The sequence below is a fragment of the Loxodonta africana genome, chromosome 1 (assembly GCF_030014295.1).
Source record: "Loxodonta africana isolate mLoxAfr1 chromosome 1, mLoxAfr1.hap2, whole genome shotgun sequence".
Taxonomy (NCBI): Eukaryota; Metazoa; Chordata; class Mammalia; order Proboscidea; family Elephantidae; genus Loxodonta; species Loxodonta africana.
In genome coordinates this window covers 188,157,500-188,445,857 of record NC_087342.1, presented here as the reverse complement: position 1 = coordinate 188,445,857, position 288,358 = coordinate 188,157,500, and the positions used below count along the sequence as shown (strand labels likewise).

The 288,358-nt window shown below is 38.5% G+C and overlaps 2 protein-coding genes and 1 long non-coding RNA gene across 13 annotated transcripts; 1 reads left to right on the top strand and 2 right to left on the bottom strand.

Annotated features, from left to right (window-relative positions):
• Positions 1–54,399: 54,399 nt before the first annotated feature.
• Positions 54,400–77,977, top strand: LOC111747630 (uncharacterized). Its single transcript, XR_002783615.2, has 3 exons — positions 54,400–54,700; positions 67,954–68,131; positions 77,865–77,977. It is a non-coding gene; the product is annotated as an uncharacterized LOC111747630 (long non-coding RNA).
• SMPDL3A (sphingomyelin phosphodiesterase acid like 3A) lies at positions 63,835–97,001 on the bottom strand. 2 transcript variants are annotated; one of them, XM_023538683.2, is made up of 9 exons: positions 96,849–97,001; positions 86,493–86,706; positions 85,062–85,206; positions 81,003–81,099; positions 78,435–78,604; positions 77,755–77,935; positions 76,468–76,592; positions 69,388–69,541; positions 63,835–64,597 (listed from the first exon to the last, which is right to left on the bottom strand). In XM_023538683.2, exons 1-9 carry the CDS (start codon positions 96,958–96,960, stop codon positions 64,587–64,589), a joined length of 1,209 nt encoding a protein of 402 aa, XP_023394451.2. In that variant the 5' UTR covers positions 96,961–97,001; the 3' UTR covers positions 63,835–64,586. The 2 variants fall into 2 exon arrangements, with proteins under 2 accessions (XP_023394451.2, XP_010593609.2); XM_010595307.3 differs by lacking the exon at positions 63,835–64,597 and having other exon boundaries at positions 68,054–69,541.
• A 4,662-nt stretch (positions 97,002–101,663) lies between these two features.
• FABP7 (fatty acid binding protein 7) lies at positions 101,664–285,163 on the bottom strand. 10 transcript variants are annotated; one of them, XM_064290383.1, is made up of 9 exons: positions 285,038–285,162; positions 261,496–261,710; positions 257,764–257,856; positions 211,202–211,272; positions 186,809–186,975; positions 177,137–177,313; positions 105,629–105,801; positions 104,872–104,973; positions 101,679–102,157 (listed from the first exon to the last, which is right to left on the bottom strand). In XM_064290383.1, the coding sequence occupies exons 5-9, from the start codon at positions 186,849–186,851 to the stop codon at positions 102,107–102,109; spliced, it is 546 nt and encodes a 181-aa protein (XP_064146453.1). In that variant the 5' UTR covers positions 186,852–186,975; positions 211,202–211,272; positions 257,764–257,856; positions 261,496–261,710; positions 285,038–285,162; the 3' UTR covers positions 101,679–102,106. The 10 variants fall into 10 exon arrangements, with proteins under 10 accessions (XP_003404289.1, XP_064146465.1, XP_064146459.1 ...); XM_064290382.1 differs by lacking the exon at positions 261,496–261,710 and having other exon boundaries at positions 285,038–285,163; XM_064290389.1 differs by lacking the exons at positions 186,809–186,975; positions 261,496–261,710 and having other exon boundaries at positions 101,677–102,157; positions 285,038–285,163.
• Positions 285,164–288,358: the final 3,195 nt, after the last annotated feature.

Genomic DNA, 288,358 nt, shown 5'->3' with positions numbered 1-288,358 from the left:
AAAAAGAAGAGTATTTTTTTACTCCAAATAAACTCTATTGTTTGCTTTTCCCATAAAATTATGCTTTGCTACTTAAATTAAAAAAAGCTGGTAAAGGTTTGTTTTTATTTGCTTGCGTCCTCTTTTCCTACCTTCCTTCCTTTCTCCCTTCCATTTAAAAAAGTAAATCTGTTTCTCCGGATATATTAAACTCTAGTGATCTCAGCTCTGAATCAGATTGCCTGGGGTTGCACCCTGAGCTTGCCACTTCTGGCAGTGACCTTGGGCAAGTTACTTAAACTCCTGATGCCTTTGTTTATTCATCTATAAGTGAGGATAATTGTACTTTCCTACAAGGGTTAATTGAGTTAACACATATTAAGTACTTACAATAGTGCTTGGCATATAATAAGCAGTTAATAAACGTTAGCTATTACTCTTTTAAGGTCTCTAGGTCATGAAGTGGTTTGCACTTAACTAGTAATCTAAAGGTTGATGATTTAAAAGCACCCAGCATCACCAGGGGAGAAAGACCTGGCAATCTGCTTCCCTAAAGATTACAACAAACAAAACCATACAGAGCAATTTTATTCTATAACACATGGGATTACCAAGAGTCAGAATCGACTCGACAGCAACCAGTTTGGTTTTTGGATTACTATTATTGCTTTTGAATTGTGATACACGCACACATATATATGTGTGTATATACATATATACACACACACACACACACATAAGAAGCCCTGTTGGCACAGTGGTTAAGAGATCGGCTACTAACCAAAAGATCAGCAGCTCAAATCCATCAGCCACTTCTTGGAAACCCTATGAGGAAGTTCTACTCTGTCCTATAGGGTCACTATGAGTCGGAATTGACAGCAACAAGTATATATATATGTTTTAGTTTTGAGCACTATGATCGTTAAGATTGTATGTCAAGTTGGCTGGGCCAACATTCTCAGTGGTTTGGAAGTTATGATGTAGTTTGGCAGTCATGTAATGATGTAATCACCTCCGTGATGAGGTCTGTTATAATGTGATCACCTCCATGATAGGATCCGCTATCAGTAGCCAATCAGTTTAAAGGGAGTTTCTTGGGGGTGTTGCCTGCATCCAATATAGTTGGACTTTCTGTTAAGGCTTGTGTGCTTTTGCTCACCCTAGATCCTGCAGCTGGTTCCTGTTCTTCTGACCTCCAGCTCTTGGGACTTGAGCTAGCAGCTTACCTGCCATTTTGTCTGCTCATCTTGGGATTCATCAGTCTTTGCAGCCTGTGAGCCAGAGCTTGCTGTCTGACTTGCTGATCTTGGGTTCATCAGCCTCTGCAGCTCCGTGAATCAGGAGAAGCCCCCGCGTGACCCACGGACTTGGAACATTCCAGCCTCTACAACCACATGAACCATTTCCTTGTTATAAATCTCTATATAAATATATGTATATGCTTTATTGGTTTTGCTTCTCTAGACAGCCCAGCCTAAGACAAGCGCCATCTCCCCAATCCAAAAAATATCATTTTTTTGTCTTGTATTACACCATATTCTTATGTTCAATATCTTGCTTGTGTATCAGTGCATTTTATATCAGCTTCTCTTAATATTCAAGTAGTGAGCATTTGTACTTTTTAAAGCCATCCATCATTTGAAATTTATTTCTATATTTGGAAATTCATATCTTATTAGTCCTAGCGAAAAACAAAGCTATCTCTCTCGAAGCATAGACTACCAGATGCTCATTTTCCCAGCTTCCTTTGCAGCTAGGGTGTGCCACATGTGATCCAGACTTAGACTGATCCGATTTACCCAACTCAGACTATGAACAGGAGCTACCAATGCAAAGACACAGGAGCCAAGAAAACTACAACTCCATTCTTTTTACAGAGGATGATAACACCTGGGAGAGCATTAAGTTTCTAGGGACATCAAGGACAGCCAAGCAGAGTAATGCTCACTGTCTGGTGCCTTGATGGTAGCTATGTGAGCCACAGTGGTCACTGTTAACAGCAGTAATAACAGAGTCTTCATAACACTGGTTTCAAGCTTGCTTTTAGACTGATCCTAGCTGATGCTAGCTCCCTTGTTCTTATTTATTTCCCAAATCCTACAATTTCTGTGATGTTTCCAATATCCTTTTAGTAAATTTGCTCTTCTGCTTCAATCTGCCAGAGTAGTTTTCTGATTCTTGTAACTAATGGACTTTGGCTGACACGTTTTAGTTTCATGCTCTATTGCATGGTTGAACATACACTTTCCCAAGCCACCCTCCTCATACAGCCTTCCTGGGAATATCAGAAACATAAAAAAATGTTGTTATCCTGGGTTTTTAGAAAGAAATACAATTAGTAAGATATTCCCAGGATATCCTACTAATTTGATCATTAGTTTCCTATTGCTGTTGTAACAAATTACTGCAAATTTACTGTCTTAAAACAACACAAATTTTTTTCTTTTACAGTTCTAAAGGTTGGAAATCTGAAATATTCTTAAAAGGTTAAAATCAAGGTTTTGGGAGACAGTTTCTTCTGGGGGCTTCAGGGGAGAATCCATTCTTTGCCTCTTTCAACTTCTGGTGCTTTCTAGCATCCCTTGGCTCATGGCTGTTTACATCATCACACCTGCTACTCATAACTCTGATCTCCTGTGTCCCTCTTACAAGGACCCATGTGATTACATTTAGGGCCCACCAGAATAATTCACAATAATCTACCCATCTCAAAATCCTTGTTATGTGTTGAATTGTGTCTGCCAAAAATATGTGTTTTAAATTCTAACCTCTATGCTTGTATTTATAATCTTGTTTGGAATGGGTTGCATTTGTTATGTTAATTATACAGGATTAGTGTTAGGTGTATCTTGACTCAATCTCTTTTGAGATATTAAAGAGATTAAACAAGCAAGCAGAGACAGCAGAAGAGAGATGCCAAGACACATGAAGATCGCCCAGGAGCAAAAGCTCAAAGAGACGATGACCTTCCCCCAGAGCCCACAGAGAGAAAAATTCTTCCCCTAGAGCCGGCACCTAGATTCAAACTTCTAGCTTCTTAAACTGTGATAAAATAAATTTCTGTTTGTTAAAGCCACACATTTGTAGTATTTCGGTTACAGCAGCACTAGATAACTAATACAATTCTTAATTTAACCACATCTGCAAAGTCTCTTTTGCCATTGTTTTAGATTTCTAGGGCTGCAAAAACAAAATACCACAAAGTGGGTGGCTTTAAAGAACAGAAATTTATTTTCTCACAGCTCTGGAAGCTTTAAGTCTGAATCAAGGTCTCGGCTGTGTCAATTCCTTCTGCAGATCTCTCTCTTAGGTCCTGGTGGTTGCCAGCAATCCTTGTCATTTCTGTGCTGCTTATAGAAGCATCTGTCTTCATCATCACACGGTGTCTCCTTTCTTTCTGTGTGTCTCGATTTTATAAGACACTACTCAGAAGGGGTTAGGGTTAGGACCTACTCTACTCTAGTATGGTCTCATTTAACCCAATTGATAAGAAAAGATAAATCTTATTTCCCCAAATAAAATTGCATTGGTAGGTACAGGGGTTAGGACTTCAACATATCTTTGTTTTTTGTTTATTGTTTTTTTTGAGAGGGGGGACACAATTCAATCCATAACAGCCATATGAGATAACATTTACAGATTCTAGGGATTAAGACATGGACATCATTGGGAGGTCAGTATTTTTTCAGTCTCTTTTACATTATTAGAAGTACTGTTTCCTCTAGTTTTCAGCCCACTGTATAAAGCTGCTAGATGCCAAAATCAAGGAAGCAAAGAAGTTGTTCTTGAGAAGAGAGCTGGCAGTGGCCATAGGAAGAAAAAAGTCACACATATAAAGTGGTGTGATCTGTCTCATTTTCTTCCTAGCTTGATCATGACTCAGAGAGTACATGTCACCAGAATTATTGCCCAGATGTTTCAGGCAGAGAGGAAAATTTTGTTCAAATACATTATCCACTCAGTCTGCCTATATACATGTATAAATGTATATATTTTGCCAATCATGAATATCAGTAGAGGACAACATAGTCCAAAATCTTCTTAAAATTATGAAACATTTAATCCATCTAATACAAGTATGTTATCTTTATTTTACACATGAGAACACTTGCTTATTCCAAACGCATGCTCTAAGAAGAATAAGAAACATTTCCTGATGGTTTCATTGGGCGATCATATAGTTGCCTTTACATGTTGGATAGGCAGCCATTAACTGTCATACATCTCTTCTTGTTGGACAAATTTACCATACATCTTCAAAGCAGTAGCTCGCCCTCTCTGTGGTCACTCTTCTCCAAGCACCAATGTTCTTTTTGTTAGGCATCCCACCTAGCTCTGCATAAATATAGACAGCATCTCTTCTGAAGGTCAGTGGTCTTTCTATGAATTTATATATTCTTTGGAGCCTTGTGGTGCAGTGGTTAAGAGCTTGGCGGCTAACAAAAAGGCTGGCAATTCAAAACCACTACCCGCTCCTTGGAAACTCTATGGGGCAGTTCTACTCTGTTCTATAGAGTTGATATGAGTCAGAATCAGCTCAACAATGGGTTTGGTTTTAATTTTTTGTGTATTCTTTAGTTTCGGTGCATCAGTACATCTCCTGCCTTTATAATCACTCCATGTCACATTCCTTTACTTTTAGTTCTGTCAGGTCATGCTTTTATTTCCTTCCACTTCATTAATACTAGTCACCTCCTTGTTTCATTTCATGATATCACCTTTTGTTTGTCCAGAAATTTGAGTTGTCTTCAAATACTTAAAGTCAGTCATGGACTTTGTTGTTGTCAGGTGCCATTGAGTCCACTCCAACTCCTAGGGACCCCATGTACAACATAACGAAACACTGCCCAATCCTGCGGCATCTTCACAATCATTGGTACGTTTGAGAACATTGTTGCAGCCACTGTGTCAATCCATCTCTTTGAGAGCCTTCCTCTTTCTCGCTGACCCTTTACTTTACCAAGCATGACGTCATTCTCCAGGGGCTAGACCCTCCTGATAACATATGAAAAGTACGTGAAAAGAATCTTGCCACACTTGCATCCAAGGAGCACTCTGGCTGTATTTCTTCCAAAACAGATTTGTTTGTTCTTCTGGTAGTTCATTCTTCACCGATACCATAATTCAAAGGCACCAATTCTTCTTCAATCTTCCATATTCATTGTCCAGTTTTCACATGCACATGTGGCAACTGAAAATGTCATGGCTTGAGTCAGGCGCACCTTAATCAACAAAGTGACATCTTTGCTTTACTACACTTTAAAGAGGTCTTTTGCAGCAGTTTTGCCTAATGCAATAAGTTATTTGATTTCTTGACTGCTGCCTCCATGCGTATGGACTATAACTCCAAGTAAAACATAATCCTTGACAACGTCAATCTTTTCTCCTTTTATCAAGATATTGCTTATTGGTCCAGTTGTGAGGATTTTTGTTTTTTTTTATGTTGTGATATAATCCACACTGAAAGCTGAAGCCTTTGACTTTCATCAGTAAGTGCTTCGAAACCTTTTCACCTTCAGGAGGCAAAGTTGTGTCATCTGCATATCACAGGTTGTTAATGAGTCTTCCACCAATCCCGATGCCATTTTCTTCATATAGTCTGGCTTCTCGGGTTATTTGCTCAGCATACAGATTGAATAAATACAGTGAAAGGATATAATCTTGATGCACACCTTTCCTGATTTTAAACCATGCAGTTCGCCTTGTTCTGTTCAAATGACTACCTCTTGGTCTATCTGCAGGTTCCACATGAGCACAGTTAGGTGTTTTGGAATTCCCATTCTTCACAATATTATCCATAATTTGTTATGATCCACACAGTCAAATGCCTTTACAGAGTTAAAAAAAAAAAAGTCATGTGAACATCTTTCCAGTATTCTCTGCTTTCAGTCAAGATCCATCTGACATCACCATTTGTCTGTCAGTTTGTCATGCTACAGTGGCTTGCATGTGCTGTGTGATGAAAATTATGCGACTGGTGTTTCAAACACTAGCAGTGTCACCCATGGTATACAGGTTTCAGCAGAGCTTCCAGGCTAAGATAGACCAGGAAGAAGGACCTGGTGATCTACATCTGAAAAAAATTAGCCAGTGAAAACCTTAAGAATAGGAGCAGAACATGATCCCATTTAATGCTGGGACACTAGTCCCTCAGGTTGGAAGGTAGTAAAAATACAGCTGGAGAAGAGCTGCCTCCTCAAAGTAGAGTCTACCTTAATGATGTGAATGGAGCCAAGCTTTTGGAATGTGGCAAGATTCAAAATGAGAAGACACAGCTGTAAACATCCATTAATAATTAGTACCTAGAATGTATGAAGCATGAATCAAGGAAAATTGGAAGTTTTCAAAAATGAAATAGATCACATAAACATCAATATCTTAGGCATTCATGAGTTTAAATGGACTGGTAATGACCATTTTGAATCAGGCAATCATATGGTCTACTATGCCACGAATGACAACTTGAAGAGGAATGGTGTTGCATTCATTGTCAAAAAGAACATTTCAAGATCTATCCTGAAGTGCTATCCTGTCAGAGACAGGATAAAATCCATATGCCTACAAGTAAGACCAGTTAATATGACTAAATTTATGTGCCAACCACTAATATCAAACACAAAGAAATTGAAGACTTTTTCCGACTTCTGCAGTCTGAAATTCATCAAACATGCAATCAAGACACTTTGATAATTACTGGTAATTAAAATGTGAAAATTAGAAACAAAGAAGAAGGATCAGTAGTTGGAAAATACAGCCTTGGTGATAGAAAAGATGCTGGAGATCACATAACACAATATTGCAAGACCAACAACTTATTCATCAGAAATAACTTTTCAAGCACTACAAAATGATAGCAATAAAGTCACACCTATCAATAATTACACTGAACGTAAATGACCTAACTGCACCTATAAAGAGACAGAGAGTAACAGAATGGATAAAAAACAGGATCCATCAATATGCTGTCAACAAGAGACACACCTTAGAAACAAAGACATAAATTTATTAAAAATCAAAGGGTGGAAAAAATATATCAAGCAAACAGCTACCAAAAAAGAGCAGGAGTGGCAATACTAATCTCAGATAAAATAGACTTTAAAACAACTTCACCATGAAAGACAAAGAAGGGCAATATATAATGATTAAAGGGACAGTCCATCATGAGACTTAACCATAATAAATATCTATGCACTCAATGACAGGGCCCCAAACTCATAAAACAAACTCTAGCAGCACTGAAAAAAGAAATTAACAGTTCTACAATAATAGTAGGAGACTTCAACACATCACTCTCAGTAAGGACAGAACATCTAGAAAGAAATTCAACAAAGATACAGAACACCTAAAGGCCACAATCAGCCACCTTGAACTCATAGACATGTATAAAAAACTCCACCCAACAGCTGCAAAGTACCCATTTTTTTTCAACACACATGGAACATTCTCCAGAATAGGCCACATCTTAGGTCACAAAGCAACCCTCAACAAAATCCAAAGCATCGAGATAATACAAAATATCTTCTCTGATCACAATGCCATCAAAGTAGAAATTAACAACAGGAAGAGCAAGGAAAAAAAAATCAGTTGCAGAGTAACTGAATGACATCCTGCTTAAAACCACACGGTAATATAAGATATCAAAGGTAGAATAAAGAAATTGCTAGAATCAAATGAAAATGAAAACACATCTTACCAAAACCTTTGGGACACAGCAAAGGCAGTGCTCAGAGTTCGATTTATGGCAAAAGATGCATACATCAAAAAAGAAGAAAGGAACAAAATCAAAACATTAGTTACACAACTTGAACAAATAGAAAGAGAACAGCGAAAGAAGCCCACAGCCACCAGAAGAAAGGAAATAATAAAGATCAGAGCAGAAATAAATGAAATACAGAATAGAAAAACAATAGAAAGCATAAACAGAACTAAAAGTTGGTTCTTCAAAAGGATCAACGAAATTGACAAACCACTGGCCAAACTGACAAAAGAAAAACAGGAGGGGACACAAATAATCCAAATAAGAAACGAAATGGGGGACATTACAACAGACCCAACTGAAATAAAAAGGATCATAACAGAGTATTATGAAAAACTATACTCCAACAAATTTGAAAACCTAGAGGAAATGGACAAATTTCTAGAAACACACTACCTACCCAAACTAACAGAAAACGATGTTGAAAATCTGAACAGACCCATACAAGAGAAGAGATAGAAAAGATAAAAAGAAAAAACTCCCAACAGAAAAAAAGCTCTTATACCAGTACTATTCAAACTATTTCAGAACAGAGAAAAGGAAGCAATATTTCCAAATTCATTCTATGAAGTCAGCATAACCCTGATACTAAAACCAGGCAAAGACACTACAAAAAAAGAAAATTACAGACCAATATCTCTCATGAATATAAATGAAAAATTCTCAATAAAATTCTAGCCAATACAACTCAGCATCATATCAAAAAAAATATTACACCACAACCAAGCAGGCTTCATACCAGTTATGTAAGGGTGGTTCAACATTAGAAAATCAATCAACATAATCCACCACATAATGAAAATAAAAGAATCATATGATCATCTCAATTGATGCAGATAAGGCATTCAACAAACTCCAACACCCATACCTGATAAAAACTCACAATAAAATAATTATAGAAGGGAAATTCCTCAGCATAATAAAAGGCATCTTTGCAAAACCAACAGCCAACATCATTCTTCATGGAGAGAGGATGAAAACATTCCCCTTGAGAACAGGAACAAGACAAAGATGTCCCTTATCACCACTCCTATTTAACATTGTGCTGGAAGTTCTAGCTAGAGCAACAGGGCAAGAAAAAGAAATAAAAGGCGTTCAAATTGGTAATGCAGAAGTAAAACCATCCCTATTTGAAAATGATGTGATACTGTACATAGAAAACCCAAAAGACTCCATGAGAAAACTATTGGAACTAATAGATTCAGCAGAGAGCAGGATACAAGATAAACACACAAAAATCAGCTGGATTCCTATACACCAATTTCTATACATCTATACACAATGAAAAGGAAATCAGGAAAACAATACCATTTATAATAGCCCCTAAAAAAATAAAATACTTAGGAATAAATCTAACCAGAGACGTAAAAGACCTATATAAAGAAAACTACAAAACACTACAGCAAGATATCGAACAGATCTATGTAAATGGAAAAACTTACCATGCTCATGGATAGGTAGATTCAACATTGTAAAAATGACAATTCTACCCTAAGCAATTTACAAATGCAATAGAATCTTGATCCAAATACCAACATTCTTTAAAGAGATGGAAAAACTGATCATTAACTTTACGTGGAAAGGGAAGACCCCGGATAAGTAAAGCACTATTGAAGAAGAATACAGAGTACTCACACGGCCTGACCTCAGAACCTACTATACAGCTACAGTAGTCAAAAAAGCCTGGTACTGGTACAATGACAGATACATTGACCAATGGAACAGAATTAAGAACCCAGATGTAAACCCATTCACCTATGGTCACCTGATCCTTGACAAGGGCACAAAGTTCATCAAATGGGGAAAAGGCAGTCTTTTTAACAAACGGTGCTGGAAAAACTGGATGTCCATCTGTAAAAAAATGAAACAGAACCCATACCTCACACCATAAACAAAAACTAATTCAAAATTGATCAAAGACCTAAATATAAAACCACAAACTATAAAGATCATAGAAGAAAAAATAGGATCAATGCTAGAGACCCTAATACATGGCATTAACAGAATACAAACCATAACTAACAACACACAAACTTCAGAAGATAAGCTATAGAACCGAGATCTTCTAAAAATTAAACATGTATGCTCATCAAATGACTTCACCAAAAAAAATAAAAAGAGAACCTAAAGACTAGGAAAAAAATTTTGGCTATTACAAATCCAACAAAGGTCTAATCTCTAAAATCTACAGGAAAACTCAACACTTCTACAACAAAAAGACAGAAAATCCAATTAAAAATGGGCAAAGGATGTGAACAGACACTTCACCAAAGAAAACATCCAAGCGGCTAACAGACACATGAAGAGATGCTCATGATTACTAGCCATTAGAGAAATACAAATCAAAACCACAGTGAGATACCATCTCTCCCCGGCATTACTGGCACTAATCAAAAAAACAGAAAATAACAAATGTTGGAGAGACTGTGGGTAGATTGGAACCCTTATGTACTGTGTGTAGGCATGCAAAACAGTATAACCATTTTGGAAAACGATATGGAGCTTCTTTATAAAGCTAGAAATAGAAATACCATATGATCCAGCAATGCCACACCTAGGAATATATCTTAGAGAAATAAGAGCCATCGCATGAACAGACATATGCACACCAGGGTTCATTGCAGCATTATTTACAATAGCAAAAAGATGGGAACAACCTTAGATACCCATCAACAAATGAATGGATAAACAAACTATGGTACATATACACAATGGTGTATTACACAACCATAAAGAACAGTGATGAATCTGTGAAGCATCTCACAACATGGATGAATCTGGAGGGCATTGTGCTGACTGAAATAAATCAGTCACAAAAAGACAAATATTGTGCGAGACCACTACTATAAAAACTTATGAAATGGTTTACACACAAAAAAAGAAACAATCTTTGAAGGAATGGAGGGGTGGGGAGGGAAAAACAGTAAATAGACAAGTGGTAACATTGGTGAAAGGTAAGACAGTACACAATACTGAGGAAACTAGCATAACTTGTACAAGGCAAGGTCATGGAAGCTGCATAGACACATCCAAACTCCCTGAGGGATTGAATTACTGGGCTGAGGGTTGTGGGGACCATGGACTTGGAGAACATATAGCTCACTTGGCATAACACAGTTTATAAAGAAAATATTCTACATTCTACCTTGGTTTAATAGCATCTGGGGTCTTAGCCTGTGAGCTGCCATATTCCGCTGGTCTCACCCCTTCGGGAGCAAGGGAGAATGAAGAAAACCAAAGACACAAAGGAAATATTAGTCCAAGGGCTAATGGACCACAACTACCACAGCTTCCACCAGACTGAGTCCAGTACAGCTAGATGGTGCCCCACAACCACCACTGACTACTCTGACAGGGAACACAATAGAGGGTCCTGGACAGAACTGGAGAAAAATATAGAACAAAATTCTAACTTACAAAATAAAAGCAGAGTTACTGGCCTAACAGAGGCTGGAGACACCCCGAAAGTATGGCCCCAGACATTCTTTTAGCTCAGTAATGAAGTCACTCCTGAGGTTCACCATTCATGCAAAGATTAGGCCCATAAGACAAAATGAGACTAAGGGAGCACGCCAGCCCACGGGCACGGACTAGAAGGCAGGAAAGGACAGGAAAGCTGTTAACGGGGAACCCAAGGACATGAAGGGAGAGTGTTGACATGGGAGAGTGAATGATCTCTTTTTGTCCTCGTGTGGTTCAGCTGTCCTAATAGCATGTATTGTTAAGTGCTGTCAAGTCGTTTTCAACTCATAGGGACCCCATGTGCCCCAAGGGTTTTCTAGTCTGTAATCTTTTTGGATAAGGAACCCTGGTGGCGTAATGGTTAAGCAACAACCATCTTTACAGGAGCAGATCACCAGGTCTTTCTCTCTCCGAGCCACTGGGTCGATTCAAACCACAAACCTTTCAGTAGCAGCTGCCACTTTAATCCTTTTAATATGGTGTTGCGCTTGGTTTCTTAGAATTTTATTTATGATTTTTGTGTCTCTGTTGTCTTAGTTATCTAGTGCTTAACTGTTTGTGCCATAGAGTTTCCAAGGAGTGCCTGGTGGATTTGAACTGCAGTCCTTTTGGTTAGCAGCGGTAGCTCTTAACCACTACAGCACCAAGGTTTTCATGTTTCTTTATGTAAGCATATATATAAAACAAAAAAACCCGGTGCTGTCGAGTTGATTCCGACTCATAGTGAGCCTATAGGGTAGAGTAAAACTGCCCCACAGAATTTCCAAGGATATGTATATATGTGTGTGTATGTATATTTATGTGTATAATATTATTATAAACATATCACTTTAGAAATAACAAAATACATTATTTATTATACATAAATAATATATTATTATATATTATGTAACCATGTATTTGCCATATATACCCAAAACAAATCCATTGCCTTTGAGCCGATTCCAACTCAAAGCTACCCTGTAAGTATTTACATATAATAAATAATACATACAGCTCTATAGGTGTAATTAAAAAGAATGAAATTCTCAAGAACTTCTGCAAGTTAGCTTTCACATACAAGCACAGCACTGTCTACCACCTGCTAATCCACATGTTCCATGAGGGGCAAACAGCATCCTCTCCTGACAATGGGAAATGGTTTAAAATTATCATCCAGGCAGATAATCCCAGAGGAAGGAGCCCATTTGGCTTCAGCTTGTGAGAATTATCTAGATCATTGCTCCAATTCTGTGCTTTGCTCTGGGAGTGAGGGTTTGGACTCAGAAGCCTCTCACACTGCATCGGCTCTACCTTCAGACCCAGAAACCATGGTAACCGACGGCCATGGTGAAAGCAACTTCCTGTGCTGTGGTGTGTGTTTTCTAGATCTTTACAGCTGAGACTTAAAACACTGCTGCACGGTCAGCCAATCCCACAGATTCTGCAGAGCTCGTTGCCCTTTATGGATATGACTGACATCATTAGTTTCCGGATGAATGTGCACATAAAGCAACATTGTAGAAAGAAGGGATTAATTTTGTGCTATATTTTGCTATCATCATTATGTGACAGACTATGGTAGCTCTCCCTATTTTATTATTTTAATTAAATTCCCAGGAGGGAGAGAAAAGCAAGGAGTTACAATGTTCTTAAAATAAAAACAGATGCCTTTTTTTCCCCTCTAAATATGGAATTTATACTGTTCTCATAGAAACATCCCAGAGTTTATCTCATGGGTCATAAATAATAAAGACCAGGCTTCAGAATGTGATGTGTGTATATATGTGCGTGTATGTGTTGGAGTGCAGCATACAGAGAGGCATTTTTGGTAAGTGAATATCATTGACCGGTAGAAAGAAGCTTTATTTGGGGGGGGGTTCTACAATTTTTTTAATGTGTCATTAAATTAACTCCTCTAATTAGGATGTAGGGGTGCTGGTGGTACAGTGGTTAAAGTACCTGGCTGCTAACCCAAAGGTCGATGGTTTGAACCCACCAAACCAACCAGCTAGAGAAAGATGTGGCAGCTTGCTTCTGTAAAGATTACAGCCTTGGAAACACTATGGGGCAGTTCCACTCTGTCTTATAGTGTCGCTATGAATTGGAATCGACTCAATGGTAACAGGTTTGTTTTGTGTGTGTGTTTGTTTAAATAGGATGTAAATCTTCCATCCATGGCACTTAAAAAACACTGAAAGATAAAGTGTAATAGTTTAAAGAACAAATTCAGGAGCCAGACTGCCTTGGTCCTCTACTACATACTAGCTGTGTGATTTTGGGCAGGTTACTTGCCGTCACTGCTCTGCCTCAGCTGCAGCCTCTCTAAAATGAATAGTGTCTATTTCTTTGGATGGTTATGAGGATTAAATGAGTTAATAAACACAAACCATAAATATACCAAGAACTTAATGTTTCATAAATGTTAGCTATTATCATCTTTAGCATCCTTATCATTATCTTGCTATTATTGAACTATTTATCTGATAGAGATTGGATAAAATAAATAATTGCAGATATTAAGTTAAATAAATTTACTAGAGAAAAGGATTCACAATTGCTTCAAATAATAAAAAATATAAAATCATTGCCTTTTTAACTAGAAAGGGCCATAGAGATCATTTTATGCAAATACCACATTGCAGAACTGTGGGCAACCAGCACAACCAGAGCCCTCCAGCTGGTTAGTGGTAAGGAGGCAGGTTGGAAGAGGATACTGACCCAAGTTTCCTAATTTCTGACCCATTTCCACCCCATCACATTAAACCCCTTATATAATTCTTATACTATGGGTTGATCATGTTAAACTCAACTTTCAGGAGATGTAATTTAACGATCCATATTGATAAATCCAGTAAACACGTCTTCATGTTACTGAGTCTGTTTATGTATGTGAGTGCCTAAATGTATGTGTGAACAAGTGTTTGTGTGTGTGTGTGTGCTGTGTTCTTTAATGGGTGATACTGACAAAACAAACTTCCTAGCTTGCTAGGCGTGCTAACGGATATGCTTCGAGTTACCAGTAGACACTATTTAGTGGTTAAGAGCTTGGATTTTGAAATCAGACAGATCAATATTCAAGCCTTAAATCCAGACTCTTCATTTTAATAGCTGTGCCTCAATTGCCGTATTTGCAAAATCAGGATAATAAAAATTCCCTCATAGCTTTACTGTAAGGATAAAAAGACAAAGTAGATATAGCCCTTAGAACGCCTAATGAGAAACAGTAAATATTAGCTACAATTGTTACTGATGCTGAGGACTTCTAATTTAGAATCTTTTACCAAATTGTTCCTTACTACTTTCCCAATATTTCTATACTCAGTTTTTCATTGTTAACTTATACACATAGTTGGACCTAACAATCGAGAATTCTTGCTAAAATCTCAGGAATATTGGAAATACTGGGCTTACTTGAGATATCTGTTTACTCCTGAACTTTGCCACACCCGCAAGGTCAAGAGTAGATTCTCAACCTTGGCTGCATCTAAGAATCATCTGGGAAACTTTAAAATTCTCAGTGCCCTTGCTCACTAAGTCGGCATCTCTGAGATGGGAGCCAGGCATCAATAATTAGTAAAGTTCCCCGAGCACTTTCAATTTGCTGCCAAGATTGAGAAACACTGTTCTAGATCCAATGACATAAAATGTGATGCTCTTTAAAAGTACTCATCCGGCACTGCACTGAAATGTGACAGAGTGGAAAAAAGGCCATGCCGTCCATCAGAAGACTTAGGTTCTGGATACAGTCCTGCCACTTACCAAACATGACATCAAATCTTTTAATCTGAGGTATTTTTTCTTTATCTGTAAAATGTGCAGTCCATCTGTCCTGCCAATCTCATAAGGCTGTGATGAAGAGCAAATGAATAAATGCATATGGAAAAGTGCTTGGTAACTGTCAATGTTTTCAATGTAAATAACCTTTTTTATATTAGATGTTATTCCTCTTGGCACAAAGGAGGAGGTGGTCAATGTGAGAAGATAAGAGAAAGGCAGAAAAGACGGAATGAGAAGTTGGCCCTGTGGCTCTAGGGCCAAGCCTGATGCCAAGGGCAAGCCCTTTTATATTGTCACGCACCAGAGGAATTACTGTGGGAAAGCAAGCACTTGCTCCTCCCTCATAGACGTTGCTCTAATCCATTTCTCTCTTGTGACTCTTCATCCAACTCTCCAACCCCAAAACACAGCAACCAAGACTTCAGACTGCCCCTTACCACCCATTTGGAGACAGCCAAATGGAACTTGGCAAAAAACTTTGGAGTACTCTTAATTTCCTCCTTCTCTCACTCACTTGTGATCAGTCAATAAATCTTGTCATTTCCTTTTCTTTAGCATTTGCTCCCTTCCCTCTGCCACATCTCTCAGTCTCATCACTTCCCATTTGGAACTCTCCTGACAGACCTTCCAACCTACCAACAACCCCACTTTCACCCCCTCCTTTGCCACCCTATCTGTGCTCTGACCTCTCAGGCTGATAGTTGTAAAATATAAATCTGACCAAATTACTCCATTGCTTAGAATCTTTACTTCAAGTTTCTGGAAAGCACTGCTCTATTTCACACTCTATCTATGCCTTTTTGTGTATTGTTTTCTCTGCTCTTGAACGTTCTTCCTACCCTTATCCATAGGAAAAGAAAACAGTTCCTTATTTTAACTTTTGTGGGGGATGAGGGGTGATTAACTCACCAAAACCAAACCCACTGTCGCTGAGTCCACTCATAGTGACCCTATAGGACAGAGCAGAACTGCCCCAAAGGATTTTCAAGACTGTAAATCTCTATGGAAGCAGACTGCCACACCTTTCTCCTGTGGAGTGACTGGTGGGTTGAACTGCTGACCTTTTGATTAACAGCTGAGTGTTTAACCACTGTACTACCTGGGCTCCTCAAGGGTTGATTACTCCTTATGTACTAGGAATTAAGTTGATTGACTGCTTGGTTAGTTGACTTTTGCTAATGGGATTTTTCCTTATTCAGTATATGATGAAAGCATTTCAAAACTACTTTACCGCTACCCTCAGATTCAAACATGGTATATGGAATAAAAAACTTCCAAGCCATATGCTAATCTTGCATACGGTTGTGGTAGGCAGAATTTTAGGATGGCTCCAAGATTCCCGGCCTCAGGTGTACCACACCTTTTCCCAGTTAATCAAATAGTAGTGTAGGTCCTCTTGTGAAGGATTTTGCAGATGTAATTAAGATTTCAAATCAGCCGACATTAAGATAAGGAGATTACTGATAACACTGACCTAATCACATGAATCCTTTAACGACAGAGCAAGAGTGTTTTCTGTGGCCAGTGGCAGAAGAGGAAGTCAAAGATTCAAAGCACAAGAAGGATTTGATCAGCATGCCATAGCTGGCTTGAAGATGGAGGGGGCCACATGGTAAGGAATAGAGGTGGCCTTCAGGAGCTCAAAGCAGCCCCTGGCTGATAGCTAGCAAGGAAATGGGAACCTTTGTCATACGGCCAAAAAAAAAAAAAAAAAGGAACTGAATATTGCCAATGGCAAGAATGAACATGGAAGAAGATTTTCTCCCCCAGAGCCTGCAGACAAGAATTCAGTCTGGTCAAACATTTTGGTTCCAGCATTGTGATGCCCATGGCAGACTCCTGATGTACAGAATCCTGAACTAAAATGTAGGTGTTATGTTAAGCCACTGAGTTTGTGGTAATTCATTCACACAGCCATAGAAAACTTATAACCAGGAGATTTTCAGTTTATTTAAAACAGCTCTTCTCTGTTGCCCTTTCTTAACTTCCTTCCTGTCCCTTCATAAATCTGGCTATAGAGCCCTTGTTTTTATCATTTTAATGAAAATAGTTATTTTAAAGATACCAGGTCACTATGAGTGGGAATCAACTTGACAGCAGCGGGTTTGGTTTGTTAAACTAGTTTGTTCTGTAAACCTTCACCTAAAGCACAATAAATAAATAAAACAGAAAAAAATAAATATACCAATAGTGGCTCCCTAAAAATGCAGTAGAACTGCCATGCACATGCACATATCTCGTTGGTATCTACTATGTCAGCTCTTACCACTTCCCAACTTAGGACCCAGACTGAGTACAAGTGATGTGCATAGTAACTCAAAGAACCACTTTTGACATTGAGTAACCAAAGGGTCAGCAGTTCGAATCCGCCAGGCACTCCAATAAGGTCGCTATGAGTCAGAATCGAATCGATGGCAATAAGTTTGTTTTTTTTTTTTTGGAATGTGAAACTCAGAGAGATAGATTAAATAGTATGTAATAGAACTTTGACGTAAGTATCAAGCTGAATTTAAACCCACCCCGTCCCTAATGGAAACCCTAGCGGCTAGTGGTTAAGAGTTCGGCTGCTAACCAAAAGGTAGGAAGTCCAAATTCACCAGGCGGTCCTTGGAAACCCTATGAGGCAGTTCCACTCTGCCCTATAGGGTTTCTATGGTTGCAATCGACTCAACAGCAAAGGGTTTGGTTTCTTTTTTGGTTTTTATGTCCCTAACTGATGGTTTGACTTTGCGCAGATTTTCTTTGTTGACAACGGTGTTTCTGAACTTGGCTGCACTTTAGAATCATCTGGGAACTTTAAAAAAAAAAAAAATCTTGATGCCCAAGCCACGCCCCAAACTAATTCAGTCAGAAAACTGGTGGTGCACCTAGGTGTCAGTATTTTTTAAAGTTCCCCAGGTGATTCCAGTGTGAAACCAAGTTTGAGAATTACTGGTCTGTAAAATGAGGATCCAGACTAGATGATATCAAAAACCCCTGCTGGTTCTCACATTCTAGGAGTGTATGGTTTATGTTTAATACACACAAATATAAATTTATGAGTAATATTTTAATGATGAGGAGGAGAAAGTGCCAATTACTACTTAAGTAATTACTACTTAAGTCTACAATTTATTACAGTTGTTTTTTTTGTTTTGTTTTGTTTTTGCTTGTTTAGTAAATGCCCTGCGTGGCATAATTGCAATCCAGAGGACATGCTCATTTTATTTTTTGGTAACTACTTCAATGGGACACTGTGGGTACGAAAGCTAATCTTCTCTGTAATATGATTTTCAGGTGGGTAGAATACAGACCTAAAGGGACAAAAGATAACTGTGGCAGGACCCGCTTTAGGGGGAGAGGGAGAAAAACAGGAAAAAATAGAGAGAGAGAGAGACACTGGAGACTGACAAAATGTCAACCAATGACATATCTCTGACAATAAACTAAAAGACTTTTAAATGCTGAGACGTAATAACACTCCCATTCTCCCAATCCATCAGTAAAAGTTGATAGTTACATAAAAAGCCATGCGGGAATAGGAGTGTTTTAGGGACATCAAGGAAAACGGCTGTTTTTCTCAGATTGGTAGGCACAAAGCAGAGAACAGAAATAGTTCTATGAAGTGAAACATAGCTGAAATTAAGAACTTACAGAAAAAATAAAATTGGGCCAGAAAGCTACTATGAGAAAATGAACCCATTGAAATTCCTGGCAATCTTGAGCGGGTATTACTAAGTATGGGATGGTGGATTCTGAACAATTTTATGTCAATTCTTTCTGTGCTTCAACTTCCTAATCTGCAAAAAGGATTTAATAGTAGGACCCATTTCAAAGGGTTATTTGAGAATGAAATGAAATAATAACTACAAATCACTAAAAATGACGTTTGGTACATGGTATTTTATAAATGTTTGTTTAATAAAAAACAAACTAATTGAAATAAATAGCAAAGGATAGTTAAAACATTATGGTATTATCATAGGATTAGACAGATAAATCAATGGAACAAACTCAAATCTACAATTAGATGGGGATATGTAACCATTTACTACGTGATAAAGATCACATTTCATCTCAGTGAGAAAAGAGGGGAGAATTTAATAACAGATATTGGTATAACTCTTCCTTTCTGATTTTTATTCCCATTTCTTGGTGAACTAAAACTGTGAAAAAAAAAAAAAAACGTTGAGCTCAGATTGATCTCACTTTTTCCTTCTCTCAAGCACTGAGCCAACGAAATAATTTATGAAGATAATTCATGAAATTCAATGTATGAACTGTGATCTCTAAGCCCCCAGACAGCATATTTCAAGGTTATTAAGTACAGTCCTCAGCTCTTTCCTTTGTATTTCTTATTATGGAGTTATCTTTAACTTGATCTTTAGAATTTGAAAACTGCTTTAGACAGGTGGATGACATAGTTAACATGTGACTATGTCAAATCATATAGGCCTATATGGTGTATCCCTGGTCTGGGTTCACTGAAAGTTTTTAGCATGAGGAGTGAACACCCTTCTTTATAAGACTTTGACTTTCTAGGGTGGGCCAATGTACTGAGAAGTTTAAGCTAGCCACACCATTGAGCCCCGATGTATCTGTCAGTTTGTCATACTGTGGGGACTTGCATGTTGCTGTGATGCTGGAAGCTATCCCACCGGTATTCAGACACCAGCAGGGTCACCCATGGAGGACAGGTTTCAGCTCAGCTTCCAGATTAATACAGATTAGCAAGAAGGACCAGGCAGTTTACTACCGAAAAGAATTAGTCTGTGAATACCTTATGAATAGCAGCGGAACATTGTCTGATATAGTGCTGGAAGGTGAGCTCCCAGGTTGAAAGGCACTCAAAAGACAACTGGGGAAGAGCTGCCTACTCAAAATAGAATCAGCCTTAATGATGTGATGGAGTAAAGCTTTCGGGACCTTCATTTGCTGATGTGGCGTGACTCAAAATGAGAAGAAACAGCTGCAAACATCCATTAAATAATCAGAATCTGGAATGTACAAAGTATTAATCTAGAAAAATTGGGAATTGTCAAAAATTAAATGGAACACATAAATATCAGTATCCTACACATTAGTGAGCCGAAATGGACTGGTATTGGCCATTTTGAATCAGATAATCATATAGCCTACTACACCGGGAAAGACGACTTGAAGAGGAATGGTGTTGCATTCATCATCAAAAAGAACATTTCAAGATCTATCCTGAAGCACAACACTGTCAGCGATAGGATAATATTCATACGCCTATTTTTTTTATAAGGAAGACCAGTTAATATGACTATTATTCAAATTTACCCAGCAACTACTAAGGCCAAAGATGAAGAAATTGGAGATGTTAATCAGCTGCTGCAGTCTGAAATTCATGGAACATGCAATCAGGATGCATTGATAATTACTGGTGATTGGAATACAAAAGTTGGAAACAAAGAAGAATGATTGGTAATTGGAAAATATGGCCTTGGTGATAGAAATGATGCCAGAGATCGAATGATAGAATTTTGCAAGACCAATGACTTCTTCATTACAAATACCTTTTTTTTTTACCAACATAAACAGTGACTATACACATGAACCTCACCAGATGGAATACACAGGAATCAAATCAACTACATCTGTGCAGAGACGATGGAAAAGCTCAATATCATCAGTCAGAACAAGGCCAGGGGCTGACTGTGGAACAGACCATCAATTGCTCCTATGCAAGTTCAAGTTGAAACTGAAGAAAATCGGAGAAAGTCCACAAGAGCCAAAATACAACCTTGAGTATATCCCATCTGAATTTAGAGACCGTCTCAAGAATAGATTTGATGCATTGAATGCTAGTGACTGAAGACCAGATGAGTTGTGGAATGACATCAAGGACATCACCCATGAAGAAAGCAAGAGGTCATTGAAAAGACAGGAAAGAAAGAAAATACCAAGATGGAAGTCAGAGGAGACTCTGAAACTTGTTCTCGAACATCAAGCAGCTAAAGCAAAAGGGAGAAATTACGAAGTAAAAGAACTGAACAGAAAATTTCAAAGAGCAGCTCGAGAAGACAAAGTAAAATATTACAATGACATGTGCAAAGAGCTGGAGATGGAAAACCAAAAGGGAAGAACACGCTTGGCATTTCTCAAGCTGAAAGAACTGAAGAAAAAAATTCAAGGCTTGAGTTGCAATAGCAAAGGATACTATGGGGGAAAATATTAAATGACACAGGAAACATCAAAAGAAATTGGAAGGAATATACATAGTCATTATACCAAAAAGAATTAGTCGATGTCCTACCATTTCAAGAGGTAGCATGTGATCAGGAACTGATGGTTTGTGAAGGAAGAAGTCCAAGGTGCAGTGAAGACTCCAGGAATTGATAGAATACCAGTTAAGATGTTTCAACAAACAGATGTAATGCTGGTATTGCTCACAGGTTTATGCCAAGAAATTTGGAAGATAGCTACCTGGCCAAAGGGCTGGAAGAGATCCATATGTATGCCTATTCCCAAGAAAGGTGATCCAACCGAATACTGAAATTATCGAACAATATCATTAATATCACACGCAAGCAAAATTTTGCTGAAGATCATTCAAAAGCAGCTGCAGCAGTTTATCAACAGGGAACTGCCAGAAATTCAGGCCGGATTCAGAAGAGGATGTGGAACCAGGGATAGCATTGCTGATGTCAGATGGATCCTGGCTGAAAGCAGAAAATACCAGAAAGATGTTTACCTGTGTTTTATTGACTCTGCAAAGGCATTCGACTGTGTGGATCATGACAAATTATGGATAACATTGAGAAGAATGGGAATTCCACAGCACTTAATTGTGCTCATGAGGAACCTTTACATAGATCAAGAGGCAGTTGTTGGAACAGAACAAGGGGATACTGAGTGGTTTGAAGTCAGGAAAGGCATATGTTAGGGTTGTATCCTTTCATCATACCTATTCAATCTGTATGCTGAGCAAATAATCCGAGAAGCTGGACTATATGAAGAAGAACGGGGCATCAGGATTGGAGGAAGGCTCATTAACAACTGCGTTATGCAGATGACACAACCTTGCTTGCTGAAAGTGAAAAGGACTTGAAACATTTACTAATGAAGACTAAAGACCACAGCCTTCAGTGTGGATTACATCTCGACATAAAGAAAACAAAAATCCTCACAGCTAGAACAATGAGCAACATCATGATAAACGGAGAAAAGATTGAAGTTGTCAAGGATTTCATTTTACTTGGATCCACAATCAACAGCCACGGAAGCATCACTCAAGAAATCAAAAGATGCATAGAATTGGGCAAATCTGATGCAAAGGACCTCTTTAAAGTGTTGAAAAGCAAAGATGCCACCTTGAACACTAAGGTGTGCCTGACCCAAGCCGGGTATTTTCAATCACATCATATGCATGTGAAAGCTGGACAATGAATAAGGAAGACCAAAGAAGAATTGATGCCTTTGAATTGTGGCATTGGTGAAGAATATTAAATGTACCATGGACTGCAAAAAGAATGAACAAATCTGTCTTAGAAAAAGTACAACCAGAATGCTCCTTAGAAGCAAGGATATCGAGATTGGGTCTTACATACTTTGAACATTTTGTGAGGAAGAATCAGTCCCCGGAGAAGACCATCATGCTTAGTAAAGTACAGCAACAGCAGAAAAGAGGAAGACCCTCAATGAGATGGATTGACACAGTGGCTGCAAGAATGGGCTCAAGCATAACAATGATTGTAAGGATGGCAGAGGACCAGGCAGTGTTTTGTTCTATGGTATACAAGGTTGCTATGAGCCGGAACCAACTCTACAGTACCTAACAACAACCACCACCACACACCATTGAGAAGGTTCTGAAGCTACAGGAATTTAGTTAGAGGCAGGACTGGTGGTCCTCTGAGAGCATCTGCCCAAGCAAAAAAAAAAAAAAAAAAAGGCCTATACGTTTCTGAGCTGTGACAGTTAGTAGTAATTGGGCGAAGTGGAACTCGGTAGCATAGTCTTGGAAATTACAACTAGTGCTAAAAAAAAAAAAAAAACCCATTGCCATCAAGTTGATTCCAACTCATAGCAACCCTATAGGACAGAGTAGAACTGCCCCATAGAGTTTCCAAGGAGCACCTGGTGGATTTGAACTGCTGATCTTTTGGCTAGCAGCCATAGCACTTAACCACTACACTTCCAGGATTTCCACACCTAGTTAATACATTGGCATGTCCATTAGTAACTCTTGAGGCTGCCCTAGTACATTTAGCAAATGACTATAAATATTCATTGCCAAAGGCAACATTATTATCCCCCCTTTTGTTCATATCGAATCCCACTCCCCCAACTGCCTTCAGATGTATATCATCAAATAAAAGTAGAACTACTTCCAAAAGTTCTGAAAAACATCTCACCTAGTATGTACCAGACTTGTACTATAAAGAATAAAATTGATCCCTGGTGACACAGTGGTTGAGAGCTTGGCTGCTAACCAAAAGGGCAGCAGTTCAAATCCACCTGCCACTCCTTGGAAACCTTATGGGGCAGTTCCACTCTATCCTATAGGGTCACTATGGGTAGCAATCGACTTGACAGGAATGGGTTTGTTTTGGTCTATATACCAGACTTGTACTATAAAGAATAAAATTAGTAAATAAAACTATTGTAGCTGGTTTTAGAGGCAAAGCATGTGAATCTTTGCAAGTTATTTTTCTAGGCAAAAAAAGTTAAAGGTTTAAATGATATCTGTTTAGTAATATCCCAGAGATGTTTCAATCTGTGATGTTTGACCGGATACCTCTTACTTTTTTCTATCCCAATCGCCTCTCCCCCTCACCAGGTAATTCCACTTTGAACATAATGATGAACTGATTATTAACTGTACCTCTCAGCGTGATGAGACAGCACAGTGCCCAGTGTGTTCTCTTCCCCGGTCTCTTAGTGCGCCCTGCTGGACTCCCCGGGGAATACCACCTGCTCCTGCCCGGCTGCTGTAACAAACTTTATCCACACACTCAACAGATGTAACATAGTCCACAATGTTATTATCCCAGATATATCTCCTTCTTTTTCTTGGCTCATAGACTGAAGCAGCTAATAAAGATGTAGATAACAACAGTTTCTATAAACACTTGTGCATTCTTAGTTAAATGAGCATCAAAGGATTGAAACCAAGTTTCTGAAGGCTAACATCATTTTTGTTCATCATGTAGTAGCAAACAGGCATGTCGAGATTCTGCCTGTGGCATAGCCTAGTGGCATTGTGATAGCAATAACAAGATATATAAACCTGCCAGGAACTCCACAGCCTCCCTGTGGCAGTGGAGATGCTACAATTCATCCCTTCTACGCCAAGGGACGTAATACCTGGACTGGACTCCCAAAAAAAGATAGTGGTCCTCCTCATACCACACCCCATTCTTTAGTTACTGTTAAGTTTGCTCCTCTGATTGCTAAACAAAGGGCATCTTTTCCTTCCTATTTTTCCAGCCTCCTCTACTTTTACTTCCCACCAAGCTCATGGTGACCTCTCTTTGGTTTATTAAATAACTGTTTGGAGAACGTGGTATAATTCCTTTTCTCTGCGTGCATTGCTTATGTTGATGCTGTTAGGTTGGCTAATTTCTTAAAGATCCTCACTATCATTTATTGTTAAATATTTTTCTTTACAGTTATAAAGAGTTGTAAGATAACAAGAGTTTTTTAAAGCAGAGATGATGTCTTTACCCTGTGCTAAGCTCTGTCAACACAATTAAACATATGTCTACAGAAGGCTTACTCCAACCTAGATACTGTAGAGGACTCAAGCAAGTATGTAGCAATGTACTCAAGAATCTGTAACTCCAAAGAAAGGGTGTAGAGAAACTGATCTGTATTAAAGCTCTTAACATGCTATCCTCATAAAAAAAATCTACTAAATAGTTATTACTACTCCCTTGCTTGCGCAGTGGTTAAGATCTCGACTGCTAACCAAAAGGTCAGCAGTTCAAATCCACCAGGTGCTCCTTGGAAACTTTATGGTACAGTTCCACTCTGTCTTATAGGGTCGCTATGAGTCGGAATCGACTTGACGGTAGTGGGTCTGGTTTTTTTGGTAATATAAAACTTACTATAAAGTATTCAAGACAGTGTGGTATTAGCAGAGGAATAAACACATAATGACTGGAACAGAACAGAGAACTCAGAAACTGACCCATGCAGACATGGTCAGTTGATTTTTGACAAAGGTGCAAAAGCAATTCAGTGGAGGAAGGACAGTTTTTTCAACAAATAATGATGGTATACAACTGGACATCTACAAGCAAAAAAGAAAAAAAAACACTTTGGGATTGACCTGAACCTCATACCGTATTCGAAAATTCACTCAAAATTAATCTTGTAATATTTAAATAGAAACTACACTCTTAGAAGAAAACGTAGGCAAAAATCTATGTAACTTGGAGTTAGTGAAAGAATCCTTAGATGTGACACGAAAAACAATCCACATGAGAAAAAAAAATAAGTTGAATTTCATCAAAGTTAAAAGCTTTTTTTCTTCTAAAGATACTATCCAGAAAGTGAAAAGACAGCTTCTGTTCAGGAGAAAATATTCGTAAGTCAAATATCCGACAAAGGTCTTGTATCCAGAATATATAAAATCTCTTTAAATTTAACAGTAAGATAAATAAATATAAATAACCTAATTAGAAAATGGGCAAAGGACTTGAACACAGTTTCACCTAAGGAGATATGTTATATCGTTGTTAGGTGCCGTCGAGTTGGTTACACTCATAGCAACCCCATGTACAACAGAAAAGAAACATTTCCTGGTCCTGTACCATCTTCACAATCATTGTTATGCTTGAGCTCATTGTTGCAGCCACTGTGTTAATCAATCTTGTTGAAGGTGGGCTATAAATTCTTTCCTGGTGGTGTAGTGGTTAAGAGCAACGGCTGCTAACCAAAAGGTCAGTAGTTCAAATCCACTGGAAACCCTATGAAGCAGTTCTACTCTGTCCTCATAGGGTCACTATGAGTTGGAATTGGCTTGAGGAAAATGGGTTTGGTGTTTTGTTTTTTTTTTTTCTTGGTTTGGACTTTACTTTTCACTTGCAAAATACATGGGTGGGCCATAAACCAGAAGCAGACTTCACAAAGAGATACCCAGTGCAGTCTCTGTACAATCCAGTAACGTACTGGGAGGTTTATTAGTCCTCTGATTTTTTTTTTTATTATTCTTTATGGTTTCTAGGAATTTTAATAATATAATCTATGGGTGTATTTTTTCAGGGCAACTATTCTTTGTATAAATTGGAATTGACTTAACGACAATGGGTTTTTTGTATTCTCTGCCATATGGTTAAGAAATAAATTACCTCCTGAGGAAAGTCAATAAACTTTTATGCCAGTGTTTTCATCCAAGAATTTTTAGAATAGGGATTATGGAGGAGATACAAGGAGAACCTAATATGAGCTCTAATTGTGACATTTAGAAATTCAGTTTTTAGAATAATGGAAAGTTATTCTAAAATAATGTTTTCATAGATATACTTTGGCTGTGTGACTTTTGTATTGAAAATTGTGGGACTGTTTAAATTAGCATTATAGAGCATAATGATGTGGATGCATCCGTAAGTGGCTTCAATACAAACATACTAATTCGTAGATACCAAATCTAGAGCAGTAGATGTAATTTACTATCAGAGGCTTGTATTAACTCTATGGGCTACACCACTTCATCATTTGTCTATCAAAAAGGCCTAGGCAATGGGAGTAGCCAGCGGTGCATGTTGGAAAGGAGCCTGTCAGTACCACTGGTGCATCAGTGTTGACAATGCACCTCCAGTACCCCACTGCAGTGTCTGTCCTTACCACTTCCCTCTGTCCTCTTTCCCATAGTTGCAGGAGAGTCTCTTACAAAGGCCAGGAGCAGTGTTTGCTGAAGTTGGTTCACAAACAACCTACATCAGTATGAAAGGTGATGCGCATTTCAAGTGCAGAATCCTTGGCCCAGCTCTAGACTTACCGAATTAGAAATGTTAACCAACACATTGACATTCGAGTACTGCAGATCTAGAAGCATGATCCCCCGAAAAGTCAGTGACCCTCCCCCTTCAAAGGCTCTGGACTTATCCATCTTCAGCACAATTATATAACTTATTCTGCAGTCTGCTGCTATCAACCGGCAGTCAGATCATAGGAAAGGATGTGATAAACTCTTTAGCACAAAAATGTTAATAGTTAATACTTATTTGTTATCATTCCCAGGCTTACTCATTATTTTAGAGGAGTTTTTTTTTTTTTTTTTTGTATCTATATAAAGCAAAGACCCCTGATGGTGTAATGGTTAAAGCACTCAGTTGTTAACCACAAGGTTGGCAGTTCAAACTCACTGGCTCCTCCATGGGAGAAATATGTGGCAGCCTGCTTCTGTAAAGATTTGTGTTGCTGTTAGGTGCCCTCAAGTCACTTCTGACTCATAGCAACCTATGTACAACAGAACGGAACACTGCCCAGTGCTTCGCCTTCTTCACAATCGTTTTTATGCTTGATTCCACTGTTGCAGCCACTGTCAATCCATCTCATTGAAGGTTTTCGTCTTTTTCACTGGCCCCCTACTTTACCAAGCATGATTTCCTTCTCCAGGAATGGGTCCCTCCTAAGAACATGTCCAAAGTATGTGAGAAGAAGTCTCGCCATTGTCACTTCTAAGGAGTTTTCTGGCTATACTTCTTCCAAGACAGAATTGTTCGTTCTTTTAGCAGTCCACGGTATATTCAATATTCTATGCCAACACCATAATTCAAAGGCATCAGTTCTTCTCCAGGCTTCCTTATTCATTGTCCAGTTTTCACATGCATATGAAGTGATTGAAAACACCATGGCTTGGGTCAAGTGCACGTGAGTCCTCAAAGTGACATCTTTGCTTTTGAACGCTTTGAAGAGATCTTTTACTGCAGCTTTGCCCAATGCAATGCATCTTTTGATTTTTTGACTGCTGCTTCCATGTGTGTTGATTGTGGATCTAAGCAAAATGAAATCCTTGACAATTTCAATCCTTTCTCCGTTTATCATGATGTTGCTCACTGGTCCAGTCGTGAGGATTTTTGTTTTCTTTACATTGAGGTGTAATCCATACTGAAGGCTGTGGTCTTTGATCTTTATTAGTAAGTGTTTCAAATCCTCTTCACTTTCAGCAAGCAAGGTTGTGTCATCTGCATAACGCAGGTTGTTAGTGAGTCTTCCTCCAATACTGATGCCGCCTTCTTCTCGGATTATTTGCTCAGCATATAGATTGAACAAGTATCGTGAAAATAAGACAAAGCCCCAACAGTGTTGTATTAAAAATCCTGCTTCCCTTGCTGGGTTTCTGCTCCCCTCCTCGCCCCCTCCCACCCCCAGCTTTGCATTTGCATCATGCTTTTGCTTGGAGGTGGCGTAGCGTTTAAGTGCTACAGCTGCTAACCAAAGTGTCGGCAGTTCAAGTCCACCAGGCGCTCCTTGGAAACTCCATGGGGCAGTTCTACTGTGTCCTATAGGGTCGCTATGAGTCAGAATCGACTCAACTGCACTGGGTTTGGTTTTTGGTTTTTTGCTTGGAGGTTGTATGTAAACCCCATTGCGCCTGCATAGTATGATTAAGAATATTGCCGATGTAACTTGTATGAACTCCCTACTTGTAAATCCCTTAAAAGTAGCTTGCCGGTCTGCCCTTGGGAAGCAGTTTTGGCAGCAGCAGCTCCAATTGACTCCTTTTCCCTGTACAATGAAATAAAGGTGCCTTTCCTGTTCTCCCACTTTGGTCTCTCCTTTATTGGGCAATGAGAGTCATGCTGAGCAAGAACCTGGGGTTTCCACCCAGTAACAAAAGGATACAATCTTGATGCACACCCTCCTTGACTTTAAACCATGCAGTATCCCCTTGTTCTGTTCCAACAACTACATCTTTTCTACGTACAGTTTCCTCATGAGCACAATTAAGTGTTGTGGAATTCCCATTGTTTGCAATGTTATCCATAATTTGTTACGATCCACACAGTCAAATGCCTTTGCATAGTCAATAAAACACAGGTAAACATCTTTCTGGTATTTTCTGCTTTCAACCAGGATCCATCTGACATCAGCAGTGATATCCCTTGTTCCACGTCCTCTTGTGAATCTGGCTTGAATTTCTGGCAGTTCCCTGTGCATATACTGATACAGCTGCTTTTGAATGATCTTCCACAAAATTTTACTTGCATGTGATATTAACGATATTGTTGATAATTTCCTTATTCAATTGGATCATCTTTCTTTGGAATGGGCACAAATATGGACCTCTTCCAGTCTGTTGGCCAGGTAGCTGTCTTCCAAATTTCTTAGCATAGACCAGTGAGCACTTCCAGGGACGCAGCCGTTTGTTGAAACATCTCAATTGGTATTTAGTCAGTTCCTGGAGGCTTGTTTTTCGCCAATGCCTTCAGTGCAGCTTGGACTTCTTCCTTCAGTGGCATCAGTTCTTGATCTTATGTTACTTCCTGAAATGGCTGAAGGTCAGACACTTCTTTTTGGTATAATGATTCTGTATTCCTTCCACCTTCTTTTGATGCTTCCTGCATTGTTTAATATTTTCCCTGTAGAATATTCCAATATTGCAACTGGAGGCTTGAATTTTGTCTTCAGTTCTTTCAGCTTGAGAAATGCCAAATGTGTTCTTCCCTTTTGGTTTTTTACCTCCAGGTCTTTGCACATGTCATTATAATACTTTAATTTGTCTTCTCAAGCTGCCCTTTGAAATCTTCTGTTAAGCTCTTTTACTTCATCATTTCTTCCTTTCATTTTAGCTACTGCACTGTCAAGAGCAAGTTTCAGAGTCTCTTCTGACATCCATTTTGGTCTTTTCTTTCTTTCCTGTCTCTTTAATGACCTCTTGCTTTCTTCATGTCTGTTGTCCTTGATGTCATTCCATAGCTGGTCTGGTCTTTGATCATTAGTATTCAGTGCATCAAATCTGTTCTTGTGATGGTCTCTAAATTCAGGTAGGATATACTCAAGGTGATACTTTGGTTCTCATGGGCTTGTTCTAATTTTCTTCAGCTTCAGCTTGAAGTTCAGCAGTTGGCCCTGGGCTTGTTTTGACTGATGATACTGAGCTTTGCCATCATCTTTTTCACAGATAAAGTCTATTTGATTCCTGTGTATTCTATCTGGCAAGGTCCATGTGTATAGTTGCCATTTATGTTGTTGAAAAAAGGTGTTTGCAATGAAGTCATTTGCGAATGAAGACTTAAATCCTTGGAAATCCTATGGGGTAGTTCTGTGTCCTATAGGGTTGCTACGAGTCAGAATCAACTTGACAGCAGTGGGTTTAGTTTTGGGTTTGGGTGTATAAAACATGTAGTCCCTAATATTATTTTAAGCAACAGAGATAGGCTGGAGGAATAGAGACTATCAGCATCTTCCCACGGTCACCCCTGGGAAATTTCAAAAATTATAGTAAATTTTGTAAAAAAAAAAAAAAGACAAAGAAGGAGGAGAGGAAGAAGAAGAAAAATGGCTTGCTGTCTTTTCATGAACAGCTTACCCTGGCAGGACATGTCACAATAGAGGTAACATCAGCCACAAAAGAAAATGGCATAATCCCAGAAACCATGCATAGAAGGGGATTCCCAGACGTGATACATCATGTTTGTTGGGCAATGCAAAAAAAAGTTTAAAAAGCAGCTTTTCTAAATTAAAATATAATGGGCCTGCGTGCAGTACTTTTACAGATGACAATTTGAACTATTTTAAAAAAGTAGAACTGACTTTCCAAGTTACCCTGCGCTTCCTCTCATTTAATAAAAATTTTTGTTGAAGTTTAACATGGCTCAAGTAACACACCCAAATCCTAAGTGGTTAGGAGAGCCCCAGGAATTTTCACAAAATGAATATATTTGGGAAACAAGCACTAAGGTCAAGAAACAGAATATCCTCAGCACTTCTGCAGTTCCCTTAGTGCCCTTTCCCAGTAATGACTTACCCTACCAGGTATAACCACAATCCTAACACCACAGAACACTTTTGCCAATGGACCCTCAAATGAAAAGAAACTGTGCTATTTTATATAAGTCGTGTTATTACCCATTCTGCATTAAAGCAAGGGCATAGTAGCTAGAGATATTTGGTTTCCCAAAGGGGAGCTGTTTTTCTGAAAATCCATCATCTTGAATTATTGGGATCTGAAAGTGCCAGTTTTGAAAATTTCTTTTGTTTTTTGTTTTTTAAGTAAGGTCCTAAAACAGAAGAGTAATGATGGTGAAAGAAGCCACTATGCAAGGTGAGCAAGAGGAAATCATGACTGCAACATGAAATATAGCATGATTTTATCCATAAATCCATAGTAAACTTCCTTTATGTATACATTTTATTATTATCAAGAAGAAATATAACTTTGCCTTTAGCCATGTTCAAATCTTCTGTGGGAGAAATACTAAATACATAAATGTGAAGAACGAACTTTAGCATTATAATGCATTACAAATATATTTGGGGCATAAAATCTATAATAAATGTATACAACCAGTACTAGTACATTTCATATTTAAAAAGTGGCTGGTAATATTGCATTCTGATTGGGCAATTTATAGATTGGTAGTTTTTTTTTTGTTTGTTTTTTTGGTTTTTTTACTCTTCACTCTAATTAAACAGAGCATTAATTCTCATGATTTTTAAAAGTTTAGTGATGAGTTAAACAGAATCTGATTTCTCACCTACCAATTTTTTTTCAAGGCAGAGAGTGGAAGAAATAAAGTGATTTATAAACCTTCAGTAGCTTAGAGGAACTATGAGAGGAGTTTATCCCTTGGTAGTTTCTTACACAAACCATGGACCTTGATAAACATAGTGTGAGAAGAAGAGAAAAAGAATATGTCATTGCATATATATTTTTAAGTAATTGAGTGGATATGGTAGTTTATTGGTAACTAGTCATCTAATAAAATAAACATAGCCCTACTTCTTATGAGCTTAAAGGTCAAAATTAAATTAATACCGAGCTCTTCTTCCCATTGTGCTCTTAAAACCATAAGGAGTTAACTTTGTATTTTCTGTGAGAATAGAATGGAGCGGCCAAGTAAATAAGTAGTCCTGAATGGTGGAGATTCTAAAAGCTTTTATCATTTTCAACTTTACTTACATGTGGTCCTGCCTGTTACTCCAGGAATTAAATCACAGCACTCTAACAAAATAAGGAAACAATCTTGTAAAAACCTAACTCATCAAGACGGAGAAAGAAACTTACATGTCCATTTGACCTCTCTCTCTCAACTTCTTCCTAAATCTGACTTCGTGGTGAAACATGTAGTCATTTCTCAGATTGATGAAAACATAACAGTTCCTTCTCCTTCTAAGCTTTCATTCAAATAAGGAAAACCAAAGTTGTGGTTTTAAATTATTTGAGTAAATTAAATGAAAAAGATTCAATTAAAAGCTATAATTGATTAGATTGAGTAGTTCTGATTGTTAAAAAAAAAATCTTGATGCCAAAATTTTAATATATTTTACCTCAGAACTGTGAGGAGGAATTCAGGCTATTGTTTAAGTGAATTGCCTATCTTAAAGACCTGGGCAGAGAGGGAGAAACCCAGGTGAATGAAAATAGAGTTTTAAAAAAGTGATGCTCCAAACTGAGGTAAAGGCAGAGCCTGAACTGATCCCATGATTTTGTAGCTAAACCCACTGCCGTCGAGTTGATTCCGACTCATAGTGACCCTATAGGGCAGAGTAGAACTGCCCCATAGAGTTTGTAGCTAAAGCAGATTTTTATTGGACCCAGGCAGCTAGGTGAATAAAAAAAATTGGGAGGGCTTAAAGACGCTGTCAAAAGCAGTGGTTCTCCTTGTTATTCCTGGACCAGCAACGTCAGCATCACTGGGGAAGGTGTTAGGAACACAGATCCTCGGGCTGCACCCAGATCTACCGAATTAAAAATTCTGGGGATGGGGCCCAGCAACTTATGTTTAAAAAGCTCTCCAAGGGATTTTGATGCTCAGTGAACTTTTCGAATTACTGGTCTAAAGCAGGTGTCAGCAACCTTTTTCTGTTAAAGGGCAGAGAGTAAATGCTTTAGACTTTGCAGGCCATACTCTCTCTGTCACAATTACTCAGCTCTGCTGTGTAGTGCAAAAGCGGTCACAGATAATGTGTAAATGAATAGACATAGCCATGTTTCAATAAAACTTTATTTACAAAAACTGGCAGCTGGCTGGATTTGGTCCATGGGCTGTAGTTGCTGACCCCTGCTATAAAAAACAGGTAGAAGGAAGAGGAGACAGTAGCTTTCTTCACTACTTCTCCCTTTCACCTTTTCCCCTTTGTTGGTCCTGACACCTAGTGATGAGTCTGAATGACACAAACTGGTCTTTGTGGTCCTTACCTTCCAATGTGTATGCACTTCCCTGCTTCCACTGGGAATTGTGGACAAGAAATACCCAAGCCATTTACTAATTAAGAGTAAGGCACAGAAATGAAAGCAGTAGAAAGGAACGAACATAAATCCACCAATTAATCAGTCAAGAAAATGTCAGGGCTCAGAAAGAAAGATCAGCCTCAAGGCTGAAATATAAACACCATAACCAACGTTCATTCAAGTTTCGTGTGTCATTTTTCTAAAGGAAATGATCTCTGTAATTCTATCTCCTGTCCTCAGGGAACAGGAAGAAGGAAAAAAAAAAAAAAATGAACCTGGCATCTTCTTTTACCCAAACAATAAAAAGCAAAAAATAAATTATGACTGACCACAATGAGCCTGAGAGCAAACTTGTCTTTTGAATGTCTCTGCCAGCATGTCCTGCTGGAACTGGCACACAATAAGTCCCAGATGGAAATGATTACCTTCCCTCTTAAACAGATGTTGTCAAATCCTGTCACATATCCGAATCACCTGGAGGGCTTGCTAAAATGCAAATTGCTTGACCCCGTCCAGAGAGTTTTTGATTCAGGCTGGGCTGGCCTGAGAATTTGCATTTGTAACAAGTTCCCAGGTGCTGCTGATCCTGTGACTCTGGGGACACACTTTGAGAACTGCTGCTCCAAAGCATTCTGTTCCTTTTGCGTCTCCAACCTTAGATTGCAAAATCATCACCTTATCTTCCTGTGCACTAGGATGATGTTGGTGGAGAATGTTGAATACACCACGGACTGATAAAAGAATGAACAAACCTGTCTTGGAAGAAGTACAGCCAGAATGCTCCTTAGAAGCAAGGATGGCAAGATTTCATCTCACATACTTTGGACATATAATTAGGAGGGACTAGTCCCTGGAAAAGGACATCATGCTTGGTAGAGTAGAGGGTCAGCGAAAAAGAGGAAGACCCTCAATGAGATGGATTTACACAGTGGCTGCAACAAAGAGCTCAAGCATAACAACAATCACGAGGATGGCGCAGGACAAGGCAGGGTTTTATTCTGTTGTACATAGGGTCACTATGAGACAGAACTGACTCAAAGGTACCTGACAACAACAAAGCAAAAACCTGGGTCATCTCTGACTCATAACTATCTCTTACTCCCACATTAATCAACTACCAAGTCTAATCAACTTTGCCTTTTAGAAACCCTACTCCTCTTTACCAACCTCGTTGTAAATAACTTCATTAGGGCCAACGTGCCCATTTTTTTTTACATGTCTCACACATCAAAAATAATGACATTTGTGAGGCCATAAGCATCAACAGATAAAATGTTCACAGCTGGAGGCAGCAGGCCTGGGGACTCCAAATACCCATAGGTTTAAAAAAAAAAAAAAAATTTCCGTGGAGTCGATTCCAACTCATAGTAACCCTATAGGACAGGGTAGAACTACTGCATAGGGTTTCCAAGGAGCGCCTGGTGGATTTGAACTGCCGACCTTCTGTTTAGGAGCCATAGCTCTTAACCACTACACCACCATGTTTTGAGGAGATCCATATTTCTGCACAGTTCTCATCCATTCATACAGTGAGGGAGACCTGATTAGGCAGTCATTAGTACACGTCTTAAATATTTTTCTAACTATCCAGGCCTTCTACCTAACTCTAGATTTTGCAGTAGCCAAGGTGATTTTTCTTTTTTTAAAAGTCTATGAAAACTCTAAGGCCAAACACTTCGTACCCTACAAAATGAAATTCAACTGCTTTAGCTTTGCACTCACAGCATACCAATCATGATTCCAACAAGAAACAGATGATATACTCAAAATAAGCAAATTCAAAGAGGGTTTATTTACAAAGGTGTGGGTGCAGAGCAGTGGTTCTCAATCAGCAGTGATTACCCTCAGTGGACTATGGCAATGTCTGAAAGCATTCTTACATTGTTAAGGCTGGGGGATGGTAGAGGGCTGAGGGGGAGGCAGGGAAGGTGGAGTGCTGCTGGCATCTAGTGGCTATAGGCCAGGGATGCTGCTAAACACCCTACAACGCATAGGACAGCCCCCCACAGCAAAAATTTATATAGCCCAAAATGTCAGTGGTGCCAAGGTTAAGAAACTCTGCCACTGAGTAAACTCTCAATTCATTTTTGTCAAACTGAATGAAACTGATTTGCAAACACAATTCCCTGGCGCAACTAACTCTTCTTGAGCCAAGTGAATCATGTTAGTGAGCCTTGTAAGATGATCTCCCATGGGGCCCTGGTATCTGGTTTGTGTTCATATTTTTTTAAGAGAATTGATCCACCTGAATTAGAAGCTCTTATGTGCCTGAGGGCTCCCAAGACTTTCTAAGAGATGCTTTGAAAGCCCAGTATATCAATATTTTGCTCCAAAGAAAGTCCTCAGAAATAGGCTTTTTTATCAAAAAAAATAAAATTTTTTTTATCCATTTAAGGTGGAAAATGAAAAAGTTACATTAATATGTTCATGAAATAGTTATTGAGAGTTCACTATATTCCAAATACTACTCAAAGCAAGCTTGAAAATATAAACGGAACCCAAAGAAGGTTAGCTCTGATATTTCAGATAAATCTTTTCTTAACTTTCGGGTTAGAGAATGACATTTGTTATTCTAGACTGCCCCTTAACATCATAAAGACAGTGGAGTCCCAGTGAAGAGATTGGAAAGGGAGATTTCCTTTGCTTGCGCCCAACACCCTCCATTATGTTTAGTGAAACCACCTGCGGTTTGTATCAGGGACTGTTTTATTTTCCAACCACATAGTATTAGGGAAAATGAAACAGGCATTTGTGTTTTTGACTAATTTGGGAGGGAGCAGTATATACTTACAAATTATTGCTCAGGAATAATAAACTAATATCTCTCAAAGAAAGCATAATAGTTAACAGTCTATATTGTATGTTTTGTATGTCACTTGCCCCAAATATATTCCCTTATTCTTTTATGCCAAGACAAGTAGAGTAAACACATGGTACAGTTGCCTCTAGTCTCCCTCCTGCTCCCACAACAGAAATTAGTCATCAATCATGACAATCTTTCCCCCTGAGCCTGGGCATAGTCTCAGATTCCTTCTGTACATAGTACTACAGGAGGCCACTATTAATAGACAGGAATTGGCATTTCAGGTACAATCTACTTGTGTTTGCTTGGCAAAGACATTAACTCTGGGAAGCCCTTATTAACATATGAATATGTATCTGGAAGGAATGACACATTAAGGCACATCACAATCAATTTGCTGAAAACTAAGGAATGAAAAAAAAAAGGAATGACAAGTTTAAAAACAGCTAGAAAATGGAGGCACAATAGATACAGAAGACAAAGGTCAAATAACATAATTCTTGTCAGAAACTATGAAAGTCAGAAGACAACGAAGCATCTGAACATATGGGGGGTTGAGGAGGAGAAACTTTTGTTCTAAAATTCTATATCCAGTGAAAATCTTTCAAAAATGAAAGTGAAAAGCCACCTTTAAACTAATCTTAGCCCAAAGACTAAAAAATAAATTAAAAAAAATATATATATATGTAAAACCAAAGGGTCAACGGCTATTTTAAAGCACAGATGAGAAGGTGGGCAGGGAGATTAAGTTGAATTTGAAGTGAAACAACTAGAACAGAAATAACGAGAATGTTTACAGAACGTGAAAATGTAACCAACATCACTGATCATTTTGTCTAGAAATTCTGGAATGGGAGCAGGTTTTGCTGTGTATATTTTCACCAAAAATAAGATTGAATAAATTTTTTTTTTAAGTGAAATAAAGATTTTTCTCAGACAAAAAAAGCTGAGGGGATTAGTCACCAGCAGTCGTGAGCTAAAAGAAATGTTTAAGAAAGTTTCTCTGACAGGAAGACAATTTCACCTGATGGCAATGTGGCTCTACACAAATGAATGAACAGTATCATAAATGGTAAATATGTTCGTAAATATAAAGTACCCCCAAATCAAGCTTCTAATCCCCAGCCCCCTCAAATCTTCTGTTTTTTCAATCTTTTCTTATCTCATTTAACTGACAGCTGCATCCTTCCCTTCTAAGGCTGAAATTTTCAAAATCAAAATTGATTTGTCTTTTTCTCATACATCCTACTTCAAATCACCAACAATGGCTCTAACTTCAGAACACGTCCAGAATTTTAGGACTTCCTACCACCTACACAGCTGTCTCCCAGTGCTCGCCTCCATCATTTCTGCCATAGTTGTTGCAATGACCTTCTATCTGGCCTTGTGCTTCTTTGCTTGCCCCCACTGTACTGTATTCACAACAGAGGGATCCTGTAAAAATATACCACAATTGATATTATGCCTCCATTCAAAAAGCTCCAGTGGTTCCCCATCTCACCAAAGAAAAGTGAAAAATTTTGCTGCAGACTACAAGCCCCTTAGGGTTTGCCTTTCTTCACCTCCATGCCTTCTGATCTGTCTCCTGCCTTCTCTGCCTCACTCAGCTCAGGTGGTCCTTGGTTGGCACCCTTACGGTTTCATCTACCTGGGCCATTGTTCCCCAGACACCAAGGTAATTTACTCCTTTACCACTTGCAAGTCTTTTCTCAAATGTCATGGTTTCAGTGAGGCCTTCCCTGAACACACTATTTACAGTTGTAGCTTTCCACGGGCACACTCTTGCCGCCTTCCCTGCTTCACTGATTTTTTTCCATAGCCCTCATGTATCACATGGAAACCTTGGTGGCATAGTGGTTAAGCCCCACAGCTGCTAACCAAAAGGTCGGCAGGCCTTCCTTGGAAACTCTACAGGGCAGTTCTGTTCTGTCCTATAGGGTCACTATGAGTCAGAATTGACTCAACGGCAACAGGTTTGGTTTTTGTTTGTTTGTTTTTCATGTGTCATATAATGTGCTTATTGTCTTGTATCTCCCTGCTAGGGCATAAGTTCCGTGAGAGCAGGGATATTGCCTTTCTTTCTAATTTGCTAAAACCCCAGTTCTAGAGCAGATGCTGACATACAGTAGATTTCAAAAAATATTTGCTGAATGAATTAATTAAAAAAAAAAAAACTGTTGCCACGGAGTAGATTCTAACTCATACTGACCCTATAGGGCAGAGTAGAACTACCCCATAGGGCTTCCAAGGAGCAGCTGGTGGATTCCAATTGCTGACCTTTTGGTTAGCAGCCAAGCTCTTAACCACTTTGCCACCAAACCCAAACTAAATCAAACCCATTGCCGTTGAGTTGATGCTGACTCATAGCGACCCTGTAGGACAGAGTAGAACTGCCCCATCGAGTTTCCAAGGGGCGCCTGGTGGATCTGAACCGCCAACCTTTTGGTTAGCAGCCGTAACACTTAACCACTACGCCACCAAAACCAAAAACCAAAACACCACCAAAAAAAGGTGGCCAAAATCCTATTGCTGTAGTTCGTGCTTTTTGTCACCAGGGGGCAGCACAAGGGCACTAAGGGTTCAAGAATGGAAGCTGGAGAGGCTCTGAAAGCAGGTTGCACACGTAGATGAGGAAAGATTTTTCAAATCCAGTGTCGTGTAGTGAAACCTTCCTGGAAGAAGACATCAAAGGTAGAGGAATCAAACTCTGCTATGTGTGACCATAAGCAATCTCTTCACTCTCTGGGCCTCAGTTTTCTCATATTTTTAATTCAAGGACTAGACTAGATTTGTTTAAAACTCTGGTTCTTTTATGGCTCTAATATTCCATGAGTCTAAATCAAACATCATTCCTTCCAACACACACCTTTTATAGTTTTACATCCAGGCTAGAGGGTAGGGGCGATACATGTCCCATAACGTTATACTTGAGCTGCTGTACTTATGTACCCATAAGTTCAATAGAAAGACTTTTGTTTTTTTCCTTTAATTTTGTGTAGAGTATGTGAGGAAGTGAGCTTTGCTGTATTTATTTCCACCTTATCTTTTAAATGAGAAGGAGTAATTCTTCTGAAAAGGGAAGAAAATTAGCACCACTCTGGAGATTCCTGGGCTCTGAAATTGCATCAAGTAAATGCTATAGTTTCTTTCCTGTTATTACTTTTGGAGAGACTTTAATGCATAGCAATTTGAAGCATAGGAGGTATTGACTCCTGGAAAGGAGGCCACTTAAATTTATCCGTGGAGAGGAGAGGACTAAATTTATTTTCTTAATGATGGAAAAGTTTAATCTTTCTCTAAAAGGAGCACATTTCCTAAAATAGATCAGGGGAGGGCAGTAAAGAGTTACATATGGCTGTCTACAGTCAATAAAGTATTCCTAAAACTGAGAAGAATTATAGCTTAAACTAGTTTATTTTTAATTTTTACTGTCCCCCTAATAAAATTCACTCACTTTTTGCTGGTTTAAACAAATTAAATTGTCATCAAAGGATTTGTGGTGATCAGTTTGGTCCTTGAGTTGGCATGTTACCATTTGACAATAAGCCTACAACTATTAGCAAGAAAAATCATTTTTGGGGGATATTTAAGTGACTTTAATGAAAGCCATCCCTTTTATGGGGCTAAATGCATTAATTTCTATCTTTAGGGTAGATTTTTTTTTCTTAGTCCTGACTTTTGATTTATTTCAGGAAGTGTAACACAAGTTCGTCTCTCACAGACTTCTATTTTCTCATTGGAAAAAAGAGGACAGGACAGACACAGCTGGACTTCTTAGTGCTGGTTATTAGTTTAAAGCAAAATCAACTTATTTCTTTGGCCTAATTCCAAATGTATGTGGATGTCTCTGCTTAGAAATATATGAGGCTACTGAAGAAACGAAGAGGGAAAAAGTAGCCATGGTATGCATCTGAAGGACACTAAATAAACACATCTAATTTTTGGGGGGTCGCTATGGGTCAGAATTGACTTGACGACAATGGGTTTTTGGTTTGGTTTATAATGCTAATTTAAATATCAAGAGGCAAAATTGCTTAGACAGGATAACTTCAATTAGGCAAAGACTATTCAAAGATATAAGACAATATTCATGCTTATCCATTGAATCATTATTCGACAAATATTTAGCGAGTGCCTTCCGCTGTTAAGCACTGTTCTTGGTGCTGGGGAGGCAACAGCGAATAAGACAAAACGCCTCTCCTCATGGAGTATTAGTTTAGCAGAAGAGAGAGACAAAGTATAAAAATTACATTAAGAACCAGATCATTTTAGCCCTGCTAAGTGCAACAAGGGAAAAGCACTAGGATCAGCTTGAATGGCTGGGTACTTTCCCCAGTACCCTTCACAAATACTCTGCCAACCAAGCAACAGAACAAACATTAAGAGGCTGAAGTAGAGAAAATATTTTTTTCCCAGTGTTTTAATATTACAGAGAACATATTTTCTTGTTTGTTTCAGTATAACTGTATAAGCTGTGATTAATCTCTAGTCTTCAGAAAATGGCACAGGTTCTGTTCAAGATATGGCTGAGCAGCCTGTTCCACTCTTAACAAACACCCTAATACCTTACAACGTTTTCTCCTATTCACGATGGGTGATCGAGAACTTGACATAACTAACACCACAATGATGCTTTAAGTAATCTCTAAAAACATTTTTTTATTACACCATCTGCACTAGTCTCTTCCAAAGGGGTGCAGAGCTCTCTCACCTCCTGTGGCCTTGGTCTCACTTCTCTTCTTTGTTCCCTTGAGAAATGGCCTTCAGCCTATAAGACAGTGGCTAGAAAAGATGCCCGACATTTTTAATCTACAACTTTCTTTCTTGCTCCCTATCTCAGCCAGAGTGGACTTGGCAGAACAGTTCCACTAGCTGAGAGATTCTTATGTGAGTTTTTTTATCCTGTTACAAATATACTGATTAGAGTCCAGATGTCTGACATGCATGTCTTTAGTTTGATAAAGAGTTTCTTATAGTTGTTCTGTGATGTATAAGTCCATCTGTAGACTGCATGATCAAAACATCAGGTAACCCTGACCTTCCCCATATAAAACTCTCCCACTAGCTCTTTAGAATTAGAATTTGGAAGAAATTTAACCCCTTCTGTCTCTTGAATACTGGTATTTAATAAAGCCCTCTTACTGCTTACCTCCTCCTGTCTCAGTATTGGCTTTGCAGCAGGTGGCTCAAACCCGCGATTTGCGATAACAAGGCGTTCCTTCTAAGAACTTTGCTTAGTGATGGAATAGTTTTCTTTTTTAGGTTTTCTGCCTTTTCTAATTTTTTTTTTTTTTACAATGAGAATGTTACTTGACTTCCATAATCATGTTAACAAAATGTATTAAATAATATATAAATATGTTCTCATTAAAATTTCAAACATTAAAGGGAAAGCAAAGTTCCCTTTGCCAAGAAAAAGGAGACAGGCATGAAGTAACATTATAAATGAGCTTTATTAAAAGTGACAGAAAGATTTGAGGTTCATAATTTGGTGTTGCTGCTTTGTAACTTAATAAGTTTTCTCAGAAACAATAATCTCTCTTTTCAGAAGTATAAAAAAGCATACTTTATTATTTGTGACACAGATGCCCACTTTAATTTGTGAAAAGAGTATTATCAACAGGGCTACCATTGTCAGCCCCATGTGATCAAAGAACTAATTTTGGAATTCAGTCATAGATAAGCTGAAAGAAGTTCTTTCAGGGGTTTCGTCTACATGCCCGACATGAGTGAATCTCAGCAGAGTGAGATTCCTTATTTTAACAACCTTGTTTATGGAGTATTCAGACTCGCATCAAAGCAAAGTTAATTGCCACAGAATCAATTGTGGAACGGAAAGGAGTCAGGTGGTGTGGTGGTTAATTGCTCGGCAAGGTCAGAAATTTGAACTCTCCCAGTCACTCCAAGGGAGAAAAAAAGACCTGATGATTTTCTTCTGTAAAGATTACAGCCTAGAAAACCCTATGGGGCAATCCTACTCTGTCACATGGGGTCACTATGAGCCATAAATCGACTTGACATACCTAACCACATTATATCTGACCCATGGCAACGGTTAAAATAAAAGGCATAAGGATCCAGTAGTGAAATTCAGTCATCAATACCAACTAAAATTGATTTAGTAGGGCATAGGGCTTGTTTTTGCTCCCTCAACGTTATAGTCCTTGGATAGCAATGTTGGTAAAACCACTTTCTCACATTACGCTCAAATAAGCCTCCCCTGACCAATATGTGATATTGATAGGAAACGATAAAGGTGAGGTATACAGGGACTAGTTTACTTTCATTATTATTATTTTTTTAATGAAAACATACAATATGCTTTAAGCACTTAATACAAAGACTGAAGAGAGATTGTCCAGAAAGTAACTATGTAATTGCAAATAGGAAGAAACTTTCTACTAATCCTAATTAAAAAAACAAAACAAATAGATAATGGTTATACCACAATAAAAAAACTAAATTGTACACTTGAAAATGGTTAAAATGTCAAATGTTTTGTTATACATATTTCACCCAAAAAAAAAAGAATACCACACACAAAAGGAAAAAAAAAAAAAAACACCCAGAAGTGTTACATGTTCTGTTACTATACATATAAAAAAAAATAGATATAAATGAATCTAACCACTAAAGAAAGAGAGTGGGGAGGAGAAAAGCCAATAAAGCATCAAAACAGAGAGCGCTGAGATACTGGACCCAAGCCTCACTTAATTGTAAATTCTTTCTTCCCCCAGGTTCCATTCCCCTTCATTTCCCCTACAGAACCTCAATTTTTTGTGCTGCTCTATTGAGAAATGGTCAGTGATTTTCAAGGATAGGCAGGCATCTCTTGCTCTTTTCCCAGGCTTTCTTCTCCTTCCTTGAAAGACAAAAAGAGAGAGAAAGAAAAGGCAACAAGGAGAGACTGTTCGGCACAGCTGGGTTCCCCATCATGCGATGGTGATGTCATGGGCTGGGGCCGCACTGACTGGCTGCCTCGGAACTGGTCATGCTCTCTTCACACATGGAGTGGCGATCAGCTTACAACTAAATCACGTCTGAGCACAAGCTGTCGCCACAAAGACCGCCAAAGAGGCAGCATTCAATAGCTAACAAAGCATCCCGAAAGTATGGAGAGACCTTGAGGCTGTGAAGGGGAAGGCTCCCAACACTTACACTCAGACTATTTGGGAACTGTGCAAACTACAGAAGGAGAATAACTCAAGAACAATAATCTCTGAAGGATACTATCTGAAGTGTGCACTGCAGGAAGCTGCATATTTATCATCAGAAGTGGGAGTCAAGTGTCAAGATATGGAATAAAATACAATAAATAAGAGGGGAAAAAAGAATAAGGAAAACGTAGTATAGTAACACACTTGGACCCAATGATGTCTGTTTAGGCTTCTTGTGAGCTCTGAGTTAATTATTCCCAAGTGATAATTTTATGAATTGCATATATTTTAGATGTCCTTTATTTTCTAATATAATTATTAGGAAGAGAGTCCTTTTTTTTTTTTTAATGCAAATGATTCCTGTTAGGGAACACTTAAAAAAAATTATAACACTAACCAAAAATCATCAAATGATATCTAGAATATTTAGTAGATTGACCAGCAATAAATCTTTCTGGGCAGAGAACATTAGTTGTTACTTCATAAATTATTTACAATCACATTATTGGTAATCTCAGAAACCAGCTTTGGCTTAATCTGCCCCTGAGGTCTGAGCCATTTTTCCTTACAGGACAGCTGTACAGACTTGCTTACCTGTGTGATCCACCCACTAGCCTACGTATCCCTACCTATTCATTCTTCTATTCGTCCAGCACTCACAAAAAAAGCAGCTCATTTATTGCATGGCTGACTTGACTTTTTTGTCATCGCCTTCTTTTTCTAAAAAGCCTTCAACAATACCAAGTCTCATCCTCTTATAAAAGACTCATTTCAAAAGACATTTGGCAAGGTCCACATGTGGAAATCTGCTTTATTCTAGATGTCGATTTACTTCTAATTGAGCTAAGTAGAGTAATCAAAACATTGCCACTGTTGTTGCTAGGTTCCAACTCGTGGTGAGCCTATGTACAACAAAACGAAACACTGCCTGATCCTACGCCATCCTCACAATCACTTTTATGTTTGAGCCCATTGTAGCAGCCACTGTGCCAATCCATCTTATTGAGGGTCTTCCTCTTTTTCCCGACCTTCTACTTTACCAAGCATGATGTCCTTCTCGAGTGACTGGTCCTTCCTGGTAACATGGCCAAAGTATGTGAGACGAAGTCTTGCCATTCTTGCTTCTAAGGAGCATGCTGGCTGTACTTCTTCCAAGACAGATTTATTCGTTTCTTCTAGCAGTCCATGGTAATTCAATATTCTTCATGAATATCGTAATTCAAAGGCATTAATTCTTCTTCAGTCTATTTTACTCACTGTCCAGCTTTCACAAGCATATGAGGCAATTGAAAGCACCATGGTTTGGGTCAGGCACACCTTAGTTCTCAAAGTGATATTTTTTGCTTTTTAACACTTTAAAGAGGTCTTTTGTAGCAGATTTGCCTAATGCAATACATCCTTTGATTTCCTAACTGCTGCTTCCATGGGCTTTGACTGTGGATCAAGTAAAAGGAAATCCTTGGCAACTTTGATCTTGTCTGTGTTTATCCTGAGGTTGCTTATAAGTCCATTTGTGAGGATTTTTGTTTTCTTTATGTTAAGGTGTAATCCATACTGAAGGCTGTAGTTGATTTTCATCAGTAAGTACCTCAAGTACTCTTCACTTTCAGCTGGCAAAGTTATGCCATCTGCATATCTCAGGCTGTTAATGAGTCTTCCTCCAATCCTGTTGCTGCATTCTTCTTCATATTGCCCAGCTTCTCAGATTATTTGCTCGGCATACAGATTGAAAAACTATGGTGAAAAGATACAACCCTGATGCACACCTTTCCCGATTTTAAACCACGCAGTATCTCCATGTTCTGTTCAAACGACTGCCTCTTGGTCTATGTACCGGTTCCCCATGAGCACAATTAAGTGTCCTGCAATTCCCATTGTTGCCCAGTTAGGGTCCGTGCCCTGGAGCAGTCGAGCCAATGAAAAGTACTCCAAGTCAGAAAGAGTGAGAAAGTTTATTTAGTAGGTGTCTACCACCAGGCAGTCCGACAGCAGCGCAGGCTGTCTCTGAAAAAAAAACCAAACCCAGTGCCATCGAGTCGATTCCGACTCATAGCAACCCTATAGGACAGAGTAGAACTGCCCCGTAGAGTTTCCAAGGAGCGCCTGGCAGATTTGAACTGCTGACCCTTGGGTTAGCAGCTGTAGCACTTAACCACTATGCCACCAGGGTTTCCAGGCTGTCTCTATGGAGTCCCAAAAGGCATTTTTACATTACAGCTTATATATGAGTTTTACAAAAGTTAGAATTGTCTTTGTATCCTGCAGATGGCGTGGCCTAATGACTGACTCATTACAAAGTAATTACAAGCGACTCTTTATCAGACTAAAGAGATACACGCCGGACATTTCCTTATCAGGTTCAAGATATTCATGCCAGACATCTGGGCTCTAATCCTCCTGTGAGGGGTTGTAAATCACAGGTGGCCAGACAGAGCAAAGTTATTAACAAAGGTATGCAGAAAGGACAAGGCAGGCAAAAAGAAAAAAAACTTATAGGTTCAACATGGCGTTAATTACGTCAGGCTCTCAGTTGCCCGTTTTGAAAAGGAGAAAACGTGCTGGGAGTATTAGGGTCACACCATTCTTTGCAATGTTATCTATATTTTGTTATGATCCATGCAGTCAAATGCTTTTGCATAGTCAAAAAAAAAAACATAGGTAAACATCTTTCTGGTATTCTCTGCTTTCAACATTAAGCCTTCTAAAAATTTACTGTGAAGCACACAAAGTTTTAGAATTATACTTGAAATGAAAATGAAGACTAAGAGATTAGCTCACACGTGTGCATAGCTTACCCTATCTATTTAATAATAATAACTTATAGTTACATCCAAAAAAAAACCCACTGCCATCTAATCTATTCTTACTCATACCGACCCTATAGGACAGAGTAGAACTGCCCCATAGAGTTTCCAAGGAGCACCTGATGGATTCCGACTGCCGACCTCTTGATTAGCGGCTGTAGCACTTAACCACTATGCCACCAGGGTTTAATATGTATGACTACTATTTGCCAAACACACATTCAAAGTGCTAAGTATTAATTCCTTTAATGAATACAATTCTCTGACATAAATTTTATTATTAGCCATATTTTATAGATAAGGAAACTGAAGCCCAGAAACTTGCCAAGGTCATACAGCTGATAGGTGGTAGAGTTGGGATTTGACCCCAGCAGTGTGGGTCTAGAAGCTGGGCTCTTAACGTCTATGCTACACAGCCTTCCACATGCAGAAGAGTTGTGTGCCATAGAGTTGATTCTGACTCATAGCGAACCTTTAAGACAGAGTAGAACTGCCCTATAAGATTTCCTAGGCTGTAATCTTTACAGGAAGGAGCCCTGGTGGCACAGTGGCTAAAGCACTGAGCTGTTAACCAAAACTTGGAGGTTTGAACCCACCAGCAGCTCTGTGGGAGAAGGATGTGGCAGTCTGCTTCCATAAAGATGACAGCCTTGAAAACCCTATGGGGGAGTTCTACTCTATCCTATAGGGTCACTCTGAGTTGGAATCAACTCCAGGGCAGTAGGGTTGGTTTTTGGGTAATGTTTACTGGAGCAGATCACTAGGTCTTTTCTCCTGCAACCAAGAGCTTAACCATTGCACTACCAGGGATCCTTTCTGCATTATAGTATGCTTAAGATTTTCCCTCAGCTCCCTTCAAGGAGATTTGGCACCTAAGTTTTGCTTAGTTATTTTTAATAAAAAGTGAATGACAATTTACTAATTAGCTAAAAGAAATATGTGAATCAAGCAGATCAAACTGTTGTATCAGATTAGGCAGCATTCAATTCCATGCTTGATAAGGAAGAAATTAGAACAAAAGAATATGATTCAAATGTGTAACAGCACCAGGTTCAAACATCGTGTTGCATCCATCTCCATCAAAGGTGCGGCAAAGCCTTTCAAAGAGCTGGCCCTGGAGAGTCAAAATTATCCTTTGATTTTAGATAAGGATATTTCACAAGCTAACCTTTTCAAGACAAGTTCGTTTATCTTCATGTGGGCCTCATTTCCATTTGGGGGCCGTTGTGCAACCAATGAAGGCAGAATACGTATTTACGTCCATAGTGTCAACAAAGAGGATCATGGGGGCAAACAAATTAAGAACTTGCCTGAGTACAGCTTCAAGCAATATGAACTAGAATTTTGAATGCTGTGAAAGTATAACAATAATTTCAAATTGACTGTATTTAAGAAACTAAATATAATTTAACTTGAAACTGAGTTAAATTATTTTGAAGGCCTGTGGTTAAAAAAATTCATAATAAAGTTATTACTGAGATACAGAAACTGAACTCTAAATAGTGCTCAGCTCTGTTGGGGACAGTTGTGCCTGTAGTATATGGGTCAGACTAAATGTATAACATAGGAATTAGACAAAAGAAGTGGGGGGAGGAGGTGTCTGAGGATTTAGAATCTATAATCCTTCTGTTTTATAATCTAACATAAACAACAGGTGCGGCCAGTCTTCTAGTTTGTGTATGAAATTGAGATGGAGAGACAAGATGCAAAATATACTCTAGTTCAATCCAGAGTAATTAAAGCCCTGTGTCTTCATTTTCTTTAAAAATTTACTACTCAATATCAAAAGTGATTATTTAAAGAAATACATAATAAGATAACATTGCCATCTTGTTGAAAGTCCTTAAAAATGAAATAACCGTTGTTTGGTAAAAGGTGTGCTTTCATGTCTTTCTCAAAAAAACCAAACCCATTGCCATCGGGTCAATTCTGACTCATAGCAATGTTACAGGACGGAGTAGACCTGCCGCATAGGGTTTCCAAGGCTGTAATCTTTATAGAAGCAGACTGCCGCATCTTTCTCCCAAGGAGTAGATGGTGTCTTCAAACCACTGGCCTTTTAATTAGCAGCCGAGCACTTAAATCACTGCATTGCCAGAGCTCCTCATGCCTTGCTAGTTAGGGTATAAACTGGAGTACATGATGTCATATGGAGAGCAATTGGTATCAGCAGCCTTCAATTTTTTTAACAACTGTGAATCCAGTACTTCCACTTTTAGAAATTAATGCTATGAAAATAATTTTAAAGCATGCCCTCTAAGGCATGTGTAAGAATACCCCTCATAGCATTATTTATAATGGCAAAATGTTAGGAACAACCTAGATTTCCAACACTGAGTGGTTATATTGCAAGCATTTAATTTGCTGTGTCAAAGAGTATCCATTTTTTAAACGGACATTCACTACCAGGAAACCCTGGTGGTGTAGAGGTTCAGTGCTAGGCTGCTAACCAAAAGATTGGCAGTTCGAATCCACCAGGTGCTCCATGGAAACGCTATGGGGCAGTTCCACTCTGTCCTATAGGGTCACTATGCAGAATCGACTCAATGGTTTTGTTTTTGGTTTTTTTTTTTTAATTCACTACCAAACACCCTTAAGAGATTATATGAATTATCCTCCCATAAACTCTGTGCTGGGTGGACTGGGCAAAGTTTTTGCTGTGCCTTCACCCCAGCACACTGTGTCTCAGGCTTCCTGGTCATTTCCTTCTCTAGTTTCCCACGGTAACTCAGATTTGCATCTTGGGTTTTTCCTCAAAACACAAAATCTGGTTTCAATTTCAAATCTCCTGATCGCCTCCCCTCCACACTGTTTAAAAAACCAAAACCAAACCCGTTGCCCTCAAACCGATCCCGGCTCAAAGCGACCCTATAGGACAGAGTAGAACTGCCACATAGGGTTTCCAAGGAGTGGCTGGTGGATTCGAACTGCTGACCTATTGGTTAGCAGCCCTGGCTCTTAACTACTACGATGCTGTTAAGGGAGGATTCAATAGCAAATTTCTCAGTCCTGAACCTAAAAATTATTGGTACCTAGAGCTGGAGGGGGAAACCCTGGTGGCTAGTGGTTAAGCACTACGGCTGCTAACCAGAGGGTCGGTAGTTCGAATCTGCCAGGCGCTCCTTGGAAACTCTATGGGGCAGTTCTACTCTGTCCTTCCTATAGGGTCGCTATGAGTTGAAATCGACTCGACGGCACTGGGTTTGGTTTGGGTTGGTTTTAGAGTTGGAGGAAGTGGGGCATGTCATTAGGAATCCTTGAAGTATTTGGCTATTGCAAAGCCAGGCACAAAACAGGGGGTTACATTCTACCAAATTTATTCACCTGAGGGAGAACAAAGGCTCAACAAGCTGCTGTGGCAAGAGGCTGGGTAGAGAAAGACTGAAAGCAGCTCTTTGGACTTCTGTTTGCTCATAGTCTAAGCTTGTGTATGGGAACTGTCAAGGGCTCCAACTTCTTCCGGGTCTGCCAAAAATAGAAGCAGAAGGAATTAGGGTAAGTGGGCACTCAGTCACCATGCTTGTATCTGGAGCGTGATCCCTCAGGCATTAGAAGGTCTGCTTCCTTGTGCTGGCCTCTTTGCTTGGTCAGAAAGCCCCTCCATCTCCACCTGAATACAAATCACACAGGGAATAGATTCCATCATATCCCAACTCGTTTCTCTCTCTTTAACAATCTCCCTAATAAACCTGATCCCAGTGTTCTGCAAACATTTTCACTTACATACATGCTGAAAGGATTTGTAAAACTGTGTACTCTAGCACACATCTTTAAGTTGACATCTGTGGGATAAAGAATTTAGCTTTTCTCAAAGAATTTGGCTTTGCCCTTGGTTCCTGAGAGATAAGCTCTAAAACTTTGGAATTCCCCGAAAGATTGAAGTGTCTTTGATGAGACCTCCAGACCACACCTCAGGGTTTATGCTAATGAGATAATTCTTGGGTGGAGGCTGGCCAGACCAGAATGACAACCCTGTGATATCAGCTGGCATCAAGGAGTGGAGAGGGGGGCATGTTCAATCAATCATTCCATGCAATGAGGCCCCGATAAAAGCTCTGGCTCTGGAAGCTCTGTGGGCTTTCTGCTTGGTGACAGATATCAATGCATGTGGGAGGGTAGCCCCTTTTTGGGACATGGAATCTGTGTTGGCAAGTCTCCCAGACCTAGCCTTATGAATCTCTTAATTTTACCCTTTTTGCTATAATAAAACTGTAAAGGTAAGTATAGAAGATTCTCTAAGTCCTGTGAGTTGTTCTAGAGAATTATGGAAAGCGAGGAAGTAGTGGGCACCAGCAAGTCGAAGTGAGGGGGTGCTGGGAACCCCTGAGTTTATGGCTGGTTATCCTGAGAGAATAGAGAGAACCCCCAAATTTGTAGTCAGCAGATCAGAAGTGAGGCAGGCCACGGGGGTTCCCAAGCTTATAGGTGGCATCGCGAAGGCGTAATGGGAACTCTGAATTCATAGCCAGCAGGTCAGAAGTGAAGTTGAGTTCTCCAAGCTTACAGCTGGTATCAGAAGTCTTGGGCAGATTTGGCAGCCTGGAGGGCTGTGTCCTTTAATAACTTGTGAGATCTTAGTTCTAGGTGATTAGATCAGAGGAAGGTGTGCTGCGTGTAGAGCTGGTGTCAGCACAGACGTGGAACAGAGGGGAGCAGAATTAATAGTAGATTGATCGTTACAGTTTGATGTCAGAAAAGTGAGATTTGATATACCCTTACAGTATCAAAAAACTATCCATCTTAGGTTTAAATAGTTGGAAAAGACATAATTTCTAGTATAGTCCAAATATTGATATTTTGGAGTAAATCCATTAAAAAACTCACTTAAAAGTTGAGGCTGCATATGTACAACCAAACACCTTGTGGGCATTAGTTCCTTGGTTTGGATGTTTAGCGTCATGGTTTCATGGGACATCCCAGTTAATTGGCCTAAGAATGTGTTTAGTGCTTCTGTTCTACCTCCTAGCTCATTGCATAGTGCCTGGGGTCTTCAAAGCTTCCAAACAGCCATCCAAGGCACAACAATTGGTCTCTATTTGGCTGGAGCAACAGAGAAAGAAGAAAAATCAGGAATAGGAGGAGGAAATGGGTATGTGGCCAATTGGCTCCTCTGCCCCAGGACCAGAAGAACTGGATAGTGCCTGACTGCCATTACTGAACATTTTAATCAAAGACTCTATAGAAGAATTCTGATCAAAAGGGGGAAAATGCAGAACAGAATTTCAAATTCTCATGGACTCGCTAACTTGACATGGAAGCTGAATGAGCCCCCAAAACTATTGCCCAGAGATAATCTTTAAACCTTAAACCAAAAATATCCCCTGAAGTCTTCTTAAAAACCAAATAGTAGTTTAGCTTAACTAGTGAAGAATGTCTGCCTTGAGCATTATGCCCTTTTATGATCTATTTATATGGGATCAAATTGACAACAGCAACTGGAAAGATTAGATAGGAACCTTAGGTGGCAGTGAGTTTATGTTAATGGGGGGGAACACCTCAGAAAAGGAGGGTGAGAAAGGTTCCACAACTTAAGAATGTAATTAATGTCACTGAATTGTACATGTAGAAACTGTTGAATTGGTATATGTTTTGCTGTGTATACTCTCAACAGCAACAAAAATAAAATAATTTTTTTTTTTTTTTAAAACGATCTGAAGTCTTATGGCCCTTTAATGTAGCAACTTGGGTAGGCCGAACTACATTTCCCAGAATTCCCTTTCTTATATGTTTCTGGTAAGGGTGGGCCACAAAGGAGTCTTGTAGGAGACCTGGTGGATGAAAATGAGGCAGCAGCCATTTTGTAGCTCATATGTGTGTGGCTTCTCTACTGACTCAGCTCCTTGACATGACCTGATCTTCTACTGCTCTACCTGCCCCTGGATTCTCCTTCAGCTTCTCTAGCTCCTGGTCCCAGTGTGTGTTTAGCTCCATGAGGAAGGGCACCCGCCTCTCCTGCAGAATCCTTCAGGTTGGAAACAGTGAGAATTGATAGGGATTCTAGATCATCCTTGTGGGATCCAGCTCATGCTAGAGGGTTCCAGCTTTTCCTCACTCTCCCCAACTGGCCATCCATTTTCCCTTCCTTACTATCTACCACCTGAACCTCAAGCTCCAGCATCAGAGGCAAAGGCAACCACCTTACAGAGACTATTTAACCAGCTCCCAGAATTGCATAAGATCAAATCCTTGCAACAAATCTCTTGTTTTATAAAAATACACAGCTACATTGCTGTTGGGTCAATTCCGACTGATAGTGACCTCAGGCATCACAAAGTAGAAATGAGCTTCACAGGTTTTCTTGTCTGTAATCTTTATGGAAGCAAATCACCAGGCCTTTCTTCTGCAGCCATTGGGTGAGTTTGAACCTCCAACCTTTAGGTCAGCAGTCGAGTGCAAACCTTTGGCACCACCCTGATAGCTAGATAAACCACCCTCAATGGTCTGTGTCTCTGATAGAACACTGACTAATACATAATGGAATCTAAACACCGTAGTGGAACGATACCCATTATTATTCATTTCACTGTGCTGCTAACTGAAAGGTCAGCAGTTCAAACCCACCAGCCATCCTGCAGGAGAAAGATGTGGCAGTCAGCTTCCATAAAGATTCCAGCCGTGGAAGCTCTATGTGGACATTCTACTCTGTCCTATAGGATCACTATGAGATGGAATCGATTCGACAGCGATGGGGGTAATTATTCATTTAAAAAATATATGATCTACCTCTTCTTGAACAGAAAGAATGTTACTTCATCCCTTTTATTCCTTGAACTTATATTTTCATTCCACTTTAACTCAAATGTAATATACTTTTATTTTACTCAAATGTTGATTGCTCTATCATACTTTAACAAAAATAAGTAAATAAGTTATTTTTTAATTTCCTGTGACCAGAAAGCTTTAAATATTAAAACATGTATTATGAATTTTGTTCATATTTCCTTTACTAATAGTAAACAATTCACCAAAATTACAAAAATTTATTGGTAATTATTAAACATGTCTATTGGTTAGTGATTGCTTCTGGTACCCCAGAACTCTTAGATTAAATCAATAATTTATTGTTCTAGCTCATGTGCCTATGAGTCAGTTGGAGTAAGCTCTGCTCTAGGCTGATCTTGGTTTGGGCAGCTTGTCTGGGATAATTCTGCTCCACATGTCTCTCATCACATAGGAAATATGTCTCTCATCCTTCTCTTGGGACCAGCTACCTAGCCTACACAACTCTTGCATGGCTATGGAGAAGCATAAGAAAGCAAGTAGTAACATGCAAGAGTTTTTGATGGCTAGGCTCAGAACTGGCATACTGTCACTTCTACCCAATTCTATTAGTCAAAGCAATCACAAGGTTAAACCCAGAGGCAAGGAGTTGGAAAATATAGTCTACATTTTTTTGTGGGAAGAAAGGCAAAGTTTCAAGGTAAAGCAAGGAAAGAATGAAGAATTGGGGCCAATAATGGAGTCTACCAGAGCAACTGTTATGGAGATTGATGGTGGAGTTGTTGTTTCTCAAATTAGTTTACATATTAAAGATACACCATATTTCTAGAATAAGACAAATTTGAGTGTTCATTTTATATCAAATATTTATGGATATAAGTACTGAATGACATTATTTACGTAAATGAATAGACGGAAAAAAGTAACTTTAGTATAAAAATGTTAATCCATTTTTTTAATTCTTTTCAAATTACTCATAAAAATCCCATAATGAGCTATCATAAAATGTGTTTTCAATAATCTGTCAGCACATTGAAAGCGAAGAATTAGAAACCACCTGATCTGCCAAAGGATTTGTTATCTAGACATTAGAGGTACTTCCTTTCCCAATATTGTAATATTTCTGAGTGTCCCTTTATTTAGCATCTGGAAAATTTTTACACCAGAGGTCATGTATAATAAAAAAATCATTGGTGGGTGAGAAAAATACTTTTTTTTTTTTTAAATAAAATGGGAGGAAGATGTTAATGAATAGCACAGTGAAAAAGAACTGGCTTGATGGTTTTATCAAAGGTACTTCCTTAGGCAGATACATTTTAGAAGAGTGCTACATTGTCATCATTATCTAGGCATGTAACTATACTGTTTTCAGGCTTCAATGCTACTCTGATCACATAATTTTAAAGATAGAATAAATATTGAGAATTTCATCAAGCCCTTCCATCTATATTCAGACAAACACAAAAGGAATGGCAGGCTTGCGAAAAAATCTAACCATTTCTTGGACTTTGGGGCAAAGCCCCAATTGATTACAAGCTACAAGGAGGTCTTTATGTGATTACCTCCACCCCCAGAGAGCCTTTTGGTTTGTAACAAAAGGCAGGTTTTCAAACTTACCTTCCTTGAAATACAGTAGCGCAAATGCCACTAATTATAAATTCGACATACTTGAAAGAGAAATACAGTCAAAAGGATACATGCTTATGGGGACTGATAGCAAAAGAGACTCAGTGGGGACGATTCAGCCTGCCTTACAGCTCTGCCTTAGAAAGTGGGAACAACAAAATCTGTTGCTGAAGAACGCAGTTCTTTCAGCAACAATGACTTAGCAAGCACGAAGGAATGGGAAATGACGAAAATGTCTGTTCGCTGATGATATCGTGAAAATGCTCTTTACAGTCATACTGGGTAAGTTCTTTCATGATAACCTTTTTTTTTTTTTTAATCAGTAGCACATAACAAATTTTGAAAACATAAATGAGTGTATTTAGTGTATTTAATTGATTTTGCGTAAAAACTTTAGGTAATCACCACCATATACACACATAAGAAATCTTTATATTTCCTTATCCCCTTTTTTTTTTCCTAAGCTTCAAAGCAAAAAAAATCATGAGAGCCACAGTCTTCCTTCTCCAAGAAAATGCAGCTTCCAGCCGTATAACTTCTAGCTACTCATTGCCAAATTAATATGGGAAAGAAAGCAGTATTTTCTTCTAGATCATTTCTGTAGAGGAATCAGAATGCCTTAAAGAGATTTTGAAAGTGAAAGAACCTGTGCTAAGCAAGATTATCCATTTTAAAGGCTCAGGGAAAAAAAAAAAAAAAACTGAAAATAGCTGTGACAAAATAAGATACAGGATTCATACAAATCCTGAACTCGGCCTTTTGAGAGAGCTAATATATTCTGCCCTGTGCTTACAGCATCTAATCCCCACCACCTTGACGAGAAAGTCTGGAGTGAAAGCGGATTACCTTACAACAGGCCACTGGAAGAATCATCCATGTAATTTCCATTGTGCACTCAGTTACAAGGAGTTACCAGGGCACTGGCACCCTCGTTAGAGGCAATGCCAAATATGTGGAGTGTGAATGGAGATTACACAAAGACCCCAGGGACGGTGTGGTATGAAATCCAGTGTTGTTTTACAGCAACAAAATAGTCTGCCTAAATGGAGAACATAGCCAGAGAGAGAAAAAAACATCAGGAAAACAATTGTTGCATCCTATGTGAAATTTCATACACTACCTAAAACAATTAAGAAATAGTTTATGACACTAAAGGAAGAAAATGGATGTTTTAGAGAGTTTGCCGTAGTAAAAGGAGGATGAAAAAAGAAGCCTCGAAATTTTGTCCTTAATCTTGATCACTCAGCATGTTACATAATTTCTCAAGACACAAACTAGAGAAAAAACCACCATTGCAGTCTGAACAACTTTTGCTTTCTATTGCTTTATGTGTTTTGTATTTTTAATTAGCTCGAATGTTTTTCTTGAATTAACTTTTTCACACTTTATTCTATTTTATTAATCTTTTATTTTACACATACATATGTATGTATATGTATGTACTTGTTCCTGGGTAGCACAAATGGTTTGCACTTGGCTACCAACCAAGTGGTAGGTGGTTCAAACTTACCCAGCGGCACCTCAGAAGAAGGGCCTGGTGATCTGCTTCTGTAAAGATTACAGCCAAGAAAATCCTATGGGGCAGTTGTAGTGTGTAACACGTGGGGTCGCCATGAGTATGAATCGATTTGAGGGCAATGGGTTTGGTTTGGGTTTGATTATATGTGTACATATATACACTACTTTCTTTTCTGAACAATTTGAGAATTAGTTGCAAATACCATGTCCTTTATCCCTAAATACTTAATACTTCGGCATGTATCCTAAGAATAAGGACATTTTCTTACAACTATCAAATTCAGGAGACTTAATATTAATACCATATTATATAATATACTATTTATTTTCAATTTTTGCCAACTATCTCAATGAGGTCCTTTATGGAAATTTCTTGTCCCAACTGAGGATTACGCAGTGTGTTTACTTGTCATTTCTCCTTAACCAGAAATAATTCCTTGGTCTTTCCTTCTTTGTCTTTCATGACATGGATGTTTTTGAAGACTACAGGCCAATTGTTTTATAGATCCCTCAGTGTGTTGTTTGGTGTTTCTTATGTCTATGCTCATTTTACATATTTTAGGCAGGTGTACATCACAACAGGAGGCTCGTCTTTCTGTCCCATTTTTAGTGACGTTAACTGGAAATACTTGGTTGAGGTAGCATCTGCCAGGCTTCTCCACTGTAAAGTGACCATTTACATTTTTGTAATTAATTTGTAATCTGTAGTGAAATATTTGGAGATAATGTAATACCTTGTTTCTCCTCAAGTTTTTACCTAATTGTTTCAGCATCCATTGATGATACTTGCTTGAGTTAATTATTCCTGTGATAGTTGAAAAATCATTTCAATATCTTCTGAAAAAAATTCTATTAGTAGAAATTAAAAAGAGAGTTTACACTGTGTCGTGTCTCATTTTTTTATCTTTTAATGTACTGAAATACCTGTGCAATTTTATCAAACATGCAACTCAATTAACTTTTTTTTAAATAATTTTTATTGCGCTTTAAGTGAAAGTTTACAAATCAAGTCAGTCTCTCACATGTAAACTTATATACACCTTACTCCATACTCCCATTTGCTCTCCCCCTAATGAGTCAGCCCACTCCCTCCTTCCAGTCTCTCTTTTCGTGACCATTTTGCCAGTTTCTAACTCTCTCTACCCTCCCATCTCCCCTCCAGACAGGAGATGCCAACACAGTCTCAAGTGTCCGCCTATTACAAGTAGCTCACTCCTCATCAGCATCTCTCTCCAACCCACTGTCCAGTCCCTTCCATGTCTGATGAGTTGTCTTCGGGCATGGTTCCTGTCCTGGGCCAACAGAAGGTTTGGAGACCATGACCTCTGGGATTCTTCTAGTCTCAGTCAGACCATTAAGTCTGGTCTTTTTATGAGAATTTGGGGTCTGCATCCCACTGTTCTCCTGCTCCCTCAGGGGTTCTGTGTTGTGCTCCCTGTCAGGGCAGTCATCGGTTGTGGCTGGGCACCATCTAGTTCTTCTGGTCTCAGGATGATGTAAGTCTCTAGTTCATGTGGGCCTTTTTGCCTCTGGGGCTCATAATTATCTTGTGACCTTAGTGTTCTTCATTCTCCTTTGATCCAGGTGGGTTGAGACCAATTGATACATCTTAGATAGCTGCTTGTTAGCATTTAAGACCCCAAATGCCACACTTCAAAGTGGGATGCAGAATGTTTTCTTAATAGAATTTATTTTGCCAATTGACTTAGATGTCCCCTGAAGCCATAGTCCCCAAACCCCTGCCCTTGCTCCCTTGACCTTTGAAGCATTCAGTTTATCCCGGAAACTTCTTTGCTTTTGGTGCAGTCCAGTTGAGCTGACCTTCCCTGTATTGAGTGTTGTCCTTTCCTTCACCTAAAGTAGTTCTTATCTACTATCTAATCAGGAAATAACCCTCTTCCACCCTCCCTCCCCCCCCTTTCATAACCACAAAAGAATGTGTTCTTCTCAGTTTAAACTATTTCTCAAGATCTCATATTAGTGGTCTTATACAATATTTGTCTTTTTGCTTCTGACTAATTTCACTCAGCATAATGCCTTCCAGGTTCCTCCATGTTATGAAATGTTTCACAGATTCATCACTGTTCTTTATTGATGCATAGCACTTCATTGTGTGAATATACCATAATTTATCAATTAACTTCTTAGGAAAAACAAAAGTATTTCTTTCCTGCTCACATATCCTTGAGTGAAAAGCTTTTCCTCTCATGAGAGTACCTTAATATGTATATAAGTATATGTATGTAGAGCAATTATTATTTTCTGCTTCCTAAGAAAGTTCTGGGGCATAATATAAACTATATATGTTTTTTCCCCCAATACAATCTGTGTGTGTGTGTTTTTTTTTTCATACAAACCTAGAGCCCTGGTGGCTCAGTGGTTAAGAACACAGCTGCTAACCAAAAGATTGGTAGTTCAAATGCACCAGCCACTCCTTGGAAGCCCTATGGAGCAGTTCTACACTGTCCTATAGGGTTGCTATGAGTCGGGAATTGACTTGACATCAACAGGCAACGGTTTGTTTTTTGTTTTTGGTTTGTAAACAAAGAGATTGATGGAGTCGTGTTCAAGAGATGGATCTCTTTTTAATATCAGATATTCTGGGGCACTTTGGTAATCCAGGACCAGTGCAGAAATTTGAAAAACATTCCATAAACTGGAGTGGTCAAGTTTATAGGAACAAATTCTGGACCTTGAATAAAATAGATGCTTAAAAAAAAAGCACACATTAAAGAAATAATTGACTGAGTCCCACCAAGTATATATTGAGTTGTTAAAAGACAGAAGAAGGCTTTCTAACAATATACTCGAAAGTAATGACATAACGAATTTAGAAAAAACAAGTTTTAAGAAAATTCTTAGGCGGGAAAAACTTGTATTTTACCCACTCTGAAATAATAGAAAAAGAATAATCACTTCCTTGTGTGATTCTTTATGTCTTGTTCAGAAGAAAAAGGAAACAAAGATACAAAGCAGAAGTTTAATAGAAGCAGGTCAAGAAAGATTCAGGCTGCCTTACTGTTGGTAGTGTTTTGAGCCTCTGGTAACAATAAAGCGAGTGTTTCCTCCTAAAGAGGCATGTAGCATCAGGAAAATGTCTTCTGTTACTCAGCTCTGAGCACAGACACATTCTAACAGGACAGAGTAAAGACGCTTACTAAATCAAAACAGCATTCTGAAATACAAGCAATCTTGGGGGAAAATCGATTGTCTAACTCAATTGTGAAATGAATAACTGAAAATGTTTTGGTGGAAGAGTTTATGTTGCCCTATAAATCTAATGCATTATACATCAGTGTGGAAAGTGCTGGAAACTGCAAATGTGCTTATATAGTGAAAACAGTACTCAAAATGAATTCGAAAGGCCTGCGTTTAAGTTTCAGCTGCCTTACTTAATTAGCCATATGCTATGAGCAATTTTCTTTTTTTATGAGCAAGTTACTTAACCTTTCTGAGCCAACTCTGCCCATAAATAATGTGGTACATAGAATAAAATGCTTTTAAAATATTAAAGTACTACAGGAATTATTATTTTGAAAGACCAAGTAGGAAATAAATAGAAATGCTGTACAGTTTTATTTAACAATTTAAATTTTCTTAAGAGGGATGAATAAATATTCAAATAGTTTGAACTGATACTAACACTAAACATTGAAGTTTACTAGATCTGCCAAGGAAACCTGGTAGTGTACTGGTTAAGAGTTACGGCTGCTAACCAAAAGGTCTGCAGTTCAAATCCACCAGGCCCTCCTTGGAAACTCGATGGGGCACTTCTGCCCTGTCCTTTAGGATCACTATGAGTCAGAATTGACTCGACAGCAATGGGTTTAAATATGCTGAAAGTTTTTCAGGTTGGATTTCAGGGTCAAATGGCATCTGTCTAGCAACTCATCTCACTGCCACTTCCTGAATTCACAGAATAAGCTTAAGAGGCACAACTACAAGAACATAAGCTCCAAAAAGGCAGGGATTTTTCCCTCTCTATCCCCAGTGCCTAAAATAGCACCTAGTATGTAGAAGGCATTCTGTAAAATCCAGAACTGGGTGTATTTCTTCTCAGAAAAGAAGATAAAAGAAGAGAATCTACATGGCAGAAAAAGTCCATTACCAAAAAAAAAGAAAACCAAAACCTGTTGCCGTCGAGTTGATTCTGACTCATAGCGATCCCGTAGGACAGGGTAGAACTGCCCCATAGGGTTTCCAAGGAGTGCCTGATGGATTTGAACTGCCAACCTTTATGGTTAGCAGCTGTAGCTCTTAACCACTGTGCCACCAGGATTTCCATCACAGATGTTATACAAAACTGCAATAGAAAAAGGAAGCAAACAAAAATCTTACCATTCTTAAGACTCAGAAGAGGGCAGTATTTATAAAATAATTATGACAATAAAAAATAAGTTTAGTATACTTGTTAAATCCTTGATTGAAGGCAAAATCAGGAACTACAAAGAACTGGGCAAAATGTAACAGCTAAATCAATACAGTTTTTCTACTCTGATAATCTTTAAAGTACCTGCTTATGTGTGTATCTTACCTTTTGTTTCATGCTTCACTTACCTTGTGCCCTATACCCAGCACAGGCCCTGAACAAAAATGGGCACTAAGAAAATGTTTCATGAATAAATGTATGAATCCACTCTTCCTTTTCCATAAAATATTTGTTGAACATATAAGCAACTTAAATACACATTGTAATCTCTAAACAAGAGCCCCCAAATTTAATATTCTGTGGCCCACCACCCACAACTGAAGATGAAGAATAGCATCTTAAACGTACTATTATAGAAAAGATCCTGACTGGCTTCTAAAGCATAAATATTCTGAAGGAGAGATTTTGGTCCTTTCTGGTATACCAAACATACCCATTAAAACATACATGGTATAAAGTAGATGGTATTTTGAATTTTTAAAGTGTTTTAAAAAATTGTTTTTGTATCCATATATTCTAAAATGAATGCTACCAATACCAAAAATCAAATCCCTTCTTGTCAAATCGATTCCGACTTATGGCGACCCCGTAATAATCCTTCCCAAATAAATAAAGGATCATAAGAAACCACATAGATTCCAGCTAAAGATACTAGCTAGATTTGAAGAGAAAAGGTGATTAATGAATTGTCAGGTGAATAGAAGATTCTCAGGCTGTTGCTATGGTGCTTTGACACCTCTTGGCAGCAATTCGCTAGCTTAACAGGAAAGAAGACAAGTGAACACTACAGCAAAATGCTCCATGTAACACTAGTCATTGTTCCAGGCACAATTCCATTGCTGCCTGGCTGATCTGAGAATAAATGTTTTCAAGACAGATGCATAAAAGGGGATTTTGTTAGTATCAGACAGGTACCTCAATACTGATCAGCAAAATAATAAACAAAATCTGCCTGAGAGATTAAATAGGAAATTGGGTTTTTCCTCCATATTGTGATTATCATTTCCATGTTTATGTAATCACATGGTTTCAGACAAAGCAGTTATTTTAATAACTGTTCACCATTTATCCCAAATATTTAAGTCTTAAATGTACGTCTTTGTAATATGGTTGTCAATATTTCTGACACTTTTGCTTTGTGACATGACAGTCATAAAAAAACAAAACAAAACAAACCTGTTGCCATCAAATCGATTCCGACTCACAGTGACCCTATAGGGCCGAGTAGAGCTGCTCCAGAGAGTTTCCAAGGAGTTCCTGGTGGATTTGAACTGCTGACCTTTTGGTTAGTAGCTGTAGCATTTAACTACTATGCCACCAGAGTTCCCATGATAGTCATAAAAAAAAAAAAAAAAAAAAAAACATAGCCCCTAGTAGTTAGTTCTCTGGGAATGAAGTCCAATGTAATAAAAGTGACCCAGTTTCAAATATGTTAATTGTTGAATTTGTTTTTATTATGAGTGATGTGGAGCCCTGGTGGTGTAGTGGTTAAGAGCTGGGCTGCTAACCAAAAGGTCAGCAATTCAAATCCACTGGTCACTCCTTGGAAACCGTACGGGGCAGTTTTACTCTGTCCTATAGGGTCACTATGAGTTGGAATCAACTCGAAGACATGGGTTTGGTTTAGGTTTTTGGTGTGTTTGATGTGGTTGAAAGGCAATCAGTGTCTCCACTAAGCTGTACACACACACACACACACACACACACACACACACACACACACCTTATAATGGGCAATGCTAGAGCAAGTGCCACAAGGCATGAATCTTGGTCTGTTTTGATCGCTGCTGTATTCCAAGTACCTAAAAGCATGCCTCTCACATTAAAGAAGCTCAGTAACATTTGTGGAGAGAGTGGTGCCATATAAAAATATAGTTCTGATGGCTTTATTTGGATATGAACTAAATGTTCCCCAGAGCAGGACTGAAAAGTGTAAGGTTTAACTTCGACCTCCATTTTCTGTACTCTTTGACCAACCAAAATCAAACGTGTTCCCCGATTTGGACTCATAGCAACCCTATAGGACAGAGTAGAACTGTTCCACAGGGTTTCCAAGGAGTAGCTGGTGGCTTCCAACTGCCAACCTTCTGGTTAGCAGCCAAACTCTTAACCACTATGCCTCCAGGGCTCCAATAATATTAAAAACAATGTTAATATTTATAACATTTACATAATGCTTTCTATAGTCCAGGAAATGAGGTGTGCACTTTACACTCATTATGTCATTTAATCCCCACAACGTTACAAATTACATGTTAACACTCATTTAACAGATGAGAAAAACTGAATCCAGATAGGTAAGCACCTTGATTGTAATTTCAAAAAGTGGAAAAGCTGGGATCAGACCTCAAATGCCTCTAACTAGAAGCCCTTACCTTCGTCACCTAATAATAAGACTTCCCAATGGCCTCCTACTCACTAAACCTTCTTCATGACCATGAGAGAGGATATGCTAACCATCTTTTCTTGTGTCTTGAAATCCCCATCTCCCTCCTCAGTTCCCTTTTCCAACCCACAAATACCAGAATCCCATCCTCTATGTCAAAACTGGAATGAGGGTGCTGTCAGTCATGTGGGATCGCTGACTAATAAACTCATTACACTGTCATATAAGTAAGCTTCAGTCAATGTATTGCCTCAGCCAAACATTGCCAGCATAAGCCTTTAATCTCTGCTGTGCAATGGTAAAATTTATCTACTCATAAAGTAATTTAGGTATCAGCAAGACACTGAGAAAAACATCCTTGAAAATAAATACAATTTCATTCATTCCACACTGCTTATTGCTCGTTTACTTGTTTATCAAGCATTGGGTTAGGCAATGGGATCAAGGTTGTGGAAAGCAGATTCTCTGCCCGCCCATAACTAACAGAGGACAGGGAAATAGAGAAAAGGAGGTGTGATCAATGGCATTATGATTTCAAATAAGGTGCTGTGGTAGCCCAAGGAGGAAAGATTAAATTTGCCTGAACAGGTTAGGTAAGTTTTGACAAAGGAGGTAATTTCTACATAGGGCCTGTTAGAATAAATAATAGTGGGAGAGAGGAAGAAATATGGGAATTTAGAATGATAAAAGAAACAACATGAGCAAAGGTGAAGGAATGAACAATTGCACTTGTATTTAGGAACTGGCCAACAGTCTATTATAACTAGAATGTGGGGTGGTTGTAGGAGAAATAGGAACCTCACTGAAGCTACAAAAACCAATAGGGTCACATCAGTCCCAGGTCTTGTGTGAAAAGAATTCTTCTAGGCCTGCAAAGCAATGGTCAGGGGACATCCATAGCCATCTTCCTAAATCATCAGTCCTTGAAGTTTGGGGATGTAAAACTTTCAAAAGGGAATGTATTTTGTAAGAACAGGATGCAAAAAAAAAAAAAAAAAAACCCCTAAATTTTTACAGTAAAAGAGAAAAGTTTTGTACTAATTTAATTTTTTAAATTGAGGAACAGACATATACAGTTGTATAGTTGTGCCTTGGTATCCGCGGGGGTTTGGTTCCAGGGCCCCTCTCCCCGCGCAGATACCAAAAATCCAAGGATGCTCAAGTCTCTTACCTAAAATAATGTAGTATTTGCACATAACCCACGCACATCCTCCCACATACTTTAAATCATCTTTAGATTACTTATAATACCGAATACAATGTAAATGCTATGTAAATAGTTGTTATACTGTATTGTTTAGGGAATAATGACAAGAAAAAAGTGTCTGTACATGTTCAGTACAGACCCAACCATCATAGTACACGTCAGCAACAATGTAACATTTTTAAAAATATTTTCCATCCGTGGTTGGTTGACTCTTGGGATAAGGAACCTGCAGATACACAAGGCCTACTGTGTTACAGAAAAGAATAAATTTTATTAAAATAAGGATGCTGAATAATACTGAAGTTTAATGACGATAATTTTGTAAAACAGGACCTTCATGTATATCTTAAAAACTAAAAATTTATAAACTAAATATGATCCTTATCATTTTGTTATTTCTTCCCGTGTTCCATGGAATGGTTACCCACATTATACTAATACACATAATTGCTCCCAGGAGAAGCAATCTAAGTAGGCGATTGCTATTTGAGTCCAAGTAGGATGAGGAAATCCATTCTTCACTAAAACAATACGTCAGAAAACCGGTTGCTGACAAGTTCATTCAGATTCGTGGTGGCCCTATGTGTGAGTACATCCAGAATTGAATTCATACTATTTTTAAGTGTCTTCAACATTTACCTAGAACAATTTAAACAGAACCAGTAAGAAGAAAGGTAGGTAATATAATTTCTATAAGCAAGTCATGTTTATTCCTAACAAAATTTAAATATTGTAGAAACAATCATATTAGCATATTGAATCTGTGTTGGTTTTACTCCTTTCTTGAATACTAATTTGTTTTTAAAAAGAAATTCTGAAGTCCTCAATTTAGAGATGATTAGAATCTCAAATTAGAGATGATTAGAATAGCAAGATATTTAATGAACTAGAAGAACTCTTGGGTAGACTGGGTTAGTTGTAACACACAGTGACACGCTTGTTGGTCCCCCTTCACCAGCCCTCTCCTCTCCTAGTAACCCCACTCCCTCAGTGACACCACCAGCTACCAGTTGCACCAGTCAAAAATCTAGGAGTCATCCTTGATTTATCTCTGTACCTCATCCCGTATATTTAATGATTAGTGAAGAAGAAAAAAAAGATAATCTTAGTAGATACATATAGAGCATTCAATAAAATTCAACATTCATGACTTAAAAAGAAAAAACATTTAGCAAATGATAAATAAAACTTTAGCAAATGATAAATAAAACTTCCTTAACCTGATAAATGTGTCTGCCAAAATTCTGCAACGAATAACATACTTCATGGTACAATCAAAAATAAGACAAGAATGCCCACTAATCAATACCTCCATTCAACATTTTACTGGAAGTCTGAATGAACACAGTTCAAAAGGAAAAAAAAGGCATATGGACTAAAAAAAAAAAAAAACCTGTTATTATTCACATATGATTGTAACAAAAACCTAAGAGAATTTACAAACTATGGGAACTAGTAAGAGAGTTCAACCAAAATACGGAAATTAATCTTTTAATTTAAAAAAAGGATGCCATTCACAATAGCAAAAATACTTTAAGGTGCCTGGCAATAGATCTAACAAAAGATGTGCACAAACTTTATGGAGAGAATTTGCAAACTGTCTTGAAAAATATTAAATAAGGCCTATATATAAATGGGTATATATAAAATACAAAGTTCATGATTGGGAAGGCTTGGTATTGTGGGTTCTCTGTTCTGTTCCACTGGTCTTCTTGTCTACCCTTGTGCCAGTATCACACTGTCTAAATTACTATATATTTATAATAAATTTTGATGACTGGTATAGCAAATACCCCCACCTGGTCCCTCTTTTACAAAACAGCTATTGGCTACAGAACTATGTTGGCTATTCTTCTTTCTTTTTCCACAAGTATTTTGGAAAAGTTTTTCAAGTTTCATAAAATATGTATCCACAAACTACTGTATATATACCCAGCACCGTCGAGTCAATTCCGACTCATAGCAACCCTATAGGACAGAGTAGAACCGCCCGATAGAGTTTTCAAGGAGCGCCTGGTTGATTTGACTGCCGACCCTTTGGTTAGCAGCCGTAGCATTTAACCACTACACCACCAGGATTTACTGTATATATAAATTATGGTATTTTTTCATACAATGGAGTAGTGATTGAAATAAATGAATAAACTAGAACATAGCTAAATCTCATAAACAAAACAGTTGAAAAGTTCTAGAGGGATTTATATAGTATGATATAATTCATATTAAATTTAAAACATTTAAGTAAATACTAGGGACCTTTTAGAGGCACATGTGTATGGTTTGGTTTTGTGCGTACGTGTGTGTGTGTGTGTGTGTGAGTACATGTAAAATTATCAAAGCCTTTACAGTAATGAAGAACACAAATTTCAAGGTGGTGATAATCTCTGGAGCAAAGGGAAGAGAATGAATTTAAGCAAGCATAAACAAGTCGTTTCAATAACACAATGCGTGTGAGAGGAGTGAGTGAGTAGCCTGGTTTGTGATAAAACACGTGAAGATTCATATGTGAGACTCTGACTATTGTGAATTGGAAAAAAAATCGTCTGAGCGGATATTTCAGTATAACCTCTAATTGTTGTTAGGTGCCATCCAGTCAATTCCGACTCATAGGGACCCTTTGCACAACAGAACGAAACACTGCCTGGTCCTGTGCCATCCTTACAAACGTTGTTACGCTTGAGCTCACTGTTGCAGCCACTGTGTTAATCCACCTCGTTAAAGGTCTTCTTTTCCGCTGACTCTGTACTTTACCAAGCGTGATGTCCTTCCCCAGGGACTCATCACTCCTGGTAACATGTCCAAAGTATGTAAGACACAGTCTAGCCATCCTTGCTTCTAAGGAGCATTCTGGTTGTACTTCTTTCAAGACAGATTTGTTCATTCTTTTGGCAGTCTATCGTATATTCAATATTCCTTGCCAGCACCACAGTTCAAAGGCAACAATTCTTCAGTCTTCCTTATTCATTGTCCAGCTTTTGCATGCATATGATGGAATTGAAAATACCATGGCTTGGCTCAGGCACACCTTAGTCTTCATACATATAATACATATAATACAATTATAATAATATAATTATTATTGTATACATTAAATTATTAAATTATAGTACATATAATTCAGGTATATTTCTCCTTCAAACTCATCTATCTACTTAAAATAAATGACCCTTCTTAAAGACTTTCTCCCATTCTCCTCAACACTTACCCTTAATTCCCTTCTTCCCTACCAAGATGTGGCTAAACAATGAAACAAAACCGGTTTTAAAGCAGAAGTTTAAAAAAATCCAAATGGAATGTAATTTATGAATTTGCCAAAGCCTCATCATTAAAGAGAGGCAAATCAAGACATGCTTTACTGCAGGCATAATAAAATGTATTATAGATCTGAACACAATCTGAAGTAAATAATTGGAAAATGTTCTGACTTTAGAGTAGAAATACTCATTTAACTAGTGATAAAATAAACATTACTCGAACTTTAAGATCATTTATTTTGATTTTAAAATGAAAATAAACTGGATACAAAATAGGTACCATTAAAAATTTAAACAGTAAGAATTATGTGGGAAGGACCTTAAATAGTCAGTGCCCAACATTCCAGCAGATGCAGGAATTTCCTTTAGGATAACCTTACATGTCCAAGTTTTTTCACTTCTCAAGCTGGGCACTCATGGCCCTAGGCAGCTCACGCCATCTTTATTTATTACTGTTTTTACGTTTTCCTTATATAATGCAAACTTGTTTTCTTAGAACTTCTGCCTATACAAGAATACATGATCTAGTCATTTATAAAAACCAACTGCAAATCTAAGTGCAGACATGATGATTTCTAAAGGATGTGATTACTGTATCGGAATGAAATTTTGTTTTGGCATTCTCACTTCCAAAACCTACTAATTTACTTTTTTAAAAAAACCTAAAAAACAAAAGACAGATTTGTTCATTGATGGTTTCTTAGATATAATATTTTTATTTTGTAACATTTATTTTTTCAGCCCTGGAAAGGAGATCTGGAAATCAGGCAGAACCGGTTTTACGCTGAGATCTCATATCTACAAGGCCTTTCTTTAAGTGGTGTCAAACCAGTCCCAGTTGCAAAGATGATGAGTCCACTCTCACCGGCTGACCCAAGGTTGCTGACTGTGCGTCCTCTCCAGCAAGCCAGACACTGTGGTACGCAGTTTTCTCCTCCCTTTTATCCCTCAGCCTGGCCCTTGTTTCTTCTTCTACTTTAGCTCTCCAAGTTAGCTGGGAAGCAGAGGACAGCTTAGGCCACGGGAAAGCCCTAAAAATAATCCTATTAAACCCGCTGCTGTCAAGTTGATTCTGACTCATGGTGACCCTATAGGACAAAGTGGAACTGCCATTGTGCTTCCAGGCAGCAGCTGGTGGATTCAAACTGCCAACCTTTTGGTTAGCAGCTGATCTCCTAATCATTACACTGCCAGAATTCCTAAAAAAAATCCTATTGGGGGAATGAAAAGCTCATTTTATCCTTTCTTTGGCTATTGTGACAAAGAAAATGCCACCACTGCATCTGATCATATTTTCTTGGGGAAATATTCATGTATTTCAATTCATTTCAACAAGTATTTACTAGGTACCAGGCCTGCTCTAGGTCCTAGGCCCTGTGCTAGCACTGTAGTTACAGTAAAGACAACTGGTGACATTGCAAAAAGTTAGCCATCTTAACAATGACTCTCCTTCATACACTGAGTGAAGGCAACCAGGCAATATATGTCCCGTGATGTTTTCCAGACTTGGAGATGGCCCTAATAGACCCTGGTATTTTCCCACCGGTAGATGGAACACATAAACAGCTTTAACCTCAGTTTCACATGAGATTTAAACACTTCTAGCCTTTTTTTTTTGCTAGAACTTACACATGGAAAGGTTTAACAAGAGTGAATTAAGAGACTGAAAATTATCATATTAAGAATAACCCATCATAATTAGAAGTCATTTGCTTTATTGGACAGGTGACAGTTTTAACAAGAGTATAAATTAGATATAATTGTGTAACATGGAAGCTAGGATATTTACATCCAAACATCATTCTACTAACAGGTACTTTAAATATATTTAATTTAATAAAAATTTTGATTGCTAAAGATATTTACATTTGGGTATAGTAAAAAAATAAAGCAAAGACAGAAGTTCTTCCTTCCCTGTTAGTAATTCAGAAAGATTTACATAACAATTTGCACCAACTGATTTCAAAAACTGAGCAGTATTACATTTTCCATGAACACAAACTTTGAAATACTAGTGATTGTGCTACAGTGAAAATTGTTGGAGACAACCTGTGTAGGAAATACGATCAAGATTCATAATTGCACAAATTTGAAAGGTCTTACATTTCTCATCACAAATTGCACTGCTGTCATAACTCACAAAGAAGTAAGTGTAGTATTTTATAAACTGCTTACTTTCTAGGACTGCAAATTGTCTAGCTAAACCATATAAACTTTTCGGCTGCAAATCTTCAATGTCATAGGCCTGTGTCAGGATGTACTCCAGCTTCCAGTTGGATTCTCCCTTCAGATTAGCCTCTGTCAGGTTCAGGTAATACTGAAACATATCCTATAGTTAAAAACAATAACAAAGCCTGGTTCACCTCATGGTGTATAAAGCATTGCACAACAAGAAGAATTATTAGGATTTAAGTAATATTCTTAACTTAATGAGAGTTTCGGTCATTTAAAAAAAACAAGTGAGAATTAGTTTTAAATAAACGAGTCTCTTGATAAAAATCTACATTACTTCTTTTAATCTTAAAAATAATAAAACGTCAATATTTCAAAAATCGATCAATGTGATACACCCCATTAATAGAAAAAAAAGAGAAGAACCACATGATCATCTCAATAGATGCAAAAAAGGCATTCATTAAAACCCAGCACCCTTTCCTGATAAAAGCTCTCAACAAGATAAGAATACAAGGGAAATGCCTCGACACAATTAAGGGTATCTATGAAAAACCAACACCCAATGTTATACTCAATGGAGAAAGACTGAAAGCCTTCCCCTTGAGAACAGGAATGAGAAAAGGATGCTCACTATCACCACTTCCACTTAATATCATCCTGGAAGTCCTAGCCACACCACAGCAATAAGGCAAGAAAAAGAAGTAAACGTAATCAAATTGGAAAGGAAGAAGTAAAACTATCTCTATTTGTAGATGACATGATCCTATATATAGAAAAGTCCAGAGAATCCACAAGAAACTTTCTAGAACTAATAGAAGAATTCAGGAAAGTTGCAAGATACAATATCGACACACAAAACAGTTAGGTTTATATATACAAACAAGGAGAAATCTGAAAAAGAAATCAAGAAAACAGTTCGTTTACAATAAAAAACCTGTTGCTGTCAAGTCAATTCTAACTCATAGCGACCTTGTAGTACCTAAAAGAATAAAATACTTAGGAATAAACCTAACCAGCAATGTACAGGCTTATACAATGAAAACTGTAAAACACTGCCACTACAGACTCACTAAAACAGACCTAAATAAATGGAAAGACATTCCACGCTCATGCACTGGAAGACTTAATATTATGAAAATGTCAGTACTACCCAAAATGTTCTATAGATTCAACATAATCTCGATCAAAATTCCAACAGTATATTTTATAGAAATTTTATAGAAAAAAGACAAATAACCCAGTCAAAAACTGGCAAAGGACATGAACAAGTGGTTCACCAAATAGGACATGCAAGTGGCCAACAAACGCATGAAAAGATGCTCAGCATCATTAGCCATTAGAGAGATGCAAATCAAAACTACAATGAGATGCCACTTCACCCCTACTAGAATGGCAATGATTACCAAAAAAAAAAAAAGAACAGAAAATAACAAGGGTTGGTGAGGATGTGAGGAGATCAGAATTATTATCCATTGCTGGTGGGAATATAAAATGGTACAACTATTGTGGAAAACAGTATGGTAACTCCTCAAAAAATTAAAAATAGAACTACGACTACCATATGACCTAGCATTTCCACTCCTAGGGACCTAAAACATCTATGTTCATAGCAGCTATTCACAGCAACGAAAAGGTGGGAACAACCTAAGTGCCCATCAATAACAGATGAATGAATATATAAAATATGGTCCATAAATACAATGGAATCCTACTTAGCCATAAAGAGAAAATCGGTCCTGATGCATGCTACAACACGCACAAACCTCAAAGACATTATGCTGAATGAAATAAGTCAATCACAAAAGGTCAAATACTGTATGACCTCACCTATATGAAATGACATGAATAGGTAAATATATAGAGACCAATGGTTATTAGTGGTTACCTGCGGTAGGAATGGGAAGAGAGAAAGGGATTCATTCTCTGGGAAGTAATGTGTTTATATCTACCGTGTTGGGAATATTGGCATTGACTAAGGGTAGTGATTACACAATTTGATTAATGTAACTGGTATCACTAAGTTGTGCACCAGAAAAAGGGCGAAATGGCAAATGTTGTATTATATGTAATTTTACAGCAACAACAACAATAGAAAGATCCAGTTGCTGATACCACTTAGGTACAACCAAACACTTCATGGAATTAGTTCTCTTGGTTCAAATGCTTAGGGTCATGTTTTTATGGGACTGTCTAGCCAACTGACATAACACTGTTTTTAGAGTTTCTGATCTACCCTCCAGCTTAATAAGTAGTACCCGGGGTATTGAAAGCCAGTGGCCAATCAAGATATGACGGTTGGTCTCTATTCACCTGGAGCAGCAGAGGAAGAAGACGACACGGGAACCAAAGAAGGAACCGGACCGCAGGTCTAGTTGCTTCCATAAACTATTGCTTCCTCTGCCATGAACTCAGAAGAACTGAATGGTGCCCAGCTACCATTACTGAATGTTTTGATCAAGGACTCAATGGATGAGTCCTGGTCAAAAGGGGAAATATGGAACAGAATTTAAAATTTGTTATAAAATCCAGACTTACTGATGCCATTGGGGCTAGAGGAACTCCTAAATATGTTGTCCTAAGAAAATTTTTGAACCTTAAACTCAAACTATCCCCTGAAGTCATCTTCAATCTAAACAGCCATTTAGCCTAATTAGTAAAAAATGTTAGCTTTGAGCACTGCACACTCCCAAAGAATTATCTATTCAAACCAAAAAACCAAACCTGTTGCTGCTAAGTCAGTCCTGACTCAGAGCAACACTACAGGACAGAGCAGAATTGCCCCATAGGGTTTCCAAGGAGTGGCTGGTAGATTCGAACTGCTGACCTTTTGATTAGCAGCCATAGCTCTTAACTACTGCAGATCAAATTAACAAAAGTAACTCTGAAGCACAGATGAGTCGTTTATGGGCAGTGAGTATAAGTCAATGAGGCAAAATAATATAAGGTGAGATAGCAAGAATGCACAACATGAAGAATGTAACCAATGTCACTGAACTGTACATGTAGGAATTGTTGAATACGTGTATGATCTGCTGGGTATATTTCAATCAATTTATCATGAAAGGTCCCACAGAAAACAATCCAAACCATTTCCCAAGAGGCGGACAAAATAAAAAGCCTTTAATTCACACGCCTCAGAGATAACCACTGCTAATAAATCAACAACCAGTTGCTATAGGGTCCACTCTGACTCATGGTGACCCCGTGTGTGTCAGAGTAGAACCGTGCTCCGTGGGGTTCCAACGGTTGATATTTCAGGAGGAGATCACCGGGCCTTTCTTCAAAGGCAATGCTGAGTAGGCTGGAACCTCCAACCTTTGGGTTACAGCTGAGAAATTTAATCCAATAAAAAGAAAAATATTATATATTAGTGTGGTGTGGGTAATGGCTGTACTAGCTCATGAGAGACAATTTTTAAATTTTCAGGAATGTTTTTAGTCAACTGATAGCACTTTAGTAGCTTGAAATTAGCATAATAGGCACGTTTATACCACAGAAATCAGTAAACACCACAAATCAAGGCTTCCCCCCCTCCAGAGAACCAGATGTTAAACAGTTACCAGCACTCCAGAATGTGTGCTGTTTTAGGCTTAATGTACAAAAATAGGAAACCCTGGTGGCGTAGTGGTTACGTGCTATGGCTGCTAACCAAGAGGTCAGCAGTTCAAATCCGCCAGGCGCTCCTTGGAAACTCTATGGGGCAGTTCTACTCTGTCCTGTAGGGTCGCTATGAGTCGGAATCAACTCGACGGCAGTGGGTTTGATTTTGGTAAAAGATAAATAAATATAAATATTTAGAATATCCATACCAATTTACTTTTTTTTACTTTTCATAAAATAGATTCATACTATACAAATTGTTTTTCACTTTTAAAAAGTGTTTTACTTAGTGCTATATCTCAGTCATCTTCCCATGTCAGTGCATACACACATGCACACGTATATATCTGAGGCTAAGATCCAAACACAGGTAACTAATAGTTGTAAAAGAATTCTTTTTGACTAGTTTATTGGTCAATTGTCTTATTTCCCCATTTAATCTGGTATTTATAGATTAAACCAGATTTCCCCTGCCCTAGCTACTTTGTGAAAATATGCTCTACAGAATAACAGAGCCATATCCTATTAAATTTATCTAAAAAAAAGTGCAATTAAATCAATAGAGACTTTGTTGCTGTTATTGTTGTTGTTTGCTGTTGAGTCAATTCCAACTCATACGGACCCAACAGGACAGAGCAGAACTGCCCCGTAGGGTTTCCTAGGCTGAAAAATTTACAGAAACAGAGTGCCAGGTCTTTTCTCCTGCAGATCGGCTGGTAGGTTTGAACTTCTTACATAGCAGGTGGGCACTTGACCATTGCGTCGCCAGGACTCCTTAAAAGAAACTTCAGTTATAATAGATTCTTTTCAAATTATATTTATGGAAAGGGGCAATTTCGCAAACTGAAGTATCCATAAACTAAATGCCCAGCCTTTTGATGCTAAATTGATCTAAAGCATAGAGCCATGTACATGCTCCACAGAACTTTTTTCTCCCAGGTAAATGTCCAACTGAGTTTTTTTCTTTTTAAATCTTCTTTTTTAACATTTATTGAACATTTACTATAGATCAAGCATTTTCCTAAATGCTTTACATATATTTGCTCACTTTAATCCTCACAACAACTCAATGAAATCAGTAAATATATTAATCCCTATTTTATGGAGAAGTAGTATTATGGAGAAGGGACATAGAGAAGTTAAGTACTACAGCTTGAGAGAATATGGTTCTAGAGCCTACGCTCTTCCTAAGTTATGTTTTTGTGAAGTGTAATTAAGGAGTCCTGGTGGTACGGTGGCCCCCTGGTGCCACAGACATTAAGCGTTTGGCTGTTAATCAAATTTCGGCAGTTCAAATCCACCAGCCGCTCCTTGGAAACCCTATGGGGCAGCTCTACTCTGTCCTATAGGATTGCTATGAGTTGGAATTAACTTGATGGCAATGGTTTTAGATTTGTTTTGTTTTGTTTTATGGGTAGTGACCGGTTAAGTGCTTAGCTGTTCACTGAAAGGCTAGTGGTTTGAACCCACCAGCCGCTCTGTGGGAGAAAGATGTAGCACTCTACTTCCATAAACATTAACCACCGCCATCGAGTCGATTCCAACTCACAGTGACCCTATAAGACAGCGTAGAACTGTCATACAATTTCCAAGGAGCGCCCGGTGGATTCAAACTGCTGACCTTTTGGTTAGCACCCGAGCTTTTAACCACTGTGCCACCAGGGTTTCACCATAAAGATTACAGACTTGGAAGCCCTATTGGCAGTTCTACCCTGACCTACAGGGATGCTATAAATCAGAATCGACTCGACAGCAAGGGGTTTGGTTTTGGTTATGGTTTAGTAATGGAGTCCCTGGGTGGTGCAAAGAGCTAAGCGCTCGACTACTATCTGAAAGGTTGACAGCTCAAATCCACCCACAGAGGTCTCAGAGGACAGGCCTGGCTATATTCTTCTGAAAGTTCACAGCTTTAACAACCTTGCAGAGAAGTTCTACTAGGCACTTATGGGCTGCCATGAGTCAGAATCAGCTCAACAGCAGCAACAACAGCATGGCCTAGTAAAAAGCTTAAATATGTATACAAGTCCACAGGCAAGGCCCAAATTGGGTGCAATCTAAATAAATCTTAAGTCCTGACATAGAAACAGCCTTCCAACGGTTAATTTCCTAAGCCCACACTTAGAAAGTGCTGACAAACATTCCAAACATCAAAAAGAATAAAGAAATTCTGAGATTTCACTATAAAACTCATATAGCTATATAAGTGAAATATTGCAGAAGATAATATAAAAATGGTTACAGCTACACATCAACAGAAATTCACGCTGAATACAGAAGAGAACATGGAATGAGAATTATCACTGCTGATGTCAGATGGATGCTGGCTGAAAGCAGAGGATATCAGAAAGATGTTTACCTGTGTTTTAGTGACTGTGCAAAGACATTCGACTGTGTGGCCCATAACAAAATATGGATAACATTGTGAAGAATGGGAATTCCAGAACGCTTAATTATGCTCATGTGGAACCTGTACATAGATCAAGTGGTAGTCGTTCGTTCGGACAGAACAAGGGGATACCGTGTGGTTTAACATCAGGAAAGGTGTGCGTCAGGGTTGTATCCTTTCACCACACTTATCCCATCTGTATAATGAGCAAATATTCAAGAAGCTTGATTATATGAAGAATGGGGCATCAGGATTGGAAGAATACTCATCAACAACCTGCAATATGCAGATGACACAACCTTGCTTGCTGACAGTGAAGAGGATTTGAGGTCCTTACTGATGAAGATCAAACACTACAGTCTTCAATATGGATTACAGCTCAACATAAAATAAAAATCCTCACAACAGGACTGATAAGCAACATCATGATAAATAGAGAAAATACTGAAGTTGTCAAGGATCTCTTTTTACTTGGAAGTAGCAGTCAAGAAATCGAAAGACCCATTGCATTAGGCAAATCTGCTGCAAAAGAGCTCTTTTGAAGACTAAGGTACACCTAACCCAAGTCATGGTATTTTCAGTCACCTCATATGCATGCAAAAGCTGGACAATGAATAAGGAAGACTGAAGAAGAACTGATGCCTTTGATTATGGTCTTGGCTAAGAATATTGACTATATCATGGACTGCCAGAAGAACTACAAATCTATTTTGGAAGAAGTACAGCCAGAAGCAAGGAATGTGAGACTTCATCTCACATACTTTGGACATGTCATCAGGAGGGCCCATTCCCTGCAAAAGGACAAGCATGCTTGGTAAAACACAGGGTCAGCAAAAGAAAGGAAGACCCTCAACGAGATGGACTGATACAGTTGCTGCAATGACGGGCTATGTAGCATAACAAGGACTGTGAGGATAGCACAGGACCAGGAAGTGTTTCATCCTGTTATTCACAGGGTCACTATGAGTCGGGGACCAACTCTATGGCATCTAACAAAAGCAATATAGCTATGCGTAGAAACATTCAACTGAACTAATGGAAACTGCAAATACATGCATAAATATGAAGTCAATTCTAAAACTGTGCCAACTTACCAGTAATTGATAATCACGAGAATCATACTGAAATAGTCTGACACCAGGATTGTTGGTTTGCTTTTCTAGAACACTCTTCACTGGAGTAACAGCAGGGGCCACAAATAAAGAACTCACTGGACTTCCTGGACAAAGCATGTGTTTAAAAAAAAAAAAAAAAAAACAACAGAATTCAACTGTACTAAAAATATGAACAAGTTTCAAATTAAGAGATTAAAGACATAGCCAAATTACGTATAATCATTGATGGATCCTGACCAGCAAGAAACAACTGTAAAGAGACATTTCTGAGAAAATTGGGGAATTTTTACTATGGATTGGTATTAGATAATACCAAATAATTACTGTTTATTTCGTTATGTAAGTTAATGTCTATATATTTTAGCAATGCATATCGAAGTATGTAGGCTGAAATTATCTGGTAAAGCAAATGAGGTAAAGTCTTGATAAGTGTTGAATAAGAGATGGGTGCATGAAAATTTGTCATATCCTTCTCTATGCTCCTGCATATTTGAAATATTTTATGCACACAAAACACAAAACTAGTTTGCTCTGCATCTCTACCAAAAAAAGTATTCCAATAATTACATAAGAATTTGATTAGTGTCACTTTGTTTTACATATACATAAAATACATATATATAGATAGATATACATGCATATTCATATACATGTATTTTTTTTATAAGACTAAATATCTTTTGAGTAAAAAAAGCTGTCAAATGCATTTAAACAATGCCATTTTACCAAACCCACTGATTCTGTATGAAAGAGTATAACATTTTTGAAAATTTCTCCAATGGCTGAAAAAATGCATGTTAATTTTTATTTTGACTAGCATAAAATCTGAAGTCCTATTTTGTTAACTCTCAGTTTTCTGCCCTCATTCAGAAGTAATCTTCAAAACGGTAGATAATCTAAAATTCATTGTTTTTAAGAGCTTAATGTACTTTATTTCAAACTATTGATATAAATGGTGCTTGGCTTTTTAAATTCTTAGAAGTAAAACATGTCAAAAAACTTGAGTCTAGCAGGTGAACGGAGCATTTCAGAGGTTTTGCTGACCACAATTAAATGAAGCTGGCTCTATGGAACTAACAGGAATGCTTGCTGAAGAAATCCAATTACAAGGCCTAATCTTATGATTAGACACTCACCATACAACCATCTGAAATAACTCAGAAAAGGCTGGTGCTGGCAATTTGATATAATGAAATTTTTCCTGAATCTTCCTTGCTATGCTTAAGCATCTTAAACTAGAGAGATTCAAACAGACTGTCACATTACCTTTTTTATCTGAAAGAACCATAATGCTATCTCTGTGTGTATGTCCATAAAATTGCCCTGCAATGATATCACTGTATTTTCTAAAAATATCTATCAATTTCTCATTATAGTATTCTCTCATCGCCGTGGTGCTCCTTGAAAAGGGTAGATACCCCACCGGAACATGTGCTATGAGGTACACCTGGAAGAAGAAACACAAGGACTAGTGAGAATTGTTCTGCACATTTATCATAGCTAAATAGCATCGACGGCACTGGGTTTTTGGTTTAAATAGCACCTGGATTTCGATGCCCAAGATTGAAAGTACATATATTAATTGAAATCTAGAAGCTGAATGTACCATCTCTCCTATTTATTACAAAAAAGAGATAAACTTAGAAAAATTTTAAAATCACTATATTTGCTCTTGTCTCATTTAAGCTATTCCGTTGAGGAGATAACTATGACCTTGATCACAAATTTTAAAATAGGGCTCTCTTTATATTTAGAGATGCCAATCGATCTTCAAAGCAGTAAAAGCGAAACAAAACAATGACAGAGAGAAGTTGTCAGGTGTTTCACAGGAAACCATCTTCAAGTTATAATACTTTTATAAATACCTAACTCCACCCCCAAGTTCAGTAAATACACCTATTTAGCCTTCTGTTTATCCCCTGATGATTTTGGTCTATGTGATCTACCTTCTCCTTATTTTGCCAAGAGCTGTTCAATGTATTTTCTAGCCATTCAAACTGATTTGCTGGGTCAGTCTTGTTCAGGGTCACAATGTTTGGGCTGTAGTACAAGTTTGTGTTTAGACTGATGATTCTAAGACTCGAATTAGCGGTAACTTTCTGTGAATAAAAGCCACCTATAAAAACAAATTCAAAACACATTTTAGGGAAACACATACACACAGACATTGTGAAAGCAAATTATTAATTAAGATTTGCAATCCAGTCAGGAAAATTGTACTTATTACACATGGTTTTGTTTGCACATCCATAGGCTGTCATTTAATTAGAATAAGGTTTAACAAACATTTATTTAACCTACTATGTGTCAGGTCCAATGTGCTATTTCTGCATATTATGGTAATAACAATTGTATACAATATCCAGATGAGAAAAGAATGAAATGTTTTGGCATGAGGTGATGGGTTACTGAATTGAATTAAAAAAAATAATAATATATCAACTCCTACTTTTTTATTTTTGGGGAGTTAAGACAATAGAAAGGAGCCTGGGTGACAAGCAGTTTGCAATCTGCTGCTAACCTAAAGGTTGGTGGTTCAAACACCCCTAACGGCTCCATGGAAGTAAGGCCTGGAGAACTGCTTCCATCAAGACTACAGCCAAGAAAACACTATGGAGCAGTTTTATTCTATAACCCATGGGGTGATCATGAGTCAGGCACCAACTCGATGGTAGCTAACAACAAAAACAACATGCGAGATACTGTGAAATCTAAAAATCCAGAGAATGGAAACACATTCCCATTGGAGTTTGCCAGAGACTACTGAAGAAGAAATGGCAAATAAACCAGAACTGCTACAATCCCAGTGGAGAGGAAGCTTAAAGGCATAACTCCAGGCAGCCTTTGTCCCAGTGGTGACAGAATACTCAAGGGTCTGCTGCAATGGTAGTTGGAGAGCTGGCCACTCAGATCCAGACCCTGCTTTCTCTGCCCTCAGCCCGCTCACTACCAAAGCCTTTTCTGAGCTTTTAAACATGACTGATCACTGCCTTTTTAATTTCCTTTATTCTTGCCTATAGTCATGCCAGCTTACGATTCTTACTGTGGTTGCAACAGGGCAGAGAGCTTTGAATCCGGTGGAAGTTATTTTTGAAAAATAACTTCAGTAGTAGGAGATTACAACAGTTCTCACTAGGGCTATGGGATAACAAAGTTTTAGCGCCTTCGGGCTGGGCCTCTCTGCATCAAACCACTTTTGCATTTAAGACTTTCAGACAAAGCTTTTTAAGACTTTCAACAATAACAGATGTACTCCAATGTTTAACTGGAAAGTTCTCCTAAACCATCACTCTGAAACTTATATGGCTTTCCTTAGGGTCATCACGCCATTTGTCAGATCTTTTTCTGCGTGCTTCTCTCTCTCTGAGCTTCCTTACAATCCAGAATGTCTCTTTAGGACCTCCTGCCATTTTTTTCTTGCTCTCTCTTCAAATTATACAAGCTTTCCATGTGTCTTGCAGGTGTAGGGGCCTAGGACTAAACATTACCAGTATCAGTTGCTGTTCAGTCAATGCCAACTTGTGACAACCTCATGTGTGGTGTGTCGGAGCAGAACCATGCTCCACAGGGTTTTCAGTGGTTGATTTTTTTTGAAAGTAGATCACCAGGTCTTTCTTAGGAAGCACCTCGTTGCAATTGAGTTGATTCCAACTCATAGTGACCCTATATGACACAGTAGAGCTGCCCCATAGAGTTTCCAAGGAGTGCCTGATAGATTCGAACTACCGACCTTTTGGTTAGCAGCCATAGCTCTTAACCACTATGCCACTAGGGTCTCAAATACATTATTCTGTGATTTTCTGAGTGCTGCAAACAAACAAATAAATAAAGCAGGGGTAAAAACCCTGGTTCAAATGCTTTCCTTGCTCTCTGCCCTGACACTCAGAAAAACATGAAAAAAAAAAAACAGAATTCCAGACATTGACTTAATGTTTATCTGAAAATTTAAAAAACACCAAGGCTTTAGTTTAGCAGCTGGGCACCTCCATCAAGCTCATAAAATGTCAGGGATGTGGCTGGTGTGGTTTTGCGAGCTGCTGAAGCAGGGGGCTTTGTAGTTACCACCCAGGGAAGGCCTTATGGAGCACTGCTTACACCCCACCATTCGAAGCATCTCAAGCTCCATTTTAAAAGCTGAGATATCATCACTTTCTCAGAGGTTTGTTTTATAAAATTCTGCCTGCTTGGTTAAAAGTTAATGTCCAATCTCTCTTTTCAATCAATTTTCTAATTCTAAAGATGTACTTTCATTTACATTAAAATCCAAAGTTGAGTTTTTGTTTCATGTGAACCACACCTAATCAAGGGTGGGAAAAGAATGGGAAGAACTCCTTACAAATAAACAGGTTCACAACAGGGGTCCAAAGCAATGTTTCTACTCACTGTCCTCCATAGAGAAACTGAGTCCAGAGGCTCTCTGGAGTTGGCACACCTAAGCAAACATTAAAGATCTAAGTCTAAACAACATGAGTAAAAATGGAGGCAAAATATGGATGAGTAACTCTTTCACTTACCTTTCCTTAAGGTACTGATAGCTTCTTCATTTAGCCATGGTTTCCAAAGGTTTGCAACTGCATTGTACACTTTGCTGGTGGCTACTGGCAGTTGATCCTGACAACAAACAACATAATACACCATTTAAATATTAGAAAGTACATGGATTAATCAGCTTAAACTCTACTTGACTATTTACTAATGCATTAAGCATCTGGAGATGCAGGGATGAATGCCAGATAGAATTTATCTTCAAGGCACTGGTAAATTAGTTGGGAAATGGGAGACAAAACTATAAAACAATGTGCTGTGCTAGGTGCTACCACAAAGGTGATAAAAGTGTAGAAACAAGAAGAATCAAGTCTTCCCCAGGGTGTTTAGGGTGGAGACCACAGACAGCATTTGAACCAGGCCTTGAATAATGATTTCACCGACTTGACAAGAAACGGCGTCAGAGAAAAAACAGCAACGGCCCATACAGAGACACAGAGGCACAAAAGTCTGTATCCAATACAGAGACGATCACGTGTTTTAGTGTGCCAGGGCATAAGATGGGAATGGGAATGTGTTTACTAAAGAGGCAGTAAGAGCAGGTTTGAGTCTGAGCATGTTGTGTCTGGTGCAGAATGCCAAGGGAATGAGAAAAAGTCATTATTTTAGAATTAATGTTTAAACCATTATAAAGCTCCTTAACTCCCTGAATGAAGATTCTTAACCACGCACTTTTGATTAGAAGTTCTCTTTAGTTTAGCCTAAATTATACCATGTTTTGAATTTTTTAAGAATATATTTTATATATATAAAACATTAGTTTATAATCATAAAGTGAATAAAATGAAACTGTCTTTATGGTATAGACGTTACAGGGAAAAACTACAAAAGTAAATACTGAATAAGAATAAAAATAAATCATTTGTGAAATTGGATAATTATTTCCATTATTATTTTAAAAACTTCTACTTAAAAACTGAAGCCCTTTTCTCTACTTCCCTCATTTCCTTCTGTATATTGCTGATACAGATCTATTCCTTAGGGGCATATTCCTGTCAGCACTAACGAAAATACTTAGTCATCTTCCAAGGTGACACCAAAGTCACATTAGTTCAGGGTGACTTTTCTTAGCTGCCTAATGTGTGATGAAAACAGATATATATTCAGGTCGAGTAATAACCAAACAACTTATTTTAACTGAAACGAATTACTCAAAATATATTTTCACTTTGTATCAAAGATCAAGATCACCTGACTGAGAATTAAATGAAGGCTGAGGCCAATCTGGAGTCTGATGAAGAAATGGTAACAACAATAATCGTAATATAAAATAACAGTCTTGGGTTATGTGTTTACTTTGGGATGGACACCAATATACTGATGTTGTCATGTAGGATCTTAAAATTATATAAAAATCACCCTAGACTTCCCTATTTTAAATATGAGCACCAGAGAAGTTAGGTGACTCGTCCAGGGACAGCCAATCAGTCCTGTAGCTGGTCTCAATTCCAGATTTTTCCACCATCGCTCTTACATCCAGTTGTATATGACACCATGTTCCCTCTCAATTTTTTTTGGCTGTGACATGGCCACTGCCAAGAAATGAGGTGTAATGGGAAGGGAGCCACCCATAAGCTTGGTGGTACCAGTCTCGCCAGTGCAGGAGTAAATAAGGACCCTGACTATTTCCTTGGGCAGCAACAGGAAGGAATCCCTGGGCTGCCCACGCTAATAACTACCTCTTCTGATGTAATGGGTGGGGACATGTGTCTGTATACATATGTTTATGTAGCCATGGTGCATAATTGAGAAATAACACTTATTAAATTTATTTGTTCCTAACATTCATCAGAATTAGATCTCAGATATAAGTCTCTATAAGAAATTTATTTTGGAACTTTGCATGTTACATTTGATATTTCTGAAACTGCGAGGCAGGAGGGTGGTGGTAGCATAATGGAAAGAAATTTTCAGATATAAAGTCATAAGTTAGAAAGAGAAAACAATTAAATGTTTAAGGTATACTGGCTTTAACCTACTGTAGATATAATAAGATGTATTTTAGAAGTCAATATCTGTATTTTTGAATTATTATAAGATTTGACTGCCAAAAAAAAGACATAGATAAAGGTAAAATGAAACATACCCTCAAAGGAGTTTCATAAATGTATCTTGTGTCACTATTGAATGACTATATAACATATGGACAAGCTAAAGTAACCACCACCTAACTTACAAGGGGCTTATTATGTGCCTGGGTGGCATAAACGGTTAAGCACTGGACTACTGACCAAAAGGTTGGCGGTTCAAATCCATCCAGAGATACCTCAGAAGTAAGGCCTGATGATCTGCTTACAAGAGGTCACAGCCTTGAAAATCGTATGTGGTATAGTTCTACTCTGCATACTTGAGGTCTCCATGAGTCGGAATCAACACAACAATATTATGTGAGAATTACTAAACTATGCCCTTTACATATATCATAACTAATTTTCATGAAAACTTTGTACCATAGGCATGCACTGTTCCTATTTACAAATGAGGGATCAAGGAATCAGGATCATTCAGTCAATTATTCAAATTGGTCAAACTATTAAGCAGCAGAGCAGGAATGGGGTTTAAATCCTAATTAATATGACTCTTAACCCCACATGGTTTCTATTATACCAGCCTGCCTACCACTTCCGGCATATAAAAACAATGCGTGTAACCTTGGGACACCTGGAGATTGTCCTCAAGCCTCTGCACTGTGTCATCTAACATCTCAATAGGAACAAAAGTTGACCATTAGTTGAGTTGCTGACTCACAAACTGTTTATCTCAAGATGGGAGGGCAGTACTAAGAAGTTATTTGAAACTTAAGCTTGTCCTAGAATATAACTTCTCAAAATCACTGTAAGCTGGCTGGAGTAGCCAAAATAATCAAAATCTCCATTAAGTACCCAGGTGGAATGAGATGGAAAAAGATTCTAAGCAGAGAGAAAAATGTGGACAAAAATAGAGAGGTATGGAAGTAAATATGCTCATAAAATATTAAGTATTTTAGTCTGAAAAGAGCAAGAGATGTGTCAGAGGATGCTGGTCTAATTTAACACAGGACTGGAGTAAAGAGATCTGGGATACGAGCTCGTCCCTGGGATATGGATGTGGGATGTGATTGTGAAAACCTGGACAACTTAATATTTCTGGGCTATGTACTATTTCTCACCCACAGGATGAAGGATTGATCTAGACCAGGGGTCAGCAAACTTTTTCCATAAAGGGCCAGATAGTATATACTTTTGGTTTACTGGTCATACAGTCTCTGTCACAACTACTCAACTATGCCTGTGTAGAAAGAAAGTAGTCATGGACATTATGGAATGAACAGACATGTCAGTGTTCCAATAAAACTTTATTTACAAAAACATGTGGAGGGTCACTTCTGGTACACAGGCCATAGTTTGCCAACCCCTGGACTAAACAACAATCTCTGGGATCCCTTGCAACTGTACAAATCTAATATTCTACCCTACTGTAACAGTACCCTGAAACTAGGACTAGTATCCAGCTGTTTTGTACAGAATAGCTTAACAAATGTCACTCTGATTGATCGGAGTCCAGGCTGTATCAGGCATTAAATACTGTGAATGCCCTCTGTCTGGAATCACCACTTAATTAGATGAAAAGGACTTGAACAAGGACCTCCCCCTTTGGTTCTTATGACATCTTGTTACGTTTTTATTTTTTAATGAAGATTAAATTTAGATCAAGGTGTACAGAGCTTTGTATGCCTAACAGAAAATCTGCAAAATGTAAACACTTGTCAATATTAACCTTCCTTGCTAACCTCGTCACGGAAATTCAAGTGAACTATAAATTATTCAAAAGAGGGGAGAAATTAAGGAAAATTATGAAGGAAAGCAGAAATAATCCACAAATTGGGTGATTTGCTTCTGAAAACTCGCTATTGACATAACTTTTCATAAAGCACTCTACCTCCATGAGCCTACTCCCATCCCCGACTGTTGCCATGTTACTGTCATAATGTTGGCATTACTAATAAGAAAAATCTTTGGAGCACTTCTGGAAGTTGAGGTCAAATTTACCTGTGGCCAGTAGTCATGATTACCCAGTGCAGGGAAAACCTGGAGATTTGGAAAGAGACTCTGGATGGTGGTTGTCATATTAGCAATTACATTTATGACCATTTCTGTCGAGAGTTCTTGTACTGGAACATGAGGTGGACTATCCCTGAAAAGAGACAGGATCATAGAGAACAAGATCAGTTTCTATAAAACTTACCCCTGAGGCCTTGTTATGACATTACAGGCTTCTACTATAAAATAGCAGACAGTAAAGAAGAGCTGATAAACTACTCTTCTTCACCTCCCCACACCCCCAGAAAAAAGAATCCTATAAAAAAGAAAATTAACAAAAATGTAAAACGAAAGAGAAAGTAAAAATATCAGCCTGCTTCACTGTCTGACCGAAGATCTATGAGATGCAAAAAAAGTGTAGGAATTACGAACACAGACTGCAGAGCCAGGATGCCTAATTTCAAATCCCAGCTTTGCCACTTCCTAACTGCAGAGACCTGGGCAAACTACTTAGATGCCTGGTGCCTCCAATTCCTTATCTGTAAAATGGGAAGAATATTAATGCCTATTGTAAAGGCTAAATGGGGAGTTTCAATATGTTAATGAATTAATACAGTACCTAGCATAAAGTAAGCACTCCGTATGAGCGATGGTACTGGAAATAATAGGCCTCTTCGACCCTGTCGTGATGGATGGAATTCATTAATTACACCACCAGAAGATGATGTTTTACAAAGCTACCGTCACAGATTAACTCCTACTGTGGCCTTTTGTTTGTGTCTTTATTTACATAACCAAAATCTATTATCACATTAATCAACACCTTTAAACATTTATACAAAAGCATGCTGTTTATTGATTCATCCCTTAGCAAACACAGACATATTTCTAAAGTGTGTATTTGAAAAAAACACAGGGACTTTAAAATTTTTTCTTATCTCTAATAATGCTGATTAATTTTATCTAGCGTCTTTCACTCAAATAATTCCTGAAACATAATTAATCTTCTTTAGGACGTCAGCATTCTAATAAAGTTTAGACTGTTGTCATTGTTGTTCCAAAACGAAAACCAAATGCGTTGCCGTGGAGTCGACTTCAACTCATAGCAACCCTAAAGGACAGAGCAGAACTGCCCCATAGAGTTTCCAAGGCGCACCTGGTGGATTCCAACTACCAACCTTTTGGTTAGCAGCTATAGCACTTAGCCACTACACCACCAGGGTTTCTACTATTGCTGTTAAAAAAAAAAACAAAAAAAAAACAAATTGCCGTTAGGTGCCATTAAATCAGTTCCGACTCATAGCGACCCTATCTATCTACAACAGAAGGAAACACTGCCCGGTCCTGTGCCATCCTCACAATCATTGCTATAGTTGAGCCCATAAAGTTTCGGATACTGCAGATAAATGCTGAGTTGTGGCTATTTATCTGATCACTTACCCCGTCCATATCATGAAAGATGCTTCTTGTCCTGAATTTTTAATAAAATCAAATGCTGACATAATAAGCGGATACGGAGAATCACACAGAACATCTCCAAAAGGGCCAGGGTTGGAGGCGTTTGCACCTTTGGATGAAGAGCACACCTTTGTGTGGTCATCTGTGATGTGGTAAGTAGGATCTAAGTGTAAGTCGGTCACGTGCCAAAACTGACCTGTTGATTCGACAAGAAATCCTGTTAAATCTGGATCTTCTCTTTTGGGATTCCCATACAAAGACTTACACAAGTAGCGCTAGAGACAGTGCTCCTTCCTTTGAAGGAGGAAAGTCTTAATAATTTAAAGGCTGGCATTCTCTAAAGTTAAATACAATTCTTCCCTGTGAGAAGATGGAGATTCAAATGACATAGGAAGAATTTACATGTGTCAGAATTGATGAGCTCAGTGATAGCGTGGCTGCATAAGAAAGACTACATATTCAAAAATAATTCACATAATGTAATATACATCCTTCTGGAAGGTCAATAATAATATCACGCTGTGTCTTAATAGCAAGTCTCCTAGTAGAATTTAAGGTTTTGGAAATTATTTATATTCTTTTTACAGAAAAACTGACAGAAATGTGATGTCATTTGTCAAATACCCAGTGAGTACATTGCAGAACAAGGAACTAAGTATCACTCATTAATTCTTGCCCAATTTTGCCTCTCAACACCAATGCAAAAAGAATATAAATCTCTAATATTAATTTTTAAGCCCAAAACAGTAATTTCCAGATGTTCTTGAAATCTATATAGTAGAGGTACATCTACTTCTACCATACACTTCTATAAAACGTTAATTATATTAAGGGAAGCAGATATTAAGAAAGATGATTCCAGTGGGTTTTCAGGCAGAAGCCAAGAAACCATTTGATAGCCTCCTCGCTTGGAACTCATCTTGAGACAGATTCTTTCACTGAAGGAAATTCTACTATTACTCCTAATAACAATATCTCTATTAAGTATTTCCTATGTGCCAGGTTCTGTGATAAGCATTTTAAATATACCATACCATTTCCATTTCATTCTCAAAAGCACTCTTTGAAATAGGAATCATTGTTCTCATTTTAGAGTTGAGAAACTAATGCTGGGTCAATCAGAAAACTGGTTCCAGTACACCAAAAAAAAAAAAAAAAAAAAGCCTGTTGCCGTTGAGTCGATTCCAACTCACAGCGACCCCCCAGGGCAGAGCAGAACTGCCCCATGGGGTCTCCAAGGCTGTAATCTTTACGGAAGCAGACTGCCACATCTTTTGTTCTAGTACCCAGAAAACCCATATACATGGTTCATAAATGGCAGAATCAAAATCTTAACACCATTTTGAAGGGCTCCCACATTTACTTAGGCATAATTTACATATATCTTCAGTGATTTTGCTGCCCCTTCATATACAATTTTCAAGTTGTTTTAATATTGATATTTTGTTAGACTTTGATTTTTTCCAGTCCACTCTGATTATCACTGATCTCCATCAGATACACACTGAAAGTGACAGCAGCACGTGACTACAGCAGAAGCTCGAAGCAAAGTAAATGTAAATGCTTATCTATACAAAGATGGTAAAAGTTAGGTATGCCTAAGGGCAAACCCTTGAAAGAAATCAACAAAAAGCCCAAAGCTGACATAAGAAGGTTAAAAATTGGAAACAGTTGATTGATTTGTAAGGTGGTAAAAACGTGAGTTATATTTTGGTTGTTGTTTCTTCCCGATGTTGTCATAATTTTGTAATACATTTAAGCTCATAGGTAAGAAGAGACAAACAAGAGGTCCAGGAGAAAGTCTACATAAAATAGTCTTTATGGTCAATTACTAGGTACTTAGTTACCATTTGAAAATATCTGCCAAGAGTAATTTATTTTTTTCCAAAATGCAGAGAATACCTTAACCATTATTTTCAGCTTAGATATATTTTATCCAGCATACAAAGTAGAGTTGGTGAATAGCTCAGAATTACCCTGGAAACTGGTCTTCCTTGAGGTACTAATATAATGCATCTCGTTTTTATATAAACTCATATTTTTATTATTTGTACAATGCTAAAGTGTATTAAACTGTACACAAGAGTCAGTAGAACAAGGTGATTAAAAGTGGGGTCTCTCCAGAAGAACGAGATGGTGTCCGGCTACCACCAATGACTGCCCTAACAGGGAACACAACAGAGAACCCCTGAGGGAGCAGGAGAGCAGTGGGATGCAGACCCCAAATTCTCGTAAAAAGACCAGACTTAATGGTCTGACTGAGACTACAAAGACCCCGGTGGTCATGGCCCCCAGACCTTCTGTTGGCCCAGGACAGGAACCATTCCCAAACCCAACTCTTCAGACAAGGATTGGACTAGACAATGGGATGGGGAGGGATGCTGGTGAGGAGTGAGCTTCTTGGATCAGGTGGACACTTGAGACTATGTTGGCATCTCCTGCCTGGAGGGGAGATGAGAGGGTGGAGGGGGTTAGAAGCTGATGAAAAAGACACGAAAAGAGAGAGCAGAGGGAGAGAGCGGTCTGTCTCATTAGGGGGAGAGCAATTGGGAGTTGTAGCAAGGTGTATACAAGTTCTTGTGTGAGAGACTCACTTGATTTGTAAACTTTCACTTAAAGCACAATAAAAAAAAAAAAAAAAGTGGGGTCTCTGAACTCAAACTGTCTCACTTCAAATCCAAGCTCTACCACTTAAAGCTGTGTCTCTTTGACCTCTGTTTCTTCGTCTGTAAAATGGGAATAATAATAGTGCCTACTGTGTGAGAATTAAGTGACTTAGTTGAGGTAAAGCACTTAGACAGTGTCTGGTATCTAGTAAGCTCTATATTAGTTTTATTATTATTTTGTATCTCAAAATCTTGAATTTTAGATGGAGCTTTGCAATTTACAAGTAATAACCAAAAAAACAAAACAAACCCGTTGCTGTTGAGTAGATTCTGACTCATAGTGGCCCTACAAAACAGGGTAGAACTGCTCCATAGCGTTTCCAAGGAGCAGATGGTGGATTTGAACTGCTGACCTTCTGGTTAGCAGGCTGAGATCTTAGCTACTGTACCACCAGGGCTCCATTTACAAGTAATAGTAACAATTTATTGAGTACTTACAAGGCACTAAGTACTATTTTTTATACTTTACAGGTATTAAGTCATTATTATTTCCATTTTATAGATAAAGAATGGAAGCACACAGTATTATGTTCAAGTTACACATTTCATAAGCAATAGAGCCAGGATATGAATTCAGGAAATTTGACTCTGAAATCTAATTTGCCCTTAATCATTGCACACACTGCCTCTCTGTGTGTTCACATTTGGATGCCCTTCATCCTCACTTTCCTCACACATAAAATAGATAATGACAACATCTGCGTTTGAGATCAAGGTCCCTAGATGCTGCAAACAGTTTGTGCTATACTAGTAATCCAGTGGTTGGTGGTTCAAACCCACCCAGCAGTGCTGTGGAAGAAAAGGCCTGGAGATCTACTTACATTAAGATCACAGCCAAGAAAACCCTATGGAGCAGTTCTACTCGGTAACATACGGGGTTGCCATGAGTCAGAATCGACTTGATGGCAACTACCACCACCACCATATGAGATACTGTAATGAATAAGGGAAACGAGACCATAAGGATATTGAATTTTTGTAAACCAAAACTTAGACTGCATTAAAGGCATATCTCTCTGATGTAAATAGTATCTGGATTTATATATCCCCAGCATCTAGAGTATCTCTGACCTACAGTAGGCCCTCAGCAAATATGTCTTCTATTTATATACGATGACATTTAGGCAAAAGTAGGTTTTCAGGATTTCCTCCAGGTCAAGTGATGACTCAGTAATGAAATCTGAACCCGAACCAGTCTCTCCAGACTTATAGCCTAATCCTCCTTCTACTACAATGAACTGCCAGACGGATAAATGAGAGGGTAATTATTTAGATTCTTTAAATAGACGCCCAGAACAGAGCTCTGACAAGTTCATATCCCGGGCACCATGAATAATGAACCTCTGGAAGCTCACCCCATGCACAAAAACCGAAATGCCATACAAAATGCTGTGCGCATGTGTGTTTTCAGGGCCACAGACCTGGCCTGTAGCATAGCCCTCGCTGCAACACAGGTTGCTGGATTCAGAGTCCAAAGTTCTTTTCACTTTTTCTGCAATTACTTTCTTGTTTTGAAAGCAATCTTTTTACCTTTATATATATATATAATTTTACTGTGCTTTTTTTTTTTTAGATGAAAGTTTACAGTGTAAGTTCTCATGCAAAAATTTATGCACAAATTGTTTTGTTACACTGGTTGTATTCCCCACAATATGACAGCACTCTCTCTCTTTGCACCCTGGGTCCCCTGTATCCATCCAGCTTATTTGTCCTTTCCTGCCTTCTTCTCTTGCTTTTGGGCAGGAGTTTCCCACTTGGTCTCGTATATTTGATTGAACTAAGAAGCACATTTCTTGCCTCAGGTGTGTTATCATTTGTTTTATAGGCCTGTCTAATCTTTGTCTGAAAAGTGGGTTTTGGGAGTGGCTTCCATTCTGAGTTAGCACAGTATCCAGGGGCCAGAGTCATGGGGATTCCTCCAGTCTCTGACAGACCAGTAAGTCTGGTCTTTTTCTGTGAATTTGAATTTTGTTCTACATTTTCTTCCTGTTCTGTCCAGGCCTCTCCATTGTGGTCCCTGCCAGAGCAGTTGGTGGTGGTAGCCTGGCATCATCTAGTTCTTCTGGGCTCAGGCTGGAGGAGGCTGTGAGTCATGTGGTCCTTTAGTCCTCTAGTAAATATTTTCCTTGTGTCTTTGGTTTTCTTCATTCTCCTTTGCTTCCGAATGGGATGGGAACAATAGATGTATTTTAGACGACTGCTCTCAACCTTTTAAGACCCCAGATGCTACTCACCAAAGCAGGCTGTAGAACATTTTCTTTATGAACTGTGTTATGCCAATTGACCTAGTTGTCCCCCAAGACTCTGGCCCTCAGCCCTCAGCCCCAGCAACTCGGTCCCTCAAGGTGTCTGGATGTGTCTGGGAAGCTACTATGACTTTGCCTTAGACACACTGTGCTGATTTCCTCTATATTGTGTGTTGCCCTTCCCTTTGCCAAAGTTGACACTTGTCTACTATCTAGTTAGTGATTTTCCCTCCCCACCACTCCCTACTCAGAACTATCAGAGATCATTTTTTTCTATGTAAACCTTTTCTTGAGTTTTTATAATAGTGATTCCATACAATATTTGTCCTTTTGTGACTGACTTATTTCACTCAGCATAATGTCCTGCAGATTCATCCATGTTGTGGTATGTTCTGTGGATTCATCATTGTTCTTTATCATTGCATAGTATTCCACTGTGTGTAGGTACCATAATTTGTTTATCCACTCATCTGTTGATGGGCAGTTAGGTTGTTTCCATCTTTTTGCTATGCGAATAGTGCTGCAATGAACATGGGTGTGCAGATGTCTATTTGTGTGGTGGCTCTTATCTCTCTAGGATACATTCCTAGGAGTGGGATTGCTGGATCATATGGTATTTCTATTTTTAGCTTTTTAAAAGGGTGCCGTATCATTTTCCACAGTGGTTGTACCATTTTGCATTCCCACCAGCAGTGCATAAGAGTTCCAATCTCCACACAACCTTTGCAACATTTGTTATTTTCTGGATTTTCCTTGATTAGTGCCAGTATTGTTGGGGTGAGATGGTATGTCATTGTAGTTTTGATTTGCATTTCTTTAATGGCTAATGATCTCAAGCATTTTTTCATGTGTCTGCTAGCCATCTAAATGTTTTCTTTGGTGAAGTGTCTGTTCAAATCTGTCATGGATTGAATTATGTCCCCCCAAAACTGTGTGTATCAACTTGTTTACGCCATGATTCCCAGTATTGTGTGGTTGCCCTCCATTTTGTGATCGTAATTTTATGTTGAGAGGATTAGGGTGTGATTGTAACACCAACCTTATTCAGGTCATCTCCCTGATCCAAGGTAAGGGGAGTTTCCCTGGGGTGTGGCCTGAACCATCTTTTATCTCTCAAGAGATAAAAAGGGAGCAAGCAGAGAGTTGGGGACCTCATACCACCAAGAAAGCAGCACTGGGGGAAGAGTGCATCCTTTGGACCTGGGGTTCCTGCGCCTGAGAAGCTCCTCGACGAGTGGAAGATTGATGACAAGGAATCTTCTTCCAGAGCCAAGAGAGAATGCCGTGTCCTGGAGCTGACACCCTGAATTTGGACTTCTAGCCTACTAGACTGTGAGAGAATAAACTTCTCTTTGTTAAAGCCATCCACTTGTGGTATTTCTGTTATCGCAGCACTTGATAACTAAGACAATATCCTTTGCCCATTTTTTAATTAGGTTGTTTGTCTTTTTGTTGTGTAGGTGTTGAAGTATTTTGTAGGTTTTAGAGATTAGGTCCTTGCCAGAGATGTAATAGCCAAAAATATTTTCCCAGTCTGTAGGTTCTCTTTTTACTCTTCACGTGAAGTCTTTTGATGAGTGTGTTTAATTTTTAGGAGCTCACAGTTATCAAGTCTATCTTCTGGTGTATGTGCATTGTTAGTAATGGTTTGTATTGTATTTATGCCATGTATTAGGGTCCCCAGCATTGTCTCTAGTTTTTCTTCCATGATCTTTATTGTTTTAAGTTTTATATTTAGGTCTTTGATCCATTTTGAGTTAGTTTTTGTGTATGGCGTGGGGTATGGATCCTATTCCATTTTTTTATAGATGAACATTCAGTTATGCCTCACTGTTTGTTAAAGAGACTGTCTTTTTCCCATTTAATGGACTTCGGCTGTTTGTCAAATATCAGCTACCTGTAGATAGATGGATTTATGTCTGGGTTTTCAATTCTATTACATTGGTCTATGTGTCTGTTGCTATACCAGTACCAGGCTGTTTTGACTACCGTGGCTGTACAGTAGGTTCTAAGATCAGGTAGTGCAAGGCCTCCCACTTTGTTCTTCTTCTCAATAATGCTTTACCAATCCAGGCCTCATCCCTCTCCATATAAGTTGGTGATTACTTTCTCCATCTTGTTAAAGAATGCTGTTGGAATTTGGACTGGGATTGCACTGTATCTGTAGATCACTTTGGGTAGGATGGAAATTTTCACAACGTTGAGTCTTCCTAGTCATAAGCATGGTCTCTTTTTCCATTTATGTAGGTCTCTTTTGGTTTCTTGCAGTAGTGTTTTGTAGTTTTCTTTGTATAGATCTTTCATGTTCCTACTTATCTGCAAATAATCTTTAAAAAGAACTTGAGGAATGTGTGTGCTATAAACATTTTTAAATAAATGTGGATACAATGTGGCTCAAAATTATACAAAGAAAATCTTTAAGTCAAAGAAAATATTATAATTTATCCCGGAGAACCTACTGAACTATAGATCAAATGTTTGGACTTGAGGCTATTACTTAAAATAGGTTTTTGTTTGTTTATCAGGTTGATTTCTATGCACTAAATACTCCAGTAGGTTCCTGGGCTACTAAGCCTCCAGAGCTGTGGGCAAACACATCCAATTGAAGCCTCCCTGGGTTGTTGTCCTCTGACCACCAAGACTGACAGGATAGAAAACAGAGGCTGGGAATTTTCATGGGAAACAAGCAAACAAAAAAACAAACAAAATACAAGCAAACAGGAGCCAGGCTTAGTGAATACTGGAAAGGAAGTTCGAGCATTTTGGGGGGCAGAGTAGAGTGGGGTGGGATGGTATGTTCACATCAAGGAGAAAAACATGTAAAATAAAACCATCTGAAACTCCTGAGTCAGCACTTCAGGCCTTTGAACTCCAGTTATCCTTCTCCTCCAGTAAATGACTCAACCTTGTAGATTCCATATCAAAGCAAGGAGGTGTGAAGTAAAAGTTCCCACGGTCTCCAGAAAGCCTTCTCTGAGACACTTGGCAATTAGATGTTTAAAAACAAAAGGTGAAATTTACTTGTAGTGGGATGGGTTTCTCTAGAATGGTCTTCCTGGCTCTGGGTTTGTAATTCTCCCGAAATGTAAATTTCCTAAATTCATTGGTCAAGTCACAATTTTGCAAGTGACTGATCTATTTACTAGCTGAATAAATGGCTTGTGTCCTACTCAGAAGGACTGCAGTCCACCTAAGGGATTATTTGGTTTGCTGTCCTGCTGGGAAGACCACACCGTAAGAGTAATATAATAAGGGGCCAATCTCACAGAGGTTTTGGGGGGAATCTCATGATTGACAAAAGCCTACAGCAGAGCCTGTCCTTTGGACCCAGGGTCCCTGGGTTGAGAACCTCCTAGACCCAAATAAAAGGTCAACGGCTGTAACACTGAAGACCAAGAGAGACAGCTGGGGTGGGCTGGTTCACCTATGGGAAAAACTGGACATCACCCCCTGCCCTGAGCAGAAAGTCACCAATAGAGCTGCTACCCCCATACAGGGGTTGCTCGCAGAGGCTAAGAGGATCCTGTGCAAGGGTCTTCTATGTCACTGCAGAGTGGGCAAGTAGACCCAGCCATGAGGCCCCGCGGCAGAGGAAGTGCAGTAGGAACCATGTGGGCCCCCTGGGCAGCAAAGTAGTGGGAGCTGAGAGGGCTCCTTAGGTGGAAAAGCCATGTGGGCCTCAGACAGCGCAGAAACAAGCACCTGAGCTCCTGCGAACCAAACCACAATGCGCCTGCTGAGTGACCTAAGTATAAAAAAAGTATGAACATGAGTAATTTGGGGGAAGGGTATATGGTCCCCCTTTGAGATGTAAACAGGTTCCTCTCTTACAAAGTGGATTACACGTAGGGGGGCAGGACCAGTTCACTATAAGTAATCTGTTCCTATTGTTTACCATTTGCTTTCTATAAATAATAATGGCTTTCACTTTGCCAATGCTTATGTGTGCAGCCCGATCATACTAGATGAAAGGTAGCACCCTGGCCACTGGGTGCAGTCCTCATTCTTATCAGTCTTATTGCTGCTTGAAAGTCTGAGGCACAGTCTGTGTGTAACTCAGACAGACATTGCCATTAGCTGGTCTCACGCAACCTGAGACATTTTATCTCAAAATCCTAAATAGTCACATAATCATAGAAACTCAACTCCAGCAATAATACAAGCAGAAACCAGCATGCAGTAAATATTTTGGGGCAATTTCTTGTTATGACTGACATTTGCCAGAGTTGAGAAACCAGATTTACAGTTGTTGCTATTAACTACCTGACAGCTGAGTCATGTGGACTTGGCTCTCAGGCAAAGAGGAGACATGTTCCCCCAGGAAATTCCCAAAGTCAGGTGTTTGTTTGTTTGTGTGTGTGTGTGTGTGAGAGAGAGAGAGAGCTCTCAGCACTATAGTACTGCACTACTGAGTCTAGATACAGCTATACAGCTATCCTCAGAAACAAAACAGAGCTCTGCCTAATTCTTTTTTTTTTTTTTTTTTTTTTAAATAACAGAGTAGTTAGTTTTAAAGGGACTGTGGTGGGGAGGCGCCGTGACCTTTGAAACGGAAGGCTCAGATGACACTGTACAATCTCTCTTGAAACGTGTTTATCCTAGACCAGTGGTTCTCAAACACTGGCGTGCGTCTGGGAAGGATCGGTAAACAGATTGTTGGGCCCCATCCCCCAGGGTTTCACATTCAGTAAGTGCTTCGTGGGGCTGAAAATCTGCACTTCCAACAAATTTAGGTGATGCTGCTGCTGCTGCTGGTCCAGGGACCACACTTTGAGAACCACTGCTGTAACAGGCACTGTTAAGTGCTGGGAGTGAATACAATCGGTCCTGCCTGCGTGGAGCTAAGTGACAACCGTGTAAAAAGAATGCCCCATGCGTTCTGTAGTAAACACAGGTGTGTGTAGCAACGAGGTGGACGGCACTCTGGCTGGGGAGTGAGAACCTCGGGACGCTGGACAGAAGACGCTGAGTTCGCCTGAAACTTACACCCCTCACGTTAGGGTAAAAGCCCCCACAACTCCCTCTGCCCTGGGCAGATTCAGGGCCGCGGGACATCGAACTCGTCGTCACCTTTTTTCCTTAAGAAATGCAGCTTCTCTTTCCTTTCCCAAGGAGGAAAACCCAGCGAGATGCAAGGTGTAAACAAGTGAAACGGAGGCGAAATTGGGCGGCCACCCTCCCCCGGAGCGGCCCACGGGCGCGGGCGTTTCCCCCTACTGAGCCCCGAGCTTCGGGTCCCGTGCCCGGCTCTCTCCTCTCTCCTCTCTCCGTCGCCCTTCCCACGTCCAGCGGCCGCCGTCAGCGCCCACCGCCTCCCGGGCCCAGCTCTCCTGCTCCTGGGCCGAGGCGCCCAGCTGCCCTCACGCACTTTCCTAACTTTGTTCGAGCGCTTCCGGCAGCTCCAGGGGGAAGGACCGCGGACTCACCTACGGCCCGAGCAGGGGTCCGGGAGCCGGCAGACGCCAGGGGCAGCCCGAAGGCGGGGCGGTGGTACCAGACAGCCAGAAGGCAGCAGACAAGCGCGCCCGGCAGCGCCATCACGGACCGCGGCCGTCACCCTGGAGGTTCGGGCTGTCGGGCTGCTCCACGCAGACGGCAGGGCCCCGGAGGTGGGGAGGAGGCAGCAGACGGCTGCTGGTGGACGCCCAGCGGATCACGTGCAAGGGCAGCCTCCGCGGACACATGGCTTCTCTGCCGGTGAGCTCCCGTCTTGCGAGTATCTGCCGTCTTGTTTCTTCTTAGGTCTGTGACTGGCTTAGGAAGGAATGTTCTTGGGCCAGCCCCCAAGCAGATCATCTTTCCTAAATGCCACCTGGCCCTAAACAGGTGGAGTTCCTCAGCAGAGGTGGAGAGAACCCTTAAGTATCGTGATTTGGAAACGGATAAGGCCAGCAGAAGTTTTGGGAAGACCAAAAAAACCAAACCTTTTGCCATGGAGTTGATTCCGGCTCATAACGACCCTATAGGACCGACCAGTGGATCTCAAATATGTAGTCTCCGGACTAGCAGCATTAGCAGGCCACCTGGGAACTCTAGTTAGAAGTGCAAGTTCTCAGGCCCCACCCAGACCTACTGAATCCGAAACACTGGGAATGGGGCCCAGTAATTTATGTTTTTATGAGTTCTCCAGGTGATACTGAAGTGATATTAATGTTTGAGAACCGCTGCCCCAGTGCTAAGTTTTCTTCAACTGAGCTAGAAGAATGTCTCAGAACAGTGCTTTATACACTCGAGAGATGGAGGGAAATCATAAATGGAGGCTGTCAATTTTACTCTTCCAAGGATTTTTTTTTTTCTTTCAGATACTTGCTAACCAAAAGGTCAGTAGTTCAAATCCACTACCTGCTCCTTGGAAACCCTATGGGGCAGTTTCCTGTGTCGTATAGGGTCGCAATGTGTCAAAATCGAGCCCAACAATGGGTTTTTTGGTTTTGGTTTTCGGATACTTAATCTGACAAGAGAAGCCAAGATCCCCAAACTGCGGTGGGGTTGTGTATTCTGTGTTCCTTCTAGCATTTATAAGGATTCTGAACTCTTCAAGAGCATATAGTTTATATTTGTAGGACATGGAATTCCTTTGGAGTTCCTGAATTACTAATCTCATAAAAGATGTTGTAAAGGGTGTTTGTTTCCCATCACTGCAGACTTAATTTTGTATCCTGTGTAATTTAATGGGAGTGTGTCTTGTCAAAGGGTCTTTGAAATGGGAATCAAGGTGCTTGGCTTTAGTTTCCTGTTTCAGGTCCTGCCAGGGCAGTTCAAGTCCTGCCTCCATTCTAGGACATTTCAAAAGCCTTATGAAAACCAAAAAGAGCCTGCCAATCATGGACAAAATGGTCCTTGGAATATCTCAGCCCAGTACCTCCAGAGCATGGGGGAAAATGGAGCAAGAAAGTAGATGGAGAGCAGGTGAGAAAGAAGAACTTTAAGAACAGGAAAATAACTTGTGAGTTTTAGTCCAAATATTATGAAAGATAGAAAAAGGATAAATTGTAAATAATAGCAGTTTTCACTTATCTTTTTAAAAAAATTATTTTCAATAATGTTTACTGGAATTAAATTGGTTGTGAAAAAGTTCTTCAGGAAGTAAGTCATAAAATAGGATGTACACATTTTGAAACCTAAAATATATTGGCAATCTTAAAAAGATAGTATGTTAAAATTAATGAGTAGAGACATCATTCTCTCTTCTACCCACTCTGCTTTTTTTTTTTTCCTATGTACCCACTCTCTCAGAAACATAAAGTCACAGTGTCTCAACATCTTTGGATATATGACTCTATCCTGGCTATATAATCATAAGTCTGCACAGACATGCATTTTGTGAGGGTGGGGAAGAACACACGTGACAGGGTGGAAGTTTCTGATTACTCACTGGCAGCAGTCAGTGACTGAAGTTCACAAGACAGTTTTTAGCTTAGTTGTATCTCTGAGGTTTTGGAATTTCATAAATGTACTTCCAAGCTGTCACATGGGGTCCTAGGAGTCAAAAATCGACTGGATGAGCCTAACAACAACATCTTCCAGGGTCTGTAGATGAATTGCCTTTGGTCTTGGTAATGTTTCCTCTGCTGTTAACTATGTTAAAAATCAACAAAACGACAAAGACAAGTCAGAAAAGCTAGTGCATTGGAAGATTGCAGCGCAATAGAGAATATGGCTTGAAGAAAATTTGTTTGCAACTATTTTGGAAACATTTAGGAAGCAAAAGTGTCTTTTTTATCTTCCACCACTACGACCCTTTGGAACCCTGGTGACACAGTGGTTAAGAGCTCAGGCTGCTAACCAAAAACGTCAACAGTTCAAATCCAGCTGCTGCTCCTTGAAAACCTATGGAGGCAATTCTGGTCTGTCCAGTAGGGTCACTATGAGTCAGAATCGACTCGAGGACAACAGGTTTTACTGTATCATTAAACCAAACCAGACCAAACCCATTGTCAACACATCGATTCCAACTCATAGCGACCTTATAGGACAGAGCAGACTGCCTCATAGGGTTTCCAAGGAGCACCTAGTACATTCGAACTGCAGAACTTTTGGTTAGCAGCTGTAGCTCTTAACCACTACGCCACCTTTATCATTAGTCTACCCTATAAAACGTAAAATATTATTTGTCTCATTAACTAAGCTGAAGATGAACCCCCACCTCCATCTCCATCCCTGGCCTTGTATGTCTGAGAATGTTGTGTGCTATTGAGTCGATTCTGACTCATAGCCACCCTGTAGGGCAGGGGAGAACTGCCCCTATAGACTTTAAACTTTATAGGAGCCGATCTGATCTGGTTGCCAGGCAGGGTAGGATTACCCAGTAAGCAAGGTAAGCACGGGTTTACTTGTATTTACTTCCTAATCTGTAGAGAACAATTTCACATCTTTGATTTGGTAAAAAAAAAAAAAAAAACAGGTGACAGTGTTCACTACTACTTAGTAAGTATGCACAAGCAAGCCCATGTTTACCTTGCTCACTGGGTCATCTGCCCCTGTCAGGGATTGTAAATTTGAAAAGAGGCTTTGATTCTGTAGGCAAGTGCTGTGGGATTGGGAGAGAGACAGATGCCAGCCATGCCTAGACTCTTTGATGTGGTGGGAAAATGTGAAATTGTTCACTATAGATGATCTGGTAAGATGATCTGGATAACCCACCACTGTCCAGATCTTTTCCCCTTCTGGGCAACTGGTGGGGTCGAACTGCTGACCTTTCTGTTAGCAGCTGAGTTGCTTAACCACCATTGCTCTACCAGGGGTATATTAAGAAATCACCGAGAGTTAAGTAGTCCTCTGCTTTTGGCTCTCAGAACAGCTGGAGCAAGCACTGCATACTGTTTCGTGCTTTACAACGGGGATAGACTCTAGCTTTAGGAATGGTAGTCTTAGGTAGAAAGTCTTGACAGTCATAATTGTACGGTCAAATGTTAAATCCTGTAGCTGCACTTTTGTTTTTTCTTCTCTTATGGTCCATTGAAGTAATTCAGTAGTTAGTTAATAGTATGACTGCAGTGAATTGTGTGAGTTAAAGAAGTTTCCTCATACTTACAAGTTAATTAGACCTTGAAATTACTGAGTTGACAAAAAATGAGTATTGTATATTTGCCCTGAAAATATTTACCTTTGTTTTTTTCCAAGAGGATAACATTTGCTAAGAAATGATTAACAAAAACCAAACCAAAACACTGTTGCCATCAAGTCAATTCTGACTTATAGCCACCCTATAGGACAAAGTAGAACGGCCCCATGAGGTTTCCAAGGAGCAGCTGGTGGATACTAACTGCTGACCTTTTGGTTAGCGGCCGAACACCTAACCACAGTGCCACCAGGGCTCCAAGAAATGATTAGGGAAAATAAAATCTTGCATTTTGTTTCAGAAGAAGAGTTATCTGAAATAAGAATTTTTTGAGAGGAAATGAAGGGTGAGATTGAAGGGTGTGCAGTTGACATCTCAGTGTCATTTGTTATTTGCTAGCCATGAGATCTTGAACACATAAAACTCTCTAATCTTTAGTTTTCTCAAGAGTAAAGTAAAAATAATAATACCCCCCCTTATTTGTATCACGTTGTGAGGTTGAGAAAAATTTATAAGAAGTACTTTGTAAACTATAACCCGTTGCAGTCAAGTTGATTACAAAATATTTGTTCATACAAATTCAAACCCTGGCCAGTTACCAACAATCATTTACTTTGGTCTGGTCAACGCAGTTACAACCACCCCTACCCCCACCCCCACCCCCCTGCCCCCACCCCCACCACCAAGAAAAAAAAAAGAAATTTGAATGTCTTTATGAATATTCTATGTACACTTCATTTTAATGCCTCAATTAACTTAGACCAGCTCAGTTTACCGGCTGGAGACACACCTCCACAATCCAGGATAAAATTCACTCCCTTTTGCTATTCATCTTTCAATTAGGAAATTTTGAATATATATAAATTTTGATTAAATATGAAACTTTCGTATACTGTATTTTTTTTGCAAAGAATGCATGCACTATGCCAGAACTATTTTACTTAATTTCATCATTTCCTCATGTTATATGACATGGGCGTGTTATTTTAAAAAAATGCGGAATATCGTTTTGCTTCTTTAGAGCATCTATTTCTAATGGCTAGACTTCACTTCTGTAGCCCGACCTTCTCTCTATATCAAGGCTTCTTTGGATGCTGACAAAATGACTTTAATCATCACAAATTTTCCATAGACACCTTAGCCAAAAACTGTGACATTTCTACATTTCACTAGACTTCTGCTTATTTTTTAAAATTAGGAGCTGAATCATCCAGTCTTATTTTATGCCATAAGAATGGCTGTTTTACTTAAAACCTTCTATTATACAATTTGCAGCCAGAATAATGATATTAAAAACAACAACGACATTTCACATATGTGTAATATTTTTATTCCAATTTGATATGCATCCCGAAAGAAAGTATAAAATGTATTTACTTCTTTATAAAAAAAAAAAAGTGCTTAAAATTTTAAAGGCGAATTATAAAACATGATGAATTTGCAGATCAAAACTGGACTAGTAGCTTGGAGTGACATGTTTTTAAGTCACTATGTTCCACTTCCACACAAAGGATAACCTAATTAGTGATGCACTTTGCTGTAATAGCAGGATGTCACTGAGACTTGCGTAAACCGAAAAATTGTAGGAAAAGAAAACAGCCCCAGGTCAGGAACCGTACCTTCCTAAGCCTTGTCATAGTGGCGAACAGCAACCACATCACCAAAAGTAAGAGTCTGAAAAATTCAAGGGGAAATAAAATCTTTCTACACAGGAATAGCAGTAGCTGAATTTTTAATAATTATCATATTTATATTTTAAGCATGATGCAAAACTAATAAAATTTACAAATGCCAAAAGCTGCATAACTATTTCTTTGAATCTAAAAAAAGAAGAAACCCATACTTATTGAGAGTATAAAAAAATTATTTAAATATACACGTAAGGGTTCTCATGTAGACGTAGTTCATGTCCAAAGCAAAAATTGAGATTAACAATCTAGATTTATATCAAAAGAATTCCTTTTGCCTTAAATTATGAGGGTAATAGGGATACATTGGGCGTGAGGAATAAACCCATTGCCGTCGAGTCGATTCCGACTCATAGTGACCCTATAGGATGGAGTTGGACTGCCCCATTCAGTTTCCATAGAGTGCCTGGTGGATTCCAACTGCCAACCTTTTGCTTAGCGGTTGTAGCTCTTAACCACTACACCACCAGGGTGTGAGGAATAGCATGTCTAAATCATTTTCTCAGCTATGTACTTTGAAAATGAATGAAATTTCTAATAACTTTTCATAACAGATTTCAATTAATAATCTAGATAAATGTGGAATAAAAACAAAACCAAACCATTGTGCCGTCAAGTCAATTCTGACCCATAGCTACCCTGTGGGTCAGAATAGAACTGCCCCATAGGGTTTCCAAGCAGTGGCTGTGCCTGATGGATTTGAACGGCTGACCTCTTGGTTAGCAGCCGTAGCTCCTGGAAAACTCATTTGGATTAGTGGTATATGGAATGGCTTGTTCTAAAATTAACAAGTAAAGGTAAATGTGAAGCTATTCTCATTGCCTTGGCTGTCATGTTTTAGCCTGTGTGAACCTAGGTGGTTAAGTTGGTATAATGTAGAACACAGGCTCTATCACTCTGATGTCAAATCCAACTTGAAGAATGACTATAAAACCACTTTACAAAATGTAGGGTTTTTTTTAAGGGCAATATTTTCATGTATTGGTGCTATTTTCAAGAGTGTAATGTGCTCATTGTTTTAATTTCCTTGTACGAATTTGATTTTGCCAGAATTATAGTCACACGTGCCAGAGTTGAGCTATTTGTTACCCATATTCAGGAAAAATTGAGATAGAAACACAGAAACAGGCTTACTCTTTTATAAATGAATCCTCCTTTTTAATTATCAGTATAGAAAAATGTGGGCAAATATCTTCTAACATGAAAGGAAAACTGTCCCTCTGCTCCCAATCCCCAATTTCATACTTGAAAAGAAGTATAAATATGTAAGCCATGAGTCAGAATCGACTCAACAGCAACAGGTGTTTTGGTTTTATATCTCAATGTCGGAGTCCCGGTGCAGTGGTTAAAGTGCTCAGCTGGCAAACGAAAAGACTGGCAGTTTAAACCCATCAGCCACTCCAAGGGAGAAAGATTTGGCAGTCTGCTTCTGTAAAGATTTACAGCCTTGGAAATCCCATGGGGCAGTCCTGTAGGGTTGCTATGAGTGGGAATAGACTGGACGGCAGTGGGTTTGGTTTTTTTGTGTATCTCCTTGTAGAACGGCTCTGACTGCAGTAGTCAAGGGGTGAAAAAGGAAACAGTTTTCTTAAATAACAAAACAAAAATTTCTTTCTGGTATTATCTTAGAAGGAATGCATAAAGCAATCCTAAAAAATGAATTCATCTATTTCACTATATCAGTGTCATCAAAATGCCATTAAAAAAAAATGTCTCTGGGAGAGGCTAGATCAAGGCATAACATTTTTTCCTATTTGTAATGCTACTCCTGTTTCTTATTAGGGAAATTGTTTTCTAATTACTTTTTGTTTATAATTTTTGCTTGCCTACCCAGTATTGAAGGAGTCCTGATGGCACAGTGGTTAAGCGCTCAGGTGCTAACTGAAAGGTCAGTGGTTTGAAACCTACCAGTGGCTTCCATGAAGAAAGACCTGGTGACCTGCTCCCATAAAGATTGCAGTCTAAGAAATCCTATGGGGCAGTTCTACCTTATCCTATACTATAACTGTGAGTCGAAATTGACTCAACGGCATACAACAACAACGACACCCAGTGTCGGATGTATATCTTTAAAAGGCATCTTATGCATAGAAAAAAGACTGGAAGGAAATACCATTAAATTGGTTCTCTCTGATGAGGGATTACAGAAAAATTTTTTGATCTTCTTTATAATACTTTTGTGTTACATTCTAAATTTTCTGCACTGAACTTGTACAACCTTTATCAATTAAAATATAAAATATTTAAGGATCTCTTATTATTTATTACAGGAGCTGTAATTTTTTTCCTGATACTAAATAAGCTTCATGCTCTTATAACATCAATCATCTTTATATATTTTCATGATTATTGATTTTAGATTTAGATTTCATTGAGTCAGAATCAACAGCATATAAAAACACAAATCCTTCCAAAAAAAATTTTTTTTTGACACCCAGTGTTAGAACAATCAACTGCGACTTTTTTATCTTTTAAATACACTAGTTAGAATTCTTCTCTCTTTCTACAGTTGAAGCAGAACCAAGGAAATAATTAGCTAGGAACTTTTTATTTATCATCTTTTACACATGGTTAAAGGCCCTTGCTAGAGATAATAATGTTATTAAGAAAGGGAGGGAGAAAGGAAGGGAAGGAGGGAGGCAGACGGATAGGTGAGAGGGCGTGGAAAGAAGGGAAGAAAGGAGAATTGTCATTACTCACCATGACCATTTTGCCATCCTTAATTTCTCTTACAAAATTTGTTTCTTTGCCATCCCATTTCTGTACATGAACGAGTTTGTCTCCATCCAGAGTTATAACAGACTGAGATCAATAACAAAATGCAGAACATGGCAAGAAGTGCAAGTCAGATTCCTGACACCCAAATCAAATAACTAGTCATTTTTTCTTGTAAGAGTTGTATAATTGATAAACCATCATAAGCTAATTATGGTATTAGTACCATTTCCTCTGTTGCTCTAGATTCACTATTATATAAACTCTAATTATTGATAGTTAGATTGAAATGTATACATCTTGATGCAAAAATTTCCTGTGTTAGAAATAAAAATCCTGAATCGAATTAATATGCTGCTTTCTGGCTAGTCACCATTCTGGTCTAAAAAAGCCTTAAAATAAAGCAAGTTATTTATTGAGTTGATCTGAGGCTCTCAGACATATTAAACAAAGTCTAATCTTCCTTTCAAATGAACAGTATTAAATGCTTTCTGAAATACAGATTTGATATAAAATGTGAAAAACATATGGTAAGAGACAAATGGATTCAAGATTTGAGCTATAGCAAGTACTCATTGTTCAGAACGTTTGTGCATTAGACTGCTGTGTTAATCTTGATTTCCTCTTCCCTGAATTGAAATGATGGCATTCTCTACTCGCCATCATCTACAAAAAGAAACACAGAGAATTTCTTTCATTCTCTCCTCCTCACCCCTACCCGAGAGAACAAGTGTCTACTTACCTTACAGTTTCTGTCATCTGCAGTTGTTTCATCAAACTCTTCTCCCAGATGGAAACTAATCTCCGTGTTTTTGAATGTGCTTTGAGTCCTGATCACCACTTTGTCCCCCTCCTGACTGATGATCACGGTTGGTTTAGTCACGTTCCCCACCTGCCTAACTGCAAAGCCCACACCTAGAACAGCAAAGGGAAGCAATACAGTCAGCTGCAACTTCCACAATAGCTCACAAAGCAGGGACCTGCTTCCAGATTGTGGAATGGAGGTTCTCAAATGTAAGTTTCATTAGGACATGATTTGTACACTAATCATACAATACAACTACTGAGCACAAATAATAAGAGGACACTGGAGAAAAAACAAAGACGACACAGAAGCCTCACATCCTCCACAGAATATCAAATGGTCTGTTATTTGGCCCTGGCCAAGAAAGCAGGCAAAAGTCACATTGAAAGTCCAGCGTAGCTTCCAATTATGGCAATATTATCTGTCTTTTTCTGTTGCTAATTGGATGGGTAACAAAAAGAATCCTGCAGGTATCTGAAGCTGCAAGAGGAGAACAGTATTTCTTATTTTTACCTACCGAGAGCCTTCATGTACTCATCAAAGTTTTGACTGTCTGTCAGCTTCCAGGTAGCACAGAAAGCCTCCACCATTCTTGCCCTTTCCCCCTTTTAGCTTCGAGAAAGGATAAGAAACAGGAGCGAGGATCTTCTGCTCTTAGTGCCACTGCAACTCAGATGACCCCTTTGCACCTCAGCTGCAGTTCTTGCCTTTTTATTTGAAAAAGAAGTGGGCAAAGGGCCAAGGATTTGAATTGCAAACCCACCGATCCTAGTGCCTCTCTTTCCAGGAGGCTGTCACAGTGAGAGGGGATGGGAAGGAGGGCTCGAGTGAGGATCCAATCCTCTTTGTGATTGGCTCAGGCCACTGGGTCAGCGGAGTAGGTCGAGTTCATCCCAACCCTCACACAGCAGACCTTAAGCCTGAGAAAACTCTGCAGGAATTCAATGGGGGTTGGAGGCAGGGAACAGGGAAAAGAGAGAGGGTCTTTCAGATGCAAGCTCAAGAACTTGGCAAAGGCAGTTTCAGACTGTGAAGAAAGAAAAAAGATACACAATAGGACATTCAGATTGATTTCCGTTAACGGCAAAGCTGGTTACAAATGAGGAACCCTTTAAAGAAAATCACTGAAATGCCAGACTTTTCAGACAAAGGAGCCTGAACAGTGTCTTTTATTTTGTCTCATGTTTACAGGGAGAGCAAAACACAAGCTAAAATATGCCAAAATGGGGAAAAAGAGAGAAAGCAGGGAGGTGTTAATGCCTTCCTTAAATTGTACTGTTCTAAGGCTACTCTGGTCCCTTTTCCAATACAAATTGAGTGAATTTAAAGATCCTATTGTCCTCTCCTAGAATGTGAGAAGCAGGATGAAACGGAAAAGAGACCTAAGGAAGAGTATGATTAGTATCCACTGATGACAAATAGAATTAAAGAAAAGACTGTTCTTTCTTTTTCCCCCTTCTTCAACAGATTATAGAACCCATGTGGGAAAAGTAAACAAATGATAATTTAGTAAGACTTTAAATGACCTGCAGAAACCCTGTGGGACAGTTCTGCTCTGTCCTATAGGGTTGCTATGAGTTGGAACCGACTAGATGGCAGTGGGCTAAATGACCTGCGATATAGGACCTTTTAGTTTTCTGACCACCACTCATCTGTCAGTTTGTCATACTGTGGTGACTTGTGTGTTGTTGTGATACTGAAAGCTATGTGACCAGTATTTCAAACACCAGCAGGGTTTCAGCAGCGCATCCAGAATAAGACGGACTAGAAGGAAGGACCTTAAATCTACTTCTAAAAGAATGGCCAGTGAAAACCATATGAATTGCAGTGGGACATTGTCTGATATAGTGCCAGAAGACAAGCCCCTCAGGTGTGAAGGCACTCAAAATACTACTAAGGAAGAGCTGCCTCTTCCAGATAAAGTCGACCTTAAAGATGGGAGTGGAGTCAAGCTTTTGGGACCTTAATTTGCTGACGTGGCACGACTCAAAATGAGAAGAACCAGACGCAAACATCCGTTGATAATAGGAACGTGGAATTTCTGAGAATGAAGCTAGAAAAATTAGAAGTTGTCAAAAATGAAATGGGACACTGAAAGATCAGTATCCTAGGTATTCGTAAGTTGAAATGGACTGGTATTTGGCCATTTTGGATATGACAATTATATGAGCTACCATGCTGGGAATAACAAAGAGAAACCATATCACATTCATTCTCAAAAAGAACATTTCAAGATCTATCACTGTCAGTGATAGGATAACATCCATATGCCTACAAGGGACAGCAGTTAATATGACTATTACTCAATGTTATATACCAACCACTAATGCCAAAGATGAAGAAATTGAAGATTTTTTACCAACGTCTACAGCTCTGAAATTGATCAAACATGCAATCAAGATGCAATGATAATTACTGGTGATTGGAATATGAAAGTTGCAGACAAACAAGAAGGATCAGTAGTTGCGAAATATGGCCTCAGTGATAGAAATGTTGCTGAAGACCGCATGATGCAATTTTGCAAGACCAATTACCTATTTATTGGATATACCTTTTTTCAACAACGTAACAACTGTACACATGGACCTTGCCAAATGGAATACACAGGAATCAAATCAACTACATTGTAGAAAGAGGCAACGGAAAAGCTCAATATCATTCATTAGTCAAAACAAGGCTGAGGGCTGAGTGTGGAACAGACCATCAATTGCTAATATGCGAGTGCAAGTTGAAGCTGAAGGAAATTAAAACAAGTTCATGACAGTCAAAGTATGACCCTGAGTATACCTCACCTGAATTTAGAGATCATTTCAAGAAGAGATTTGATGCAGTGGACACTAATGACCAAAGACCAGACAAGTTGTGGAATGACATCAAGGATGTCATACATGAAGAAAGCAAGAGGTCGTTAAAAAGGCAGGAAAGAAAGAGACAATCAAAATGGGTGTCAGAAGACACTGTGAAACTTGCTCTTGAACGTAGAGTAGCTAAAGTAAACGGAAGAAATGATGAAGTAAAAGAGCTGAACAGAAGATTCGAAAGGTTGGCTCAAGAAGACAAAGTATAATGAAATGTGCAAAGATCTGCAGCTAGAAAACCAAGAGGGAAGACCGTCCTCAGCATTTCTGAAGCTGAAAGAAATGAAGAAAAAATTTGAGCCTTGAGTTGAGATATAAAGGAGTCTATGGGCAAAATATTGAATGATGCAGGAAGCATCAAACGAAGATGGAAGGAATACACAGGGTCACTGTACCAAAAAGAATTGGCCGACATTCAACCATTTCAGGAGACAGCATATGATCAAGAACCGATGGTACTGAGGGAAGAAGTCCAACTTGCACTGAAAGCATTGGTGAAAAACAAGCTTCAGAAATTGACAGAATAGCAATTAAGATATTTTGTAAACAGAAACAATGCTAGAAGTGCTCCCTTGTCTATGCCAAGAAATTTGGAAGGCAGCAACCTGACCAATCGACTGGAAGAAATTCATATTTATGCCCATTCCAAAGAAAGATGATCCAACAGAATGTGGAAATTATCTAGCAATATCATTAATATCACACACAAGTAAATTTTTGCTGAACATAATAAAAAAATGATTTCCACAGCACATCGACAGGAAAATGCCAGAAATTCAAGCCGGTTTTAGAAGAGGACACAGAATGAGTGATATCGTTGCTAGTATCAGATAGATACTGACTGAAAGCAGAGAATACCAGAAAGATGTTTACCTGTGTTTTATTGATTATGCAAAGGCATTCGACTGTGTGGATCAAAACAAATTATGGATGACATTGTGGAGAATGGGAATTCAAGAACACTTAATTGTGCTCTTGAGGAACCTGTACGTAGACCAAGAGGCAGTTGTCCAAAAAGAACAAGGGGATACTGTGTGGTTTAAAAACTGAGAAGGTGTTTATCAGGGTTTGTATCCTTTCATCATACTTATTCAGTCTGTATGCTGAGCAAATAATCTGAGAAGCAAAGTGGACTATATGAAGAAGAACATGGTATCAGGATTGGAGGAAGACTCATCAATAACCTTTGATATGCAGATAATAAAACCTTGCTTGCCAAAAGCAAAGAGGACTTGAAGAACTTACTGATGAAGATCAAAGACTACAGTCTTCAGTATGGATTACACCTCAATATAAAAAAACAAAAATCCTTACAAATGGACAAATAAGCAACATCATGATAAGTGGAAAAAAGTTTGAAGTGGTCAAGAATTTCATTTTACTTGAATCTACAATCAACATCCATGGAAACAGCAGTCAGGAAATCCAACAACGTATTGCCTTGGTATTATCTTAAAAGGAATGCATAAAGCAATCCTAAAAAATGAATTCATCTACGTCACTATATCAATGTCATCAAAATGCCATGGAAACAGCAGTCAGGAAATCCAACAACATATTGCCTTGAGCAAATTTGCCGCAAACAGCTTCTTTAAAGAGTTAAAAAGCAAAGATGTCACTTTGAGGACTAAGGTGCGACTGAACCAAGCTATGGTATTTTCAGTTACCTCATATGAATGCCGAGGCTGGGCAATGAATAAGGTAGACCAAAGAAGAATTAATGCATTTAAACTATAGCATTGGTGAAGAGTATTGAATATACCATGGACTGCGAAAGGAAGGAACAAATCTGTCTTGGAAGAAGTACAGCCAGAATGCTCCTTAGTAGAGAGGATGGAGAGATTTTATCTCACAGTCTCGGACACATTATTAGGCAGGACGAGTCCCTGAAGAAGGACATCATGCTTGTTAAAGTCAGGGAAAAAGAGGAAGACCCTCTGCGAGATGGATATGTATATATCTGTGTGTGTGTATGTACATATATATATATATGGAAACCCTGGTGGTGTAGTGGTTAAGTGCTAGGGCTGCTAACCAAAAGTTCCGCAGTCGGAATCTGCCAGGTGCTCCTTGGAAACTCTATGGGGCAGTTCTACTCTGTCCTACAGGGTCGCCATGAGTCGGAATCGACTCGACGGCACTGGTTTTTTTTTTTTTTTATATATATGTATATATATGAGGGAAACCCTGGTGGCGTAGTGGTTAAGTGCTATGGCTGCTAACCAAAGGGTCGGCAGTTCGAATCTGCCAGGCACTCCTTGGAAACTCTATGGGGCAGTTCTACTCTGTCCTGTAGGGCCGTTATGAGTCGGAATCGACTCGACAGCACAGGGTTTTATATATATATATATGCCACCAGGGTTTCCAAGATATATATATATAGTCACATCTACATAATGCAATCTCCATACACGTTGGGATTTAAGGATGGGGGGAAGGCGAGAATTTGAGAAACAGTGGGAATCAGAAAAGCTTTGGCTTCAGTTTGTTCTGTGCCACATTGCCTCAGGTTACCCTAAAAATGGCAAAATACCCAAAGGGATCTAAGGAAGATATTTTAAGGAAGACTTTGATACTTACCTTCTCCCAGAATTCTTCCTGCTTTCCTAGTACAGAGCCATGTAAAGCACATCTCTTGCCTTTCTTAGGGACTGAACAGAGGGATCTGACTCTGTGATCCCAGCTCTTCTCTCCCCGAATCAAATCCTTTGTTAACATCTACCCACTGCATTCCAGTTTCTGTCTCTATCAGATACAGCAAATAAGGTTCAGAATGCATCTTATTCAAGTGCCAGCTCCATGATTTTACTTTTGCATCTTAAAGGTACCTCGAAGGTGCTTGTTTCCCAGGAAGTACAAATGTTCACTCTCTTCCACCCAACTACAGAAGCCAAAAATCTTAGAGTCACTATTAACACTTCACCCTCTGAAATCAAATTCGATGTCCAGGCATATCTATTTTACCTCTTGAATATTGCTCCAGTTTGTCATTCTCCCTCAGTTCCATGACCACCATCTTAATTCAAGCAACCACTGTCTTTTACTCATTCTATGGCAATGGCCTCTTGACTGTTGTTCCTGTATCTACTCATGGTCTCCTCCAGTTTTTCACTGCACTGGAGCCTGAGTCACTTTTTAAAATGCAAATCTGTACCACTTCCCTCGTGACTAATGATGCTGAGCATCTTTTCCCATGCTTCACAGCTTTCTGAGTATCCTCTTTGATAAAACCATCGTTCAAATCTTGAGCCCGTTTTTTATTGGGTTTTTTGTTTCATTTCTGAAATGTAAGAGCCCTTTATATATTCTTTGTAAAAGTCTTTGTTGGGTATGTGTTTTGAAAATAATTTCCTCCTTTTCATTTTTTTTTCATTTTCCTGATTGTAGTATTAGGTTGGGACCCTTGTGCCAGAGTGATTAAGAGTTTGGCTGCTAACCAAAGCTCAGCAATTCAAATCCACCAGCTGCTCCTTGGAAACCCTTGGAGCAGTTCTTCACTGTCCTACAGAGTCACTATAGGGTCGCTATGAGTCAGAATCGACTGGGAGGCAACAGGTTTGGGTTTATTTTTGGTTAGTAATAGTTTAATTGGAGTGTCAAAGTTTATCAAATTTGCACCTGCAGACTTGTATAATCGACAAATTGGTAACAAATATGTGCAATTGATTTATGTCAATTATACTACAGTAAAACTGTAAAAAAAAAAATGTAAATCTGATCTTGACCCTTTCCCTCCCAAAACCTATCAAATGGCTTCCTCCTGATCTCAGGTTAAAGACCAAAATTCTTAACATTGTCTATATCAGGCCTTGAGGGTAGGGACCATGTATTAGGCACCATTATCTTAGCTCTTTATACATCATGGGCCCTGAAATATTTGTCCATACCCATTTATTTCTTTCACTCTCTTGTTAAGATATGAGCTGGTTATCCATTTATTATAATGTAAAAGACATATTCCTGTAATTCTGACTCTTCTTCACCCTATAAAAACATAAAAGCCCAGCAAATTAGAGGCATTTTTTAAATTTTAGTAATAGAAAAGAATATTGTTATGAATATGTCTGTAGTAGAAAATTTAGGAAAAGTCATTAGACTATGTTGTAATTCCTTGAACTGATACATTTAACCTTAGGCTAATTATTAATAGCAGTTAAACTTATTCTGAATGTAATGTATCTATACCTAAGAATGATTGCTTTCAATTAATAACTTATTTACTCTGATTATTGAGGGTTTTTACAGCAGAGAAAGTATAAGAATAAGAAAGAGACTGTTGTGCTAAGGAGGATTCAACAAATAAATACTTCTCCCAAGGTTCCTAAACCTGGGAGCTTTTTATGATTTTCTTATGGTTTTTATAAAACAAACACAGTCATAGGCTTAAAAAGGGAAAGGTTGTGACAGATTTATCCCGCTCTCAGCAGTACTATCTTTATGCATTAATAAATGGCAGTAAGGACTTGAAGGGTCCATTATAAAGGCTTTGTTTGTTTTTTTGTTTAATAGCGAAATTGAAGGAACAAAGGAAGAAGCATTACTTTGGGGTATGTTGGTAAAACTCCATGTGGGGCCTAAATCTCTTGAAACTTATTTTATAAAATTTTTTCTTTCTTAAGGAAACAGAAGTTATTCATTTTTTGACATTGCTTTCTTTATGGAGCCCTGGTGGTAGAGTGGTTAAGCGTTGGGCTGCTAACCAAAAGATCAACAGTTCAAATCTACCAGCTGTTCCTTGGCAATCCTATAAGGCAGCTCTACTCCATCTTATAGGGTCGCTATGAGTCAGAATTGACTTGATGGCAGTGGGTTTGGTTTTTGGGTTGGTCAAGGTAAGTCCACAAAGGTCAAGGCATTATTTGCTGTAAGAGACATTACTTAATCAAGGCTCTTTTTGTTCCCAAAGTACACAAAAGAAGATTGTTGCTGTTGTCGTTGGAGATCTCTCCCCATGATAGGTAGTAGTAAGATCAGACAACCTCCTTTGCTGGAACAGGGGTACAGAAATTCCCTAGGGGCGCAGCTGTCTGTCACTTACATGTCTTCCATTAGTCCGTTAAAATCATCAACCAGCTCTACCAGCTCTGAACACCAGGAGTAATGAAGACTCCAACCTTCAAGCAAGGGTAATCAAGATGGGTAATGGAATTTGTTGAGAGAAAAAAGGAAAGAGGAAAAAGACTGTGAATTATCTGTCCCCTTGGTATTCTGAATTTTTTTTTATCTTGTCACAGTTTAAAATGTGGTCTAAACCAAAGAGGAGATGCATCTCCAAGTGTAGCACATTCTTGAAGCATTTTGTTTTCCTTTTGGAGGATGAAAAGTTAATAAAATCATGAGATGTGACTATGTTTCCAATGCGTTTCTTATTTCTTTTCTGTTTTCTTCCATTTTCCTCCTTTAATGTCAGTATTCCATTCTCCTTTGGGTTGGATTCCATTCTCCATATTTTTTTTTTTTTGGTATGAGATGTGGTGGAAGTCTTTGGCCTGCTCTTTGATCTGACAAAGTGACTGTGGAAAAAATCCAAGTATTCCAGGTTTGTCATGAGAGAGCTCTGGGACCTCCCTCCTCAGGTCATTTAGATGCCACAACTCTGCCAAAAAACTCTACCCTCCAACCCCCTAGTTAATTTCTACTTGTCTTTTAGAGTTTGGCTTAAATGTTATTTCCATGGGCAAGAGTCTATCAGAATCCCTGTTGTGTTGCCCTATAGTTTTGTCTTTTTACACATATTTTAATTAAATATTTATATAATCAATTGTTCATTACCTTTCTCCTCCATAAGAACACAAGCTCCTTGAAGTGCCTATTTTATTCTTCATTGTGCTCTATCCACATTGTCTACCACAGTCTCAAAGTCCACAATGTACACTCAACTAATGTTGAATGCATGAATGAATATAGACAGCGGACACAGAGAATCGGAGAAACTCAAAAAATAATGCAAACGATTGCTCATATCATCTTTTCCAAGTTTCTACCTAAACTTTGCCTCTCTTTGCCCTCTATATAGTCCCCAAAGAAGATCTAAGCCCCTTCCTTGTTCCTGTCTTGTTAATGTTTGAGAGAAAATTAGGACTTTTTTTTTCTTGAAGTAAAAGCCCACAGAACAGGTAGAGAGAGCATTTATATTCATGATGGGTTTATTAAATAGAAGAATAGGAAAGTTTTGTGCCATGCCGTATATGGAAGCCTGGTTCCAATGTTGTTGTTGTTGTTAGGTGCCTCCAGTCGGTTCTGACTCATAGCAACCCTTTGTACAACAGAACCAAACACTGGCTGTCCCTGTGCCATCCTCACAATTGTTGCTGTACTTGAGCCCATTGTTGCAGCCACTGTGTCAATCCATCTTCTTGAGGATCTTCCTCTTTTTCACTGACCCTGTACCAAATATATGTCCTACTGTAGGTTCCAATGAGTATGCATATAAATTGTCCTTTCAATGGGTCCTCTGGTATGCTTGTTAGGGGTTATTACCCTTTGTAAACTGAAAAATTAGAAGAGTGTTTTTGTTCATATAATCCTTAAAGATCTTTGTTGTTTACTCCACGTGTGAAATACCAACTTAAGCTTTGAATAATGATTAACAGACAGGTAGCTATAAAACCCACTGCCATCGAGTTGATTCTGACTCATAGTGACCCTGTAGAACAGAGGAGACCTGCCCCAAAATGTTTCCAAGGAGCAGCTGGTAGATTCAAACTGCTGAACTTTTGGTTAGCCGTCGGGTAGCTATAAAAAAAAAAAAAATAGCTGTAGAAGGAGGGTATTAGTCTGGGCTCAGTTGAAGACTAATGAAGCCGCTCTAGCTGTTTTTATCAAAAAAGGTGCTAAATATAGAGAATTAGTTGCTTACAGAACTATTGGAAGGGTTAAAGTAGCTGATTTTAGGCTGAGCTGAACTTCCCAGAATACTTCAAAAATACCACCACAGAAACTTGCTGGCTAAGGAAAGAGTTATCTCCGCTATAAACAGGAAGCTAGGGAATCAGGAAGCTGCCTTTCCACTAGGAATACCCTGTCTTAGCTATGATTCACAAATGAGGGAGCTTCACCTAGAACTATTGAGTCCAGGTTTCTGCCACATGGGCCTGATCTCAACAGCAAAATGGATGTCTTAGGTGCATTCTGTCTCATCACTTAACTCAGTTTTGAATTCAGATTTTACACAAGCATGTCGGATTGGCAGAACCTAAATTGTATCCTGAACCCTAGGTGTAGGAGAGTTTGGGAAATGTTTTTACTGGCTCCCACCTCGGCAGAGCGAAGAGGATCACAAAAGGTGGTGGGATCAGAGATTAAGTGAGCCAGTCTGCCACACACCGCATTCACCACACAGAGAAAATTGGGTATGTTTTTAATGTGCTTGTTAACAAAAAAACAAGGGAGGAAAAAAAAAAAAAGAGAGAGAGAGATCTTACACTTCTGGAAATATCCTGGAGTAGTAGTTCCCAAAACTGGGTGATCATTAGAATCACGGGGAGATTTATAAAAATCCAGATTCAGAATTACCCAGAGAAGTTGTGATACAGGTGTTCTGGGGTAAAGCTAAACTTTGACTGAAAAACAAAATCTCAAGTTGTAATCTCACATATGCTAATGAATTTAATCCTTTATGATATCTAAAATGAATAGTATATTCTAGACTGTTGAAATCATCCTAGTAAATTTGGATTCTATTCTTTTTTTTTTCAATACTGAGTCAAAGTAGGACAGTGAGACCTTCAATGCTGCTAGCTCCTTGACCCTACCAGTGATTCCAGAAAGTGTGTGTGACTTATGGCAAGAGTGCCCTTGCATTAAATCTAAGAGTCATATGATGTTCAACAAAGAAGAAGTGTGACCAATATTTATCCTAAGGAGGAAGCATGTTAACATTTAGAACTGTGTTGCAACAGAGCTTTTCCCCAAACATAATGCAGATTTCCAGGATCCACAAAGTTTAGTCAGCTCTGTATCGATTTATGTGGGAGCACTTCTGAGGACAGCATGAAGTAGTGCCCCAAAAGTGCATCTGTTCCACTTGGACCTTCAGATGAATAAAATATTTTCATACTCATTTTACAGAAGAAACAGAATCCTTAAATAGATACTTCCCAATTGAATTTTAAGTCTTTGCAACCCATGACTTTCAAGACTATTTGTTGGAACAGCTATTGATGTAATTTGATCAGTAACATAATTGGAAATCATAAATAAGTCATTGAAACTTTTGCTACTATTCACTCAATAGCTGATTGAAACTATAGTATTATAAGACTGTCCTTGAACACAAGTGGCATAAAATTGAAATACAATTAAATTCAAGTATTCATTTATATTTTTAAATTTCAAAAGCAAGTTTTTAACAGAAAATATCAGTTGAAACCATTGCTATGATTACATAATTTTTGTTATTCTTTTTAAGCACCCAGAAATAAATGTTTTTGCTCAGAAATTTGGTGAAAAGTGAGGCTCCGTTTTGAAGTTTGTTAAGACAATGTCAGCATTTCACTAGTTTTCTTTCCATACATTTGGAAATTTTTATGTTATCTGAAAGTAACATTTGCAGGCATAAATAAATTGAGGAATCTGCTGAAAAATTGTAGTAAAGATGTTTCTGGAATAGGCATTAGTAGATAGATCAACATGCTATACTACTGGGATATAATGAATGAAAATAGAACCCAAGCTCTCTAATTATAGCAATATTTTTGAATTAAATATAATTCAAACATATAAATATAAAAAATTAAAGAAAAATCAAATAATCAGAGAGAAAGATGTATAAAAAATCGGAAGTATGGCTGATCATAGTCTTTTCCATTGTAACACTTAGATGCCAAATAATTACAGAACAATGTTACAGAGTTTTAGAAAAAGAGCTGTGGCTCAATATTATTTTTTCATTATTTGTGATGTTAAAAGAGATTCTCTCTTTTTTTCAACAGATATTCTCATTATGTTTTCAGTTGTTATTGGTCTGCAGGAAGAGAATACATTAGCCAATGGACTTGAAAACCAAATATTTACTCAAAATTATATTTCTCTTGTAAGTTAGTAAACTCTGGTTGGATACATCAGTCTTGACAGCCTAGTTGGCTTATGTCTGCCCTTGAGACAAGATCAAGGTTTGCTGTTAAACCCTGTTTCAAAATACTTAGGATCAAGTCTAGATTCTGAACAACAGCAAACACTTTAAGGCAAAGATTTTCAACTCATACGGAACATCCACAGGTCTATCCCTTTCCAGAGGGGAGGGCCTTAGGTGCAAATGGAAAGTATATGTTTTGTTTGAGAAACCACATTCCAAATTGTCATTGTTTTGATTAATAACATCAATGTGGAAAACATGAAGTTTTTACCAAAAACATGATGGGTCATAAAAGATTGGAGTGGTCTTCAAGACTTCTTGGAGATCCTCTTGGAGAACATAATCACTCTCTCTCTTTGAACATCATCTTTTCAAAACTTTAATACATCAGAATTGGGTTGAAATCTATGAATTTATTCAGAAAAGACTGACACCGTCGTTATATTTAGTCTTCCATTTTAGAGGCCATGTGGTTTTAGCTCCATTTATTGAAAAGTTTGAGACTTCTTTCAGTAATATGTTTACTTGCTGCATGTAAGTTAAGTCTGTCTTCTCAGACCTTTTACTGTTTTCTAGATAGCCTTGGGTTTCAAAAATAATTAAAACCAAAATAAAATGAAGTAAATCTCCACAACCCAGAGAATAGCATTTTTAACCCTAAATTTGTTCAAATCCAGTACTTAGATGAATTAATGTAATAATTTTTGACTGTCCTATATTAAAATCTTATTGTGAGAAGATTTTCTTGTTTTGACTATGAAAAGAATCAAAACATAGAGTCTCTTCCATTGGTTAGCTGTACAGTTTTAGATAAATTATTTCACCATTTTAACCTAAATTTCTTAGTCTGAATCATCTCTTAGTTCCTTCTTTCTCTAATGTCCTAGGATTCTTTGGTACTTCTACATTATATTGGTTCGTTTTCAAATTTAAGTTTATCAAAATCCTATCAGTGAAGTTAAGAGATCTTTACCTATATATGTCAACATTCACCTTGTAGGAAAACATTATCTCATATCTCATGAAGCAATCACCTACACACATTCGTGATTCTAATTCAGGACAAACAAAATGATTCCACTGACATAAAACTGTGAGGTAAAAAATATTTTTATTTTTTTGGTGAGGACAGAAACAGGGAAGAGAAAAACAACTAAATAGTTACGTTTGAGTTGTTTAGGTAAATACAGACAACATTAGGTAAATACAGACAACATTAGCAACAATAAAAAAAAATCACATAAATCTTTCTCCAAAATGCGTTTTAAAATCTGATGATTTAGTTAATGAGGAACTCTATACTAACCATTTGCAAAACTACAAAAACAATTATTTTAATTTATTATAGTGATTTAGCCTCAATTCATCATTTTCTTTCGAGTATTTATGTCTAACAAGGTACCCCAAATCAACATGAAAGAAAATGCTCAGCAAACACTCAATTTATTATTCCAATCAATTTCAAAGCAAGTAGTACTTTGAGAAAGAGACCTTTATAGATTCTTTACTCAAAAAACTCCATTTTCTCTTTTCTTGCATTTTGTACTTTTCATTACATCCGTTTTGGCCACTATGATATAACTGTGTTATTTAAATAAAATCAGTTCAATATGATATCATAACAAATTGAGGTCTTTACTATTTTCAAAAAAGAGCCACTCATAAGAGACTAACCCAAAATAACCCAGTGCCGTCATAAGAGACTAGTTGTTAAATTTACCAGTTGAATAATTAATGCAAATTCTCCCCAGCCATGTTTTTCATAGTCAAAATTAAATGAAAATTCTGGAGAATATTGCCTTTTTGAGGCAAAAGTCCAATTTTACCTGAAATAGTTGGGTATTTGAAACTACATTTTAAATACTTGGATTATAAAGTAAAGGTCTCAATTTCATTTTACATTTGTATATTGGCTTTGAGTGTTTACATCTTCTTGAAACCTAATTAAAAAAAAAGTTGCTGTTGAGTCGATTCTGACTCATAGAGAGCCTATAGGACAGAGCAGAACTGCTCCACAGGGCTGCCAAGAAGTGCCTGGTGGATTCAAACAGCCAACGTTTTGGACCTAACTGGTAGATTAAAGCCGAATTTTTTGGACGTTATTTTTTTTAATATCCAGAAATTTAGAATTTCCTAAGCAGGATAAGCACAAACACAATTACACACACATACACCATGCCAAGAAAAAACCACACTAGTTGCTGTTGAGTCGATTCCGACTCATAGTGACCCTATAGGACAGAGTAGAACTGCCCCACAGAGTTTCCAAGGAGCGCCAGGTGGATTTGAACTGCCAACCTTTTGGTTAGTAGCTGTAGTTCTTAACCACTATGCCACTAGGGTTTCCATTTACCACACCAAGGATATCATAAATATATTGTTGAAAATCAGTAATAAGGGAAAAACAAATCTTAACCGCCCCCCTAAAAAAAATTGTCTAGGGAAAAAAAAAGATTAAAAAAAATGTTACCCTACTTTCTCACTAGAAACAAGGGAATCAAGAAGACACTGGAACAGCAGCTTTACAGTGTTGAAGAATGATACAAATTCAACCTACAATTTTACACCCAGTGAAGATATCTTTTAAAAGTGAAGGCAAAATAATTATAAGTCAAACAAAATCTGAGAAAATTTATCACCCACAGATCTGAAGTACAAAAAATGTTAAAGATAATGTTTTTGGCTTAAGGAAAATGATACCAAATAAAAATTTGAGTCTACACACAAAAAAATCAAGTGCTAATAATGGTAAATATGTGGATCAATACAAAAGACTTTCTTCCTATTTTTAAATGTATTTTAAAGATAATTGCCTATTTGAAGTAAAAATCACAATGAATTGTTGGGTTTATAACATAAGTAGAAGTAAAACATATGACAAAAATAATTCAAAGGAAGTTGAGAAAATGGAATACTATTTTAAGTTTCTCATATTATGTGTGAGATGATATAATTATTTGAAGGTTGGCTATAAGTTAAAAATTCATATTGCAAACCAAAAAGCAACCACTAAAAAATAAACAAAGAAATAGAGCTAATAAGCCAAAAGTGATGATAAAATGGAATACTAAAAAAAAAAAAAAAAAATCCAAAAGAAAGCAGGAGTAGAGAAAAGAAAAGGAACAGATGGAATGAATAAAAACAAAGAGCAAAATCATAGAGTTTCAAAACAAAAATAAGTCCCAAGTACTATAAGGTATATGAGCATATATACTATACACTATCGGTTTTGGGGATCTATAACTAAATAAATAAATAAAATCAAACCCATTGCCCTCGAGTTGATCCCGACTCATAGCGACCCTATAGGACAGAGTAGAACTGCCCCATAGAGTTTCCAAGGAGTGCCTGATGGATTCAAACTGCGGACTTTTTGGTGAGCAGCCATAGGACTTAACCACTATCCCACCAGGGATTCCATATGCTACCTATAAGCATATCTATAAAAAGCTACACTAGATGTAAAGTCACATGTTAAAAGCAAAAGGATGAAAAAATATATCATGCAAATCCTAATCATAAAAGAGCTGAAGTGGTTATATTATTATGAGACAAAGTAGCCTTCAGAACAAGGAACATTACCAGAGATAAAAATGGACATATTACCATGATAAAAGAGCCAATAACTCAATTGCTATTTCATGCCAGGGGGCATGAGGCAACTTTTTGCAGTGACTTCAATATCCTCCACCTTGATTGGTTTGTTGAGTACTTGGGTACGTACACTTGTCAAAATTATCAAACTGTACACTTAAAATGGGTGCATTTATTGTATATAAATTATATCTGAATAAAGTTTGATTAGTAAGGGGGCTAATAGTATTATAGCATTCAGAACATGGACTCTTTGGCCAGACCTCCTAGAGCTACTCCTTACCATATGTAAAATTAGCTAAATTACTTCTCTGTGCCTCATTTTCTCTTTAAAGTGGGCATTACTGTAGTAGTTAGAGGGTTGTTGTATGGAGTAAATGAGTTAATAGAAGTAAAGTGCTTAAAAAAAAAAAGTGCTTAGAATAATGTAAATACTCGGTAGATGTTAACCACGATGATCTCCTCTGCTTAATCCTGATTACTGCTGAATGCCTCTATCTGCAACATTGTTTTCATGCTTAGAAAAAAAGGAAGAGGAGAAGGAGGAGGAAATAGCACTTTACAGGAAATCAGTCTTTAACCCAGTTATTATCCAGAATTAATTTGCAGGTCTAGTTTTTTAGCTTGAGCAATAAGCCTCTTCCTATAACTTGCTTTACGTACCTGGTGCACACCCTATGGCGTCAGATGTAGGCCAAATACAGAAAGCAATTTAGAAATGTTGCTAAGAATTCTTGTTACCTGATTTTGGGAACTCCCAAGAGGAACTATAGGCTCTGCATTGTCCTGATCTATATACATAAACCAAAAACTAGTAGCCGTCAAGTCAATTTCAACTCATAGCGACCCTATAGAACTGCCCCATAGAGTTTCCAAGGAGCACTTTGTGGAATAAAACTGCAAACATTTTGGTTAGTAGCCGTAGCTCTTAATGACTACATTGCCAGGGTTTCCAATCTACATATAAACCCATTACCAAACCCATTGCTATCGAGTCAATTCTGACTGATAGAGACCCTATAGGACAGAGTAGAACTGCCCCATAGTTTCCAAGAAGCACCTGGTGGGTTTGAACTGCTGACCTTTTGGTTAGCAGCCATAGTTCTTAACCACCACACCACCAGGGTTTCTAAATCTACATATAGGATAGGCTTAATACATATGTTTGAATGAATTAATGAACGGGAGGGCTTAGGACTCATTCTGAATATGTGAAGACTAGTGGCCTTGCTTATAACTTTATAAAGAAGAGATCCGAGAACAGAATACATTGGTTCCAGAGGAACTTATTTCTCTAAATAACTTAGAATACTGTGTAGCTCTACCATTTCTCACTAGGTTTAGAATAAAAAAAAAAAAAAAAACCCAGTGCCGTCGAGTCGATTCCGGCTCATAGCAACCCTACAGGACAGAGTAGAACTGCCCCATAGAGTTCCCAAGGAGCACCTGGCAGATTTGAACTGCCGACCCTTTGGTTAGCAGCCGTAGCACTTAACCACTAGGCCACCAGAGTTTCCTAGGTTTAGAATAAGCTCTGCAAATTGCTGTCCTACTGAGCAGTGATCTCTATGTATTTTTTATTTTGCACCCTATCAGTGAAAAACTGTCCACTTCCTGTGTATATTTATTCATAACTTATATGCACACATTACCATACTAACATATGAACATTATAAAACATATAAATACAAATTGAAAAAGAATAAGATAAAGATGAAATAAATACTGTTTTTGTATACAGTCTTGCTAATTGTAGAAGACTTCATATTACTGTTAGCTACTACCCGAAGCCCCAATATACACATAGGGTAAGGGTTCTCCTCAGCAATGTTGCTGTTGTTGTTAGTTGCTGTCCAGTTGATTCTGACTCATAGTGATCCAACGTAAAACTGAAGGAAACACTGCCCTGTCCTGCGCCATCCTTGCAGTTGTTATGCTTGAGCCCGTCGTTGCAGCCACTATGTCAATCCATCACGTTGAGGGTCTTCCTCTTTTTCACTGACCCTCTCCTTTACCAAGCATGATGTCCTTCTCCAGAGACTGATCTCTCCTGACAACACGTCCAAAGCACGTGAGATGTTGTCTTGCCATCCTTACTTCTAAGGAGCATTCTGGCTGTATTTCTTCCAAAACAGATTTATTCGTTCTTTTGGCAGTCCATAGTGTATTCAATATTCTTCGCCAACGCCGGAATTCAAAGGCGTCAATTCTTCTTCAGTCTTCCTTATTCATCTTCCAGCTTTCACATGCATATGAGGTGATTGAAAACACCATGGCTTGGGTCAGGTGCGCCTTAGTCTTCAAGGTGACATTTTTGCTTTTTAACACTTTAAAGAGGCTTTTTGCAGCAGATTTCCCCAATGCAATCCAATCCATCTTTGTGTTCTTCAGCATTAAAAAAAGAAAAAAAAAATTTTTTTTTCTTTTTCCAACTGGTCTTTTTGCAATCATGAACTTTCTTGGTCAGTTTGTTGTTGTTAAAACTGTATGTATGGTCCCAATTTGCGTGGCTGACAAGAACTTCCACTAGGAAGAGACATATCCACACTCAGTTTTTGTTGTTTGCTTGTATTTAATGTTATTAGCATTTTCTTCTTTCCTCAGTTTTTTAAATCAATTTTTTTTTTCTACTTTATAATGCTTAGTTTAAATAAAACAAAAAACCAAACTCATTGCCATGGAGTAGATTCTGACTCATAGTGACCCACAGGACAGAGTAGAACTGCCCCCACAGAGTTTCCAAGGGGTGCCTGGTGGGTTCGCCCTGCTGACCTTTTGGTTAACAGCCGTAGCCCTCAACCACTATGCCAAGAGGGTTTCCAAATAAAACCAGATAATATTATTTATGAATCCACTTAATTGGGTGCACATACAATGAAGTAAGTCACAAAAAGCTGAAATGGATGAAAAGTGAACCTTCCACTCTGCCCTCAGAACACTTAATGGAAAGTGACTGACATATGCCTGAGTAAAGGCCCAAAGTCAATCCCTATATAAATCTTAGTAAAGATTATTTTCTTTCTTATTTTTATATAAAATGAAATATTAATGGATGCGACTCGATGGCAGTGGTAGGGTACAAATATTTTCTCCTGGCACCTAAGTAGAACATCTTGAAGACTCACTGAGATTTACACACCCTTCTTGACAGACCAATCAATAAAGAAAGCCACAAGCTGCTTAAGGAGAGAAATCTCAAGGATAAATCTCAAGGATAGTGAGTATGAATTTTCACAGTCACAGAACTATATGTAATAATGCACCTTCTTTGTTTTTATGTAACTGACATAACTTCCCAGTTCTACAGAATAGCAGAAAGCTTTATGTAGTCACTTTTGTGCAAACTCAGTAAAACTAGTAATTATTGAGGCATTTTAGGTTTTAACTAAGCCAGTTCAAGGATTCTCTCCTGCCCCTTCTCCATGATGTTTTGCCTAAATGCTGAGCATGGAACCTTAAGGAGATGACAAGGACAGGGGCCAGGGAGGAACTTTTGGTAGTTATGGTAGTCTGATAACATGTAGTCCCTAAGTGATTAAGCGCTTGGCTGCTAACCAAAAGGTCAGCAATTTGAATCCACCTGCCACTCCTTGGAAACCCTATGGGGCAGTTCTACTCTGTCCTATAAGGTCACTATGAGTGAATAGACTTAATGGCGATGGTTTTTTTTCTTTTGGTTATCTTCTTCGGGGACTGTCTTAGTCAAGTAGTGCTACTATAACAGAAATACCACAAGTGGATAGCTTTAACAAAGAGAAATTTATTTTCTCACAGTCTAAAAAACCAAACCCAGTGCCATCGAGTCGATTCCGACTCATAGAGACCCTGTAGGACAGAGTAGAACTGCCCCATGGAGTTTCCAAGGAGTGCCTGGCAAATTCAAACTGCCGACCCATTGGTTAGCAGACATAGAACTTAACCACTATGCCACCAGGGTTTCCTCTCACAGTCTAGTAGGCTAAAACCCAAAAACCCAGTGCTGTCGAGTCAATTCCGACTCATAGCGACCCTATAGGACAGAATAGAACTGCCCCATAGAGTTCCCAAGGAGTGCCTGGCCGATTTGAACTGCTGACCCTTTGGTTAGCAGCCGTAGCACTTAACCACTACGCCACCAGGGTTTCCTCTAGTAGGCTAGAAATCCTAAATCAGGGAGTCAGCTCCAGGGGAAGGCTTTCTGTCTCTGTCAGCTGTGGAGGGAAGACCTTGTCATGGTTCTTCCCCTGGACTAGGAGCTTCTCGGTGCAGAAATCCCGGCTCCAAAGGACACACTGTCCTCCCAGCGCTGCTTTCTTGGTGGTATGAGGTCCCCTACTCTCTGCTTGCTTCCCTTTCCTCTTATCTCTTATAAAATAAAAGGTGGTACAGGCCAAACCCCAGGGAAACTCTATATTGGATCCCTTTACATTGCTCCCTGAGCAAGGGTGTTACATCCCTTAAGCAACAGGCAGAGATTATGATTTATAATACATAGAAAATCACAAAATGCAGGACAACCACACAATAGTGGGAATCATGGCCTAACCAAGTTGACACACATTTTGGGGGACACAATTCAGTTCATGACAGGGACTGCCGTTCATCACCAGTGCATCTTATGCTCATGTATCCTATCTCAGATGAGAGAAAGACAGGGGTCAAAAAGATCAAAGGCTTTTGGTCAGAGCGACTTGCCAACCAGTGAGTTCCAACTCATAGCGATCCTATGTACTACAGAGCAAAACATGGCCCAGTCCTGTGCCATGGTCACAATTGTTGTCATGCTTGAGCCCATTGTTGCAGCCACGATGTCAGTCCATCTCATCAATGGTCTTCCTCTTCTTCACTAACCCTGTACTTTACCAGGCATGATGTCCTTCTCCAGGGACTGATCCCTCCTGACAACATGTCCAAAGTATGTAAGACACGGTCTCGCCATCCTTGCCTCTAAGCAACATTCTGGTTGTATTTCTTCCAAGACAGATTTGTTCAGTCTTTTGGCAGTTCGTGGTATATTCAACATTATTCACCAACACCACAATTCAAAGGCGTCAATTCTTCTTCAGTCTTACTTATTCATTGTCCACCTTTCGAATGCATATGATGCCACTGAAAATACCATGGCTTGGGTCAGCTGCACCTTAGTTTTTAAGGTAGTGTCTTTGTTTTTCAACACTTTAAAGAGGTCTTTTGCAGCAGATTTGCCCAAGGCAATGTGTCTTTTGATTTTTTGACTGCTGCTTCCATGACTGTTGATTGTGGATCCAAGTAAAATGAAATCCTTCACAACTTCAATATTTTCTCCATTTATCATGATGTTGCTTACTGGTCCAGTTGTGAGGACTTTTGTTTTCTTTATGTTGAGGTGCAATCCATCCTGAAGGCTGTGGTCTTTGAGCTTCATCAGTAAGTGCTTCAAGTCCTCTTCACTTTCAGCAAGCAAATTTGTGTCATCTGCATAACACAGGTTGTTAATGAGTCTTCTTCCAACCCTGATGCTCTGTTCTTCGTACAGTCCAGCTTCTCCTATTATTTGCTCAGCATACAGATAGAATCGGTATGGTGAAAGGATACAACACCGATGCATACCTTTCCTGACTTTAAACCACTCAGTATCCCCTAGTTTCTTCCAACAACTGCCTCTTGATCTATGTACATGTCCTTCATGAGTACAATTAAGTGTCCTGGAATTCCCATTCTTCTCAATGTTATCTGTAATTTGTTATCATCTACACAGTCGAATGCCTTTGCATAAAGGACAGGTAAACATCTTTTTGATATTCTCTGCTTTCAGCAAGGATTCATCTAACATCAGCAATGATATCCCTGGTTCCATGTCCTCTTCTGAATCCAGCCTGAATTTCTGGCAGTTCCTTATCAATATACTGTTGCAGCTGCTTTTGAATGATCTTCAGCACAATTTTACTAGTGTGTAATACTAACAATATTGTTCGATAATTTCTGCATTAGGTTGGATCACCTTTCTTAGGAATAGGCATAAATGTGGATCTCTTCCAGTTGGTTGGCCAGGTAACTGTCTTCAAATTTCTTGGCATAGATGAGGGAGCACTTCCAGAGATGCATTCATTTGTTGAAACATCTCAATTGATATTCCATCAATTCTTGGAGCCTTGTTTTTCACCAATGCCTTCAGTGCAGCTTGGACTTCTTCCTTCAGTACCATTGGTTCTTGATCATATGCCACCTCTTGAAATGGTTGAACATTGGCCAATTCCTTTTGATATAATGACTCTGTGTATTCCTTTCATCTTCTTTTGATGCTTCCTGCGTCATTTAATGTTTTCCCCATGGAATCCATCACTACTGCAACTTGAGGCTTGAATTTTTTCTTCTGTTCTTTCAGCTTGAGAAATGCCGAGTGTGTTCTTCCCTTTGGTTTTCTATCTCCAACTCTTTGCACATGTCATCATAATATTATACTTTACTTTGTCTTCTCAAGCCACCCTCTGAAATCTTCTGTTCAGCTCTATCACTTCATTTCTTCCTTTTGCTTTAGCTATTTAACATTCAAGAGCAAGTTCAGAGTCTCTTCTGACATCCGTTTTAGTCTTTTATTTCTTTCTTGTCTTTTTAATGACCTCTTGCTTTCTTCATGGGTGATGTCCTTGATGTCACTCCACAACTCATCTGGTCTTTGGTCATCAGTGTTCAACACATCAAATCTATTCTTGAAATGGTCTCTAAATTCAGGTGGGATATGCTCAAGGTTGTACTTTGGCTCTGGTTGACTTGTTCTAATTTTCTTCAGTTTCAACTTGAACTTGCGTATGAGCAATTGATGGTCTGTTCCACAGTCGGCCCCGCCCTTGTTCTGACTAATGATGTTAAGCTTTCCCATCCTGTCTTTCCGCAGATGTAGTCGATTTGATTCCTGTGTATTCCATCTGGTGAGGTCCATGTGTATGGTCATTGTTTATATTGGTGAAAAAAGGTATTTGCAGTGAAGTCGTTGGTCTTGCAAACTTGTATCATGCGATCTCCAGCATCGTTCCTATCACCAAGGCAATATTTTCCAACTACTGATTCTTCTTTGTTTCCAACTTTTGCATTCCAATCACCAGTTATTATCAATGCATTCTGATTGCATGTTCCATGAATTTCAGACTGCACAAGCTAATAAACATCTTCAATTTCTTCCTCTTTGGCCTTAGTGGTTGGTGGGCAAATTTGAATAATAGTCGTATTAACTGGTCTTCCTTGTAGGCATATGGATATTATCCTATCACTGACAATATTGTACTTTAGGATAGCTCTTGAAATATTCTTTCTGGTGATGAATACCACGCCATCCCTCTTCAAGTTGTCGTTCCCAGCATAGTAGACCATACAATTATCCAATTAAAAGTGGCCAATAACAGTGCATTGCAGCTCAATAATCCTGAGGATATTGATGTTCATGCATTCCATTTCAGTTTTGACTATTTCCAATTTTCCTAGATTCGAACTTTGTACATTCCACGTTCCGATTATTAAAGGATGTTCCCAGCTGTTTCTTCTCATTTTGAGTCATGCCACATCAGCAAATGAAGTTCCCGAAATGACTCTACTTTTAGGAGGCAGCTCTTCCGCTAGTCATCTTTTGCGTGCCTTCCAACCTGGGGCGGGGGGGGGGTCTCATCTTCTGGCACTATATCAGGCAGCGTTCCACTGCTATTCATAAGGTTGTCACAGGCTAATTCTTTTCAGAAGTACACTGTCGGGTCCTTCTTCCTAGTCTGTCTTACTCTGGAAGCTCAGCTGAAACCTGTTTGCCACAGGTGACTCTGTTGGTATCTGAATACCAGTGGCATAGCTTCCAGCATCACAGCAATACACAAGCTGATTGTGTGTCAACTTGTCTGGGTGATGATTCTCAGTGTTTTGGGTAAATCTGCTACAAAGGACCTCTTTAAGTGTTGAAGAGCATAGATGTCACCTTGAAGACTAAGGTGTGCCTGACCCAAGTCATGGTATTTTCAATTGCATCACATGAATGTGAAAGCTGGACAATGAATAAGGAAGACTGAAGAAGAATTGACACCTTTGAATTGTGGTGCTGGCGAAGAATATTGAATATACCATGGACAGCCAAAAGAATGAGCAAATCTGTCTTAGAAGAAGTACAGCCAGAATGCTCCTTAGAGGCAAGGATGGTGAGACTGCGTCTTACATACTTTGGACATGTTGTCAAGAGGGATCAGTACCTGGAGAAGGACATCATGCTTGGCAGAGTACAGGGTCAGCGGAAAAGAGGAAGACCCTCAACGAGGTGGATTGACACAGTTGCTGCAACAATGAGCTCAAGCATAACAATGATTGTAAGGGTGGCTCAGGACCGGGCAGTGTTTCGTTCTGTTGTGCATAGGATCGCTGAGTCGGAACTGACTCGACAGCACCTAACAACAACAACAACATAATGTTGTGATCACTTTCCTGTTGAAATTTGATATGTAATCACCCCCATAATGGAATCTGTTGAGTGGTACCAGTAGGGTTGGGGCCTGTGGCAGCTCAGCACCCCCTCAGCCTTCATTTCTCTACCTTCCACCACCTACTTTCTTCCTGTTCACCTTGTCAAGGTTGTTTGGCTTGTTCTGGATCCAACAGCTGTCTCATGTCTGACCTCCAGTTCTTGGGAGTTGAGCTAGCACCTTGCCTGTCCATCTTGGGATTTGTCAATCTTCATGGCCTGTGAGCAAGAGTCCTGCTCCCCAACCTGCCGATCTTGGGTTCGCCTTGCAGTCTTGCCTGCTGACCTTGGGAATTCTACAACCTTCACAGCTTGTGAGCGGGAGCCCTCCTCTCTGACCTCCTGATCTTGGGTTCATCAGCTTCTGCAGCTCTGTGAATTGGGAAAAGCCTCTATCCTGATCCAAGGACTTGGCACATTCCAACCTCTACAATCCTGTGAGCTGTGTCCTTGACATAAATCTCTTTATATATATTCATATGCTTTACTGGTTTTGCTTCTCTAGAAAAGCCAGCCTAAGACACCCCCATAGTACAACAAACTGACAGACATGTGGGGGAGTATTACTAGTAGTGAATTGGAAAGAAAAGAAGTGCTGTCAGAGAATGATAATTTGGAGTTGGTGCAGTTGTCGATGATACCAAGGTCTGGAATATGACCAGAAGAAGGGTTGGTGAGTAAAGATAGAAAACAAGCTCATTGGAGGAACACTAAGGAACTACTAGAACTGGGTGTTAGATAAATCGTTTATGTAGATATTGAGGCTAAAAAAAGTATGAGGAATTGAAGAGATAAAGTCAGTGATCTGGGTGATTTTATCTTCATGAAATTAAGAGACCTGGTAAGAAGTTCTTAGACTAACAAGGAGAGACAACAGAGAAGATAATCTTAAAGCATGTGCTTCAAAGGCAGGTCTACACACAGAGAGAAGGAAGAAGTAATTGTCTGGAAGAAATGGAGAGAACAAAGAGGAAAGCTAGCCCACCTCCAGGTTCAGGGATGTATGAGATATGGAAGAAAAATGGTCACCACTGGTCAGAGGAAGCCAGAACTCAGAGCAAGTATGTGAAAGATATATTTAGATAAGAAGATGAAGTATATGAGAGCTTTGCTGGTGATGGACTAAGAATTCATGCAATCTGGCACAGTAAAATCTTAAAGGGTTGGGGAAGGTTGTGCTAGAACCATATGGGATGAGAATATAAGTTATGAAAGATGAATAAGGAGGCTTGGACGTCAGGGACAGTAAGGTTATTCCTAGTGATTATCTCCTAAAAGGAAGTCAATGTTCAGGCCTCATTACAGCCACTTTCTTAGAGTGAGTACCTTTGACCATTCATAGTAGTAAAAGTGGGGAATGATGAGGATCTCAACAGGAACACATAGCACTCCATGGGCTTGCCTTAGATCCTGCTAGGGGCAGAGCCAAAGCTAGAAAAGACATAGTGACATCGTAAACCAAAGTGTAACAGGGTATTATACCTTGTACTGCTTAACCAATGTGTTTATCACTCTAGAAAGTCCTTTTTATCCTGTTAATCTTCCAAACTAGATTTTGAGGTACCTATTTTTTTTTTATTATTACTACCACTCCACCACTCATCTGTCAGTTTGTTGTACTGTGTTGGCTTGCATGTGGCTGTGATGTTGGAAGTATGCAACCAGTATTTCAAATACCAGCAGGGCCACTCATGGCTTTCAGTGGAGCTTTAAGACTAAACCAGACTAGGAAGAAGGACCCAGCCATTTACTTTTAAAAATATTGGCCAGTGAAAATCTTATTAATAGCAGCAGAACATTGTCTGGTATAGTGTCAGAAGATGAGCCCCTCAGGTTGGAAGGCACTCAAAATTCGACTAGGGAAGAGCTGCCTTTTCAAAGTAGAGCTGACCTTAATGATGTGTGTTATGGATTGTGTCCCCCCAAAATAAAAAAATATATATGTGTTGTAAATCCTAACCTCTATGCCTGTGGCTATAATCTCATTTGGAATGAATTGTTTTTGCTATGTTAATGAGACAGGATTAGAGAAGGGTGTGTCTTTTGTCAATCTCTTTTGAGATACAAAACAGATTAAAAAACATTCAAGAAGTGAAGAGATGGGGGAAAGATAAATGCCAAGCCACATGAAGATCGCCCAGAAGTAGAAGCTCAGAAGAGACAAGGACCTTCCTCCAGAGCAGAGAGAGAAAACTTCCCTCTAGAGCTGGTGCTCTGATTGCAGACCTCTACCATCCTAAACTGTGAGAAAATAAATTTCTGTTTGTTAAAGCCATCCACTTGTGGTATTTCTGTTATAGCAACACTAGGTAACTAAGACAACGTGGAGAAAAGCTTTTAAGACCTTCATTTGCTGATGTGGCATGACTCAAAATGAGAAGAAACAGCTACAAACATCCAGTAATAATTGGAACATGGAATGTACAAAATGTGCATCTAGGAAAATTAGATGTCATCAAAAATGAAATGGAACTCATAACATCAATAGTCTAGGCATTAGTGAGCTGAAATGGACTGTCACTGGCCATTGTGAATCAGTTAATCGTATGCTGTACTATGCTGGGAAGGACAAATTGAAGATGAATGGTGACACGTTCATCATCAAAAAGAGTATTTCAAGATCTATTCTGAAGTACAACGCTGTCAGTGATAGGACGATATCCATAAGCCTACAAGGAAGACCAGTTTGTCTGACTATTATTCAAATTTACACACCAACCCCTAATGCCAAAGATGAAGATATTAAAGATTTTTACCAGCTTCTGCAGCCTGAAATTGATCAAACATGTAATCAAGATGCATTGAAAATTACTAATGATTGTAATGAGCAAGTTGGAAACAAAAAAGAAGGAACAGTAGTTGGAAAATACAGCCTTGGTGATAGAAACAATGCTGGAGATCACTGAATTTTGCAAGACCAATGACTTATTCATTGCAAATATCTTTTTCCAACAATATAAACGGCAACTACATGTGTGGACCTCACCGGACAAAATACACAGGAATCAAATTGACTAAATCTGTGGAAGGTGGCTGAGGAGAAGCTCAATATCATCAGTCAGAATAAGACCAGGAACTGACTGCAAAACAGACCATCAATTGCTCATATGCAAGTTCAAGTTGAAACCGAAGAAAATTCAAACAAGTCCATGAAAGCCAAAGTTGACCTTGAATATATCTCTCCTGAATTTACATACCATCTCAAGAATAGATTTGATGCAGTAAAAACATTAAAAAGACAGGAAAGAAAGAGAAGATCAAAATGTATGTCAGAAGACACTCAGAAATTTGCTCTTGAACATCGAGTAACTAAAGCGAAAGGAAGAAATGGTAAAGTAAAAGATCTGGACAGAAGATTTCAAATCATGGCTCACAAAGATAAAGTATTATAATGAAATACATAAAGGCCTGGAGTTAGAAAATCAAAAGGGAAGAACACACTGAGCATTTCTCAAGCTGAAAGAACAGAAGAAAAAATTCACGCCTCAACTTGCGGTATTGAAGGATTCTATGGGCAAAAAATTGAACAATGCATGAAGCATGAAAAGAAAATGGAAAGAATACACAGAGTCACTGTACCAAAAGAACTGGTCAATGTTCAACCATTTCAGAAGGTAGCATATGATCCAGAACCAATGGCATTAAAGGAAAAAGTCCAAGATGCACTGAAGGCATTGGTGAAAAGTAAGTCTCCAGGAATGGACAGAATACCAACTGATGTTTCAACCCATGGATCCAACACTGGAAGGGCTCACTCCTCTCTGCCAAGAAATTTGGAAGACAGCTTCCTGGCCAACTGACTGGAAGAGATTCATACTTGTGCCCATTGGAAAGAAATGTGATCCAACAGAATGTGGAAATTATTGAACATAATCATTAATGTATAAAATTTTGCTGAAGATCATTCAAAAATGGTTGCAGTGGTACATTGACAGGGTACTGCCAGAAATTCAGGCCAGATTCAGAAGAGGATATGGAAGGAGGGATATCATTGCTGATATTTAGATGGATCTTGGCTGAAAGCAGAAAATACCAGAAAGAGGTTTATCTGTGTTTTATTAACTTTGCAAAGGCTGTGTGGACCATAACAAATTATGGGTAACATTGTGAAGAACGGGAATTCCAGAATACTTAATCGTGCTCATGAGGAACCTGTACATAGATCAAGAGGCAGTTGTTCAAACAGAACAAGGGGATATTCATGGCTTAAAGTTAGGGAAGATATGCATCAAAGTTGTATCCTTTCACCATACTATTCAACCTGTATGCTGAGCAAATAAAGCGAGAATCTGGACTATATAAAGAATGTGGCATCAGGATTGGAGGAAGACTCGTTAACAACCTGTAATATGCCAGTGACACAACCTTGCTTGCTGAAAGTGAAGAGGACTTGAAGTACTTACTGATGAAGATCAAAGACTACAGCCTTTATATGGATTACACCTCAACATAGAGGAAACAAAAATCCTCACAACTGGACCCATAAGCAACATCATGATGAATGGAGAAAATATTGAAGTTGTCAAGGATTTCATTTTACTTGGGTTCACAATCAACACCCATGGAAGCAGCAGTCAAGAAGTCAAATGACATATTGCATTGCACAAAAATGCTGCAAAGGGGTTCTTTAAAGTGTTAAAAAGCAAGGATGTCACTTTGAAGGCTAAGCTGTGTCTGACCCAAGCCATGGCATTTTCAATTACCTCATATGTATGTGAAAACTCGTCAATGAATAAGGAAGAACCAAGAAGAATTGATGCCTTTGAATTATGGTGTTGGCAAAAAATATTGAACATACCACAGACTGCCAGAAAGACAAAAAAATCTGTTTTGGAAAAAGTACAGCCAGAATGCTCCTTAGAAGTGAGGCTGATAAGACTTCATCTTATGTACATTGGACATGTTATGAGAAGGGACCAGTCCCTGGAGAAGAATATTATGCTTGGTAATGTAGAGGGTCAGCAAAAGAGAGGAAGACCTTCAACAAGGTGGATTGACACAGTGGCTGCAACAATGGGCTCAAACATAGCAATGATTGTGAGGAGGAGGCAGGACCTGGCAGTGTCTCATTCTGTTGTACATAGGGCCACTATGAGTCAGAACCAACTTGACCTCCCTAACAACAACAATGTAACCAAAAAGAGGAAGACCCTCAATGAGATAGATTGACACAGTGGTTGCAACAATGGTATGAAACATAAAAAAGATTGTGAGGATGGTGCAGGACCTAGCAGTTTTTCGCTCTGTTGTACACAGGGTTGCTAAGTCAGAACTGACTTAATGGCACCTAACAACAACATTGCTACCACTGAAAACCTGGAGGAAAATGGCAGAGAATCTTCAGAAGCTAAACCTTTTGAGTTGAAAAAGCCTGAATTCTAAACTACAAACAACTGAACCTTGAAGAACTTAGGGAAAACTAAGAAAAGATGGATAATCGCAGGAGAGGACTACTTGAGAAGGTGGGATGGTTGGAGAGCTATAGCACAGTAGAGGAGTTGCCTTAGAAGCAGTGAAGTTTCCTCCATTGAAATTCGGGAAGGTCAAGCCCGACAGAAAAGCAGGAGTCTGGTGGATTTGGTGAAAGGAGGGTGAGGAAATATTTGTCTGATTTTCTCAATGAAATATGAGATTCATCAGCCAAGGATAAACCTTAAATGGATTAAGATTATCTAGAATTGACAGATATTAGACTTCTACCACCTATGGAACTAGAATTCCTATTTAAAACTAAGTTCGAATTTAGGAAAAAAAAACATTTCTTACACAACTGAGTCTTGTGGGCTAATAATGGTAGAGGAGACTGTCTATGACAAACATGTACACCGCTGAACCAAGCCATCTTGAGATGATAGATGGGAGAGAATTGGTATGTGGGGATGAGGCAGTTCTTAAAACCAATACTAAATTTAGATAAACCAGTGGATGGTGATGAAATTAAGTGTAAACAAACTGCTGAATGCTAAATTTTCTAGGTAGATTCATGAGAATCTGTACAAGTAGGGAAAAAAAAATCAACACAGCCTTGCAAATTTCTGGAGAGATTCAATTCTCTGGACCCTTGGAGAACATTTAGAAGGGATGGGGGCTGTAGAAAGTTACATTTAGAACCCATTTTTTGGTTATGCATTTCTAAAAAGTCTATCCACATCAGCACTGCAAGACAGAGTAAAGGGGATAATACCATATAGCAGTGGCCTGGGGCACATGACTGAGAGACAGACCTGATTTTGGGAAAGGAGTTTGAGCTCCACAGAAAAATTCTTTCAGAGAATTCTCTCCCAGAGATATATTTTTAGAGAAAATTGCTAAGCATTTTGTCTGGAGTAAGCACTTTCTTTTGTTTGGCCTATACGAGAATAACATTTTGTTCTTAGATGGGCCTCTTACAAAATAAACCACAGCTACGAACAACAGAAGCCACACAGGCTTGGAAGAACTTGGTGAATCAGAGAGGGATCACTGACTATATACAAGCATAAACTTAGCATACACTTTCTTGAGCTGCATAGCTGATGCCAAAAGACTAAGTAGTAACCATATGGAGGGAGTGGACATGGCTAAGGCTTTTGGTTGTGAAGCAGTCTACATTGTCTGTGAACTATATGTAGAATGCCATACATCTTGCTTTGCCAGAGACTATCCCAATTCATACCCATTGTCTTGGCATAATTAGTAAGTTCTCTTTGACTTTTGAAAATGTCCCAGCCTAGGGGTCTTAAAAGCTTGTGAGTAGCCATCTAAGATATTCCACTGCTGTCACCCTGTCTGATGCAAGGGAAAATGAAGAAAACCAAAGACACAAGGGAAAGATTAGTCTAAAGGACTAATTAGTCTAAAGGCAAAACAACTACCACAGCCTCCACCAGACTGAGTCCAGCATAACTAGATGGTGCCTGGCTACCACCACCGACTGCTCTGACAGGGACCACAATAGAGAGTCCTGGACAGAGCTGAAGAAAAATGTAGAACAAAATTCTAACTCACAAAAAAAGACCAGACTTCCTGGCCTGACAGAGACTAAAGAAACTCTGAGAGTATGGCCCCAGGACACCCTTTTAGCTCAGTAATGAAGTCACTCCTGAGTTTCACCCTTGAGCCAAAGATTAGACAGGCCCATAAAACAAAATGGCACTAAAAGGATACAACATCCCAGGGGCAAGAACGAGAAGGCAGGAGGGGACAGAAAAGCTGGTAATGGGGAAACTGAAGTTGAGAAGGGGAAGGTGTGGATGTGCCATGGGGTTGGCAACCAATGTCACAAAACAATATGTACATTAATTGCTTAATGAGAAGCTAGTTTGCTCTGTAAACCTTCATCTAAAATACAATGAAAATAAATAAATAAAAATAAAATCAATAAATAAAAAGATCAGACTTACTGATCTGACAGAGCCTTGGGAAACCTCAAGAGTATGGCCTCCGGTGACCCTTTTAGCTCAGTAATGAAGTCACTCCTGAGGTTCACCCTTCAGTCAAAGATTAGGCAGGCCCATTAGACAAAATGAGACTAATGGATACACCAGCCCAAGGGCAAGGACAAGAAGGCAGGAGTAATATAGGAAGCAAACGCCCTGAGATTAGAGGGTGCATGTTTGACAAATAGCGAAGAGACTGGTGTGGTTAGAGGAGAAGCAGATAAAAGAGAAATAGACTATAAGGGAGGTAATAGAGGGTTGAGTATGGAACCTAGAGACTTAGTAAGACAAGGAACAGAGGGGCCCCCAAATCTGCAAAGTAAAAAGAAATGGGCCAGGGCGCAGAAACAAAGCCTTTCCCCAGAACAATCAGGCAGGGTATCTAAAAATAGCCCACAAACTTCTTCTAAGTTGCCTTTCAGAAGCAGCTGGAGAAAACCAGGCCCAGGGACATGTGCAGAACATCCACCTGTGACCGCTGTGTGACCTTCCACCAGGGGCAGTGAGGGGCTACAGCCCCAGCTGGGGAATCGAACCTGGGGAGTGAGAGACTGCACAGGTGTGACACCCCATAATAAGTCCTGCTATGAATCCCAGGGCCTCCAGAACAGGAGCCATATTGGAAAGCTGCGGCATGCACCTTAGTTAACATATCTCCGGCTGTGCCTATGAATAAGCATGAATCTTTTCCTGCCCAAGAACTTTTAAAAACTCAGGCCTGTCTTTTGTTCTGTGAGATGAGGGTATGCACTGCTCTAGGTCCTCTTTGTCTCTGCTTGCAAATCTCTTCAGTAGAGCTTTGCTCGTGTGGAAACCTACGTGCCTTATTACCTGCTTATTCTTGACCAGTGAGAGGCAAGAACCTTATTCCGGTAACAGGAGGGGACAGGAAAGATGGTAATAGGGAAACTAAGGTCGAGAAGGGGAGAGTGTGGACATGTCGAGGGGCTGGCAACCAATGTCATAAAACAGTGTGTAGATTGTTTAATGAAAAGCTAGTTTCCTCTGTAAGCCTTCACTTAAAATACAATTAAAAAAAAAATTTTTTTAAATGTCACTTCCTAGACAGAAGTTAGGTAATGCTCTGACTAGAAGCAAAGTTAATTCTTAACCCATATACAAAAAGTTTACCAGGGCTGGTCCATGAAGGAGAACTTCAGCCCCCGTCATCACCAATACCCCCAAAAAACCCATTGCCTTCAGGTCAATTCCACGTCATAGCTACCCTTTATCAATGCTATGGGACAAAATAGAACTGCCCCATAGGGTTTCAAAAGCTGTAATTTTAGGGAAGCAGCAGACTGCCACATCTTTCTCCCATGGAGCAGCTGGTGGGTTCGAACCATCAAGCACTTATCCTAGATCAGGGTAATTACAGGTGGGGGTGGCTTAGGTCAGCACTTGGAAGAAGGAAACCCCTTACAGAATGACTGGCAACTCTACTCAAGGCAGTTACAAAGGTAACCCATTATTTAGGCTTAACTCTAGAGAGTCGCGGTGAAATTCCACCCATAGGGTCACATACTATATTGCATGATGAGGGAGTTACCATATTCTTGAGTAATAGATTCTGCACAGAAAATGGTTCTCACCCTTTAGGAGATGGCAGGCAGGGAAGAGCACAGCTAAATAAGAAGTCAGTTTTCTTTTTCAGAAAACAGAGACACTAGAAGAGAATCATGTTTTGAATTATAAATCATTTTTTCTTTTTGCTCTTTGCCTTTTCTCTCAATGGAATTAGTAGATCAGTTTGTCTGCCGAAGCACCAGGAAAACTTTGCCAACAGAGAAAAGGAGAAAAAGCGAATATCTGGGATGAGGGTTGGGGTAAGGGAGTGCTGTATTTTCAGTTATAAAAGTCAAAGCATTGGGCTGTAAGACCCAGAGGCGCAAACTACAGATTTGGAAGACCGACTAGCTCAGATTTCATAAATTCCATTGGAAGATAACCTGGGCTGGGACCAAGAGATAAGAGAAAGAAAAGAGATAAGCCAGAGGTAAGGAAGCCAGAGAGGCTGGAAGCCTAATCAAGGCCCCGTGTCCTACATCTGCCTCCTTGCCCCTGGTTGAGTCTTCAGATGGGGTTACAGGACAGAAATCTCTCATAAATTTGAGATAACCTGAGAGATGATGAGTTTCTGCCAGTTCCCAGGGAGAATGTGAGGTAGCAAGCTTTGTTGAGTTTCTGAGTTTCCTTCTTACCCGGGTTGCAACAGAGCATTAGAATAGAGGTGGCTGCTTGCAGTATCTAAGTAGATGGGGCTGACAGAATTTTCCGGGGCCAAATAACACTCGTGCTCAAAATCAATATGAAATAGTTAAGTATGAAGAGAAACAAAAGAAGTCTTGTGGTCAGGATGTGGCAATAATCTGTGTGGAAACTTTAAAGGAAGATGACTTCTCAACATGGATGCCAGCATGGGTAACCCAGAAAAACCAAACCCAGTGCCATCGAGTCGATTCCAACTCATAGCGACCCTATAGGACAGAGTAGAACTACCCCATAGAGTTTCCAAGGAGCACCTGGAGGATTCGAACTGCCGACCCTTTGGTTAGTAGTCATAGCACTTAACCACTACGCCGCCAGGGTTTCAATGAAGATCAAGGAGAAGATGCATCCTCACCACACCTTATTTCCTCACTACCCATCACCATTACCAAGGAATGTCAGAGCAGCAGTGTGAATAAGGATGAAGATTAAAAAAAAAAAAAAAAAAAGCTGCAAACACTTATATAGGGCTTTCTGTGTACTGGGCACTAATCTATGTAGCTTACATGTATTAACATACTTAATCCCCACAACAAACCTATGATGCAAGTATCACTAAAATATCCATTTTATACATGAGGGAACAGGTACAGAGAGGTTAAGAAAGATTAAGTAGAACTGACTAGTAGCAGTTTTATCCTGTCTTCTAGACCAAAAAAGCTCAAAGAAAAAAATATAAGTATATAAATAGTTAGTCTCTGACTTAGGAAGTATTCAAATTACAATGGACCATACTTATGACCGTCTTTTTTTGTACATCTTATCGTTTGTAATATGTACTACAGAAAATGTTGCAGCACATTTGTTTACTAGCAGATGTTCAGTTTTATTATTTACTGTTCAAAACATTACCATATAGATTTAGTTTTCAAAACTACATCAGTTACTTGAAAGTATGGACCCAAATGCTGATTGCTTTGTTAAAGTTGATAGGCAGATTCAGGAAGCAGTGAGATGTTACCACAAAATATACGAAGAGAAAAAGAAAAGGATCATATAGACAACTCCAAGTAATTTTCTGACTAGAAACGCCATCCCCATTCCCAGGGATAATGCAGGTGGTCCAGAGCCTTTCACAAGTGGTTTTATTACTAGAACTGACAAAACGCCAAAGTCATCCAACTCGTCTTCATCGTCAGAATAAAATTTTATGATTTGTGTACTTTTTGATGTATGTATGTATGTACTAAAATATATATGTAAGTTTATATGTAATGTTTCCAACCCCCAAAGACAAAGGTTGGATTTATAAAGATACTGGTAATAAAAAGCAATAATAATGGAAAAAAAAAAAGAGAGGTGTTTGACTTACATCAGAACTGATCATAAGTCAGAGACTACTTGTAAAATTTATGGCATTCCTGAATTTTCACGCTGAGATTTAAACTCACAAAAAAATTTTTCCATTGTGAATTTTTCATTATGAGATTTTATGTACAAGATAATAGAGAATTAAAAAAGGCATATCTGGAACAAAAACACAAATAAAGTCACAGTAACTCAAGCAAACCCTAAGAATAGGAAAAACTCCCCCAAATCTGTCCTTTGCCCTTTAGCATAAACTTCATCTTTCAGCTAACTCCTATTTGCCCACTTATGAGCTACCTCCTGACTTCATTTTCCTCTCTTCACAGACCTTGTTCCTAAAGTAAATCATTTCAATGCTGCTTTTATCAACACCTTAAATTCTCTCACAATGCCCAGGTTTAAACAAATTTCTTGTATTGTCTGTTCAATCCTGACTTTAATATTAGTGGGGCATAAAGAATAAAAATAGAGCTGTCTTAGTTACGTAGTGCTGCTATAACAGAAATACTGCAGGTAGATGGCTTTAACAGAGAAGTTTTTGTTTTTTCACAGTAAAGTAGGCTAAAAGTCCAAATTCAGAGTGTCAGCTCCAGGGGAAGGCTTTCTCTTTCTGTTAGCTTTCTCATCAATCTTCCCCCAGAATAGGAGCTTCTGTGAGCAGGGAGGGATCCCAGGTCCAAAGGAAGCACTCTGCTTCCAGCACTGTTTTCTTGGTGGTATCAGGTCCCCCTGTCTCTCTGCTTGCTTCTTTTATATCTCAAGAGGTTGCCTCAAGACACAAACCAGTTTTGTAGGTTGAGTCCTGCCTCACTAACACAACTGCCGCCCATCCTCCCTCATTAACATCATAGAGGCAGGATTTACAACATACAGGAAAATCACACAATACTGGGAATTATGGTCCAGCCAAATTGATACACACATTTTTGGGGGGACATAATTCAACCCGTAACAAGAGGTCATACATATACTTTCCAATACATGCCCTATCTTTTTACCTTGGCCAATATACTTTCATAATGACAAAATAAAGACAAGTATAATTTATAATAATAATTTGTACTATTATAATATAATTTATGAGTTAGTTTACATTTTATAAAATATATTTTCTTCTATTTAGTTTAATAAAATAGTTATCATATAATTTATGAGTTATTATACATTTTGTAAAATATATTTTCTTCTATTTAGTTTAGTAAAATAGTTATCCCAACTCAAAGAGACCCTATAGGACAGAGTAGAACTGCCCCATAGGGTTTCCAAGGAGCACCTGGTGGATTCAAACCACCGACCTTTTGATTAACAACCAAACTCTTAACCACTATGCCACCAGGGTTTCCTATTATACATTTATTTTATAAAATATATTTTCTTCACTTCAGTTTAGTAAAATGATTGTGTTGTAATAATCAATGTTTTTCACCTACTTTGTGTTCTATTGGTAGCAATTATTTTAAGAGATTAAAAACAAAAAGTAATTATATTCAATGTGTACAAACTGAATATAAAAATATAGTTTGATCAAAATCATAAATTAGAATATATGTAAAAATATCAAAAATTAAAATTATTTTCTGTATGTTTTCAAAGCATTATTTTTCTTCTGAATTATTCAACATTATCTATTAAAGTTATAAATCAAATATAAATTAAAATTAATGAACATAAAATTATTTAAACAGGAAACTTCTATTTAATATTATAAATCTTATAATAAATTTTTAAAATCTTACATTGCTACCAAAATTAAAATTGCACACAATTCTAGTATTCATTTTTCATCTAGTTGAACTGGTATCACACTTAATTCACGTGACATTCTAAGAGTAATATAAATTACTTGAAACTGTAAAACATTCCTCAGTTACCATGCGAATACTGTTGTAATCTGTGGCTTATACTAGAACCACAAATTGCAATGTAAGAAGCAAGAAATATTCCATAATGCAAGAATCTACCACATTCTTGCTGTGAGAAAGAATTGGACAGTTTGTTTTTTATCTAACTTAAATGAGTCTCCTGCTCAAGTCTGCCCTGCACTCCGAAGAAACATTGACTGTGACACTAGCAAGGAAACATCACACAAATATTCACAGCATTTAAGCAGAATTGCCTTTCATTTTGAGGATATAGGAAAGTGATTCTCTGGGGTCTGTATGGTATTAGTCAAGAGCATTGACATTTAGGGCAACAAGTAATGTTACTCAATCCTGGAGTACCAGACCCCAATAAACAGATGCACTCTTTTTTCTCTAATTCGACTATTGTAGAAATGTTCAAATATACACAGATGGAAAAAGAATACTATCCACTGTAATAATCAGGGTTTTTCACCCACTTTGTGTTCTATTGGCAGCAATTATTCTAGAGTAATAAGAGCAAAGTGTAATTATATCCAATGTGTACAAACTAGAATACAGTTTCATCAAAAATGTAAATTAGAGTACATTGAAAAGATACATGCACAATTATTAGCATGGTCGTGTGTTCTTTAATAAACATGTGCAGCAACATAAGGTGTTTTTAAAATTTAGGAAAATAAGGTTTTTGCTTCTTTTTGTTGATTCGCTGTGTTGATAACTGTGGGTGTCAAGTTCCCCTTCCACCAAATTCCACCACATTCACCTGGGGTCAACTCTCTCTATTCGTTGCCACAATGGGGAGAACAAATCTCAGTCATGGCCAATCCAAGTACCTTCTTTCTACAGCGAAAAGGTTCAGTTACGGGGGCATGTCTCAAGTCAGACGGACCAAAATATCCTAGAAATTATCTGTCAGAACTGTTGGGAGACAGTCTTTTTCCCCTGTGGGTTTTTAAGCTAGTAGTTAAGAGTCTGAGGTGGCTGAGCTTCACCTTCCTAGTCACATGTTTAAGTTTGAGAAGTCAAGCCAGGCAGAGACAAGCAGAATCAAGGGAAAGAGTCAGAACCCTGTTGACATAGCTCTCTCCTGGACACAGCCATGAATAAAGCCAAACAGACACAGAGGGTCAAGAAATACAGTCAGAGCCTGACAGCATTCTTGAAGCCCATACCAAACCAAAAGCCAAACCCAGCGCCGTCGAGTTGATTCCGACTCATAGTGACCCTATAGGACAGGGTAGAACTGACCCATAGAGTTTCCAAGGAGCCCCTGGCAGATTCAAACTGCCGACCCTTTGGTTAGCAGCCGTAGCACTTAACCACTACGCCACCAGGGTTCCCTGAAGCCCATAGTCCCTGCTTTTTCAAAGGCTGGTTAACACTTCTGTACTTATAGTTACATGAATCAATAAAATCTCTCCCTTCTTAAATTCAGGTTGAGCTGGGTATCTACCCATTGCATCAAAGAACACTGCTGAGTATGTTAATCTGTAATAAATGATCAAATATATATTCACATAATAGCCACTATCCAGACTTGGTGAGCAGGTAGGGGGTTGAAGACAGCAGATTAGGAGCATATGACCTGTCCTTAAGGGTAAGACCAGTAATACAAATTGCACCATGATGAAAAAGTGTGCATCACAGAACGTCTCACAGCTAGCTTATAGTATTGAGTGACCTGTGAAGCAAAGATAAATTGATTTAGTGCTGGTATACATGGTGTGAATGGCGTGAGAATGAAAGTCACCATTTCAGTACTTCCATCCCTGCTGCCCTGCACCCCAGGTCTCCTAGCCTGTACTTTCTTACTGATTGACACCTTCCAGAAAACTCAAATCCTGCACTTGTAGAGCAAGTTGCTCTAATCCAGTTATTTTATTTTGAGAGATGGAGATTTTATTTAATTGCGATAAGAAAATTTAGACAATAATATTTATGAAAAATAAGAGAAAAATGAGGTACTTGGGAAAATCCATTTTAATTTACCAATCTCTTGAGAATTAGCACATATGTAAGAAATAGTTAAAATAGAGGTTTCTCTGTTTTATTGAAATGCACTTGATGATAAGCAGCAAATTTAGAATAACAAATCATTCAGTTTAAATATTCTGATGATCAGTTGCCTAAGAGACTGTGTGGAGCCCTGGTGGCACAGTGGTTAAGAGCTAGGACTGCTAACCAAAAGATCAGCAGTTCAAATCCACCAACGGCTCCTTGGAAACCCTATAGGGCAGTTCTCCTCTGTCCTATAGGGTCGTTATGAGTCAGAATTGACTCGATGGCAATGGGGTATGAATTAGGTCATTTGAAGGGCCATAGAAAAATACTAAATTAAAGTGTTTTCTGATAGTATATTGGAAGCCAAAGTTTAAAACTTCCCACTGCTTTAAAAGACTAAGAACTACTGTATGAAAAGCTTCACATATGAAAGCATTATAATAGCCAGGTTATTAAAAGTGATGTGCTGTCATCCTCTCCAAATATTTAAAAATTGTGATCAACCTTAGGCTCGGTGTATCTTACTGGAAATTCTTTAGTCTAAATGTATTGTCAGCAAATTCTGAAAGATATTGTGAAATACATACAAACAGATGGAAATGATATAGAGATATAGCTGCTACCTATGTGGAGAGTTATGTATTATTTCATGGTAGCTTAATTTTATTTATTTAATTATTGTGCATTCCTCAAATGAAAAAAGGTATTTTTTTTTCTTAGTTTAAAAATGTGTCTTATGTCTACTACCTCCATATTTCTTGGAGATTAAGTAGTTTAATTATAATAGCTATAGTGTTACAACAAATATATTAAACAAACTACTATAATCTCTCAAAGATCTTATAAACTAAACTGGTAATAGGTTCATAGCTATGTAATACCAAAATACATGAAAAATAACAGTGTGGTTAAATTATCCAGTGATATGATCTGGTTGGTAGAAAATGTCAGTATAAACCAACCAAACCAAACCCATTGCCGTCGAGTTGATTCCGACTCATAGTGACCATGTATTTGGAACTAAATAAGTTTGTTGAATTTAAATGGAATTTTGCAAATAATTGAGTTTTTAAAAATGTACAGCTAGCAACTGTCAAGACCTGTAGTAAAACATAAAAAGATTTACTGTACATGCAGGAAATGTGCTAGAAATATGCTTTCTAATTTCATTACATAGAATCTGATGTTCTAATTTTCAAAATAAGATACAAAATGTGTTATATAGTGTCGATAAAACATCCCTTTACAAACATTAATGAGATTTTTTGTGTGTTTTAATTTGTTTGTGTCCACACACACACACATTCTTCTCCTCTCAGGATGAGGTACCGAGTCAAAGCAATTTAGACACTATCAGCCTTTGCTAAGGGAACAATCTGGAAACATTTAATTCATTGTGGTTTCCAGTCTGGGGTTGCTCTATCCACTTTCCAGTGGTATCAAAAACTATTTAAAATGTGTAAAGACTACTTAATATTCCATCAATACTTTATTGAATTGCTTAATAACATATCTGTGCCATTTTACATTTTTATCATTGTGAACGAAAACCGAAAGTAAACTCATTGCCGTTGAGTTAATTCTGACTCCTGGCAACCCTAGAGGACAGAGCAGAACTGCCCCATCCAGTTTCTACAGAGTGGCTGGTGGACTCAAACTGCCGACGTTTTGGTTAGCAGCTGAGTTTTTTCTTAACCACTGCACCATCTGGGCTCCTTAGCACGGAACTGATAATCATTTATTAAGATTAAACTTTTAGTATGCTTGGCACTGTTCTTAGCACAGTTGGAACTGTTCTTAGAACAAACTGTGCTAAGCATGCTATAGTCCCTATTGTATTTAAATCTTCATCCATCACCCTCTAAGTTAGGTACTATTATTATTGCTATTGTTATTATCACAGTGAGAAAATTTGTCCAAGACAGTCTGTAACAGGGAGAGCAACTGTGCTAGTCAGGTGTATCTGCCTCCCGAGCTCTTGCTCTTAACCTTTATACCATGTTGTGTAATGTTTGCCAATTCAATAACCACAAAAAGGAAAAATCTTGTTTTTTTAATTGACATTTTAATTATTTTTTTCATTTTTCCTCCTTTGTAAACTGTTTCCTGTCATTGTAACTTACTTCTTTCTCAATTTGAATATTAACACTTTTCTTATTTTTTATTTGAGTTATTTTATGTTGTCTATGTAATTGTAAATATTTTCCCTATTTTTATCTTTTCTTTTTGTTTACGTAACCTTTTTCTTAAAATGTAAAATCTGTAAATTTTCTCCGGAACCAATGAATTTTTAAAAGATCCTCTACTCCAATTCCCTCATGCAATATTAGAGGAGAATCAAGTTTATATGCTCAGTTAATTACTGATCTCTGTGTATAACTTGAGAGGCAGCAGATAAGAGACATAACACTATATTAATGCTACAGTAAAATTACAATAACAATTATCACCGGAACTGCAAGAATTATTAGCTTCATTACAATCATTCTTGAATTACACTAATGTACACTCTTTTGTAAAATAATCTACTCAGAATTAAAATGTCTCAATATCTTGTTTCATCAAAAAACCATAAAAAGACCCCAAAGAATGCATATACATGTACATAAATCAACAATGCCTAGTGATGTCAGATATGCAGAGGTTTGGCATGTATATAAATTGCCATTTTTTTCAGCTTTACCTAGACCCAGGAAAAAGTATAAATACAACCTGAATAAAACACATGATGATTTGCTTAGCTTTCTCCGTCCTATTCCTATTTCGTATCCAGTCTTAAATGTAATCCAGGAGAAAAAAAAAACCCTGTTGCCCTGGAGTCAATTCCAACTCATAGAGACCCTATAGGACAGGGTAGAATTGCCCCTATAGGGTTTCCAAGGAGTGCCTGGTGGATTTGAACTGCCAAACTTTTTTTTTTTTATCGTGCTTTAAGTGAAAGTTTACAAATCAAGTCAGTCTCTCGTACAAAAAGTTATACACACCTTGCTAGGGTTGCTATGATTCGGAATCGACTTGACAGCACTGTTTTTTTTTTTTTTATGTACTCCTAGCTGCTCTCCCCCTAATGAGACAGTGCACTCCTCTCCACCCCGTATCCCCGTGTCCATTCAACCAGCTCCTGTCCCTTCTGCTTTCTCATCTCACCTCCAGACAGGTGCTACCCACATAGTCTCATGTGTCTGCTTGTCGACCTGCTGACCCTTTGGTTAGCAGCCGCAGCTCTTAACCACTAAACCACCTGGGTTTCCAAAAAGGTAGCCGTAAATTGAATATTACGTTTGTTTTTTGCTGGTCCTTCTATGAACTTCTTGAATTTTTTTTTTTCTTTCTGATAGATGAAGTAACGATGGGTTTTGCTATGAACTTCTTGAATTTTTTTTTTTTTCTTTCTGATAGATGAAGTAACAAGGTAAGGTTAATGTAAGGAGGAGTAAACGTTTGACAAAATTAATTCCAAGTAGGAAATTCAAACATTTGCTAAATGCCAAAGATAATTTTTGTTTTATACCTTTCCAACTTCTTATCTATAAGTATAAATATTTACAATCTTGGATTCTTCCTATCCCACAAGATAGGATGTGACCTTGGAAGTTTCTCTCATAGACATCTATCTCTGTGTTAATGTGAAGGAAAATGTATAACATAACCAAAGTGTGTTTCCAAACAACAGCAACAATTCACATACTCAACCCCTATATTTGTTCAGGAAAAAGAGTATGAGTTATTATGCAAAAAGCCCTTACTGTTGTTGCCCTCTGCCCACTCCCACACTCTTCCAAACACATTCTCTCTCCCACACCCACGCTTGTGCACACACATATAAGCTGAGAATTCAACTCGAGAAATAAGAGACAACTTTGTACAGTTTATGTATAACAATGTAATACTAACAATTCTCTAAAATTCCTTAAAATACAGACTGTAAAGACAAATCGAAATGAAAGCAGTAAAGCATTTTTAATGCCTTTTATTCTTTATAATTCTTTGATTTAAAGGGAACCATGATAAGAGGATTCATGGGGTGGCATGCTAATGGAGGATAAAGAATCGCGTAGTAGTGTGAAACTCTTTTTGTCTCTATGTGACAGGACCTCAAGTGTCTTTACATGGAAAAATGTTTTTCACTAGAATACTTAGCAAACTGTAAAGATAAGCCTGCATTGCCTTGAACTGCTTCCTCATTCACTTTTTCCACAACGTGTTATTTGGTGTTATACATACTAATGTGCCATCCTAGACTAATTTCATTTTTTTTTTTTTTTTTTTTTAATCTCACCCTACCTGGGTTTCTGGAGCCCTGGTGGTGCAAATGGTTAAGTGTTTGGCTGCTAACCAAGAGGTCACAGTTCAAATCCACCAGCCGCTCCTTGGAAACCCTATGGGGCATTTCTACTCTGTCCTATAGGGTCGTTATGAGTCAGAATTGACTCGACTGCAATGGGTTGGTTACCTGAGTTTCTAGGTTTCAGTCTTAGAGGTCAACACGAACAATTCCTCGACTGTTATCCACGCCCCCATATTGTTGAAATCAACAACTTTTGCTGTTAGAAGTGTAATATAGAAATATATGGTGTTCCTGACATCTGCCTACAGTTTGTTTTCCAGTTCACACTGGTAGAGCCAAGAAACTCTAAATTCAGTGTATTCTTCAACAATTATTTGGTAGAAAGAGAACTACTCCCAGTTAAGTTTCCTAAGAAAGTGTTTAGTGAAAAATCTGGTCATATTTTTTCTCCCATTTTCTTATTTTCCAGTATCTATTCCTCCTCACATTTCTCTATATACATTTTCTGTAGTATTTCTTCTCTTGCTTTTCTCTCTTGCTCCCTTCTCTTCTATTAATTATCTAACTTTCTTTCCCTTAGGAAAGAGACCAAAACAAAATACTTGCCTTTAAAGTTGGCCTGGCCTGTCAACTAGCATCTGGTTACTACTTTCTTCCTTTAGAAAATCAATAGTAGGCCCTTTTGGAGGGCATGGTCGTTTCCCAGCTTGTTAAAATGCAGAAGTCTTGGTCAAAGAGCAGGTAATCGTTCAGAATCTGATTTCCACATCTGCCCGTTTTCTCTAAGGGCTAAGAGGATTTGAAATGATATTCCTTAACGACACTGAAAACAATGAAAGAGAAAGTGAAAGAGCAAAGAAACTTTGATCTGGGGAGAGCTCGTTTTTGTTAACAGGTTGCCAGCAACGGTAAGTCAGATATACAAGAAACACATCGGGTGTTCTGGGAGGGAAGTGTGTGAATGCTGAACAGTCATTTGTGCTGGTTGAGATTTCTTATAACATCCAGATCTTGTTGTCTAAGGTGGGGATCTTTTTGACAGTTGGCTGATTTTGTAAATTGCCACCATTTCCCATTATTGGCTAAGAATAAAGTACAAAATATTTTCATTTATCTAACTTAAGAAAAAGAGAGGTATTTGAGAGCTTTCATCCCACTCAGTGTTAGGTTACCCAATAAACAAGGAAAGCATGGGTTTACTTGTGCTTACCTGCTGATCTGTAGTGAACAGTTTCACATTTTTTTCATCACATCAAAGATTCTGCTTCTAGGTACGGCTGGCATCTCTCTCTCTCCCAACCCCACTGCACCTTCCTACAGAATCAAAGCCTCCCTTCAAAGTTCAGTCCCTGACAGGGATGATTTACCCAGGAAGCAAAGTAAGCACGGGCTTACTAGTGCTTACTTACAAATCTGTGGTGAACTGTTTCACGTTTTTTATCACGTAAAGATGTGATGAAACCAATGTGAAACTGTTGACTACTGATTAGTAAGTAAGCACAAGTAAACCCATGCTTACCTTGCTTATTGGGTAATTCCATTGCTTCACCACTCAAAAAAAAATCTAAGTTTTCCTACTGCCTATAGAACAAGGTCCAGACGCCTTAACCTGCCTGTCAGAATTCTCTGCAATCTATTCCCAGCCTCGTCTCCGATCTTTTTCCCACACCTACCACTACTTCCCTCTGTATTTTGTGACAGGTACACCAACTCACTTTTCTCGAAAGAGGCCTTACGCATTTCTGCCTCCTCTGACTCTTTCCTTACATCTGAAACACTCTTCTTGTTCCTGCTCATCTATCAATGCTTAAAACACAAGCTCATCTTTCCTCTGTGACACCACCTCTGATTACTGCACCTGGAAGTGGCCCACACTGGCCGTGTCTTGCTTCTATCACTTGCTTCCCTGCATTGGCCATCATCTGTGGCTGAGCCTGTATTCATAGAGGCAGCAGGTGCTCCTAAAGAGTACCCAAAAAGACATCTACAGGTGATCATCTTACTCTTTTCTCTCTCTGTTTGCCAAAAAAAAAAAACCTCATTGCCTATAGTTGATTTCAACTCATGGCGACCCCATGTGTTACAGAGTAGAACTGCTCCATAGGGTATTCTTGGTTGCAATCTTTATGGAAGCAGATTGCCAGGCCTTTCTTCCGCTGCTGGGTGAGTGTGAACCGCCAACCTTTTAGCTGGTAGCTGAGTGCGAACCATTTGCACTACCCAGGGACCAAAGACCTCAAATGTGGTAATTCCAGAGCCATCAAGAATAAAGGCCAAATGGGGAGAGGAAACAGGAAGATTATTTCAAAGAGGAAAAGTCTTGAGAGGTGAGAGTCCTATGGTGACCAGTCACTCAGGCACGATGCCTCATTTCACTACCAAGTGTGACATGCGGTGTAAGGACACATGTACGTCACACATGTGTCAGTGTGTATTTGCCTATTTCCATACCTCAATTGTAAGGATGGCACAGGACCAGGCAGTGTTTCGTTCTATTGTGCATGGGGTCACTATGAATTGTAACTAACTCGACGGCACCTAAAAACGACAACAATGTACCTTGAAGAAGCAGTGAGGAACGAGCGAGGCAGCTTTGGGAAGGCACTCAATAAACACATATTGAATTAAATTGAGTACTCAAATGAAAGTTTTATACAGGATTATTTGTTTTAGGGATTCTTATAGTTTCCTTAATTAATACTGAAAAATTATATTATTACTCATTATTTAATTATTGTAAATAAGTGTGTAGTTATGGAGCATGCACACGATGTCTAGACTGTCTCTCCTCAGCTGGAAAATTGAAATAAATAGCACAGAAAACAAAACATAAAAACAAAACATCTGTGAATTTGTTTGCAAATTAAAAGTACATATGCTACTTCTGCTTATAATCTTATAATCAGCCATATTCTCACCAAAAAAGCTCTCTTAAAGTGAATCCAGAAGTCATAGACTATCAGAATTATGGAGGACTTAGAGGAATTTTCATTAACGTCATTTTACCTATAAGAAAACTTAAGTTCCAAGAAATAAAAGAATCGGTGCATGGAAAAGAATCCATACATGGAAAAGAACAGTGCTTTCTTCATCTTTTATAGCTTTTCTGTCACTGTTATGACAGAAGCACCCAGTCCCTGTGCCTCATATTCTGCTGATGGACACCGTAGCTGGTAAGTTAATTTCCTGGTCTCTGTCCTCTAATAAGGATCCCTGATGGCACAGTGGTTAAAGTGCTCAACTGCTAACCAAAAAGTCAGTGATTCAAACCCCCTAGCCGCTCTGCTAAGAAGGATGTAGCAGCCTGCTTCTGTAAAGATTTACAGCCTTGGAAATCCTACGGGACAGTTCTACTTTGCACTGCAGGGTCGCTATGAGTTGAAATTGACTCGATGGCAACGGGTTTGGTTTTGAGTTTTATGCCTCTAATGATGTAACCTCCTCCTCCTCCTTACAGTCTCCTGGCCCACCGCCTAAACTTCGCCTGCCTGTAGGAAAGCAGGTGTTCTCACCACAAAAGTGGGATGCTTTATTTTGTGAATCACCATTGTCCTGGCAAACACCTGGGAAAGTAGCCTAAGGTGGGCAGGAAAATCAGAAGGCAGTCCTGGCAGTGATGGGTGAAAGGGATGACTGGCCGGAAGATGTACCATGGAGGGCAGGCTGGTGCTGAGGAGCAGGTAGATGTCTGTGAAGTTGCCCCAGAACCTTGGAGCAAAAGAAGCACTATCTCAGGCTGTTGGGCCCAGTGCAGAGAAGGTTAATGTTTCTTGTTCTTTCTCCATATTTAGTGGCACTTTTTTTTTTTTTAATCTCAGCTGTGACCAGGGCTACCAACAGAGGTTCATTCCCATTCACGGAGCACAGCCTTAATAGACAGGTAGTGTAGGTTGGGGGCAGCCTGGAGGTGGTGGCATCAATGAAGTAAGAAAAACCCAAAAGAAAGAAGAAACTGAAGTGGGGAGTGGGGTGGATGGGAGCTGAATTCTGTACCTGCCAGTCTCCTTCAAAAGGAATTTGTTTTTAAAAAGAGATTTTTTGTCTTTAAGCACACCATCAACTTTAATCATCATCTTAATCTTTTAATTTATCTGTGCCTCAGTTTCCTCAGCTATAAAATGGGGATATCTACCAGGAGATTGTTGCGAGAATTAAGTGTTAACATGGGTAAAGAACTTAGAACAGTGTCTGACACAGGATAATCAATATATAAGTATTTGCTTTCATTTTGCGAGACAGTATTAAGTAGTAGTTAAAAACACAGAATCCGGACCCAAATTGCTTAGATGTTTTACTATTCTGTGACCTTGAGTAAGGACCTTCCTGGGTCTGTTTTTCATAGGTAGTACTGTTGGAAGTATTAAATATATTCACATAAAGAACTAGGATTGGTTTTTGAATTAAATACTGTATCAGTTTTGTTGTCCTCTTCGTTAGGTGCCATTGTGTCGATTTTGACTCATAGCAACACCATGTGACTGAGTAGAACTAACTACCCCATAGGATTTTCTAGGCTGTAATCTTATGTTTAATCTTTATGGGAGCAGATTGTCTGGTCTTTCTCCCATAGAGCCACTGGGTGGGTTCCAACCACCAACCTTTCGATTAGCAGCTGAGCACTTAACCATTTTGTCATCAGGGCTCCTTCATAGCTGCTACTATAATCAGTTTCTTCCCTTCACCACCGACCCTCAAATGCTCTCCACTGCATATGGAGCACCTTGTCCCGTGAAAACACTCCAGAGATACCAAGAAACTGTGCTCAGGGCCTCTAACCCCTTACTCCAGCATGGACTATGCCAAGACTACTTGGCCAGTGTCCCCTTTGTGCACACAACTTTCCCACACAACCTCCAGCTGGATTTGTGCGAAAAGGTTCTCCTATTTCCCTTCCTGCCCTTGGAAGACCAGGGATGATTACTTAGTTAACCTTCATTCTTTTTTTTCGTGAGACTCGTCTTTCTCCTAAGTGGAAGGCAAAGCAGTTAAATGATAGAAGATAATTTGAATTAAACCAAGAATTAAAGTCACACATTCACATACACACTTCGGCTCAAATTATCAGGGGCTTTTCAAAGTCTTAAAAGTCACAGTCGAAAACAGTGCTTTTGACTTGAAAGACATCAAAAGGTCTATTTTGAATCAAAGATAGTAGAGAATTCAGAAGTGTTGGTAATTTGATTTTAATGAATAAAACATCTGTGCACAGCTATTAAAAAAAAATCCACTTTATTTATGTAGAAAAAGAACTCTTTGTTTGGGAGTGGGGGTGTGCAGGAGAAATTGTAGGCTTTGTAATTCTAAGAAGCATATTTTTAAGATGTATTAGAGCACCCTCTTCTGGTACATAAGAACAGAGTATTACAAAAACCAAGAGCAGCAGCCTGCTGTCTATTCAGATCTCCTTTCTAAGCAACCTCTGGATGAAATGGTATTTTAAATGCTGCAGGTTTTTTTGTTTGTTTGTTGTTTTGTTTTTTGCAATACTCTTGACCAACACATGTAGCAGAATTAGTAAAACAAACTGCAAACCTTGATTAAATTTGACTTTTGTGCTATCAGTAAGAAGTGTGGTGGGAGCACCGCCTAGTGTCGATTGTAAGTAATTTTTGCAAATGAGAATCGAGGACTGCCAGGGAGGAAAATTACCCAAAGGCATACAGTCAATTTAGGCCCAAATCCTGAAACCAAATCCACATTTCTTGACTGTTAGCCTCATGTTTTTTCTTCTGTTGTTCTCCACAATTTTAAAGTAAAGATTAAAAAAGTAAATCTTTTCCTGTAATGGAAATAAAATTTAAGTGAAAAATTGATAAAACAGGAAAATTTGAATTTCTAATGTGTCTAAACTTTTTTACGTTAGGTTAGACACATTAGAAATTCAAATTTTCCTGTTTTATCAATTTTTCACTTAAATTTTATTTCCATTACAGGAAAAGATTTGCTTTTTTAATCTTTTAAAATTGTGGAGAACAACAGATTGTTCTCCACAATTTTAAAAGAAAGATTGCACTGGGAATGTGTCTAAAACGCCCTAAGAACTTTTATAAAGACTCCAAAGTCCATGCTATATATAGACTCTAACGTGGAACAAGACTTCAAAAAAATTTTTTTTTCCTCTGAAAAGAATGGCTCCTTGAGGTTCTTAGCTCTTAGATGCTCCTCTGACGTTCCAAAAACAAAACCAAACCCTGTGCCGTCGAGTCGATTCCGACTCATAGCGACCCTATAGGACAGGGTTAGACAGCCAAAAATTTTCCAACTTCTGAAACATACCTACATGGAACAAAGTTGTTTAATTGCCTGTGTGGCCCTGCTTTGGAGATACTCAGTGTTAGTTCGTGCGGATTGTTTTCGTTTCCTTTGCCCTCGTCAGAATCATGGCCGGCCGACTCCGGGCGAAGTATGAAACGTCTCCGTTTCAGTTCTGCCTTCATCCCCTTTGGCTCCCTTTGAAGTGCTACCACTCCACCCTCAGAAGAGCTACAGACTCCTCACCAGTTTTCCATTCCTCCAGGGTCCTGCAAGGTAATGGCAAATTAAATAATTGCTCACCATATGCAATCTTTTGTGGAATAAGGTAAATTATGAGTGAATGAATACCAAACAAATAAAAAAAAACTGTTTATGCTAAGAAAATCCATCTTGGAAGAAGTACAACCAGAATGCTCCTTAGAAGCAAGGATGGTGAGACTGTCTCACACACTTCAGCCCTGTTATCAGGAAGGATCAGTCCCTAGAAAAGGACATCATGCTTGGTAAAGCAGAGGGTCAGCGAAAAAGAGGAAGACCCTCCACCAGATGGACTGACACATTGGCTGCAAAAACTGGCACGAGCGTGGTAACAATTGTGAGGATGGCACAGGACTGGGCAGTGTTTCCTTCTGTTGTGCATAGGGTCGCTGTGAGTCGGCACCGACTGGAAGGCAGCTAACAACAACATGCTAAAATCAACGCCTCATGATGGCTTATGTATTTCTCTCCCTTTATACCTGTAAAAAAATCTGTTGCCTACAAGTGGATTCTGACTCATAGTGACCCTACGGGACAGAGTAGAACTACCCCATATGGTTTCCAAGGAGCGGCTGGTGGAGTCCAACTGCCAACCTTTTGGTTAGCACCCAAACTCTCAACTACTTTCAAAATTTTCTGGGAATCCTGAGTGGAATTAAGATATACTTAAGACTTGGAGGAGCCCTGGTGGCGCAGTGGTTAAGAGTTATGGCTACTAGCCCAAAGGCTGGCAGTTCAATTCTGCCAGCAGCTTTTTGGAAACCCTGTGGGGCAGTTCTACCCTGTCTTATAGAGTTGCTATGAACTGGAATCGACTGGATGGCAACAGGTTTTTTAGTTTTAGTAAGACTTGTGGATGAGATGGTCTGGAGCAGAAGGGTTTTTTGGTGAAAGAGAGGCAATGCACAACTTGGCTCTGAGAGTTTGGTCCTAGAGCAGTGTTGCCACTTGTGTGAATCCCCCACAGGCACTCCCTGAATCTATTCATCTGCAAAATGAGAAACATTAACATCAATTTTGTATGATTATTGTGATGAAGCTGCAAAACTATCTACTATGGTAATCACCAGTACTCAAAGTATGGCTATTAAAAAAAAAAACAACAAAACCCGTTGCCATAGAGTCAATTCCAACTCATAGCGACCCTATAGGACAGAGTAGAACTACCCGCATAGAGTTTCCAAGGAGCAGCTGGTGGATTTGAACTGCAGACCCTTTTTGATTAGCAGACATAGCTCTCAATCGCTACACCACCAGGGTTTCCATGGCTATAATAATTATTATCAGTGTATGTTCAATAAATGAGCCCTGGTGGTGCAGTGGTTAAGCGCTTGGCTGCTAACTGGAAGGTTGGAGGTTCAAACCCTCTAGCCGTTCTTGAAAGATGTGGCAATCTGCTCCCAAAAAAGATTACAGCCTTGGAAATACTATGGGGCAGTTTTACCCTGTCCTACAGGGTCACACCACAGGGTCACTAGGAGTCAGAATCTCTTCAACGGCAGTGGGGGTTTGATGCTCCATAAGAAAACTGTTCTAGGATTTTAATGTCTGTCAACTTGGCTGGGTCATGATTTCCAGTATTGTGTGGTTGTCCATCATTTTGTCATCTGATGTGATTTTCCTATGATGTTAATGAGATGGGATTAGCGGCAGTTATGTAGACTCAATCTACAAGGTTAACCTACAATTTATGTCAATTTCTTTTGAGATATAAAAGAGAGAAGCAAACAGAGAGACAGGGGACCTCATAACACCAAGAAAGCACTGGGAGCAGAGTAAATCCTTTGACGTGAGTTTCCTGCGCTGAAAAGCTCCTAGACCAGGGCATGACAAGGTCCTTCCTCCAGAGCTACAGAGAAAGCCTTGACAACCTGAATTTGGACATCTAGCCTCCTAGACTGTGAGAGAATAAATCTTTGTTAAAGCCATCCTTTTGTGGTATTTCTGTTATAGCAGCACTGAATAACTAAGACAACAAGTAAATACCTGCTCCAGCCCTGTGTCCGAGCTCATGCTTCCATTTTTAAATAGCTGCAGAGTTTTGATGTGCTGAGAGTTGCCATCAATAGCTCTGAAATAAATTAATTAATTAAACACATTCTGGTTAATTAGTCCTAGTTTCACGTAAGGAGGTACTATTAATGGAAAGAAAAGAGACCTAAGGAACGGGAAGAAAACCTACTTTAGCATATAACATATGAAAAGAATCGATAGATCCAGGATACCAAAACACCACCAAACCCAGTGCCATCGAGTCGATTCCAACTCATAGCGACCCTATAGGACAGAGTAGAGCTGCCCCACAGAGTTTCCAAGGAGCGCCTGTCGGATTCAAACTGCCAACCCTTTGGTTATCAGCTGTAGCACTTAACCACTACACCACCAGGGTTTCCCTAAGATCCAGGATATTCACCTTAAAGTCTCTACCACCATTTATGCTCTGGTAATTAATAACAGCTTTTGCTATTCTTAGCAATTTACAGTATTTACTCATTTAATCTTCATAATAATCCATGTTTTACACATTGGGGAAATTGAAGAGCAGAGAGTAACATAACCAAGGTCATGACAGAAAGGGTCAGAGCTGCAATTTGAAATTGTGGGTTCAGATTCCACAGACTGGGCAACAGACCAGTAGTCTTCAGTAACATCTTTACTTTGTTCTCTATCTTCCTTCACTCTCACTCACTATCATCATTTGCCCAAGCTGCCTAAGCTACCCAATAACTGGCAAAACTGGTTAATGCGTGTCTTAGTTTCATAGTGCTGCTATAACAAAAATTCCACAAGTAGGTGTTTTAAAAGAACAAAAATTTATATTCTCACAGTTTGGGAGGCTAGAAGTTTGATTTCAGGCCACCGGCTCCAGCAGAAGGCTCTCTGTCGGCTCCTGTGGGCTTTAGGGGAAGGTACTTAACTCAGCTTCTGTAACCCCTGTTAATCCTTGGTTCCTTGGCAATCTCTACATGATATCTATTTTTACCCCATTTGTGCTTGCTCGCTGGTCTGTCTAATCTGTTCTTTTTATATCTCAAAAGTGGTTAGATTTAAGACACACCCTATACTGATTATGGCCTTGTTAACATAACAAAGATAACTCTGTTCCCAAATGGGACTAGGCGGACAGGAACAGAGGCTAGGGTTTACAACACATATTTTTGGAGGGACAAAATTCAATCCACAGCAATGCATCATTTTTTGAAAGTACGATGCCACTTCCCACAGTAGTAACCTACAGTTACCCATAGCCTAACAATGCTCAAAACTTTTCAGCTCAGATCACTAAAATATATCTGGGCACATGACATGGAATGGTTTAATTTAGCTCTTTTTTCTCCTCCTTTGGCAGAGTCAAGTTTCCAGATAGCTGCTTTATAGTTTTATTGTCCCCTTTTGTTCTAGTTGTCTGACAGTATTAATGAAGATGTCATGGCTACTGACTAAAGCAAGTAGCTTACACAAAGACAATGGCAAAAACTGACATGGAGATTTTTTTAATGAGCCCTTGGTAGTGTTTCATTCTGTTGTACATAGGGTCGCTATGAGTCGGAACTGACTTGACATCACCTAACAACAACTAGGTAGCTTTGTTGAAAGTATCTACTTGTTATGACAAAATACCATGGATTCCCCCCATAGTTTTTTTTTTTCTTTTTAAAGTTGATAGATGAATTCAATTTTGTCCTTTAACTACTACCTGCCTCTCATTGTTCTTTGTCTGGATTTCTTCTCGAGGGAAAAAAAATTCCTTTTGTTGGCAAATATTCTTAGTCAACCAGTATACCTGTGTAATCCAAAATGTTTATAAATATGCATCAAATGGGACATTTGTGTGTGCAATGTGATAAATAATTGATTTAGGGTATACATAATTCAGAACATATGTCATTACCAGTAATAATGAGGAGGGACATGACAGCGTTTCTGGTCTAAATCAAAGAGTAAAAACCCAAAATGAAAGAGTACTACCATATAATACCATGACTCAAAATCAATGTTGCTTTTTTTTTTTTTTAACATTTTCATGGAACAAGTAACTCATTTAAATAGAGACTAAACTCTGTTTTGTTGCAGTAACTGTCATAAAAGTACTAGTGAGGTGGCTCACTGTTAAAGTGCAGTATTTATCACCTATCAGGCACTTATTAACATGATTCAGCTGGCATTAATGTGGTAATTATGGATTGTCAGTTTCCACCATAGTGTCTTCTCCCCTTACCAAGCACTGAGCATGTGTGTATAGGAACAGAGGGAGGCAGAAGGCAGTCAGAGGAACAAATCCAGCTGCCCACCACATCCACCACCGCAGAATGGTTTAAGAGCACCTAGAATTAAAATGATGATGATGATGATAGCTAATATTTATGGACAGGTTATTCATTGCTAAGCATTATGTCAAATGTTTTACAATGCGCTATCTCATTTACTGATTCTAACCACTGTATAAAGTATGTACTATTATTAATTCCAATTCAAAAAGGATAAAACTGAGGATAAAGACATGATGGAAACCCTCCAATATCACAATGCTAGTGAGTAGCACAGATAGAATTCAAATGAGGTAATCCAGATCCAAAGTTCACATGCTTAATAGCTTAATGTGACTCCAGGATTTCTCACCCTCGGCACTATTAGCATTTGGGGCTGGATAATTCTCTGTTGTAGGGGGCTCACTGCACTGTGTAACACTGTAGGAGACTGAACAGCTTAACAGCATGCCTAGGCTCTGCCCACTAGATGCCAGCAGCTCCTTTCTTTGCCCCCTTCCCCATTCCCAGTTGTGACAGCCAGAAATGACTCCAGACATTGACAAATGTCCCCGGGGGGTAGAGGTGGGGTTGGGATTACTCCCTGTTGAAAACCATTGTTCTGCTCTAACCTCTCTTTATGCTGAATATATAATCTCATGTAATCTATAACTTTCAGAAATAGAATTTTAAAGGTAATAAAACATTATATTGGATATTAAATTAATGATACACATAAAAGATAATCTTATCAAAAAAATTATATTTGAAAACTGAAACCAACCAGGTTCTTTGAAAGCTAGTCTTTTGTTGTCTATCAATGAACTAATAAGTAGGAGGTGGTTTATATTGCAAAGACTATTAGCTTTCTCCCTTAAAATATGTTGCCATTTTTCACCTGGCATCCTTTAGCATACACACTGAAGGAGAGTTCTGTCAGTAACAAATTTCTTTTAAAAGTGAGGGGTTTTTTGATTACTGTGTACAGACACAACCTAAGTCACCAATCAAGTAATATATATAGTCTATATTATGTGTGATATGTATATTTCCATATATATATAGCATATATGTATACGAAAATAACTTCATTAGTCAATTTTTTTGTATTGAGAATTATATTTTTTTCTAAGATGCCAAACAAATAAAAATTTGATAAAGCTTTGGTTTTGTTCCTTTTATAATATATACTTAAATATATATTAAAATCAAGCATCTTCCCATTACTGCCTCTATCATTTACTAATATGATATTAGCTACCTTTGCAAAGATACAAAAATTAAGGTTTGCATTCCTGAGGAAATTATTTTAGAAATAAGTCATACATAAACAAAAGTTCTTAAAATAAGAAAAGACAGTATAAAGTAACTAGTATTTTGTATAATTTGCAATAAAGTAAAACACGCACATACGTGCACGTACACACACACATGCCAAGGTTAAGGAAGATAGTGAAATTCATTCAATAAGCATGTTTCATATAAACAATTTTTCACAAATTTTACATTTTAAGGGTCCACATGAAAAATCACAGTATTCACACAAGCTAGAAACAAAAGATCTCAGACAAAAAGCCAAGGGATATTTATGTTGCCAAAATCTTACAACTTTTCCAAATCTTTTTCGCATTTGTAAATTAGTATTTTTAGTAAGCACACACACTGCCCACGTGATTTTTGACTCTTTTATTCTTTCTCACCAAAAAAAAAAAAAAACCCTTTTCTACAAATTATATAAAGTTTTAAATTAATGGTGTTTGGTTTAAATTTCCTAAGAAATGGTCTACCTGTTACATAAAAATGGAGTTAAAAATACATCTGGCTAAATAAATTTTAAAGAGACCAGTGGATTTTGTTGAGTTTATAGACAATGATATGTATTTAAGCAATTATATTTCTTTAGCTTTTCCTTGGGTGGAGTTTGGAAGTAACCTGCCTTTTAATAGCTTACATTGCACACATCATGAATGCAATCCAAGTCAGTAACATCACGACAAAATTACCTAATACATACATGTTGCTTAGGACTGCAATGTTACCATAGTTACTGACAGATCAAACATCTCAGGAAAAACAGGACCACTAAGTCTTTCAATGTGCATAAATTCAGCACTTTTGGTAAGTTGTGAATCTTCATTTTTCTTCATTTGGGGGGTTTTCCACTTGGACTTGTGTTGTTTCTTCATCTTTCTTTTTTACATCTGAAAAAAAAATTTTTCTTACATTCATATATAGAATATACTGAAATATATTTTGTGTATATTGGAATAAAACAGTTGTTTTTTCCTTCATCCATTCTAATCACTCTCTACTTGTCTAGGACATATTTTGTCCTCAATCCAGATGTAAAAACTACACAAATAAAAGAGATGTGTGTAGTTTAGGAATCTATGGTCTCCCAATCACCCTTCTCTCCTATTCTCTAGAATGACAGTATCAAACATATTTTTAAAGATTAATATGTATCAGGAAGTCTTCTAGGGTATTATTATAATCTCCATTTGCAGACGAGTACACCTTAGTACAAACAGGTTAAGTGACTTACCCACAATCACAGAGTTGATGGGTGGCAGAGCCACTGTTTGGACCCAGGCTAACTGGCTTCATAGCTTTAACCATCTCTCTATGCTGGGTCACACTATCTCCAGTTTCCTCACACTTCCTGTCCTCTTTGCTCTTAAGGGATGATTTTACTTTCTACTTCATACAGTAGAAAAAAGAAAAAAAAAATATATATCAAAGCCATCAGACAGGAGCTCCTTCGATTTCCTGTCACCAAACCTCTAAACCTCCCTGTGGTCTGTGCTTATCTTTCTGCCCTCCCTCCTGTTAGAATGGAATTTATGTTTCTCAGGACTGGCTACATAATTTGCAGGGTCCAGTGCAAAAAGAAAACATAGCACCCACTGTATAAAATTATGAAAAATTTAAAGATGGCAATAGTAGAGCACTGGGTCTTCTTAGCATGGGGCCCTGTGAGACTGGCCTGGACACACACCACTTTTAGATCTGGGCCTAGTACTACTCCTACTATCTAGGCCTATTTCCTCCATGATCCAGGACCCTATCCATTTTTGCCTCATCAGGAAGCTGACTCTAATGATCATCCACCCTCTCGCATTTCATCTAATTTTCCTTTCTGCTGGCTCCTTCATTTTCTCAAACAAGCAAAAAAACCCAGACTTTTTTTCAATTGCAATTCTTCCACTTACTGTCCTCTCTTTCATCTTTTAAAATATATCATCTTTTGCTATCTCCATTTTAAAATAAAACTGGATAAATCTCTACTGTTGTTGTCACTATTCCCCCAAAACTGTTGTCACCAAGGTCATCAATGGCATCCTTGAAGATAAATATGATAGACTCTATTCAGTTCTTCAATGTTCACTCAGGAAATATTTATACGCTCAGTATTTCTCAAGCTGAAAGAACTGAAGAAAAAAACCAAGCCTTGAGTTGCAATACTGAAGGATTCTACAGGGAAAATACTAAACAATGCAGGAAGCATCAAAAGAAGATGTAAGGAATACCCAGAGTCACTGTACCAAAAAGAATTGGTTGATATTAAACCATTTCAGGATGTAGCACATGATCAAGAGCCAATGGTATTGAAGGAAGAGGTCCAAGCTGCACTGAAGGCACTGGAAAAAACAAGGCTCCAGGAATTGACAGAATATCAATTGAAATGTTTCAACAAACAGAGGCAGTGCTGGAAGCACTCAGTCATCTATGCCAAGAAATTTAGAAGACAGCTACCTGGCCAACTGACTGGAAGAGATCCATATTTGTACTCATCCCAAAGAAAGGTGACCCAACAGAATGTGGAAATCATCAAACAATATCATTACTATCACATACAAGTAAAAGTTTGCTGAAGATCATTCAAAAGCTATGCAGCAGTACATCGAAAGGGAACTGCCAGAAATTCAAGCTGGATTTAGAGGAGGACATAGAACAAGGGGTATCGTTGCTGATGTCAGATGGATTCTGGCTGAAAGCAGAGAACACTAGAAAGATGTTTACCTGTGTTTTATTGACTATGCAGAGGCATTTGACTTTGTGAATCATAACAAATTATGGATAACACTGTGATGAATGGGAATTCCAGAACATTTAGTTGTGTTCATCAGGAACCTGTACTTAGACAATAGGCAGTCATTTGAACAGAACAAGGGGATTCTGAGTGGTTTAAAGTTAAGAAAGGTATGTGTCAGGGTTGCATCCTTTCGCCATACTTACTCAATCTGTATGCTGAGCAAATAATCTGAGAAGCGGAACTACATGAAGAACAGGGCATCAGGATTGGAGGAAGACTTATTAACAACCTTTGATATGCAGATGACATAATCTTGCTGCTGAAAGTGAAGAGGACTTGAAGCACTTACCGATGAAGATCAAAGACCACAACCTTCAGTATGGATTACACCCCAACATAAAGGAAACAAAAATTCTCACAATTGGACCAACAAGCAACATCATGATAAACAGAGGAATGATTGAAGTTGTAAAGGATTTCATTTTATTTTGACCTACAATCAATGCCCCATAGAAGCAGCAGTTGAGAAATCAGAATACACATTGCGTTGAGTAAATCTGCTGCAAAGGACCTCTTTACAGAGTTAAAACTCAAAGATGTCACTTTAAGGACTAAGGTGTGCCTGACCCAAGCCATGGTGTTTTCAATTGCCTCATATGCACATGAAAGCTGGACAATGAATAAGGAAGACCTAAGAAGAACTGATGGCTTTGAATAATAGTGCTGGTGAAGAATATTGAATGTGTCATGGACTGCCAGAAGAACAAATAAATCTTTCTTGGAAGAAGTACAGACAGAATGCTCATTAGAAGCAAGGATGGCAAGACTTCCTCTCTCATACTTTGGACATGTTATCAGGAGGGGCCAGTCCTTGGGAAAGAACATCATGCTGGGTCAAGTAGAGAGTCATTGAAAAAGAGGAAGATCCTCAGGAGATGGACTGACACAATGAGCTCAAGCATAACAATGATCGTGAAGATTGCGCAGGACAGGGCAGTGTTTCATTCCATTGTACATAGGCTCTCTATGAGTCTGAACCAACTCAACAGCACCTAACAATAACAACACAGGTGCAAAGCAGTGAAAAAAAAAAAAAAAAAATCCCTGCCCTTGTGGAACTTCTGGTGAAGGATATGCACAATAAACAAAGCAGATAAAATGTATAGTATGTGAGATACAGGAAATATCAAGAAGTGTCGGAGCCTGGAGGTTGCCATTTTAGATAGGGTTGTCTGGGAACACCTCACCAAGAAGATGTTTGAGTAAAGACCCGAGGAAGTCAGGAAGTTAGCCATGCCAATAGCAGGGAGAAGAGCATTCCAAGCGGAGAGAACAGCAAGGTAACAGGCACCAATGTTCAGGAAGCAACTGCAAGGAAGACAGTGTGACTGAAACAGAATGAGGGAAAAAAAGCAGAGGATGGGGTTAGAGAGGTACTAAAAAACTAGATCTTGTAGGTACAAAATGGCAGATTTCTGGATCAACTTTTTAAAGTAAAGCCGACAGTGCTTTCTGATGGATGGAATGTGGAGTGTGACAGAAGGGAGACAAGGATGATTCTAATATTTTTTGGCTTCAGCAACTGGCAGCATGAACTTGCCATTCACTGAGATGGGGAAGGCACAGGAGCTGCAGCTTTCACAGAGAGTATCTGAAGTTCACTATTAAGCTGGTTAAGTTTGAAATTTTTATTATTAGATATCCAAGTTGAGATATCAAGTAAGTAGTTAGATATATGAGTCAGGGGAACTGTAAGCTGGAGTTTATTAGACGTTATCATGTGAGTTATCAGAAGGATGGTCATGACCCCAGTGGAATTAGATGACATCACAAAGGGAGAGGGTCTAGATAGAGAAGATGTCCAAAGCCTGAGTTCTGGGACCTTCCAATTCATTAAGAGATGTGGAGATATGAAAATATAAGCATAAAAAGGAGCAGCCAATAAGGAAATAAGAAAACCAGAAACCAAGGAAAGAAAAGTGTCACAGGGAAGAGGGGATGATCGACCACAAAAAAAACTGCTGGGAGGTCATGTAAAATGAGGAGTAAGAGTTGGTCATTGATTTTGGCAGAAAGAATATCACTTGTGATCTTGAAATAGAAGTGGGGTGATGGGGTGAGATAAAAACCTTATTAGGGTGACAGGAAGAATGAGACAAAGAGGATATGCAGTCACAAAAAGATAAATCTATCCAGAAGTTTTGCTATAAAATGAAAACAGAGAAATGGCACAGTAGAGGGAAAAGTGAGATCAAGAGAGAGTTTCAATCTTAGCCTTCTGATTAACATGTTGTTGTTGTTAGGTGCCATCGAGTTGGTTCCAATTCATAGCGACCATACATACAATAGAATGAAACACTGCCAGGTCCTGTACCATCCTCACAGTTGTTGTTATGTTTGAGTTCATTGTTGCAGCCAATGTGTCAATCCATCTCCTTAAGGGTCCTCCTCTTTTTCGATGACCCTCTACTTCACCAAGTCCCTTCTCCAAGGACTAGCCTCTCCTGATTACATGTCCAAAGTATGTGAGACAAAGTCTCGCCTTCCTCACTTCTAAGGAGCATTCTGTCTACACTTCTTTCAGGACAAATTTGTTCTTCTGGCAGTCCATGGTGTATTCAATATTCTTCACCCGCACCATAATTCAAAGGCATCAACTCTTCTTCAGTCTTCCTTATTCATTGTCTAGATTTCATATGCATATGAGGCAATTGAAAATACCATGGCTTGGGTCAGGTGCACCTCAGTCCTCAAAGTGGCATCTTTGCGTTTCAACATTTTAATTAAGTCTTTTACAGTAGATTTGCCCAATGCAATATGTCATTTGATTTCTTGACTGCCACTTCCATGGGCATTGATTGTGGATCCAAGTAAAATGAAATCCTTGACAACTTCAGCTTTTTCTCTGTTTATCACGGTGTTGCCTATTGGTCTAGTTGAGGATTTTTGTTTTCTTTAAGTTGAGGTGTAATACATAATGAAGGCTGTGATCTTTGATCATCAGTGATTCAAGTCCTCTTCGAATTCAGCAAGCAAGGTTGTGTCATCTGCATATCACAGGTTGTTAATGAGTCTCCCTCCAATCCTAATGCCTTGTTCTTCATATAGTCCAGCTTTTTGAATTATCATTACTGTTATTCTTCTGTCTTCTACACTTGTAAAGTTCTTTCAATATAATTGAATATATTTTCAATATATTCCTTCAACATAATTTCTGAAAGTGCAAAACATCAAACTTTCCTTTCAAGCATATCCCTTTCACTTCAGATGTGAATAAGCTTTATTGAACACTGCTTATCTCATTTTATAGTTATAATTAATAAGAACTTTTGAAAAAGTAAGTAATGTGAATGCATTCACATTTCTTAGTTATCTGGAATGATTCAGTTCTCTAGAAGGCTAGCTTTGAACAGTTTTATATATATATATATGACATAAGCTGAAAACAAACAAACAAAAAAACAGCTGCCATCAATTATGACTCATGGCAATCCAGTGTGTGTCAGAGTAAGACTGGGCTTCATAGGGATTTCAACGGCTGATTTCCTCAGAAGTAGATCATCAAGACTTTCTTCAGAGGTGCCTCTGGGTGCACTTGAACCTCCAACCTTTTGGTTAGCAGCTGAGCGCATTAACCATTTATATCACTCAGGGACTCCATATACGATACAGGTGTTATATATATATAGGTGGTAACTATGTTCTTTTATAGAAAGACCACATTCAGAGCCCACTTAAATTACATAATGGACTCTGCTTTTAATTAATACAGGTTTATAGGTTTAAAATAAATCAGACAGAAGAGTCTTCTTTTTTTTTTTTTTTTTACATATTTGTGCTTCTATTATTGTGTTATGATCTTTGTGTCAATTGCTCATTCCACTCATTATTAGAACACGAGGTACAATAAAATGTTTTCAAAGAGTGTCTTGCAGAACAATAATTCTTCACAATGCTTCTTCAAACACGGTCAAATAAATGTGGGAAGGAATTGCTTCATGTCCCCTCCTTAGAGGGTGTCTGTCAGCATAATAACATGCATGTTAAAGGTTCTGTAACAAAGGCTCTGAGAAGTCCTTGTTCAAAAAAGAAACATTCTGAGAAGTGCAAAAAGCTAACTATGTTTCCCCCATAATTTCGGGAGACATCCAGATCAACTGGCTTAACAAAGCTAATTAAGAAAATGTTCTACATCCCACTTTAGAGAGTAGTGTCTGGGGTCTTAAAAGCATTCGAGTGGCTATCTAAGATGCATTAATTGGTCCCATCCACTTGGAGCATGGAAGAATGAAGAAAACCAAAGACACAAGGAAAATATTAGCCCAAAGGACTATAGGACCACATGAACCACAGACTCCACCAGCCTGAGACCAGAAGAACTAGGTGGTGCTGGCTACCACCGATGACCACCCTGACAGGGAACACAACAGAGAGTCCGGGACAGAACGGGATAAAAATGTAGGACAGAACTCAAATTCACATAAAAACACCAGATTTAATGGTCTAACAGAGACTAAAGGAACCCCCAAAACTACAGCCCCCAGACGCACTGTTAACCCAGAACTGAAACAATTCCCAAAGCCCACTCTTCAAAGATTAGACAAGACTATAAAACAAAAAATAATACATGTGAGGAATGTGTTTCTTAGTTCAATCAGATATAGGATACCAAATAGCCAGCGCCTGTCCAAAAGCAAGATGAGAAGGCAGGAAGAGACAAGAACTGGTTACATGGACATAGGGAATCCTGGGGGGAAAGGAGGAGTGTGCTGTCACATTGTAGGGATTGCAACTAACATCACAAAACAATATGTGTATAAATTTTTTTTATGAGAAATTAACTTGAGCTGTAAACTTCACCTAAAGCACAATTAAAAAAAAAACAAAAAACGTAATGAGTCCTGCCTAATTTAAGACCACTCTTGAAGAATACGGTCAGGAACTAGGACCTTTCAGAGCTGATGCAAAACATATCAAAAAAAAAATACAAGCTAATTATGTTTAAACCAATAATTTCAAACTTATTTGACCACAGCATATTTTTGTATGTGACACATTAACATCCAGAGTTTCCATGAAACATTCCTTGGAAAAAGTTGGGAAAGATGAAGGCCTGAGAGCCAGAGATTCTACCATCATCTAATTTTGTGAACTTGGGCAAGTCACTTACCCTAGTTGGGGCTTGGTTATGGTAACATCTATACAACAAAAGGGTGAACTTTCTAAGATTCCTTCTCCTTCTGTATTTCTATATGTACTTAAAAGATAACCTTCTCATGAGGCTTGTCAGCTATGGGATAACCTCATTTGTACTGTTTCCTCTATCATATGAAAAATACTTTAAAAATACATATTTTATATTCCAAAGTCTACAAGTCTGAACAGTTTCTCTGTGGTCCACTCGACCTATATATCCAACAATTAATCAACATGTCCATCTCAAATGGAATATGAAGAAAACAGAAATTTTTACTCCTCCAACTCTCAACCTTGCTCTTCCTCCAGACCATCCCTTCACAGTACATGGTATCACCATTTGGTTGCTTTAGGAGTTATCCTCCATTTCTCTTGTTCATCTCCTTAACATCAGCCCATCAATAAGTCCAAGTGACTTTGCCTCTAAGACATATCCCAAATCTATCCAACTTTCTCCATCTTCAGTACCTATTTGAAGCCATCATCTCTCACTGGACCACTGCAATAGTCTCCATGGGTAAAGGGTTAAAAAACAAAAACAAAAAACTTTCTCCTTCTCTAACGACAAATTTAACTTAGGGTTAATTTTCTAGCTCTTTTACCCTAGAAACCAGGTAAAGCTGGAATGCCTGCCTGGTTACTAAGCTTAAAGTAATAACGACCTAAATGGTAAATACACCTCTACTGAGAAAAACCATATACATGGACTATAAATACTTCATAGGAAACCATAGCGTTGGGCTTCACCGAGGGCAATGACTCTTGTAACTTAACATATCTCTTGCAGGTAAGCTAGGAAGCTGTGTCCAAGGACTTGTGGCAAAGCATTAGGTCCTGTGAGGCATGGGGCCTCTAAGCCAAGGTGGCCTGTGTCCCCACTGATGCAGATCTTGTCTCCTTGTACCTGAGCTCTCACATGGGTGGCGGAGGGCAGAGACCCGTCCTTTGGATTGCTATATGGACTACTGCAAGGATTCCCATAGAAGAGATCTTGTGAGGTTGCCCTGCTAGACTGCTGTTCCTTAACCTTCTGAGTAGACTGGCACCAAATGTGGTCTGTGGTGGTATTTTGAGTCTGAATGTTTAACTGAGCCTAAAAAATTCTCTAATGGGGGGCTGCACCTCCTAATTCAACTATTATTCCATTATTGCTCTCCTACAATCCATTCTTCACATAACAGAGTGAATGTTTTAAATACTCCCCTGCTCAATATCCTCACATTTAGAATAAAATTCAATTTCTTCCCCCCTGGATTACAAAGTCCTATAAGATCTATCCTGCTTATCTTCCCAACATCATCTTGTACCACATTCTCTCTCACCCACTGCCCTCTAGCTATGCAAGTGTTCCCTGACCACTTCCATCTCTTTCTACCGTAAGAACTTTTCACTAGCTATTCCTTCTGCAAAGAATGCTCTTACCTTAGATAGTCATGTGGACAGATGATTCAGTTGTTATTAAAAACATTTGGTTTTCATTCAGATCTCAGTTAGAGAGTCCCCAATTTTCCAATCTAAAGTAACCACCCAGTATCTCTACCACAGCACCCCACCCTATTTAATCCGCTGACAGCACATATCACTCTCATTTTTTCGTGCTCAGTTACATATTTGTTTACATTCTAACTCTTCCCATTGGAATATAAGAAGGAGTTCACATCTATCTTACCCACCACTACACTACCAGTTTCTAGAACAGTGCCTAACACTCAGTGGGCACTCAGCTGAATGATGGGTCAAATGAAGAGTTAGTGATGATTAGAGATAAGAAATGGCTTTTTGAGATTTTTACAGTTTCCTGGGCTGCCATCCTCTGTCACCTCTTGCTGATATTTTATAAAGCATCACTGCCCTCCCTACCATGGTCATCAGTTTTGAAGGGATCACGAACTAGGCAAATCTCAGACAGGTTAACTTCATGGAGGATGCAGGACCTTTGAGATTTTAGATTTTGTTTCACTTAAACCAAACCAAAAGAACCAAACTGGTTGCTGTCGAGTAGATTATGACTATTAGAGACCCTATAGGACAGTGTGGGAAACCCTGGTGGCATAGTGGTTAAGAGCTATGGCTGTTGGCAGTTCGAATCCATGAGGTGCTCCTTGGAAACCTATGGGACAGTTCTACTCAGTCCTATAGGGTTGCTATGAGTCAGAATTGACTTGACAGTAGTGAGTGAGTGAGCAATAGGACACAGTAGAGCTGCCCCATAGGGTTTCCAAGGAGCAGCTGGTAGATTTGAACTGCTGATCTTTGGTTAGCAGCCAAACACTTAACCACTGTGTTACTAGGGCCCCCTCCTTTCACTTAAGAATATCAAAAAATAAAAACTAAAAAAGAAACAAGACACATCTGAGGAAATCCTGAAGACCTTTCCTAGAATTTGTATTTTTTAAGTGACTAAAGCATTGAAACCATAATGACTGAGACAGTCTCTGGCTTTCAGTTTTTACACAGTTGGGAACTATTAATTTTAGAATCCTTTATAATATGGGCCATTTGTACTGAGCTAATAAGAAAAACCTTAAAAACTACTTATTTATAGCTTTGCTAATAAAGGGTTGTCATCTATATATATATAAGCTTATTTAATTGTTTAAAAGTTAAATGTTAATAGCTTTAAAAAAAACTGCTTTATTGAGATATAATTCACTTACCACAAAATTCACCTATATAAAGTGTTCAATTCAATGTTTTTTAGTATATTCACATATATGTGCACCTACCACCTCAGTCAATTTTAGGACATTTTCATCATCACATAGAAAAACCTTTTAGCTATCACCTCCTAATTCCCATCCCCCTCAGCCAAAAGGTCAGCAGTTCAAATCCACCAGGCACTCCTTAGAAACTCTATGGGCAGTTCTACTGTGTCCTCTAGAGTCGCTGTGAGTCAGAATCAACTTGATGGCAACGGGTTTTTTTTTTCCCCCAGCTCTGCCCACTGCCGTCAAGTGGATTCTGACTCATAGCGACCCTATAGGACAGAGTAGAACTGCCCCATAGAGTTTCCAAGGAGCGCCTGGCAGATTCGAACTGCCGACCTTTTGGTTAGCAGCTGTAGCACTTAAACACTACGCCACCAGGGTTTCCTTTTCCCAGCTCTAAGCAACCACTAATCTGCATTCTGTCTCTTATATTGTTGTTAAGTCGGTTGTAACTCTAGTGACATAACATAACAAAACACTGCTCTGTTCTGCGCCATCCTCACAATCATTGCTATGTTTGAGCCCACTGTTGCGCCCCTGTGTTAATCTATCTTCTTGTGGGTGTTCCTGTTTTTCACTGACCCTGTACCTTACCAAGCATGATATCCTTCTCCAGGGACTGGTTCCTCCCGATAACAGGTCCAAAGTACGTCGGACGAAGTCTCGCCATCCTCACTTCACAGGAGCATTCTAGCTGTACTTCTTCCAGAGCAGATTTGCTTGTTCTTTTGGCAGTCCACGGTATGTTCAATATTCTTTGCCAACACCATAATACAAAGGCATCAATAAGGTTTTCCTTATTCGTTGAAAAACTTTCGAATGTGTATGAGGTGATTGAAAATACCATGGCTTGGTTCAGGCACAGCTTAGTCCTCAAAGTGACATCTTTGCTTTTTAACACTCTAAAGAGGTCTTTTGCAGCAGATTTTCCCAATGCGTTAGTTATGTCATTTGATTTCTTGACTGCTGCTTCCATGGGTGTTGATTTGTGGATCCAAGTAAAATGAAATCCTTGACAAATTCAATCTTTTCTCTGTTTATCATGATGTTGCTTATTGATCCAGGTGTGAGAATTTTTGTATTCTTTATGTTGAGGTGTAATTCATACTGAAGGCTGTGTAGTCTTTGATCTTCGACAGTAAGTGCTTCAAGACCTCTTCGCTTTTAGCAAGGAAGGCTGTGTCACCTGCATATCAAAGGTTGTTAATGAGTCTTCCTCCAATCCTGATGCCACCTTCATCTTCATATAGTCCACCTTCTCAGATTATTTTCTCAGCAAACAGGCTGAATAAGTATGGTGAAAGGATACAGCCTATCTCTATAGATTCATATACCCAGGATATTTTATATAAATTGAATCATATAATATGTGGCATTTTGTGGTTGGCTTTTTTCACTTAGCATAATTTATTCAGGGTTCATCTGTGTTGTAGCATGTATCACTCCATTCCTTTTTTGGCTGAATAATATTTCGTTGTATGGATATGCCACAATTTGTTTATCCATTCATGTGTTGATAGACATTGAGGTTCTTTCCAGCTTTTGGCTATTGTGAATAGCGATGCTGTGAACATTCATGTACAAGTTTTGTTTGAATACTTGTTTTCAATTCTTTGAAGTATGTACGTAGGAATGGGATTGCTGGGTCACATGTTAATTCTATATTTAACTTTTTCAGAAGCTACCAAATTGTTTTCCATAGTTGTGGCACCGCTTTACATTTTTACCAGCAGTGCAAGAGAATTCCATTTTCTCTAAATCCTAGTCAATGACTGTTAATTTCTGGGGGATTTTGTTTGTTTGTTTTTAATTATTACAGCCATTGTAGTCGGTATGAATGGTATCTCATTGTGATTTTGATTTGCATTCCCCTAATGACTAACGATGCTGAGTATCTTTTCATGTGCTTATTGGTCATTCTATATCTTTTTTAGAGAAATATCTATTCAAGTACTTTGCCTATCTTTAAAATCAGGCATTTGTCTTTTTGTTGTTGAGTTGTATGAACTCTATACATGCTAGACACCATAACAAGATATATGATTTGCAAATATTTTCTCCCAGTCTGTGGGTTGAACCTATTTCATTTTGTGCATTCTTCAATATCTGCTGCTATATGTGGACTTTTTTTTTTTTTTAGTATTTGGAGTTTCTTAGTTGTTGCCTTTGACTTCATTTCAAAATTATTTAAAGGAAAATATAAAAATAGACCAATGTTTTTTCAGTTAATAGTCTCTCTAGTGACCAAAATAAAATGGAGACTACTCTCATACACTGTATCTGCTCTCTTTTGCTTAACTAAGCAATGTCAGTAAGTATTAAGGTGTGTGTATGGTTAGGGTATATAAAATTTAATTGAGCTTTTTATACTAACAAGTAATACATCCTCTCTACCTCGCTAGTTTAAAATAAGCCATTCAACAGCAACATCATGTCCTAATAATCATAGTATGTTTTTAAACTTAAAAGGCCAAATATATTTTACACATGTTTTATTTCATTTCTTCCCTTCCTTTCTTCCCTCTAATAATATTTTATGTGTATGACTAAGAAACTGAGACAAAATTTGGTATCAGGAGTGGGATGCTGCTCTAACAAATACTTAAAATGTGGAAGTGGTTTTGGTATTGGGTTATGAGTAGAAGCTAGAGGAATTTTGATGTGCTTCATAGTAATGCCCTAGTTTGCCTTGAAGAGATTATCGGTAGAATTATGGACATGAAGGGCCATTCTGGTGAGGACTAAGCAAGAATGAGAGCTGTTACGAAAGCTTCTATCCTCATGAACAAAGCGTTGCTTGAAATATGGACATTAAATGTGCTCCTTTAAGAGGAAATAATGAACATGTGATTCATCACTACGCAGCGGCATAAGAACTTGTCTGAATTATGTTTAAATGTTTGGTGGAAGGTAGAACTTGTAAGCGATGAACATGGATATTTGGCTGAGATTTCTAAGGAAGATATTAAATGGGTAGTGTGGTTTCTCCTTGCTGCTTACAGTATGATGTGGGAGGAAAGATATAAAAATTAACTGTGCAAAATAAAATCAGAACTTAAAGATTTGGAAAACTCTTGTTCAAACCAAGGTCTTGTGTCCTAGAACTCTCAACAGGGACATGGCTACTAAATCTTTTGTTAAAGGGATTAAGCATGATAGGTCTATTTAACCACAGAAGCAAAAATCCTGCCAGCTTAGTCTGAAAGGAACAGAGACAGTACAAAACAAAGGAAAGCTGCCTGCCTCCTGGAATTCTGTGGGCATAAATGAGCCAATGGAGCGACTTGGTTGCAAACATCTGTTGTCCTCCAAGAAAAAGAAGACACTACCCTAGGAACAGTTCAGAGATCAGCAGAACTGTTGGAAGAACCATGGCAGGCAAGACTGTCTCCATCCCAAAGGGTGGAAAAAAACTGCCTAGAAGGTTTCAAAGAGTCAGATCTCTACCAACTCAGTTCCGGAATGTGGGGGCTGCCATTGAGGTGGGCCAAGAGGATGTGGTCACCATCCAAAGCTGAGTGGGTGCAGCTCCATGCCCACAGGGCAGGAGAACAAAGCCTACTGGGGCTGACAGGGTAGGGTCACCACTCAGATGGACTAGGAGAATAGGTCTGTCCAAAGCTGAGAAGCAGAGTTGTGCCAGTAGGCCTGGAAGACGGGGCTGAAGCCTGGACCAAGGAGCCTCCATCCAGAATCTAAAGAGTATGGCCAACACCCAGTCTGGAGTGTGGGGCCATTTCCCAGATGGTCTGGAAGAACAGAGAATTATTTGCAAGCCATGAAAGCTAATGCAATTTGTTCTGCTGGGTTTGGGACTTGCTTTGTACCCATGATTTTTCTCATTTGTAATGTAAATGTCTACCCTGTGTTCCTTCCACAATTGTACTCTGGGAACAGGTAACCTGCATTCTAGATTTCACAGGTCTAGAGGTGGAAAGGAATTTTGCTCTAGGATGGATTATGCCCAGAATCTCACCCATAATTGATCTAGATGCTTCAGAAGATGAGATTTTGAATTCAGAGTTTACATAAGACTTTTGGGATGATGTGGTAGAGTGAATATGCTTTGTACATGGGAAGGACATGAATTTTGGGGGGCCAAAGAGTGGAATTTTATTGAATTGTGTACCCCATAAAATATGTGTTGTAAATCCTAAACTGTACTCCTGTGGGTGTAATCCCATTTGGAAATAGGATTTTCTTTTTATGTTAATGAGGCCATATCATTGTAGAGTGTTTCTGAAGCCAATCATTTTTTAGATATAAAAAGAGCAAATTAGACATAAAAGAGAGCAAGGAAAAAGGGAGGGGAAAATATATGCCACTTGAAGATCACCAAGGAACCCAGAAACAGAAGCTGAAAAGAAACAAGGACACTCCCCCAGAGCCAACAGAGAAAGAAAACCTTCCCGCAGAGCCAGCACCTTAAATTTGGGCTTCTAGCCTCCTAAACTGAGAGAAAGTAAATTTCTGCCCATTAAAGTCACCCAATTGTGATATTTCTTTTACCGCAGCACTAAGAAACTAAGAGTATGTGTGCACTTTTTTACTATTACCCGTAGTATCCTTTGGGAGATATGACTTTCCTCTTGAAATATTTTTAATGAAGCAATGACTTCTGAAAGGTAAGGTAACCATGGAACTCCAGGATCTGGCCACAGTCCCTGACCTAAAGAAGACATGTATTTCATAGGGATTGAGCCAGGAACATTTGCAATTTTATCATGTAATAAACAGCCTCCTGAGGCCAAGACAGTCAAGAACACTCTGCTTGGTCTTCCACGAATGGAGTAGATGTGTAGCAGCTTCTCTTTCTTACATCATTGCCACCAGGAATAACTACTACACACACACTGGAGTCTTCCCTGGGGTCTAAAGTGGGGCATGAGGCAGAGGCATTTTGGTAATGGCTTGGAACTAAAATGATCTTTAATCTTTTCGAGTGTTTTAAAATGAAAGGACTCTTCTAACACTTTATTGAACATGTTGATCTACTTATTTTAATAAGACTAAACTCTGGAAGCTATATGAACTAAATAACAGTGATAAAGACCCAAGATCTTCCTGGATTGGCTTCACAACTCTCTCTTTTTCTTAATTCTATTTATCCACTGTTGACGAATGATTACCCTTTACACAAAGATTCACTTTAAAGATCTCATCCTTAGCCGAAAATAAAACTTCCTCCTAGGTATGAGAAGTAGAAGGGCTTGTAGAATACTATAGTGAAGCACAATCTTTCCAAAGTGATTTGCCAATGGGTGGCAGAAGGGGAATTATTGTTCTCAGTGGTTCTCAATAAGTTGTAAGCTCTTTGAGGGACAAGATCACAGTTATTCACCTTTGTATTCCCAATCACTAGCACTGTGCACAACTATACGGATTTATGTATAAATAAATGTTCAGTGTCCACACACACAACATGAGGTGAAAAGATGAAACTGTCATCTTTCAGAAAGGCTGAAAAATCTACTCAGCCTAAAGCAAAAGCTGAGAGGGTGTAGTAAACACATATGAAAAAAAGAATGCTTTTAACTAGCTAAAAGAGAAACTGTTCTAGAGGAAAAGATTAAATAAGGAGAGAGCGTGCTGGTGATTTTAAGAAGATTTTGAGTGTTACCTTCCTTCATGCTGAGGGCCTCCAGTTTGGCGGGCAAATCTGAGGTTCCACCTGTAGCAGCTGAACTCTGGATGTCCGGTAAGGCATTCCGGCGGCCTGCCCTTGCTGAAGATGCGAAACTGGTGACCACAGACTCCACATCAGTCATTTCTGACGAATCTTTCCTCATAGCAGCATCTACAAATAGAATGTGCATGAAGAAGAGGATGAGCCTATTCAAGGAATATGTTCATCACCGTGGCTACATCAAAACTACAAGAGACTGAGAATCGAATCGTTGATTCACACCCTTCATCTACGTCTACTGTTATGGTCCTGGAGCCTCCATTTGCGCACGTTTGCTGAGTAGAACAGGAAGCCCTCAGTGTGAGCTAGATTGCTATAAATACGCTCTGAGCCGAGCCACTTGGTGCAGTAATCCCATGCTTTTGTTCTGCTTTTCTATGGAGATGGATCAGCCAAACTCGGGCTTGGAAGGAAATGAACACTGACTTGTTTGGCCACTCCTGTAGAGATACTTCCTACCACTTATTTGCTGTGGTGCTTGTTCAAGCTGAAACCAAATTACTATAATTTGCAGGGACCAAACAAAACATACTCTGTTCCTACGCTTGAGAAATGAGAAATTCAACTCAAAGGTTTTTTGTTTTTATTTTCCCCAGAAAGAACTATGCATTTTGCTTTTTTCTAGTCTCAGATCTAATTTTTAATGGACTCGTATTTATGATAGGGAAAGTAGGACCTGCTTTGTCTTTTCTTGCCTTCAAGTAGACAACGTAATTATTAGCACTTTCTTAAGCATTCTTGAACTTCCTAGCAACTGTCTTTAAGAAAGAATTCTAAAGAGTTAATTCACTATATGAGGAGGGGGGTAGCAGACACCACTTATTCTAGAATTAACCCTCTTTCATACAATGTTTTCTAATGAACCTTTCCTAAGAAGCCAACACTTAATGGTATCTTAAAAGCAGCAGCAGCAGCAAGCATTTATTGAGAACCTACTGAATTGCAAGCTCTCAGCTCTCCATCATTTGAGGATTTGCACTTTCAAAGGGGAGAAAGAAGAAGAGAAAAACATCATAACATCTAACATGTTACAATAATCATTGGTGACACTTAAGAGGGCAGAAATATGTGAACCCTGGTTTACACAAAGCAAACCAAACTTTTCACTATATTTGGAAGGGAGGCCTTTCCAAATAATTTAATTCAGGAAATGCTAAAACGGAAGTGAAATTGTCAGAAAACATGCAGCATTTGATATTAGAAATGCAATTCCTTTGGCCCATTCCACCGGAGACATGTATGTCAAGCTTAGTGTAGGCCTCAGGAGTCTAAGAGTAGTCTGGAGTTGCCCTAGAAACCAGTCATTCTATGACTTTCCTAGACAGTCTGGTCTTTGTAGGAACCACGGGAAATTTGAGAACAATGCTAGGGTCGGGGTCAATCAGACTTCCAATTATTTAATATTTGCTAACCATCTGGCATTGACAGAGAGCATGGAGTAATGTAAATAGCACTGGACTATTAAAAACAAAAACAAACAGAACTTTTGCAACACTATAGGCTAGCAAGATGATATTGATTAATCCATTTAATTTTTTTTAGCCACAGTTCCTCTCCTATAATGAGTATAACTAGCCTGTCTGATTCATATGATTCTTGTGAAGAAATAATAAGATAAAGGATACAGAAACACTTTTTCCACTACAAATCCATATATTTGATTATTGGCATCATTGCTCATATCTTACTAAGTTTTCTTTTTCCCATCACCCTCCTGGGTAGCCCTATTAATCCTAATAAGAAACATCTTTGTACTGGAAGACCCCCTGAGTTTTCTAGGAGGGAAACCAGTATTTATTCAATACTACATGGGCATTTTTTACGTCTATTATCTCATTTAAACCTCCCAATAGTCATATGAGGTAGTATGACCCTAACTTTGTGGATGTGGAAACTGGAGCTCAGAGAGGTCAAAGCCTCATTTAAAGTTGCACAGCTGTTATACTAGTGCTTAGGGATGCAAAATCAGTTTTAGTTCACTCTGAAAACAAGGTGACATGGTTAGTCACAAAAGAGCCTTTCAGCCTTTTTAAAAAAATATCTTTCCCAAATCCCTTTGATACAAATAGCCATACAGCAGCTACCTTGGGTTTTGCCCTTCATTAACTTTAAATATGGAAATTATATACATATATACACCAAAACCTGTTGCCGTCAATTCTGACTCATAGTGGCCCTATAGGACAGAGCAGAACTGCCCCACAGGGTTTCCAAGGAGCTCCCGGTGGATTTGAACTGCTGACCGGTAGCACTTAACCACTACGCCACCAGGGTTTCATTCATATATGTATGTGTGTATATATATACACATACATACATATATGTATTACATGTAATTTATATGTCTATCTATACCTATAGGAGTTCCTGGGTGGCACAAATGGTTAACTGCTTGACTACTAGCTGAAAGGTTGGCAGTTTAAATCCACCCAAAGGCACCTCAGAAAACACGCCTGGTGATCTGCTTCTGAAAGGTCATAGCCTTCAAAACTCTATGGAGCAGTTCTACTCTGCACACATGGAGTCATCATGAGTTGGAATCAACTTGACAGCAACTAACAACAACAGTAGCTAGCTAGCTATAAAAACAGAAAGAGACAGAGACAGAGAGAAGGAGGGGCCAGAGATATTCTTTGTTAAATAAGCCTAAACCACAGTTTTGCAATTTTCTTGCAATTTTCTGTCTTTTCATAGGTGTTCCTCTCTAGCTTGAGTGGTTAGTTACTTGGGGAGCTCTCCCCCCACCCGCCATGACACATGAACTTCAGTTAGAGATCTCTTTTCCGTAGCTTTTGAGAACTGGCCTGAACCACTTTGGAAGCAGACTCCATCTGCAGGCCTCTACTCCGTCCTCAGTCATTTAACATCACATGGGAAGCCATGGCCATGATCAAGTGTTTATCTATGTGAAGCATCTTCCTGGATAACTGCAAACAAGTTAACTATGCCAGGCTTGGAGGAGCAGGTCCATGAATACTCTGATTGCTACTTGCCTGATAGTCTAAAACCTTAACATCAAAGACAACAATGGATATAAAAGTATTAACAATATACAATTTTAAATACTTAAATGCTATGTATTTTATATTAAATAAGATGGGTAACCTCTTTGGATAAGATAGGATATGTTACCTATATTGAGTTGGAATTTGTATATTGAAAGAGAAATTCCATAGGGTCTCACTGTGAGGAGAAGGCCAACGACATGGAAAAAGAAATTCTGAGCTCCAGGTTTATTTCAAGAGTTCTTTCCCATTGGCTGGCTGCTATTTTGGAAGTTTTTGTTTTTGCCTCTATATTATTATTTCAATCATAGGATTTCTAAGTTAGTCCTTTTTGGGTAAATAGATGTTAGAAAACAAAATTATCACAAAACTATCTAAAATCTTCTCAAAGTTATATTAACTAACTACCATTTATAGATCCAAAACAGAATTGGTTATACATGGAGGCCAAGCAACATGGGTGCTTTACTCTGTAACTTTGTTTGATCATTTCCCAACTTGCTCTGGGCACTGGCTTCCTTTCAAAGGCTGCCATTGATGCTGATGCTGAGTGACTAAGATGTCCAGCTCTACCAGCTCAGTCACAAGACAAGTCCATTCACCCAGCACAGCCCCACAGGGCTGTGAGGGACACGGCTTTCTGCAAAAAAGTGGTCTTATTTTCCTGACAGAACCAGTCTGTGGCTGACGGACCACTGGCAGAAACCTACAGGGTGATTTTGAAGTGGACTTTCTAAAACCCCTGGCTAGGAGGTTTATTGCAGCACTGGAAATAGTCTGAAGTTCATCAGGAAAATAACGGTTAAATAATCTATATTATGGAATAGCATACAACTATTATAAAGAATGTTGTAACTAGTTAGATTTATCTATCTATGGAGGCATGTCCATGATTCATTGTGAAACAAAGCAAGTTTAAAGAGTAGTGTTTATAGTGTTGAGAAAAATGGGAAAGGTAATGATTACTGATTATCATGTGATCTTAACTCTGTGAAAAGAATAAAAACCCTAGGTAGGGATGGAAGAGAGAATGAGGCGAATATTCACATTTTTGGTACCACTTTAGATATTTTAATTTATTGTAATGAGTATATATTGCCTTTGCATTTAAAAAGAATTGAAACACATTCACCTGGCAGAATTATGACTCCACAGATATTCTAGCATAGAAAGGCTCTAAAAGAAAAATTTTAACAATTTAACCAAACAACAGAAAATTAAAAAAAAAAAAAAAGAAAGCCATTTTATTTGCCTGTTGTTGTTATCCTGGACAACGATGCTTGCCTCTGCTTAATTTTTTAAAAGGGGATGATACACATATAAAGAAGAGATGATTTCTCTCTTCAAATGCTTTGTGACATTTAAAAAACAAATAACCCATAGAAAGATGAAAAATACTACCAAGAAAAATGGAAGCCAGATTAGTTGCCAGTTTCTTTTAATTTTCTGGGCTTAAAAGCTAATTATGTGTATGTTTGCTAACCAAGGCAGCAAGCTGACTCACTGAAGCTCTTCTTTTTTTTCTTCTATGAATTAGCAGAGGTATCTGGATGAGTTCTGCTTTGTCAACTGTGACGCCTTACAGGAGCTGGAACCACCTGGGCATTTAGAAGTCCTTGCGTGCTCACAGCGAGGTAATGCCATTTTACATTGCCCAGGACACACTTACACCTCTATTGAAAATAAACATTTTTCAGGATGCCTTAACAAAAGGCCATTAGATAATCTTATACACACGCACACACACACAAACACACATACCAGCATGTCTGCAGTCTCTGAAATTTTGAAAATGTAACACCAGCGTAAATGAAGACAAAGATATTCAATTTAAAAAGAGCACTCCAAAAAAAAAAAAAAACCAAACCCGTTGCCGTTGAGTCAATTCCGACTCATAGCGACCCTATAGGACAGAGTAGAACTGCCCCATAGGGTTTTCAAGGAGCTAGCCAGCTCCTAGTTGAGCTAAAAATAGCCTATGAAGAAAATAGTATGATAAAATGTTATAAGCATAATTATAAACAAATAGAAGTTTTTGGCAATCTCATTCCCTCCCAGCTGAGACTGTCCATTCCCTTAAAAAAAAAAAAAAAAAAAAAATTTTTTTTTTTTTTTTTTTTAACTCATATATATTCTTTCCTCAAGCTTCGTTACTTGAAGCCAAGGCTACAAGGAGATGGATACCTTCCTTTCTTATCTTTGGACCTGTATCACTCACCCTGTTCCCCATGGGGAAACCACTACTAATTCTGCATGAAAGACTTCAAACAGACTTCCTACTCACTAAATCACTTCTCTGAGGGTATGAGTCAAACCATCTGAAGAAGCACATATTTCAAGTGATTAACAAATGAAGAGGGAAAAAACATGCATTTTGGAAAGTCAGTGCCTTTAGTGGCCAAAAGACAGAGAGACAGACACAGGTCTCAGCTGATAACCAAAAGACTTATCTCTCTCCAGCTCTCAATATCTTGAAACCTCATGCTAGATTTCTTCAGTTTTCCGCTTACAGATCATTATTTTATGTAGTACTGTTTTAGAACATAACATATATTAACCTCTTCCAAAGAAGATAAAATACTAGAACAAGGGCCTCTCTACATGGACCAACAACAAAAAGGATAATTTTTTACTCATAGAGTCAACATTTATTGAGCTCCTTCTAAATTACTGAATGCCAGGCCTTTTGCTAGGTCCACAAGATACCAAGAGAAACCCAAAGTCTGATAAGACAAAACACATTCTCATCTTTCCAGTTACCTTTCTTGACCTCAAATCCTTTTCTTTGGAAATAAAATAAAAGCACTTACTGCTAAAATGTGAACACTTTAACACCTCTACTTACCTAAGAATCAACACCATGAAATGTATACATGTATAAAAATTACTATTTTTTAAAATTAGATGCCATTTAGAAAGCTACTTTGTAAGTAGCAGTTGGGGATTGCTTCTGAATATGTTTAAATTCCCTAGAGGACCTTCCTCTTTTTTTAATTTCCTCCACACCCTATGGTGTTCCTGTGCTTCAAGTATAAACCAAAGGGAATTCTATTTTTTGTTTTCTGGCACATTTTTTGTTCAAGCCTTTGCTTGATAATTACATAGACAAGCCGTTTAACATACATTGGTAAGCACATGGAAATTATTATTACCACAAAGAATTTTTGACAGCTTAAATACATATGATTCAAAATGAAAGGTCAAATTGATTTTCCCATAATCTTCCAGATACAGTAATGCACAAATCTGAACACCTTTCCAGCACACAAATGTAGAGAATAATATCAATATGGAATCATGTAGATAAGGATTTTAAAAACTGCACAATAAACTGTATAACCCTTTTGAATGTGGGGATCATATTTAACTAGTCATCCTATTCTCTTTCATTTTTTGTTAGAAAGACTTGACTTACCCAATATCCACTCTCCATAAAGGATTGTAGGGAATTTGCCTATGGTTTTCCCCAACTCCTGGTAGCTTTTCAAAAGGACCGTTAAGTTTTTCCCATTATTGCAGAATTTTAAAGTTAAATGGTAATTTAGTCCAACCTTCCAGACCCAGACACTTAAAAGTGATGCATCAAAGATCCAGTTTGTGTCAAAGTCTTTCCTAAATTCAGACAGTACTCTTTCTGCCATTACTATGATTCCTCCTGCTCCTCTCCAAAACAGAAGAAAATGTCCACCGACAGGGATAAAAAATAAAAATTCACTCCGCACCTAGAAGTTTTTCTAAAAAATAAACAAGTTTTCTTCTTAGTGCATTCTCTTGAATAATAGAAATACAACCAGAATTCTCTTAAAAGCCAGGATAGTGAGACTTCAGCTCGGTTACTTTGCATACATCAGGAAAGACCAATAGCTGGAAAAGGGTATCATGTTTGGCCAGTCAAAAGGAGGGAAACCCTCAGTGACATGGGTTGACACAACTGCCACAAGAATGCACACAAGCACACCAACGATCATGAAGATGGCACAGGACTGGGTAATGTTTCCTTCTGTTACACATCAAGGTCACCTTGAGTCAGACCAACTCCACAGCAACTAACAGCAACAACAACAACTAAGTGGTTATAAACCACGCTAGAGCATTCCCCCTATCTTACATCTGACATGGTTTTGGCCTTTAGCCCCTTCCTTTTTTGCCATCTTCTGGATGATCAGAATTGAGAGGACTTAGCGTGGATCGGAAGCAATCATTCTTATTCTTTTTCCCACTTTGTCTCAGACCCTGCCCACATTCCTTCATTCTCATTTATTTCTAACTTTACCCTTTCCAATCAATGACTCAAGTAAGTGTAGTCTGCCTTCCTATTTTATCACAGTACTGGAACTTGCTCAAAAAAAAAAAAAAAAGCATTTTGGTTCAATTAAAAAAGTGTTTGACATCACCTCTTTGCAGAGCACTGCACTAGTTACTGTGGGATTCCACACAGTAGATGATGGATCCCCATGCCCTCATCAGGGGATGTGAAGGCTGCATGCAAGGCAGCTCCACTGTTCTTGCTTAATTCCAAAATAGGAAACAGGGCCAGCTTCACAGGGTATGCAGCATTTGAGTGGGGCCTCAGAGGCTGAGTGAGCAGATTCCAGTCAGAGGTTGCTTTTAGACTATCCATTTCTCATCTTTGTCTTTTTCCAACCATTTTTGGATACAAAGTGTTCCTAGACTTCAAAAGGAGCACAAAGACACTCCAAGCACACAAAAACCTGAGCCCTGAATTTGCACTAGTGGGAAAATGATCCCATTTTGAAGTTCCTGTGATCTGCTTGTGCTCTTCTGTTCTCATAGTAAGCAGCAGCCCATCTATGAAGAAGGATTTAAATACATGGCCTGCAAATCAGTTCCCCTTTTAACAAGAAAGGTAGTTTCGGAATGTCAAGTGACTTTTGATGACATCAATAGGAAAGACAGAAGGGGAAGTGAACTCTGACCAATGTGGTAACAATAGAAATGGATTTACATCTCCAGTGTCTAGTATGTGGACTGGAACATAGTTGCCTAATAAATGACATGCTCATCAAAATACCAGGATACCTATAAATTATAAGCAGCCAAACATAGTCAGCAGAGGTTCTTTTAATTATCAACATTCTTAATGAAGACTATAAATTCAATTATTAAATATCAAAATGAATTTTGTTGTTAATATTAAAATAGCTTTGGAGGTAGGCTGTAGACTAGTGGCAAATCTGGTGCCTTGTCATATGCCGAGAAGTAGTTAATGCAAAGACTCGTAACATGGCCCCTCTCATTCAGGGCATCTAGATAGTTACACTCTTCTGACCCAGGACCTCTCTGGAAGGAATCCATAAACCTTAAGCTGCAAACAAACACCCCAACCTGAAGTCAATTAACACAAAAGTCATCAGTTTCTTTGTGTGTGTATAGGCAGTCCTCTGATACCTTAAATAGGCCAATTTCTTTATCTCCTAGATTTATTTTGAGTATAATTATTATTGAGATTGATACATCTATTGACAAAAAGTCCCATAATTGCACTTTCAATGTAAAGGTAACTTAAGCATAGACACTTCATATGTTTGTTTCTCATCAAACTTATATATACTTATCTGTCTTGGTAAATGGAAAAAGCAGCATGATATAAAATAATGGAACTACTTTTACTAACATACCAAAATCTATACAGTACATGTAAATATGTACCATATCCACCTAAGGAGTTACTTTAGGAAGCTACATATTTATTCCACTTCTAAAACATTTTTGGTGACTTCATTAATGCAACTCACTTTATAGTCATATCATATGATGGTAGAATGATAACATTATATCTTATAGTAAACTATTTTTTTAAAAAACTCTGTCCAACTTAACCATCTCTTCGATTATACTCAGAATGATTTCAGATTCTTTCCAAAGTCTAAAACAGTTTTCTCAAATAATTGAGATTTGCATATATTGAAAAGCAAACTCTTTCAAAAGAAGATTTCAAAGCAGAGCTTTGAGCAATGGCAACATCACCGAACTACATTAACACACTCTCATAGTGATTGCCCTTCACTTAGCCCTCATGCTTGTTAAGCAGTCCGTAGGGAACCATGGAGAACTTGCTTGCCTTAAAGTGAACATTCCTGAAATTGAGTCCTGCATTGACTTCTAACAGACTCGTGACTTCCAGCAAGGCATCTAACTTCTCTGTTAAGTTTCCACGTTCATTAAAAGTAGGAGTAATATAACCTATTTTACTACCTTGGAGCCACACAAACTAATGGATATACATGTGTTTGGTTAAGTGACTACACAAAGGAAATTTGTTTAGAAACCAGTCATGTTAATTTACAGGCATTATAACAGAGGATTCTTACGAACATCAAGTCGCCTGTTAAACTACGCTATTGATGGGGCTCCAGAAATAGCCTCTGATGTTGTGAGATATAAGCACAAAAAAGAGATTAACCTTGAGACATTTTCAGAAACATACTTCTAAAAGAAAAAAGCTTGTTTTGTTTTGTTTGTTTGTATCATTTAACTCTCCCACCAACGCTCAAATACATGCATACTTCAAACTTGGCTATCTTTCCACAACATCTGTACCAAATAACCCACCTCTCACAGAAAACCACATCTCACTTACACTGTTCATTGTTGTCCTGTGAAGAAGGAATATCCATCACCATTTCAAGAATAGGAGTTTCTCCCTAAAGGTGAATTTTTCACATACTTTCAGCCACAAACCATGTTTAAGTGTCCTCTTTAACAGTTAAAATGGGATTGAAATTCTCAATAATTTCTTCATGATGCCTGAAAAATAATTCTTAATCTGAGTAATATCATAATGGCATAATGTGGGGAGGAAAGAAGGGACACAAAAGATAATATACAAGAGAGCTCTACTTTGTCAATGAGGCTTACCCAGACCACCCCATGTAAAACTGTATTTCCTCCCTGTGCTTCTGATCCCCCTTACCTTGTTCTACTTTCCCTGAGCACGCACTTATCACTGCATTTATTATTTATTGTCCGTCTCCCTCCAATAGAATGTAAGCTCTACAGCACTAAAGGCCATGCCTGGCACTGATTTAGTAGGTGACCTATAAAAAATTTTTTTTCTTGCATATGAAAATAATACATGCTTATTTTTGGAGGAAAAAAATGACAACTCTGAAAGGCATAAAGAAAAATCACCTGGTATCCAGTTATCTAGAGACAGCACAGATATCATTTTGCTGTATAACCTTCTGGAATTTTTCAGTGCTCATCAAAATGAACATATCACATATATATTTTACATACCATTTATTTTGAAGTTAAATTATATTTATTTTATCATATTTAAGAATACAATATTGTCCAGACCAACATATGTCTAAACTTTTAATGAAAGTTTTATACCAAAAAAAAAAAAAAAAAACCTACTAGAAAGCTAATATTTCAGGGTATATAGCAACTATGAGGAGCCCTGGTGGCGCAGCGGTTAAGGGTTCTGCTGATAACCAAAAGGTAAACAGTTCAAATCCACTAGCCGCTTCTTGGAAACCCTATGGGGCAGTTCTACTCTGTCCTATAGGCTCGCTATGAGTCAGAATCAACTCAACAGCAATGCATTTGGTTTGGTTTTGGGAGCAATTATGAAGGAGGCCTGGTGGAGCAGTGGTTAAAGTGCTTGACTGCTGACTGAAAGGCCAGTGGTAGGAAAGCACCAGCAGCTCCGAGAAAGATGTGGCAGTCTGCTTCTGTAAAGCTTTTACAGCCTTGGAAACCCTATGGGGTCACTAGGAGTCAGAATTGACTCAATAAAAAAAAAAAATAGCAGTGGGTTTTTTGTTTGTTGGTTTTTTGTTTTATAGCAACTATGTAAAATATACATAGCCAAAAAGCAAAACACAACAGCAAAAGTAAGGGACATGGCTTTTACCATATTCATAAATTGTTCCTTAACTAAATTGGACAAATTAAGTTGATATATAGGAAAGATGTTTTTTTAATGTAAGCAATTTATAAAGTTCCAATAAAACTTCTTTCTTCTATTTCATGAATTTAAAGAAAAATTCTTTAGGATGTCTTAGTTCCTTTTCCGATGAATTTAATTTTCGCCTTTTTTTTCCCTCCCAACTGAGAAAAGGGGAAAAATTGAGTCTTTTTAAGCTTGATTTATTTTCTAAGTTTTCTTCAGTACTTTATTTTTTCTTTACAGGACAAGAAATCATTTTGGTGTTTCATCAGGCAAAAAATTCAATCAAAATCACAGTAGCAAGAATTTAAGAGTTATTTTGAGAGTTTTATGGGTTATGGAGACAGAAAAATTCCCAACCAAATAGCAAATAGCTTCAGAAAGAAAAATATCATTGCAATATTTTTTCATCAAATCATATATGCTGGTATTAATCTACAATCAAGTTAAAGGAATAAAAAATATTTAAATAGATATGTTTAACTTTTATAAAAACCCTTCATGAAAATGAGAAATTCTGTAACTATATTTTTTAATGTTATATAAGTTCAATAAAAAAAATGAGACTTCATGAAGAATGATATCTAAAATATATTCAACAGACATAACAAATGAACAAAGAAATTCAAAACCAGTATACACATAATATTAATTTAAAAAACACATGCACAGAAACACATTATAAGAGAAATCCATCAAAATTTTAACACAGTTATTTCTGCTTGGAATTATAAGTGATTTTTATTTTCTTCTTTGAACTTCATTATACTGTCTAGATTTTCTATAATGAAGAGTTTCATGATCTAAAAAAATGACACAAACTTGTGTTGGGCACATATTGTTTTAAAGCACTTTTATGAGACATTTCTCATGCAATTTTGTGCCGTGGGCAGTCATAACTATTTTAATTTTAAAGATAATGAAATTGAGGGTCATAGAAACAAGTGGTTTGGCTAATGTTACCCAACTAGTAAATGGGAGAGACAAGACCAGAAACCATTTCATCTGATGCCTCATTCATTGCTCCTTCTATTACGTGTCATCAAGTCAACTCTAACTTGTAGTGACTCCATGTGTGTCAGAGTAGAACCGTGCTCCAGAGAGTTTTCAATGGCTGATTTTTAGAAGTAGATCACCAGGCCTTTCTTCCAAGGTGCCTCTGGGTATACTCGAACCTCCAGCCTTTTAATTAGGAGCTGAGCACATAAACCGTTTGTACCACCCAGGGACTCCCCCTTCTACTACACCTCTCCAAATATTTGTTGAGCAAAGACTCAATCTTCATATACAAATTGTTATTATATATTCACTCAGTGCAAGATTTTGGAGAAGCAGTGTCAGGTAAGACTAAACACTTGACAGGTACAGCAGAGTAACATGAAGAAACCTAATATGTGGCCCCCACCCTGAAAGAGTGTGTGATCTAACTGTTCAAATGAAATAATGCATATTTTAAACAAATATAAAAATAGAAGCAACATATGATATATTCCAAATAAAAACCCAAAAACCAAACCAGTTACCATCAAGTCAGTTCTGACTCCTGGCAATCCCATGTGCTTCAAAGTAAAACCGTGCTTCATAGGGTTTTCAATGGCTGTAATCTTCTCAAAGTAGATCGACAGCTCTTTCTTCCAAGGCACTTTTGGGTGAATGTGAACCACCACCGTTTTGGTTAGTAGGTGAGAGCTTAACCGTTTGTGCCACCCAGGGATTCCCATATTCCAAATAAGTGGTATAAATGACAAATGCTACAGAACTGTAGGAAGGAAATGATTCTGTAATTTGGGGTGATTAAGAGCAACTTCACAGGGGATGAAGAACACCTATTGAGACTTAACGTTTGGGAGGGATTCATATAGGTAGAAAGGAAGTGAAATAGAAGTCAGAGAAATATTTTCAGCTAAATCATGGAGGCAGGAGCATAAAAAGGCAAGTTCCACAGAAAGAAAAAGGAAACATCTGGCTGTAATAGAGTGTTTTAGTTTTGGGAAAATAACTAGAATCAAGGTGATATATTTGGGAAAAAAACTAGAATAACTAGAAAATGTATGCCATTAAAAAGGAGGTTGCATTTTTTTCTGTGAGCACTGGGGAGCCATGAAAATGTTTAAGTCATATAGTAAAGATGTATATAAGGTACATTGCCTGAAAATAGAGACTGGTGTCAGGGAGAACAGTTAAAAGGCTATTAAAAAGGGGGAGTTTTATAAGAAAATCTACCACAAATTGAGTGTTAAGATGATTCCAAAGTTTATATCTAAATGCAACAGGTCAAGACAAGCTTACTTTAAAAAAAAATTAAAAAATTTAAAGACATACACTCTTAGACATGAAGACTTTTATTAACTTTGAGGATGTACACTATCAGAGATGACTCATTATAGTTTTAGTTATAATACAGTGTTGTATTGTTCAAGGATAGACAAATAGAACAATGGAACAAAATAGAGAATCCAGAAATAGACATATACATATTTGGTCCCTTGATTTTTGACAAAGGGTACAACTTCTGATGTGATCACTGAGCCGTTGCTGGTATTCTTAGAGGATTCACAGAGGGGCAACATCAGAAAAATGGATGTTGATGGAAAAATTGTAGAGCATGGAAACAAATGATAGTGATTAATAATAATTTCTGACAAAATTCTTGGGTGGATTATTAAATATCTGGTTTCAAGTTATAGTGTTTCCTCCTCAATTTTGTATTATGAACATTCTCATACAGACAAGTTGAAAGAACACTGTATATACCCTCCATCCTGATTCAACAATTGCTAACATTTTGCTGTATTTATTCTCTCTCTCTTTCTAAATGCACACACGCACACACACTTTATTCAACCATTTGAAATCAAACTGCTAATAACCCTTCGAATCTAAATATTTAGCACATACATCATAAGATCATAAGAACAGTATTCTTCTACATATTCACAATATCATTTTTTTTTTTTTTTTTTACCATTCTTTATTGCACGTTGCAATCCTTCTGGGAATTCACCTTACTCCCTGGAGTATGAAAAAAAAAAAAAAGTTGAGTACAGCCTTTAGAAATTACTCTGGGGGCTTTCATGGATTGAACTGTGTCCCCCAAAATATCTGTCAACTTGGCTAGGCCAATATTTACAGTATTGTGTGACTGACCACCATTTTGTCATCTGATGTGATTTTCTTATGTGTTGTAAATCCTACCTCTATGATGTTAATGAGATGGGATTAGCAGCAGTTATGTTAATAAGGCAGGACTCAACCTACAGGATGCATTTTAAGCCAATCTCTTTTATAAGAGAAGCAAGCAGAGGCACAAAAGGACCTCACACCACCAAGAAACAAGAGCCAGGAGAACAGGCGGTCCTTTGGGGCTGGGGTCCCTATGCTGAGAAGCTCCTTGACTGGGGAAGACTGATAACAAGGACCTACCCTCCAAGCCAAAAGAGAGAGAAAGGCTTCTCCAGGAGCTGGCACCTCGAATTCAGACTTCTATCCTCCTATGAGAGGCTAAAAAAAAAAAGAGTCTAGAGAGAATATATTTCTGTTTGTTAAAGCCATCCACTTGTGGTATTTGTTACAGCACCACGGGATAACCAAGACAGGGGCTATTAATTTTTGTACGTCTGAAAAAAAAATTTATTTTATTCTTATTCTTGAGAGAGTGTTTAACAGGGTGTGCATTTGCGGTTATATCTCTTTGGTATTCTGAAATGTCATTACGACCCGCCTAAGTACTTTTTGTTTATCCTACCTGAGATTTGTTGTCGTTAGGTCAGTTCCAACTCACAGCGACTCTATGTACAACAGAATGAAACACTGCCCCTACGTGTCTTTCAGTTTGTTGTACTGGGGGGGCTTGCTTGTTGCTGTGATGTTGGAAGCTATGCCACTGGTATTCAGATACCAGCAGGGTCACCCATGGCAGACAGGTTTTAGCTGAGTTACTAGCTAAGAAAGACTAGGAAGAAGGACCTGGAAGTCCATGTCTAAAAAGAATGAGCCAGTGAAAACCTTATGAATAACAGCGGAACATTGTCTGATATAGTGCTGGAAGATGAGCTCCCCAGGTTGGAAGGCACTCAAAAGATGACTGGGGAAGAGCTGCCTCCTCAAAGTAGAGTCAACCTTAATGACATGGATGGAGTCAAGCTTTCAAACCTTTCATTTGCTGATGTGGCACAACTCAAAATGTGAAGAAACAGCTACAAACACCCATTAATAATCAGAACCTGGAACGTATGAAGTATGAATCTAGGAAAACTGGAAACCGTCAAAAATGAAATGGAATGCATCCAGAAAGACAACCTAGGCATTAGTGAGCTGAAATGGACTGGTATTGGTCATTTTGAATCACACAATCATATGGTCTGCTATGCCAGGAATGACAACTTGAAGAGGAATGGTGTTGTATTCATCGTCAAAAAGAACATTTCAATAAGATTTGTTAGGATTCTTGAATTTGAGACTTTCATCAATTCTGGAAAATTCTCAGGCATTATCTCTTCAAATATTATCTTTCATCCTTTATTATTTCCTTTGGAATTCCAATTAAACATATGGTAGACATTATCATTCTAGAGATCATGTCTCTCAACTTTTATTATACATTTTCCATCTCTTTATCTCACTGTGTTGTATTCTGCATAGTGTCTTCAGATCTTTCAACTCACAAATTATTTTTTCAGCTGTATCAAATCTGCTGTATAACCCATACATGAGTTTCTATTTCTAATTACTTTGTTTTTCATTCCTAGACAATCTATTTGGTTCTTTTACAAGTCTGCTTCATCGTATTATAGTATCTTATTCCTAAATCATAAACTAAAAATAATCAAACCCAGTGCCGTCGAGTCGATTCCGACTCATAGCAACCCTATAGGACAGAGTAGAACTGCCCCATAGAGTTTCCAAGGAGCGCCTGGTGGATTTGAACTGCCAGTCTCTTGGTTAGCAGCTGTAGCACTTAACCACTACCCCACCAGGGTTTCCTCCTAAATCATAATAGATAATTTAAATTCCTCATTTAACTCCTATAAATATATTAAGCCTAACTTTCCAAATTCTGTTTGATAATTCCAATATCTGAATTCTTTATAGTCTGATTCTGTGGGATCTCTCTCATGGTGGTTTATTTCCTTGCATGTTTTGTAATCTTTTGTTGTAATATACAAACATTTTTTCAGTCACTTTTTTGAAAATTCCTTGAAACCTCAGTTAAACTGTTTTTTTTTATAGAAGCTATGCATTCTACCAAACTGGTTAGCTTTAAATTTTCAGCATTGGATTTTTCAGACTGCACAGCCACAAACCTCCGTGAGGTTCCATTTTTGGTTACGAATTATCAGGAGAGTCTTTTTCCCTTTTCCCATCCAGAAGCAAGGCCAAAACTGGAAAGTTTCCTTACCATCTTCTTTGAAAGTTAGGGTTCTGTCACTTTACCATTTTACTGAGGATGTCACCATTCAGCAGTCTAAGCCTTTTGCTGGGTACCCAATACAATTCCCCACTTTGAATGGGTTTTAAGTTTCTTCCCTTTTCCCCAGAACACAGATCTTTAAGACAGAAGTTGTGAGTAACCAGGGAACCCAGAGCAAACTCTCGGTATAGTGCTTACTTCCCTCTCTAGATTTGTGATTTCCAATTGCATTGGGCTTGTGAAGAGTTCTGTAACGTATTTTCCACTACGGGAATTCATTTAAAAAGAGTTTAAAAAGTATTTACCCTACATTTAAAGTTTTGTGTATTAGGGTTTTTTTTTGTTTGCTTGTTTTTTAAACACAAAAGAAGTCCTGGCTTCAGTTTTAAAATCTTCTTATCCATTTAATAGCAAGACAGCCATTTTACTCAGTCACAAAAACCAAATGTGTAATAACACAAGTATATTATTCTTTAATAGAACTTATTTTAACTCACAGATGCCCATTTTTCCTTCATAGCAGAAAACAATCTTGAAATTTAAAGTAAAACCATTCACTTCCACATTAAAATTCACCCTGTCTAGGACAAATTTTCAGATAATTCACAATCTTCCACAGTACTCATCCTCCCATCACCAATACCACTTTCTTTCCTTTTTCTCTTCAAAGGGAGACTTAAGAATAATAGGTACAAGGTTCACAATAGTTGGGACAAGGGACAACCCTCACTGAGTTGCAACTTGTCCTGATTAGTTGTTATACACTGGGATCGACTGCTGTTGTCAGGTATAGTCTTAATCTCAGGTGGGGGTATATGCATCTATATCCTTTTTGTTCCAACCCCAGGATATTTAAAGTCTATGGCCTGTTTAAGTCACTTTTGTGCCCTTCTTGAGGGCCATGAAAACATGTCAGATGCTCTCCTACACCACTCTGAGGACCTGGGAACTCTCTGAGGTGGCCCTCAGGCCTTTTTGCCTAGGCATCTCTCTTTACCATTGCATCTCTACCTTTCCAGGGTCACACTTGGTGTACAGGTTTGTTAAGATGCTCAAAGTGTCCCTGGTAATTAAGGTTTAAGTCCTCTCTACACTTGGATTTCCTACCCAGCTTAAGTTTCTATAGTTCAGTCCCCCTCCAGCTAAACCCAGTGAGCTGGGATCGTGGGCACCTTCCCAGAGGCTCAGATAATGGCAGGGTCTCATAACGTCTCCGTTGATTCTTCTCCCACCAACTAGTCAGTGATTTGTTTCACTTCCCAGGCACATAAAAACTAACTCTTACATCAGTAAATACTCTCCCACTCTAAACTTTTTGATATAAACACTATGTTCTGAGTTCTCCAGTCTCCTCCTCTCAAATAGCTCACAAAGTCTTTTATTTCAAAAGGCCAACCTGTTGCCAGAGATAGCTTTGACTTCCAAGACTATGGTCCTGTGTATGCATTTTAAAAACCTAATCAGAAACTTCAGTTAACTTCTGTTCTAGATTACATCTACCATTTCTCATTGAGCAAGGTCTCTAGAAAGCATTAAGGGAAGTGTGGGTGTAAAGAAGTCTCACTTGAAAACTCAAAACATTATCAGACACATACATTTGGAATAACCCCAAACCCAAACATTTGGAATAGCTACTCTTAATTCTGCACTTCGTCAGCAAAGGAGAACATTGCTTTATATATATACTATTTTAGATAATCCTTACCACAAATATCAGAGAGATAAAGGGAAAGAGACCGTTATCCCCATAATTCAAATGAGAAACCTAAAACTGCATCTTCCAGATGTTAGGTAACTGACTCTGAATCACAAGCAATTAAATGGCAAAGTTAGGATTTAAGCCAGTTCTCTGTAATTCCAAAACATGAGTTTTTACTCATTTCATTACATTAACTCCCTTCTATGGTCATGTTGTTGTTAGGTGCCGTCGAGTCGGTTCTGACTCATAGCGACCCTATGCACAACAGAATGAAACACTGCCCAGTCCTACGCCATCCTTATAATCATTGTTATGCTTGAGCTTGTTGTTGCAGCCACTATGTCAATCCACCTCGTTGAGGGTCTTCCTCTTTTCTGCTGACCCTGTACTCTGCCAAGCATGATGTCCATCTCCAGGGACTGATCCCTCCTGACAACATGTCCAAAGTATGTAACACGCAGTCTCGCCATCCTTGCCTCTAAGGAGCATTCTGGCCGCACTTCTTCCAAGACAGATTCGTTCGTTCTTCTGGCAGTCCATGGTATATTCAATATTCCTTGCCAACACCACAATTCAAAAGCGTCAACTCTTCTTTGGTCTTCCTTATTCATTGTCAAGCTTTCACATGCATATGATGTGATTGAAAATACCATGGCTTGGGTCAGGTGCACCTTAGTCTTCAGGGTGACATCTTTGCTCTTCAACACTTTGAAGAGGTCCTTTGCAGCAGATTTGCCCAATGCAATGGGTCTTTTGATTTCTTGACTGCTGCTTCCATGGCTGTTGATTGTGGATCCAAGTAAAATGAAATCCTTGACAACTTCAATCTTTTCCCCGTTTATCATGATGTTGCTCATTGTCCAGTTGTGAGGATTTTTGTTTTCTCTATGTTGAGGTGTAATCCATACTGAAGGCTGTGGTCTTTGATCTTCATTAGTAAGTGCTTCAGGTCCTCTTCACTTTCAGCAAGCAAGGTTGTGTCATCTGCATAACGCAGGTTGTTAATGAGACTTCCTCCAATCCTGATGCTCCATTCTTCTTCATATAGTCCAGCTTCTCGTATTATTTGTTCAGCATACAGATTAAATAGGAATGGTGAAAAAATACAACCCTGACTCACACCTTTCCTGACTTTAAACTAATCAGTATCCCCTTGTTATGTCCGAACAACTGCCTCTTGATCTATGTAAAGGTTCCTCATGAGCACAATTAAGTGTTCTGGAATTCCCATTCTTCGCAGTGTTATCCATAGTTTGTTATGATCCACACAGTCGAATGCCTTTGCATAGTCAATAAAACACAGGTAAACATCCTTCTGGTATTCTCTGCTTTTAGCCAGGATCCATCTGACATCAGCAATGATATCCCTGGTTCCACGTCCTCTTCTGAAAGTGGCCTGAATTTCTGGCAGTTCCCTGTCGATATGCTGCTGCAGCCGTTTTTGAATGATCTTCTGCAAAATTTTGCTTGTGTGTGATATTAATGATATTGTTCTATAATTTCCACATTTGGCTGGATCATCTTTCTTGGGAATAGGCATAAATATGGATCTCTAAACATCGATATCCTAGGTATTAGTGAGCTGAAAAGGACTGGTATTGGCCATTTTGAATCGAACAATCATATAGTCTACTATGCTGGGAATGACAACTCGAAGAGGAATGGTGTTGCATTCATCGTCAAGAAGAACGTTTCAAGATCTATCCTGAAGTACAACGCTCTCAGTGATAGGATAATATCCATACGCCTACAAGGAAGACCAGTTAATACGACTGTTATTCAAAATTACGCACCAACCACTAGGGCCAAAGATGAAGAAATAGAAGATTTTTATCAGCTTCTGCAGTCTGAAATTGATTGAACATGCAATCAAGATGCATTGATAATTACTGGTGATTGGAATGCGAAAGTTGGAAACAAAGAAGAAGGATCAGTAGTTGGAAAATACGGCCTTGGTGATAGAAACAATGCCAGAGATCGAATGATAGAATTTTACAAGACCAACGGCTTCTTCATTGCAAACACCTTCTTTCACCAACATAAACGGCGACTATACACATGGACCTCACCAGATGGAATGCACAGAAATCAAATTGACTACATCTGTGGAAAGAGATGGTAGAAAAGCTCCTATCATCAGTCAGAACAAGGCCAGGGGCCGTCTGTGGAACAGATCATCAATTGCTCATATGCAAGTTCAAGGTGAAACTGAAGAAAATCAGAGCAAGTCCACAAGAGCCAAAATATGACCTTGAGTATATCCTACCTGAATTTAGAGACCATCTGAAGAACAGATTTGATGCATTGAACACTAGTGACCGAAGACCAGATGAGTTGTGAAATGACATCAAGGACATCATCCATGAAGAAAGCAAGAGGTCACTGAAAAGACAGGAAAGAAAGAAAAGACCAAGATGGATGTCAGAGGAGACTCTGAAACTTGATCTTGAGTGTCGAGCAGCTAAAGCAAAAGGAAGAATTCATGAAGTAAAAGAACTGAACCGGAGATTTCAAAGAGCCTCTCGAGAAGACAAAGTAAAGTATTATAATCACATATGCAAAGAGCTGGAGATGGAAAGCCAAAAGGGAAGAACACGCTCTGCGTTTCTCAAGCTGAAAGAACTGAAGAAAAAATTCAAGCCTCGAGTTGCAGTAGTGAAGGATTCCAAGAGGAAAATATTAAACGATGCAGGAAGCATCAAAAGAAGATGGAAGGAATACACACAGTCATTATACCAAAAAGAATTAGTCGATATTCAACCATTTCAAGAGGTGGCATATGATCAGGAACCAATGGTACTGAAGGAAGAAGTGCAAGCTGCTCTGAAGGCATTGGTGAAAAACAAGGCTCCAGGAATTGAAGGAATATCAATTGAGATGTTTCAACAATGTCTCTACAGTCATAGACCCTTATAAACTCAGAGGAGATTAGAATAAAATATAAATGCCTAGAGTAATAAAGTTAGGGACCTCTCTGGAAGTCACCTAAAACTCACCTAGTTCACCCATCTAGTACCAGATACATGAACGACTTCAATAAGAATATTTCTTCTCTTTGAATCACATATTGTCCATAGTGCTTCACCAAACCCAAACATTGTTCAAGCAATTCATCTGTTATAAAATTTGAAATAATTTTTGAATCTTAAAAATGAAGGTCATATAATTGAAATAGTATGTTTAATTTAAAATATAAATTATTTGTTCTCTTGATACTTCTCATTAACTACTATGTAATACACATATGCAGTAAAACCTGTCACAACCTGTGTAAAGTGAAACCTGTCAAAGAAGGAAACTCAAATATTTTTCCATTAAAATGAGCAATAGAAAAGTGGTAAGACTGCACCTTGTCAAAGGCAGAAAACTTGCAAGACTCAGAAAAACAAGGCAGTCCCGCTGAGTTCCGGTTCTCACGGGTTTCACTGTAGTATACATAAAATGGAAACACTGGTGGTACAGTGGTTAAGAGCTCAGATGCTAACCATACGGCTGGCAGTTCAAATCATACAGGTGCTCCTTGGAAACCCTGTGGGGCAATTCTACTCTGTCCTATAGGGTGGCTATGAGTTGGAATTGACTCGATGGCAATGGGTCAGGTTTATAGATCAAATATATTTATTTGTGAACGCACACATTCAGATGCCTTAAAATTCTTTGACAGAATAAAATTAAAGCAAATTCCTACTGCTGTGGTATAATCTCATCTAAAATTTAATTACTCTGTTATTTTCAGGCTTTATCTTCCAGTTTATCTTTCATATCACAAATGGCAGAATTCATTGAAAATAGCAAGAAATCAATACGAACTTAATGATCTTAAGCTTTTTAAAGTAATTTTATACTTCTTTTTTTAACTGCAGCTATTCATCTTTGGGTTTCGTTTGTTTGTTTGTTAACATATGGAAATCAGTTTGCATAGAAAAGAGTCCCCCAAAGAATGCAACAAAGGAAACCCACTATCAGAGTTCCTTGGGGTAACTCACAGTGGACTGCATTGTATTTACCAAACCGTCTAGTCATTTCTGCAGAGTGAGAATAATATATCCACATTTTACTGTAAAATTTTTAACTTTCCCCTTGAAAACTATAATTAAGATTTGGTGACCTTCACTAAGCTGCCCCAGCTATGTACACCTCAGCCTGAATAAGCTATCAGCTCAGTAACTGCTAAATGATCAGGCCCTCTCTCTACCATCTTCTTAACAGTGACCTCTTTCAAATTTTTTATAAGCTTTGGGTATTTCCTTTTTATAGTCTTGCCAACATAATCATATTACATCCTGACACCAGACGGTGTAAATTAATTCCTCTTCTTTCTTATGTACCACTTCACAGAGAAGAACTAGATTTTTTACTTTAACACTTGATTAAATTGTGGAATGGAGATGAAAAATGAGGCCTCTTGGGAAAATTGTATCTCACCTGGGCCAGCCGGGAGACTGACAGGGGATTTGAAGCAAATTAACTTTTTAAAAAATCTTTATGGGAAGGAGAAGAAAAGAGAGATAAAGAGACAGGGATTTTGAGAGATGGGGTAGCTTATTTGCTTAATATTAATCTTATGCCAGATAAGCTAGGACAGTGTTTTCCCAAACTCGCCTCATGTCTTGGTCATCAGTGCTGCTATAACAGAAATACCACAAGTGGATGGCTTTAACAAAGAGAAATTTATTCCCTCACAGTCTAGTAGACTACAAGTCCAAATTGAGGGCGTCAGCTCCAGAGGAAAGCTTTCTCTGTCAGCTCCGGAGAAAGGTCCTTGTCATCATTCTTCCTCTGGACTAGGAGCTTCTCCACGCACGAACCTCGGGTCCAAAGGATGCGCTCTGCTCCTGGCACTGCTTTCTTGGTGGTACGAGATCCCCCCTCTCTGCTTGCTTCCCTTTTCTTTTATCTCTTGTAAGATAAAAGGTGGTGCAGGCCACACCTCAGGGAAACTCCCTTTACACCGGATCAGGAACGTGATCTTAGTAAGGGAGTTATGATCCCACTCTAATCCTCTTTAACGTAAAATTACAATCACGAAATGGAGGGCAATCACACAACACTGGAAATCATGGCCTAACAAAGTTGACACATATTTCACAATTCAATCCATGGCATCTGATTATAAGACTTACCTGGGAAGCCTTTTAACGATATAGATTCCAAGATCCTTCCCTAAAGCTTCAATTCACTGTATCTGACACCATGTTTGATAAGCACTCTAGACAATTCTTGTGGTTATACAAGTTTGGGAATAACTGAATCAGAGTAAAGCTTAGGTCAGATTCTCTTCCATCTTACTTTAAAAACTACACTAAAACCCCCCACAAATCCACAAATTATGATGCTTCTGGGTCTAACAGCATATATCTTTCAAATGAATGGACTATTTATTGATTGTTTTAGTAATCTAGTACCTCTATATATTGCTGTACCTTCAGTAATGTATGGACCTACCAATTCAATTTAAATCTTATTAAAATTTTTCTGGTAATTAACCACAAAATTAGCTTTCTCTAAAACTGCTCTGCTAGAAGGTATGCTGATAGCTGTGGCAAGATCAGTCACCCCCTGGGCTCTTTCATCTTTCACTCTGGTAACCAACTCTGAAGTTCATTAAATCAGTTTAATATGTTGTTCACTAAACATCCTATTTGTGACTTGTTCTTCCTCAGGAGACTATAGCCTCCTGGGGAGGAAGAATGAATCTATTCCAAAGGAGGAAGTGGAAATAGGTGTTCAATGAGTACTTTCCGAAGGCTCATCATATGGATATGACACTATGCATTCCACGTCATGTGCAGATCTCTGTGCGTCTGTGCAGAGAGGAAGTTTACGTCACAGAACTCGATAAAACTGCTCCATTGGAATTTTATCTGCTGCCACATTTATACCCTAGGCGAGCAGCTTGTTTGAACCGAGAGGCCTTTCAAGTCATTCTGCCACTCTGTCCGTCACACATCAGATTTTTCATTAATATTCTCTGACATCTGATTAAGGATACTGAAGAATTTTAATATGGGAAAATTCTACCAAATTTATCATAATTAAAATAGCCAAAGAAAATAGAAAGTTGATTGAGTTTATAATAATCTGAAAATTAGTATAAAATTAGTATAATTTTAGACAAGTCTCAAATATCTTCACTAACAGGGGTAGGTGGTGAGGAGAAGAGACATGGATACTTGAAAATAGCCAGAAGAACCAAACTTGTTTACTCTGGAGAGTCACTCTGGGAGGCCAAAACATCCTGGATGGTTTGATTAAGATCTCTGACAGGGTCTATCAAAGATTATAAAAAATGGAAAAAGGCAAGACTGAAGAAAGCCTCCTTCCTTTTAACTAATATTTTTGGAGCAGCATTTATAGATGTTCATCTGTGAATAATCATAATAAAAAAATCAGAAGCAATGTTTTGAAATATCATCAAAGTATAGCAGATACTTGTGATAGAATGAGTCTGAGAAAGAATATACAAAGGCAGTGAAGTAAGGCAGGCACTGCATGATCATTTTAGAATGCCTTTTAGAGAACAGTCTCATTACAATAATACCAATACATCCAGCCTCCGGTCAGCTGCAATTGTCTTTTTATCAAGCTCTCCCAAACCAGCTGCTTTGCATCCCTCCCCAGTCCTGCTCCTGCCGTATGCAGAGCTTCCAGTATCCTCTTCCTGTTCATCCTAACCAAACCAGCTTTCAGAAAGATTTCATTCACTCATTAACAGTATTATGCTCTCAGGCTCTCTACAAGGGAAACCCCAGACAGTGTCTTAGATCAAAAAACCAAATCGTTAATGGTGGCATTTGCACACATTATCTAATAGAAAACAAATGTAATGTGGGAAATATCTAGAAAAGAACTTCCTGAATTATCAACACTTTATCTTCTGCCTGTTTTTAAGACTGATGTGGGACTCTAGAGTCAAACAAACCTGGGTTTCCAGCACCATCAACTGCATAACATTAAGCAGCTTCCTTAACCTCCTTGAGGCCTCAGTTTCCCTATCTTAAAAAGGAGGATAATAATATCTACCTTGAAAGGTTGTTCTGAGGGCCAACAGTCAGCCTTAGAGTTCAGAAATTTGCGTAATTTTTATTATTTGCACATCTGTTACTTGGGACTTTCGAAAAATCTAGAAGACTCCTCTCTCTGCAACCTGTGGTGTATGATTATTGTCAGAGGGTAGCAAGCCCCAGCATGCAAGGCTTTGGGGTTTTCTGAAACCTCAGTACTCTGCGGTGGGGCATGTAGCTTCGCATATAAGAGACAATTCCTCTGAGACTGAAAGATTCAATTGTTAGGACCAGTCTGTTCTGATTGGTCCTCATCCGTGTGATAAATGTTGTTAAATAATTTGTATATCATATTAGATATATAAGTATCAAATTACCTGTTACAGTATACGATAACATCCACTCAGCAAACGGCCGTGGTGGTCGTACTTGCTGCTGGTAACAGCACAGCCAATGAATCACAGGCACAATGCTGTGCTCCCACAAAACCTTCAAAACAGTTGATAATCCTATACAGCAAGTCGCTTTCCTTAGTCCCTGTTATGCAATGTTCCCTGATGACTGAAAAAAAACAAAAAACCAAATCCACTGCCACCGAGTCGATCCCAACTCATAACAGCCCTATAGGACAGAGTAGAACTGCTCCATACGGTTTCCAAGGAGAGCCTGGTGGTTTCAAACTGCCAACATTTGGTTAGCAGCTGACCCCTTAACCACTACACCACCAGGGTTTCCTCGATGACTGAAGTATCCCCTTATCTGCTATTTGCACTGTAGGTAGGAGAACACAGATTTTTTTGTAGCTTTCTTTCTTGAAATTAGGTAAATTTTAACTGCCATCTCGTTCACTCTTCTTACCTTACACACAACCCCTGCTTAAATCAAGTCCACCTAAACTTCAAGTCACTCATCAAAAATAGTCAGGAACTAAGGGGGAATGTATTGATTACAGCATGTTCTAATTCACTTTTCAGCATTTAAAATCCAGCTTGTTTCACTTGTAGGACCTATAGATTAGGAGTCCATTGCAATAACCTAAAAATATGGGGTTTTCAGAGCAAGATGGATAAAATGTACTGAAAGTATATTTTACTTGAACTGAAACGTGCGCACTTAAAGAAAAATCTAGTCAATTTCTATATGATAGCTCTCGTTTCATTTGAATGAAGAGCGTTCTGGTTCAAGTTACTCTTGCGTCACCAGGCAATTGTCCTGGGTCTTTCGGTCTCAGAGGAATTGGCTCTTATATGCCAAGCTACATGCCCCACCCTAGAGTAATGAGGTTTCAGAAAACCCCAAAGCCTTGCATGCTGGGGCTTGCTACCCTCTGACAGTAATCATACACCACAGGTTGCAGAGAGAGGAGTCTTCTAGCATTTTCCCAAAGTCCCATGTTACAGATGTGCAAATACTAAAAATGATGCAAACGCTCACGGGCTGCTTGCCTGTGTGGCCTGTTCCAACAAATTCTCTGGCCAATGTAGAAAGAAATTAGCAGAGGCGTCTGCCTTCTGTTAACTTGGATAGTCTTTGTACTTCAAAGTATTGTTAATTGCCAAGATTAAAACCCAAAACCTATTTCCTGGTAAACTCTAAGTCCGGACACTTTTTGTAGGCTAAAACATCACATTCCTTTGATGTATTTTTAGTCTAAAACCAGCTAACTCAGACATGGCAGAATATGTTCATTGAGTATTTCATTCTTTTCATAGGCATTTGTTTAACTGAAGTCAAGGAGTTTGGTCATTTTGCTGCTGTGCTTATGCGAGATATAAATTTTTTCAACCTAAGATTTTTCTTTCTTTTAACCCTTTCTAGAAATTGCCTCCAGATTTATCTAGAAAACATAAATCGGGCTATTCTAATCTCTATTTTTCATATACAAAGTAGTAATTATCACTCTAAATAGAAAGAATTTTTAGTCTTTTTAAAACTGCAACTTCTTGTACTACTTGCATTCTGGCACAATCCCTCTCTTTAGTTTATTTCAGTGATAACTCTCATTTCTTTATTAATAAATTAAGTATTGTGATGGAAACATATGATCCAGCTCCTAATTCTATCACTATCACTAACTGGGGGCAAGTGATTAACTTTTCATAACACATTTTTAATGATCTGTGAAGTTCAGCAGCTAGGTGAAGATAAACAAAGTGTGCTTTTTGAATTAAAAAAAAATACAGAACTGTTTCAAAAAGTTAATTTTTTAAATGGAGATGCAACATTTTGCACAAGAGACTCACATGTACATCTGACCTTGATGACTGCATACCCAATCCAGTTTCTTTGTCCTATTTTATAATTTAATGTAATGGATGCAAAGTCAAACTAATCAATGCTGTTAAAGACAGTCCAGGGAAAAAACCAAACAAAATAATGAACAGTCCGTGAGTAATTTGTACCTATGTAAAGATTTTGGAGCTAGAAGAAACTTCAACCATCAACTGGTGAATTAACAACAACAACAAAAGTAGGTTTTAAAAAAAAAAGGCCTCCTTGAATTCAAGGGCAGATTGTTGGTGTGAGTGCTACACCTCTGTGAGGGCCAGGCCTTCCATGTGCTTGGGGAAAGATTGCTGATTGATTGTAAAGCCTCTTAAAAAAAAGGAAAATTGCAGTCGAGTCAATTCCGACTCATAGCAACCCTATAGGACAGAGTAGAACTGCCCCACAGGGTTTCCAAGGAGTGCCTGGTGGATTGAAACTGCTGACCTTTTGGTTAGGCGCTGTAGGTCTTAACCACTATGCCACCAGGGTTTCCAAAGCCTGTTAAAAAAAAATAGAGACATATCCATGTAACTTGACCTTGACCCTTGTTAGAAGTCAAACGGTACCCTTCTAGGGCTTTAAGAAAAAAAATCATTCACCCTTTGACTGGCAAAGCCCTCTTGCTTGGTAATAGATTGTAGAGGTGGAGGAGGCTTGGTTAAATGAGAATTTTACCTTGAACTGGTAATGTTTAGAATAAAAAAAACTACTTATTGTTCCTACTGAAAAGTTGTATCCATTGGTGACTGAATTGCATAATTGCCAAGAATATAGCAATCAGAATATGTTCTGATTTATTTATATGTAGGGAGAGGGATTCTAGCCTTAGATTCCAGAGAGGCAGGATATGATCACAGCAACCTTGCCCGTGGAAAGTGGGTAGGCTCATGAAACAAGGTGTCAGGTTGGACATTAAGGATAGAGACAGCCAGCCAGGGACCCCTGTGAATGGGCACAGCTGATGGATTCTAGTAGTAATGACAATGAATATCCAAGACTAGGTTTAATTTTTCCACACTTTCATTTTCTCATGTTATTTTCAAGGCTCCAATACCACAACTTGTCCTAGTGACATCTATGCTTTGTGCAATACAGGGAGGACCTTATGGACAATCCTAAGGTGAAGTAAGCCAGAGAGAGCAGCAGTGGCATCCAGAAGCATTATGAGCTAGCAGGAAGCCGTGAGCAGTGACCAGAGGAGCAGACCAGAAGAGGTGACACACAGCACTCAGAATGGAGTCATGCAGTCGGAAGATTCTCAGAAATTGGAGATGTGGGGAATACAATAAAGACTGTACATCCCATAGTATGGGGGTTATAGCTGAAGACCATGAGGGCATTATGGTTACATCCTTTAGATACTTTTTGATTGAGAAAATCCATAACAGATACCAAGGTACTATGAATTAAATAATTTAAATAATTAATACTTATTTTTTTAAGAACAATAATCTAGATACCAAACCAAACCCAATGCCATGGAATCAATTCTGACTCATAGCAACCCTACAGGACACAGTAAAACTGCCCCTTAGGGTTTCCAAGGCTGTAAATCTTTACAAAAGCAGATTATTACATCTTTCTTCCACGGAGCAGCTGGTAAGTTTGAACCACTGACATTTTGGTTAGCAGCTGAGCACTTTAACCACTGAGCCACCAGGGCTCCTACTAATCCATATACCTTCGAAAAATGGTAGTTTATGTGGGCATGCATGTGTATTTATTTAGATACACATACATGGCTCTGGAGACACCTCTAATAGTTCTACAGAAATTTAGGAGACCAAGACCCACATGTTGGCAAACATTGGACGGTATCATAGAACATGACCCTAGCGGCTAGCACCCTTGTCTCCAGCAGTGTCTCCTGCCACAACAATAGCCTTAATGTCTAATATGTATGCCTCCCTTCACCTACTTTTAATTTTCTCCTCTTGCATTTAGAATTATAGATTCTTGAACCAAAAAAAATTTTTTTAGAGCTCAACTAATCGAATCCCATCAGTCAGTTCTTAGAGATTGAAAAACTAAACAGTAACTATGATCCTCAATGTTCAGTAGACAATTCCAGAGGGGTTCAGCAGCATATCAGGAGGATAGAATGCAGAAATCTATCACACTAGATTCTATCCCACAAGTCCAGTCAATTGTTTAGTCCAGAGTCCTAGAAGCAGATTTTGAGCAGTGAGAACTTGCCACCACTTGAAGGCTGTGGGTTAACACATTAGTAGTATTTTTTTCCTAGGTATTTACCAAGCCTCATTTGTTAGACTATGTACAGTTACATGTTAGAGAACCATTCTAGAGAGAAAAATAAAACATAATCACCCTTGAAAATTCTGAATTATTTTCAGTGGGGCCAGAATGGAGAGGCTCATTTAATTAGCAAGTACAATAAAGACGTGACATTTAAAAACAAATTATGACACATTTCCGTCCTTCACTGGTACACTGACTGGTGATATATTGTTCTTTTATGGTTGCCATTTCAAAGTTTTAATTGCTTTGGCTAAATTGGTTTAATCCAAATCCAAAAAATGTCAATTCAGTAATTACCCCTGTGCTATTGGAATCAGATTCATTTATTAAGAAAAAGAAAATTGACTTCAGAAAGGGAAAAACAATTATCATGCAATATCAGGGGAAATCTTATCCCACTGAGGTATTACAAAATCACATTGCATATGACTGCAACTGTTTATCATACAGGAGCAAAATATTCATTTTTCAATTCTAAACAGTAATTTATTAAGTAAATACTCAAATATAAATTAGCTAATCCAGAATCACTTTCATTCATTTGCAAATTTATTAATTCGCTTGGAAAATATCTGTTTAGTGCCACTTCTATGTCAGGCAAAATAATTACATATTTGCTTTCATGCAATATAATGAGTTAGAAAGACATTACAAAAATAATACAAATTCATATATAATTACAAACTATAGTAAATATTAGATGAAAAATTACAAGGTGCTATGTAAGTATAAGGAGCCCTGGTGAAACTATAGTTAAATGTTTGGCTGCTAACCGAAAGGTCTGCGGTTCAAACCCACCAGTCGCTCTGCAGGAGAAAGATGTAGCAGTTAGCTATAAAGATTACAGCCTTGCAAACCCTGTGGGGCAGGTCTACTCTGTCCTATAGCGTCACTCTGAGTTGAAAATTGATTCGACAACAATTTATGTGGGTGTATCAGGACCTGACCCACTGACAATATGAGTTAAGATATGAAGGACAAAAAATTTAGCTGGCATACTAGTAGGAAAAGAGCGTTTCATGTAGAGGAGAAGAGCACAGCACATTTCAAAGACTGAAGGAAGGTCAGTGTGGCCAGAGTGCAGAGAAGGGTGAAAATGGTACAGGATGAAATGGATTGGTTAGTAAGTACCACTTGCAGACATGCTCCCATCCACCACCAGATTTAGGCCACTAGATGTGTGTGATTCTTCCTGGCTGGAGAATTCTGCTTCCAAAGCTTCTCTTCACCTGGTCAAAATTTAGGCCTTGGCTCAGATGCCACCTTGTCTGGGAAATACTGATCCTTGTGCTGCGGTCCAAGTACATAGGACAAGGACAGCTTCTAACATGTATTTCATTATTTGAATGAATTGAATATGTCAATCAAGAGAGGCCTAGAGAGTTGACAGTATTGCCTAACGTCACACAGTTTTGGGTGGTAGAGTGAGAAGATCCAGGTCTCCTGCCACCCGTTGCAGTGTTCCTTCCCCTCCATCATGGTGACGCCTGTCTTTATCATCTCAATTGCATTAGCTCTCTTCATTAAGTCTTATAAACATCCTCTTCATGTGGCTTCAAAATGCTGTACATCTATACTATGGGTTATGACTTTCACACCTAAAACAGACAAATATCACCTCCTCTCTAAAGCCTTCTTCAGCTCCTTTGGCTAGTGGTAGCCCTGGCTCCTGTGCTCCTGTGGCACTCTCAAATGCTCCTGCAACATTTTGTACATTGGTTTCCTTCCCCATGATACTGACATTAGGACCATGCTGGATTCATTTTACATCCTTGGTACCCAGAATATTTCTTAGTACAGAGTAGTACTTAATATTTGTTGAATTTAATGGCACCCCAGAGCCAAAAACGTCCAAATAAGGACAACTAAAGTGACGTCAGTGATGCCAAGAGAAAATTGATGCAAGAATAAGAAGACAGTCTAAAATGATGATGGCTCTACCATACAGAGAATGAAGTTTGAGAAAAGACATGACCATTGCTAAGGTAAAGAACCAAGAAGATGATAGGGGAAATGGTGTCACTGCTGACAATGGGTACCTCTCCTGGTGAGTACCCTCCTACTTCTTTTTATTCAGGACAGAGAACTGGAGTTGGAAAAGAAGCACTCACTTTCAGAGTACTAGAGAGTTAAGTAGGAAAGCTGACTCATAGAGCACTTTCTATACCTACTCTGCTAGGAAGCCTACAGCCAGCTGTAGAGAAGCTGGTTTTGTTTTGCAGGTGTTGCAGGTTCCTGAAATGGCAGAATCAGAGTCAGCAAATTGTGATGGAAATGGAAACTAAACTGGGAGCAGAAATCTGAGTGTTAGTCCTGGTCCTCTCCTGTGGCCTTGGGCAAGTTTCTAAGCCTCATTTTCCTCCTCTGTGAAATAAGGAGTTTGAACTGGATGGTCTCCAACAGTCCTTTCTGGTTCAGACAGCCAATAATTTATGGGCTTGGCACCTGGATTTTCCTGAAGCAGCTCCACAACCGAAGTCGAGAAGACTGGCAATTTGGTTAATGCATGCAATGCAGACACCCAAACCCATCCTTTTGGCTCCTGTAACTTCATACAGGAGCACATACCCACGACTATGTCCCTTCACCCACATGCGATAAGGCGCAGCTGAAAGTTTTATCAATAAAATCATGAAGATATGGGGAGGGTGGAAAGCAGCGATTTACAACTATCAAACTCAGGAGGAAAATTTTTGAAAACACAAGTTCCAAAGCCGTGTCTGCATCTACTGAACCAGAATCTCAAAGGTGAGCCCTATGAATATAGAATTTTTTACAAAGCTCCTCAGTGATCTTCATAACCAGCTATCATTTTCAAAGGAAATGTTGGTGTTAATCTGTAGACCACTTTCATGTGAATTATCTAAAATGCTTGTTAAAAAAATCTGGGAGTGGGTATTAGATTCTGCATTTTGACAGTTATTTCAGTGATTCCTATAAATACCAGCATCACCCATAAAGTAGTTTATATATGCTGACAAGTGAAATTTTTATGTGTGTGGACAAACACTCAAGGTCTAGCAAACAATGTAGTAAATATAAAACCAGATCATGAGCACAGGTTTATTTCATTATTAATATTTATATTACACTGTTCCATTGTTTTATTTAATCCCCATAATAAGCCTGAGATATAAGCACTATTATCCTTATTTTACAGACAATTTGAAGCATTAGAGAGTTTAGGCCACTTGCTCCAAATCACCAGATTAATAAATTTATGTATTGGAACTGAAAATTAATGCCGCCTGTCTACGAAAGTATACTAAGATTACACCTTTTAATTAAACAATTTCCTGAGATCCTATCTGAAGAAGCAAGTTAAAAATATGCCTCAGTTCCTGTTGGTTGGTTTTATTAGCTACTACACAAATGTTAATGTCATTATAAAAATCTTAAATTAGCCAAGATAAAGTGACTATTAACTACTAAGCAACAACGTTTCAGGGATTTCCCGGAATCATAAAATGATCTCAGTCAGTCATCATTTCTAGTCAACAATCTTCAAACACAAATATTTACAGTTGAGGAGCCCAGAATATGCTGTCCAAGGTCTTAGCTAGTGAGGGGCTCAACCAGCTCCAGGCCTTAGTTACCTGGCTCTGCTTCACTGATCTGTCTGTACACCATCAATCTTGGACTCTGTGCTCTTACATATGATAAATATTTGCTTTAGTGCAATTTTTTTTTTTTTTAGCGCTAGAATAGGACTTCATTAGACTTGAAATTTTCTTTCAGGCAGGGAATAAAATTAAAAAGGCATTTTAAGGACAAAGTTTAATTCTCATTGGTTCCTCTAAATTCATTTAATAAAATATCTGTTTGTGAAAAGGTGTATTTGTTTTGAACTCTTAGTAAATTGAAATAGGAAGGTTCTCCCAGATTGCCAATCTCTGACTTGACCCGAGTTGGGTAGCACAATAATAGGCATTTCATAAATATAATGAAACTAAATGGACATTACCTATTATGAGGCCTAGCTTTGATTTTTTTCTTTTGTTTACTAACAGTATTAATGAAAAATACCAAACTTGACCAAATCCATATAACTTTCAACAGAACACAAATTCTTTCCTCTTCTGTGTTCACATTCTATGCTTTTCCTCTTCCTTCTCATTGCTGTTACAGACTTTATAGAATATGTAGACACAGAGATCTTTTCAAAGAGGGGAAAAATAATGAAATGACATCGAGAAAGTTAAACTGCTGAAAAATATATAAAATATTCATTAGTTGTAGATATAACTGGGTAAGGTTTTATTTGAAGTTTTGATCTGTTTTGTTCTTTGAGGGGTAGCAGCTGTGTGTATTTCACTCCCATTCAAATTTTGTATGACAACTCAGATTATGTAATTATATCCCGTCAAGGGTTTTACAAGGAGCTATATTCTACAAAATCAATACCTCATTTCCCAAATAAAGAAGAGCATACTTACGAATCTTCTGGTTAATATCTGTTATTATTTCTAAGACAGGTTTGGGAAGAAATTCTGATAGGCTTTCCTTCCTGCAAATTAAAAGGAAAAAAACAACAACAACAACAAAAAAAAAACTATGAAGAACCAGAAAAGCTGACAATCTATTAAGATAATCAAATTTTAACTACCTTGGCTGTTTTTTTAAACTGAGCTAAAACCAGTAAACACCATGGCTTACCTGACTTTCTTGAGAAGAGCAGAACCTCCAATATAACAATAAATTTTCTACTAAAAATCAAAGAGGATTCATTTCAAGCAACAGATACTAACCTCTAGGATTGCCTGCTACGAAGTTCAGTGGATAATTACCATACTTTTGTTATTAAGGATCAATGTCAAATTGAGAAAATCCTCACCTAAAAATGACTGGCCATTAGAGTAAGCATTTGTAGGCACAAAGAAATAACTAAGAAAATATCTGGCATAACTACACCCTTGGGAGGAGCCCTGGAGGAGCAGTGGTTAAGAGCTCAGCTGCTAATCAAAAGGCAGGCAGTTCAAACCTACCAGCCACTCCTTAGAAACCCTATGGGGCAGTTCTACTCTGTCCTATAGGTTCGCTGTGAGTCGAAATCAACTGAACAGCTTGAAGAAAAATGCTGCTTTTGTGAAATAAGACTTTGGAGAATCTTTTACAGCTTTCCTAAGCGCCCTGAGGCATTGTACCAATATTCTTAGCATCCATATGGGATTTTGTACAAGCAATCCAACCATCTTGCTCTGAGAACTATATACATATAATAAAGTAAAATCTGTTGCATTGAGTCGATTCCAACTCATAGCGACCCTATACATATAATTCCTGTTCACAGAAGTAACCCTGTAACATACCAAAAAAAACAAACCAAACCCAGTGCTGTCGAATCGATTCCGACTCATAGTGACCCTATAGGACAGAGTAGAACCGCCCCACAGAGTTTCCAAGGAGTGCCTGGCAGATTCGAACTGCCAACCCTTTGGTTAGCAGCTGTAGCACTTAACCACTACGCCACCAGGGTTCCCTGTAATGTGGGACACAACAAACACCTGACACAGGAAGGGTGAAAAATAACAGGAGTATGAACCATCAGTATTTACATTAGCTACTCATGGTAACAAGGCACTTAACAAATTCCCTCTACCACACTCCCACAGTCCTAGTTCAGCCTGCTATCCACTTTTCCTGGACTATTACAACAACCTCCTTGTACACCTTGAATTCTTTGTACTCATTCTTACTCTGCAAATCCATTTTCTAACACAGAGGTTAGGTGGAATTACTTCAAAGTAAATATACTCACAACCATTCTATGAGTAATCCTTCACAGCCTTCCCATCACCTGTGAGATCACATCCAAGCCTCTTCATGTGGTACTTGATGTCTTGTACGAGCTGGCCTCAGTCTATCTCTCCTCATCTCACCCACGCCCATTCTGTACCAACCCTGCAGCTCCCCAGTCACACCCAGCAGATGGCATTGCTGTGCCTTGGTGCCCATGTGGCCAAGGTTCTTTGCCCCTAGCCCTGTCTCCATCCACTCATAAAGTCTATTCATCCTTTCAGAGTCATCTTGGGTCTTCCTTTCCAAGGTGCCTTCTCTGGCCCCCTCAGGCTACGTAGGTCCCCTCCTCTGTGCTCTCAAACATTCTGACATACCTCTATCATTGCACCTATCACATGCACTATAAATTTCCAAGTAGCCTGTGCCTTCCCTTCCCCACTTCACACAAGTTTTTTAAAGCTTTTTGAGGACATGGGCTGTGACTCATTTATCTTGCCCCTAGCACAGTGTTTCACACATGGTTGGAGGAGTGCAAAAATATCAGTTGAATATCTAGGTGCATGAGGTGCTTTTCAGACACAGAGCTGCCTGAAAGCATACTTTATCACCCTGGAAGAATTTAAAAATCAACAGAGGACATCGTTTAACCTCATTCTTATACCCAGCTTCCCATGTGGTATTTGCTCTTCCCCTCACTCTGTATCTGGGACTCTTTCCCTCTTATTGAGTCCTCTGTGCCCAGGCAGAATATAAGGAACTGAGAAGAGGAAGAGAAAAATAAATGAAGAAACATAATATGGGAAGTAGTAATAAAAATTTAAAAACTTTAAAATTTTATGTATCATCCAAATAATCCATCCCTGAAAACATATTTTTTTAATCCTAATCTTTTCCACCATTTACATACAGCTCTTAGCAAAGATCTAGTAGAAACTACAGTTATCTAGTCAAAAGTCAGAAAAATTAAACATTGTAATTTCCTTCTTTAAAGTGCACGTTTAAACACCCTTATAAATGTTCTTATTTTATGAATTTCCACCTATCTCTGTCCTTTCTAATAAAACAAAAAAAGAAGAAAAAATACAAGAGGACTGAAATAGTTATTTTTCCTTCCTCCCTTTTTTGCAGCTTATGATACTCTCAAATATACTGATACAATAGACTTTGACAATAGTACTTCATATATATTTCTGATTCCTCATATACATCAAATTCAGATTTATAGGTGATATGCTAAACACAAATCCTCTATAGATGAAGAGACTAAGAGTCTCTCCTTATCCTTAAAGTTATCAATTATCAAAAATTTTACTAACAAAAGTATAGTAATTCTTGAAAAGGTTTCAAGAAGAGTGACATACCCTTAACCAAAAAAAAAAAAACTGTACACACATCCTTGATATATGTGTATTTATTTTTGTAAGTTATAAGTACTAATACACTAATAGAATTTATGTGCTATGAAATACATTAACAGAAATTAAAAATAAATACAATATATAATAGGTGTTCTAATATGTTCTTCCTAAGCTTAAACATAAGATGCAGAATTTGCAAGACCTTTCTACCATACACGCTTTAATTCCCTCTCAGCTATTTCTACTGGGACCTCAATTAAATCAGCGAAAACCTGGTAATATTTGTAGTAGCTAAGAGGTACCAGGAGTCCTGGTGACACAATGGTTAAGTGCTTGCCTGCTAACCTAAAGGTCAGCTATTCAAATCCACCAGCTTCTCTGAGGGAGAGAAGACCTGGAGATGTGCTCCCATGAAGATTACAGCCTAGGAAACCCTATGGAGCAGTTCTACTCTGTCATATATATTCGCTATTACTTAGAATCAACTTGATGGCTCACTGCAAGAGATCCAGTAAACCCAGTGCCGTTGAGTCGATTTATAGCAAAAGAAAACAGCCAGTGGTCTTGCCAAGGGGAGCAGATCAAATGATGGGTGGATCAATGGCAAGCTATCATATTAGAAATACATGTACACTCAGAATTTTGAATTAGCTGAAATCTTGAAAATCACCTGATCCACTGGTTTCAGTGTATTTTTAGGCCAGAAATATATATATTTTTCTTTTTTTTTCCAAATGAACTTTTTAGCAGATGACCAATATATAAGACAGATACAAGCAGAACTGCTCTGGGTACTCAGGCTTCAGGTCAAATACTCTAACCACTTTTTCTCCCTCATGCCCTCCTCGTTCTCCAGGGATGCAGTATGAGTACTACCACACTGCCATTTCACAGATGAGGCTAACAGGCTGGAGATGGAATAAGAGCAGGCATTTCAACACAAAATGTGATAAAGTAGCTAAAATTATAAATGCTAGGTAGTTGTCTATCTTCCCTTTTAGTGGCTTTCCTGCATATCCCAATCTTATGCCAACTGTAAACACAAATACTTAAAATATGAGTGGGTTTCCCTGGGTGGCACAAACAGTTAAGCACTTGACTACTAGCAGAAAAATTACTGGTTCGAATCCACTCAGAAGTGCCTCAAGAGACAGGCCTGGCAATCTGCTTCTGAAAGGTCACAGCCTTGAAAACTCTATGCACCACAGTTCTCACGCACACATGGGGTCTCCATAAGTTGGAACTGACTCAACGGCAAATAACAACTAACAGCAACAAAACATGAGCTGATAGAATGTAAGGTAATTTTTGCTTCCAGTGTTTGACAAAGTAATGAATCCTTATTTTTTCCTGCAAATATGTATTTCCAGACTTGAAAGTTTTATTTACTCAAGCAGGAGCAATGCTGATGTGCAATAATTTGCATAAAGGAGAAGGGTTCAGCTTGCCTCAGGTGTAAAATTTCAGGAAGTGTCCAAAACCTCAGAATTCAAGATAAATAATATTTAACGCACTATTTTTTAAAATGAAAATTAATGCAAAAATACATGATGAACAAAATATCAAAGTTTTTAAATAAAGGTGGGATTTGACCCAGCTGTTGCACAATTTACAGGAGAAAGATGTGGCAGTCTGCTTCCGCAAAGATTTACAGCCTTGGAAACCCTATAGGGCAGCTCTACTCAATATAGGGTCACTTTTTTTTTTTTTTTTTTATGAGTCAGAACCAACTTGATGACAGTGGGTTTGGTTTGTTTTTTGGCACAACTTTACCTCACACATTTCATCCTAGCCCTGGCCATGGTCCAGAGACTTTCCTGAAATGAGGAAGGGCAAAACTAAAAGCTATTTCAGGTTAGTTGTATTACATAAATTTCTGCCTCTATAACACTTAAGATTGTAAAAGAAGAACAAAACGTAGTTTCGAGGACAAAGTCCAGTCAAAGTATGTTGGCTGATATAGACCTTTCCACCAGAGTCTATAGGACTGGGGATTAGGTTAAGTTGTTTGAGAACAAATAAACAACTAGAGAACTATAATATATGAGGGATTTAGTCCAGGCCTGCTTTTGAGTTATTTTACCAGTTCAATAAGCTAAGCTACTAAATGTAGTTAGAGTTGCTTCAATAGGCATTCTTTTCCATTTCTTTTGTTTTGTTTTTAAAAACAAGTCATAGTTTAAAATGCATAAAAACATGAAAGTTGAGGTATGCCAGGTGAACATGATCTTGACTCTGAAAAGCAAACCATCCACTTCAACTGCAAAGCCTAGTTTTAAAAGGCTGTTCTTAGGAGAATATATTTAATCTCTTAAGCACTTCAATGTACACCTCTGAACAACCATCAAAGACATGAATCGTTGTCACATTAGAGAGCATGTGCATTTGTGAGGATGTTTTCTATCCACAAGGCCCAAATGAACTAGTTTAGGAAAACAAATAACACCATGCCTGACACATAGTAGGCACTTGACATCTATTTATTGAATGAATGAATGAAAGCTGAAGAAAGGCTGGAAAAAAGGTAGAAAAGGACCAGATAACAAAGAGTTGTGAAACAGAGACTTTTAGCTGTGGGCTTTTTAAGCAGAGATTTAGCCAAAACAAAACAAAACAAAATAAAAAGTGGGTTCTATAAACGAAAGGACTGAACTTTGGTGAGAGGCATCTGGGGTATTAAACACTAGCAAGTGGCCATCTAAGATGCATCAATTGGTTTCAATCCACTTGGGCCCAAGGAGAATGAAGAAGACCAAAGACATATGGTAAAGATGAGCCCAAGAGACAGAAAGGGCCACATAAACCAGAGACTACATCAGCCTGAAACCAGAGGAACTAGATGGTGCCCGGCTACCACTGCCCTGACAGGAAACACAACAGAGAATCCCTGATGGAGCAGGAGAACAGTGCGATGCAGATCTCAAATTCTTGTAAAAAGACCTGGCTTAATGGTCTGACTAAGACTAAAGGGACCCTGGAGGTCATGGTCCTCAGACCCTTTGTTAGCCCAAGACTGAAGCCATTCCTGAAGCCGACTCTTCAGACAGGGATTGGACTGGACTATAAGATAGATAATGGCACTGGTGAGGAGTGAGCTTCTTGGCTCAAGTAGACACATGAGACTACGTTGGCAGCTCCTGTCTGGAGATGAGATAAGAAAACAGAGAGGGACAGGAGCTGGTTGAATGGACACGGAGAATACAGGGAGGAGAGGAGGAATGTGCTATCTCATAGGGAGAGAACAGCTAGGAGTACATAGCAAGGTGTGTATAACTTTTTGCATGAGAGGTTGACTTGATTTGTAAACCTTCATTTAAAGCACAATAAATGAATTTAAAAAAAAAGAAAAGAAAGGAGTGCATTGACAGAGGAAACATTAAATCTAGCTAACAGGCTCTTGAAATAATCTTGATGATGGACAATAAGGGCCCAAGAAAGGTGAAGGCAGTAAGAATGGAGCATGGAAGGTGTGCCAGATAATGCTGGTTGGCTCCAATAGCTCTTCTCTCCTTCTTCTATTGAAATTGAAATTTTAGCTGGATTCATAGCTAGGGACTGCATTACCAAGCCTCCCGTGCTGCTAGGTATGACTATAAAACTAGATTTTGTCATTCAAACATGGGCTATGAGCAGAAATGGTGTATCAATCAGAGAAGAGCATGGCCTCTCCTCTTTTCCCTTTTCTGAAAACTAGGAACTCAGTCCAATGTCCACCCAGTGGACAAGGACAACACCTTAGGGATGGCAGAGCAACAGGATGGAAGGAGTCCACGTTTTCACAAGATCAATCTACTACACTAGCCCTGCACCACCTATGTGGACTGTCCATGGGACAGAATTAAACTTACTTTGTATTTAAAAACCAAACCGATTGTCATCAAGTCGATTTCGACTCATGGTGACCCTGTAGGACAGAGTAGAACTGCACCATAGAGTTTCCAAGGAGCACCTGGTAGATTCGAACTGTTAACATTTTGGTTAGCAGCCATAGCTCTTAACCACTACGCCGCCAGGGTTTCCACATTATATTTAATCCATTGTTATTTTTTGGACATTGTCATGACTTTCAAACTCATGTCCAAACTAATACAGACGGATATAAAAAAAAAAAACTTTTAAAATACAAGGATTCCAAGAAATGTGGTGATAGACTCTAGGAAGTAAGAAAGAGGTGTAAACTGAAATAATTCCAAGTTTTGATGTATAAATACCAGCTGGTGTCAAGTCCATTTTAACTCATAATGACCCCACGTGTGTCAGAGTAGAACTGTGCTCCATAGAGTTTTCAATGGCTGATATTTTGGAAGTAGATCACCAGGCCCTTCTTCTAAGGTGCCTCTGAGTGAACTCAAACCACCAACCTTTTGGTTAGCAGCCAAGAGTGTTAACTGTTTGTACCACCCAGGGGCTCCATGTATACGGAAATAGAAAAATAGTGGAACAACTAACAAAATAACAGGTGAGAGGGATGACAGCAGAAGAGGTGAGGGGAAATACAAGTAAGTAACTGAAACTACAGGACTCAGGTAAGAAGAGGAAATTAAAAATGAAAAATTCAATGATTTTCATATAGTACAGGTAGTTGAAAACATGAGAATTGATAGAATCTTAGGCTAAGATTGGAGCCCTGGTGATGCTCTGGTTACAAACTCAGCTGCTAACCAAAAGGTTGGCAGTTTGGATCCACCAACCACTCCTAGGAAACCCTATGGGGCAGTTCTATGCTGTCCTATAGGGTCGCTATGAGTTGGATTCGACTCAACAGCAACAGGTAGACTAAGATCAGAGTGTTCCAATGGGACTGAATGATGGGGTGTTCAGGAAGGAGGAAAATATATGTAATCAGCAAGGAAAGAAAAAAAAATGTTATTATCTTACATAACCAAAAAACCCACTGCCGTCGAGTCGATTCCGACTCATAGCGACCCTATAGGACAGAGTAGAACTGCCCCATAGAGTTTCCAAGGAGTGCCTGGCAGATTCGAACTGCCGACCTTTTGGATAGCAGCGGTAGCACTTAACCACTACGCCACCAGGGTTTCCTTACCTTACATACCCAGTGCCGTCGAGTCGATTCCGACTGATAGCGACCCTACATAGGAGATGGGTAATGACTGAAAACATGTTATTGTTAAGTGCCATTGAGTCGGTTCTGACTCATAGTGACCCTATGTACAACAGAACAAAACACTGCCCAGTCCTGTGCCATTCTCAAAATTGTTGCTATATTTGAGCCTGTTCTTGTAGCCACTATGTCAATCCATCTCATTGAAGGTCTTCCTCTTTTTCTCTAACCCTGTATTTTACCAAGCATGACGTCCTTCTCCAGGGACTGGTCCCTCTCGATAACTTTCAGGAGGTCATCCTCTCTTCTAAGGAGCATTCTGGCTATGTCTTGCAAGGCAGATTTGTTCGTTCTTTTGGCAGTCCTTGGTATATTCAATATTCTTTGCCAATACCATAATTCAAAGGTATCAATTCTTCTTCAGTCTTCCTTATTCATTGTGCTATCGGGCAAGTGAAAATACCATAGCTAGGGTCAGGTGCACTTTAATCCTCAAAGTGACATCTTTGCTTTTTAACACTAATTTAAAGAGGCCTTTTGCAGCAGATTTGCCCAATGCAATATGTCATTTGATTTCTCGACTGCTGCTTCCATGGGCATTGATTGTAGATCCAAGTAAAATGAAATCCTTGACAACTTCAATATTTTCTCCGTTTATAATGATGTTGCTTATTGGTCCAGTTGTGACGGTTTTTGTTTTCTTCATGTTGAGGTGCAAGTCATACTGAAGGCTGTAGTCTTTGATCTTTATCAAGTCCTTCAAGTTCTCGTCACTTAGCAAGCAAGGTTGTGTCATCTGCATATTGCAGGTTGTTCTTCTTCGTATAGTCTGGCTTTTTAGTTTATTTGCTAAGCATACAGATTGAGTGGAAACCCTTCTGGTGTAGTTTAAGTGCTACAGCTGCTAACCAAAAGGTCAGCAGTTTGAATCCACCAGGCGCTCTTGGAAACTCTATGGGGCAGTTCTACTCCATTCTATAGAGTCGCTATGAGTCAGAATGGACTCAACGGCAACGGGTTTTGTTTGGGTTTTTTTTTTTAATACAGATTGAGTAAGTACAGTAAAAGGATCCAACACAGATGTACATCTTTCCTGATTCTAAAACACACACCATGCCCTTGTTCTCTTCCAACGACTGTTCCTTGGAATGTATACAGGCTCTACATGAGCGCAATTCTCACAATGAGAGTTTGGAATTCTCATTCTGTGCAATGTTATCCATAATTTGTTATGATTCACACAGTCAAATGCCTTTGCATAGTCAATCAAATGCAGGTGAATATTTTTCTGGTATTCTCTGCTTTCAGCCATTATCCATCTGACATTGCAATGATATCCCTCACTCCACATCCTCTTTTGAATCCGGCTTGAATTTCTGGCAGTTGCCAGTTGATGGACTGCTGCAACCGTTTTTTAATTATCTTCAGCAAAATTTTACTTGCATGTGATATTAATGATACTGTTCGATAATATCCCCATTCTGTTGAATCACCTTTCTTTGGAATGGGGACAAATACGGATCTCTTCCATAAAAACATGAAATAATAGAATTAACCTTGATTCAAGCTGACAAACAAATTAAAAAGGAATTTGATGTGGTTTGAACATTTTAAATCCATTTAAAGTTCTCATGAAAAATTAAAGCAATCATTTCTTGAAAAAAGAAAAGCATTAATCAGGGCTCTGAATAAGCCAGGTCTCAATCATGCTTTAGTTTCAATTTAAATTTCCATATCCAAGAGGGAAAAGAACAAACAGCAGGTAATTATATCATTCTCCCCAGCCCCTTGCCCTCCCTCCCCCTTTTTTTTATTCTCACGATAGAGGAGGAAATGAGGTGAGAGGAATAAAGGGAAATGGAAGCAGAAGTGGTTTTGTTATTGTCCTCAACCTCTCTGGGAGGCCAATGTTTATAAGTAGAAATGACAAACTGAAACAAAAGCCTCCTCCCCAACTTTTATTAAGCTACATTCAATGATTCAGTGGATCTAAATTCAACATTAAAGTCTTGAAGTTAATAAAGTTAAAATAAGGTTTGCAGAAGGGAAGTCAACTGTTACATAAAAGAAGCAAGAGTTTGGGAGTCTGTATCACTAGCCAGATGCATTCCATTTCCAATTACCGGAATGTCACCAGCATTCCAGAACATTCCAAGCAACATTATAATATGATCCTTAGCAGTCCTTCTCCACCTGCTCTGGGTCATCCAATCGTGAGGGCATTTTTTAGGGAGGAGTCAGACCAAAGACTTTTGTTTTTCATTCCACTGTCCACTTCAGATTGATGAAAGCTTATCATTCAAGCTTTTCTTGAAGATATTATCTCAAGCTTTTAGCCTGCAGGAAGTACATTATAGTTGCCCAAGGGACAGCAGGGAAGATTCCAGGATTCTGTACTGCTGCATTTACATTGAAGTCAATTATACTAAATCACTTTATCTGAGAAAGTGATATTTCCCTCTTTCCTTTGAAGAGAAGTCTGTTAGTAATCTCCTTTTCTTTTTCACATCGTGATTGCATTATTCACGGTCTTTCTAATTGTTCTGGGGATAGTTTTTGTTGTTGCTGTTTCTACCGTTATGCTTGAGTTTCATAATCAGTCCACTTTTAAGTTCTTAATAATGGTTCAAATTTTGGGATTCCACTCCCATTCTTTTTTTTTAATGTAATGGCCAGACTTTACTTTTTATTCCTCCAAGTAGATGAGGGTGGGAAGGTCTTAATAACGCTTTTTTTCTAAATGGTTGCAAAATACCTGAACAAAGGTTCCCATACACCATCAAATTAGCCTGGGCTGGGGGTAGCTTTTTTTTCTTATTCTGAAATGGTATGAGAAGGAGGTGCACTGGAGGCACAGTGGTTAAGCAATTGACTGCTAAATGAAAGGTTGGTGGTTCGAACCCACCAGCCACTCTGTGGGAGAAAGATACGGCAGCCTGCTTCTGTAAATATTACTGCCTTGGAAACCCCATGTAACAGTTTAGCTCTGCCCTATAGGGTCACTATGAGTTGGAATCGACTTACAACAACTTTTTTTTTTTTTTTTAAATAAAGGAAGGGTGTGTGTGGTGTGTGTGGGCAGATGGAGGTTATGTTACCTGGAACTCAGCATTTAACATGGAAAATTACCACTGCTTTACTCCCATCTGTTCTGTGCATGCCCTGAGGTGTGGCTTATTTGGTTCTGGAATTCTAGGCATTTAACATACTATCTGGTGTCATAATGGTTAAAGCAATCGACTGCTAACTAAAAGGCCGGCCGTTCAAAAGCACCAGCTACTCCACAGAAGAAAGGTGTGGCAGTCTGCTTCCATAGAGATTGACAGCCTTGGAAACCCTATGGGGTCACTACGAGTCAGAATCGACTCCATGACCGTGGGTTTGGTTTTGGTATTTTAACATGCAACCTGAAAGCCACTCAGATCACTTAAAAAAGCACCTTTCCCTACCCTCTTCTCATGTGCCATATACAAGCACAATACCAAAGCAGCTGGTTCACACTGATCCAGATCCTTAATGTTTGCTTGCAAAGCTTCAATAAAAGAAGCAACTTTTAAATCATTCCAACAATATTAAACTTGTTAGCCCACATTAATGACTTGCTTACATCATAATCTTCAGACACCAGGAAATAAACCAGTAAGCCTCATATGTGTTCCATATGACTTACAATATTTTAATAGGTATATCTAGGATTAAAGAGGACAGTTTTCATCTGAGTTAATAAAATAATTTTGATATAAAAAATAAAATAAGCTCATATCAAATTGTAACTCTAACTCCAATAATGTTATTTCTATACTAGCAGATTTACATCTGGCATTCAAATGTTTATGCTCACAAGAGAAAGTCAATGAGGATGATGTTTAATGTTAAAGGAAATATACCAACTCATCGGAAGGGAAGGGAGCTAGCTATTGCTGAGTGTCCATGATTTGCCAGGTGTTTTAAACATTCTCTCACTGAACCTTTACAAAAGAACCTCAGAAAGAAATCTTAATACCATCAGATGTATGAGGGAGCTTAAAGTTATAATAGAGCCAGGGCCAAACAAAGTCAAGATCTGAACCCAGATATGCCTGGCACAAAGACATACCGACTTAATAACTGTAGTGGTTGACTTAAGTTAACCCAAAGAAGCAGCAAAGTAGAAGCATATGGAAAATAAAGTTGAACGTTCAAGTCAGCTTGGATATGCCCCATGTTTTTTCAAAGTAGTTTTTATAAGACATCCTATTAGCATTATATCTTAGCACCAGATGATCCATTCCTACCTCAGTATGATCAAAAATCTGTTCAAAGGAGCTTTATCTGTTTCAAAAAGAGTGCAGCAATGTGTCTGTGAAGACAGTTCAAGATTAGCACTAAATGTGTCGCCATCTTGCATATCTACCAGAAAGTGGTTTGGTAGACTCCCAGAGTAACAGAGGTGAGGAGTTGGGGTAAAGAGTACAAGACTGCCATAGATCCCCAATTTTAAAAACTGTTTTTGAAATAGATATTATAATTTGGTCCCCTGAGGTAAGGTAAGATGCTCTTATAAAATGGACATTGTTTGGTTTGACCCTGAACAAAACATAAAGCCCTTTAGGCTTTGGTATCTGCATCTGAATAGGGAGCATATTAATACTTTAAAGGCCTTTACAGTATTAACTTTATTGAGTTTGGTTAAGTGTAGTGTCAATGGTGAGGACACTGGACAAAAGAAGCCAGAAGGTCACACACGTTTGGTCATAGAGGGCTAAAGCTAGAAGGAGGACTAACATTAAAGGCAGTATAATGCTATGAGCATGAGCTTTGAATCAGGCTGGCTATACAGCACAACAGCTGTCTGACTTGGACAACTTCAGCCCAACTTTCCTAATCTATGATGTGGAAACAAGACTTGTGCCTCACAGAGTGTGGTTAAGATTCAATGAGACAATGTGGGGAAAATAGTGTAATACCTAACACAGAGGAAGTGGTTAATAAATGGAAGTTATTCTTACTACTCTTCTTGTAGAGAAGGTGAAGTTGCACTGTAGAAGGTAAAATGACTAGCACAGGTTCATAGACCATTTCTTTATTGGAGAAGGGGGGCATAAACTCAGTTTCATCTAAAACTAAATTGTCTTAAATAACCAATTACCAACATAGGACCAGAAAGGCCTGGAAATTTCAAATGCATATTATTCTTTTTTTTTTTTTTAAGGTTAATTAAACTGATTTTATAACCAACATTTTTCCTCTTCTTGACTTCCATTTTCTTTTAAAACTAACTCTGTATGAATTCCTGTGTGACTCTGATCCTATTATTTCTTGGGCTGAAGTCTCCCTCTTGAATCTACTTTGTCCTGATATTCTCAGTCATTGTTATTTCCTTCCTCTGTAGTCTAGAGAAAGCACACAAAGCAGCAGAATGTACTAGAGGAATCTTACTCAGAGCATACATCTTCATTATTTAACATGCTATAGATTTAGATGCTTCTATCTAAATAAGATACAGTTTGCTAGGCTCATATTTTAGAATAAGATTAACATAAAAAAAATTGAAATAGCCCTTTGAGATAAATTCGTTCATAAAGGGTCTTCTGAAGAGTGTCTCTTGGGCACTATCTGTAAGAATAATCTCTGAAAAGTAAACTGACTAAATGAAGATTTCATATTTAGCTTATCATTAGGGAGACTTAGGCTCATTGGGTCTTCTTTATCAAGGGATAAAGCCTAGCCTAGTTTCTTTTTGTTGCTGTTGTTATCATCATTTGAGGATTCTTTTTTTATCCAGATATATGGGTCAACTTAAAAAAAAAAGGTTAGCTTTTCTAACTCATGATTTTTCTGGAACTTGAAAAGCACTTATAACAGGCCACAGCATTAGGCTACAGCGATTGCGCACTTCCTGGCTTCCACTCACGCTGTAGTCTAAGTAACACTCAGCTAAATTTAAAAGCTGTTGATATCATTAAAATCTAAATTGACAATAAAAAAGTCTTAATATATTTTTTACAAAGATGTATGTTTCCCTAAAATGGTGTTTACTAGGTACACTAAATTCTAAACATTACAATAAATTTATTTGCTTTTTAGAAAATGAATTCACTTATTTAAATATGTTTCACTTTAAGACGCTGAAGTCAAGGCAAGAAGATGATGGACAAAACAAAAAAGAAACAGGCAAAACTCAATAAAAATCTGTTTGATGTAAAAATATCTCCTTTCTCAAATTTGAGAATGACTACATGCTTCATACTTAAACCAGTGACATTCATTACTGGCTGAATTTACACTTGTTCACGTCACGATTTATCTGGCTCAGAGAGTGGCAGCTGCAGTGATGATTCACTCAAACCAGTTCTCAGTGAAGCAGCTGCTGCTGAAAGCTGTGCTCCAAACATCAATCATTGGCCATTGTCACAGCTAGTTCAGTCACATCGTCTGCCCAGTCCACTGATCGTGTGGGTTGTTGGTATTCACATTTCATTACAGTATTACTGTTGTCATATCATACTCAACTAGTTGAAATAACATCACCTTGGAGACATCTGAAGATCCGAAAATCCACATAATCAGGAAAATGCAACCATTTTGTGAAGGAGGTGGTGAAAAGAATGTTCGTTCTAAACGCTAAGAGATAACTGATTTTCAGGAGAATGACTTTCCACACACCTTTGTGTTTCTCCGAGATGTTGGCTTCAATCACACACACTCCAGCAGTATTACAAATACTAGGCTTAGGGATGGTGACAGAATATTTGCAGCTCCTAGCAGGCATGAGTATAAACTGTGCTGATCCCGAAAACCATAGTTACTTCACAGACTTTTCTTTCAGGCCAGGTTTTCTCACATTAGGGATTTTTCTCAACTTGGAGCATCCATAAATGTGTAGAGCATTCTTAGAATACGCAAAATCAGGATCAGACTAATTGATCTTAGATTAAAAAATACATAAAAACAGCTTGGAGTGAATCAAGTGTCCAATAACAGCCTGTGTTTCCAGCGCATCCAGACACCATATCAGGACCCGTGGATAGCAACAGACATCAAGCTCTCACCACAGTTCCTTCTTCCCAGGAATTCTAATACATTTAAAATAACAAAGAAATGTATTAGAATCACTGTTGTTGTTAGGTGTCATCCAGTCAGTTACAGCTGGTAGCGACCCTATGTACAACAGAAATACTGCCCGGTCCTGCCCCATCCTCACAATCATTGCTATGTTCAAGTCCATTTTTGCAGTCACTGTCTCAATCCATCTTATTGAGGGTCTTCCTCTCTTTCGCTGACCCTCTACTTTACCAAGCATGATGGCCTTCTCCAGGAACTGGCCTCTCTTGACAACGTGCCCAAGTAAACAAGGTGAAGTCTCACCATCCACACTTCATAGGAACATTCTCGTTGTGCTCCTTCCAAGAAAGATTTGTTCATTCTTCTGGCAGCATATGGCATATTCAATATTCTATGCCAACACCATAATTTAAAGGCATCAATTCTTCTCTGGTCTTCCTTATTCATTATCCACCTTTCACATGCATATGAGGCGATTGGAAACACCATGGCTTGGGTCAGGGGTATCTCAGTCCTCTAGATAGTATCTAGGTAATACTGCTTTTTAACACTTTAAAGAGGTCTTTTGCAGCAGATTTGCCCAATGCAATACGTCGTTTGATTTCTTGACTGTTGTTTCTACGGGCATTGACTGTGGATCCAAGGAAAATGAAATTCTCAACAATTTGTCTTTTCTCTATCATAATGTTGCTTACTGATCCAGTTGTGAGGATTTTTGTTTTCTTTATGTTGAGGTGTGATCCATACTGAAGGCTGTGGTCTTTGATCTTCATCACTAAGTGCTTCAAGTCCTCTTCACTTTCAGCAAGCAAGGTTGTGTTATCTGCATAATACAGGTTGTTAACGAGTCTTCCTCCAATCCGGATGCTGCACTCTTCATATCCTCTGACTTCTCAGATTATTTGCTTAGCATATAGATTGAATAAGCCAAAACAACCAAACCCGTTGTCGTCGAATCAATTCTAACTCATAGCAACCCTATAAGACAGAGTAGAGCTGCTCCAGAGTTTCCAAGGACCACCTGGTGGATTTGAACTGTCAACTTTTTGGTTATTAGCTGTAGTTCTTAACCACTACAACACCAGGGTTTCCGTAGATTGAATAAGTATGGTAAGGCAATACGACCCTGACACACACCTTTCTTCATTTTAAACCATGCAGTATCCCCTTGTTCTGTTCAAACAACTGCCTCTTGGTCTATGTACAGGTTCCACATGAGCACAATTAAGTGTTCTGAAAATCCCATTCTTTGCAAATTTAGCCATTAACCCGTTATGATCCACACAATGGATAGTCATTAAATCACAGGTAAGCATCTTTCTGGTATTCTCTGCTTTCAGCCAAGCTCCATCTGACATAAGCAATGATATTCCTTGTTCCATATCCTCTTCTGAATCCAGCTTGAATTTCTGGCAGTTTCTGGTCGATGTACTGCTACAACCACTTTGAATGGTCTTCAGCATAATTTTACCTGCACGTGATATTAATGATATTGTTCAATAATTTCCACATTCTGTTGAATAGCCTTTCTTTGGAACAAGCATGTATAAGGACCTTTTCCAGTTGGTTGGCCAGGAAGCTGTCTTCCAAATTTCTTGGCATAGACAAGTGAGCGTTTCCAGAATTGTATATGTTTGCTGAAACATCTCAATTGGTATTCTGTCAATTTCTGGAACCTTGTGTTTTGCCAATGCCTTCAGTGCAGCTTGAGCTTCTTCTTTCAATAGCATAGGTACTCGATCATATGCTACTTCCTAAAATGGTTGAATGTCGACCAATTCTTTTTGGTATAGTGACCCTGTATTCCTTCTATCTTCTCTTCATGTTTCTTGGGTCATTTTGGCCCATAGAATACTTCAATATTGAAACTCAAGGCCTGAATTTTTTCTTCAGTTCCCTCAGCTTTAGAAATGCTGAACGTACTCTTCTCTTTTGGTTTTCTAACTCCAGGTCTTTGCACGTGTCATTGTAATACTTTACTCGTCTTCTTGAGCCAACCTTTCAAATCCTCTCCTGTTCAGCTCTCTTACTTCATCATTTTTTCCTTTCAATTATCTACTCTACATTCAAAAGCAAGATTCAGTGTCCCTTCTGAATCTATCTTTATCTTTCTTTTTTCTTTTCTGTCTTTTTAATGACCTTTTTCTTTCTCTTCATGTATGATGTCTTTGATGGTCTTCAGTCATTAATGTTCAATGTGTCAAATCTATTCTTGAGACGGTCTCTAAGTTCAGGTGGGATATATTCAAGGTTTCATGGACTTGTTTCAATTTTCTTCAACTTCAGCTTGAACTTGCATATGAGCAATTGATGGCCTGTTTCGCAGTCAGCCAGTGGCCTTGTTATGACTGATGATTGAACTTCTCCATTGTATCTTTCCACAGATGTAGTCAATTTGATTCCAGTTCATTCCATCCAGTGACGTCCATGTGTATAGTCACCGTTTGTGTTATTAAAAAAAGGTATTTCCAATTAAAAGGTCATTTGTCTTGCAAAATTCTATCATACGATCTCCAGTGTCATTTCTATCACCAAGGCCATATTTCCCAACTGCTGATCCTTCTTCGTTGTTTCAAGTCTTCTCATTCAAATCACCAGTAATTATCAATGCATTTTGGTTGCATGTTTGATCAATTTCAGACAGTAAAAAGTTGGTAAAAATCTTCAATTTCTTCATCTTTGGCATTAGTGGTTGATGCATAAATTTAAAGAATAGTCATATTAACTGGTCTTCCTTGTAGGCATATGGATATTATCCTATCACTGACAGAGTTGTATTTTAGGCTAGATCTTGAAATGTTCTTTTTGATGATGAATGTGATGCCATTCATCTTCAATTTGTCATTTCAGGCATAGTAGACCATATCATTGTCTCATTCAAAATGGCCGATACAGTCCATTTCACCTCACTAATGCCTAGGATATAAATCTTCAAGTGTTCCATTCCATTTTTGACAACTTCCAATTTTCATAGATTCATACTTTGTACATTCCACATTCCAATTATTAATGGATGTTTGCAGCTGGCCCTTCTCATTTTGAGTGGCACCAGATCAGCAAATGAAGATCACGAAAGCTTTACTCCATTCATGTCACTAATGCTGACTGTACTTTGAGGAGACAGCTCTTCCCCAGTCATATTTTGAGTGCCTCTAACCTGAGATGCTCATGTTCTAGCACTGTATCAGACAATATTTTGCTGCTATCTGTAATGTTTTCACTGTCCAATTTTTTCAGAAGTAGATCGCCAGGTCCTTCTTCCTAGTCTGCCTTAGTCTAGAAGCTCTACTGAAACCTGTCCATCATGGGTGACCTGCTGGTATTTGAAATATCAGTGGCATAGCTTCCAGCATTGCATCAACACTCAAGCCACCACAGTATGACAAACTGACAGATGAGAGATAGTTGGAATCACTAGAGTACCTATTTCCATTAAATTTTGGAAAGTACAGGGAATGCAGAAGAAATGGTATAACCAGGACATGGGAAATATCAGAAATAGGCCTAAGAGACTGAGTCATTAAGCTGTTGTTGTTGTTAGGTGCTGTCTAGTCAGTTCCAACTCATCACGGCCCTATGTGCAACAAAACAAAACAGTGCCTGGCGCTGCATTATCCTCACAATCATTATCCTTGAGCTCATTGTTGCATCCACTGTGCCAATCCATCTCATTGAGGGTCTTCCTCTTTTTCACTGATGCTCTACTTTACCTTTTTGCTGACCCTCTACTTTAATGACTTAGTCATTAAACTAAGTCTTCACAATAATCTGCTCAAAATTTTCTCATGAAAGGCAGCATAATACAGTGGGCTGGAATCAGACACTGCTGAGTCATCATGCTAGTTCTACCACTAATTCTGTGTCTTTGGGGAAGTTATATACCCACTCTAAACTTCAGTTTACTCATTAGTAAAATGAGACTAATCAACCTCATAAAGTTGTTGTAAGAAAGCATTCAGTAATTATTAGCAATTATTGTTGTTACTAATTTCATTGTGCTAATCCTAATGTTAAAGTCCTGAGGTAAGGAGATATTTTTACATGCCTCCACTTTCTGTTTTTAAACTGAAAAGAAATAAAGGCGGCTTCAAAGTGGGCCAACTCTAAGAAATATCCATAATAAAAATCAAATCCACTGTCACGGAGTCAATTCCAACTCATGACAACTCCGTGTGTTCTCCTGGCTGTAATATTTATGGAAGCACATCACCAGGGCTTTCTTCTGTGGCCAATAGGTAGGTTCGAACCACCAACATTTAGGTTAGTAACCTAGTGTAAACCGTTTGCTCCACCCAGGGACCTTCTAAAACAGTAAGAAATGTTTAAGTATGCATACCTAATTTATAAATATAAATGCATTACCTGTAGAAAGATTTATTAAATAGATAAGTTTTTTAAAAAGAATGGTAATATAGATTGCATGATGTCAATCTGGGAGTTTCACTTCTATTTACAATTCCATTCCAAATCTCTTCTTCCATATGAGAATATGCTCCCTTTGGTTGCTTAATAATAGAATTTAAAAAATAACAATGGAGTCATCTTTTAGGCCATAAAATGGCATAGAGGAGTTGCCTTCTCTTATTCTGATCAAGAATTTCTGCTTAATAGATTATGAACGTCTAGTGTAATTAGCCAATTTATTTAATTCTAAGATATTCATGCCTTTTGTGCTTTCCAGAGATTACCTCTTGGCCTTGAGATCTAAGCAAGGAGGAACTGTCTCCAACTGTGTTTTAGTTTGTAACAGATCACAAGGCTATAATATATTGAGGTTGGAAGGGATCTTAGAACACAATATATTTAACTTTTTAATCTCAATCCTCTAATGTCAGAAAGACGTCTTATCTGCATTGTTCCTGAATGAGTTGCCAAAATGAAAAAAAATGAAAAGCACGGCAAAATTAGAAGCCAGCTCTCCTGAGATTCAGCCCAGTGTTCGTTCCACCACATCATACTATCTTTCAATTCATATGGCAACATGGGGTCTTTGTTCTTAACCCTGTTGTCAACAGTGAATGTACATATGAGTATAAGAAACCCACTACACTTTGTGATACTTTTCTTAACCATTTCAGAACCCTCCAGGCTCTGCTGTGTTCAGAAAACACCTGCCAGTGTTTCAGTGCTTAGCCAAATTAATCCATGTATTTGTTTGACATTTCCAACTCACTTGTAAAGGCAAACTAGATAATTAATTTTCATGTTCTTTCAGAATATTTCAATATCATGCTCCACAGGATAAATATTTCCATTTTTTCGTTTTCTTTTGTGCAGCTCTTTCTATTGTTGCCTATCATTCTCTTTTTTATATGAAAGATTTCTTTTGTACTTTTTCATTTGTGTCCTATAAAGACAGCATGAGCAGAAATCTATCTGCTAATAGATTTTCAAATTACTTCACTCTTGCATTTATCAATGTCCCTCATGCTACTTTGTTAAATAAACGCTAGTCACAAATGTAGGCAACTTTACGACTGCGCTAGGTACTGGGTTTACCCAAAAAAGTTTGAGCCAGAGAGTTTAAGTTAGAATTTTAAATGCTAGTTAAGAATGCCTTCTTTCAAACGGTAAAATTCTTGCCATGAGCCTTGAAGATGACAGAGATTATATTCTCCTTTACGAAAATTTGACTCGATGGCAGTGGGTGGGTCAGTGCTTGTAGGAAAAAAAAAAGAAAATCAAAGTGCCTATAGATAAGAAAAATCAAATGGTCTTGCAGACTGATCTCACACTTACTCTGATTTATCAAGAGATTGATCATTCATAATGCCTTTAAAAACCACAATTAAATTTTGCTATCACCTCTGAAGAAAACAGTCAGCATGGTAAGGGCTGACTATTCCTGACATCAAAAATTTTGAAAATCTCTTTCTAAAGATTATTCACATGTTCACACTAACTTTATATTCAGAAACTGAAAATATATTCAAGTGTATTTTACGTGTGTATAAAGCCTTGTTAATTTTGTTATGAAAATTAATAATGTAAATAAAATTCTAATGAGGTTGAAATCATTAAACTTGTCAAGAAACCAAACTATTTTAAAGCATTTCAAGTTATTCAGAAGCATCCATTTCCATGTAAATAATATGCAAATAAAAAACATTCATTTATTCATTTAAAAAGTTCGCATAACTTCAATTTGGTAAAGTCTACTTTTCATTCTTCATGAAAAAAAATTGCTTTGAATGAAAATTTTAAAAACCTCAAACCTACTGTTTAATATTCTTATAAAATGAAAGTTTCATAAGGCTGTAATTTTGGTTCGTTCACTATTATACCCCCAGGATCCAGAAGAATGCCTGGCACATGGTAAGAGGGTGCCCAATAAAAATTTGTCAAATGAGTGCTATATAAATGAACAAATTTCAGTGTTAATATAAACATCTAACACTACTAAGTGCTTAGAATGTGCCAGGAACTAGGCTAAAACCTCTATGTACATTGTTGCTTTTCATCCTCAAACAGCCCTATTGGATAGGAATTCCATTTCCATTTCCATTTAATAGATGAGAACTAAGCTCAGAGAGTTTAAGTAAAAAACAAAGATTGTCCACTGAGATTATGTAGAATTTAAACCCATGTTTCTCTGACTGCAGGACCTGAGCTTAATTCCCTACTGTAAAGTAACAGCAGTAGTAATTAGTAATGATATAATAATAATATTGATAAGCAACTCTTGTGTGCTAGGCACCATTTTAAACCCTCATATATGTTAATTCATCTAATCCTTACAACAACCTTATAAGGCAGATACTATTATTTTCACCATTTTACAGATGAGTACACAGACTATGTTATTCTGGGTATTCCTCAGTTATTCTCAATTACTAGGTTTATTCTTATTATTGTCCTTTTTGAGAATAATAAACCAAAGAGGAAAATCCATATGCCTTATGGACTTCCCAAAAAACTTTGTCCCAAGCCCTGCTTTGGTGGGACTCAAGCTAAGGCATTTGCATATAGTTACAAAAGTAATTCTACTGAGCAACTAAAATATGCTGGGAAATTAACATGTATTATCAATAGTACTCCTCACATTCTCAAGACAGGTATGATTATCCCTATTTTGCTGATGAGAAAACTGAGCCTGGGAGAGGTTACCCAAGCCACAAGCTGGTAAGCGTCAGAGTTAGGATTCAAACTCAGGTCTTGAGTCCAATCCATTTTCTCACTTTCTGGGAACAAAGGTTTTCTAAAATCTTAGGCAAAATAGAATCGATTCATTCCTGAGCCTGCTCCCTCAAAGCAGATTCTTCTTGGTGATTTCAAAGGCACATCAAAGCAATGAAGACAGAAGGGACACATGTCATAGGGATTCAGAGTGGTTCCTGGATGAGTAATGCTTACTTCATTTTTTTTTTTTTTTTTTACTCCACCTTCTCATGAAATATAAATTCTTTTACTTGCTTTTAGTATTTTAGTGCCTTCTGTTTGTGATGCTGCATTTTTCATGTTTTACCACATCCAAAGTGGACCAAATCCATTCACAGGAATACCTCATTAATTCTCACACTTTTCTGAGATATTAAAGCAGTCTTCGTTTATTTCGTGATGAAGTGAAGAGGCAAAGGGCATAATTAGAACCAATGCTAAGCCCTTTCCTATTGAAAAGATGTCTCCTCCAGATTCCATGTCTTCTGACTCCCGATTCAGATTTAAGGTAAGAAAATGCAGCCCCAGCAGTAGTCCGGAGGTCAGGTCCGCTCTTGCTAAGAACATCAGGCTTTCCCTCAGGCTTAGCTCAGAAAGAGCTCGTGCAGAGAAGGTCCCTGACACTAAGGGAAAGCCGAGCATGAACTACAATCCTGTGAAACTTCCTTAGTGATGTGTGCATTGTATTGTAAGGACAGTGATAAATCAAAGCTTGCAAACTAGAAAAATTAGTGCATAATGAAAGAAGGCAATTTGAAAAAAGTTAAATGTCAGTCAATTGGGTTTATTAGCACTTCAAGGGATAATATTTATGTCATATTCTTAAGGCACTCAGGAAACTAAGCCAATTATTTCCTACCCTGTCATAGTGTGGAAACCCTGGTGGCATAGTGGTTAAGAGCTATGGCTGTTAACCAAAAGGTTGGCAGTTCAAATCCACCAGGTGTTCCTTAGAAACTCTATGGGGCAGTTCTACCCTGTCCTATAGGATCCATATGAGTTGGAATCAACTTGACAGCAACAGGTTTGGATTTTTTGGGATGGTAGAGTAAGATGTAGCCAAAGATTATAAATATATCATTGCTTTTCTGAATTTGCAAATCAACTCTGACTGACTGTTTAGAAAGGATCATTCAATTATCATAATTATGTAGTAATTAATCCAATGTTCATGTATGCATGGTCTTGTCAAGGCATAATATAATGCTTGGTCCAAACCACTTTTGCACATCTCTATCTATTATTTCCGGTAATTTTTCCAGAGCTAGCACAAAACCAATGTATTTCAAAAACACTTTAGACCCCCAGATGGTTAAAAGTGCATAATATTTTTAGTTATTCTCAATTAACAAACTAGAACTTTAGGAAGTTTTTTTGAAATCCACATAAATTATTAGTAAATTTAATTTTAATGTATATCCTAATCAACACAATATAAGGAGCTTAATTTAGTGACTCAGGACAATAGCAGAGTTAGAATTTGTAAGTGTTTCTTTAAGGTTACCACATACACCACCATATGTCTGGTATTTGACCAAACCCTTATCTTTAGTTATATTCCGTAATTGCTTGGGCAAGAGTGGCATCTGTGAGGCTTGGGTGAGAAAAGTTTTATTGTTTGTGTGAGTACATTAAAACGTGACTGAAAGCCAATGTTTAAGCTGAATTATTCCCTAATCTTTCAAAGGTTAAAAGCACACAGCTAAAAAAGAGATCCACAAGTATCAATACAGTTTGTTGGAAACATCAATGTAAGAAAGACTCCAAGAAGCTCTCGATCAACTATGATGAAAAAGGAAGCAGCATTGTGGATATTACCAAAACAAGGGACCATAGAAATACTTCTGTAATCATTCACACATAAATTCCCCTCACTACCAACTTCTAGGTATTAAACTAAAAAATAAAGCCAAATGTGCTCTAAAATATCATCTTAACGCCAGGCATTGTTATCAATAAAAATAATGGATAATCATGATGGTAGGTTAGGATGAATAGCTGTATTTTTGGTATACGCAATCATCAATATCTATTGAAAGCCAGCTAAAAACAGAATGCAGGGTTCAGCTTTCATCTGGAAGCTCTGTGAAAAAAAGTGAACATTTCCAAGCATTTATGTGATGAGAGCCCCAAATGAATATGTACCCAAGAGCAGCAATTTTAGCCTCAAGTTTTATTGGCTAAAACGGAAAGCTGAGAGGATCCAACTGAACACTTTGTCATTCATTCATTTAACAAATATTTACTGAACAACGAGGAACTAGCTGGGGATAATGTGGTAAACAAGAAAGACAAGGTCTTAAAGACTAAGGAGAATATCAAATATTTAATTTACAATTTTGTTAAGGTGCTATGAAGGAAAAACAGGTTGTTAAGAGAGTAGTGAGAACTCAGAGGAAGAACTGAATTCTGTGGGAGATGAGAAACTGCCACCCTGTAGAGGTGAATGACACGGACTCGTACAGAACAAATACCCCAAGTACGCAGTGGAGTAAACACACGGATCGCCAGTGGCTTTGTCTTCACTAACTAAATGATTTGCTTTTATCTACGTACCGGTTCTGCCTCTACTCTCTCAGTACCACATCTACAATTCAGGGATTCTCTTGTGTCCCCTCTGCTTCACTCCCGGGAGTCCCCACTCCCCCCATCAACCTTCCTGCCCCATTCACTGCTGGGCTTCTGGCTGTCAAGCTGCATATCTAAAACTATACTTGGGAGTCCTGCTACATTGTGGGGCCAGTCTCAGAGGAGTAAAATATGTGACTTGGGACCAACTGCTGTCAAGCCAAACAAGTCCTAAGAAACAGGCAGGTGGCACACATGAGGACAGCTCTCAGCACTAACATCAGTTTGGTTAGAAACCTTTTCTTGATGTTATGGAAAAATGTCTTACCACAAGAGCTAGGCAAAAAAAAATGTATTTTTCTCAAATTCGAGTGCTATATTTAAATTCTATTTAAGTAAATAAACTTCATGAAATTTCCCATAAACTAATTCTTTCCAATTGTATAGGAATACACTTAAAGTTTTAGTGTGAAATTTACCTAAAATTAAAATTTAGATTTATGCTCTTGTTACTGTTTTCTACAAAAGCATTTAAATTTTGATACTTTAATACCTAAAATATGATATCTTTTTATTAATGGATTAATCAGATCTTTTATTTAATGGAAGAAAATGATTACCCGGGTCAAACTTTCTTGGTACACACAATAACTCCATAACCAATTGTTATTCATAGGTAAAGCATTATTCACAGCTGCTAAACCTGAAGACTTCCTACTCAGAAAAAAAAAATCTCCTAGGAATATTATATATTCAGGCAAACAAAACTCATAATATCATGAAAAGTAAATTACGATCAAGGGGAGAAAAAAAATATTTACTTATAATACTGTTGTCGTTTAACTCAATTTTAAGCATCTCCTTAAGTTTTTAAGTTTCAAAGATCTATAGATCTCTAAGGTCGCTATGAATCGGAATCGACTGGATGGCAGTGGGTTTATAGACGGGCAGAACTTAAAAAAAATATTTTTCAGTGACTTACAGATAGAATAATAAAACCTATAATGACTATTTTCCTATTAACTGCCTTATATAGGCTACATAATTTTAAAAAATAATAAAAAGTAAGTTACTTTTATTAGCATTATACAGATAAGACTATTCTCTCTAGCAATCTACTTCGTCTTTAAAAAAAAAATTTTCTTGCATTTTTGGTGAAGGTTACATAGCAGTTTTAGGTTTCTACTCAATAATTTCTACACAAGTTGTTCAGTGACATTGGTTACATTCTTCACAATGCATAAACATTCTCATTATTTTCATTCTGGTTGTGCCACTTCCATTAATCTAGTTTCCCTGCTCCCTTACATTCTCATCTTTGTTTTAAAGTAATTGTTGACCGTTTGGTCTCCCTAGCAATCTACTTTTTACTCATAATACTCATTACAATGAGTAGCTATATATTTGTATGGCTGTTTATTTATAGACATAAATAGTCTTCTTTACTAGACTATTACCTCCATGAAGGCAGACACCATTCCCATTTTTGTTCCACATTCTCAAACTCTAGTAGGCCCTCAATAAGTTTTTATTGAGTGGATGAATGTTTATGATGATAAAGGTACTTATCTATAAAATTAAATACTCCTGGGTATGAACTGAAATTCAGGAGAGAACACATCAAGGCCAAAAATAATTTAATAAATTTCCTAACCACATTACTAGTATTAAAGAGGTGAACTAACATGAACTATCTTTGTTTCATATATGAAACAATTTAAATTAAATTTAAAGAATATAGATGTCAAAATTTCTCTTCTGAATACTAAAAATCAGAGAGAGTATGGAAATAAAAAGAAAAAGATAGTGTAAAGTATTCCAAAAGGTTCTGAGGAAATCAATACAGATAAATAGAATGACAGATGACTGGGTGTAGGCTTGTATCAGTTTGAAGAATCCCAAAATGTCAGTTCCACTCTTTAATTAAAATCTGCAATTACATAACAATGCTGGTCGATATTTATGATCTTCCTTGGCCTTGGTTTATATCCCTGAACATAGGAGGCTTTCAATAAATGTTTATTATTAATAATATAAATAATATTCTAGAGGTAAATGGTAACCAGTGTGAGTTTACCTTTTGAATGAAAGACATGGAAGCAGGGTTGAAGAACTGAAAAAAAAACAGTAGAAACAAAAGCTATGCAACTCTCATCCCTGCCCAAAGTACTTACATATTTTTATGTTCAGGAAGTGGAAGAGGGGACAGCAAGGAAAATACATTTTGTTAAACGCCCACCCTGTACCATGCACTTTACGCACACAAGATGTCATTGCAACTCTCACGATAACACTGTGGATTATCTGTATTTTATTTATGAAGAAAGTGACATTCAGAATACTCAATTAATCCTTTCAAGGTAATAAAAATTCAAACCCTGGTCTGACTCTACATCACACTCCCAGAGCAAAAGATAAAGATTAGGGCTTGGGAGAGAATACAAAGGGCAAAAGACAGAATGTGGGTCGTACAGCTACTGTAGAAAAGTTTGGCGATTCCTCAAAACGTTAAATTTAGAATTATCGTACGATCCAACAATTCCACTCCAAGGTATACACGCAAAAGAACTGAAAGCAGGAACACAAACAGATACCTGTACACCAATATTTATTTGCAGGTACAAAGTGTGACCCACAAGGAAGTGTGCTACACACCATAAGAACTGCATGATTTTTCTCCAATCTATACAGACAGAAATTTGGGGAATAGATGTAGGAATAGCTATTAAGTGTGTGAGATAATGGTAGAAGGAACATAAATTTTAATCAGGCTGAATTTATTGATATGGATGCAATAAGCAGAGAATCTAGATTCAATGTTTTAACTCGATGGTCTAGAAAGGGCTCTAATTAGTTAGTTGGCTGAAACATGTACCAAAAGGTGGACTACCCTAAATGAAGTTGAAACGGCCGAACTGACTGCATTGGTGTGTTTCAGAAGGAGCTATCCAAAGGCTTAAGGAGATTGGAATGTTAGAGTGGATTTATCATGTAAGATCTGCTCACCTATGTGAAGAGGGTCCAGAGGAATCACCTTTCAAAATTACTAAGAGAAATAAATGTTAGGAGGACCCCAGAGTTCTGTGGTCACTCTTCTCTGTAGGTCAGATATTTCAGTGGGTACTGCTGCCACTGAACAGGAATCTCTAAATACAATGAGAATAATTCGATCCCAAGATAGCAGGGGCCAAGTGGTAGCACTTAATCACAAAAGGCAAGATTGGTATGGTTACCATAATAGAATCAAAGCAGAAATCAGAATAGTTTGACTGACAGAGCCCTATGGTGCTGGCTGCTTGATCATGGTGTGCCTAGAAAATAAACAGATGGGCAATCTACTGAATTCTTTCTGAATCTGTTTAAGTGGAAGAGTTCTAGGTTGAGTATACAAAAACAGACAGTCACAGTCCCTCAGTCAATTCACAGGCTTGGGCTAGTTTATAGACTCAGAACCCTTTGAATAAGGGGAGCTTGGGCTCCACTCAGGAAGGATCATGCTACACAACCAAAAATTTATATTGTTAATTGTTCTCCTAGCCTTACCCAAAGAGACCTATGCTCATTTACCAGGGTGACTCTGAACTGGGGAAAGGAAAATAATCAGAAATTACACAGCTCTGAACTGACCCTAATTCCAGAACCAAATGTCAATGTGGTCCACCAGTCATACTAGGAGCTTATCGAGGTCAAGTGATAAATGAAGTTTTAGCTCAGGTCAGTCATACAGTGGGTCCAGTAGGTCCCTGAATCCATCCTATTGTTATTTCCCCAGTTCTGGGTTACATAATTGGAATAAACATACTCTGCAACTGGCAGAATTCCACACTGGTTCCCAGACATGTGGGGTAAGAGCTACTGTAGTAGGAATGGTCAAAATCTGTTCTACCTAGAAGAATAGTAAACCTAAGGCAATATCACATTTCATCAAGGACTTGAAAGATGTAGGGATGGTGATTCCCACCACATTCCCATTCAACTCTTCTATTTTGCCTGTGCAAAAAACAGATGGATCTTGAAGAATGACAGTGGATTACCATAAACTAAACCAGATGGTAACTCCAAATGCAGCTTCTGTGCCACATTTAATTGTGTTGCCTGAGCAATTTAACACATCTCCTAGTACCTGGTATGCAGCTATTGACTTAGCAAATGTTATTTTCTCAATACATGTTATTAAAGACCACCAGAAACAGTTTCCTTTCAGCTGCACTGTACCAGCAACACACCTTAACTGTCCTACATCAGGGGTATATCAGCTCTCTAACCTTGTGTCATAATTTAGTTTGCAGGGACCTTGATCACCTCTCCCTTCCACAAGACACCATGATGGTCCATTAAAACTAATGATATTATGCTGATTGGACCTACTAAGCAAGAAGTAGCAACTACCCTAGACATATTGGTAAGACATTTGTGTGTCAGAATATGGGAAATAAATCCAACAAAAATTCAAGGGTCTTCCAACTCAGTCAAGTTTCTAGGGGTCCAGCAGTGTGGAGCATGTCAAGGTATCCCTTCTAAGGTGAAGAATAAGTTGTTGCATCTGGCTCCGCCCACAACCAAAAAAGAAACACAATGCCTAATGGGCCTCTTCTTTAATTTTGAAGGCAGCATATTCCTCATTTAGGTGTGCTACTCTAGCCTATTTACTGAGTGATCCAAAAAGTTGCTAATTTTGAGAATTAGTAGAGACTGTATGCTTAACCATGGGTCACAAGATTACCCTGCAACTTAAGCTGCCCATCACGAACTGGGTGCTGTATAACCCACCAAGTCATAAAGTTGGGCATGCACATTAGTACTCACTTATCAAATAGAAGTGGTATATACCAGATTGGGGTTGAGTAGGCCTTGAGGGTACAAGTAAGTTACATGGGGAAGTGGCCCGAATGTGACATTACTTTCTCTCTCCACCTCACACCTATGGCCTCATGGGGAGTTCCCTACAACCAGCTGGCTGAGGAATAGAAAACTGGGGCCTGGTTTACACATGACTCTGAATGATATGCAGGTACCACCCGAAAGTGGTTAGCTGCTTCACAATATCTTTTGTTTTGTTTTTTTTTGGTGCATCCCTGGAAAACGGTGGTAAAGAAAAGTCCTCCCAGGGAGAAGAACTTTGAGAAACGGTCATATGTACAATTGTGTACTGATTTGTGGTTTGTGACCAATGATTTGGTTGGATGGTCAGAAACTTGAAAGGAACAAGATTGGAAAAATGGCGACAAGGTGGTCTGGGTAAGAGATATACGGACAGACCTTTTTGAGTGAGCAGAAAGTGTGTTCAATGTGAATGCTCACCGAACGGTGATCTCAGCAGAGGAGGGTTTTAATATTCAAGTAGACAGAATGACTGTTTTTGTGGGTACGAGTTAGCTCTTTCCCCAGCCACTCCTGTCACTGTCCAATGGGCTCATAAACAAAGTGGTCATGGTGGCAAAGATGGAGGTTATGCACAGGCTCAGCAACATGGAGTTCTACTCACTAAGGCTGACCTGACTCCAGCCATTGTAGAATGCTCAAACTACCAGTAACACAGACCAAAACTAAATCCCTGATATGGCACTATTTCCTGGGTTAACTAGCCAACTACCTGGTGGCAGGTTGTTTATACTGCACTACTTCCATCACTACTTTCCTTGCTTACAGAAAATGAAGAGGACTTGAAACACTTACTGATGAAGATCAAAGACTACAGCCTTCAGTATGGATTACACCTCAACATAAAGAAAACAAAAATCCTCACAATTGGACCAATAAGCAACATTATGATAAATGGAGAAAATGTTGAAGGTGTCAAGGACTTCATTTTACTTGGATCCACAATCAATGCCCATGGAAGCAGCAGTCAAGAACTCAACAACACATTGCATTGGGCAAATCTGCTGCGGAGGACCTCTTTAAAGTGTTAAAAAGAAACGCTGCCGCATATGCATGTTAAAGGTGAATAATGAATAAGGAAGACCGAAGAAGAATTGATGCCTTTGAATTATGGTGTTGGCAAAGAATGCTGAATATACCATGGACTGCCAGAAGAATGAACAAATCTGTCCTGTAAGAAGTACAGCCAGGATGCTCCTCTGAAGCAAGGATGGCGAGACTTCATTTCACGTACTTTGGATATGTTATCAGGAGGAACCAGTCCCTGGAGAAGGACATCATGCTTAGTAAAGTGGAGGGTCAGTGAAAGACGGGAAGACCCTCAGTGATATAGACTGACACGGTGGCTGCAAAAATGGGCTCGAGAATAGCAAAGACTGTGAAGATGGAGCCGGACCAGGCAGTGTTTTGTTCTGTTGTACACAGGGTCGCTAAGAGTCAGAACCAACTCGATAGCACCTAACAACAACTACAACTTCCACCAGGGAAGGAGAAGCATTTTGTTCATACTGGAACATATATTTACTCTGGATGTCTTTCCTGCACACAATTCTTCTACCAAAACTACCATCTGTGAACTCATAGAATGTTTTATCCACTGACACGGTATTCCACACAGTATCGTTCCTGACCGAGGAACTCATTCCACATCAAATAAAGTGTGCCAATGGGCCAGGTGAATGTTCATGGAATTCACGGGCCTTACCATGTTCCCATCATCCTGAAGCAGCTAGCTTGCTAGAACAATGGAATGACCTTTTAAAGACTCAGTTACAACACCAGCTAGGTGGCAGTATCTTGCAGTGCTGGAGTAATGTTCTCCAGGAAGCTGTATGTGCTCTAAATCAGCATCCAATATAAGATGCTGTTTCTCCTATAGCCAAGATTCACAGGTCCAGGAATCAAGGGGTAGAAATGAGAGTGGCATCACTCACCATCACGCCTAGTGATCCACTAGCAAAATTTTCATTTCCTATCCCATGACCTTGGAAACCCTGGTGGTGTAGTGGTTAAGTGCTACAGCTGCTAACCAAAAGGTCGGCAGTTCAAATCCAGCAGGCGCTCCTTGGAAGCCCTGTGGGGCAGCACTACTCTGTCCTATAGGGTCGCTATGAGTCAGAATTGACTCAATGGCAATAGGTTTGGTTTGGTTTGGTTTGGTATCCCCATGACCTTATGCTCTGCTGGTCTAGAGGTCTTCATTCCAAAGGGAGGAATGCTTCCACCAGGGTATACAATGATGAATTCTCTGAACTAGAAGTTAAAATGGTTACCCGGTCCACTTTGGGCTCCTCATGTCTCTGAATCAAGAGGCGAAGAACGAATAAATCTGTCTCGGAAGAAGTACAACCAGGGTCAGTGAAAAAGAGGAAGACTGTCAACGAGATGGATTGACACAGTGCCTGAAACAATGGGTTCAAGCATAGCAACAATTGTGAGGATGGCGCAGGACAGGGCAGTGTTTCGTTCTGTTGTGCACAGGGTTGCTATGAGTCTGAACCGACTCAACAGCACCTAACAACAACATGTATATATGCATATACATAAAATATCTTTCTTTCCTCTCTTATACCCTTGTCATCTAACATGTTGTTATTATTTGCCACCAAATTGTTTCCAACTCGCAACCCCCTGTGACAAAGTATAACTGCCCCCATAGGGTTTTCTTGGCTGTAATCTTTATGGAAGCGGATTGCCAGGTCTTTCTCCCATGAAGCCACTGGGTGAGTTCAAACTGTCAACATTGCAGTTAGCAGCGGAGCACTTAACCATTGCACCACCAGGGCTCCTGTTATACCATCTAACATAACATGTATTAATAGCATTTAACTTTGGATTACAGTATTTAAGTTTTAGGATATCAAGGAGACAAGTGAACAAAGCCCAAGGACTTTGCATTCTCTTTTGGGGAAAGGGTTGACATGTTTTCAGTTTCACTCAGGATAGTTTTATCATGTTAGGTGAAACTATGGCTTTGTTATTGTCTTTATTTGGAGGTTAAATATGGCTTAAGGAGATGTGTAAGTGTGCCAAGTTGGCAAGGGGCAGACTCTGATGGTCAGTTTTATGTGTCAGATTGGCTAGACTATAGTTCCTAGTTATTCAATCAAACAAATCTAGTTGTTGTTCTAAATGAATTTTGTAGATGTGATTAACATCTACAGTCAGTTGACTTTAAATAAAGGAGATTATCCTGATAATAGTGTCACTGGGTGGCACAAACAGTTTGTGCTCAATTACTAACTTAAAGGTTGGGGGTGCTAACCCACCCACTAGTGGTGTGGAAGAAAGGCCTGGCAATCTGTAAAGATTACAGCTAAGAAAACCCTATGGAGCAGTTCTACTCTGTAACACATGTGGTCACCATGAGTTGGACTCTGGGGGTTAGCCTGCTCTCACCAGTTGAAAGGCCTTAAAAGCAGAACTGATACTTCCCTCAGGAAGAAGAAATTCCACTTGTGGATTACTGTGTTAGCTTCTCCCTGAGCGTCTGCAGCCTGCTGTATGCATTTCAGACTTACCTAACCAGATTTCAAAAGCAGTGAAGCAACTTCTTTACAATAAATCTCTTAATACACCTCTTAGTTCTATTTTCCTGGTGGAACTCTGACTGATATAATTACGTTTAGATTATGAGAGCATATAAGAGTGGGTCACATTAAAATGATTTCCGCTAAAAAATTTCCTTTAAAAAAAAGAAAAACTTAGTTGCCCACTGTCATTCCCAAGAGTATACCAGAAATACATCTATAAAGAAGGTGTAAACTGAGACATGAACCTTAAATCCGGTACGGTAAATAGCATGCCCAAAGCCACACAGAAGGTAAGAATTCAGAACTAGATTTCGTGACCAAAACCAAACCAAATCCGTTGCCGTCGACTCCGACTCATAGCAACCCTACAGGACGGACTAGAACTACCCCAGAGGGTTTCCAAGGCTGTTTTTTTTAATCTTCATGGAGGCAGACTGCCGCATCTCCACATCTTTCTCCCACTGAGCATTCGGTGGATTTGAACAGTCAACCTTTCTGCTGGCAGCCAAGCATTTAAGCACTGTGGCACCAGGGCTCCTTAGATTTCACAACAGTAAAGTTTTATTCTTATATACTTAAATTGACAGTAATTTGACAGATGAATATATAGTTTCTCTAGTAAAACAGTCACCATTAAAATGAAAGCTTATTAGAAAGAATCACAGATTTCCCTCTACTGCAAACAGTACTTAGATAAATAAGCAATGACGAAGATTTGGAATTTCATAGTAATCTAGAAATTTTAAATAAAAGAAAGAGTGGATGTCAACCTAAGATTTAATTCAAATTATAAGGCATGTGAATGCTTAAATTTCCATCTGAGGGTTTGTTTTTTTTTTAATTACAAATTTGTCAGTAGGCATAAGATCTAAGATGAACATCAGGAGGTTATTAAATTCAAAGACTCAGGCAAACGAGTCAGTGTCCAATTTTCTCTCTTAGTCCTTGGAGGTGGAGGTCCTGATTTGATAAAGAACATTCCCAAGTAACATAGCTGGGCCTGGTATTCCCTAAATATTGGTTGCCAGGGAAAGGGCCAGTTAACACTCCATGCCACAGTAAGGAAATTAATTTCAACACCTTCCATAGCACGTCCTGCTCCATTTCAATCAAGCTTCAACCGAAACAGCTACTTTCTAATCCTCTCATTTTATACTCTCTTCTCAGAGGCATAAACTTTTCTAAGGATAAATCCATATTGAGCAGGAAATAACAACATCTCCGTATTACATGCTTCCCTTAACCTGGGCCCCACGTGAGCATTTTCAATTGCATGGAATAGAGTCTGATCCAAAGGTTACTGCTAGCTTTACCAAAAAAAAAAAAAAAAAGGCATAGCAAGATTAGAGTGGCCTTCTAATCTTCCTCAATGGAAACAAAGTAAAGCAGAGTTTAGTAATTAACACACGTGAGTTTTCAACTTCAAAAGACAGTCGCACGAGCCTACACTAAGGAATATCAAAGTCACCATCTATGAAGACCCGTCTGGCAGTATCCCTCCAATCTATACCACAGTCAAAACTGAAGATATTTGTCACAAGTCTCCTTTGACCTGTGGCCTCACATACGGTCTCTGATTTAATGACTTGGATAGTACCCTAAACCAAAAACCAAACCCATTGCTATTGAGTTGATTCTGACTTATAGCAACCCTAAAGGACAGAGTAGAACTGCTCCATAGGCTGTACTCTTTATGGAAGCAGACTACCACATCTTTCTCCCACAGAGCAGCTGGTGGATTACAGCCACTTACCTTTCGATTTGCAAACGAGTACTTAACCACTGTACCACACAGACACAAAAATAAAAACCTGTTGCCATTGATTCCAGCTTGTAGCAACCCAAATAGTACCCTATTCACTCCAAAATTGTGCCTTTGCCCTAATCTAGCCAGTTTTCCAAAGCCCCAGCCCCCATCCAGGGGCCCCACTATCAGTGATCAGACCTCTCTGTTTATCTGCCTGGATTGCTCCTGTTTCCAGACTCTGTGTCACCACAGCCCGCCCACCTGCTGGGACACCATCTGCTGTACCTTGCTGGTGCTCCCAGACCCCAATCGTCTGCCTGCCAGGACTGCCTTCTGTTGCCATCACCATTCTCTCTGGATAATGAACCCACGGGTTTGGATGGACTTTCTCCCATCAGTTGAAACTAGTTCCAGTTTCTATGGCCCTTCATTCACTCTAGGGTGCATGCCTTGTTTATAAACAAACTAATCTATCCCTCCACCACCAATTCTTATTCTGACAAGGTTAGGCTGCTCTATACCTACCAAAATGTTTCAATACAATAGGTTTCAAGAATAATTAAAAGTGACTGTGGACTGCTTAATTAACTAAGAGTTATGAGTGTGTGATAAGCCTGGAAAGATAGAAGTCATGTACCAACCTGAACTAAAGAAACCTGATAAGCAGGGGGTATTTTCACTGACAACACAGAGGTGAAAAGCAGTCATCAGATTCAGTTTTCCAAACAGCTTGCCATCCAATGTAGCACATTTATAAAGATAGAAATTGAAAAATGAAATAAATGAAACTAAGCCTTTAGAAGGTAAACAAAATATCTACACAATGCAGGAACAAGTTCCAAGCCCAGTTATACGGGCTTTCACAGTCCAAACAACTGTGAGATATATAAATATTTTTACTAGCTTTTAAAGCAATTTTTTAGTTCTACAAATGTGTCTTCATTAAAAACAAATAACTAGAAAATGAATCATCAACTTTGGATTAAACCCCTTAACACTCTGCATGCAAACAATGTTTTCACCCGCATAAGTTTAATTTAAGTTTAATAACTAAACGTGTTGAAAACAAAGTCAAGAAACAAAGACTTAAAATGATGCCATTTTCAAGCTGAAAATACTCTTAAACACATAAAATTCAATGAAGTCCAAATACATCAAAATTGTATTGAACAATCAGATATATAGACACTATTATAAATGCTTTACTAATATCAGCTGATTTAATCTTATGAGATAAGCACTATTATCATTTCCATTTTACAGATGAGACACTGAAACAGAAAGGTTAAGTAATTTACCCAAGACCACACAGCTAGTAAATGGCACAAGTGGAATTCAATCCAGTAAGCAGTGATTTGATCCACTACACTGCTGTATCTCTGAACGATTAACTGGGAATCACACAGTTAGACAGTGGCAAAGTGTGAAACAGAGATCCGACTTCCAATATTCAGCACTTTTTCCACCAAGTCATTTGTGCACTTCAAAGACTCACCTTGTGTTGGAAAGACTATGAAATCCCATATGGGATTTGTAAAGTACCATTGAAAATACTTTACAAGGTGTGATTAAGCTATGGTATGCATTTAGATACTAATGACATATCACAAAAAATTAACACATTCAGTACATAACTTTAAGTGAAGTGGTTCATTCCTAGCATTCGGTTCACAAAGCTGAGCCATGGCCTAGGCGATATTTCCAGTTGTCATCAAGTTGATTCTGACTCATGGTGACCCCACATGTTGCAGAGTAGAACTGTGCTCCATAGAGTTTTCAAGGATCCAACATTTCAGAAGCAAATCACCAGGCCTTTCTTCCTAGGTACCTCTGGGTAGTTTCAAACCACCAGCCTTTCCATTTGTAGCCAAATACTTAACCATAAGCACCACCCAGGGACTACAAATAATAATATAACGGCTAACCAAACTAAGCCGAACAACAGCATTTATACAGATGCAGTTTGGAAATGACTTTGAGGGACACATTGCCTTTTGTGGCCACGCTGCCCTATAATACCACAAGCAGCAGCCATGTCCACACATAAAGGACTGTGAAACACTGTGAAGAACTGAATACTCTGCATTTAAAATATTCATGACATCTTTGAGTAATTTGAAGACATCCTCTGAGACAAATAACAATAATCAACTCCTGTGCAGCTTCTGGACAATGATTTCATCTTTTCAAAAGTTATTTCCTTCATCTTTTAGAGTTGTTTAAAAAACAATTGTAAACAACTACACATCCCTCCCAACGGAATTTGATTTTTTTTATGACTACAATTACAATGTCTAGGATATTTACAATATAAGAAAATAGGCTAAAATAACATTAAATTAATCAACAATATTGCCTTCTCAACCATCTGTAAATTAATATTTTACAGATGCTTATTTGTTAAAGATTAAATTATCATAATTTTATTAAAATGTAATTAGGTAAAACTTGATACTTAACACAGGATATCTCTTCACTTTCAATGCATCATTTAACTGTACTGTAAAGAGTATTTTAGCAATTAAGTTTTTATTTCCAACAAGTACTCAAGAATATTGATTTTATTTATTTTATAAATGCATAAAATGTTTTGGAGAAAAAGAAACAAATATGAAATGAATAAAACTGAAAAACTAACTGCAAGCCTTTTAATCCTAGGAGTGCATTAACTTCAGAAGTTTAGAAGGAAAATGCAATGAGGAATTGTTTGTTCTAATACCCCTGCAATAGCAGTACCTCCTTACTATGAAGACATTTGAAATGTGGTGGGTTAAAGGAAATTGCAGACCAAAGTTAGAAGTGACAACCCGTGGTTTTCAGGCTGTGGTTTAACTGGTGAGTCACATTCTGTCTCCAGCACAACTCTACACACCCAAAAATTGCAGAGACGGCATGACACATTCATTCACTAGCCACAAATCAGGACAACTGTAGGGCGAGGCTAAACTGACAAGTAAGTAGGAAAGAGCTGACTTCTGATCACCAGGAGAACCTGATTTACCTTGCCACATTGCCCTACCTGAGCTGTATCCAGTAAAAAGAGGCAGTAGTTAGGTTTAGATAGGCAGGTAAAGGAGAAATCACAAAGAAAAAAAAAAAATGATACATGAAATCCATCCCGTAACCACCCATTCTAAAGCAGAATACCAGCCATTCTTCTGATAAAGTGGCCCAAACAATCCATTAGCTTACTTTCCTACATCACTTTTAAACTTGAGAAGCAACATGGTGAACAGAGAAATGGACTGGGAAGCTTTATCTTATACCGTGCAATAGTTTGATTTTGAGATTTGGGCTGGGGATTTCCAGGACTGCCAGTAACGAGCTATGTGACCCAGGAAGTCGCTTCACCTCTTGAGGCCTTGTTTTCCTTATATGCAGACTGATCCACCATTCTGGGAAAGTCCTAGTTTATTCATGTTTTCCTGACCTCCCATCTGGCTCAGCTTTTGTCATTTTCAAAAGGTCCCAATGTGGGCAATATATAAAGACATAAATTAGAATGGCATGTTTTCTCCTAAATCCTCCAGCAATAACATCCTGTCATCCACGGATCCAATTTAGGAGTAAGGAAGGCCACTAGATATGAGATAGCAAATGCCTTATCAGGTGAAACACAAATTTCACAAGGGAGGACAAGAGCTAGAACTATAAATAACTACATAAATCTCAAAAACATAGTGCTGTAAAAAGCAGTGTGATATTATTTTTCTAAAATTTAAAAACATAAACCAAGACTAAATATCAACAATGATTCCACAAACACATGGATGAAAGTATAAAATGGATCAGAACAATATACACTAATTCATAGTTGCTTCTGACAAAAAAAAAAAATTTTTTTTTTTTTCTGACAAGAGACTTGAATGACAGCATTTTATTTCTTTAAAAAGAAACACTCCAAGCAAATATTACAAAATGATAAGTATCAACTCTAGGTGGCAGGGGCTGGTTTCATTATTTGTTCTTCTCTGCATAAATGTCTCAATATATAAATCATAATACTAAAAAAGAGGCTGTCAAGACAACCAAAAAAAGAGAAGATGGAGCTAATCAAAGATAGGCCTAGAACAGTGACTGCAGGATACTGAGACGGCTCATTTACTGTAGCTGATAAACTTACCTCAGAATCAACCATAGACTGTTGAGCTGAAGTCATTATAGGCAATCACTAATGAACTTTATTTAGCTCACAGTGGCATGTCCTGACTGTAGCACAACGACCTGAGTCCATATGGCCTTCTTAATGGGAAATTCAAATCATTCAGTGGTTGATACAAACAAAATGACTAAAAAACAGGAACTGATTGCAACACAGGTACTTAGCTACAACCAGTGCCCCAGCAACTTTAAACTCATCCAACATGTACGAGCAGGTTCTCTTGGAACAGGTCAGAAGACATTGTCCGAGATTCTTCCGATACAGCTAACTGAGGCTGACTACGTGGGTCTCTTAGCCAGTGTCAGATTACCCAATAAGCAAGGTAAGCACAGGCTTACTTCTGCTTACTTACTAATCTATAGCGAACAATTTCACATTTTTACACAACATCAAAGATTCTGCTTCTAGGTATGGCTGGCATCTGTCTGTCTCCCAACCCCACAGCACCCTTCTATACAATCAAAGCCTCTTTTCAATTTTATAATCCCTGAGAGGGGCAGATTACCTAGTAAACAAGGTAAGAACATGCTTACTTGGGCTTATTTACTAATCTGTAGTGAACAATTAGACAATGTTCCGCTGCTATTCATAAGATTTTCACTGGCTAATACTTTTCAGTAGACTTCCAAGTCTTTCTTCCTAGTCTGTTTTAGTTTGGAAGCTCAGCTGAAACCTGTCCTCCATGGGTGATCCTGCTGGTATCTGAATACCGGTGGCACAGCTTCCAGCATAACAGCAAAACACAAGCTCCCACGATATGACAAATTGACAGACACCTTATGAATAGCAGGGGAACATTGTTTGATATAGTGCTGGAAGATGAGTCCCCTGGGTTGGAAGGCACTCAAAAGAAGGCTGGGGAAAAGCTGCCTCCTCAAAGTAGAGTCAACCTTAATGATGCGGAGTAAAGCCTTCCGGACCTTCATTCATTGATGTGGCATGACTCAAAATGAGAAGAAACAGCCGCAAACATCCATTAATAATTGGAAACTGGAATGTACGAAGTATGAATCTAGGAAAATTGGAAATCATCAAAAATGGAGTGGAATGCATTAACATTGATATCTAGGCATTAGTGAGCTGAAATGGACTAGTACTGGCCATTCTGAATCGGACAGCTTGAAGAGGAATGGTATTGCATTCATCGTCAAAAAGAACATTTCAAGACCTATCCTGAAGTACAACACTGTCGGTGATAGGATAATATCCATATGCCTATAAGGAAGGCCAGTTAATATGACTACTATTCAAATTTACACACCAACCACTAAGGCCAAAGATGAATAGAGGACTTTTATCAGCTGCTATAGACTGAAATTGATCAAACATGTAATCAGAATCCATTGATAATTACTTGTGATTGGAATGTGAAAGTTGGAAACAAAGCAGAAGGATCAGTAGTTGGAAAATATGGCCTTGGTGATAGAAACAATGCCAGAGATCGAATGATAGAATTTTGCAAGGCCAACAACTTCTTCATTGCAAATACCTTTTTTCACCAACATAAACGGCGACTATACACATAGACTTCACAAGATGGAACACACAGGAATCAAATTGACTACATCTGTTGAAAGAGACAATGGAAAAGCTCAATATCATCACCCAGAACAAGGCCAGGGGCCGTCTGTGGAGCAGACCATCAATTGCTCATATGCAGGTTCAAGCTGAAACTGAAGAAAATCAGAGCAAGTCCACAAGAGGCTAAATATGACCTTGAATATATCCCACCTGAATTTAGAGACCATCTCTAGAGTAGATTTGACGCATTGAACACTAGTGACCGAAGAACAGATGAGTTGTGGAATGACATCGAGGACATCAACCATGAAGAAAGCAAGAGGTCACTGAAAAGACAGGAAAGAAAGAAAAGACCAAGATGGATGTCAGAGGAGACTCTGAATTTTGCTTATGAATGTCGTGCAGCCAAAGCAAAAGGAAGAAATGATGAAGTAAAAGAACAGAAGGGAAGATTTCAAAGGACGGCTCAAGATGACAAAGTATTATAACGACATGTGCAAAGAGCTGGAGATAGAAAGCCAAAAGGAAAGAACATGCTCAGTGTTTCTCAAGCTGAAAGAACTGAAGAAAAAATTCAAGCCTCGAATTGCAATAGTGAAGGATTCTGTGGGGAAAATATTAAACGACGCAGGAAGCATCAAAAGAAGATAGAAGGAATACACAGAAGCGTTGTACCAAAAAGAATTAGTTGATGTCCAACCATTTCAAGAGGCAGGATATGATCAGGAACCGATGGTACTAAAGGAAGAAGTCCAAGCTGCTCTGAAGGCATTGGCAAAAAAAAGGGCTCCAGGAATTGACAGAATATCAATTGAGATGTTTCAACAAACGGATGCAGCACTAGAGGTGCTCACTCGTCTATGCCAAGAAATAGGGAAGACAGCTTCTTGGCCAACTGACTGGAAGAGATTCATATTTATGCCTATTCCCAAGAAAGTTGATCCAACTGAATGTGGAAATTATAGAACAATATCATTAATATCACACGCAAGCAAAATTTTGCTAAAGGTCATTCAAAAACGGCTGCAGCAGTATATTGACAGGGAACTGCCAAAACTTCAGGCTGGTTTCAGAAGAGGGCGTGGAACCAGGGATATCACTGCTGATGTCAGATGGATCCTGGCTGAAAGCAGAGAATACCAGAAGGATGTTTACCTGTGTTTTATTGACTATACAAAGGCATTTGAATATGTGGATCATAACAAATTATGGATAACACTGCGAAGAATGGGAATTCCAGAACACTTAATTGTGCTCATGAGCAACCTTTACATAGATCAAGAGGCAGTTGTTCGGACAGAACAAGGAAATACTGATTGGTTGAAAGTCAGGAAAGGTGTGTGTCAGGGTTGTATCCTTTCACCATACCTATTCAATCTGTATGCTGAGCAAATAATCCAAGAAGCTAGACTGACTATATGAAGAAGAACGGGGCATCAGGATTGGAGGAAGACTCATTAACAACCTGCGTTATGCAGATGACACAACCTTGCTTGCTGAAAGTGTAGAGGCCTTGAAGCACTTACTCATGAAGATCAGAGACTACAGCCTTCAGTATGGATTGCACCTCAACATAAAGAAAACAAAAATCCTCACAACTGGACCAATAAGCAACATCATGATAAACAGAGAAAAGATTGAAATTGTCAAGGATTTCATTTTACTGGAATCCACAATCAACACCCATGGAAGCAGCAGTCAAGAAATCAAACGATCCATTGTATTGGATAAATCTGCTGCATAGGTCCTCTTTAAAGTGTGGAAAAGCAAAGATGTCATCTTGAAGACTAAGGTGCACCTGACCCAAGCCATGGTATTTTCAATCGCATCATATGCATGTGAAAGCTATACAATGAATAAGGTAGACCAAAGAAGAACTGATGCCTTTGAATTGTGGTGTTGGCGAAGAATATTGAATATACCACAGACTGCCAAAAGAACGAACGAATCTGTCTTGGAAGAAGTACAACCAGAATGCTCCTTAGAAGCAAGGATGGCGAGACTGCGTCTTACATAGTTTGGACTTGTTGTCTGGAGGGATCAGTCCCTGGAGAAGGACATCACGCTTGGCAAAGTACAGGGTCAGCAGAAAAGAGGAAGACCCTCAATGAGGTGGATTGACACAGTGGCTGCAACAATGAGCTCAAGCATAACAACGATTGTAAGGATGGCGCAGGACCTGGCAGTGTTTCGTTCTGTTGTGCATAGGGTCGCTGTGAGTTGAAACTGACTCAACAGCACGTAACAACAACAGTAAACAATTTCACCTGGATTTCACCAAAACGTGGGAAACTGTCCACTACAGACTAGTAAGTAAGCCCAAGTAAGTATGTGCTTACCTTGTTTATTGGGTAAGAACAGATGAATAATAAGCATATACAAACAAAATGGAACAATTGGCCTGATGGGTTTTCCAGAGTACTTTAGGAAGAAATCCCTGATTTTGTTTTTACAATTCCACGGTAGGAAGAGAGGGACTTTCTACATTAATGGATACCATTTTAACATTCCGAATTGCTTAAGGCAGTCCAAATATTTCCCAAATTGAGATTCTAGTTTCCTATAATTATAATACAATTTATCAAAGGCCTACTATATGCCAAACATTTTTAATTAGTTCATTTGCACATATTAGTTTAATTCTTACCACAGTCCTGCCAGTCTATCCCCAATTCTCTGACGTAGAAACTAAGGTTTATAGGAAAGATTTGGTCAAGATCTACGAGTTAAGTGGCAAAGTTGATGGGTTGACTCCAAAGCAGCCTCGTAGTCCGTCACTGTATTGACTTCGGGGGAAGCCCCTCCCATACCAATGATTTCAATAACAGGTCTTGGAACTTTTGACCTAGGACATGAGTTAGTCACCTATCCTCCACCCCTGTCCCACCCCCACCACACCATGACTGAATCCCTCAGACCACATCCCTTCCTAGTGGTGTCAACCTTCTGGAACCGTCTATTACCAGAGGTAGCTCATTACAATTTCAGGCAGCCCTTCCTTTGATTAGGCAAAAATGTGTCATCCTCTAATTCACGACCACTAAGTCTAGTTTTGTCTACTCAATCACACAGAATAGATTGATTTCCTTTTGTACATCCTATTTCTCATATAATTGAGGAAAGTTAGTACCTCATCCCTAAGGTAAACTGCCAGCCTCTCCCGCGCTGATGCTCTTTTGAGTCTACTCAATTTTTCTCCACATCAGCATTTCCAGTCTGGTGGCTCACAAACACTGGGGAATTGCTGTGTCTTGAACTCTGAATCCCCACATGCTCACAAGAGCCCCTGGCACAGGATAAATGGGGTACATGCTCAGTAAATACTTATTGGATGAAGGAATGAGAAAACGAGCTTTGCAAACACTACAAACATTAAGTGACAATTATTTTGATCATTAATAATTAGTGCTAAGCTGTCATTGACTACCTCCATTCTTTCTGCCATATTCCCTTGGATCTGGCTCCTTCACAAGGGTGTCTGTTCCCCTCTTTTGATTACTGGCTTTTTTGTGGTTGTTGTTTTTGTTTTGTTTTTTGTTATTTTGTCCTCTATAACTCACTACTTACAATCAGCTTTTTAACAATTGTCAAAAGTGACAGTCTTGCCAGCAAGAAAATTAACAAGATTTATTTATCTTAAGGATTGTGCTTGTTTGATTTTGTTTTGCTTGTTTTATAACAAAAATAGCTAAGACTTTCTTGTGCTTTTATTACCCTCAAGAAAAAAACATTTCAAACATTTCTCTTTTTTGTATATATATATATATATATATATATATATATACACAAACACACACACACCACATTAAACATATTCCTAAGTATGCATATCCTTGAACAAATAAAGATACATGTTTTAAAATCCTTGCTTTGCTTAGCAGGGATACTAGAGCTAAGGTCTAAGCTGTGCTTTGTTTTAAATTCAGACATATCCAGGCATGCCAGGGACATAATTCCATGAGCACCTAAGGGTCCTTGCAGACAGGACATCGTTGATGGCTGTTGGCCAACCTCCAGGACAAAGACCCCTAAGATGCTGGAGAAAAGCCACCTATTAGCAGTTCCAGTCCTTCTGTCAGAGCGAGAAGAAACTCTCTAGTATTGGTAGCTAAAAAGAACTGAAGTAAGAAACTTGATCCAGGGACCATGCTCACGGTGAGAAAGAAAGGGAAGGGTGGTTAAATGCAGAACACTGGGGTCCTTGGGCCTGTAAACAACAGAGTAATACACAGAGAGGGTCCATTTCAGCTCTAGGACTGCTAACAGAAAGATGCAAAGCACAGTGAGTAACCTCAGGTGGAAGAGCAGTGGCCAGAAATCAATGCATTGACCAGGGACACAGAGAAGGACTAGAAGTGAACAGAAAGATTGGGAAGTTCATGAGCCCGCTGGTTACTCTTTCCCGTGAGATATTTGGGACTGGGAGTCCAGTAATTATGCTGTTAGGGCCTGGAACAGAAAATCACTGTTCTGTTAGTTTTAGAATGGATTATTTGTTGTAATACAGTCTGATTATCAACGGGGATAAAAAAAAAAAAATTTACCTAAATTACAATTTTTTTCTTCGTTCATTGTTCATTGTACTGTTTATTGGTAAAAAAAAATATGATATTTCATTGCTATTATGAATGGATTTTTTTTTCTATCATGTTTTCCATTTTTTGTTGTTATGGAAAAATCACCACAGGAAATAATCATGCTTTCTTTACCTTACTCACGGAGTTATCATGAAGATTAAATGAGATCATGTTTATAAATCATCGTACACTCAGCCCACAAAAAAACCCATTGCTGTTGAGTCGATTCCGACCAATGGAAACCCCATAGGAGAGAGTAGAACTGCCCCATAGGATTTTCAAGGAGTGGCTGGTGGATTCGAACTGATGACCTTTTGGTTAGCATCCAAAATCTTAACCACTGAGCCACCAAGGCCCTACCAGCCCACAAGGAAGGCACAATAAATTAGGTATTATATATTAGTTATAATTTTCCTTAAATAAAAAATAATAATAATATTTACAACTGTACTTCTATTCTTTCCCAGTGTGGAGATGTTAGTTGTTTATGTAGAAATATAAAAGCTTTTGATAAAATCATTTGTGTGAAATTACTTCATAATAAAAGGTAGATCTCAATTAAGACATGTAATTTTCTGTGGACATAAATTTAAAGTCTGACATTACGTAAAAATGCTCTGATGAGAGATAGATATGAACCCAGGGCCAATGTCTAAATGAAATCACAATGGGTTAATAGGAAAATTGGGCTGGTTTTGAGAACACCAGGCAATGATCCTAAACCAAATGTAAACCCTTTTACTCTTCCCTGTTGCCTTGGAGCTTTGTTCTCATGAGAATGGGAGAGTGAGAGGAGAGTGGTAGAGTTTTCACACAGGCCAAGGCTTACTCCGTGTTCTCTTGATCTACCATCTAAACCACAACAGGGGAACATGGCTGTCACTCCTGGTAGGAAAGGGTGGCACTATGGGTTTGGGGTGGCACAAATGCAAATTCTTCCAACCTAACATAAATTTTGTGAAATATTAATAAGACTGCAACACAGATGTGGCCTCAATTTTCAAAGGACATACAATTTGTGAAGGTGAATATGAGTCTATACAGATATGAATATAAAGTATTAATATTCACCTACACAAATTGTGTGTCCTTTGAGGGTAATACACACATACACACATAACACCAGCACAAAGAAACTGTTTCTCAAAAGAGTGTTAATTTGAAGTTTATTTCCACCAATTAGTTTCATCGAGAATATTTATTTGTATGTACTGATTATCAATCTATTACTATGGTCTCTGACGAGAGTAGTAGCTTTCAGACCTGATAGGTAATACTCTGAGTTTCTCTTCTTTTTTAAAGGCTATATGTTTAAAATACTACTTTGGTGGCTAGCTGCCTCTACTGAGAACAATTTAAATAAGCTTAACTGCCAATGGAAATATCAATCCAAACTCAGTCTCTCTACTAATCATGGTCCCTGGCAAATGGATGGCTATGTGTTTCTCAAGCTCTCAGTACATATTATTTGTGATTAATCTGCCATTAATAATAGATTCTATCAAGTGTTGATGTGACTATATTGATTTGTTTTCTAAAATGAAGGCCTCCCACTATACATTTGCTGTGCTCTGATTTTATAGCAACAAAGACAACTTCAAAGACACTCTCAATACCAGGATCAGTGGAACAAAAGCGTACCTACCTCTATCTTTTTTGCTCTGTCTGGCCTCAATGTCTTGATTCCAGTTTCCCTAGATTTCTCCTGATAAACTGCTTTTTCAATGTACCATGACCCCTGAAGGAAACAAAGGGGGAAGGAGGATTTATTTACAGAAACATGTCTAGTTCCTCTTGTTTTGCAGTAAAGAACAAATGGTTCCTTGAGCAGTAACATCTAATTTAATGACCAAATGTCATATAATTTTAAAAGCAATGTTTATTTTTATTTTTTCATTCCTTAACCTCATGGTTTTGCTCATTTGGACTTCTCTGATTTATAACAGGACAAATTTTCTCAAGTAAGCAGCACAATACCCCCTTATAAAAGAGGAGAGGGTTTTCTTTTCCCTATTTTGTTCACCATTCAAACCAATCAATTGTATTCTCAACAATCTTTCTTGTGCTTTTCTCTAAACATGAGCAGTGTAACATGAGCAGTCAGAGACATTCTTACTAAAGAGTACAATTAACAACTCAACAAGATATATTTTTCTTCAAGTTTTCTTCAAATTTCCAAAGAACATAGATTTACTGGCTTAGTAACAACACTTCTCAAATATATGATTTCAAAACAATATATTCCTGCAGCAGTTTATCTTTGAATTCCAATGCCAAGAAACAAGGATTGGAATTCTAAAAGAGAAAACAAACCCAATGAAATCCAGCCCATGCATAGTGCCTCAACATGGAGAGGTAACTTGAAAATTTATTAATAGGCATCTTAACCACTTCCATGTTTTTCTTGCTCATATCCTTTTAGTGTTTACATATCAAAAACTCCATTTTAAGACAACTACTACAGAAAACAACTATTTTCCTTTCCATCTACACGCCCGATAGCAGTGGTTACAACTGGTCACTGGGAAACTAGGCTCCGTTTCAATCGGGAAGTCTATGTATTGGAGCAGACACATAGTAGAAGCTTTGTTGTCCTAGATGAAAGAGTCATATTTCTTTCATTTTACGGAAATCACCTCTTCCTTTTCGTCTTAAGTGTGGGGCCAGTTATATGAATATTGCGATGTTTGTATGCATTGTCTAAACTACTAGGATTATTCAGAGCAGAGGAGGTCCAATTTTACATTATGTAATTAGGGAGCACCATTATCTTTTTCTCTCTCCTCTTCCTGTTTAATATCCCACCAAATTCTATCTCTTCTAGGCTCGTAATGTTCCTTAGCTCACTCTTCCAACTCAATTCCTGCAGCCACCATTATTTTGAGCCTTCCACCCACACCTTCCTCCATCCCATCAATTCTTGCAGAAATGATTAAATCTCTCACTAGTCTCCCTGGTTTGAGGCATCCATTCTTCAAAGGCTACACACTTTGGTATAGCAACCAAGATTTTAATTTGAATAAAACCCAAGAATCATATGTGGTTCAAATATTTCACTGTGACTTAGAAATAAGTATCTTTTTTCCCCCAGATGTCAACAGCATTATGCTAGCCACACTTTTAAATGAGTTTTCAAATAATTTTATTATTCTCTTCTTTTTCAAATAATCTGATTACTCCCTTCTTTCCTTTCCTTCTCACATTTTTTCATAGCTTACAGGTAAGAGAGTAAAAGAAAATCCTAAAGGCACTGTAATACACAGATACACTGAACTTAGTTCTAGCTCCAACTCATTTATTTATCAGTTGTTGACTTTGAGGAGTCATTTCCTTTCTTGTGGGTAAATGACAGAGCCTTACTCATCAAACGGGGATGACAGTATTTGTTCTGCTTATCTCTCCAGGTTGCTCTGGGAGCCAAGAAAAAACACATATAATGAAATACCAAATGTTCAGTACCGTTATTACTCTTCCTAAGGAACTGCAGAAGTAAAAACTGTGCTTCTTGTGTTTAACACCAGATTCGGATTGGGATCCTAGAAAGGTAGCTGTGATCACACTCTTAAGTCTTACAGCTTTCTTTTGGGAATGCAATGTTCTAAAGAGTTTTGTTTTGGCTTCCAAAGAAAAAGAATACCAAAGGAGTCAAATTCTGATATAACTGGATTTCAAAGACATGCCGAACCTAAAAGGGAAAGAAAAGGAAAAGAGGCTCCCAACAGTGAGAAATCTTAATTGGGTGAACCTGCCATTTAATTCAAATAACCCAAAGGCCATTTGTTGCACAAATACGAATGACATCCCCTTGAAACTCAGCTAATAACACCAAATATTACTGGACACTTTCTAAGGGGAAATGTACCCCTAGGGCAACTGTCACAGAAATAAAAGTCCTCTATCATTGTGCCACAGGTTTTAACTGAAGATGTGGAGTGTACGCAACAGGAGGAGTTGGTATGTTTTGCTACTGCAAGAAGAAATAAAATGTATCAACCCAAACATCTATTCACATGTGATTAGCACTGTAGCCTTAGCTCAAGCAAGCTGAATGAAAATAAAAACGCTGTCAAGCCATGTGTTCCCTCCTTTTCAACTTCTGACCTCCCATGGGCCTTCTATCTCCTACCAGGTTTCTGGGCAATTTTTATATGGGCTTTTGCATGACCATCAGTTGCAAAATCTTTTGCTGGTGTTGTTAGTTGCTGTCACGTCTGCTCCAACTCATGGCAAACTCATATATATCAAATCAACCAAACCCACCGCAGAAGAGCCAATTCTGACTCATAGCACTCCTATAGGACAGAGCAGAACTGCTCCCATAGGGTTTCCATGGCCATTGTTGTGACAATTGTGTCAATCCACCTCATTGAGGGTTTCCCTCATTTTAGATGATACAAATTATCTTACTCTCTTAACCTCTCTGCTGCCTTATATTATTGTTATAACATAAAGGCCAGTTAACACTCAAGCAGGGTAGTGAAGATCATAAACTGAGAAGGAAAAGATATAGCACATCAGGCTAGTATTGATTTCATCACACTAATGGAATAAAAACAGTAATTTTAATAGTATTTTTTAAGTAAGTTTTTGATTTTAGAATAGTTTGATTTACAGAAAAGTTGTGAAGATAGTACAGAAAGTTCAAATATATCACACATCCAGTTTCCACTATTATTAACATCTCATATTAGTATGGCACATTTGTTAACAGTTATTAACTAAAGTACACATTTTTTTCAGATTTTCTTAATTTTTATCTAATGTTCTTCTTTTCCAGAATCCCATCTAAGATTATCACACCACTTTTAGTCATCATGATCTCCACTTGGATATGGCAGTTTCCTTGTTTTTGACAGCCCTGACAGTTTTGAGAAATACTGGTCACATATTTTGTAGAATGTCCTTTAATTGACATTTGTCTAAGTATTTCTCTCATGATTTGACTGGGGTTATAAGTTTTTGGGAGGAAGACCACAGAGGTAAATGCCATTTCATATAAAGGGTATATGCTACCAACATGTCTTATCACTGTTGATTTTGACCTTGATCACCTGGCTGAGAGAGCATGTCAGGTTTCTCCACTATGAGGTTACTCTCCCCACTCTTGCCCTTCATCACACTCTCTGGAAGGAAGTCACTATGTACGGTCCACATTTTATTTCACGTATTCAAATCATTTATTTATATATGTATGGGTTCACGTATATTTATTTAATACTTTGGGCTATAATCCAATACTACTTTATTTTGTTTCTCAAGCTGTACAGCTTTGGCCATTGGGAACTCTTTCAACTGGATCCTGTAATACTTCTCCTTTTAATGAAATATGTTTATATTATCACCCAATATTTCAGCCTGGACATATACTAGAATATACCTTGGAGAAAAGGTTCATTCAGGTGCAAATGAAGAGGGAGAGTGTTATAAGGCAGGCAGTAACAGATGATATGGTGTGCCATCTGATGCCTGCTTCCAGGCATTTCCTCAGGTGATTGCAGTGTCAGGTGGGATCTTCTACAAGAATTGCCTCACCCAGAAAGAGTCCACATCCAGTGACTGGTCAACGCAGGGTGTCTTAGTCATCTAGTGCTGCTATAACAGAAATATCACAAAGGGGTGGCTTAACAAACAGAAGTTTATTCTCTCAGAGTCTAGTAGTCTAGAAGTCCAAATTTAGGGCATCAGCCTAGGGGAAGGCTTTCTCTGTCAGCTCTAGAGAAAGCTTCTTGTCATCAATCTTCCCTGGGACCAGGAGCTTGTCTGCACCGGAACCCCAGGTCCAAAGGATGTGCTCTGCTCCTGGCACTGCTTTCTTGGTGGTATGAGGTCCCCAACTCTCTGCTTGCTTCCCTTTCCTTTTATCTCTTGTAAGATAAAAAGTGGTGCAGGCCACTCCCCAGGGAAACTCCCTTTACATTGGATCAGGTATGTGATTTGAGCAAGGGTATTACATCCCACCCTAATCCTCTTTAACTACAGGCAGAGATTATGATTTAAAACACATAGGAAAATCACAAAATGGAGGACAACCTTGTAGGTATCATTTCAGAGAGCGCTCCTCTATACACTTCCTACATGCAAATCTCACAATCTCCAAGACTATGATCTGGATACACAGCCAACAACACGAGGCAGCCCCAAGGAATGGAACTGAGGTTGGGATAAATGTAATATGCACAGGGAAGGGAACTGTAGAGAAACTGGTCTCAGAAGAAGAGAATTTGAATTGTGAAAAATGGGGTTATTTAGGGTAGTTTAGAAGGAACACAGAAAGCCAGGAAGAAGGGTTCAGGTTGAACTGGTAAGCAACAATAAGTCTAAGTAGAGGTGCGGTCTGATAAAGCATGGTGCATTCATAGGCAGAAGTAGTATCTAGCCATTAGAAACCTGAAAATTTGATAACATGTATGTCTTGCTATGTGCAGAGAATATACTGCATACATTATGTCATTAAATCATCATAACTCTTAAGATCTCCATTTTAGAGCAGACAAAGCTGAAGCTCAGAAATATTCAGTAACTTGCACAAAGATCACACAGCTAAAAACGCCACTGAAGAGATTCAACCTTTGCTCTATTTCACTCTTAAATTCTATGCTCTTCAGACCCTCAAGAATTCTTAAAGCATATTTAATGATCGCACATGGGAAATTTTTATAAAATGTTCAATGAAAGCTAGATATGCTCACTTTATATGCAATATAATCACAGTTTCGTTTTTCAAAAGTATACGTTAATCATATACGTAACAAAATGTTAGCAATAGTTATCTCTAAATGGTAAAATTGTATATGATTTTATTGCCTTATTTTCTGTTTCCTGAAATAAAATCATGTTCTTTTCTAATCAGAATAAAAAATTAACGATATTTACAAAAAGAACCTTCAGTTTCCTGATGGATAAATTATTAAGAAAAGTATATTCAGAAGTAGGACAACTGTCTGCAAGACTGAGAGAAAATGAATGAAAAGCCATCTGGGATAATAAGCATGTGTTGAAATTTGTGACTCAAGGTTGATGAATGAGAAAGATATCAAAAGAATAAATACCAAAACTTGTGGATTCGAGTGAAGGGACGGAAAGAGTCGAATATACCCTAGGATTTCTTATTTGAAAACATAACAGCCAGAAAAAGGATACTCAGCAAGGAGGCTCGAAAGGGACATTTTGAGTTCAAATTAGAATATTCAGTTATGAGTGAGTGGTTTCACCAAGAAGAGCTTTCCTATAGGCAGATGGAAAACAAGACTAGTAGTAAATACAGTCAATTGATCGAATTCAGGTAAGGTAAATGAGGGAAATACTTATAAAGGGCTACATGTGAACTCATGCTTCTAACAAAGCGAATTCAGATATCAAACACAGAAAGAGAGGAGCAGAGCGCTAGGAATAAACATAGCTTTTTTTTTTTTTTAATTTGGTGAGATGAATGTTAATACAAGTTTCAAAGATTAAATTTTCCTTTGACTTGCATAAGCATTATCAGGTAAAGGAAAGCAACCCTTAATGAAGTATAATTTTATGTTTGAGTATCGTTGTACCATAAGGACTTGTAATTTTGTTCTTCCATACATTCACTCATATATACAAACAATATTTATTCAGTGCTTCCTATGCATGAGATCTTATACAAGATGTGATAAGAAGGGCTGGTTTAGACCACTTGTCTTCTTAGATCCAAGTCAATACCACAAACATACGTAATAAAAAAAAAAATACGTAATAGATAAAACAAAATCTGATTTTCTAATTAAAAAAAAAAGGTAACGCTGCATTACACAACTGCTTTTATATAGTATTTGGCAAGGTTGATCCAGAGTTCAAAAAAACTTTGAGGAACTCTGATTCAGTAATTTCACTGCGAAAAATAGAATGAGGTAAAATGTATAGTGTCTAGCAAGAGTCACGGCACAGAAGCCATGAACTGTTTTCCACGCTTAAAAATGGTGAGCAACATCCTTCAGGTCACAAAGCTAGTAAGTCACAGACAGCCAAGATTCAAACTCAGTTGTCTGATTTTAAAGCTCATACTTGATCCTTACATATTCTTGGACCATTGATCTGGCTTTTATATATAACTTTTATCCTGTAGATTTCTTTCTCTTATGACTGGCAGTTGCTTGATGCTTAATATTTTGCTTTGTATCTCAAAACTCTAAGAAATATGAATTTGCTGGAGAATTGACTCAAAAAGAATTCACAGCTTAATAATTTGCCCCCCCCTTTTTTTTTTTTTTACCATTTTCTCCTCCTCTATGGCAAAATACAACTTCATATCTCATACCAAAGAAAAACAACTTGGGACTGCTAAATGCCTGCTGAATTTGTTTTCATGTTCATAGACAGTGGATGAACATAAAGAAACCTGATTAAAAAGGCTTCCTGCTGTGGGCTATAGGCCTGAAGAATAAAGTAAGCAAACTTATTTACCTAAAAGATTTTGTAATTTGCACTCTCTCATTTTTTTTTTCATTATATCATTATAGCTCAAAAGCAAGTTTGCTATGAATGCTGAGTTGCCCCTGTAAACTAATAAAGTATTTACACTGTATTATAATGATTAAGAGCAAAGGTATCCCTTGTTCCATGTCCTCTTCTAAATCCGGCTTGAATTCCTGGCAGTTCCCTGTCAATACACTGCTGTAGCCACTTTTGAATGATCTTCAGCAAAATTTTGCTTGCATGCGACATTAATGATATTGTTCGATAATTTCCACATTTGGTTGGATCACCTTTCTTGGGAACGGGAATAAATATGGGATCTCTTCCAGTCAGCTGGCCAGGTAGCTATCTTCCAAATTTCTTGGCATAGACAAGTGAGCACTTCCAGCACTGTATCTGTTTGTTGAAACCTCTCAATTGGTATTCCATCAATTCCCAAAGCCTTGCATTTCACCAATGCCTTCGGTGCAGCTTGGACCTCTTCCTTCAGTACCATCAGTTCCTGATCATATGTTACCTCCTAAAACGGCTGAACGCTGACCAACTCTCTTTGGTATAGTGACTCTGTGTATTCCTTCAACCTTCTTTTGATGCTTCCTGTGTCGTTTAATATCTTGCTCATAGAACCCTTCACTATTGCAACTCAAGGCTTGAATTTTTTCTTCAGTGCTTTCAGCTTGAGAAATACTGAGGGTGTTCTCCCCTTTTGGTCTTCTATCTCCAGGTCTTTGCACATGTCATTATAATACTTTGTCTTCTCAAGCGGGACTTGGAAATATTCTGTTCAGCTCTTTTACTTCATCATTTTTTCCTTTTGCTTTAGCTACCTGACGTTCAAGAGCAAGTTTCAGAGTCTCTTCTGACATCCATTTAGGTCTTTTCTTTCTCACCTGTCTTTTTAATGGCCTCTTGCTTTCTTCACGTATGATGTCCTTGATGTCATTCCATAATTTGTCTGGTCTTCGGTCACTAGTGTTTAATGTATCAAATCTATTCTTGAGATGGTCTCTAAATTCAGGAGGGATATACTCAAGGTCCTATTTTGGCTCTCGTGGACTTCTTCTAATTTTCTTCAGTTTCAGCTTGAACTTGCATGTGAGTAATTGATGGTCTGATTCACAGTTGGCCCCTGGCCTTGTTCTGACTGATATTGAGCTTTTCGATCATCTCTTTCCACAGATGTAGTCGATTTGATTCCTGTTTATTCCATCTAGTGAGGTCCATGTATATAGTTGCTATTTATGTTGGTGAAAGAAGGTATTTACAATGAAGGAGTCATTGGTCTTCTTCAAATAATGGATAACAATGCAGAGAATGGGAATTTCAGAACACTTAATTGTGCTCATGAGGAATGTGTACAAGGATCAAGAGGCAGTCATTTGAACAGAACGAGGGGACATCAGGGTTGTATCTTTTACCAAACCTATAGTTTTTTTTGTTTATTCAATCTGTATGCTGAGCAAATAATCCGAGAAGCTGGAATATATAAAGAAGAACGTAACATCAGGATTGGAGGAAGGCAACCTGCATTATGCAGATGACACAACACGCTTACTAAAAGTGAAGAGGACTTGAAGCACTTACTGATGAAGATCAAAGACCACAGCCTTCAGTATGCATTACACCTCAACATAAAGAAAACAAAAATCCTCACAACTGAACCAATAAGCAACATCATGATAAATGGAGAAAAGATTGAAGTTGTCAAGGATTTCATTTTACTGGAATCCACAATCAACACCCATCGTAGCAGCAGTCAAGAAATCAAAAGACACATTGCATTGGCCAAATCTGCAGCAAAAGACCTCTTTAAAGCGTTGAAAAGCAAAGATGTCACCTTGAAGACTAAGGTGTGCCTGACCCAAGCCATGGTGTTTTCAATAGCCTCATATGCATGTGAAAGCTAGAAAATGACTAAGGAAGCCTGAAGAAGAACTGACACCTTTGAAATATGGTGTTGGCAAAGAATATTGAACATACAATGGACTGCCAAAGAACCCAAACAAATCTATCTTGGAAGAAGTACAACCAGGATGCTCCTTAGAAGCAACGATGGCGAGACTACATCTCACACACTTTGGAAATGTTGTCAGGAGGGATCAGTCCCTGGAGAAGAACATCACGCTTGGTAAAATAGAGGGTGAGTGAAAAAGAGGAAGACCCTCGCAGAGATGGATTGACACAGTGTCTGCAACAAAGGGTTCAAGCATAACAACAATCATGAGGACGGACAGGACTGGGCAGTGTTTCTTTCTGTTATACATAGGGTCACTACCAGTCAGAAGTAACTGGATGGCACCTAATGACAACAATAATCACATAGAGTTGTTGGGAGGTTTCAATGACATACTGAATTTAAGTCACATAGAACAATGTCTGGCACGTACTGTACCTAATATGTTTTAGCTTTATTAATACTCTCATATAACAGAGATAAAAAGAATTCTCCTGCAAATAATATGAGATAAACACAAAAAAGATCACTTTTTAAAGTTTCAGAGCTCCAAATACGACATCTTAGAAAAAGACTTAATTGTTCACATGTTTTTGTTAGTTGCCACAGAGTCCACTTCAACTCATGGTAACCTTATACGTAACAAAAGGAAATGTTGCCTGTTCCTGCACCATCTTTGTGGTTGTTGGTATGTTTGAGTCCTTTGCTGTGGCTACAGTAATTGTTCTCTTAGTATTTATGTAATATCTCAGTAGTACTCTGATTGAATGGTCTTCAATACATTACTCTGTGTGTGCGCGCGTGCGCACTTGCAGGAATGTGTGCATATGTGTGAATAAAACAAATACCGTATTCAAGGCTTGAGAGGGATTTTTTAAGTATTTTTTAAATATAGGTCCTGAAGAGACTTCAGACTCCAATGCCAACAAAGGGGTTTCCCCTTTGTACCGAGAGTCAGGCACTGCCTCCTGAACTCTCTGGATCAGGTAGCCTAATAGTTATAGCCCAAGGCCAGAAGTGCTGAACGAAAAAGTGGTGGGAGAGAGGGAGATAAGGAAAGTTTATATCACTTCTCTCTAGTTGGCCAATGTTAATTATTTCTCAAATTTGACAGTTGTGCATTCCTGTACTTCACACTTTAGCGTTTGACCCAACTGTGTGTTACTCCAAGTTACCAAAAAAGCTGTGTCGTAGCCTTTAAAATACGTGCCTAGATTTGGAAGAGAAGCATTGCTGAACATGGGCAACTATAAAACCTAAAAGTAGAACTCAGCCTTCTTATGAGATCTGGTTAGTTTCAAATTTATCAACTCTCTTGAAGAGTCATTTAAGTACTGCGTAAAATGTTAAAAATAAAGTAACACATGGTCCAGGTCAATGGTTATTTTCTGACTTTTCTATACAGAAGAAAACTCAAGGCAGTATCTCAAATGCAAGTGGCTAGTTCTTTCACTGACACTGAAGCAAATACTTTGCTGTCAAGGCCCACTTGACCAGAGCACGAAAGATTAGTTTGCTGGTTTTTCTCAAATGTAATTATTTGCATTAGCTAAATAATGTAATTTTTTTTAAATAATGTAATATGAAAAGTTTTTAAAAATTGCCTATACTATGCAGTATAAGGAAACCCTGGTGGTATTGTGGTTACGAGCTATAGCTGCTAACCAAAGATCAGCAGTTCAAATTCTCCAGGCGCTCCTTGGAAACCCTACAGGGCAATTTGACTCCGTCCTTTAGGGTTACTACGAGTTGGCATCAACCTGATGGCAATGAGTTTGGTTTTGGTTTTGGTATGCAGCATAAAGAAAAATTATTTCCCATTGACCCAGAAAACTCACTTTATGTCTGAGAGAGAAGGAAAAACTAGAAAGTTTTTGGAAGGAGAATTCTAGCGCCACAGCCAACTGCCTTAACCCAAGTTCATGTTTAATTAAATTCACATCAATAATTACATAAAGTACTTGCATGTTCATAGGACACAAGTTATCTTCTTTGATTATGAGGTCAAGTACTCACTGCTAACAATCTCTGTGTCTCTGAGGGAGACTTGGTCCTCTGCCAAACTGTAATGCTTCTCCCCTGGGGGCAGGTCCACCACTACTGTAAAACTCTGTGGGGGCTGATGTTCCACCACTGAGCACCCTCCTCCCTCACGGTTGCTCAGCAACAGCCCCTTATGACTGCTCTGCAGGGACTGCTAGGCAACAGCACTGAGTCTGACCCAGCTGCTCCCAGCATTCTCCCAACTCCCTACTTCTCAAAAGAGCCAGGTTAACAGGAGGCCAGGGACCTTGTATAAGAGGTGGATAGTTATATAATATATACACCCATTTCTCAGAAACCCTCCAACTGTTGCTAAATAAAAATTGGAGTGGAACTGGTTCCTACCCTAAAGGGTAGGTACCCATGATTGTATTCTTACATTAAACTCCATCCTTGGACCTTCCCAGAATCTGACAGAAAAACTGAAGCATCAGCCAAAATTTGTAATAGAAAAGTATTAAAAAAGCACACACAAATAAAGGAGATTTTTTTTCAATGACATGTAAAATACGACTTTCAAAGCTTTCAGAATTTCAAAGAATTTTATTATTTAGATATTTTCTGTTAGCAGACCAAAAAACTGGGGGAAATATAAGAATATTGCTATATTCAAATACAGCAATGCTTTTTATGCTTTCTCTGTAGCTTCTTAATTTCCAGTATATCCTTTTAAGTTTAACTTAAGAGTGAAACCACCTTACTCTTATGGCAAGCTTGTTTCTAAAATATTTTAGCAAAAAAATTAACAACTTCAGAATAGTAATTTCTGGGAAAGGACTTCAATTTAAACCACATTTATTCTTCAATCTCAACGCCTCCTGAGTTCCAGACCCTTAACTGAAACTCAACAAATCTAAATTATGAAGTCATATTTTTTTATCCATATCTGACCTAACTCTTAAGATAACAGCAACCATTCAGTCAGCTAAGCTAGAGAATTACCTAGTTATGGAAACATGAGACCAGGCCCACCCCTGTTTCCTCTAATATCCCTTGTCTCCATGTTGTAGAAGAAGAGGCATTTGCTTCAAGAGACATGCGCTTAAAGCCAGTACCAAATCAAACCAAACCAAACCCACTGCCATCAAGTCAATTTAGACTCACAGTGACCCTACAGGACAAAGTAGGACTGCCCCATAGGGTGTCCAAGGCTGTAAATCTTTACGGAAGCAGGCTGCCACATCTTTGTCCCACAGAGCAGCTGACGGGTGAGTAGCTGAGCGCTTAAACCACTGAGACACTAGGGCTTCTTAAAGCCAGTATACCACAGTACAAATGAGATTCTATCACACCCATATTTCAAAGGTTCAATCGAGTCAAGCTAATTAACACAGTATGCAACACACTTCTGAATCTATTTCCTGTTTAACTTCCACTTTTCCTTCTGTTGTCCACAGTGTACACACTCCACTATAGTAAATTAATTATAATTACGTAACCACATAGAATGGAGCCCTGGTGGCGCAGCAGTGGTAAAGTGCTCAACTGTTAACTGAAAAGTTGGCAGTTTGAACCCACCAGCCATTCCATATAAGAAAGATGTGGCATTCTGCTTCTGTAAAAATTTGCAGCCTTGAAAATCCTATAGGGCCGTTCTACTCTGTGCTATAGGGTCGCTATGAGTTGGAATCAACTCAACACCAACAGGTTTGGGTTTGGTTTTAGAACCACACTGAAGACTTGTCTCTCTCCTCCTCCTAGGATACATGTTTTATCTCCCCTTTGCTTGGCAAACCATTGGCTATCTTTCAAGATCTAGCAAAAATGGCACCTCCTCTAAGAAACCATCCCTGGTTTTAAAATTACTCATCACCACCATTGAGCTTCTTTATATTTCATTGATACTGCCATTGTGGCATTAGTCATGTTGTTTTAAAGTTGTTTACCTGCCCAACATTAATTAAGTACTTTTCTAGGGCCAGGGCCTTGTTGTCTTCAACCTGGCCTCTTTAGTGCCTGGCATATTCTTTAGCATTTTTTAGATGTTTATGATTTATTGATGATTAGAGAAGACTACCCTAGGCACAACTATAAAATACATGAGCATTGGGTATCTTTCCATTTTTAACCTCTTTAATTTCCCAAGAGGCCACTGACCTATAATATCAGGGATGAGTAATAAAGTAATATACCAACAAACAAAAGCAATCATCTCTCTTATGACATTTAGGTTTGTCTTCTCACTAAACTATGATGAATCATTGTAGGGTAAACAAGCAGACACTTCCGCAGTGATCCAATCCATCCAGTGATAAGGCTAAAATAAACAGATTACCCATGTCCCTTCTACTGTAACTATAATAACACAAAATTCAAAGGAGCTACCTGGTCAAAAAACCAAATCACCAAAAGCTTGTCTGAATCTGGACTAAGGGAAGATAATTTCCCACTCACATTGGCAATTCCTAATCCCATTTACCACTTTCCCCATTTACCACTTTCCACCTGTCAGTTTGTTGTTACTGTGGTAGCTTTTGTGTTGCTATCATGCTGCAGGCTATGCCACCAATATTTCAAATACCAGCAGAGTCACCCATGGTGGACAGGTTTCTACAGAGCTTCCAGACTAAGATTAGGAAAAAGGCCGGGCAATCTACTCCCAGAAAGTAGTCAATGAAAACCTTATGGCGCACAACAGAATACTGTATGATATAACTCTAGAAGATGAGCCCATAGGTTGGAAGGCACTCAAATATATAGTGGCTGCAACAATGGACTCAAGCATGAAGATGGTTCAAGGCAGGGCAATATTTTGTTCTGTCATATATGAGATCTCCATAAGTCAAATCCAACTCTATGCCAACTAACAACAACAAACCAGTTTATGCAGAAATCTTTGGTGCAACTAAAGAAATGAATAGGAAAAAAAACCTAACTTAGGTCTAAAGAAAAAGGAAGGAAATTATTCTCGTTTTAAGGCCTTCCAAATAGTAATTCATGAAACAGCATTTACTCAACATCTGCCTCCCTCAAAGCACTAACTGAAAAAGTAAATGGCAATATGAGCAAACAACACATAAAAGCCCAGAAATTACGCAGAAACCAAGCGTAATACCACAGAGCTGTTCAGCCTCTTACCTCGCCATCTCAGGAACCAGAGATAGACACCTCCGTTTTCAAATAAAGCAAAGCTTTTTATGCTTTCTCTGTAACTTCTTAATTTCATGTGTATGCTTATGCAATTCTACTGCCAAATACCTTGATAGTAGCAGTAATATTATAGCCTAAGTTAAACCAACAAAAATTCTTATCAATGGATATCTAAGTTGTTAGCCCATTTGTGTTAAGAAACAGAGAGAATTCTTAGTCTATTACCAACTTAGGGGCTCCATATACTGCTAAAGCTGTGTTTCTTCAACTAGAACCTATACCCTTTGGGATGCTTGACTGTATACCAGAAGGTACTCACAAGCCACGTGAGGAATTTTGTACATCTAGGTACTTTTACTTGATGGTGAATATCTTAAAGCATGATTTATGTATTAAAACAAAATATACACACTATAAAGTACAATCCAATATTTATAAAAAATTATAAGATGAATATGAAATTTCAAAGAAACTTTTATGCTTTCTATGGAGCACTTTTAATGCCTCTGTATTTCTGGGAATTTTGATAGGAAAAGAGTGATAAGCCCTTCTCTTGAGGAATTAAAAAAAAAACCAAACTTATTGCTGTCAAGTCGATTCTGACTCATAGGGGCCCTATAGAACTGCCCCATAGAGTTCCCAAAGAGTGCAGATTTCCAAGGAGTGCCTGATGGATTCGAAGTGCTGACCTTTAGCTCTTAACCACTAAGCCACCAGGGAATTAGGCCTAGATTATGATGACAGGGAGATAGCTTCACTTTCATGTAGCCTTGGCTCCAGCACACTAGCATCCTGATTGAACTCAGAGAGTGCTACCTGCTCAGACAAATCATTACTTTTTGCCACACCTTAAACCTTTCTGGAAACCCTGGTGGCACAGTGGTTAAGAGCTATGGCTGTTAACCAAAAGTTCAGCAGTTCAAATCCACCAGGCGCTCCTTGGAAACCCTACGGGGCAGTTCTACCCTGTCCTGTAGGGTTGCTATGAGTCGGAATCGACTCAATGGCAATGGGTTTGGTTTTTTGGGTTAAATCTTTCTAACATCTTTTTTTATTCTGAGGTAAAAGACTCTCTCTCCAGTATTAGCTCTAAATCTTCCTGCAGGTGTTTCACAAGAGCAGTCTAAATCCCTATATCTGAAGACAGTCCTTCAAATGAAAATAATGGTCACAAGTAACAGAGGTGCCAGGAAAAGTGCTGGGTGCTTGACAATCATTCATCGTCACAATAAAACTGCAAGTAAATAGTGTCATCTCTAAGCCCATTGCTGTGAAGTTGATTCTGACTCATCTCTGCATGACAAAAAGAGAAACTAAGACTGCAAAAGGATAAGTGGGTTGCCCAAAATACAGTTAGTAAGTAGCAGAGCTGAGATTTAAATCCAGGTCTAATTCCAAAATCTTGCTTGTTTTTTTTTTTTTTGTACATCATGTTATGCTACATTTCCATGCCTTCTTACCTAACTGTTCATATCTCCTAGCTAAATAGCCCCACTTTATGACTATTTCTTCTATCACTTCTGCAGTAATTCACCATCCTGATTAATTCTATATGTATGTATGTATGTATGTATATGAATGTGTGCATGTCTATTTATTTGTAGAAGTGTCCAGAACAATACGATCAGAGCAGAACAGAGTTGGGCCATTACCTCTCCTCCATGTTCTGTATAATCTATTATTAAAACAGTTTAAAAACATACTAGCATTGTTGGACAACCACTCGATATTACCAACTCATACTGAATAAGCTGTAAACCATATTTTTAAAAGATGCTGCTATGTTCCCTAACTTGCTTCCACAAAAGATGTTTATAACTTTTGTATTTATACACAGTTGTTTAAACCTGTGAAAATAATTTTTTAATCATAGAGTGCAGTGCTGATTACATGGCTCTCTACTGAAAAACTTTAAGGATCCCTATTTGCTACAAATTTAAATTCAAATTCTTCATCCTGGCATTTGAAACTCTCTAGGGAAACCCTGGTGGTGCAGTGGTTAAGTGCTACGGCTGCTAATCAAGAGGTCAGCAGTTCAAACCCCCCAGGCACTCTTTGAAAACTCTATGGGGCAGTTCCACTCTCTCCTATAGGGTCGCTATGAGTAGAAATCAACTCGACGGCAGTGGGTTTGGTTTTGGTTTGCTACAGCCCCAAGCTATCTTTCCTCCCTTAACTCCTTCCAGTCCCCCAAATTCTACACAGTTCTGCCTCATTCTGTATCCGTACCTTTGTTCATAATGTTCTTTTAGTCAGGAATGTTTCACCACTCATTGAAATTCCATCAGTCCTTCAAGGACCATCCCAATTACTACATTCTCCATAAAGCCCTTCTGATTAATCTCAAATTTTATCTTTCGCTTCTTTGAAACCCCACAGAACTTTTTAGTTCTTTAATGGCACCTATTGCAGTCTGCTATGCAAGACTGTTGTGTGTATTTTCTTTCCTCATGTTCCCCAAACACATGGAATTCTAAGCTTCACAGAAAGGGCACAGCCTCAAATCTTCCTATATATACATCACTAAAAGGAGGTACTTTGCATCAAGGAGGGTGCGTTTTTGTCTGTTTTACAGATATTTGTTTGTTTGAATTAAGCACAACTTACCACCTCAGAGATGAATGTACTAAGTTCCAGAATTCATTACAAACTTAAACAAAGGGCATCTATAACCACCCTTAGACATGAATCTAAAAATGAATGGACACATATAGCACTAAAATACGGAATTACAGACTCTTTGTGAATAATAAAGGTACTTTTTTTAGTGATGAAGAACTAAAATCATATTGTTCATATTGGTAATTGTGTTGACAAAAAACTGAAATCTCAAGAGATCAGTGACTTCTCCAAGGTCACATGACTAATTAAAAAGTTGAGTTGGCCCTACCAATAACGCTTCCTTATTTCCAGCTTAGTGGTTTTTCCACTATTATCTCCTAACTCATCTGCCAACGTGTTTTCCTACAAGTTAGCTACAAAATAATTATGTAAAGGGGAAAAATTTCCTTATTATTTCTCCTCAAAATATGTGAACAGGCAGAATTTAAAACAAAACCATTTAATGATGAAGATTATATCGAACAAAATTTATTTATTCAAAGGTCATTTTTTCGTAACTTCAACTATCAAGAATACGGCCAAGAATCAGGGTATCAAAAACACTGCTGTTCAGCAAAATAAACATCATAAAGCCCTGTGCACTAACAATGTTCATAGTGTTTACTAATAAGACAGTCCCACAGGTTTCATCAGAGCCTGTTTATGCTCCTTTCTTTCTTTTAATCTGTTTGTCACCAGCTTAGAGGACAGCATATTTTGTTTTTGCCTGCCCAGCATCCAATTCCACTTTGAAGAGGCTTCCCTCCTTTACGCTCACTCCATGTGATACAGTGGTTTCCAAGGGTGAAGATGAGACTCAGGCCTGACAAATCAGAGCTCCAAATGTGCCTAGCCACAATGACTTGTTCAGAAGTGGCCTGTGACCCAAACCTGCCCCAGCAGGCTTATTACATTTTCCCAACCAAGTGATTCCTTCAAAAATGTGCCTGCAATGCAAGCTGGTCCATCCTAGAACTTTTGCCAAAGCTTCTGAGTGTGTGTGTGTATATATATATATATTTAATTTTCCCCTTTGAATTTAAACTTGAGAAGCTAGGCCTGGAGTGGTTGATAACCATTGTGTCACAAAGCAGAGTCTGAGAATGAAGCCAAGTTGAAAAAGAGTAGAGTCAAGAGGTAGAAGGAAATTGTGTTCTTATAAAATAATTTGAGCTCCACATCAAGCTGTGACTGAAGGCAGGTGTTTCTGTTACATAAATCTGATCAATTCCTCTTTATTTTATGTCAGTTTGATGGGGATTTTCTATAAGGGCATCTATAATAGTCCTAATCAATGCACTTAGTTAACTGAGTTTCTCAACCCATAATAGGTTAAAAGGGTCATATTAGAAAAACAGGGAACAGTGACCAGCAGCACTTACTTCAAAATAATAGCTTATGGTTTGAAAGTGAGGATGAATGAAGACAGATGACATATAAGAAAAAAAGAAAGAATTGAAAAAATTCCCAAGTATGGAGTCTTTAAGTCAAGGACTAACTACACATAGCATCCTGGAAAACACCTTAGCCCCAGGCAGATAAGAACAATGGTCATCCTGCTTGGAAGTTCCAGGCTTCTTGCAGTGATTTGTACAAATAAGAGAGAACATCATTACATTCTGGTGGACTCACGGTAGGTGGTGATGGTGAAGCCCAGAGGCTGAGGCTGTAGGAGGGTAGAGAGTAAGGGATTACCCAGAAACATATAGAGTTCTTAGGTTCTCCTTTGTTGAATTTCTGCTAATGGAATAATGGAACCCAGTGAAAAGCATCTTACTCCAGGCACTGAGGGCACGGAGAGTGACGATATCTGGATGAAAGAATCAGTCATCCCCAGGAGGTCAAAAGACAAATTAAACAGGTGTAAAAAGAATATAGGATACTAGGCCAGAGTGGAGCCCTGGTGGCACAGTGGTTAACAGCTTGGCTGCGAACCAAAAGGTTGGCAGTTCAAATCTACCAGCCACTCTCTGGAACCCTATGGAACAGTTCTACACTGTACTACAGGAGCTCTATGAATCAGAATAAGTCAGAATCAACTAGTTGGCAACAGGTTCGGTTTGATTTATGGCCAGATAATTTCTGAATTTGGAGTTTTAGGAAAGGAATATTTCACGTGATAACAAGTCCAAGCTATAACTAGGGAAATGGTTGGATGAGAAGGAATAAAAGGGGTCACTAGGGTTGTAGAGGTCAAGGAACTAAGAGGTCCTAATGTTGGATGTAGATATGAAGTCATCCAGAATGAGGGCAGAGGAAGGGTGGGAGAAGAACTATACGCCAGTTTCTGGGGTGAATATCTTCTGACCCAGGAATTCTGTGTCTAGAAATTTACTCAAAGTTATTAATCAGATAAATGTATACAGTTATACGAACAAAGTTATCTACTGTGACATGTTTTAGAAATATATATGAACAAAGTTATCTACTGTGATATTGTTTATAAAGCAAAATTTGGGAACATTCTGTATATTTACCAATAGAGGATTCATTAAATATTTTAATTTAATATTGCCTTAGAAAAAATTAATTTGATTTATTAAGCAGGAAACAGATTGTATGGCATGATATCACTTTTGTTTTTTCAAAAAGCTATGTACATGCAAAGAATAATTTTATACTGATTATCTTTAGTGGAAATACAGGTAGCCCTTATTTTCTTCTTAATACTATTCTGAAATTTGTTATTTTCTTTGCATTGTGTATTATCTAAAAAGCATTATTTCAAAATCTTAAAGATTAAAATTTAGTGGTAATTGAAGGAGCAAATTTTGCTCGCCCAGAAAAATAACATGTGAAACAACTCATAATGTAATGGTGAAGATCTGAGACATCACTCGACAAAAGAATAAGACCAAAAACAAAAAACACATGATTATAGTTTCACATCTATGATTCTTGGTGAAAAATTTACAATAGCAAGCATATATTGCCCTTGGAAAAACTGAACTGCACACTTAAACACTACTAATGTTTAACACAATGTATTTTAATGGTTTAGTTATGTTTTCATTTTGTTTTGTTTTCCCATTTCTTGTTACATCAATGATTACCACAGAGTGTGGCAAATTTAGAATGCAGTCTTTCAGCAAGTTGGAAAATACTCTGCTTCATATGCTCAGTATCTGAAATTTTATCTAGCTAAAGATTAATTTCATGGATTACTCTACATAATAAGAAAATGTTTCTTTTAGTTCTTAATTTGCTGTTCCTATGCATTTTTATTCTGGTGATAGTAATTCTAAGAGAAAAAAAGTAGGATACAAACTATATTGTACACCATTATTAGATTCATGTGAAAATATATCTTTACAAACATACAAGACAAGCAAATACTCAATATCAAAAAGATTGTGATCAGATATTGGGATTGAAATAAAATTATTTAAACGTTCCTCAATAATTTGGTAGTTTTATGAAAAAACATCATAAAGAAGAAAACAACAAATAAGTTAGTTTAACAATCTTTACGTAAAATGATTTGAGGTGTCCTTAGGTATAACCTAAACTGTTGTCATTAGTTAGACATAATCCATATTTCAAGTGTATCATATCAAGACAAAACCTACAAAGTGAAGAACTGAATTGACTGATTAAGATTACTAGTAGTTATCGATAGATAATAAGAAAAGTTTTCAATAAATTGGGATAAATTAAAGTACTTAAGAAAAGCTGATTAAAAATCCATGAGTGAAAAATGTTTTGTTCCCTCTTCTTTTTCAGTTAACACTGAAAGGTTTATTTTGTCCTTTCAAAGCATTCAAACCTAGCACCCAAAACATGATTTTCTTAGAGTTGGAACAAACTATGCTGGGTTTTACCTGGAGCTTAATATTCCTTGGCAAAAGTCCACAAACATTCCAGGGAGCTGGGCCAGATCTACCCTATCAGGAACGTACTCTGGACTTCCCCGGAAAACTTTCTCCCACCCCTCCCTGAGGCAAGAAACATAAGCTGCTCCCATTTCTACACTGTCAAATTCATATAGTATTGATAAATGGAAAACTTGAAGTAACGTGGTTAACGTCACTGATATAGGACTTTGACCATGTCAGGACATAGTAGATGTACCACCCAAGCTATCACATTGTTTTCTTTGTAAGTGTTTACAACTGATACTGAGGAATAGGGCTGGGTGTGTGCCATGCTTGGCAGTGATTGTTAACTATACCCATTATGAATGAATCAGATGCATGTTTTATTCCGTTTGAGTTAAAATGAGAAAAAGATTGTAGATTTAGGCACCATTCAAATCTGGTTTAGAATCTCAGCTCTGCCACTTTATACTAAATGACTGGATAGGTACTCTCCATGCCTACTTATCTAAAGAATAGAGTCATAATGTCAACTCCATGGGTTGGAGAATAAATGAAATATGTAAAAGTACCTAGCTTAGAGCTTGGCATGTCGTAGGTGCTCAATATATGATAGTTTCCCCTCTCTTAACATGTACGGTTATTTCCACAGAAAAACTATTGTCAGAAAATTTTAAATCTCCTACTATAGATTAAAAACATATATTGTTTAAAGCCACCGTCTTCACCCTTAATTCATCTCATCCTCTCCTTTAGAAATCAACTCCATGATTTATAACCCATCTTTTTTTTTTTTTTTTTCTGTACCTTCAGCCTTTTTCCACACTAATGTATCCTTTCCGATGTCTAAAAAAGAAGGTCAAGGCTCTCCTTGAAACATTAAATAAAAATTAACCTTACCCCTCTACCCACCCAACTTTCTCCTCCTCCCTCATTCACATATAACCTTAGAATGAATAGTCAACACTGATTGACCCCATTTCCTTACTTTCCAATTCCTTCTTACCCAACGCAATCTGGCTTCCATCTCCCAATCATAAGGCCATTAATCTTCTTTGTACTTATCAAATCAAAAATCCTTTCAGCCCTTCTCCTACTAGGCCTTCTAATGCTTAAACCTGTTAATCATGCCACACATTTTGAAACTTAGATACTCTTGTTGCTACAACAAGGCTCTTTCCAGCTTCTCTTCTTGGGCTCTCACAGGAACTTCTCTTACTCCCCAGGCCTCCATGTTCTATTAATTTCCCTTCTTACTAGACATACTGTCCATAGAAGGTCTCATCATTATATTTACCTCCTGGATGCTCATGTCTATTAAACCTACATCTCCTAATTTTGTTATACAACAGCCTGTTGGATATCTTCATGTCTGATTCATCTTTTATTCATTATCTTCCCCCATACTCACCAATCTGCCCCCATTCTTACATTCCAATCTTGGTAAATAGTGCCAGCTCCCAACCTCAAACCAAGAATCTGTGAAGTATTCTTGATTCCAACCCTTTCCTAACTCACTTCCAAACCATCAAGTCCAATACTTTTGGCTTCCAATATTTCTAGACACTAAATACTCTTCTTCATTCCTAATTCTACTGCCCTGACTTTAACATCTCTTGCTTGGACTACTTCAACAATCTATTCAATATCCCTCAAATCTAACCTTTCAGAGCTACAGAAGTATATACACACATATATATACATACATGAAGATTCATGGCATGCTAGAAAGATACAGGTAGAGTTGTTTTCATTTTTTTTTTTAACTTTTCACTATTGTAAAAAGATCTGCTTCTTTACTACAATATACAGAATTATGATGGACATCCTTCCTCGAGGGTGGTGGAAAAAAGAGACAGTGGTTTCTGTGGAAGCATTTGCCTTTGTAACCTCTTTATTTAGCTTGATAGGCTCTTTACAAACCTTCAGAGTGTGACACAATCCACCATGTCTATAATCTGGTTTTTTATTAGATTTCTTTGAGAAAAGCAAACAAGAGAGGTTCATTTCAATGGTTTTGAGATTTAATGTTATACCTGGCTCCAGAACTCCATAATAGAAGTACTTATTCTCATTTTTAAACCAAACAAACATAATAAACTAATGTAATTGCATAAACTGTAAGACATCATTATTTAAACACACACACACACACACACACACACACACTGATTTGAAGAAAGGTGTTTTCTTCTTCTGAGACAAATCTGTCTAGCCCAGGAAGATTAAAACCAAAAAACCCATTGCCATCGAGTCAATTCCAACTCATAGTAAACCCTATAGCACGGAGAAGAACTGCCCCCATAGGGTTCCCAAGGCTGAAATCTTTATGAACACAGACTGCTACATCTTTCTCCCATAGAGCGGCTGGGGGGTTTGAACTGCCCACCTTCCAGTTAGCAGCCAACCACCTTAACCACTGTGCCACCAGGGCTCCCTCATAAAGATTGGACCAGACTCATCCCGTCTGCAGCAAGGGAGAATGAAGAAAACCAAAGACACAAGGGAAAGATTAGTCCAAAGGACTAACGTACCACAACTACTACAGCCTCCACCAGACTGAGTCCAGGAAAACTAGGTGGTGCCTGGCTACCACCACAGACTGCTCTGACAGGGATCACCATAGAGGGTCCCAGACAGAGCTGGAAAAAAATGTAGAACAAAATTCTAACTCACAAAAAAAAAAAAAAAATGACTAGACTTACTGGCCTGACAGAGACTGGAGAAACCCCGAGAGTATGGCCCCTAGGCACCCTTATAGCTCAGTAATGAAGTCACTCCTGAGGTTCACCCTTCAGTCAAAGATTAGACAGGCCCATAAAACAAAACGAGACTAAATGGGCACACCAATCCAGGAGCAAGGACAAGAAGGCAGGAGGGGACAGGAAAGCTGGTTATGGGGAACCCGAGGTCGAGAAGGAGTGAGTTGACGTCTCTTGGGGTGGCAACCAATGTCACAAAACAATATGCATACCAATCGTCTAATGAGAAACGAGTTTGCTCTGCAAGCCTTCATTTAAAGTGCAATAAAAAAAATTTTTTTTTAAAGACTAGACCAGAAATAAATCATTTTATGATCAACAAAATATAAGCATGCTTGGGAAGATGGCTTAACACTTTCCTTGCTGCTATGGTTTTATTCCTGAAGCTCCCACACTAGACCTCAGTTTTCCTCTTTATCTCACCCAAAAAATGAAAACCTATAGTTAACCACACTAACTCCACACTCCCAAACAGAAGTTCTCTTTCATCAACGTAGCAGATCTCACAACTTAGAAGGAAGTAGAGTCCAGGCAGTGAGGAAAGCATTTGGCTTTGCAGTTGGAATCCACCAGCCGATCCCTGGAAACACTGTGGGGCAGTTCTACTCTCTCTTATAGGATCGCTATGAGTCAGAATCAACTCCACAGCAACGGGTTTGTTTTTTATAGATGCTTCTATAGGGTCGCAACGAGTGGGAATCGACTCAGTGGTTTGGTATAGATAGATGCTCCTGCTGTTGCTCCCCCAAGTATTCAAGCTGTCTTAGATCTAGACTCCATGGTCTTAAAGTGCCGCAGCTCCCTTGGGCCTTTTTTCCAGTCTGAGAAATCCCATTCTAAATGATCCAGGATTCTAGTTGGAATTATCTTCTCCTGCTCAGTAATATATGCAAATCTAAATTATTTTATTCTCATCTAAACTTCCCTACACTCTCCTCTCCAACCAAGCACCAAACTCTTGGATACCATCACATTTTAAGAATACAGTGACTGGTGGACATAAATTCACTCTGTCCTATGAAGTCCCTGGCACGCACCATTCCTGGACAGATGCGAAAAAGTGCTATTTGGCATTGAGAGTTAGAATGAAAAGCATGTATCACTTGAGTTTAAAAGCAGAGTATCTATTTGATCACTCAAAATCAGTTGTAGTGCTAATAAAAAGGGAAGAAATGTTTTTGATTTTCTGAGTACATCTGAATGCTTGACTTGGACTTCTTTTTATGTAATGTCACTACTGATAATAACTTATAAAAGTACATGGAGCATGTTAATATGTAAATATCTTAGCCCAACGGGATAGAGAAGAGCATGTATTACCAGAAGTTTCAAAACAGGAAGACATGAACCCTGGATTTATCCCTAATATATGATTTTTCTACATGTAAATCACTTAATCTTGGACCTTAGATCTTCAAATGTAATAAGAGAATATGCTTAATTATTATTTAAAAGAATTTTTTTTCTAAATTAAAATCTTGAGTTAAAGGCATGGAAGACCATTGAATTTGCTGTCAAGCCATTCACAGCTGAGTTTCAACATCTTAAAACTCAATTTGCAAACTGCTTTCCTTCTCATTTTCAATGGACATTGGAGGAAATTTAGTCTTCATTATGCCTGGTTTACTTTCATTGAGCATTTAAAAAAACCTTTTAAGCAAGGAATATTTAATTTCTGGGAAATAGGGCAACATTTTCTCAAAATTGTTTGCTATACTTGAGTTTAAAATCTGAAGGGAAGCAAAATGTTCCCTCTCCCAACTCTCTCTCTACCTACATAGAGAATCATATATGATGCAGTGAGAAACAATTATTTTCCCCAGAATTTTCTGCATTTTGGTAAACATATAACCACAAATGAAAATTATTCTACAATGCTCTTTAAAAAGTTCAACATAGATTTATCATACCACCCAACAATTCCATTGCTAGGTATCTACTCAAAATAAGCAAAAACATACAAACTCAAAGACTTGAATGTGAAAGTCCATAGCAGTATTATTCATAATAGTCAAAAATTAGAAACAACCCAAACCTCCTCCAGCTGGATGGAAAAACAAAATGTAGTAGAGCCAAAGAATGGAAAACTATTCAGCAATAAAAAGGAATGAAATACTGATACATGCTACAACACGAATGGACCTCAAAAACATTATGCTAAGTAGAAAAAAAAGTAGAGGAAGCCATAAATTAAAAACCACATATTGTATGATTCCATTTATATGAACTGTCTGGAAAAAGCAAATCTATAACGACAGAAAGTAGATTAGTGGTTTCCTGGGGCTGGGATGGGAATAGAGATTAATTTTAAATGGGCATGAGGGATCTTATTGGGGTGATGAAAATGTTCTAAAACTGGATTATGACGATGGATGTACAACTTGATAAAATTTCTAAAAATCACTAAAAAGGGTAAATTTCCAAAAATCATTCACCCTTGAAAGGAGTGAATTTTGTGATATGCAAATTATATCTCAGTGAAATAAAAAATTCTATAATGAAAACTGTGTAGGGGTTTAAGTAATTAAAAGAATTGTGAGGAAAATTAAATTAATCCATCACTGACCTAAAATATGCTAAAAACAAAAAACCTGTTGCCGTCGAGCTACAACTGATTAAAGAGGAAGAAAAATGAGATTTGGTATATTTTTAAATACTCTGCACAAAATCATGTAGTCCTTGACATTTTAGTAAAGAAAGCTGTGGTAGAGATGAGGCTAAAAAGTAGATTACCAAGAATTTTTTCCCTTCAATTTTTTTCTTCAAAAGTTTACTTTGATTCAAAATTGAATCACTTCATCTTCTAAAACATCTTGGTAGAAAATTAATTTTCTTGAAAGAGCATCAGTAGACTGGGTGGGGACACTGACACGCACAGGACACACTAACAGGAAACAAGGAAGGTTTTCAAAATGGTGATCTAACCAACACTGACGCAGAATTTACTGTATTAAAGTAATTTCTGTGAGCTTTAGGGTCCTCGGTTCTCATTTTCATAATCCAAGTCCTGAGTTTTCTGCATGTGAAATCTCAGGAGAGATTAAAAGAATAAATGAGTGTGGCAATGTCAGTAAGAAGGAAGCTTCTGGTGAAAAGATAAAGTGGACTGATGGATTTTGAAGCTACATGTACATAAAGAGAAATGCAATAATGGGAGTAAGTCTAATTCAACTCCACTCTTGATGAGAGTGTTCCAGTTTTTTTTTTTTTTTTCTCTGAACCATTAAGTGGTCAACTGCCTCGAATCTCCATTTTCCAGTCCTGCACAGACACCAGCTAATAACAACAAAAACGAACCCCTTCCGCTTATCTCATGCCAAGTTCATGCCAAGTCCTTTTCTAAAGGAGCCTAGTTCAGCTCCACTCCCTGAGAGAAGCTCTGTGGTAATGGGCTGTCTGGGGCCATCTCAGTCTTACTGGGCAGGGACTTGCGTTCTGGTTCTCTGCCCCAGCCGAGGTGGTGGGTATGTAAGACAGGGTCCTCCAACCCGGGGGGGCACCTCATCTTCTGAGGTTTCCCCAAGGGGTTGTAGCAGTAACCACCGGGACCCACCGCCTCCTTTCCTTTCTAGCCTCAGCTCCGAGACTACCTCACATTCGGGTCCTGCCGCAGATGACGAACGGGGGCCTACGCCAAGGGAAAATTCAATAGCTACAGGGAACACTTGGGTCATTCGGTCTATCTACACCCGTATTTTATCAAAGACTGGACAGAGACCAAAGAGAAGATTTGGTTAAAACGACATAGCTAGACGCTGGGAGAGCGGGTTAGAACTCGGGTCTCTGCCGACCGGGTGGCTGCAAGCGGTTGCCTGAGGCTTGGAAAGCGCTGCCCAAAGAAAACTACGTGGCATTGCTGGCGCGAGTGGCGAAAGGCTGAGTAAGTTGTGACAGCAGGTCAACTGTGCCCACCTTCAGGGCAGAGTATGCAAAAAGCAGCTAACTATAAAAAAAAAAAAAAAAACCTCCCGGGTAAAGCCTTTCACTCTAAAAGTACTCTGGCGTGCATGATAAATGATGTGGTCGCTTTAGCAAAAGGGGCATCAGCTTTGAATCCCACCCCGCCCCATGCTTGTGCAGATCGAGAGGAAAACGGGAAAGTTGCATTTACCACATCTTCACTTGCTCGGTCTCCCCCAACTCCCCAAGCCCCTTCCCTCCATCCCCGCCCCAGCGACACCGGCTCCCGCTCTCCCTCCACTAGATACGCACCAGTCTCTCGCAGAGCTGCCAGCCGAGCCTGGGCCAGGTCCCAGCGCGCTCCTGCTCGCCCTGTCTCCCCGCAGCCCGGAGCTGCGAAGCCGGCTCTAGCTCGCTGCCGCCTCTACCGTCCAAAGGGATGCGTTCGCAGCTGAGTCGCCGGACCCAGGCGCAGCCGGGCGCTGCGGGCGACGCGGGGGGCGGAGGGAGCGGCCTTCGGAACCCGCCCCACAGCGCTGAGCGCGGCTCCTTCGGCGGTGCTGCACTTAAGGTGCTGCGCAAGGAGAGCGGGACGGTGGCTCCTCCCTGCTGCTGCCCTGGGAGAGCTTTTTTAAATTTTTTTCCTGCATGCACCTTGACAACAGACACCGAGTCATCGGTGATCATCACAGGACCAGTGTCCTCCCCGCCTGCCATTCCCAGTTCCCCCCGGGCGACTACTGAGGGTCTGTTAGAATTTGCTTGCTGTGACTGGGAGGAATTCGCTTCTCTCCCCGCCCCTCGACCCATCCGCGCACGCTGCAAACTGCTCTTAGTCTGGCGGGTCTGGGCACACCTGGAGGGTTTGTGCTCTAGGGGTCATAAGACTGCCATTTGATCTAGTCTTGCCTGAGTGGGGAAGGTAGGAACGTGCGCTTTTTCCATATCTGCATCCGGAATCTGGGCCATCGAGTTTACTGACAGATTATTTTAGCAGATTAGGAAGCAGCAAGCAACGCTGACAACTTTTTGTGCAAGGGAAAGCACAAAACAATGCCTATTGTGTTTCACTTTCAGGTCCTTGCTAAGGAAAACGAGGTCTTTACTATTAAGATCTCGTGCGTCTGCTAAAAACCTTACTAAGTGGATGATATTGCTGATAAAAATTAAAGAGCTCTTTTCAGCTTCCTAAGAAGGTGGTTTCTCCTCACTGTAACTCTAAATTCTCTGGTTTCCCGAAGAGTCGTTATTAGTGTGCAAAGTCTGCTCAGCCCAGATCTGCTCATTGATACTGTCTGTGTATTGCTCGTTTCACCCAAGGCCACTTCGCTACCTGCCACTTCACTACTGAGGAGACCAAATTCCCTTCATAGGCACAGGCCACGTGAAATACGAAAATATGATCAGGCAAATATTTTAAGTGTCTGCTAATGACAACACAATTAAGCTCTTTAAATTATTTAATATTCATACTCCCACAATGTGGTAGTAATCATCCTGTTTTGGAGGAACCGAGCCCTGGTGGCACAATGGTTAAACATTGCTAAGGGAAAGATTGGACGTTAGAGCCCACTCAGCAGCACATGGGGTTGATATGGGTCAGATGGCACCCAACAACAATATTTTGCAGATAATAAATGGAGGCTCAGCAAGGTTACATAATTTGAAGAAAGTTAAATAGCTAGGAAGAATCCAAACCAATTTTTTAACTCAAGCCTTTCTATCTTCAAGGTTGATTGACATTCTTTAAATTACACCCTATTAGTAAGGCTTGAGCCCTGGTAGCTCAGTAGGTAACAGCTCAGGTGCCAACCAAAAGGTAAGCAATTGGAATCTACCAGCTGCTCCTGGAAACCCTATGGGGCAGTTCTACTCTGCCCTATAGGATCACTATGAGTCAGAATTGACTCAATGGTAACAGGTTTGGCTTCGGTTTTTAGTAAGGCTTGTAACTTCTCTAAGTGGTGCCAGAAGGTACATTTTATTTTCTAAGAATATAGTTAGTTTTGTGGTTATACAAAAAAAAAAACAAAAGGAGAGAGAGATTGAGAGTTGTTTATATCCTTAGTGTCACTTCAAAACTTATTTGGATTTAACAAACTTATTCTAAGATCTATTTAAGGAGGCTATTACAGAGTGATGCTACAATGTTTGGACTTTGAGTTATACCTCCATGATTTGATTTTTATGATTCTGCAACTTATACTCACAAAAGGGCTACTAAGGAAACTCTATGAAGGCTATATCTTCAGTACCTGTAGTAGAGCCTGCACATAAAAAAAATAGTAGATGCTTAATAAGCAATTTTTAAAAGGATAAATATTAACCTTATTTTCTTCAATTAAAGCAAAAATAATGACTTAAGAAAGTACTATTAATAGAATGATTTTGTCTATGTTGGATTTAAAGTTTCCAGTGGCTTCTCATTTCTACTAGGGAAGTGATGCAGTTAGGTAGATGGCCTGAAGGTTTGCGGTAGCTACTCTTGGGAACGGTAGAGAAAACCTGGCCCTAAATCTAGAGAAGTAATTTTGAGGCAAAAAATTGGTGGTAGCAGCATGTCTTGATTTCTTAGTGCTGCTGTAACAGAAATACCACAATAGTGAGTGGCTTTGATGAACAGAAATATATTTTCTCTCAGTTTGGGAGCTACAAGTCAGAATTCAGGGCACTGGCTCTAGGAGAAGGCTGTCTGTGTGTGTGTGTGTGTGTGTGTGTGTGTGTGTGTGTGTGTATGTGTGTCTGGGAGGAAAGTTCTTGTCTCTTTTCACCTTCTGTTCCTCATTTCTTTGATGATCTTTGCGTGGTGTGACATCTCCCTTTCCTTATCTGTGCTTCCTTGCTTCTGTGCCTAACCTCTCCTTTTATATCTCAAAAGTTTTAAAAATTGGTTTATATGGCCTCATTAACATAACAGAGAAACCCTATTCCCAAATGGGATTACATCCACCCATATACCCAACCGAAAAAAACCCAATGGGACTAGGATTTACAACACATTATTTTGTGAGGACAGAATTCAATCCATAACACAGTTGTTCCAAACTTTGTTTGAATTTGTGTAAAATACAGGCCATGCCTTATGGCAGAAAAGTGAACTAATATTAAGTTTGTGGTTTTGCCAAGTGACTTGATGAAAAGACAAGGGGAAAGCTTGGATGCCATTAAAAGAGTGGTTGAAGGACAGGGCTATGAAGCTAATCTAAGACTATATGGGAAAATCAATGAAGACATAAAAGGGAGGAGACAAAGGAGAAGTCAAGGAACTATAAATCTCCATCAAATGAGTAAGAAAGGATGATAAGAAGTTATACTCAAGTGGTGGATAGTTTTCTTTAGGGTTTCATCAGTAAAGCAATGGCATGGTTTATGGAGTGGCAGTTTATGGTTTGTGGAGGTGCATATAGCTAACATGGAATGGAGATCAAGAAACTTGAGACTAAGGTATTGAAGAAGCTATCCACCAACTGTGATGTCAGGACATGGGGTAGAGAAGGACGCTGTGAGTCAGATACCAAAGACTTCCTCCATGAATATGGTGAAATGTGAAATGATCCAGAACTGAGTGAATGACCATGCAGAGTTGGGGCAGAGAATACATACTTAGGAAGCAAGAGTTTAAATGGATCAAGG

Bases quoted from the DNA above. Each gene is read 5' to 3' on its own strand.
- SMPDL3A (XM_010595307.3), bottom strand. From the start codon at position 96,960: ATGGCGCTGCCGGGCGCGCTTGTCTGCTGCCTTCTGGCTGTCTGGTAC. The intron at 76,593-77,754 runs GTAATGTGACAG...TGCTTTGTCCAG, and splicing joins GGTTCTTTCAGATAAAAAAG to GAAGTCCAGTGAGTTCTTTA. The intron at 69,542-76,467 runs GTAAGTTGGCAC...TTTTAACTATAG, and splicing joins CTCGTGATTATCAATTACTG to GATATGTTTCAGTATTACCT.
- FABP7 (XM_064290382.1), bottom strand. From the start codon at position 186,851: ATGGTGATGGATATTCCTTCTTCACAGGACAACAATGAACAGT. The intron at 105,802-177,136 runs GTAACACTCAAA...TTGCTGTTCTAG, and splicing joins GGCCCTCAGCATGAAGGAAG to GTGTGGGCTTTGCAGTTAGG. The intron at 102,158-104,871 runs GTGAGTAATGAC...TGAATTTTTCAG, and splicing joins AGGATGGCAAAATGGTCATG to ACTCTTACTTTTGGTGATGT.